The sequence below is a fragment of the Neodiprion fabricii genome, chromosome 5 (genome assembly GCF_021155785.1).
Source record: "Neodiprion fabricii isolate iyNeoFabr1 chromosome 5, iyNeoFabr1.1, whole genome shotgun sequence".
Lineage (NCBI taxonomy): Eukaryota > Metazoa > Arthropoda > Insecta > Hymenoptera > Diprionidae > Neodiprion > Neodiprion fabricii.
In genome coordinates, this window is record NC_060243.1 from 11183565 (window position 1) to 11471922 (window position 288358).

The 288358-nt window shown below is 37.0% G+C and overlaps 3 protein-coding genes and 1 long non-coding RNA gene across 8 annotated transcripts; 2 read left to right on the plus strand and 2 right to left on the minus strand.

Annotated features, from left to right (window-relative positions):
- The first annotated feature begins 16697 nt into the window (after positions 1 to 16697).
- LOC124182679 lies at positions 16698 to 98790 on the plus strand. 2 transcript variants are annotated; one of them, XM_046570236.1, is made up of 14 exons: positions 16698 to 16853; positions 71115 to 71321; positions 72483 to 72545; positions 72912 to 72971; positions 73040 to 73234; positions 73303 to 73344; positions 73799 to 73990; positions 74109 to 74203; positions 84136 to 84411; positions 85157 to 85737; positions 85855 to 86039; positions 88383 to 88511; positions 88650 to 88844; positions 91402 to 98790. In XM_046570236.1, exons 1-14 carry the CDS (start codon positions 16733 to 16735, stop codon positions 92496 to 92498), a joined length of 3438 nt encoding a protein of 1145 aa, XP_046426192.1. In that variant the 5' UTR covers positions 16698 to 16732; the 3' UTR covers positions 92499 to 98790. The 2 variants fall into 2 exon arrangements, with proteins under 2 accessions (XP_046426192.1, XP_046426193.1); XM_046570237.1 differs by lacking the exon at positions 72912 to 72971.
- LOC124182680 lies at positions 30646 to 39516 on the plus strand. The gene is made up of 3 exons (XR_006870835.1): positions 30646 to 30656; positions 36817 to 36821; positions 39415 to 39516. It is a non-coding gene; the product is annotated as an uncharacterized LOC124182680 (long non-coding RNA).
- Positions 98791 to 108372: 9582 nt separating the features above from the next.
- On the minus strand, positions 108373 to 230791 carry LOC124182552 (protein rhomboid). Of its 4 annotated transcripts, XM_046569984.1 has the most exons (6): positions 230564 to 230791; positions 166289 to 166350; positions 142397 to 142668; positions 124624 to 124794; positions 121745 to 121900; positions 108373 to 109304 (listed from the first exon to the last, which is right to left on the minus strand). In XM_046569984.1, exons 2-6 carry the CDS (start codon positions 166317 to 166319, stop codon positions 108984 to 108986), a joined length of 951 nt encoding a protein of 316 aa, XP_046425940.1. In that variant the 5' UTR covers positions 166320 to 166350; positions 230564 to 230791; the 3' UTR covers positions 108373 to 108983. The 4 variants fall into 4 exon arrangements, with proteins under 4 accessions (XP_046425940.1, XP_046425941.1, XP_046425938.1 ...); XM_046569985.1 differs by lacking the exon at positions 166289 to 166350; XM_046569982.1 differs by lacking the exons at positions 166289 to 166350; positions 230564 to 230791 and adding an exon at positions 162934 to 163103.
- LOC124182553 lies at positions 119038 to 120160 on the minus strand. The gene is made up of 2 exons (XM_046569986.1): positions 119834 to 120160; positions 119038 to 119208 (listed from the first exon to the last, which is right to left on the minus strand). The coding sequence occupies exons 1-2, from the start codon at positions 120055 to 120057 to the stop codon at positions 119121 to 119123; spliced, it is 312 nt and encodes a 103-aa protein (XP_046425942.1). The 5' UTR covers positions 120058 to 120160; the 3' UTR covers positions 119038 to 119120.
- Positions 230792 to 288358: the final 57567 nt, after the last annotated feature.

A 288358-nucleotide genomic window follows, 5' to 3' on the forward strand; every position in this document is an offset into this window, starting at 1 on the left:
ATTTTAACCAAGTATTGAATCATTTCAGCATTTTTTTAATTGCATTACAACTTTTAGAAATTGCGAGTCCCGCTTCTAACCATTTTCCTTCAACTTTTTTCACAGCAACGCAAGCACTCTTCTTTAAAGTCAATTTATTCAGTTTATGCTGATACGAAAATACGGACATAACCTCTCCATTTGTGGGCAGTTTACGTCCAATGAAATTTTCATTCATTTCACCAATTAAATATACATTTTTTTCCATTATTTATAATAAAATAATACAATTTTTAAAAAGCAAAATATCTACAAATTATTATACATCAAAATCGCAATCATAACAAACAGCTAGGAACCAGAACAATAATTGAGCAACAGTACCGAAAAAGTAAGTTGATACTGGCGGCACATCTCTATTTTAACGGTAAAAAAGTGCACTACATTTCCTATAAACCACAGTTGGTCATTTTTCCTCAAAATTATGTACATACAGTTCAAATTTTTTTTAAACTTCAAAAAGAGAATTAATTTCAAATTTTTCAAATTGAAAACTCTTTTCTTCTTAATAGTAGAACAATAGAGATCTACTTTGTCAACAACGTAGAACTTGATAAATCGATATTTTAAATCAAATTTTTTTTTTAATAAATATTATAAAACATTAAGAAAAATTAAGAGAAAAACGTTAAATTGATTACGTGTTGAATTTTAAACTTGAATAACTACTAGAGGAGTGAACTTGCGAAAAAAACATAGGAGACATTTTATTTAGAGCGTTCAATTTCCTTTAAAAATATGTATCGCTCATCCCGATATGCTCATTCCTAAATAAGTCATAAAATTCCAAAGTTAAAAAGATTTTTTTCCCATGTTATTCAAACGTAAAATAGAAATTCACGATGAGCGACCTTTCAATATTAATATTAAGAGCTCCCGTTTTCACAGGCTTCTTTTTTCATGACTAGGAAGATATTTCACTGCGGGTTTTGGAAAAAAAAATTGTCGATTTTTTTGAACTGGTCTAATATATATATATATATATATATATATATAGAAAAATTGAATGTATAGTGTACTTATTATAGAATACTTATAGAATGTATAGTATTATATGTGAAAAGATTACTTGCAATTATTGAGGATCCTACGAGCTTAACGTGTTATTGTCTCGCCTTGTCAGGAGGAAGCAAGGGTCTTTATTCCTTACAGGTAATCTATATATTTACAGTTTGGTATTGACACGATTGAAACATAATATTTACAGTTTGTATTGACATATTTGAACCATAAACATACTGTGGGTGCATTGGCTGGATCCCGGAAATATTTGATTAGTGTAATATCTCATTATATAGATAACTTGAATGTTGAATGTCTGTTTTTTTTTTTTATTTATAGTGATGTCATTGTTCCTGCTGATGTGGAACATTTCTTTTATACTCCTTTTAAACCAATTAGGTTCTGTAGTTAGTATATTCGAGTTTGTAAAATCAAACGTATAGCCTAAGTCTAATGAATGTGAAGCTAAAGCGCAACTGTCGTGTCCATGGTTTGTTATTTATGATCTATGTGAGAAGATTGTCCTGCATAAATCTTCTGACAGTCGTTACATTTGATTTGATATACCGTGTTGATTTTATCCATTATAGGAGTGTTTTGTTTCTAAAGACGTAAAATGGTTATTAGTGTTATTGGTTATTTTATATGTGACAATTATTCCTTCTTTTTTTAAAAGATTTTCAATTTTTCTAGAAAGACATTCTACATAGGGTATAGCTATTGGGATTGTTTTTTTATTTGTTTGGTTATTGGAGTTCGTCCAGTAGCTGGAGTTGAACATTCCATGGATCCTCTTTTCTTTTATTTCTTTCATCACGTTTGAGGGAAAAATTGTTGTTAAGTAACATATTTTCTACTGTTTTTAGATTGTTTGTTGCACATTTTGGATGTGAAATACGTAATCATCTATCAAACAAACCTATAGCTACAGATTTCTTATATTGTAGTAGATGTTCTGACAAAAAATTTATGTATTTTCCTGACCAACTGTCTTTGTGATACCAACTCAGTATGATTTTGTTATTTGAATTAATAACGGTTATGTCTAAAAAATGGATTTGATTGTCATTATAATTTCATGTGTGAATTGTACTTTGGGATGAAATTTGTTATATTTGTCAATTAATGTAAAAACATGATCTTTGTGGACTCATGTTAGAACATCATCGACATATCTGCAATAGGACGGCAATTTGAAAGGTAGACTGTTTATGACTTTATTTTCTATATGTTCTAAGACAATATTAGCAACAATTGGGCTCATGGGAGACCCCGTGGCTACTCCAAAAGTTTCTTTAATGAATTGATCTTTGTGGATAAAATAACATAATTCTAATATTAATTTAATTGTTCCGATAAATTCTTTCTTGTTGATTTTGGGATGTTTTTTTATGTCAGGCCATTTTTTGTCATTATTGATATAACTATGCGTAGTCGGTATGTTAGTAAACAGAGATATTACGTCTAATGATATTAACACATGGTCTGCTAAAATAGTTAACCCTCTTATGTTTTTTACAAATGTCCAAGTGTCTTCGACATGATGTTCAGATTTACCTGTGATGATAGACAGTATAGCTCCACAGAATTTTAATATTTCATATGTGGTTGAGTTTGTGTTAGATATTATCGGTCGTAGTAGAAGATTGTTTTTATGAATTTTCGGTTGGAAGTATATTTTAGGTAGTAACACGTTATGAGTTGTTGAAATTTTTGCTACTTGTGTAGTAATAAAATTCTTTTTTTTGCCAAGTGTTTGTCATATCATTAACTTGTTTCTCTATTTTGTTTGTAGGATCTTTGTTTATGGCTTGATATGTGATCGTGTCATTCAGTATGTCTTGACATTTAACATTGTATTCGTCTTTATCCATAATAACAGTAATGTTGCCTTTGTTACGGGGAGGTTCGTATGTCTTTTAAGAAGGATTTTGTTTATTTGAATTTAGTTATCTCACTAAGTTCACTATACATTCAATTTTCTATAAACTGCAATAATCTCTGAGTCTTAATAATTACTGTTCAAAATGTAAAGTCTCATATATACACAATTAAATCTATGTGATCACATATCTAAGAACAAAGTGATCACACATGCATATTAATTCAGATAAAATCAATATAATATAATAATGTTAACAAAAACAAAACATTGTCAACCAACGTGTTAAATGTTGACAGATTGGCTGAAGATGATTGGCCGTAGCCGATTGAAACGTCGCAACCTTTTAAACAAGCAATAAAAAGATTTTTTACTATGAACAACTTCGACGAATTATTTTTAATATATATATATATATATATACATGTACATGTATAGGTGTTGCGAGGACCGAAGTAGTTGGAAGATATACTATATACCACAGTGCACTATGAATTGTACAATTATACTAATAGCGTGCTGTTTACTGAAACTTCGCAAGTATTTTTTACACAGTCCAATGAACTATTCCGATCTCAAAATATTAATAGATAAATCGGTGTTCATTGAAATATCCAGCCTAACCTATAATTGTAACCTGCCGTGATTTTGGATAACATTGTTATATGATTTATTCAGAAAATAATATAGCTTTAAGAGAATTAAATCACGACCAAAGTTAGTCCTAATTCACCGAAATTGAACGAAGAGTTCGTTTGTGGGAACAATATAAATATATCGTAAAATATTTGCTCTTTCAATCGAACAGTATCTTCGAATTCGTAAGATTACGCAAAAAAAAAAAAAAAACGGGAACCAAAGTCAGTCTAAAATTATAGATCTAGTATTACCACGGGAATATTTTTCTTGCTCAACCTTAAAAAAAGTACTACTTTATTCGTAGATATTTATAATTTTTCAATCCTGTAAATACAGTTGATCCAATAATATGTTCACATATTATTAACTTAAGCTTAACGGAATTTAGTATTTATCGCAGTATTATTCAAAGGCTTTCCTTCCAAATGATAACATTTTCTGCTCCAACCGCAAAGAGAAAAAATTTTCTTAATTTGAGTAAACACGTTTGTTTGACGGTCAATTTATTGGGTTCAAGTAAATTTCGCTGAAAAAACGAAATAATTATTGATTGAAATATATCATTTACTTTGCTCTTACGTACATATTTACTTGTCAATATGAAATATCATTCGAGTTGATCAAATAATGTACTTGGGACAAGTAAACTGATTTATTTGGTTCACCCTTCTATTCAATTTCAGGTTTTATCGATCTAAGTTCCAAATATGTTTGTATGAAGCAAATATTAATTAATGACGAAGTTTCTCGGTGTCCTCAGATCAATTGTTTGCGGAATAAAAACCAAACATGTGTTTACGCTTCGGCCTAGTGGGGGGGGGGGGGGGGGCTCCTCAGAACTATTTATTGCCACCGAAAAATAAAATAAACAAAAATTGTACAGCCATAATTAAGAATGCGAATAATTAAACAGTCAAACAGTCACCTTATTATAGAATATCGAGACATACCGAAGTACACTAAAAGAAAGGAAACTAACAGAAGAAAAAAGAAAAGAAAATTTGCATTGAATTACATAGCAAACAGAAAAATGGGCGAAATTTGAGTCAATCCGTTGGACAGTAGAAAAAAGCAAGCAATCGCCGAGTCGTCATCTGTGATAAAGTAAAGATATTGAGTGGCACGGTTCTGATAAAAGTAAAGAAAAACTTACAAAAAAAACACAAAGGAAGTAAAGATTCATATTTTATCCGGTTCTTTCGGAACCATGATAGCAAGTGAACCACGATTGCAAATGAGAAAAACTGGTAGCAGTGATAGGCAGTAGGTGGTCACAGTAAGGAAAATGGCGAGCGAAAGAGACCATGGAAAGAATACTAGGATGACGACACAATAAGACGACGAATCACGAAGTGAAGCTAGACAATCAGTAAATAGGGAGAAGCATCGACTAGAGACATGGCGCTAGCATCTACCCTTCGAAGTTAAATACCTCCACCGCGAAAAAAGAAACTAACTACTTATTCCTAATCAAACTGTAACAAACGTTACTAATTGTAAGATTGTCGGTATCAGATCTTATATTGAAGGAGTTGTAATCTCCGATAATGCTACACATTTCTAAAATCAATCTTTTTCCATAATCATTCTCGCGGTGGAGGACACTAACTTCTGTAAAATTAAAATTATGATTACCATCTATTCTATGCTTTATCCGTCAACCAAAGTTAACCAGTTTTAATTAATCAGTCAGTTTGGATGCTATTGAATTTATAACGTCTGTTAACGACAATTCTCTTCGTTCCCATGTTTCGCAAAAGTATTGCTAGTTCGGGAATTTGTTTGTTCTCCTCAGTCCATAGCCCATTTGTGATTTCGTCCGTGATACCTTGAAAATCTTGAAAGTTCGAACTCAGTGATCCAAAGTCTTCCATTACTGCATCTTCTGCTACGAGAAGGTATAAAGTTCGAAACGCTGCGTTGGTTTTCGATTTATCTTTGAATTTCTTTAGGTTCAGTTTGAATACTCTGTCTTTCAGGCTGTTCAATAGACGGTGGATTTTTGTGTTCCCAATTTCTCTTCGAGCTACCAGCACCTTGTGTAACCTCTTCTCGTGATGTTCGATTGCTTTCATCCATTCGCGAAGCTGCTCGGACGTTCTAAATATTGGAACTTTGTAAGTCTTTTCGTCAATATCGACTTCAAGAAACTCTTTTACCTCATTGCTGTTAGGGATTCGATCTTCAAGCGAATCATCCGATAAGATTAACACGACAAATTGGTCTTATTGGGTACGAAGGTCAGTGTCGACAAAAAAAATTATTTATAAAAACAAAACGTTTCGGCAAAGTCATGGCCAGCCATCCTCAGTTCTGTAAACAATATTACAAACAAAAACTTATTCTCTATGTTTATTCTAATATTTAAAACTGTGAAAGGCTAAAACAATTTTGAAACGGGTAAAGAATTAACACGATAAAACTGTTCAGACATAATTCGTTGAATTTTTGGAGGTTTTTGGGACCCCACCTCACATTGAGAATTGAAAATTCATAATAACTTTAAATTTGAGTTATTAAAAGTTATTTTTGATGTAATATCGGTCAAAAAATAAACACAATTTGCAACTGTTTTTTTTTTTTTTTTTTTTCTTTTTAGAAATTTTAGATGATCGTCAATTTTGCTTACGAGTTCTTATCTTCTATCGCGCGTCAAGATGTTGTTTGAACGCGTTTAATTAATCACAATCTTAATTATGGCTGTACAATTTTTGTTTATTTTATTTTTCGGTGGTGATAAATAGTTCTGAGGAGGGGGCCCCCCTCCCCCACTATGGCCGAAACGTAAACACATGTTTGGTTTTTATTCCGCAAGCATTTGATCTGAGTAAATATTCATTACTATATTTGGTAGTGACATTTTCTCAAGATAAAGTATCATTTTTCCAAATAAATTATATTCGCATCGTCAATTTTACCCTAATTAAACAATGAAAGTTTAGTTGAAAAATCCAATATAGTTGAGTAAACTTAATAGTGTGGTTGAGTTGGGTAAACCATTTAGTTGAGGAAGCTAATCGAATTAACTAACGTGTTTTTCATGAAATAAATGGTATTGTAATTGACAATTCGGATTCGATTGAGTATAATAAGTCAGTTGAGTATAGTATAAATTCAGTTGATTCGGCAATATTGGTCTGCAATACCAACTGCGATATGTCTAATTATTTGGTTACTTCAAAGTTTTCTTTCTAAGATATTGATCTTGCAGTTTTTTCATTTCTATTGAATATTTTCTTATTTAAAACGAGTTTCAATTTCATAAAAAAACATCTTTCTGTTTGGACTGCATTAGTATTTACCTAAATCAAGTAAATGTCTTTTAGGACTACGACCGTACGATCTGAATGAAATAACATTCACCGAAAATCAGTGAAATTTTTTCTCAGTGCATAAAACCAGCCTTTACTTTCCATATTATATATCGTTAATATACAAACTGAGTTGAAATATTGAATTTAGGTCTGCCTACAGAATTGCTGAAGAAGATTAAATAAAACTCGTCTGCTACATTGATTTTCGGTACAATTATTAATTTGATGACCTCATTTGAATCGTGGAAAGCAGGAAGAAAGACGAAAAAATGAAAATGTGTAGAGGATGAAATGGAAGCATTTCAACATTCAAGAAAATAATGCAAGAAATTTAGAGAAACCGAAAAGACAGAGGCAGAATGAGCGAAATCGGATAAAAAATCGATCGCAGCAATGAATAAAACTAAGTTACGAATATGAGGTAACGTAACGACAGTGTATACAGTAATGTAATAACATAACTCGTCCAACCTAAGATAGCAATCTTTACTTCACATGACGTAAAAAATAGAGTAAAAAAAGTTTAATGATGGCAACGATGGTTTCAAAAACTTTTTAGCCAAGAGTCTTCTGAATAAAATGAGCCGTTATCGATTAAAGTCGTTCGAATCTACCATCACTCCAAACCATCTGTGATAAGTTTTCAAGACGATGTAACAAATCAGCTATTCCATTAATTACTGATTATTATCTTGTACCGCGCTTGATCACCAAATTGCACGCACTTTGACGATCGTCTGATCTTTCACTATCATAGCTAGCTTATGGGGTTACATGGGTTTACTAGGGTAAAAAAATGTATATTTTCAACAATTTTTTTTTTTATATAAAAAATAATACATTTTATTCAAACTTTTCACTGTCTTAAAGATATATATTTAAACAAGAATTTCTGCAATTTTCAAAGGAAAATATTCAAAACTCCGCCATTGCGACGTCATTTCCGGTGACCCCTCGGAAAAAAGTTGCGTCAGCGTTGACAGTACACGGAAAAAAAAATTCTGTTCGGCGAGCTGTATTCTACAGCTCCAGTAACTATACGCACTCTACGGTCTATCTTGTAGTTACAGCAACTATATATTAGTCAGCTCTGATAGCTGCAAGTTGTTCAGCTCTCACAGCTGAATGGTTTTGCTCTAAGAGCTGTAAGTTGCGCTGTGCTCTGGTGCGTTGACATATTTCATAACCTTCAAATTTCATGAGTATGATTTAAATACAGTTGATAGATAATTGTTTAAATAGTCCATTGAAATATGTAAATGACACTGAATCAATAATGATGATAATGATGAAAAATAATACTAATAGCAATATAATTGTACTATTTAATAATAAACGTTAAAAGTACATCTTTCGTAATTGCTATTACGAAAATAGACTTTTCTACTTGAAAAAATCAATCGAATATTATATTTAATTTAAATTATCAATCAATCGAAAATTTAGAATTAAATTTAAAGAAATAAATTCATATATACTTAAAAAACTTAATTTGGAGATTTTTTTAATTTTTCTGCTCAATGAAATTAAGTAAAATATCAAAAGTTAATGTTTTAATTGATTCAAAATAATTTAAATTGATTTTCTAAAATATTTCAAATAACTTGAAAGATCTGGCTCAAAAAATGTCTAGTTGTTTTTGTACCACTGCATTTTAGGTTAAGAAGGACGTTCGTTTGAAAAAAAGCAATACTCACCAATAAAGTCATTGATATAATCAGAAAGATTCCACTCAGCCAAAATATTTTGCATATAAGAGTCCATTGTTCATTTATTTAAATTTATTTTACATTTTTTGACTCAAAGTTTTCACATACAAGAGGCACAGTGTTTATGGCGCGCTTACAAATACTTCCCTGTACTCAGTTGAGCGGCGCTGTGAGCGGAGCCGAAAAATTCTGGTCTAGCTCTTCGAACGAAGCTGTTTAGCTGAGAGAGCTGAACAACGTACAGCTATGACAGCTGACTAACAGTCAGTTATACGAACCATGCAGTGCTCTTCCAATAACAGAACGTTTAGTTCGACGAACTGTTTACAAGTAACTATCTAATATTTAGTTCCACGAGCTGATTTTTTTTTTCCGTGTAGAACTCATGAGCGGATCATCTGAAGTGAAAAAAAAAAAGGGGTTTCAGTAAAGACCATAAACTAGAATTTGGACGAAGGAAAAAAAAATGTGAAAATCGGATTTTTGGAAGACCTTTTTACAAAATAATGCAAATTTTGGTAAAATTTGCTCTAAATTTTTTTTTTTTTCAAATAGTTGTGATTGAAAAAGAAAAAGATCCTTCGTCCAAGTTCTCGTGAATTGTATCTCGAAGATCTGTGTCAAATTTCATTCAGATCGGTTGAATAGTTTTCCAGAACTTTTGACAACCGACTTTGGAAACACAGTTTCGAGAAAAACGCATTTAAAGATTTGAGTAACAATAAAACTAGAAAAAAAAATTTTTTTTGTAACTTACATTGAATCGTCGTTTCCTGGGCCATATAGTGAAGAACCTGCAGCAGTTGCAATGTCCAGGGCATCCTTTTGCTCGTGTCGATAACGAATCCTGGCTTCGCGAGTCTCGCTTGCCGATTTTTTTCGGCTGCACACACACGGTTTTCATCCGAATTTCGGGCATATTCGTGGGAATTTCGGGCAAGTCTTGAGTCCATACCGTGCATAAATAATAATAAAGCTGATATTCCTTCATTAAAAGTGCAAGCAGCGACCAATGCAGCAACATTAACGATCTTTGAACCAGCAGGAAGTATTTTGGGAGTAATCTTCCAGAATAACTGGTTCAAGCTTTCATTATTATTTTGTGTGAAACCCCCAACACACCGCTCCAGAAGCTCATCCTTACTGAGATCTTCATAGATAGGTTTCATTGTAATCAAAACATCATCTGGTAATGGAGTACAATCATGTTTGAATGATGAAAGAGTCTTCGTAGGCGATGCTCGCTGCCAGGCGCACCAAGAGTCTGGACCTTTCGGGCAATTTCCGTGTTGAGGGTTTTTGTCTGTAGAGCTGTAGTGATAATAAGTAGCCCATATAGCGTCTTTCATTTTTTCCGCTGACTCACAATTTCTTCTTATTGCCAAACCATAATAAACACTTAACTTGTCTATTAATTTACTAGTCAGTTTACCTTTGCCAGAAAGAGTTTTTTTTTTAGTTTCTTTACCTTTGACTAGTTTTTCCTCAACTGTTTTGTTGACTAACTCACATAAACGGGTACCCATCCTCTTCTGCACATGTCCAACGCATTCTTTTTTTTTTTTTTTTTGATAACAAAATCTTCACCGTAAGGTTGGGCTTTGCGAATACCAGAGTATGTTTTTGAACCCCCATCTCCCGTATAGTTTACGTACCTCAGGCCATATTTTACAATAGAGCGTTTAAACATTTCAACAATCGAAGATACTTCCATGTTCCCAGATGCTCCAGTGTGATTTGCGCTGCATTGATTTGTTGCGATATGTTCTTCTTTCCACTCTTCATACTCTGCCGTGTTCAATTTTTTTTTCCAAGACTCACATAATTTACAGTAAGAGCATTTTACAAGCACATCCAAGACTTTTCCCGAATAATATCCGATTAGTGAACTCACACCATACAGTGATGCAAAGCCACGCTTCTTCCAGGTACCGTCACCGGAAACACTCACATCTGTCGCATCTTCAACGTCGTTTTCAAAGCTCGTTAATTGCTTTTCTTGTTCAGCGGCAGAGGAGAATAGTGTTTGAGCAATTGTCCCAATACATTCATGTATTTCATCAATATAACGATCGTATGTTGAATGATTTAAAAATGAACTGCTTAGATCCATCAAGCCGCAAAATTTCTTGCATCCGGCAAGCCCCAAGCCCAATATTCGCATAACAAAAATGAACAGGCGATTTAATTCATACATTTTTCCGATTTGCTTACATGATAAAATATATTTCGGATCACATGGTTCACATGCTACAACAATTTTGAATCCCAGACTGAATTTCGAGCATTGTTTAAAATCTAATTTTCCATTACACAAATTTTCTTCATCTTTATTTTTAATAATGTTAGAACACCGCAAAAAAGACGAGAGTGTTGAAAAAACTAAGGCAAAGTCTATAATTGAATATTGGAGCGTGTCTTCCTCTGGCACGTGGTCTTTATCGTTACCTTTTAATTTTTTTACTGACGTGCTCGTGAAGGAATCATCATCAATTTCCGGATTTTTAGGATTGAATGATTGTCTCCTTTTCCTTGGTCTATCTTTTCTACGAGCCCCGTCCGCTAACGGATTTCTCGAAACTTTAGGCATTTTGTAATAAATTCTGCAACGGACGCTTTGGATAACCCCAAATAAACCTCGTGATTCAAGAAGTAATTACCAACTAAAATATTTCAAACTAGTTGCCCTTAGAAAGTGAAAGTAATGGACAATAAAGACAGAAAAAACAAAAGACGAGCAGCTGCTCCGATACACCTGCGTTGCGCAGAGCCCACCTGACTTTGAGCGCGCACCTTCCGAAGGCTGTATCTCCGAAACTTTTATTCGGATCGACTTGAAAATTTAGGATAATATTCTCGAGATGTTGTAAAAATTAATAAGACAAAAAAAAAAATTCGATTTTTTGAAGCTGTGAAACCCCTTATACTAAACAATGGGTGGATTTGCATGCTGATATTTTAAACAACGAAACGCGTAGAGTCGATAGGTACCGTTTAGTAATGTTTTCAATTTATCGACCAACCCCTTAACTTGGGTACATAAACTTAAGCTAGGGTCTGAACAAGCTTAAGCCCTTGAAAAATACGTCTATTCATTCAATTCTTGTTCGTTCTGACAGAAAACTCTAGTTTGGTGTCTCTAATCAAAGAGTGAACATTTCATTGTGTAAAAAACTCAATCCAAGTGGTGTTCAAATTATCGAGAAATGATGTCGACTGCAATGGGTATTACAATTTCATTGTAAAAATTTTCGGCAATTTACGAAATTTGTTTTCGCACATTTTGTACTGTCTTTTGTCTTGTGGAGTAAAACTATCATATGAGTTTTTCTGTACATAGAGTTTCTACCTGTTAGTTTATCAATAACGAATTGTTCAGATACCTTTGTTAAATTACGGTTCCCAATGTCTTGGGGTTAATCTTCAGCTCTTTTTCCTGTGAATTTTTCGAAGATTCTTGTTAATACTTCTTCTGTGATGTTTCCTGTAGGTTTAGTATCTTGCGTTGTTGAAATTTCTTTGCATTGTGTTTCTTCCAGCAAGTAATCACTACATATTGTATTATGTTTCCATCTTCATCTTTATGCTGCTGTAAAATATCACCGGGCTAACTAATCCATATTCTTCATATTTGTCCTCTTTTTTGTAAGGTGGATTTTATTTTCTGTTATCCTGGCGTGGTTTTGAGTTTGTCATGATGTTTCATTAGCTGCAGCTGGTCTGGGACTAGAAAGCAGCAACTCTCCGGTGTAGTGATTGAGGTGAGGGTGATTATACTTATTTTTGAATCGTCAGCCGAAGCCTTGACAGTAACTCCATATTTTCAAAAAGCATTGCATTTCATAGAAATAAAATAGTCGATATTGAGCTACTGGTTAAATAATAGATCTACTCACTACAGAAGAAGATGTGTCAAGTTATTTCACTCAATCAATTTCAGTGTTACGAAAGCTTTTACTACACATGTGACCAACATTTAGTGACCTCAAACAATTTGTACGATTTTTATCGATTTTAGGACATAATGTCCTAGCTATCCCATTTTCAGTTAAGTTTACCGAATATGGCTGTCACTCTTGTGTGATAATCATGGAGTTATACTTGAATTTTCTATTGTAGGTGTAGGTATAAATGATACAAACGCACGCCAGGTGAATTCAGTAGTCTCTCTTGTATTGATTACTGCTCACTTGTCACATAATTGATGGTTCACCAATTAGTGGGGAATTTATGTTTCATAATGGATATTGTATAATCTAGTCGTAACTCTAGTTGTAAATCAAATGGTATTGTAATTATCGAGTGCGAAATCAGATGTGTGTTTTGCCGTGGAATTACTCTACGTTGAACCGCGAAGTAGAGAAGGGGCAAGTAAGCATTTCATTAACAGACAAAAAAGTTGAACAAAAGTCTGCATATAAAATCAAATGTCGACTGATTCCGTTTGAAAACTTTGAGAGTCAAATTACTGATTTCAGTTTCCTTTTGTTAGTGAGAAAATTATCACTACACTAAAGGTTGACTGCTTACTACGATCGAAACAATTTTTAATTTTTATATCGCCATTGCGAATTATAGCCGTTACAAATTGGCCAATCCGGTAGAGTACGCTGCCCCGTTCTCATTGCGTTCTGAGCTCTCAGATGCTACTGGATCTGTCAATTTCAAACGACTGTAATTTGCAAACAATAAATTTCCAATGAAATTTGAAATATGATTCAGTTACAGATTTTCCCGAGGAATGCATTGGCAGCATATCGGGCGATAGTCCTGAGTCACCCTGTATATTGTACCTATACGACATTGAGAGTATGGAAAGATGGGCAGCTTTTGACCACCAAATGTGATTTGGATGATGGTTACGTGCAATTTGAAAATTGTCGCGACAGGAACGCGACATCTAGTCGTCGAAATCTTGGGACACAATCATCCCTTAAAAACAAAAAAAAAAAAAAAAATTCATGAATAAGACCTTCACACCAAATTGGGGAATGCAATCTGGCAATTTGAAGCCAAAAAAAAAACGAATTTTGACAGTTTGTGAAAAAATTGAAAATTTGAAATCTTTTTAACTATTAAAATAATTGAATACTTTCTTCGTCGATGTTGGCATTTTTTAAATTAAAACGAAATGATAATCAAAGGACCTTAAACTATGAGGCATAAATTTTTCAGGTTGTAGTCTCGATGGAATGCACATCTTGGTTTGTTTTTAATAACTGAGAAAGTGATACCGAAACGCTAAATCCGCGGACATTTAGTAGAGAAATTTGACTGAAAACTTGAACAGATTTTGAGTTAGATTCAACTGATACGTAGTCCAACGACGTGAAAAAATGAATAGTATATTGTGTGACAAGGGACGAAAGTTAGCGATTGTGACTAGCGTGAAGTTTGCACCTAATCGGAGGGAGAGCGGCAATCGCACAAGTTGCAATCGTCAATTTTTGTCAGGTTTGACGTGGAATCGCCCATATCCGTTGTACTGACTCTGGCCCTCCACGAATTTTCGGAATCGACGAATGAAAGTACCGAAGATCAAAGAGTCGCTTATATCAAACATGCTCAAGCTGACAGTCGAATAAAAATAATTCAATTTACGAGCGTGATACTTTTTACTACAGGAAGTTTGATGTTAACGCTTTACACAGATCTAAACAGACTTACACCTATCGTTGTAATGAGAGCCAATTTACTGAGACTACTGAAATGCATATTGCGTGTAAGCTACTGGTTATTCAATTTTTTTATTTTTCTTTCGCGGTAAAAAATAACTAGTTGCATCATACACGTATGCATATTTAATTGTTGGTCTTTGAAGTAGTATGAGTCGAGCGGCTCTTAGATGCCTACGCATCGCAATGTTCATGTAAGTAGCGGCGGTCTCAAAAAACTTCGCGAATGGAGGAGGAATAGACATGTCGATGGTTTGAGATGTCAAAGCGTTGGTCTATTTGCAAAAATCACCAGAGAGTCGTCAAACTGTTTTTCTTTTTTTTTTCTTTAAAGATAGTACAAGTTATTTTGAATGAAAAGATATTAAACATAAAACAAGATGTTAAACGTGTAAAAAATATTAAAGACTGAATAAATCGAAATAATGTACATATGTATACACATATATGGGACATTCTATGTCGATTTGCCGGGCTATTGACCTGACCCCTTCCGATTTTGATGTCCAATTTATTTTGGGTTCTGTTTGGCCCAAAATACGACTTCAAATTTTTGGAAATTGTTATTTCATTTTTAAGGGTTTGCAAGAGCTCAAAAATCATAAAATTGTGAGAAAACACGAAGAGGGATCGTTTTTAAATTGATGATTTTTTTTTTTCACAGAAACTAGAACCCAAAACATAATTTTTCGTCCCAGTCCGAAAGTGGGCCGAGAACTAGCATTGTTGTTTTTTTTTTTCAGGAATATTTTGTTTTATTTTGCGGACGAAGAACAAAAAAAATAGTTTTTTCTTGTGAAACTTGTTTTTTTTTTTTTTCTTAGATTAAAAGTAGACATAAAATAGTAACTTAGTAGAAAGTAGAGCTTCTTCGAGAATTTTCGGGCCTCTTTCCTTATTTTCTGAACAATTTTTTTTTTTTTTTTTATTCTTGTCCGCAAAATAAAATGAAATTTTCTGGAAAAAAAAAATCAACAATGATAGTTCTCGTCCCACTTTCGGACTGGGACAAGAAATTATGTTTTGGGTCCTAGTTTCTGTGAAAAAAAAATCATCAATTTAAAAACGATCACTCTTCGTGTTTTCTCACAATTTTATGATTTTTGAGCACGTGCAATCCCTTGAAATTGAAATATATATTTCCAAAAATTTGAGGTCGTATTTTGGGGCAAACAGAACCCAAAATATATTGGACATCAGAATCGGAAGGGGTCAGGCCAATGGCCCGGTGAATTGACATGGAACGCCCCTTATATATTTCTTATTTTACCATTTTTCGCTATTTTTTTTTTTTTTTCATTGCGATTGGTTTAAAAAGAGTATGAGCGTTTCATAAATGACAGTTGGGTGTTTGGTACATCACGGTACCAGATACGGGTTAAATTGACAGAATAGCTTAGATATAAGACTTAAAAAATCACGGCAATATCTACTGTTCATGAATTAATGCCGCAGTTACTATTATTTCAGCGGGATATAAGTTGAATGAATTAGATCGGTAACAATCAGTGCGGTAATCTCTTTATTTTTGTCATAAAAAGGGCCATAACAATTCCCTTGAACGCAGAATATTCCTCATAACTTGTGTCCGGTAACGCAGTGACACGTTTTCGCAACAAATGCGGGTCGATTTTTGAAGAGTCAACTCAGTTTCACTTAGAAAACGTAAAAAAATCTACCAACCCGTTTCTCGTAAACCGTAAGGCCTAGAGGCCCAAGAGTTGGAGCAATATTTTTAACCCTAGAAAGGTAATGAATAAATACTCCTCGGAGTAAATTCGGAAAAATCCTTTAGCAGTAACGTGACGTAATAGTTAGGGAGATAGATAGGAGGGGGAAGGTAAACTGGCCAAAAACAGCGTAGCGCAATGTTTGAACGGTGCCTATGCAAACAGACGGATTTCAGCGAGTGTCGCGTGGGGGGCCCCGGGGCCCCGTGTTAGGCGACGCGACGTGGGCCCGGCGGTACGTGCGTGGAGGAGTGAGTGCGCTCACGTGGTATTGTGTATCCACGGTTTGCCGTGTAGCCTGCGGAGTCAGAGGTCCTGTTGACGAGCCGGGGAAGGGCGTCGCGTCGTCGGGGGTTACGGGCGGCGTCGAGCCTCGCAACGCACGGAGTAACTCATTCACTCATTGACTCGCGTACGCCCGTAAGTTCGTACCCGCGTTAGTTCCCGGCGGACGTTCGCACGTCCGTACGTTACGCGACAAACGCTGTCTGTCTTTCGGCTCGGAAACGACGTCGTTCATCCTCCTCGCCTCTCTCGGTGCCCCGGGCCGATCGCTATTCCGCAGCCGGTTTCGGTTCGCGTTTTGCTGCGCTACCCTACCCGCTTGTCTATTTCCCTCCGTCGGGGGCGGAGGAGGGGGCGGAGGAGGTGGGGTGGGGAACGGAAGGAGGAGGTTGAGGAGGCGGAGGAGGAGGTGGAGCGTCATTGAGGGAAGCCCTTTTTAAGATCCCTGGATACAGAGATGCCACCGCCGCCACCGCCGCTCGGCTACGTCGGCTACGTCCTTTGCGCCATCCTCGCTGCCGCGTGGAGCGGCCCCCTGATTACCTTCACTCAGGGAAAACCCCTGCAGGTGAAACCGGGTGAGTTACACGCGTCATTCTAATTATACTCTCACCGTCGCTCTGTCTCTCTTATGTAATACGTGGGCTGCGGCGCGGTAGGGTTTCCAAATCATCTCCTCGCCTTTGTCCATCCCTTGTGAGTACAGTTTTAGAAATTTCTACACGCGATTATAAGTTTTCGGTAAAGATGTGTACGCGGGTTGGCCAATTCTGCGCGGTTGAGACCAGACACGAACTGTCGATAAGCGAAGTGTTTCAAGGTTATGTTGACTTACATGCAGATCCGCCACATTTTGGCTATCTCAAATTTTCAATGCAATATAACTTCGAAATGCCTGCGAATTTTGATACCTACCGGCTGGTCGAAACTTTGTTGGTCAACCTGACAGGCAGACGAAAAATTCAGTACGAATGAATCGACTCTACCAATGGAATCACATGATTTGGCGCATGCGCATTGGGGTGTTCAATTTTCCGAGACTGTCGTGTATGTATCGCCCGCATTACTCTGTAAGCGACCGGGAAAAATCATTTCCGGAATATAATCTTGTTGAATAATCTCTCCGCAATTGTAGATCATTTTTCTTTTTCACGGGTAAATTGAAAATTTACACGCTTCATTTGAATACACTTTTTTCACAATTTCGCAATATATCGTGATAAATAATGTTTGCTTGTATTCAGCAATTTCGTTTTAGGTTTGCACTAAGAAAACACCGTTTATTTAGGCGCATGATTATTTCACTTGTAAAACCAAAGGGCACAAGAAGTACACATGCCAAGAAAAAATCCAATGCTTTATTCGAATATTTATAAAAGACATTTTTCCAAGGGTAAATATTATTTTTCTTGGAACGGAAGTCCCAATTGGTATGAATCGAGGAAATTCAAACGAAAATTCGTACGGCACAGATGTTGATATTTTTATAGAAATAAGTATGCTGAAAAACAATATTTTTATTGGGATAATATTTCTCTATAACAATTGAAATTAGATCAACGATTACGTCATTTATATGATCTGTCGACTAATTGCAAGGTGAATTTGAGAAAATATAAGCTTGTTCATTCCCTGATTATTTCGGTACCCAGGAAAATTAGATTTTTCAAATAATAATTATTATCTAAGTTTTTATTTCATCCATGTAGCAAAATCAACTCGTGTCGGTCTCATTTTTTTGTTCGATACATTACTGCGTATACATTCGTTGTATTTTTATACTGTATAATAATTCGTATAATGAGTATAAATAAGTGAATCTGTGGCTGTAAGAGTTTCTTTTTCTATGGACGTGTCGAATCGTCCACTCAACCAGAGACGATCGCACTTTGGTACTTGGAAATTTTGTTATTACTTTCGTTAGTGTCTCTCGTGTTACCTGTATAGGTTCCAGGCTGAATACCTTAATCCGCTCCCAATACCGGTACCGCATCTATTATTCATCAATTTATTTCTCTTGATCCCGGGCCACACAGAGCCCTCGTCGATACGCTTGAATGAAACTCAGTTGCGCCGTTAAAATTGAATTTTCTCACCCGGAGGCGCGTGCCAAGAAAAAGTAGAAAAGTGAAGTGCCTTCGACGCTGACCTCCGGGCTCTTCGCCCTCGAAGATCTGCCTTGCGCGAAGGACAACGAAAAGAGAGTTTCATTCAGTCTTGCCCTGGAAACTCATCGCTTTTTGCCTTCGATATTAGAAAAATACGCAGTCGGCCATATCGCAATCGTGTTCTGTAAAACAAAGTTATTCATATATTCGTCAAACAATCACTGAATTTAAGGGGAGAAATAAGTTAGGAGTACGTTTTTTAACGATGTTCATAAATTTTTTTTTGACAAGAAATTAACGTACATAATTTATTGAAAGATTGACGACAATTTATCCATATATTCAAGTGAATATCGTACTTTTTTTCAAGTATTTGTTCGGAAAATATGGAATATATCAGCTGCCACCCATCTGAGGTCACCATCAGAAGCTGATTCTTTAAATTATGGAGGCCACAGTTTTCATCCGAAATGAAAAGGATTTCAAATTTACTTTAAGGAGATGTCTTTCTATATGAACTGAAATTCCGAGTAATACCATTGTATGAAGTATTTTTCGATTGCAAAAAAAATTATAAGAAAATGACAAAAAATTATGCTCCTGTGTTTAAACATCTCTAAATAATGCAATTTCGAATTTTGTCGGCGGAAGTTTGGTTCATATAAAAGAAAGACATGTCCTTGAAGTAAATGATTTCAGATGAAAACTGTATGTGGCCGCCAGAATTTACACAAGCACCTACATCTGATGCTGACCTCCGATGGGTGGCAGCTGATATCTTCCATATTTTCCGAGGACCTACTTAAAAAAAAATTACGATATTTATTTGAATATGTGTATAAAATGTTTTCAAAGTTTCAATAAATTATATACACTCCTTTCTTGCCAAAAAAATTCATCAACATCACTAAAAACGTAGTCCTAAACCTATTTCGTCCCTCGAGGAAGTGATTCAAGCTTCATTACCAGTCACCATTGTTACCAGCGACGCGATTTGAGTTTCAAGTTTCTGTTTCAAGATGATCGTCGTTGTTCTGATTTCAGGAAATTTTTACGATACTTATATTTTGAAAAATTAAAAGAAACTCGTGGGTATAAACGGTCCTCTTATATAGTCTTATTATTGAAAACTTATACAGTCATCAATGATATTTTCAGGATAAAGAGTCATAAAAAACCACAATCAATCGAAGATATGTGAGTTTCCAGCGTATAATTTAATACCACCAAACATGTATTCCTTTCACATTGATTTGCCAAAATGATGGTCATGAGGTCGAGTGGATAAATTTCATCGTATCCAAGGAATGTCAAAACAATAATATGGCAAAATGATTGAGGTCTTAAAAGCGCGACTGATGTTATTCACGATAAATGTAATTCAACAAGTTACCATGATTCGGAAATAATATTCGTACTCGTTCAATTTCAACTGCGATCACATTGTTAGTAGATAATGTCGGAGAAATCAGATTATTCTACTCCTTTTGCGCCGATGAATCCTTACAGTTTGTGTGATTCTAATGGAAAATAACTCATTTAATTTATTAATGAATTTCACGTAAATCGTGTGACAATGAAACAGGCCGCACTTCTTTAGCATGTCATTTGGTAAGGAAAATAGCAAAATCTGATTGTTAGTCAAATGATTCTTCGGGAATTCATTCGCGAAGAAAATTTTTTTTTTCGTCAGAATCGGCCAAGCAGCAAAGGTTATGTTGTAAAAAAAAATTGTAGAACAAGCTAATTTCTCCGCTGTTGTTAACATGATGAGTTGATTACAGTTAACATTCGTATGTCCAACATCTTTTTCTATACTACGAGGACTTTTGCAATTAGATATAACTAGATTAACTTCAGTTGCACGTTTTGACAGATTTTTTTTTCAAGAATTTTGTATTTGCGACAATCGAATAATTTTGCCAAAAATTTGAAGCATGATCCGTTCATTTCTTTACAGCTATTATTTATTACTAATGATGATTGAACTAAAGTGAATTTGATAAGGACTGATTTGAATTATTTCAGACAACACTTGATCCGTTTGACAAAATTGACTTTCCGTACCGATCTTATTGAACTATGAGACGAAAGGAAAGAGAAATTGAACAGGCCATTCGTCGGTTCTTCTTTCTCATTGATTTCCACTTCATTCTTCGATGACCCCTTTTTTCACTCTCCGTTTGTCGTCTCTTCTGTATTTGTATTTCGTAACAACTTCCGGTACACAGAGAGTATTCTACCTCGCGTATAATAACATGCATAATATTGTAGGTGTATATTCGGCGGTTGCACGCTATCTTAGCCCTATCCAAACGCGTGGGATTAACATAACAACGGGACGATGGCTCCGAGGCGCACACTCGAGTTCGTGATGTACAACAGTGTACCTAAGTTACACGGCCAAGTTCAATGCCATAGACGGTTAATACACGTTCGTGGATACCGTCTACATCAATTCTCCTCCACTCCGCTTCTAATTTCTTTCGTTCGTTTGTACGCGTATTTTTATTTTTCCCTTAATTTTTTTCTTTTTTTTGCCTGCTTTCTAAGTTCTTCACTCACCTGCATTCATTCCTTTTTCCAATGGCATGGGAGGGGCTTCTCATCGAATGCTTATTATCACGCGTGCTTACTTTTTCGACAATGAAAGTACTGTACAATACGCACAGCTATAACAGTTGTTCCACTCACATTATTATTATCGTATTCGTTTCCTCGCTTCTTCCTCACGTTTGTTGAGGCTTGCCCACTCCTTACTTACCGGAGATTTCTGCAGCTACCCGAATCGGTCTGGCTTCAAATGAATAATTTCAATCCATCAACTTTGATATCCAGTGTATCAAGTGATTTTCCTTGATTTCTAATTTTATCCTTGGCTTACAACGAAGCATTTTAGGAAAATTTCACTTATTTCCTGTTAGACAGAATCATAAAAAAACCACAACCGATCACTCATAGAAATCAATGGAAATCGCCTTCAACCTTTGAAGTAGTATCAGGATTCGTTTGAAATGGCTTGAAATCGTTTGTAAACTATGAACTGGAAGTTGAACGGCTCTCAGTTTAACTATAAAAGCGACTATAGTATCGTAACTAAATTATTATAATCTCCAGAGTTTACAGATTGTAAGTATCTTCGTATTTTTGTTGAGATTCGTGTTTTATATGTATGTGTTCTCGACGGATTTGCCGTACTAGACATCTTTACAGGACGCATTTCTGCTTCTCCTTTCCCTTTTTCTCGCTCCTTCGACCCGAGTGTGTAATACGGACTCTCGTGCCAAGCGGAGCTTCTTTGAGTAAAGTACCGGTTTGTCTGGAGGTACAATGAGTTAAATGGCTCCTTGGCTGTTGGAGGACTTTCCCGTATTTTCTTCGGTTGTCTTTAAGAAATTGAACTATCGTGAAAATTCAAGGGATGCGAAAGTTTTGGTTATAACTTATGTTTTATCGAGTTTTCCAAATTATTTATTAATAGATATTTTAGATTTAGTTTTCATGCGTAATTACTATGATAGACAGGCCATTAACTTCAAAGAAAAGAAAAAACAGTATATTTTCCAACACCTATGAAAGAAAGTTTGATTTCGAAGCCTGTGAAGCGTGCGTAAAGAGCCTAATTTTTTTAACAGTGTGGTAAAACAATATTGGCGCATGCGCGTAATTGACATGCTATATCTTATACACTGGGACTTTCTTTGCTGCGTGCGCACTTTCGAATATCTCAATTTTATGCACTGGGACATTAAGCTTAAGTTACCCAACCCCAATTTTATGGGCTGTCAACGCACACGTGTCTCTGAGAAAAAAAGATTGGCAGTTGACGTGTATAGATTGATGTAAATTGTTCAAATGGGAGAGCAAATTTTACGATAGTCTAAGGCTTCAACCACTTCCCTCTTACTGATCCATCCCGGATTCATTTTTCCACGTGACATCATTCATCAACAGGGTTTTAGGCGTGATCAATTCAGTTTCCATCGAACTTTTTAGTCGTAACGACCCTCTTGCATCTGTACAGAAAGTTGATTGAATAAATAACAGAGCCAGCTTCGAAATAGGTACAACATTGCAACGTAAAGATCATCCCATTTAAAATCAATCGCGAAAACCGAAAGGAAGGAAAAGATAAAGGTGATTTTACGGATTTCAATGTCTTACATAACTTTCAAAAAGAAGTTGGCGTTAATCAATGTAATCAATGCAGTATTGGCTGTCATGTGTTTTGTGACATCTAGCGAAAGTGCACTGTATTTTATGTATAACTTAATTGAAGTTATCAAGCGATATTTTATGTAAACATTTTTTGCAAAATATTATATAATACCTGGTGAAAATTTTTCGGAACATAATCCATCATTTGTCCTATTGCATTGTAGAACTTTTATATCGTGAAACTTTGACTTCCGTTTGACATATGAGTAATAAATTGGCTGGTGACTCGAGAAACAAATGCTAAAGATAATATAAACATTGTTGCATCAACAAAAGACTTAACGTGACATAGTAACGCTAATTAAATTAGATCTACTATATTAATTGTCTGTAATTAGTAAGTTCCTAAGTAATCAAACTGAATTAACAGTTGAAAGTATTTCATGTCAACTGAAAAAGTTTCAGGTTTCACTGACGTGTTCCGTCAGAAGCGTGCCTGGATCTATATCGTCCAGATCAAAGTTGATTCTACATGAATTTTCCTCGTACGGCGAATGCTGTGATACGGTCTTATAGACAGGTCTGGGCACTCCAAGCCCCTTCCTATATAACACAGCGTGACCATCTTGAAGCCTGTGTTTCTCAATTTGTGCCCCAAAGACCGGAGCGCTGCAATCTCCGAGGCCGGTGTGCAACAAAGAGAGGAATATAGGGCGGCCGTCTTTTTCTTCCATTTATATCTTTATGCCCGAAATTGCGTTCAATGTCGGAGGGAAGAAAATATTTTTCGCATATTCATTGCGTGCTCGTTACGTTTATTCTTGTAGCAGGAATAACGCTCACCCACTTTGCACGTAACTCGTCATTTTGCGGGAAAAGGAACAACGAGACGCGTTCTTTGTTGCTCGTGCATCCACTTTTACATCCCGGAATTGCACATTTTTTTACCCATTTTTCGTTTTTAAAATAAATATTTCGAAACACATGACGATAAATTTATACTGAATAAATAATAAAATACTGGCGTAGATATTGAACTGAGTGAACTGTCGAAAGAGGTTAACGGATTGTAAATAAAGAAACAGTTGCCGCGCATGCGTACTAAGTAGGCCTCTCCCTCGCTAGCGCTAGCGGCGAAAATTCACAACATCGGCTTCATTTTCGAGCACGGTTTTACAGCCGGAGTGCCCAGAGCTGTGTGTACGGTCTATAAGACCGTGCTTGTGACATGTAGGGACCGAGTGCCAGTATGAGTAGCGCCACGAGTGGCTAAATTTGTCACTATCGACGGGACTTGCACTAACGTTGACAAGTGGTCCGGCAGGTATTTGTCATCATTTTTCGCAACAAACAAATATTTGTACCGAAAAAATGCCTCCTCCCGGTGTAAGAAAAGTCGAAGTTAATTGCTTCGCTACTAGTTGTTACAATAGTCTCAGAAATACCGAGTAAACCGTTAGTTACTGTCCCCATGCGATAGGACGACTAAAAACGATTGGTTAATTTCGTGGCATGGCGTAGCCACGGAAGTTTGTGATTGGCTGAATCATTGGCGTAGACAGGGAAAAATGCCCGACAGTTGGGACACGAATACGGTCGATTTGGCGCTGTCGTCAATTTCGCGCACGGTCTCTATAGACCGAAGTATAAATGCGGAAAAGACGAGAGGCGTGCAGCAGAGGTGTAATGGGCGAAGGCGGCGCGCGACGTAGGTAAAAAGTGGAAGTTTCCAGTGAGCGCGAGATTATACAACATTAGCTGCGACACGAGTTCCGCTGGCATGGACGTCGGTAAACCCGCAACTGGTATGCGCACTTCGTCCATCCCTAATTACTCCTACCGAGAACATATAATAATCCTCTCATTGCCGGGTAAAAACTAGTATAAACCATCGTTCCCAGTTCTGGAGGCTGAGACATCGGGCTCGACCTGACGACAGACGTCCTCCAAGATCTTGAATGGTTTTCTTATCGCAGGGCGCGCATCTAACTAAATGCCTATGGTGACTAATGTCCGCGTTTTTCCAGACCGCGCCGAGCCGCTCTCGGTTACTCGCAGACCGTTTGCTAAACGACGCTGAAGATTCGCTCGTTTGAAAAATCCCGAGCCACGCATTATAGTGCGTCTAACGAGGGAGATGCCGCCTGCTTAACCGGCATCCCGCCCTCTTCGCCCTCCTCCCGTAGGCCACCTGATATACACCTGTTGCTAATAGTGAGCTTTTTGCCTGCTCGTGCAGGCTCCACTTTTCTTATTCCTTTCTCTTCTTCCGTCCATCTTCGCCAATTTCTGGGCTCCCGGCACCTGGTCGCGATCGAATATCTACCGCTATGCTTCAACTTTTCTTTATTCCAAGTCATTCATAGTCACCTTATTCTTTTCCGGAACCCGGGCTCTTATGCACTGTAGACTCAACCGCGGTTGCTATTCGGGTCATCATACTTGATTGGGTTAGTATCAAGAAGTAGAATAGTCGCAGTATCGAATTTTTTAAAAAACCGATGTAAACGATACTCATGTTTGAAAATATAGAGATAGTGATTTTTAACGTGTAGAGAAGTCAGAATGTAGAAAAGTCCAAGTGTAGAAAGCCAAAATATAGATTCGTTAGAATGAATATCAATTTACCTTCCTAAAGGTACCCCACCTTTCTCAATTTCAACTTCTCTGTATTTAAACTTTCTACACTATGACATTCTACGAAATAGATCCTCGCAGTTTCAACAATTCTATACTATGAATCCTTTACTGAGTGACGATTCTACTTTTTGAACCTCAGATATCTGAATATGTTTTCACAAAATTGACTTTCGGAAAGTGCGTTTTAATTATAAGTATATTGAGCGTAAAAATGTAGGCATAGATGTACTCTAGATGAGAAAAAGTACCTACACTCATAGGCCAAAATTTACTACGTAATAACACAATCATTTTAATACACAGTAGAGTGTAGTTGCAACGTTGCTGTTTAATGTTACCAAACTAATCTGTAATAAATTCACTTTACAGCATGTGAATAAAACTTCACATGCAACAAAGGTGAAGTAAATTTAATATAGACAAGTATATTGATATCAGCAAATGTTTTTCGATTCCTATATACGTGAACTTCAGAATTCATTGACGTATACAAGTTTTGAAAGCATGTAGACGAGGCTATATTACTAGTCGACACTTTTATTTTCAAAATAACACGATTTTTAATTTCAATATTACCTGTGAAATTTCATAAACGGTATCTGCACAAATGTTTAGTGCATTTGTATAATTACTTTAACACAGATTTTTTGAATACTGCAGAAATTATTAGCTGAAGTATATATTTGAAATTGAATGAATCTATCACTGCATTTTTCATCATTTGACAGCGATTTCAAGTTAATCATCGATATCTAACTTTTTGTTGAAATAATATCAGCATTTTCGATTTTTGCATTTTTGAAGAAATCGTATCTCACGAATAAGGTAATTTGATAAATATGATCCATATGGAACCAACTCGTAATAAAATAAGTAAGGAATAACGAGTTTTGGCTCATCAAACCTCCGCAAAATCTCTAACCTTTTTGCAGAATTCCGTGATTCGAAATAAAAATGTTCAACACATGTTTTTCTTGAGACAAATTTTTGTATCTCAGAGACCCCACGTATGTATTGCGTATTTTTCTGCTTTTTTTACTTGAAAAATTTCTCCCACATCCCCCACCGTTTTATTTACTAAAACTATCATTAGAGTCTATTTTTGAACTGTTAAATTTTGACTCAGAATTTTGTTCAACTCGTAACTATGCATAATGCAATGTTGTGTAGAGTAATGACGTTCCAAAGTTGGCTGAGGTCAACAATAAGTGACTCCGTATAAGTAATGTGGAACTTTCCATAGGTGTAGGTGACCAGGGTTAAGATAAAATGAAATGTGACAGATTTTTCCGAACGGTTGATTCTGAACGAAATCGACTTCAATTTCCTCACAAATTGACAATGCTGTTTTAAAGTTTCTATGAATCGTCCTGTATTTCATTATCGAAATACAACATGACGGTACAGATAATAGACGTCGTTGAACCGTGCGGTTCGTTATCAGTAAACTGAGCAGGTGCAGCGTTGAATGGCTGCCGATTAACGGCTTGCTGGACTGTGCTGTGGGGTACGTAAGCGGCGTGTATAATTAAGAGGATGCTATAGCCAGTCTTTACCGACTGAGTGAAATGTCATTTATTTTTACTATTATCAAAGTCTACGCAGCACTGATGCGAAAATGTTGCAATCAGGAAAATTCTACACTCGATGCCCAACGAAAACATCCAGAAACTTTTGGGTTTCGTACGAAAACAACTCCAAGAAACTTATTCCTGCAATAAATGGTAATTCAATTAATGCATCGCGTGCGCCTTGGAACTAATAGTAAGCGGTTCGCATCTTCCTAGACTACGTCTTCTGGGAGGGCTGATCTACTGATCTGTGATATAGTCGGATCACGGTTACGTGAGATGACTGTCGATTTGTCTAGACTAGACTCTAGAATAGCTTTGCGGACTGGAAGTAAAAGATGGAGAGAGAAAATTCGAAGGATTTTCTATCGCGAACCTTATGGTCACCTTGGACCTTTCAGAAGGTTAACTTTCATTGGTATGTTGTCATTAATAATGCACAAATGTTGAAACCCACTGCTTGGATCTTCGATTTTTTCAAATTTTTTCATTTTCATCCGTGTTCTAATTTCTATCGAAATTAACAATCGGCAAGCCTACCTGAATGACTATTAAAATTTTTTTGGATACTTATGATTCAATACAGTCGTGACTTGTTGCAGTCTGCTGATTTGTTGCATTCGTGCGAAGTTAAATCTACAACGTGAATATAAAGGTACACGTGCTGTGTCAATTGCGTTTGGGACATACTTGTTGGGCCTGGTGGATTTCCAAGAAAATCAAAGCCGTAGGCCTTAGTTTATTAACCGTGTAAGCAAACACGCATCCGTAAGTAAACACCGTCTGACTGGGATACAGACGACCGAACGACGTCGCCTGAAGCCCGTGAGAATTATTGTCGTTTACATTACCATAGGGCAGAAAGTAAATGATGAAAGGAGAGGAAAAAATGGGATAAGGAAAAAATAACGAGATTCGATCGAAAAACGTCATTCTTTCTCAATGATAAGCCTAGAAGAAGGTAATTATAAACAAATTATTCGTAAAACGATTGAAATTTCGAAAGCACAAGCAGAAATTTCAGTATGTTTTTAGCGAATTTTTTTTTCGAACTGCCAATTCAAAGAAAACTACCGTAAATGTCAAAATAGTTTTTCGTGTTCTCGACAAGGCCCAAAATAATGAAATATGAGAAGAATAAATAAGAACAGTTCATCAATTTCTTTTTATTATCGCTAGCGTGGTACGGAGCATATCGAATTTTCAAATTTTACGCGAAAGTACATCTTATTGGTTCAGGGCATTCCGAAGGCTCGCGGCGTGCACATTATAAGACGGAAAATTTATTATCTGTTAATTGAAATTTCTATTACATGAAGTACCGCTCATTTCGACCATCGCCAGAGAAATCTGATAGTAATACTGTAAGAAATCTGTTCCAATACAACAGTTTTGATTAGTGTTTTAAAATACTTGCATGATGTTGGCAGAATTTTTTTTCTTCATGGTCTTTATCAAGAAGTGTCTTCATCATATCATCTAAGTGTTCTGATTTACCGATGAAATGATCAATTGATATCCACCCTGAAAATATTTTTTGCTTTCAAATTGACGATTTGTTTTCATTCGATAAAATTTTTAACCGAGTTTTTAATTCTGACGATTTATTAGATAATCGCGAAGCGGAAAATATCTGGTTATATTCCAACTAAGTACTTCCCAGTAAGTAACTTCCAGTAAAATAAATCATCTTTAAATCGAAGAATGAGCTGAGAAATTAGTTATCCTAGCTTTAGAATAAAATTAGGTACCTGCAATATTTCATTCATCTTTACTGGTGTTGATGCGCTTCTAACACGGCATCTTGTAATTTCACGCGGACTTTTTACTCACAGAATAGAGAATCATTAATCTGGATTTACATCTTGAAAGGGAAGCGACAATGAGCTACAGGAAATCCATACTTGTAAATTGCGGAGCGAGTTTCGGTGGCACGAATTGATGACCAACCGTTGTTGTACTACGCGTATGCAACGGCCGAAACAGAAATTTAATATTCTAGGCAAGATTACTCTTCGCACATACAGATAGCGAAGGTTTATTCGGTTATCTACTCATCAAACTTGAAGACTGACCCTTGACTTACTAAAACGACTAAGCTTATTCTACATGCTAATATGGATGTGATAGTTTCACGGAGTAGATTCTTCCTTTCTCAGAATAATATACAAGTCAATTTGATTACGAAGATCGTTTTCCAACAGAAAATTTTGTGTTCTAGGTAGTTTGGATGCAGAAAATTTGAAACTGTATAACGACTGTTTCTGATTTTACGATAAAATTCTAATTTCTTTCGAATTTCTTTCAGTGTGTATCAAGCAATTATATGCAGACATAAATGCATGGTCACAAAGTTCATATCTCCACCACTGGACATCGGAACGAACGGTGCTATAGATTGAAGTTACAGTTCAATGTTTTAAACAACTAAATGTTGTTAACTGGAATATCGCAGCATATGCGGCCTCACAGTCACTGAAAACCTGAAAGTGGACCGAATAAATAATTATTTTCCATCTTTTAAATATGTTTTTCTCATTTTGTTGACTGGATTGGAATATTTCGCAATAACATAATCGGCAAGGTGATTCTTGTCGCTTTCATTTGATATATACGTTTCCGATATTTGAATAACGGGCCAGTAAGATATGCACATTTTTAAACAAAATCGCGGGTTGGGCCAAGTTGTCACATGTGACAATAATTTCCCGACAACTCAGCCCATTTCGACTTTTTTGTGGTTTTCTGAGTCCGGGTCAAGTTTTTCGGGATTTTCGAAGTTTGAGTATTTTTCGAAAATTCAAAAGACTCTATTCAAACTGCCTTTGGAACAAGCACGAATTTTCTATAGGCGCGTAAAGGATGCACCCACAATCTCCATATTCGAATTAAATGAAATTTTTGCTCAAAAAAATTCTAAAAATCAGAGCGTAAAAAGTGTGACAACGTTCAGAACTGACAAAAGTTTGATAAAAATGTTACATATTCTAAGATTCAAGGATCTTAACTCAAAGCCGATAACTATCAGAGTTTATCAAAACTGTACTCGAATCATCAATTTATGGATTTTTGTACGCGACGACATAATGTTGCGGATTATTGAGTATATTGGAAATTAAAAATTAAGCTGGTATTAGGGACAGCTGGGTTTCAGGTATAATGATCGAGTGTGAGTTGAGACGGCATTGAAAGTTGATGGAAAGTATCACAGATTACGACTAAGATCGCTAATTGAAGAATGGGCAATTTTCAAGGCTGTTTTTATTCCGTCTCTGAAAAAGTATCTCGAAAAGTTTAATTAGAGGCCCAAGTTCTTTGCAGTTTGAAATTTTCGTCACAAATGTTCCACGCAATGTATGTAAAATTGTTCACTAACAAGTAGAGTATCAGATCTCCGGATCACACATTCTAACATGAAGTTTCTGGTGTGCAGTTTCATCCATCGAGCCGTTCTTCATTCTAGTTGAAATTTATTATATTGACTATAGATATATTGGTTATAGTTTAATGAGTGGAATGCCATAATAACCAAAACCCGTTGTGTATTTTGACCTAGAATATTAATTTTCACTTTCCTCTCTTAAAGTTTCGGTAACTGGTTCTCATAGAGTCAAGTGTAAAAGGATACATTATTAGTCCAGAGCCACAGTAAAGTATAAATTGCCAATTTTCGACAATTTGATGTATTGGAAACTGAGCGAAGAAACACTCCGAGAAGTTTTATCAGATCTGTGATTCGGATATCTGAAATAAACAGTCCTTCTCGTTCTGAACATTCTTCCATGAGCTTCGGATTATCAGTGAGCAGAATGCTGAAATACGAATTTGTATAAAGATGAGAGATTAGAGATGGAAAATCGATTGACGTGAAAAACCTCTGACTGGAGACGATGGGATCTTACACGTGTCCTCGGGTAGAAACGATTAATATTTAAGAGAATAGCGATATCTCCGGTCGGTATAATTCGTATCTTGATTCGAAGTCTATGTAATATATACGCGCGTAGAAACGGCAAATGAGATTCGTGGCGGTAGCGTCTGCTAATTAATAGTGTGAGAATCGTTTCTTTATGCCGGATATAGAGCAATTTCCGAGCAATTCGGATAGTTTTCCCGGATTCGGTTCGACGGGCGGGTTCTCATGAAAGTAATTATTAATTAGACAGACCACAGTTTCTTTATCCCTGGTACGGGATACATCAGGCTCGCGAGCACTTCGGAGGCCTGCGAATCGCGTGATTCATTGAGAATTCAAGTTCTTGCAGCAGCTACACGAACAAGAAACTCACACGGAGGTCCTCCGCGCGTCGAAATACACGAGCGGCCCAACATTGTATTGCTGATTTATTGCCGGGCCCCGCGTTGGCCGCACTTCTCATCGAGTCGTTTATTACCCATACAGCAACGCGGCCGCTCGGTATAATTAGCTTGTGTGCGTGTCCATTCACTTAATCAAAATTGTCTTGCCAAGGAACGGAGGCTACCTCTGGCTAAATGCCCTGTTGTATAACACGGTGCGTCGAAATTTAGATCCTACGTTTGACCCTACCAAGGTTCATACGTACCTACTTTGAAGTAAACTCAACCTAGAAATCCTACATTAAACCTCCAACGCTTGAAAATTCAAGAACAAACCCTACGTTGAACCTCCAACGCTTAAAAATTTAAGAACAGACCCTGCGTTGAACCTACAACTCTTAAAACTTTAAGAACAAACCCTACGTTGAACCACCAATGCTTAAAAATTTAAGAACAAACCCTACATTGAACCTCCAACTCGTAAAAATTTAAGAACAAACCCTATTTTGAACCTCCAATGCTTAAAAATTTAAGAACGAACCCTGCATTGAACCTCTAACTCCTAAAAAATGAACTACCAAACCCTACTTTGACGCTCTCAGCAGACAATTAAATTCATTTTGACGCTATTCAATCTACAACTTTTCCACTGGACCTGCAACTTCTTCTCTATTGACATTGTAACTCTCGTTGGAATTACGAAATAAAATGTAGGTAGTTGAGCTTGCGTAGCAAATAAGTGGCGAAAACTAAAATGTTGTGAAAATTATGTTTATTGCTAAATGCGGTGTTATTCGTTTATAGTCTGAAACAAGACTGTTTTTTCAAGAATGCTGGTTGACGCAACAACCTTACTCATTTCAAGACATAAGACGTCTACAAACTTCTTTTATCTATGACGACTACTAGATGATTAGAAAAGGAGGTAAGACGGGCGAATTCACCCTTTGAAATAATATATTATTACAACGACATTCAAGTGTTCACAATGAATAATCCAAAGGCTATTTCGAGATGATTTTGATAAGTTTCAATAACACTTGAAAGTTAAGTATTGCCTTTCAACTGTATTTAACCAATGTTCTTACGAATACAAAAACCCGTTGAACTGATTGAAAATACAGAAAATACGACGAAACGTATGTGCAAACCAATTCCTATTTATGGGAGATTTTAATTTGGTTTCTATACTTTTTAATCATATATTTTGTATTTTCAATCATAATCAATTTGGATCGACGGACCTTTATCAGCGGGGTAAGATTTTGAACATCAAAGGAGAGTTTCAAACAAGCAGGTTCAACCCTACCTCTGGGGGGTTAAAGGAGGTTCTAAACAAACCCTATTTTGAGTCTAAACTTGGTAAATCAGGAAATTTCGAAATTATTAGCGTCAAAGTAGTGTCTGATATTGCATTGAAGTAGAACCTACTCCACTGTCCTAAAACCCTACGTAGGTTTAAAGTAGGCGCTAAATTTCGACTCGGGTCATGTCTCGTGTTAACGACATTAGACGCGGATAATAAGTAAGAGATTGACGAAACTTTAAAATTTTGATTTACTCTTGTACCAAGATCATTCTTGTGTCACACTTCATCCATCCATTTCCATTCGAGAACCATTCGAGTGACAAATATAAGTGTATTCGGATTATTTCCAGTTAATTGAAAATAAATCAACTATGTGATTGAATTGAGTTTTCTTTCATGAAAATCTATAAATTATTGGAGAGACATTTTTTCAACATCATCTCGGGGAATCTGTTAGACTCGGATTTATAGAGTGATGTCTGCATACAAAATAATGAACAGAAGGAAAAGACAGAATTCGAGAAACAAAAAATTTATTACCTACGTTACTGTGAAATTTAACCAGCGGTTAGTGATATTTTTAAATGTACCACTTGGTTTATGGGGCACTTCGTACCGAATTGTACAGAGCGAAAAGATTTCCAAAAAGTGATACGTATCTAAAATATCATTATATAAGCTTGAAAAAAGCATAAATCCTTCCAAGAACGTTGTTGATTGCCACGAGAGAATGACTACTTCTTAAAAAGTCTCAATTTGATTGAGCAACTTTTGAGAATAAAAAAAAAAAAAGAAATAGATACGAGCACGAATGTGTTTGAAGCTTCGAACGTTCGTTTGACAATGAGTGTAAATTCAATCAGCTTATACTAACAATACCAGTTTTTTCAACAAACTTTTCCACAAATTAAATAACAAGCTTATGAATTTATACTAATTACAGTGATATTAAATTCATTCAAGCAACAATCAATGAACGCTTATAAATTGATTCGCCCAACATTATTCAATACCACCAGTTTTTTACCGGTACGATGCGACCAAACCTGATCTCGTCGAGCACCGAACCAGATAGGACAAAACTCGGAGTCATAAAAATAATATCTTAATGACGTCTCATAACCCGTTTTTTAACGCCCAAAAGTCACGAAAAACGGAACTTATAGAAATGTAGATATATCTTTTAGAAGTGCAGAAACGGGTCAAGAGACATCTTCTAAATATATTATTAGTTTTGTACTAACTAAGGAGTTATGATGGCCCACAGAATCAAATCATGCCCACAAATCAAATCTGTTGCTCTAAAATAAGCTGAGCAATACATTGGCTGATGCCGACAGTGAAGTTCAAAGATCTCTTTGCATTTGAAGATCGAGTGAATTTTGTCGGTGTCGCCAAAAAATGGAGTACACTTTACAATCCGTTTTGGTTTTGGTCACATGTACTACATTCTCTTGTAACTATTGCGACAACTTGATTTTGCCACAAGAATATACAAATTAATGTTAAGAAACTGAACAAACAGATTTAACGTTGCTGTTGTCAAAAAACTGATTATTAACAACTAAGATTATACACTAAATATTGGTATGTACCACATTTCCTTGTAACCGGAATAACGTCCCTCCCTTTGTTGCAAGGTACCCATTTGCCGAACACTTCCTACCAACAACAATAACGTATAAAATTCTCCTCGAGTAAATTTGGTTCAAGTAACTCCCGCCGCGGGAGTTCCGTGTGTATTATATTGAAATAAAAGATATCCGATCGCGGTTGATCGGCCAGCCGAGCAGGCAACGGAGATCGTTTCCTGGCCGTGGGTAGCGGTACCTAGGCGTCTTTTCGCAGGCGCAAATGGTGGGGATTTACGTGGGTTTGCCCGGGAGGTTAGAGGTCACAGCCACGCGCCGTGAAGCCGGTCGGGGTCCCCGGTCCCAAAGATGTTCCGGACGTCTGAAGACGCCCGGGAACCTGGGGGGTCAGCCGGGCCCCGCGAAACGCAAGGTCCTCGATTGACCAGCGAATGTCGGTACGTTGCGTCTGTGATGCCTACGCGCCGTTTCGCGTCCCTCGAATTACTACGTTATTTAGCAGGTCTCGTCGTGGGCCGTTCGTCGATCGTTTACGATTAGCCAGCTATCGCCTCGGGTAACGCGGATCGAATTATTATACAGTCATTGCGTGGGTCGGATGTGCGGGAGACGCGATCCGAGAGATCCGTGTCGGCAGCTGGCTAATTTTGAGCAGGCTTACACGTGGAGACCGTTTTAGCAACGATTGCTATTTTCGTTTGTTTGCACAAGAGGGAATATCTCTGAGAAACCGGTATTACTTTTCATCGCGCTCATTGAAAGACTCGATCCCGCGATTGTTTTCGGATTGTAGCTCGAGACATTTTCTCGAGTTTTTAGCAACATTAACATCGAATTAACGTTGTCAATTTGGTCCAACAACATCGTATCTCGAGTTACGATGTATGTTTACAAAATTTTATGAGTTTCCGCATGCACTGATGACTGTATGGGACTTTTGAAAAAAATATTCAACCTGCAAAATGAGATCAAGATTCGCTCACAGGCACGGAGGGAAAGGATTATTTGAGTCAACTGATGTTCGTTTTATTCAACTAAATGGTACAGTCAAATGCGACGAACACAATACTAATAACTTAATTCAACAAAACAATTTTACCGAATGAAATACTCGTGACAAGTTGATATAGAACTGAATCAAGCCTTTGAATGATCATGCTGACTATCAATTTATCCAATTAATATGGCGTGAGTTCCTTACAATAATATGAATTTTGCATACATTTTTTTCTTTTTTCATCTCTGAAGCTATTTCTGTAATGAGAAAGTTCACCGCCTGGTGACCGTTTATAGTACTAGTATACTGGTGTTTACGATGAATATATTCTCCACTCGTTTCAAAGCATTCAGTGTTTCTTTTACGTCGTAAACAAATTAGTGCAACTGATTCAACCTCTTACGCCAATGAAGCTCCGGTTAGATCAACAAAGTGTGGCATACAATCGATGTAAGTTTTCTGTTAGCTAGATTCATGTGCTTATTTTAGTTGAAGTACCGAATTGTTTCTGTCGACGATCAAACGACACGGAGGAATTATACATAAACTTCGAAGGAAATGATATTTGGTTGAGTCGGTTTCGAAAACACATCGAAAGGTTGACTTGAATCATTACTTCACTCGATCGCGACAAGAAAAGTCTTTCTTGAATTTTCCTGACTAAATCATTTTGACAAACTAAATGAATCGAAATTTTCGAATTGATGTCATCGTATTTAGAACAATCAAGGGGTACTAGATTGAAGCGAATGGATAAAATAGATTTTGTTGGTTCAAGAATTCCTTTCCCTCTGTGGGCTAATGATTTCAACTAATTGGCGCAGCTGCCAATAAATTCTCACAGTCGGGTTCAGTATTTGCAATTCAGCCTTAACATTGATAAAAAAAATGTGAAATCGTAATCGCACTTTAATACGGTTTTAGCATGTAACAATATCTTTCAACAAAGCATGTACTTCACAGTAGAGCATTCTCAAAAAAGTTTGTAAATGAAATCTTAACTTGAGATACGATATCGTTATGCTGTCGAAACAATCGCATGATTGGTTGGTGCGATGAATAAGATTTTACGCGGTGGGATTACTAAATTCGAATTATTGCGTAGAAAAGAACTATAAATTATTGCAATATGTTCACATCTGAATAAACTATTTCCTGTATCGGCAAGGAAATTGGTAATAGTAAAAAGATCTTTGTTAGAATCAGTGGAATTATTTGTTCAATAGCCTTCATAACTGGAAAACCTTAAGGTTTTCCTTGAATAATAAGAAGAAAAAAAAGACAAAAATTACAAACAAGGGATTAATTATGGGTTTTTCCATCTGAAAACGTTTCAAAATGGTAAAAAATACGCGATATTTTTTCGATTCTACCCTGGGAGGATTCGTTTTATTCAGAAGACCGTTTACTACAGTTTCATGTCACTAATTGTCAGGAGCTTTTGTTTTTATCACACTAATGTAGTTGAATATATCATTATTCAAAATCGTGCGATGATTTTGAATTTGATAATCAAATAACAAATTGACTATAGTACATGAAATCTGTTATAGTGAATTTATAAGAAACTAATTTTACAACAAAAAAAAATTTGCTGCGGAGTGAAATAAAATGAGCCCTCTAGATTTGTTAGTAGTTTGACACGAATTTAAATTTCAAAAAGTCGACTTATCCGAGCTATTGCTTATAATTGCAGTATTTAGCTTTTTTCCATCATCAGGGAAATACAATACAATTTGATAAATACTCAACGTGCTGGAACTTTCGCTTTGTACTTGTTTCAATGTCATTCAACCATCAGTATGACAGCAGTGCGCCCGCATACGAATTTGGGATAAAGTACATGCGGGAATGGAATCGCTGCCAGCCATGGTGGAAAATGGCAAGGATAACCTAGTTTATAAATTATTTATACAAGAAGAAAGACTCCGTCGTTTATTTGGTACACTTGTCTAGACAAAGATGTCGCCAATTTTTTTTTTTTTTTTTTTACCATTTGAATATTGTATCGATTTTTACGTACGCATCAAAAGATTTGATATGAAATTGAAGCATATCTGCGAGGGTGGAGAAAATGACAAATCACATCGTTCGTATTCCTGTTTGAAGTTGCCGACGCTCAGTGCGTTCAAAGCTACCTCGGCACTTCGGTGCCAGTGCACAATGTAGGAAGGGATCAAGTTATAGGACCATCGGGAGAAAAAATGAATAAAAAAATATCACGGTGACTATAGAAAGTCGGAAAAGTTTGAACGAACACACGACGGGAATATATCAGCGTTTAGTTTCTCAAAGTACCGCTGCCGCATTTCAACAGGTGTGCACGTCTCCAATGGTAATTATACGTTACGAAATGGTACTCATTTCGAATTGCCAGCCACCTGAGACGTCGTGTCAACGAACCTGATGATCATCGCAGATTATCCCAGATGATGACTTCGAACTTTCCCACAGTTCACGTCCTCGACATCGTCGCTGATCCATTGTAAATCTATTTCCTTTGAAAATGTGTATAGGGCATTCGATATCGGATGAAACGGAAAAATTTAATATTTTTGGTGACCGCCTTTCAGCTCCTCATTCTTTTACAAAATTCAAAAATCTATCGCAAGATCAGCCGTGAATGAAATCAGATTTTTAAAATTGACGTTTTCCTCGCGACTGCCATACGAAAAGAGGGATTTTGGTAACTTACTGATTTTTCAAATCCTCCTGACGGATAGAAAAAGTTTATACGCCTACAAAAGCTTGGCGGTTTTGTTTGTTGTTAACATGCGTTATCTATCGAGAATCTGCGCCAATCATTTTTAACACGGAATTGCCCCAGTCGATTTGAATGAAATTTATACACAGCAGGTCATTCTAGTGATGGGTGAATATAACTCTTTACGTAACGAGCGTTGAGTGGGCGTGAGTTCTTTCTGATTAGGCATAGATCGATGCCTGAGACCCAATAATTACGCGGTTAACGAACCGCGCGTGTATACATAACATAATACTTCTGGGAATCTAGACAGACTCTCGCTGTCGAATTTATAACAGTCGTACTACTCATTTTTCATTTATTGCCCATATCCACAGGCATTTACAGCCCAATGGTTAGGAATTGCTTGACGTTTTGCCAACCTGCGGTCGGAATGGCTGTGAAATACATTAGAACGGTATTGATTTTGTTAACTGTATTGTAATGACGTGCCTGAAATTACTGCAGGGGCGACAGTTTAAGAGACGGGTGTAAATATCGGATCGAATCGAATGTAATCGATGTTTAAATTTTGTTCAAAGATCAACAATTGTTCTTGAAACGTATTGTTTAGGAATCAAAAAAAAAATTTTTTTTTTCTTTACCTGCGTAGTTTTTGTTACGTGGATAGTGATGTGATAATAAATAGTCTATTATGTGCACTAAAGAAGTATAAAATGAAACGAATAATGGAAACATATGGTAATGCCGAACGACATGTTCAAATCAATTACATCATACCTGATTAATATGAGACTTATTTAATTTATACACCTACCTAGTTAGTTTATTTTGGACGAATAAAATTTCAGTTTACGCTGTTAACGGCATGTGGTGACGAAACGAAAAACTCTTGCTACAAATATGAATTAATTTTACTCAACAAATACGTCTCTGATGAATAAAAATGAATAAAACAGAATTTGCGAGAAGCTCGATTTATAATTAGAACTTGTAAAATGCTCGAAATCTAGTATTTTTGATGTGGTTATAACGTTCTTGAGTTTACTTTGTTGACTACAGACATCTCCAGAGATCGTCTGCAAAAAATTTTGCCAATAGTTATTTTTAGAATGAATGAAACTGAATTTTCGTAAGTGCCGTACAAGAATTTTTATCGAGTAATTGTGATGTAAGATTCTTTGAGTATTGGTTAATAAGTTTGTGGAAATATAGCTAGCGAGTAAAATGAACCCGAAAGCATCACAATCGGATCAGAAGCACTCGAGTTTAAGGGGGGGGGTACACCATGCAAGCAAAAAAAAATACTGCAACTTTGCGATTTTTTTTTGAAAAAACGGATTTATTTATGAACATGCGGTCTTGAATACATTAATATATAAGTCTTTGAGAACTTTAAAAAATTTTTTTATTGTCGAAAAATTCCAAAATGGCGTCGTGACAGTTGGATCCCCAAAGCCGCTCGGAAAAATGGGGTGCGAGATTTGGTGGAGTCGTGGATAGTCCTAGAACACACAAATTACAAAAAATTAGTTGTATATTATGTTTTCTTGTCCACTACGTACCACTTTTTTGATATCTAGTCTCAAAAATTTTTTATGATTGTTTAAGTGACGATTTTTTTTTTTTCAATTTTTCGACCACGTTTTTGCGACTTCAAACGGTCAAAAAAAATTTTTCAGACTAGATATCAAAAAAGTGGTACGTAGTGGACAAGAAAACATAATATACAACTAATTTTTTGTAATTTGTGTGTTCTAGGACTATCCACGACTCCACCAAATCTCGCACCCCATTTTTCCGAGCGGCTTTGGGGATCCAACTGTCACGACGCCATTTTGAAATTTTTCGACAATAAAAAAATTTTTTTAAGTTCTCAAAGACTTATATATTAATGTATTCAAGACCGCATGTTCATAAATAAATCCGATTTTTCAAAAAAAAATCGCAAAGTTGCAGTATTTTTTTTTGCTTGCAAGGTGTACCCCCCCCCTTAAGTGCTTTAAACCTTTTGATAATAAAACCTTTTCAAATTAGTTGATATCTGAGGTTTCGTTGGTCGAATTTTCTCATAATAACTTCTATCACATAATAAGGATGTCTTTTCATTCTTGTTCTTGGCACAAATAACACTGCTGGAGATTTTCCAAATGGTTTTTTGATTTTTTTTATCTTCTAATTCATATAATGCGTAGCTGTCATCCTCAAATGGTAACCAATTAGTAATTGTTGTTTTTAGAATAGATTATTCTATAAGACAGTTAGAAACTCATCTGTTGACGTAATTATAGTTTGATCGTATTTTTGAATACACTTAATCCAATCAAATGATTTATTTGTCATACGTAAATTAGTTCGTTTGTTGGTAGATGTAATCAGAGTTGAAAAAACGCCCCATTGTTATTTTGTAACTTTCAACCGTCGAATTTTGGATTCTTACTTCGACTAAGTGTGTGTATATTCCGTTCTTTTCTTCAGTCGTCCGCGAGATTCTAGTTTGCATTAAGGCTTGGGACTTACTTTTGGTGTACTTTTTAACTAGGAAACTTGAGCATAACCTCCAGCTGCTGATTATAAGGATCGATCAAAATATTTTGAACTTTAAGGAGATCACTAAATATAATTTTTTTCTATGAATGAATAAAATCTACTAATTGACATCAAATGATTCGCGAAAACTGTTGCTATATGTATAATACGGTAGTTTGATAATATGAAAAAGTAGGTCGGATTGCACATGGTTGGATATAAGTAGATTCAGAAGAAATACCAGAGCACTGCCGTGAACAATTGACGAACTTTTTGATATTTTGTGCATATCCATATTTGTCATTTTTCGTATTTTATTACTATCAAATAGTGTGTAATAATTGCGGGAACAGAATCAGTGAGGCGAGTTTTGAATCCAATCCATAACCAACATTATTGCAGTGTTCAGTAAAAATAAGTAATTTTCTACACTGATCAACAAGAAAATAACAAAAAAGTTGGATGTTTATTTTTCGACCTTTCTCACGGATTACTAAAAGGAGAATAAAAGAAAGTAACGCTTGAAAATGATGCGGGTTGGCGGTAGATCGATTTTGCATGAAATGCTGCTTGTAGTTGAATCTGAAACGAAAGGTTAACTGACTACAGAAACTTCTACATGAGAAATAGCCAGCTAAAATAGCAGCATAAATGATGATGAAAATGGTCCATAGTGTAATAGAGAAAAATGTGCAAAAAGCCCCTGAAATTTATGAATATATGAAAGCTTTAGCAAATGTTTTTATGTAGAAATTTGAAATTTGAAGCCCTAAAGCACCTGACAATAAGTTTCTGAGAAAACTGCGGGTTTTATGGTGTAAAACACTGACGTTGGTTCTATAATTCAAGCTTCATTTCGATATTCGAAAATGCTCACCAAAGATCTTTCTCTTTCTCATACAAGACTACTCCAATAGTTCGTGATACAATTTCTACACTTTTGAGGTATCGTCAAAAAAAAAAAAAAAAAAAAAAAAAAAAAAAAAAAAAAAAAAAAAAACGCCGTGTTACCCTGTACTATTCTCTAATTGTGGTAGACAAATGATCAAAGTGAATCCACGAGGAATCACCAATTTTCAATTTCAACAATCGGAACGTATGAGTTACTCAGGGCCGCACAAAAACGCTGCTGAAGAGTCGGTACAATTATACCTATAGAAATCGGGATAGATTTGCGACAAATGTGGATGACATGCTATTCTCAACAATAGTTCTGTGACGGTTCGAATCAAATTTTATCCATTGGGTTTTCAAGGAGTTGACCATGCGAACGTCCCTCAGAACTTTTCTCAAATATTGATCCCGGATGGGACTCGTTGTTGAAACGATGGAAATGAGAATACGTAATTTACATAAAACTAAAGTTGCGATCTATGAGAACCACTAAATTCTACGCTATAGTAAAATGCGAGCTCGATTGTGCTTTACGTAACAATCAGGCGATGAGAAACAGATATTTGTAGTTGGGGCCTGACCCACCTGTTTAATGTATAGAATGATTATCTCTGCAACTATTTCTTTCGAACCGTCCCCACTTCCGCTGTTCGTGTTCCAGTCTATCTATTATCAAGTTCAGTAATAAAGTTGAACCCTTTCAAACGCACATCCTTCAACTCAGTACTTTGGCCTGAAGTTCGTTATTTGGGGGTTTTTGGGATCGCTGATCACAAATCTGAACTCACAATTTGATAATTTCTAAATCCAAGATAGCGAATGTAAACTCGAAAACTCTATCAAAATTCGATGATTCTAGCCGAAACTTGTTACTCGGGGGTTTTTGGGGTTATACGAAGATCGTTTGATCTTGTAAATAAACTGTGCTAAGGTTAGGACATGGAAATTTTCGAGGTGGGACGTTGAGCTAATCGAGGACTTGAACAGTCACAAACTATACCGAGTTTCAGTAGCGAAGGAATAAGTCGTTAGGCTAAACTTGACCCACCAAATGTCAATGGTTCAGGAAGAACTAATTATTGAAATCAAGTACCAGTGACAATTGGGGTTTTCAATGAAATTTGAGTGATCAAAACTTTAGACAAATTACTGTTTACAACGGCTGGATTTGATACTGATTTTAATCCCTTGTGACGGCGATGAAAATATTAATAATAATAGTCAGAAGTTGCGCTAATGGATCAACGATTAAAGTACAAAGTTGAATATATTAGCGAGGCGGTGGTGAAAGATGGCGGCGGCGACCACCTTTCGTGATTCATTATACGCGACGAGACATCTGTCGCTTTCTTATTTCCTGGTGGACGTCTTTCGCGGATGAGATCTCGGGTGCGCCGTTTGCTTTCCAGGTGGTCGAGGTGCAGGAATTACCGACTACCCGAGAGAGCCGTAGTTCGAACCGATAAAATTCAACCCGTAACAAACCAGGAACCGGGTCTCTTATCTGGACCCGCGAATCGTCCGACGTCCGAAGAGGTCTGCATGCACGTACATCTTAAGGGACTGGTATAACCTTACAAATTCGGGGTAAGCATGTAATCCGCGTGTCATGTGGTACGAGGACTCGCATCAGAGGAAGCTGCAGGACGCGCGGCGAGATGAGTTCGTGGTAATTAAAACATGGCATCGTTTCAAAGAACTAATTTAAAAGATGCTGCTGCACGAAGGACTCGCGGGCCGAGTTATTAATCAGCGTGTCGCACGCGATATGCTTCAGCGTACTCGCTGCTCTACTACGCCTGTCCATTCGCGTCGAGACTGTTAAACAACTTTTATTAAAGCCGTGCACATGCCCACGCTTCTCGGTACCTACCAGCTACTGACAACCAGATGCAACCGCAAGGTATTAGAGCCAATCGGAGATGCCACGATCGAGTCTTTTAGGATGAATTTTTGTTTTATTGCGTATGCAAAATCGACATAAAATATAAGAAATTAGGAATGATGGAGGTACTGTTACAAAAATTTGCAGAGTGATTATAGAAATGATGGGTTGATGTATCTTTGTAGAATGACTTGTAAGAATATTCGAAACTTACATTAAAATAATTGAAGTGTAGTGAAGTCTTCATGTTCGAATCGGTAATGGACTCTAATAACGAAAATTAGTATAGAGCTTTGCAGCGAAGGGTGAAATTAAACGTTCTGCATCACAGTATAAACGCGTTGCGATCTTTCTAAACCATTACACGAAAAATGGAGGTCTGTAGTAGTCTGTACTGATGCACGTGATGTACTGAGCGCGGACCTACGTATACATATATATATATATGTATATATATCGGGGTGAGCCAAAGAAACTAACTTATCGAATTTATGGTCTTAAAAGGACCTATTTACTGAGTAAAAAAATTCTCCCGTTGGAAAAATTTTTAGCTTAATTTTAAAAGGTGTCGGTGGCCATTTGAAATTTCCTATTTAAATATACCGCAAAAAAATTTTTTTTCATTAAAAATGATGTAACTTCTAAGCTGTTTGAGATAAACAAAATTTCCAGGCGTATTATTGTAGGGCATTAAATTCTTGAAACAAAAACTCAGAACTGATTTTTTAGACTAAAAAATTCGTACACTTACGAACCGTGAAAGTCGAAGAAAAGCAGAAATATGCAATTTTAGGGCTCTATGATTGGAAATATCCATACTAAATGAAAAAACTTAAACTAAAATGTAATAAGGTGTGTAAAAGATGTTGTTTATAAACTAGATTCGTCAAAGGAGTAGAGTTTTAACTCATTTATTAATTTTTTATTGCATTTTTAAACATTAATATTCTTTTTAATTATTAATAAAACTTAGTTCGTTACAATTGGGATATTGCCAGCGTTGTAATAGCACTACTTGCGAAATAAGTTCTTTCTGTTCTTAATTTTTCGTTAAAGTTCGATGAATAGCTCCAATGTATAGCGTCTTAGGAAAGTCGATAGTGGTTCCCTCTTCAGGCATATTTTTTATTTCATAACGACGATTACCTCGACCTCAGATTCGAAGTCACCGACCAGATCGTTGAACATTTTCTTCATACATATAGACTATTAAAACGACAATGTACTTTTCAATATTTAAAAAACAATACTATCTTCAACATTCGATATAAAAATCGACAGAATTCGTTTTAGATTTTGAAAAGCCGGTATTTGACGTGACATTCCGAACCTCAAAAACTACACGTATTACAGTAGAGATACATGCTTTGAAATTTCTTTAGTAATCCGTCAATGCTTACGCTTCTCTCGTCGGGATAATTGCGGCGAAATCCAGCTAGCCAAGCTCCACAAATATCTTCAAAAATTAATTAGCACTGTTCGTTTACGTTCGGAAGGTAGGATTCACACAACTAGTACACAATCATAATAACACAAGAGAACGTGTTTCCTCGATGTAAGGGTGGTCTGGTCCTTCGGCTGAATTTTAGAACAGCTCGGAAGTATTCGTGCGTCTTTCGTATAACGTTTTAGAATTTCTCTTAAACCACAGTAGCAGAGAGTATAAGTGTTACTCATTTCGTTGCGCCTTCTTATAGAGGATACTAGAATTTAGTATATTGCTTACAATTTCTGCTATTTCGAATGCTTATATTCAGAATAATTTTTACAAAACCTCGTATTTATTGCTACCACTTTTTAACACTTCGAAATTTCTAACAGTAGACGGTAATCTTTCTAAACGTACTATACTAATTCTTGCTCATAAATATTGGGATAATGCACAGAAAAATATCATGATTTTAAATTATTATAAGAAGAATTATAATAGTAAAACAAGTATTCACACTAAAAGTCTCTCCGTGTGTCTCATTTACACCCCCGAAAATTTATGCTAATGGTTACTACTTATACCGCTCATTATCTATCGTGACGTCTTTCTCTTGCTGCGATTAAGTCATCGTAACAGTACCGATAGCGGTATCATTATACCAGGCTAGATTAACTTAGGTAAGGCTACTATCAAAAAAGAGTAGAAATGATCTTATGAGTTGAAAGAGGAGTCAAAAGTACTGCATCGTTGTACTGACGTGAATGAGCTTTTTCATTTCTTCGTATTTTTTGCTAATACGTGTGTCGTATCGGTTCCGCGATATTTTTCTACAGCTGTTGTAAGGATGTATTAGGTGTGTAGTTTAGTCAACCAAATGTCAAAATAACCAAAATTGAGATACGGACAGACTTAGAATCTGCAGTGACTGAATTGGGTTGCGATGTGTTTCAATAGAAAACTGTTATCTCAACTATGTAGTTCAGAAAATAATAATCTGGCCAATTATTTATTTATATCAATCCAATTACGGCCGATCGTTCACTAGGCACGGTGGGGAAGATTCAACGTTTTAAGGAAGTAGATTTTTAGATGCGAAACGGGTTATTCGCCTATAATTACTTTTCGTCGGAAATATGAAACGAACAGGCATACAAAAAAAAAACAAGAACGATAAAAAATGCGACATTGAGTTGAATAAATGAAATATAAATAAAATGCAAATAAAATATAAATAAAATATAAATAAAATATAAATAAAGTATCAAAAGTCCTTAAATCCTGTCCATTGTTATAATGATTAAAATGACACATTCATTCAGACATTCGCAAATAAAGTAAAAGAAAATAAGCCGGAATTAACACACCTCAGGACATAAAATTGTCTGTGATGATAACGAAAAAGTTTGAAAGTCATAAATGAATTAAAAATCACTCATCCCTTTATTTTATATCTGGCAGCAGCTCTGTGGTGTAATCGTCCAGGTGATGTTAAGAATCTTCCGATGAAGTTTGAAGTCTACGGTTTTTTGAAGTCTTCTTCGTGCTGACTCAGCGATGCGAAAATGTTTAAAAATCCACGATTCCGTCGATTTCGTGACTTCGTTTCATTATTTATTATTAAATCACACGTTATTGTTATGACGGAGATCAACTGGCAATGACGATGTGTTAAAATTAATTATAATGGTGTTAGAAATGACTAGGTCATTTGTACGGGGAGTGGAAGATCGGTCGGCTTGACGTCATCCCGTAGAGTGTTTCAAATTATTAGCCTTTTCTCCCGCCTGACGCCTAAATCTAGATGGCTGTGTGGCGCAAAATTTCGCGTCCACTTTGACATCACATAATATCGTCACAGACTTAGATTCGTACTGTAATACACTGAATGATGAACTTTCACAAATGAATTCTATTGTAACGCTACTCACATACGGGCTTATACCATATGTAAAAGGGTTAGAAATGATACACATTTTCATGCAAAATGCTGTGAAGAGATGGGCTGATATTCAAAATTTTATTTAGGACAGAGCTGTTACGTTCTGGGAAGAGCATCGCGAGAAACCCTTTACAATTTCTCGTGCAACCTGTCTTGGTTCGGAATTTTGTTGTGTTTAGGAAATGTGCTCCTGGAAGGGCTGGGGCAATACTTTCCGCAACACCCAATACTTCACCCGTTATGTTGTCGGCATCATGCTGGTGAAACTCACTCCGATACAAGCTGAACAATAACATTGACGAAGGGACTGCATTTGATTGAAAAGTGTTCCTGAGGGGAAGTCTGTCAAGATACTTGAACACTAAGGTAGAAATGAGAGGATTTGTCACCAACCACTTATAATAGTTTCCATTGAAACAAGGTGATTCAAGATAGGTCGTAATGATGGTTCACTCTATAGCTGTATAGCTAATGGCTGTGTCTGCACATTTTCGTGCAAAATGCTGTGAAGAAACGGGCTGATATTCAAAATTTGCACGAAAATGTGTATCATTTCTTTGAACCTTCTCGTTTTCGGGTTTCGCTTGGTTATGAATACACTGACATTGTGAAAATCAAAGTTATGAAACTTAGTTAAGACATATGCTGCCCAAAAAGATGTTTTTATATCTGTTTACCTTAGATCATACTTGTGTTAGTGAAGGTACTTTCTTAATGTTGTTATGATTCTCCGACATTGCATTACGGTTTACCTTTTGAACGGGATCTTTTTGTTAGTCAAATAACCTAGAGTAAGTATGTTGAACTTTGTGTAGAATGCTTGTGCCCTCCTTCTTCGAAAGTCTCTTGATATTTTCAGATAACCCTTTCACATATGGTATAAGCCCGTATGGGAGCAGCGTTACAATAGAATTCATTTTTGAAAGATCATCATTCGTTGTATTACAGTACGAATCTACCCTATATTTTGTGATATCTGAAACCAATTTTTTTGGCAACCTATCATTGATCGAAGTATATGTTATAAATTTTTAATTTTTCCCTCCAAACCTTGCCTCAGAAATACTTAGACGTCTATCAATTAAGGGGAGAAATCCCTTTGGAAGCGTGAAAAATAGGTATTTTTCGAGAATTTTTTTAGAGGGGAAAAAAATTATTTAATAATTTTCAAATTTTAACATAATTTTATTGAAGCACTCAAAGTGAGAAACAATTTTTTTTGTTGCGATCGTACACAAAATGGCGGCGTTATTAAGGGTCTTGGGACGCCTGTTTTCCGTGACATCGTAAAGTGTTGCAGCTGTCACTCTTTTGCTGTTGATCTGAAAAAGATTGAACAAGTGTTATTCGTTTATTGACATATTAAGGGGAAGGATGTACCTAAAAAATGATGACAAAGTGCAAAATTGAAAATTTGGGAGCCCTTTTATTCTAAAGGTCGAATTTTCGAGATTTTTATCGACATACTTGACCCCTAAAAAGGTATTTATTTACGCGCTACCTTTCGAACTTTAGGTACATCCTTCCGATAATATTACTGAGTGTGATCTCCCAAAATTTCATCGAAATCGGTCGATAACTTTTGGAGCTACAACACGAGCAGTTTTTGAAAATGTTGTTTCGAGATAATCGCGTTTCAAGTTTCAACATGTGAAAACTAGTGATTGTAGTGACTTACCGATTAATCAGCGATGCCAGGCACGTACAGCAGACCTTCTTCTTCCTCGAAAAGCTCATTTTCTTCGGCCAGCTGTTTTTTCCGGGCAGTACGAGCTTCTTTCGTCTCAGAAAGACTCACTCTGTTTTGCCGTACAATTCGCTCCTCATCCGAAGTTTCAGCGAAAATTCTGCAGTTGGTGCCAACAACTATATCCAATGCATTCATAATCCTCAAGATCGAAGAGAAGCCATCATTGAATATACCAGCAGCGATGTAGGCCGAAATTTCAACAATTTTTAAGCCGGAATACAAATGTTTTGGAGCCAATCGCCAGATTGTCGAGTTGAAGCTTTCGTTTGCATTTTGGGTATGGCCTCCCAAGCACCTTTTTAGCGAATCATCTCTGGACAGATCTTGATAAATTGACAGGAGATGCTCTTGGATATTTTCGGGAAGTAAAGGTGAAAGATCTTCCAATTTTGGATTTTTACCCAAGGCGATTGCTTTTTGCCATTTACACCAGCTTTCGGGTTCAGTCGGGCAGTATTTGTGATTTGGCTTTTTTTTTGGAGAAAAAATGTGATAGAAAGTAGCCATAATCTCTTTTTTCATATTTTCAACACTATTTACATTTCTTTGAATGCTCAAACCATAATATTTCGTTAGTTTTTTGACAACTTTATTCGTTAACTTGCCTCTTCCGGAAAGTTTTTATTCTTTTCTTACGTTTCGGAGTCTGGTGCCCATTCACTTCTCTACGTGGCCAATGCATTCACTTTTTATAACAGTCAACTCGTCACCATAAGGACTTAGTTCTAGAATGGCCTTGTAGGTTTTCGAATCGCCATCACCTATATAATTGCCATACTTTACGCCAAATTTCTCTTCAGATCTGGAAAACATTTCTATCATAGAATCAACCTCCATTTTTCCCGCGGAGCCCTCGTGATTCTTCATGCAATTTTCACCGTGATCTTCGAACCATTCCTCATATTTTTTCGTACGAGTCTTATTTTTCCAGAACGTACAGCCTTGGCAGTAACTGCTTTTCACAACTAAATCGACCACTTTACCAGAGTAGTAGCCGATGAGCGTAGTTACACCATACAGTGACCCACGCTTTTTCCACGCACCGTAACCCGAGACTTTGAGAATTTTTTCTTCTCTTTCATGCTCGATATTTTTTTTCACCACTCTTTGACAGCATACTGCGTTGAAAAATTGAATGAGGACTTGGCAGCTGCATAAATATGCTCGATGATTTTGGTGTAGCTGCTTTGATTGAATCCAGTGCACAGGTCCATGAGATTGCAAAAGGTATTGATTCCTCGTCTCGCGACCCCCAAAAATCTCATAACTAGGACAAGCCTTCGATTGATTTCGTAACCAGTGTGAATCAAAGGTCCTGACTAAATTGCTCGATTGCCACACCGACACGTAACGACAATTTTGAAACCGAGGCCTCTATGGCCTGACTCATTAAAATTTACTCTTTGCTTGCACACAGAATAAATTAAAATGTCTGATAGAGCCGTAAAAACTGTTAAAAACTCAATAATTCTGTATGCGTGCAAAGGATTTGTACGTACATCCTCTATGCACGCAGACTTGAGTTTTTTAGCACTTGCACTCATTTCGTCACTTGTACTCGGCCCGAAATTCTCCCCGCTCGCATCAGTAAATTGATTTCCTTGAAATCTTCTTTTTTTGCTCGCACATTTTCGGGCTATGTTGCCTCGCGTTCCTTTCGGATAGTTTGGCATTTTACTTTGGTAAACACGACCGTTCGTGACAAAATTTCAAACGAAACTGAATCTGTTTTTCGGGCAACGTTTTGTTCCGTATACCTACCGTTTCACGCTATATGGATATATCTATAATTTCCCCTCTATAAAATTTCTGGGAACATCTGCCTGGTCAAAAGAAAAGGTAAATAAGGGAGCATTGTGATGTGAAGGTTGCTCCGCCTCTAACGGTCCGACCTGACCGCACGCTGTCGCTCCGCTCTACACTATATGCGATAACCCCGCAAATATTCATTATTTCGGGTTTTCCTTTGGTCAGTATATTCATTGGGTATTATACTTTCGAAATATGTAAAAAAAAAAAATCGATTTTTTGAAAATTCTAAAGGGATTTCTCCCCTTGAATCTATAACGGTACAAACTTTATAAGTTTTTGGATAAACAAGAGGACAGTTCAAATATACCTCTGAGGAAGTAATCTGTTCGTAGTGACAGTCTCATTCAATAACATCAGGATTATTATTCATTAATACATCTTACAAGCTTCAACTATTTTTTTTTGTAGTTTAACGTATGTTCATTACCTAACAGTTTTACGACATTACCGAACAGTCTGGGAATTGTTGAGGATTCGGCCGCTTCGCGCACCCTGTTCGGTGGGCGGGGTCGAACTTCCCATTACAAGTTGTAAATATATATATTTTTTTTTATGTATATCCATATTAACGAGATGTAGACAAATGTATACAAGGGAAAGGTTAAAAATTTTAGTCGGTAATCATAATAAAATGGACAGGCATACAAAAAACAAGAACGATGACAAATACGAGAGTTACATCCGACATTGAATTAAATAAATAAAATATGAATAACGATAGAAATCTTTTAATCATTCATTCCATTGAATTTCACTTTTCTACCTGTCTGATCATATAAATATATGGACACTAGATCATCTATTTCATTACATTTAAAATTGCACATTCATACATTCATTCACACAATTATACACAAAGTAAAATACGCCTTTTTAGTTAACTAATTCCTTTGTATCAATTTCTTTTTTATATTTGAATTTGGTTGTCAAATTCTAAACATTCTCAACAGTTTTTCATTATTGAATTAACAGTTTTATAACTCAGCCATGTAGTTTGACCCGACAGGTTTCGTTATCGATGTAAAATCCACTAATAATTTTCTTTCTGATGTTCATCTCGTCAGTCCGTTCCTCACGTGAAATGTTCGTTTTCGTAGATTAGCGTGAAAATTAGTTTCAAATTGTAGAAATGACGTATCAAATTTTTTACTACTACGAGGAATTAAATTGGTGTGTATAATCAGGCGTCTTCTAGTGGAGCGTTCGTATTCTCGGCCTTGTCTCCCGCCTGGCACCTGAATCAAGGCGGCTGTGTGACGCAATTAATCAACATCAGCTGTCATTATGAATCAAGTTTAGCGCGCAGTTTTCACATTACGTATTATCGTCAGAAAGTGTAACCAAAAGTAGAACACTTATCGTAACATACTATTATATATTAGTAGGTAGAAATCGAATTTTTTAGTAGCAATCTATTCTAAACGTCTCTTCAACAGATTAGCAATAACTGGGCTTGAAGGTAAACCAATTGTAGTGCCAAAAACATACTACATCTCATTGTTGACGTCGTGGATTTATGTACGCGGGCTAGCTAGCACGTTGGCTATGTAAGTGAGCAAAGTTTGCGTGCCACGTTTGAACTGTTGGCGACAGACAATAATATTTTCATCAACAAAGCGCCACGATTAACTCGAATCAATGTATTGTGTGAGAGTCTAATATGAACGTGTCAAGCCGGACTCGGCGTTTGAGACAAGGATTAAGTGGGAGAGGAAATCCGTTTTAACCTGAGACTCTACGAGAAGACGCCGAAGGAATAACAGTGACTCAATACCTCGTAGTCCTCACGTCAATTTATTCTTTGAAAATTTTACAACGTACCTTTCAATTTACTCTATGCATTCTAGTCAAATTTTTATCTAAAATAAGTCAGAAGATAAGAAATTTATAGAGTTTATGACAGCGAACAGTGAAAAGCCATCTACGAAAACGAAATTTATGTATCAAAAACTGAGGAATTGACATCGACAAATATAAAAAGAAATGAAAGTTGAGTTAAACAAAGAAAAAGGAGAACAACGAATAAACTGCTGTTGTTTGAAGAAAAAGACTAGCTATGAAAGCGTTGTCATAAAAATCATTTCCCATGAGTATTCTTTGTCTAAAAGGCGTATCTTAATTTTTTGAATGAATGGATGGACAAAAGAATGATTTAAAATAATTGATATTTACAATTTTGTTTATACAATTATACTCCACGAGTCGATTTATTTGTTAAACAAGGAGAAGGTTTCTTTGATGTTGACGGTATGCCTCTGCTGTTGGATTGAGCAAAATTATAACTCGTCATAAATTTGTCATCTGTCCTTCGGATGGATTTTTTGTTTGTTCAATATGTGTTAAATTGAAGTATGCAACATTCCTTTTGGACAAAATTTTGTTTTGTTTTAATTTTTTCAAGCTAATATTTTAGATAAGGGCCATTTGCTCTGAAATGTAAATTTTTTTCATGGTACACATTGATAGATAATCAATGATTTATTGAACACAGGTAGAAAAAAGGAGAAAAAAGAATTGTAAAATTTGGGGGGAGGGGGGGGGGGGCAGACATGCGAGGAATTATTATTTTTTTTTTTTTGAAACAATGGCAGTATAATGATGAATTTGTTTTAGAAAGATCAAAACAACTTGTACCCGGTGCTCAAAAACCAAAAACAACAATTAACAACTTAGAGGGTCCGTCCTGCCCCTAGATGGTTTAACTAAAGATTAGTTATACATTTCATCATCCAAAAAGTTGAAAAATCTACTTTGTATCGACTAGAATTTATTGAAATGAATTATTATTACTATTTTTATTTGTCGGCCCTAAAAATTTTAAAACATTCTTTTCCCTAATTTACATTCTCTCATTTATACTAATTATTAACAATATGTCAAATATGCATTCATCCTTCCACTCAGTCATTCACTCATTCTCTACATAAATAATGGACAACAGATGTATATGGGGTTAAAATTGAAAATATAAAATGTCATCTCTCATCAGCGTCATTCTATAAATAAATAATCCCTGTAAAATAGTGTTGAGCATGGCAAAGAGTCTCTTTCCTAATCACGAATCACGTCTCTTCAATCCTTTATCGTCGTTCCGCTACAGTTGATGAATGGCGACATGCCCATTCGTTGTTTGTACCCTATATTTTTTCTCTTTCACACCTCACGTGTTCTAATGGACGGTTCGTAAGTGAGTATCCTGTCTCCCAGAAGAAAGGTGGGATGAGCCACGGTGTATAACCCGTGATTCGTTGGTGAGCCAAATTTCCCTTGGTTCTTACTTCGAGTCTACCCGCGGTACATTTAAATCGTTACAACTTTTCATTTTACTTAGAGTTCAGAAAGTATTAAAATATTTTTTCGAGGCGAATAAACGTTAATTATTGCCTCAGACTTATTTGGGCCATGTGCACTTTCGAATAATCCAATTTCACGCATCAAGCGTAAATTACATAACCTAAATTTCACTGGTTGTCAATGGTACCTTCGTTATGCTTCTCAAAACAATCTTTTTTTCACGGTGGTTGTGCAAAATAGCGAGTACGACATGTGTGGATGGACGATAGGCTAGGCTAGGTAGGACTACGGTCTTACGTACAGGCCTGGCAACTTTGGTATTTTTAAGTGGTGGGAATTGTCATAGTTAGTGTCACCGAACTGCCAGTTCCTGATTTGCCCGCTAGCTGCGCAGTCATACTAGGGTATTGTAGATATGATACCGATTTTATTTCGTTGGGTGACGATCAGGGATAGAATGATGCACTTTTAGCCATCATTTATATTTCTAAACGACGTATCGGCAGGGCCCGCCTACCATCGCCAGGTTTCTTTGACATCAAAAAACCACAACTTGGTACATGAATTACATTTGATCACTAACTGTCACATTGAAAACCTTGCAGAGTTAAGTAATTATTAATCTATATTGTATATAAATACTTTTTAGTATTTTCAAATTTAATACTGTACATAAATGCCAACTTATCTTATTATTAAAACTACTGTAGTATGGTTGCAGATAACCTCATAGAGACTTGTGGTCTCGCCGTGGTATGATCGTTGTCTCGTGAAAAAACATTGTAATTGTAAAGTGATTAAATTGTGAAGTGCTCGTGATTATGCCACAAGTGTGGATTGTACCGAACTGTTGGAAGTTGAGGAAGTTGAAAACGATGAGAAATCTTGAGTCTTCTAGTTTCCTCAAGACGAAGAATCGCGCCGAAGATGGGCACCACGCGTATTTCGTTCAGATAGAAAAATATTAAGCTATAATTAGCATTTCACTTGTTTTTGATTAGTTAAAAATATTGTTTATATTCTGTTAATGCACAGCTGTTCAAAACTACCTTATCCCATTCTAACTTGATTGGTTTACCCCAAGGTTGCACTGCTGCAAGTGGTCGAAATGAGCACTACGCTTTTGCTGCACTATTTGCGTCACTCCCCACCTTACGAGCTGAACCTCTGAGTGTCGCCGTCACGCGGACACCGCGTGATTAAGTTGTGAGATGGCACCCGCTCGCTTATAGATGCTGTCATACGAGAAAAAAACGGAATGTGTGACATTATTTTGAAATATGACATTTTTGACTGTCGTGCAAGCAGTTACACTAAAGAAAAGAAATTGGCGGGCTCGTGACATGTACTCGAAGTGGTGGAACGGGTCACTGATGCAATATTTTCTGTCATAATTGTAAAAGTGATGCGACAAACGTCCATCCGTTTACCACCTGTGGAAATTGAATCAGAGGTAAGTACATTTTTCTGTAAAAAAAAAGAAGTTCCAGTTTGAAGAAAAAGATGGTGCTTGTATTAAGGAGTTGAATATTTACCTATATAATTAATTTGTTGTCAAAGGTGTGAGGAGTATGGTGAAGAGATGTAGAGGAGGAAAAAAAGGAGAGAGGTGAATTTAGATGCTGGCCGAATGAAAGATGACTTGAGAGTAAGTACATGGGAAAAAGGATTCACGGGACTGGCTAGCTGCAGTATACTAATAGAGGGAGCATTCTGCTCATGCGGTATGAAATCGGAGGCAGTGAGATGATGATAAGAAGAGGGATGCAGGAATAAGGTAGCTGTAAGAGTGTGGAGTCTGGAGGACGTAACATGAAGATGAAAATTTATGTATCAAGTTGAGCAACATATTTATGACATACTTACCTAAACATGCAAACTATATGTGTCTACAAATTCTAACAATAGTTTAGTAAATAAATGAAAGCTAAATTATAATTCACGTTATCGACTGAATTGATATGAAATTTTTCATATGAACTTGAGAATTCAAAAACCTGTTGCTAAAGATAAAAAAATGAAAGCTTACGTTTCTTTATTTTTGAGATTATCACGGATTTCAAGATAAGCCTCTGTAAAAGTTAAACATCTTGTAGCGACCAAGTAATCCATGACGCGAGTTCTCGCATTTGCGTGCCAGATTTTCTTATGGTTTGTAAGACCTTTTGGGTTTTCTCTCGATTCGGCCATAATCATCTGGTTGCCAAATGCAAATTGCACATGTACTTGGACCTAACGGTTGATCTCGGTCGGATTTTTCTTCTAATCATACAGTCACCTTCTCCTTGCCAGGGAGAGTTTTTTGTTTTGAGCTTAGCTAATAAGAAATCGTAATTTAGGCAAACTACACACACACGCAATAAACGCGGACAATTTTCTAAAAGCAACTGTATCAGTCTACGACACTCTTTGAAGCGACGCCATGCCCGAAATGAGCACTTTAACGATGAAAAATAAAATTAAACTTCGAACAACAATCCAATCGATCATTCAACCTAACCGCAACCTCCACAACTGGTGACACCGACACGATCTGGAAGTGCATAACGCGAGTGCAAAGTATAGTGGTTCTATTCTAATGATTAGTAGCAGTGTGCGATTGTAATAGTACCTGGTGAAAACGAGACATTGAACGAAGTGAACCGCGTTAGTATGAAAATTCCCCGTTGTAGCCCCAAAAACTGCCAAAGTTGGTTTCGTTCATGGGACGCGATGTTTCAGACAAGTGGCATCATGACCGAAACAACCAAGTTCTACCACCTGATGGCTACCAAGTTACTGAAAAAGGCCATCATCAAACGCCTTTTCGATTCGACAAGCTGACGTGCACGACAACTGCTCGAGAGTGAACAGATCGGCTACCGCACACCTTCGCAGTTTCTGAGGCTTCTGAGAGGTTCAGTAGATGAAGACTGACGGAGGACTCCTTGAAAACCCTCTGGATGGACTGACTATCGACAGCGACGCAACGAGTGTTAAACCTGTCACAAAATCGGCCGTTGACGAAACAGGCAGCGATGGCAGATCGGGTTGATGAGATCAAGCCTGTGAACGGTCAGCAGGTCGCCCAGGTAATGAACGGTGTGTATAGTGAATCGCAGAGCATTTACAAGTGCTGGAACGCCTCACTCTCCGGGTAAACGAGGTGTGCAGAAGAGGAGAGCTCAAGCCCAAAATCGCCAACGGTCACGGCAACAAAGCCGATTGCGCGGACGTAGTTCGCAACGAAACCCGAGCACCAACGATGACTAGCAGAACAACGAGTGGTGGTACCATCACCAGATCGGAGATCCGGCTACGAGCTCCCCGCAGCCACCAGCCAAGACCTCTATGTATACCCACGCTTGCGGATTGGCTACCAACGGCAGAAGAATTTGCTAAAGCTCTACGCACCTGAATTTCAAGCTGCGCTAGTAATACAGATGAAGGTTCGCCGTGATGGGCTGAAAAGCTCCATCATTGGCGTGGATTTCCTTTCCCTCTACGGATTGTTGATCGACGTCCGTAACAATGTCTGGTCCAGGAAACAACGTCCTTGACAGTGAAAGGTCAGATGAGTGATACCAGGATGGCATCAATTCAGACCGTGATAGGTAATTTCAGGTATCACAAGATACTTCCGAAGTTCCCTGGCGTGACGCACCCAGCCAGAGTTAACCGTGAGGTAAAACATCACGTGGCGCACTATATCGAGACGACACCCGGACCTCCGACCCACTGCAAGCCGAGATGACTTGCACAGGACCGTATGAAGATGGAAAAAGCGGAATTCGATTTCATACTTGAATAAGGCGTTATCAGCATAGCAGGACCGTACCGAATAGTTACCTTATATCTCACATGGAAAAGTTCATGCAGACTCTCGTAAGAAAAATTAACTTCTCAACAATCGACCTGGTGCGCGCGTATCACCATGTTCCGGTCGAACCAGCTGGTATAGTGAAAATCGGGATAACCACACCGTACGGCTTCTTTGAGTTCCCGCAAATACGAATACGGTAATGTGATAAACTCCATGAAGTGTGTGTTCAGCGAACGCAAAGTGAAGTTCCTCGTGGACGCAATAGACCATCGCGGAACATGACTCTTGGAAGAGACAGTGCAAACAGTTGTAGAGTTTTCAAAGCTACAGACCGTGAAACAATTACAGAAATTCCTAGTAATTGTAAAGTTCTACAAATGTTTCATTCCTACCGCAGCATCTCTTCAGCGACCGTTCAACGATTTTCGGAAGAGCACGAAAAGGAAAGGCGATGCACCAGTCAAGTGGGATAGTGACGCAGACGAAACCTTCAACAGTATGAAAAATGATCTCGTGAATGCAGCTATGCGAGTACACCCTGTCAGTAACCATGCATGCTTCCGAACACGCAATCGTCCTAGCTTCGATTACAGCAACATGTTAAAGACGCATGATTTGTCAACCGCCAGCTTTCTGTACCAAAGTGCATTCGCCCGCTTAACGTAAGTACAGCGCGTACCATCGCGACTACTAGCTGCTTACGCTGTGGTCAAGCGTTTTTGATAGGCCGTTGAGAGACATCCATTTACGATATTCATGAACCGCAAGCAGTTAACGTACTCGTTTAGGCAAAAACCCGAAAAGGGTTCGCCAAGGCAATTCTGTCGTCTGGACTACATCGGTCAATTTACAACCGATATCCGACACATCGCAGGAATTGCGAGAACACCGTAGCCTATGTTCTCTTGCGGATCGTGATAGTATCAACCGCGGTCGACTCCCAAACTCTTGCCGAAATGCAGCAACGTAACAACGAATTATAAACAATTCTACGAAACGGTTTCCAAACGCTTCAGGTAAAGAAAGTGACGTTCCCGGAAACGGACCTGGAATTCTACTGTGATGTATTGACCAACGTGATTCGACCGTACATACTGTAACGAGTACGGTTTTCCTCGAGGCCAGCGCCTATGAGGTAAACCCGTTATTATGGTGTTCTTTGTCAAATTTTTTGAACGAACAAGTATATAAAGGACCCCTTCTGATGGGTAAAAACCAGGACCAGCTTATCAGACCCCAAAAACCCTGGACTGTCAAACTATATGCGGACTTAGGTAGCACCGAAGCCGCCTTGATACGTGAGCAGGCACCTCTGCCCGTTGCTCCCTTCAGTAAGACAAGGGCTTATTTGGCCGTTGCTTCCAGCCGGAGAGAAGTGAGAGAGGTGTATGTCGCCTAGTCGGAGATACGGGCTTTCCAGTACTCCCTTCTAATTGCGAACTCGGAGAAAACAGAGTCGCCTGCCTATTTTCAGTAGTGGTTACTGACCCTAAACACGGCCGATCCTCCAGACCTGGGATTTTCTTGGCTGTCTGTCTGTTTATCCCCCCCCCCTCACCTGGTGAAACTTTGGATTCGTGAAGATTGTCGGACAACGAGACAGACGAGTGTATATTTTGACAGTGAATAGGCTGTAATAGTAATAATTCAAATACATTTGGTATCGTTCACAATTGGCGATTTGGGTTGAGAAACTTAACTGTAGAGAACTAAAATTACAAATAAAGAAATAATAATATTTATCAGAATTTATAGGTTCTGCTTTCAAAATGGTCCCTTTGGAAACTTTTTAGCGGTCCCGGGCTATCGTGGACTCTAAAATTATATCATTCTAATTCCGAACTAAGCTCTTTGCTTGAAGATCTATTCTAACTTTGTAAAGCTGAATTCGAGAATGTCCTCTGGACGGGGTACACTTCGCCTGAATATGACGCAGCTCGGCGCTTTGCCGGACGACTGCTAACCGCTCTTCGTGGTCCTCCAATTTATACTCTCCCGGATCTCTCGTCGGATTACCTTGTCGACGTCCTTCCCCTATTCGTGTGTCCTGTTATGGGTCATCATCCCGGTATGCGTCGGTTAACGTCCGTCGTGTTTGTTTATCATTTTGCATGCTGTGGGCGCTGCTGATGCCGATGGTGGTCTCGGTCAGCTTTCCGTTAAAGTTGTTGTCGTGATTTGTGTATGTCACGGGGATTGTTGATGTTAATGACGATCTTGATCAGCTGTCCGTTACAATACCGGTAACCCAAAGACGTTAGGTATTCAACAACTGTTCATAACAACTTTCGCATCCAGGGGTTCGCGTAACGCAGAACTTGATTACGACAAGATTCATCTGGTTGTCGATGAACAGAGACTGCAACGAATGGACACGCTCGTGCATTTCCTTGCTCGTGCATGAACATCGTAGGATCCATGCCCAGCTCCCGAAGATTCCGGTATTGTCTCACTTGCGTAGACGGTTTCACAGGGTGGCCCGAAGCACCTACGTGAACCTGGCACCCGACATGTTCAGAAATCAATTTTGAAAATTTCCATCGATTCTAAATCGTTTGTTGTTGTTTGTAGTGAAGAAACTTTCGTTTTCAGTAAAAATCCAAAATAGATACAGCGTTTCCAAAAATAGGGCTCACTCCATTTTAAAATTTTCGAAAATCGTAAAAAGCGGCAAGTGCAGAATCGTTCGTAATTGATTGTGGTACAAGAATTTTCGTTTGTAGTAGTCCCAGAAAAAGTTACAGATTTTTCAATTTTTAGTACCAAGTTCACATTGGTGCCAGAGGTAATACCCATCCCGGACATTGCGGCAGAGACCATCGCAAGGACTCACCTTGCGTACCAGTGGCGTAATATGCAACTTCCTCACGAGCAATAACTCTCTCGAGTTGTTTTACGTCCGTTCGTTAAACGTCATACACTTCTGCCGCTATGTCTACAACTTTTCTTAAGTTGGTCGTAAAGCTCTGTCTTGGTGCTATCTCCGTTACTCGTACATCAACGTCGAAAATGGATTCCGATATTATGGATTCATTTCTTTGGGTAGTTGTTTGTACATTCGCGTGAGTTGGAGGCGCAATCTCGTTGGGTTCAGTGACCTTTAACGGATTGTTTGCCTTCTTTTTTTGTGGTTGTTTTTGCGACGGCGTGCGTTTCTTACCAATTTTACTCGGGTCGAAATTTGCAGCTTTTCCGCGATACCCTGGAGCTATCTGCTAAATTTCTCCTACACTAGATTTTCTTCGCTTCTGCCATATTTATGATGTTCTTATCTTTTTCTTGTTATCAAACACCAGAGATAAAACTGGCTCCTATAAAAGTTGGGGTACTTGGACCAGTTATCACCTCAACAGCTAGGTGTCGCTATTAACGCCTTTAACGAGCTTCGTAGGGAAGCGTCTGATGGCTCTGCCGTCGCCCGACGGTATTTTCTATTTAAGAAAACGCTCCGGCTCGAGATGCATCCAATCACCTCCTTGTTTTTATTGATACGGTTTTTCAATTTGGAGATATCATCGATCAAAATTCCGTGGATTTCGGATATCGTAAAATTTGGGCTTGCAAGAACTCGGGAACGGCGGCTCGAAATATTGTGAAATAAATCAGGGACACTACTCTTACATAGTATAACAAAATCCTAGAAGAAAAATGAAACCGAAGGTATCGAAGTCCGAAGGTGGCTGACTTCACGTGGGATGCCCCGTTCGTGCGTGTGTGCGTCTGTGTGTGTGTGTGTTACATATTATTTGTAGCATTGCACGCTATCCTTCGGCGTGAATATAAATTTAAAATTTCGTGGTGTCGTTCAAATCGATACATACTATGTAATAAAATACGAAAAACACGTGCATAACAAGTAAAAAAAAGTTGTGGTTGGGTAATAGAGGGATTGGTTAAAGCGATCGTGGTGCGGATAACAAAGGGTTTGGTTAACAGAGGTTTGGATAATCGACGATCTAGAGTAATTGTAAATTATCCAAAGCTCACTACATAAAAATGACATCATCACCATCAGACTATACCTAGTTCCGTTGGTAATTTGTCCAAAGTATTATGAATCACGTGTTGAATGCTCCTTTCTATATGTATACGGACTTTAGCAATCCTATATGTTTTCTTGACCTCTTCTTCTGATAACATGCCATCGTGTACAAAAAGAGGCATGACGACAGTACATGTTTATTTTTCAACAGATTTTTAATTTCAGGATAGCCCTTGTACATTGAAATCTGGTCTCCAGGTTGAACCGAATTTAAAAATCCCAATTCGGTGATAATAAAAGCACTAGTAGTTCTCCCTCTATAGCATTTACTAACAAAACCTATCATACCATTCGGAGTTACCGCTAGTAACAATTGGACTGTTTTTGCACTTTAGTAATGAGAATACATAAATATTCCTTCACCATCTTGTTTGGGCTGCAAAATTTTAATTTCTGTGCAATCAATGATTGCTGTACAATTTGGATAATGCGGTCGGAAAGTGGGTGGTAAATTTATCATTACTGTCTCTTTGCTCGACTAGAAACGAAGTTTCACTTTCTTTGGGCTACAAATTTTTAAACTGAATTGAAAATTTTTGGCACTGCTCTTCAGTAAACATTAAAGAAAACAGCCAGAGCATAATATGACATTCTAGTTATAATTTTTATTAGGAAAATGAGAAGTTTATTCTCCGTAGAAATTTTACTTTATCGAACTCCATCTGCAGATAACATCCTCAAGACTAAGTTGAGAACTTGAGTGCTAACACCAATTAAAATTTTCCAAGCATGAGAGTGCCGGCTATTTGAAAAGTGTCTTTCGACTTTTCTGGGGTAGACTGAAATGTTCACCTATTAAAAAAAAAAAAAAGTATTGAGTAAAACCAACTTGAGGAAACTGAACGGACAAAAACACTGTCATTTAGTCAAACAGGTACAGACCATTGCCTACATGTGCATGAATTTGCCGTACTATGTCATCGAAATATTGTGTCAAGTAAATTCGTGACCTCAATGTGATGACTAAATGGGTTTCTTGGATATGAAAGTCATCATACGTGAACAAATTAGTTAATTTTTAACGTTTCGGCCCGAGATGAGAGCTCTCAGAAGAACGCATTTATTGAATCAGTTTTCATAGTGAATACAAGTTGTATCATACACATGTAAATTAGAATTAAAATACAGAATATTTGAGTGAAAGTTAATCTAGTTACCTTGATGCGATCACATGCTGCTTACACAGAATTATTGAAATTTTATTTACAATACGGATATTATTAAATTAGTACTTTATGCAACAAGTGAGGAAAATCAGAGAATGCCGATGAGTAGGTATGTGCGTGAGCACGAGTCAAAGGCGAGCCTTAGACACGTGCGGAGCTCGCACACGAATCACCATTTCTTGATTTTCATGACTAATTGCATACAATATTTTTTATCATGAATTTTTCGGAAGGGAATTTTCATAACTGACAATTGCCTGAAATGGTCTGCCGCGTCAGTTGTGTATTGGACCTGGCCTCACTCGGTTTGCTTCAAGTGCGCATGTGTAGCGGTACACAGAGTCTTCTACCGCGCGTGCGCAATGGCGCACAACACTCTATACGACAAAGTGCGCATGCGTAGTAGTTCACGGTGCTTTATATGATTCAGACTACGCAACAGCGCTGCATACGTCCATTTTAGACACATGTTACAGACATCCAAAGTCCACGGCAATCCACCTCTCCCAGCTGTTCATTTTTGCAAGTTTTTATTTGATTTAACGGTAAAACAATTGAAGTTTTTTGTAAATACGTGTAATAACGAAGTGACAAGTACAACGATCGATGACGAGTGAGATGAAGTAAAGTGGGGGCACCTACCAATCGAATTAGGTTCACTGGTTATGAGGTTCACAACAGAGGAAATTTAGTCTAACTATATACAGGTCACATTTCCGGCGGTACATTGAGTAAGATATTACCTTCCTATTACAGAAGCATAAATGCAGCGTAGGTGTTCTATATCTTGTCTTAAATTGACGCTAGTTGTGTGGCTCATGATATTACACATGTCGAAGGAAATCGTTCAAGAATACATTAGCTCTACTTCTAGCATACTAGAGTAATCATAATTGAAACTGTGATCAAAATTCACTATATGTCTAGTGAGGGCTGTATGGTGTTTCGCATTTTCCAAAATTTGTCCTTCATGTTCTCTGATTCTAGTATGCATTTGTCTGCCAGTCTGATCAATATATACTTGGGTACAGTATTTGCAAGGTATTCGGTAAACGACATTTGAATGACTGTCCTTCGGTAGCTCGTTCTTACCAGTCAAACAGGAAGCTATCTAATAATCTATATTATCGTTCTTGCCTACAAACTGGACATTATTTTTACTGAATAGTCTACTTAGTGGTTCGAATAATCTTGGTATTGCTGGTATAGTGAAGCAACGAATTTTTTAGTATTGTCACAAACGTTAGTTACACAGTTATTAGTGTCGTCACTATTTATGATTGAATTGTATGTAAGTTTCATGTGCTTTCTGAGCAAGAATTGATGGTAGTCATTCGGCAGTAACACTTGGTGTATGAATCCAAGATTCTTATGGTGAGATTCAGTGCTAGATGGTCTGTGTTGCGTGTATTTGTTGTGCTAGACATGAGTGTGAGGTATGAACTCTAGCGCTCATGGAAGGTTGTTGCGATTTACGTACCCTTCCGTGATAGCGTGTGTATGTGTCACGAGGATCAGCAGATCAGCTGTCTTCGGTGTCAGTCTTCGAGTGTACCTCTATTGCGATACTACGTTGTGGTTCGTCTATAGTCATTCTCTGTACATTCAAAATAGAATTTATTTTCTGTTTGCGTTTCACGCATCTATATAACGTGTGCAACGTTTCTTTATAGATGTGAAGGGTAAGAATTCTCGACCTCGTAGATAATATATTGGTAAATCTTGGTGATCGGTCATTGAAATGTATAACGTATATTTTCGTTAACGTTTCGGCCCGGATATGGGCCCTCCCCACTTACTGAACTGGTTAAAGCCTTAAACATCTGTTTTGATTCGGCAATCTTCAAATTTAACAAGGACAAATACGCACAACAATTTATGCCACCATTTCTCTATTGCCGCTATTGCCAATTCATGAGGAATTTTAGTGAAGAGTTAAATCACATCTAGTGAAATTAAAATATAATTGTACGGTTACCTTAGATTTTTAATAGCCTTCACGAAACTGAAGCTGTTTTTAATGCGTGAGAGATATTATTAGAAATCTATGACTTTAATAAGCTAGCACGATCGCACGCAGGGGATTTAATGAAGGCTACTATTATCCGCATCAGTGTACCTACTTTATGGATTTTATGAAGGTCATACACCCATGGTCATACACTGTCACTGTTTGAAATTGTAAATCTAGTTTGTCTCGAAATCTGATGGTTTTAAACCCATTTAGCTGTCAGTTGGCCAACTTCTTTTTGTAAAGTCTTCATCAAATCATGCTTAACAATTTTGTATGTGTTGTTATCTGAGAGCTTTTCAATCATTTCCTCATTATATAGGTCTTTTAAAATAACGACTGTACTGTTGCCTTTGTCTGCCTTTAAAAACACGAGCATTGGATTGGATTTTCTGAAACTTTCTGTTTCGTGGATTTTACTATCAAGGGCTAAGTTCTTTTGTCCAATCAGTGACTTATTTTTTAAACTTTTAATTGCATTGGTGAATTCGAAGCGCGCTCAATTTATATTTTCTAGAGAGGGAGAATTTTCCAAATTCGTCTGAGGAGGACATTCATTTCGGGCCAAAACGTTAACAATTAACTAATTTGTTCACGAATGACGACCTTCATATTCAAGAAACCAACTTATCCATGGAAATATTGTTTAAACATCTACTATTAAATTATACATGTGAGGTATACACTTATGTGCATACATATATTGTAATTAAGTTGTGTTCACACGACTAATACATCCTGCATAATATTCAGTGACCAAATGTTTAATCATTTGTCTACATATGTACAGTTACTCGGCCAACGAGTATTATTGTAGAAAACGGTCAGTTTTCAGACTATAACAGGAGCACTTCGATTCAAAATATATCCTTTTTTCCACGCATTATTCGGTGCTATGAGATTTCTTTGACTCGACGTTTACTTATCATGCACAGAAGACCCATTCATTCCTTTAAAAATACAGGGAATTGCATTTCACAACTGTTACTTTTTACTGTGGTGAGACACAAAAAAATATTAGCTTCAGCTTTAGTAGCGTGCCATAACATCAAGTCGAGTGGAAAGTAGCTGCAAAATTTTTAAATCATCTCATACATACTTCAGAACACGCAATTCCGATTGTAATATTTATCAGTACGTAAATGTCACCGTACTTATGTATTTAGTTGGTGCCGCGATGAAACTGAGTTTCAACATGAGCCTCAATGCAAGATGAGTACATATTGAAGATTCAAGCAATCTCTCCAATATTTCTGGCTGAATAAACTCAGGAATATATTATATATGCTCAACTTGACTTCCTATCGCTTGGAAAATTACTTCATGATCTGCATTTCGAATTCTGACTTATTCACCTCAATTGTTACGAGCATATCGGAATGTCGCTTTTATGTTCAACATACAGGGTGGGTAACAAAAAAAAACGTGAATAAATTCCGAACACGTTGACAGATTTCGATAACTTTATTTTGCTGGAAACTATAAGAATGAATCTTTCATGTCACGTTCAAAAATCTGAAATTCCTACTGAAATTGTGATTCGAAGATTAATTCTGTCATTTCAGAAAGTCTCCGAGATTTTATTTACATGCTACGAAACGTTTCGTGTAAGATTAAAATAAAAATGAGCACTACAAAGTTAAAATTCTGTTTTCGAAAGACATTATCGAGAAATTCCAGAGGCAAAAACTGTGCCTGTAAATGATGTCGAGATCTTGATCAAAATTGATTCAGCGAACGATGAATCACCAACCACCAGGCAGTCGTAAAGAACATTTTAGATTTTTCGACATCATGTTGTGACAGACTTTTGATATCAGCAAATTACCTGGAGCATCACATTTTCAGTCGTGGGAGAGAATTTTTTACTAACCCGTGAAAGAGAGTGCAAATTCGAAAATTTTCAGGTGAGTTGAAAAATTAACGACGGAGCTAGAATCGAACCTGGTGTCTAGAGATGCTTTACCGGAGACTTACTCCACTAGACCACCTAGCCGCTTGACTACAATGTCATTAATTTCTTTCATCACCTGCATTCGAAATTTATTTTGGTTCGTGTGCCGTGTATTTGTAGAAGTTGGAGGATTCGTCGCAAGAGGCACAATTTGAGACAGTGTGTAATCGTGGCTTATTTGTGAGTGTAACTCATTACACTCCTGTATTAAGCCATTTAGACCGGACCCGGCCGATCATCAGAATGATGTAAAGAAGTCATATATATTTTGTCGCGAGAAAAATTGGTCAAGATCCGTGGAAGTTGAAGTCACATGGCCTGTTTTTTTACTCTTCAGTGCACGAGATATCGCATCCTGGCGGAGGAGAGTTTTGACATTCGTATTAAAGTTAGTTACGTTGTCGTATCGATTCATGCAGAGGAAACACCATTATTTCACGATTTTGGAATTGTCTAAAATTGTGTAAAACATGATAAAACAAAACACACTCATATTTAAAAATCTTGGTGAACTGTAAAGTTAAAAAAACAATGATTTTTTCCCCAATGTCTTGTTACGATAATTTTACTAAATCCAACCTCGTTTCTGGCACTAGTAACTATAAATGGTGGACACATTGAACCGTATAACTGAATTCTGTTTCCCGTGTACTTTTTCCCGTTGATCGTATTAATTATTAGAAAACTTTTAAATATTAACAATCAACGACATAAATAAAAAGCATAGTGATGTACATTTTTTTGTAATCAGTTGAACCGAAACAAATCAGTCTTTGATCATAATTTAAGATCGAAATTAAGTTGAAGATTCTTTAATATTAATTTTTTTCATACACCCAGTGACTTTTTCACAAGCTGATTTTCAAGAGCATGTATCTCAGCAGCGAATAAAATTTTTCAAATTTTCAAACGTGCCACGAAAGATTCATTCCTCTGGTTTCGAATAAAATAAAGCTTTAGAAAATCACTCAACGCGTTGGCATTTTATTCACGTTTCAAATCGGCCCCCTTTTATTTTTGACCCGCCCTGTCGATAGATATTTACGTGTAATAGATTGCGCTTTGAATTGTTGTTTAACTTTTTATTCTAGTCAAGGGGGATTTCAAATAATACAAATTTCATTGTAGTTTTTCTTGCAGGGTATCAGTTTTCCAATTCATTTGTGCTAACAAGACACCATCGTTCATCTCTAAGGCCTACAAGAGAGGACATTAGTACGCAATGTATAAATCTTTATACTACGAATACTGAATGCACAGGAAACTCTAACGAATAGTGCATTGCACACCCTTTATAGTAGAATTCACCATATCACAATGTTTGAATCTAAGAATAAAAGCGGTAGGACAAAATTAAGAGGAAGAAGAGGAAGAACCATGTTAGTGATCTTTGACCTGGAAAAATAATCTTGGTTTTATAGTACACATTTCAAACGATTTAGCGAACAAAAGGAAGTTTGAATCTGCCAGAGGCAGCGTTTTGGGTTACCTGACACTGTTATCTGGACGCGTTAGAAGATTAAGATTCAGAATGGTAGATTTCGCTCCGCAATTCCGTCAGCCCTTCTTCTTTCTTTCTCTCAATCTTGGCTAAAGATTGCTGGCAAGATGCGCGCTTCTTCCATCCAAGTGTATGCGGAATCTTTGAGATAGTATAAGAATTTTTTGCCAGTTCAAAATAGCGAAAAAATTTTGCTCGACCAATTTTATCAGTGATATCCAAAAATTTGCAACAATTCGATAATTGTGGCTTCTAGTTCTACATTCGTGACAAAAGAGGTAATATTGACAGTAGGTATAACCAGGAAGAAAAGAATCCAATACTATTTGAAATCAATTTTAATGCTTTGAATATGTATACAGTTGCTTTGTCATTGTTTAATAGACGCAACGATATTTTGAGCTTTTTATTCGTAGTAGTAAGCAATGCAACATGTCGCTTGTTTCGCAATTGTAACATGAAGACCGGCTCTCACTTTTTACATGTAAATGACCCGTGATTAGTAATTTAGATATTCCTATTAGAAAGTAGGAATTAGAATATTTGAAAAATTTATTTATATCCAATGGAAATGTCACATATCGAAGTGATGCTTTATTTCAACAAGACTGCAATAATTTCGGAAATACATTTATGTCTCACACTACACCTATCTTTAGAATAATTTGAGAACAAAGAGCTGGCCCCGAATTTGGGTAGAGTAACGACGTGAACGTCATCGAGTGTTGAGGAAAGCAAGCCAAGGCTTACAATAGTTTTTCACCCCGAAGAGGATAACCGACTGTCCTCGCCACTTGTATAACATTGCGACGCCGCTCTTTATCGAACCTTTCCTCTCTCGTTCCCAGTGCCAGATTAAGGAATATGCCAACAAGGCCTAGGCCTAGGGCAGCCCACCCTTGGAAGCGACAAAGTTTTGGGGATCGTAATATCCTTTATTCCTGGCTCAACTGTGATGGCTATTTTATTGACCAGAAAAGCGGGAGAAAAGTAACACGTGTTTCCCTCTTATACTTTTTTCTCCGCCGATATGCAACTTTTTTCAAGTCAATGAAGTGGTCACAGTTAAATCAGGAACAAAAGCCTATATGTAATATGGGGATAAAACCGTTTGCTTCCTCTGATGATTACTATCTTCGATTCGCTCAGACAGTAAATCCGTCCCCGGCAATAATCTTCGAGTTTATTCCCTTGTTACATAATGTACTACCTTTGGCCTTTTTTCTAGATCATAAGACATCGGTTATCAAATAATCTCCCAAATGCAATGCCTGGATACTGACTAAAGATTGATTTGATGTTATTATTCAACCTCGGTTTTAAGACATCTTATGAAAGTGACGAGTATTGTCGCATTGTTACCTTCATTGATTGCATGAAATAGCGGCAGGTGGTAGCATAAGACGTACGTGTAAAGCTACAACCGCGGCCGAATCGTGGTTACCGCTGATACGAAAACCAAGTAAAAGTAAGTAACTCCATCAACACGTGGTGATGGTACGACATTTTTCTCGCAAGTAAAGTATGGCCTGAATAGTATAAGTACAGGCGTTATCATAGCATACCCTATTGGAAACTTTATGCCATGAGTCGAGAACGAAAGTTTAGCGCTTCCTCGTACTGAATAAATACGAAGGAAAATTGGAAAAAAGAACATGTCTCGTAAGGAGAAATGCAAAAGTTAGATAAATCCGTTGTTTTGAAGAGGGTTATTAGTGCCACCGCCACGAAAGGACTAGCCAATACAGAAAAGAGTAAAAATTAGAAGCGAAAATATAGATGTTGATATTGAAAATAACGATTTTCCCGTAGTAGAAATTGGAAACGAAATCAAAAGATTTTGTTGCTCTTACAATCGAAAAAAATTAACCGAGTCACACTTCAGATATCTCTGAAATTCATAATGATCTGGACAATAGCCATTGTTCACAATACCATTGAAATTTGCAAATTATGCCGATTTGAAATTCTATGTGATGATGTTGTTTGACAAACATTGCACGAGTAAACATCTCGTCAAATAGATATTAAATCATCGAAGTATCGAATATTTACTAACGCACGGTAGCGAACAGAATACAGATTGTGACTTTACTGGTTTCGAGCAACAATATGCTAATAAAACTCCGCGTACATGCCAAAAATATTTTCGCACGACAACCCGCAGATGATGAATTGAAGCCACAGAATAATCTTGTATACTCGAAGAGCGAAGGAGCCGTGTTGCGTGTCCCATAACGATAACTTCGAGGGCTCTCTAACCCAGCGACAAGTGGAAATCACGCCTGAAAGAATAGGATAATGTATCCAAGCGTTGTTCGGCCGACGCTGGGTCAGCGCTGGCCCATGTATTGGGTACCAGTACTAGCAAAAAGACCCCGGACCGGCCAAGACCCGATGTACAACCTCTGTTTGCTAGCGCTCATCCAACAGTGGTTCAGGTTTTTACCGCCAGTACTAGCAAGAAGACCAACACTGGCCCAAACTCGGTGTATAACCTCTGTGTCGGTATTCGATGCTGAGCTCGCGCTGTTCAATATTTTCAGCACCAGTACTTGTAAAACCACCATCACTGACTGAGTTTCGATAGCGAAATACCGTAATTCAAAGCCGTGCTAAGAGAGCTGCTAAATAGAGAGTTAAGAATAGTTCTCTTTTCATGAGTTTCCCGACTTTGACTTCTGTCCACACTTCACAGTGACTACAGTTGTGTAGCCCCTACCCTGTGATTGGATGGATACATAACCTCTGTTGCATTTCGGGCTGGTTTTCGCTTTTTCATTCTAGTTCGGTAGTAATATTAAATTTACGTGATGTTTGCCACTGTTTGTTCATAATGCCTTATACAATAAATATGCGCACTGTTCTCTAAAATTCGTCAACTGTTGGAAATCTCAATATTTAGGCCACAAGTTCTCAAGCTAAAAAAGAATTGAGATTTAACCCCCCATGACCGCAAATTATTCTTATGTATTCCTGTCATATAATTGATGTGTTAGTAAACGAAAGGTGAAGCGAAACGAATCCATTGAATAATATATCTTGGTTGATAATACTGGTGAAGTGATGGTTAGCGGCACTGGCATAGTCATGGCCAGCAATACTGGCTGGTTAGTGGTAGGATATTGGCCCAGTGCTTATTAAGAAAACTTATCATCTAAATCTAGACGCGAAGCATAGGACCTACCTTATCATGCCAGCTAATATCCAGCAATAATCCAGCACTGGGACTGAAAGCTGGGCCGCAGTTCAAAACATTACCAGCATTTTTTTGGTTTTTTTAATATACCTTTCCATTCATCGCATTGATGAAATACCTCAAACACCGTGTATTGAGATGACATGACTTCAGGGTTTAGGGGCGAAAAATTGATTAATCTGGTACTGGTTGTTCTGTGAAATTCACTCGAATTTTGAGTTTCGGCTGCAATATCTCCTTTTTGTTTTCAGGGTGTAGATACGAAGGCCGCAGATATCAGGAGGGCGCTATCGTTTCCACTTCAGAACCGTGTCTGCAGTGTCGCTGCGTCGAGGCCTCGCTGAGATGTCGTCTTCGTGTCTGCCCGCGAACCCCAAATCCTACACCGGCCGAGTGCCGCCTCCAGATTTCTCCGGTCCAAGAATGCTGCTCGGAGATCGTCTGCGGTGAATCGAGACGTCAGTATTTCCACGTCCTTTTGTCACACGTCATAATGGACTTATAGGTATCACCGCTTCCCCAGGCAGTTTGCCAGCCCAAAATTGGCAACGGCCATAACCTCTAGAGAATGGAATCTGCAGTCAATTGCTGTTATTAAATTGCGTAGTATTCCGGAAAGTTTGAAATTTACTTAATCAAATGGTAATCAGTACGCATCACATTACGTAGTACATACGTTGTGTAAGATTTTTGTTCAGTTGCCTCAAGTATAATGTAAATATATGCATATTGATCATACATTAGAGTTGGAAAAATTAGGAATTTTATGAAGAATGTGGAATTGAGGCTGTTATACTACATTTTGTACATTCGCGATTTCTCTCTCTAACTACTTTGTATTATCATTTGTCAGCGGGTGTCTTGATCAGTATTGGGATACGCCTGGTATCTACTCACCTCAAGGCTGTGTTCAATAGCTACGTGCTCAACGAATACATAGCCATCCTGTCGATGATATTGTTTGCCATCCAATTTTTCAAACTTTTCGGTAGTACAACATATTATGGTATCGAAACAACATATCTATAATCTTAAAGCCACCGAAAAGTTTGGAAATTTATGATACAAGACTCAATCCTTGTGGCAATCCTGGTAGTGATTGAAAACTGCTCGACTGCTCGAAAAAAGCTTCTATTTTTCCTGAACTGATCATAGTTGCGATATTTCACTTGAAACCCAAAAATTATTTTTTGTATTCATCAAAAGTTTAGAACTTGAGTACGGGCTTGAAGAAATTCAGTTTTCATTTCCGTAATTTTTGGATTACATCTACTGCAGACGATCTGATTTTTTCAACATAAATTATTTTATGAAGGTTAACGTTTTACTCTTACAATTGTGTTTGAATACTGACAAAAATTTTGCACAAAAGTGTGTGGAATCAACAAATTTTGCTTAAATCTTTTGTGCAACAATGGTAAGTCTGTAGCAGAAAATATTTTTGATTTGATTCTTTATGAACTTTAATCGAACTGTTATCATTGTATAAAAATTCCGAAGGAAAATAAGATTTTGGATTCAGACATTAATTCCAACCGTTCTTGCATTCAAATCAATAGTAGTGACATAGCCAATCAATGTGTTACAGAATAATTTGAACTGTTTTAAGCCTTTTTCAGATGACAATGAAAATTCTCTAAGACGCATAGATATCGAACCAGATGACGTCACAGAAGAAGATGGTATGATTGTTAATAATATTGTTATACAGCACTTGACATTGCCTACAACTACAGTATGTAGATACACTCAAATTCGATTAATACTTGTTAGGGATTGTTTGGAAATAATGCCTTCATGAAATATCTTTGAGAATGCTAGGCATTTCAGTCTTCGTTATCAGAAATCAATAATAAAGCATTGCAGCTTTGTGACTTAAAAATTTTGGAATTGTTTTTATAGCGTGAGATACTCTCGCTCAAGAAGAAGATAGTTTCCTCACAATTGACGGCTGACTTAATGATTTGTGAGTCAAATCATGCTTTCAAAATCACTAAAATAAAATTGTATTGTCACGAAATTCTCCGACAACATTCTTGTTCTCCAAGAAATTTCGGCATGTGAACATTTTCACAACAGTTTCCAAATATCGAACATGCTCTTCAATCGTACGTATGATTGCTACTCACAATATGGATTTTCTTTTGTCTGTGAAATTGACATTTTGCATGTTCAGGATGCCTCTTTGAAGGAGTTCGATACGGTGCTGGTTCCGCAATGATGGCAACTAGACGTTGCGAGTATTGCTACTGTATACTAGGCGCACGGCGTTGTGTCAGTCCAAAATGCCTCTTACCATTACCAGGGTGCACTCCCCTCTATGCCCCACACTCTTGCTGTCCAGTCGCCTATAACTGCACTCACAATCAGGGTAAGACAAGGAGCAGTTTCGACTGGTAACTATACTCAACTGTCGATACTATATGGTTCGTGTTCTAGATGAAGAGACTTCGACAACGATGCAATCGCTGACTTTGAATGGTGAGTGGTACCATGTGGAGTTCTGGATTAGGCATACCGAGAAAAATTTTAATTTCTGGTTACACTTTACAATTCTATATACCAGAAAATTTAATATGTGTTACTATTCTTTTCGCATATCGTCACTTCTGCTATATTTGATGTTGGTGAAACAATGAAGTGATGCTCAGGCCTTGTCCTGAAAAATGCAATAAACTTAGCAAATGGATTGATAATTGCAACTGTCATAAAATTAAAAGTGTACTTCTGAAACATTTTCTTGTAATTGCAACAGTGTTTAAAAGTTATTGTAAAGATACTAATTGGACCATAATTTCCTGGCAACTGTAACGATATGAAATTCTTCTCAGTGAAGTCTGATTAATTAGCGTCCCATGGCTGAGGAAAATGTACCTCAGGAGCCTCGAGGGCTGCATGATCTTGTACTTTAACTGAGGTTATTATACTCTATCAGGTTGTCGCGTGGGAAATCGAGTCTACAACGAAGGCGAGATGGTGAAGGATATTGCATGGAAGGCACCCTGCGACAACTGCTTCTGTGCCATGGGAGCCGTGCGTTGTGTGCCACTGGCTTGCGCTCCTCCGCTCCAGGGCTGTAGCCCAATTGTTAGAGAAGGTCAATGTTGTCCGTCGACCTACAATTGCAGTAAGTACCGTGAGACACACGTACAGACAGGTGGATAGCGTGTGTTGCGAAACGTGACCGGGATGCGACGCGAAGGCGGAATTCGTTGATTCAAACCCTGACTTTTGTAATGCCACAGGTGGAAGTATTGAGGTGAAGGCTACTCAGAACTACGCCTCGTACGCATTTGTCAGCAAAGATTACGCCAATTTTCGAAAGGAAACGCACTTTCATGTGAGTTCTTTCTGCAGCTAAGTCTGTGACTACCTTGGGGATTATGCATACCTTGGCAGTCCCAGGAAACTAAAGATCCAAGTACGCAGATGCCGAGATTTTCATTTACTCAGGCAAGCTGGTTAACTGTGCCCGGTTAAACCTCGAGGTGAACTGTCAATACGTGCAAGCATTTCCAGGTTATGTTGACTTAAGGGGAGACTTCGTAAAATATTAAAAATCGTCACTAAAAGCCGTATAAAAAATCCTTTTACAAATTATTATATTATAGTGGTATATGCTTTGAAACGAAGCTTCGACCTCCTGTAATGAAAGTGCATGTGCAAGGAATTTTTTTTGCAGCGATGGGCAGAATATTTTTCGAAAGGTTTCTTGCGCCAACATTTTCATCACAAGAGGTTGAATTTTTTTTACAATGCATATCATACCATAACCTGTAAATTGGTAGTCGAATTTTTTTATATTGTACCTACTTCTTTTAATCTTACAGGAATGAAAGAACCGTTCTTTGTCGAAAATTTCACTGAAGTTTCACCTTGAATGTAGACCTACCATATTTTGACTACCTCAAATTGTCAATGCAACATAGCATTGAGATGCCCGCAAATTGTGCTAGCTAGGTGTCTGCCCGCAACTGAGTTGGTCAACCTAACCAGCAAACGTAACCTTGGCGTCAATCAATTGAATTGATGAATGAAATCACATGATTCGGCATAAGCGCATTTCGGTATTCAGTTTTCTGAAACTATCACGGTATAATTTTAATTCACTACATTGAGTAAATGACATTACTAATGCAGGTGAAATGATTATTCTCACCCTTGAGGAAATTTACGTGTCAACCGACACGGAGACTCAGATTCAGCCGTCCTCCGATATCTTGGTTTTTCATGCACTTTACCCGGTATTCGAGTATTGTATCCAATGGAAAAATTACTAACTGCTGTGACAAAAATTCTTGAGGAGTATTCAACACAATTTGATTTTCGCATTTTTTTTTTTCGTCCTGCTGGGCTTACATTTTCTTGCCACAGATCATTCAAGCAGGTATTAAACGCAAATCTGGTTGAAAAATTATCCAATTGAAGAATTTCGATTTAATTACTTGGAAGCTACAAAAGAATTAGTGAAGTTGAATTTGAAAATAGCAGAGTTGAGAGAGTTAATAACCGCTATGAAGTGATCACATGCGTTCTTCTGCTTCACCAACACTCGAAGCACATCTTTCGTGCAATTTTAATGAAATTTAACTCATCTTGTCCATAAATGAATTTGTTCGAATCGTTTGAAGTAAAAAATATTGATGTAAATGACGATATCTGCTTGCGTGTCTACTACAAATATACAATAATAATTGCTCGATTAAAAACAGATATCCAATTATTTATCAAAAATTTACTCATGACCACATTAAGTCCGATTAGTTGATGAAATCATTCGATTGAAACAACCAAATTTTGGCTTTAGCGAACAGAAAAATGAGAATAAGTCGGTAAAACACGCTACTCTCTCTGAAGTAGTTAAAAAGCTTCGGTTTAAGTATATTTTTTGTCTTTAAAAAATGTAGATTTAGTTACATTAAACCTGATCAATTTCAGCCGTAAATTATACATGGTTATTTTACAAATTGTTCATACACTTATTTCATAATGAGTACGGGCAATGCTTCTTTCTTAACGATGTTAATTATGAGGCATTTAAAAAAACATACTTTACAATCTTTGCACTGAAATAGTACATTATGTAACAAGAGAATAATCGACTTTTATTCCTGTATTGCATATAGGACCTTACTTCCGACTCAACTCTGTCCACATTATCGACTTGAAAAGTGAGACTCAATATTATTTACAATATTGTGTGTCGAACTCAGAACAGAGATGATTCATGAAAAAATAAAAGTAATAAATTTATACAAGTAGCATACGGATGTAGGTTGTATTTTAAATAAACAGATAAAACCATTTTTTGTATAAATAATCATAATTTTTTCAATCGTGTGTGTAATAATTTTATCACTCTCAAAACTATAATATTATTGTCAGTTTATAATAATACAGAAAGAAATAGTTCAACGCTAAAAAAAAAGAAAAACAGAAAAATGGGAATCATATGCTACTTTCATTCCGCTTTTCACGTTAAAAAAGTGGACTTTTCAGTTGAGACGGGAGTAAACTAATTTTGCGTACTTGAAAAAAAAAATTTCATATCGAGGAAGTAACCATGCCTGGTGTCAGGTCTGCATGGTGAAAAAAAGTTTTTCTTAAGTCACTTGAAGTTAATTGAAGTCTCGTGAAGTGATAGAGTCCTTTGAAGTCACGTAAAGAGTTACTTCAAGTTCCTTGACATCACGTGTAGTCACGTGAAATGACGTGAAGCCGCTTGAAATCATGTGAAGTCAATTGAAATCACGCGAAGACACGTAAAGTTGTGTCAGCTTACCTGATATCGTGTGGAGTTTTCCGAAATCTTGGTGAATTCGTGTATGCGCCCAAATTCAAGAGTGGAACTTATACCCACTCGTCTAACATAATTTATACTAAAGTATCCAGCCCGCACGTGCTTCCAGCCTCACTTTTGTTGGTTTCTTCATTTCATTTTCTTGGTCTACTTTCGTTATCTGAAGACATTAGAAAATTTTGTCCAATCTTCTTTCGATAATAGTTTAAAAAGTATTGAAGGCTCAAACTCTACTCTTATGTCGAAGTCTGATTTTCTACATACGAATTACATGCTATGAGTTTCATCTTTTGATTATCAATCTCCGCTAGCTCTTTTTCCGTCGAAATAAGCTCTCGCTTCGTAATCAACGGTGCACCTACTAATTCCATTCCAATAAGTGTGTGCATCCCGTGAAGAATTTCCTGATATACATATATGACTATATCTGAATATTTTTCGTACTTGAGAAACACAGATGTATACTTTACACAATAATATCTCGCGATACAATGAACTCAAAACTTCAACTTAGTACAATACATTACATACATCTACTATACACGTATAACTCAAACGTAGAAATACATAACAGTATTTTTTGGTAATTTCTATACATACTAAACTTAAAATGTTACACTAGCTTCGAGAAAGGATATCATGGATAAGACTCCAAACAACTCATTAAAATTTTTTTTCTGTAAAACTGCATTTGGAAGATGGACTGGATTTTTGAAACTTGGAATTATAGAGAGTGGAAAATTTTTATTCAGTTCAATTTTTGAAATTCTTGATTACTAAATTACAGTTTCTTTTCATCACGGATGACTTTATTAGACTTTATTATATTCTGGATATGTCCATATCAGGTCATATCAAGCCATAACAGAAAATTATGTATAAATATATACGATCGTATCTGGCCAGATATGGCCATATCCATTTGCATATAATTCTTGAAAAAACCGGATATAATCGTATGTGTACATGCATGATGCTAGATATGACCAAATATGGTCGTATGTGTACATGTATGATGTCGGATACGACTGGATATGGGCCTATGTGTACATGTATGCTACTAGATACGACCGGATATGATCGTGTGTGTACATGTTTGATGTCAGATACGACTGGATATGTGCGTATGTGTACATGTATGCTACTAGATATGCCCGGATACGATCATATCTGTACATGTATGACACCAGATACGACCACACATGGTCGTATGTGTACATATATGACGCCGGATACGACTGAACATGGTTGTATGAATACATGTATGCTACTAGATATGGCCGAATATGATGGCATGTGTACATGTATGATGCTAGACACGACCATATATGGTCGTATATGATTCCAAATACGCTCACACCTGATTCGAATACGATCGTGCGTAATTGAGATACGAACGTATCTGGTTCATATACGATGGTATCTGATTAATTTTTCCCAGGCATTTTCACCGTTGCTTGTATATTGAAGCGCAAATTGTCTGTAATTTTCTGATCTCTGTTCGATGGGTACTGAACAATGCAAACGGTAAACAAATCAAGAGACACGAAAGTGTCTCGCGCCAAGTATATCGTAAGAAAAAATTCACGCGTGAGACGCAGTCTCTTCACCGTGACAATAAACCTTTGACCTAAACGGCGAAAATATTGTCACATACCTGTATTTCTCTCCTATTACGATCAGCCGCGACATTTGACAATTTTATTGAGAATATCGTTTTGAAGAGCTTTCATTTAAGCTCTATATCAATGCAATCGGTAAACGAAGAGCCGAACTATACCAGTTCTAATATTTCCGGCCGGGCTGTCAGCAGTTAGTCTCAGAGCAAATCAAAATCAATCTAAAAATGCAAGAGACCAATCGCATGCGCCCGAAAACAGCGACCGGCTGCAACCACCACTCGTCATTCAAAATTATCCATAATCCAATGCTAGACACACAGACGCATCGTCTATGTTGTTCACACGCGATCCAAATTTTTCTTTGTACAAATAGTGTTTGTGCGAAATTATGACCGACATTTATTTGCAAAAAGAAACCTCTATTAACTTGCCGAAAGTTGATGTAAGTATGGTGGTGGAGGTTCTCGGTAAACCGAGAATTTCGCCTGCAGGTAAGTTTTAAGAATTAAGGCCGGCAGGTAAGTCATGTTTTATATCATTGATATATGTTAGTACATCATGTTGGTGTAAATGTATGAGAATTGGTCGATAAATCGTGGCTTCTCTTTCATGTAATATGTATAATTCATCAGGATTTTCTAAATTTATTCTATGTGAAGTTTTCGGAAGTGCATTGTAACTCAAGTATGAACATCAATCGCAGTGTGCTTTATTTATTGTGTTTTGTATATTTTTCTTTATATACAAGAGAGTCTACGGAAATTATTTATTTATAATATCGATCAGCATCTATATTTTTCACGGACATAACCCGAAACCCGATAGATATAACTTCTGTTTACTTAGATTTGCTGGGAAAAGTTATGGGGATGCAGGTACATCGAGATCCAGATGAGATCATCGCTTGAGCTTAACCTGCACTGCGGAAGCTACAATCAGTGCAAAGCACAAAGTGCGTAGCAAATTGCATATCGTAACATCGTTGGCGGACAAAGGGCAAGAGTCAATAAAAACTGTAGATTGTCGCAAGTGTGCGGTGACAACTGGTATGTACTAAGCACTTTGGCATGAAATATGTTGCATTAGCATGTTTAGTATCTTGTTTGACAGGCGGATGCAAGCATGCTATTGCCTCGCTCATGAGGGTTCATCGAAAAAGCGTATATCTGGCACCAACAGAAGTCAACTGATACTAGCAAAAGGCGAAAGACAAGGGTTGGAATATACAGAAAACTGGGCTTTCATTGACCAACGCAATTTCTAAACAATCCGTCAACTACGTGAATGAACGGAATGCACGGAAAGAATATCTGAACCAATGCTGAAATGTTTGTAAATGTAAGAAATAAATCAGTAAACATCATTTACATCGATTTTTTCATCTTCAATAATATTGCGACGTAAAAATGCACCGAGTATTGCTTCGCGTTCTCGAACAATGATGCCTTCACTTTTAGGGTTATGAAATCTAAGCTGTTGAAATAATCGGGATAATGAATAAGAAAGCATTTGAACGTGCTCTAAAACGTACGGGTGAAAAACTTATGATGAATATTTTATACGAAAGAAGTGTTGCCTGTCGGGCAATCATCAGAAAAATGATTCTACTAATGAGTCCAACAACAACATCAACAACATAACTGTCCAGTCACAGTGCTAAAAAAAGTTTTGGACACTGATTCAATTTTTATGACATGGAGAATGAAAAAGATGTTCGGGTGTTTCATAGTCATAAGATCATAACGAAATAATAATCTACAAAATAGTCATACTTATTCGACTAGTTCGAATTGGTTTCATAAACTGCGGAACACTCGATGAGGTTGACGCAGAGCTAGTAGTTTTGCGAAGCCTAAATTTATGCTCATGTAATCGGGTGAACTTGGTTTGACAATCTTTAACGCCTTCAAGCCAACAATTCTCCGCATTTCGAAGTTATCAGTGTCTACAAAAAGTAGTAATATTCCCAAAAAAAGCACTTCTGATGTAAAAACCTTTCGCCAAGTAAATACATTAAATGTGTTTATGACCCAAAAAAATACCTTCTTTGATGAAAAGTGTGTGCATTCAATCACGTTATGCAGAAAACTCATTTCACGCGAACACTATACACAAGTAAATATCGTCATCCTTCATCAAAAAAGCTTCAAATCACATACTATTACCAAGTACATGTCTGTTAATTTACAATCAAAGCATGATTGAACCTGATATAACCTTCCATGCAACATATACCTAAGCAATGTACACTCTCTGTGCTTTACACGCCTAACTATAAGTATGCTACCGAACATTGCTGCCACTGCATGATTGCAAGCGAAGGGTTGGCAACTGGTAATGGAATTGAAAATCCAGAAACACAATTGAATTATTACGCATAAGTATAAGAGAGCGAGCGATTGCGCCGAATCACACATGTTTAGACATCGGATACGCATGTACGTAACTGTGATTCTCTTGTAACGAGGAGTGGTGAAGACCATCACCAGATTCACACACGTGCAATTCCTGAGCTTTCCAGGAAATCGTGGGAAAACGCTCCTGCATCGAATATTTTGGAATCCTGTTTCCTTACCCGCCTTTGCATTCTCTTACAATTAGGCAGGATACTGTACTTAAGATTAAACATTATCATGAATTATACGCATAGAAGTAACTATTTAACCCTTTTCATAGATGTAAAGATAATTTTTGTTATAGCAATTCGGAGCTCTCAATTACTTTGACTGTGAGATTGACAAATCAGTTAAGGAATCATATTACTTCTAGCTTGTCAGTCTTGATTTCTTATGTTGCAGTATCATTCAAAGTAAAAAGGTACAATTATTTTCAAATTTTTCGCCATCCTCGAATGGGAATGTTTTTTCAATTTTTACAGTCTCTGGGTTCAAGCTTGTAAGGGGCCGTCCATTATTCACGTGATCTTTTTTTAAGCATTTTTCAACCCTCCCTCCCCCTTGGTGATACGTGGTGAGGTTTAAGACTACCCCCCCACCCCCCACCCAACATCACGTGTATTTTTAGTATCTAAAAAAAATTTTTAATTTTTCAGAATATCTTAGAATATTATCCTAAGTACAGATATAAAATATAATCTTATCTTATTCTGATATTAAGGACCATTATAAGAATGTCTAGATAGAAAGGTTAATCATGAAAAAATAAATACACGTGATATCTTATTACACCCCCCCACCCTGTGACATTTTGTGATTTTTGGCAACCTCCCCCCCCCCTCCCTTTCAAGCCTCACGTGATTAATGGACGGCCCCTAATCTTTACATCGTACCGTAGAAACACATTTATAATGACAAAAGTCAATAAATCCTAAGGAGATAGTTATTTCTTTGTTCGCAACTTGCACTTTGCAGTTGGTTGGAAATGATAATATAATTCTCTATTTGGAGAATACGCATTCTATAAATGAAAACTGGCAAAAAACTGTATTCAACTCTACAACTTACAATCACTCCGAAAAATTTTTTTGCACTTACATATTGTGTTCAATCATCAATGCCCATATCTCCGGTTCATTCAGAATCACCACTTCGACAAGGTCTTAAAATTCGGATATTCAGTTTCAGAATATTTAATTCTGATTTGGAAAAATCAAAGGTGTAAAAAAAGTGCGTTATCAATTATTGAAAAAAAAAAAAAAATTTCCCCGCACAGTAATATTCGTTAATGCCTTACCCTTTCGTCTAACTTGTTTTCCTCCCGAAATAAAACGCGAGTTCGATTCTATACGAATTATGTGACAATGACTGGCGATGCAGCCGACGTGAGAGATTGGAAGTCATTGTCGTATAATTCGTATAGAATCGAACTCGTATTTTGTTTCGGGCCGCAAACAAGGTAGCCGGAAGCCCATCATTGCAGCATTGTTGAACATCACCGTACATCGGAATGATCGTGTAAAGGGAAAACTATTGCCATGTGAGTTCGTTCCTATGATGCGCCGTAAAGATTGCAACCTAGTAATTAGTGACTATATGAAGATCAAAAAAAAAAGGAGAAAAATACAATGTTAGATTTTGTAGTTAATGATGAGCAATATGCACTTGAAAATGCTCATCAGAGAAATGATATCCGCGTTTCTAGGCGTAATTGGTTGATTAAACAATTCCCGTGTTTTAATGAAACGAAAATAACGAACAGTTTTATCATACGTCGACAACATTAAGAACAATTAACATAAGTCGAGTGATAAGAAATAAAGATAGAAGAATAATAAAGTAATAGACAGAAAAGAATAAGAAAAGGAAAGTAATAACCTTATTTCTGCAAAAATCACCTAATCTATTAATACCAATAAAATACTAATTATGTGATGGTATAGAAAATTTATTGATTGACTTGATTATGAAAATTGAGGTTCCACTAAGATAAAGAAATATATCTGACAATGATATTTGAGAGAAAATACGAAAAGCGCGAGTATTCGAAGAATAAGTATTTGGTCAGACATAAGAGCGACTCAGCTGGTGAAACTTTAATAGACTTTTTCCTGGTTTGTTTCGCCGGAGCGAGTTAACGCGTGGGAATAAGAATTTTTCAAGTTCCGTGCGCTTCTTTATATTGGTAAGCTATTTTTTGATTGCAAAGTTTTACAGTTCTTTGTGCTGTTCTTGTTATGTCTAATGGCTCAAATTCCTTTGTATTGGCGATTTTCCAATACGTTCCTGCTGCATTTTCCTTGTTCTAGTTAACCTACATGATCGAGTTTGCTTCACCTCCTGACACCCAGGAAGTTTCTAAGCATATTCCCCATGTCGGTTTATCACTGCATCGTTGTTGATGGACCGATATTCATTTGTTCAATGCGTCCACGTGTCATTTAGCCAAATCTTTTATACTAGAACCGTGATAATACTTCTGAAATTTGGCGTGAAGATGCACCTTATAATTAGCATGATCCGTTCAAATCCCTAGTTTGTCGGGAATTGTGACCACCGGCGCTATGCCCATTTCGACGCGCTATTCGATACATTAATTTCCACTCAGCCTTGCATCATTTGGCGTTAAACGTGAGTAATTAACTTACGGTTTAATGGAATGATTAATATTCGTCAGGAAAGGTTATTTATTTTATACATTATACATTATAAATTCTTTATTGCAAATTTTTCGAAATTTCGGATAGGCCTAGCCAGCCATCATCAGGGTAGAATGACTATCCTAAGCGCTTAAAATGTTTGTTGTACGGCAATCGATGAGGAAGTCAAGTGACAATCAATGACCTTCCCCCACGAACTTCTTCCTCAAAGTATCCGAATACTACGTTTATATTAATATTGATAGTTCTGATGTATTTCTAGAATCTCAAGCAAAATCGTGACACTTTGAGACAGCATGATTCCGCAGAAAAACCTACATAAGATAAGTGTAGCAGTTATTGACAAGATTAGACCCAATTATTGACCCTTTTATTTTACACAATTATAAATTGTCGGCATAAATTGTGAATTTCTCGATGATTAAAACTAATTGCTAGAAGATTTGACGCTACAAATTTATTCTTTGGTAATTCTAGAACTAAGGATCACACAGATACAACCAAAAAAGTTCAATAATTACGACGGGATTAATGACTGGTACTTACCTTATGTACAGAAAATAAAACTCGAACTAACAGTCGAATGAATTACCGCGAAAGAAAATCTTGTGTACAGATAACTCCTCGATATTTTATGTCGCGTGCATAATTATAACGACGAATGTCTGTTAAATTTGACGGAGAGTACCACGTGGTGAATTGCAGGAAGATCCGAGAGATCGTGAAAAAGATGAGACAGGCAGAAACAAGTTGAAATAGGTACGCGAGAGAGATTATAAACGGGGGTATTTCAGCCTGTCGATAATCAGATGAGTCCCATACTGTCAAACGCAATTGTGGAGGGCCGAGGTCACAGGATAATCGAGGGGGACTCTTACACAACTGATCCCAAGGACGTGGAGGCCGAGGATTCTACGTCGTCTGCCTACACGAACGGCGAAGCCTCCACGACGTCAACCTTCGAGACGGACAGCATGGGGAACGAGATATTTCCTGACACGACTGGGGAGCCGGTAATACCCACGACGTTGCAGATGTCGAACACTTTTTCGAGTCCTTTTTCCGGTGAGGCAAGTGTGACCACTTCCGACTAATGATGTGTCGGACGAACAACCGAACAGAAAAATCAATCTAAAGTAGTATTCACAGAATCAAGGTTCGTGAAGGAAAATTGGAAAGTTCGTTAGGTCGAATTGCGTTAATAAAAATTCTTCCTTGATATATGAGAATAAGTATAGAAAATGGCAAAAGTGGTAAAATTCATTTGGGGAAAGTTCAAGGTCGATAGTTTCAAAAAGATAATACGTGCTTTCAATTACCAAAATCGTAATATTCATCTGATTTTGATACATCGTGACTCATTTCGTGTCTCAGCAGATTTTTTCATACCAGACCTGAAATGAATTTTTAATAACGAACCACTATATTTTTTGATACAGCATAATTTTGTAATATATGAGAATGAGTAGCTAAGAATGGAGTTTGACTTCAGGAAATGACAGAAGCAACAAGTGGTTGACATTCGATTTATGAAAAGACAGAAAAAACTACAACACAGTAACGCAACTCGAACAGAATTGAACAATTAAACAAACTTACCTGAATCCGAATAGATGATAATTATAGTGATGTGAGCTAATTGACTAAAGTTAAAAATTTTCGACTTTTGTTTTACAATTTTTCTTATTCACACTTTTGCTTAGACTGAATACTGGGTTGTTTAGAACCAGCGCGTAATTTTTTCTACGTCGAGACAGGGTCCGAGCGTTAACTTATGCAAAATAACGCGGACCAATTATCCCCATCTTTATGTAGGCGATCACCAGCTCCGAGGTCTCAACCTTATCAAAAGAGTCAACCACCGTGCCGGAGACATCGACGCACGAGCTCAAGGCTCCAGTCAGCACCGTATCAACGCCGGAAGAAACCACTTCAGCCGAAAGTTGGAGCACCACCGAGGAGATGAGCACATCTGCGGGAGCAGAGGGTGATCCCTTGGAGCAGGGGGTTGACGAAGAGCTGGACTCGACGGAAGCGATGATTCGAAGTACTGCAATGGCATCCAATTCGTCGGGACCGACGGAGGAGCCGATCCTTGGAACGCGGGAGCGCCACAGGGAAGCCGAAACGATGAAGGAGAAGGTGATTACCTCGACGCAGGAAGAATCGGTCACAACTTCTCCCACGACGATCCTGATGCCCGACGATATTTTCATGATGAACGTCACGCTGAAAAGCAACGTTTCCGTCGGCCAAGCTGAGGGGGTGACCATCACTCCGGTCCGATCAATAGCTCCTGACGTTCAAGCCATTTTGAATATAACTCAGAGGGAGAAGGTAGATGACTACGATTATTACAACGAACCAACGCTGCCTCCGTCCCTTCCGAACGTCAGGTGAATCAATGGAGAACGTCAATTGTCTGGATGGTCCCCAACGTTTTGTTTAATTAAATTTTTGACTCTCTCGCGAATCGTCGCGAACATTTAACGACAAGTCATTCTTTTATTCAGGATAATTCCCTTCGTGGCCGCTGATGCTCTGGTGAAAAACGAAAAGGACACGACCTCCGGTGTCACCGCGTATCCGTCAGGATCGGCTGGTGCGATACGTGAACCTCAACGCACCACCGAAAGCTCCAATTTTTACGACATTGTGACCAGAGAAAACAGATTCAGTCCACCTATTGAAACAGAAGGTATACTATTTTTTTTTGTTTACGAAATATTTGGTTTTCTTACTGCATTGCGGAACATTTATAGGTATCAAAAAATTCTGTAAAAAATCATGCGAACGGTATGAAGAAGGGTAAAAAAAAATACGCTCCTTGGGGAATTTTCTCAATAACTGTTGTTTTAAAGTTTTCTTTTCAAGTAAAGAGCTCGATTTCTCGAAGCTGCTTACTTGCCCGAGGGAGTTTACCTCAAAAAATATTTCTTTCGCGGGTTCATGTATCATAATGTAATATTTTAGTGACCTCATTTCCTTAGGCAAAGGAGGTTGTTGGTATTCCTAAGCAAAATTGACGAAAAGTTGAGATTTGTATGACTTTGTACTGTACTGATTAATCATAGCTGAATCCAAATTGTGGTTTGTAGTGGCTATTGAACAGGGAATTGAGTCGGCGCGTGACCAAAATTAATATTTAATAGTAAGAAGGTGACAAACTTTAATTACTGGTAATAATAATACATGGTAGTAAATGATAATGAATAATGTTTTTATTGAAGCTTGAGATGACTGGCTGGGCACGACTGAAACTTCGTTTCTAACGAAAGTTAACTTTTATTTTTCCTTTTTATAACCAGGGAGGACTAAGTCATACGAATGTCAAAGTTTGCTCATTTCAAATTTGAATTTAGAGTACCTAGCTGCGTAGGTTGAAGAAACTAATCCATTACAACACTGTATCTCGTATTAAAAATTGTTTTAAAGGGGCGGAAAGAATTGCTGTAGTCACAATAACAATCATCAAATAGTAATTATTTTTACTATTTCAATCATTACATATTACTATATCATAATTTTCGACCCTGCGCATTGTGAGTATAATTACGTGCATTGTATTGACGACTTACTATTATCGAAATGAGGTATAGCAACGTTTACTATCTTATTTTGTTAAAATCGCTGTAGCAAATAGTTGGTGAAACTCGACCACACATTTCATGCAGAATAGTAAAACCGAGTTTCCAACTGTAATACATAAAAGTAGTGGTTCCATCAGCCACTTTGACACTTGGAATCGTTACATGAATTGAATTTAAAATTAGTAGTACTATACACTACCAGTTTGAGTATGGACCTCAAATCGAAGAAAATAAAATTACACAAATATTAACGTGGTAAGATAGCGTAGTGGACAAAGTGTGCAAATAATAATGCGTACGTCACGGCTTTGAATTCCTTTCGTGATACGATGTTTTTCAACGAATTGAAATGCGTTTTCTTCAATAAGTGATCAATTTTAAGCTTTAATAAAGTATCGTGTAGAGCAAACATCCGTCGATACATTTGAATTACCAAATACTGACCTAAGAATAAAGTTTTGACCGCACTTTATTTTATCTCCTTCAGAAATCGCGTGACAAATCAACACTAGACTGGGCCAAAAAAATTGACCATTTTTTTTGTTTGAAAAATATATTGAGAATATCATTCAGTATGGCAAAAAAAAATTTCATGAAATTTTAAGCCCTTAATATTAACTTTAAGAGGTCTATCATCGCTATTTTTGATTTTTAGTAATAATTTGATGTTTTACGTCAGAACTGTCGAAATATTGAAGTGAAAAAATTTACGTTCACTTATCCCTTTATAAAATTAAATTCCCTACAAAAAAGGTCTGATTATAGATTTTTGTCAGACAAGCCGTTTCCGAGTAATTAAGCTTAATAAATTGATATAATTTTTCGATTTGACTTTTTTAATTTGGAATTTCGTGACTAACGAATCAACGAATGTATAAAAAAGATCATGACAGATTCTTAAAGGAAATTTAATGTTCTACAAAAAAGATCTCTTAATATTTTACATTACATCTTTACATTTTCAGTCCGACATATTAGATCCACCATTTTGAATTTTGCAAATTTCTCAGATCTGACCATATTTTTTAAATCAGTGACCTCAAGAACCCTTATATACCCAGTTTCAATGAAATCGTAAGGAAAAATGTATGCTTCCAAGGGTTAAAGGTGGTTTTTACCTTTCAAGCAGCCGAATCAGAACGTAAAAATAATGTTTCTCTAATGTTTTTTCATGCACTACAACGTCACAGAATAAAGAAAATCGCTAAAGCACACCTTGGGTACTTTCCTTATCAAATAGATTATCGAATGCTATTTGATTCACCTGACGACTCGGCGTCGCGATACTGACAATAAGACGGCATCCCCAGTATCAGCGTATACCTATATTAAACGTTTATACGTAGGTATAAATTGGGTAGAGGGAGATAGGGTTACGGGATCAAGCCGAAACGATAGCTCCAACTTGATGGGGTAATCCAATGCCAGGTCTAACGTTAAGCATTTCACAGGCGGATTCGTCCCCAAAGATCCACCCTATTTCGAAGCATCCTATCACTCGACCGATCTGAGCTTGGAAATTGGCACCGGTGTAACCGTAGTTCCCGCAGACATCACAAATCCGAATAGAAAGGAGGACGGTAAGAAAGCGCCCGATACTTGATCAGTCTACCTACTCCTCTTCGATCGCTCACAAGCGATCCTCTGTTATATTCTCTCCGTGCAATTTCTACCTTTATGTACGTAACTAATTCCTCACCCTTCCAATCTGTCTGAAGGCCCGTCAATGTCCAGCTGCCACTTTGATACGAGACAGTATCGCCACGGAGAATTCATTCCTGACAGCGGTTTGTGCGTGATATGCATATGCTACTACGGTGAGGTCGTGTGCTCTGACGAAAAATGTCCACCATTGAAAATTGGATGTAGGCGAGTCAATAGTGACCTTGGATGCTGTGGCGAAATCATTTGCAGTGAGTCGATCCAAATTCTCTAATCACTATGTGCTGTTCTCTTTCTCCGGGAATTATTTAAGCAAATTGGAGTTAAACGCATCTTGAATGAAATGTTGTTGCAAAAATCCCTTTTACTGGGCCGTTCTTCTAAGAGAATATTGGGTGGAAAATTAAAAAATTGAAACCGTGTTTTTTTCACTCTTGTCTGTCGTTACTGCGGTATATCCTTACATTCCTTTGACCGGGAATTTGTCTCAGGAATTTTCACTTGCTATATCTATCTGGTTGTTATGTCCCTTGATCCCTTTGAATGGAGACTTTTATGAAACTTTGATTCTACGACGTTGTTTGAGGCTTGGTTCTGTGGAAAATACAATTATCGTCGGTTATTTTTCGTGCGACTACAGTTCGAAAGAAAACAGTTGAAAGAATTCTGTCTCGTAGTCTTCTTTTAAGTACACTGGTCTGCAAACAATAAAATCTTTTTCTTCTCCTTTTTATTATTATTAGTAATTATAATAGATTTGATGCTCTTGTATCGAAATATAGTAGTAAAAAACATGTACCACGTATACTTTTCATGCAATACTTTTTTTCTTCTACAAACTCTATTTGCGCTTACAAATTATAATCACACACTAATGATAGCAACAATATTCATCAAAAAAGTTACAAAGTTAAAAATTTTAATCGTTAAAATCGTCAGAAAATCGATTCACCAGTATAATTTTAGTTATTTTGTAGTTTTTGGGACTGGCATTTTGTAAGTTCTTCGCATTTTATACCTAAAATAAAATAAAATTCACCACAAAAAATTTCGATGTTTCTAATATATATGTCGGGGTAAAGCCTCGGAAAGGCGGAGAGAATGTAGAATTTCCAATTTGTGGATTGTTCATTATAGAAAGCGCGATGATCTCAACACGTCCGGTCAATTCGCTTGCTTTTCCGTGACTGTCGATTTCATCCAAGCGTTGTTATAAACAATTCATTTTTTTGTTCTATATTCAAAGCATGTTGAATAACGCTTGACGCTTGATACGGCGGACTCATTCAAAGTTCAAGTTTCCAATTCACTTGATGATGCATCCTCTTTATTCTTCTCCGACATATATATTTTTTTTGCTCTGTACGCTCTAAATCCAAGTGTTAAAAAAGTGACTACACGTTGATATTTAACATAGGAATTTAAAATACTTCGAGGTTAGGAAGTGAGATGGGAATGATATTCAATAAAATACTTGGATTTGCTATATAGTTGAGAATAAACATAAAGTTTCACCACAGATATAGATCCTGTGTAAAACTTACCAAAAGAACCAGCATGAAACAAAAACAACCGCTAAACAAGTTTTCAACATATCGCGTGCACGAAGTCACAACGAGAACTGTGCAGACGCATTGTTCTAAAACCCACGTCAGGCGATATCTTTCTTTCTCTTTCCATCAGTTTGAACTGGTTTTGTATGTAGAGATTCTATTTAAGCAACAACAAAACACGACAAATTCTAAATTTTGAACAATAAAAAAAAATGTCGTGCAATGTATACGTGACAGCAAAAAATGGAAAGCAGATATAAATTCGGTACATTAAAACCTTCGTACCTGTTTCTTTTTTTTTTGTCGAAGAAGAAGAAGAAGAAGAATTTCGTTGCTGACCTGTAGTATCTTTAATGTGAATACAAAATATAGAAAATTGTATTATTAGTGTAATCGATGAACGCCATCATACACCATCTTGGTACCTGTAATTTATGGAAGAAAATCGAATATTTACTGCATGGTTAGTCGAAAAAATTCAGCGTACTTATTTACATTAAATATTTCACATTGATCGGATAACAATGAGGTCATAGAAAAAAACTACACTTTGGGCTACATTCCATTATGGTAAATTCGGTGATTCAAAATCGTCATAATCGATTTTTCGAATATCTCCGAAATAGTAGAGGAATAGATTCCGATGAAATTATGAAATCAGTCAAAATCGAAGACATTTTAGGTCGGGTGAGTCAGAAAATGTATACGCGTCAATTATATCAATTAAAATGTAAGCCGAAGCACTTTTTATTCAAAAAGGGCACAAGATCGTCATTCTACATGCAATCCCGAACAAATACAACTCAAAACATATGTGGCTAGAAAATATTGGAAAAAGTACCGAGGTCGGTAATTTTCGACCAGGGCATCCCTTAAAAAGACATCACTTCTCTAATACAATGACTAAATTTTACGATGACCCTAAAATTTTGTATACTTATTATTGTCTTTGAAAACCCTGAAATAAAGTCTAAACTTGTTATTATAAATATTCACAAGTTTATAAGTTCGCAGCAGGTCACCAATTACGGATGCATTCAATTACAATGACCTTCTGATACGAATGGAACCTTAAAATTTGTTGCTTGAACTATATTAGTGCTATATCTATAAGGCAATGTTATGTGTAAATTGTAATCCCAATAAAGTGCGACAGTCAATGATTGAGTTACTTTTGCAGTGACAGCTTTAATTCAGTTGTCTATTTCCATTCTCTTTATTCAACCTGGTGTTAATCCGTCTGATTTGTTACCAGTCGATACACCCGAGTCTCCAACGCTGGTGCTGGACCGTGCAGATGCGACAATGCCGTCACAACGCGAACCGATTCAGTCAGTGGATGGAATCGCAACACCAGACCCCTTTCGAGATGTCATTAAAACAGAACCTGCTCCTGACTTGCCTTCCTTGATCGAAGACATGATACCGTACCTTACCGAGCATCGGATCTCCACCCCGAGACCGACAACACCGATGTCAAACGGCATAAAGATAAGCTCTACCATCCGGAACGGTGACATCAACCAAGATCCCTCGCTGATGGAACCTCCGATTTACAATCATGGTGACCAGATGAACCCACACAAAGATGACGAGGTCATTGTTTCGAACTCACCGACCTCAGTAGCCAATGAAGTAGGCCATAATTCTTTTGTTCAGCATTTGAATCAGCCTCTTCAGGAAGTGGGCAATGATACCCAGCATAACGAAGAACATAACGATAAATTCGTGACTCAGAGCTCTTCAGGTTTCAACTATTCCAAATACGGTGACAAGGATGTCAGTTTGAATAGCAACGGCTCTATGCAAGATCTAGGATTCGAATCAAACCCAGAAATCACGGAATCCATTCCACTCAAGTCTGATAAAGCCAAGGATACTGTGACCAAGTTGTCTCAAGGAGATTCAAACGACGAAGAGGATTCGATGTATTCCTTTGAAAGCGTTTTTGACCTCTTATTTTCTGACTCAAAAACGGAAAAACCTGCAGCGCAGGTTTCTATTCAGCAAGCGGTGTTTTCTACGGGAGAAACCTCCACGAGTCAGACAGTTACCAAGGCTTCTTCAACGCTAACTGCGCTATCAACGACGCCTTCACCGTCACCGGCCCAGACTGCCAAATCTTCTGTTGCCAAACCTACCACACTAATGATATTCAATACATCGAACAGCGCCCAAGTACGTGACGAAGATGTGTCTACGATGGTTGGCAGTCTCCTAAAATTAGCCGGCTGCAATATTTACGGACGAATGTATCGCGTTGGAAAGATCATTACGGAACTGTCGGGACCTTGCCTCCAGTGCAGATGCACGGAGGTCGGAGTCCAGTGTAAGAAACTCTCGTGTCGATAGTTATATCACATCCAACTAACGTGCCGATTTTTTGACAAATTTCCATTTCTTTGATTGCCAACTGACTTGCCATAGGATGCTAATTATATAGGACTTCGTGTGTTTTATGATATATGTGTATGATGCGTTTCAGTTTCGATATGGTACAGCTGTGTCGCGTTATAAATCTGCTAGCCGATTATCCTACGTTAACCTCATTTCAGGTTCTTTCCATATAAACCATCTCTATCATAGACTGACTCGAGTTTTACCAAGACAATTGTAAACCCTAGATATAGCAGCGTAATCTCACATCTCTTAGAGCGTTATCTCCTCACAGCCCGGCGACCAGTCTTATAGTAAGCGCGTGATGACTTCATTTAGCTTTTATGGAGATTGTAGAAATAAAAAGAAATAAAAAAAAAACTTGCATTCACTGCCGGAGAGATATTTATAACATGTGATTTAAACCGTATCAGCCAGCACCGAGTTATTTTTTCTTTTTCTTGTTTTGTTTGTCTCGCCAAAATTTTAACTACGATTTAAAACATTCGTGCTACATTCTGAAAGATTCTGCAATACAAAGGCACAAATATGGTTATATGTGATATGTAACGAATGATTGCCGTCCAAGGAAATTCCATACTTTAATAATAGAACTAGTTTTTAATTGTTCTAGATTCGTGTAAGGGAAAGTATACACATTAGGGTAGTTCTTATTAAGGGGGTTGACGATTTTTTTCCGGGTAACCCTCCAAATCAACTTCAAATACTTCAAAAACAATTCCCTAATTTTTTTAGTTTTTTTATTTCAACCCTAACCCGTGCCTGTAAGAGGGTGGATTTCCCCATTTTAAATACAAGTGTTTCGGACATATTCTTAGTATATATTTTATAGTAAGAGTATACTCAAAAAACATCTGTAACTGCGAGGTTTCATTGGGCATTGGTGCTAATATGCGGGAAAAAATTCACATTATCATACCATACAATCTTGAAAAATTGCACACCGTCGAAATCCGACTTTTTTCCATTTAGAGGAAGTGCAATTTGTCTAGATTACCTGGTAGGATGGTGTGAATTTTTTCTCAGATAGTAGCACTCATGCCCGCTAAAACCTCGCAGTTATAGATTTTTTTGTATGTTATTACTCTTGCAGTAAGATATATGTACTGAGAATGTGTCCAAAATACGTGTATTTTAAATGAGAAAGTCCTCCCTCTTACAGACACGGATTAGAGTTCAGGTAATAATCTGAAAAAAATTGGAAACTCTTTTTGAATTATTTAAGGTTGACTTGGCGGGCGGTTCGAAAAAATTCGTTCCACCTTGATAAGGACCACCCTAATACACATACACGTACCAATTGCAATCTAGACTAAATGGGTGGTCTGTAATGTATACATACATAATTAGTACATGGAATTTTGATTATCTGTTTTTGATCATGAATGTATTTGGAGAGTATTTATTCAACCAGTCTTGCGTCACTGATTTTTTGAAAGACTGTGTAGAACACACAGAAAAGTCTATATATTGACAGCTCTTATTTGTGGTTCTGGATTAAAAATATGAACTGAATGCACATTGGCAATGAAAATATATTTGTAGCTACAGTTGATTGTTTCGAATTTCCATACTCTCCCTGCAAAACTATCTCAGCTGGCAGCTGTGGAGTTGGGATGTGAAATAAACCAAGATGTCTTCAGTCTGGCAAACGTCTCGTCGACCTTCGTTTATCTGTGTTCTCCCAACATGTTTGCATACATCGCACGCGTCTCTTCGCACACAGTCCGATGCCATTGCAATCTATCGTTTGCTGAATACCGTAACACGCGCATGCGCACTCATACCCCACAGTACCGGGTAATTTGATTGTGGATTCGGCGCGTTTTCTCAAAAACTCAAATGAACCTTGCTACAAAGTCTAGGGAACAGAAGCGGTGGCAAAAAAGTTTATTCAACATTTTTAACTAATGATAACTGCACCAAGAAAAGTTTGGCGTATAATTTCTCGGATTTTGTCACACTTGAACTTTGTTTCGCGTGACATGATTTTCATGGTAGATAGGGTACTCGATAAACACTTAACCCTCCGTGGTCACACCTCCTGGCTGCAACATGCTGGTTAAAATAACGTCAAAAAACTTTCATAGATTAAGAGGCAAATTTTGTTACACATAAATAAAATGAAGTGGTGAAAATGATCTGAAAGGTGTATAAGTCTCAAAAATGACTTTCTTTATAGGAAAAATTGTTTTAATTTCTTTAATTCATTCATTAACTTTTGCATTTTTTTCAAATATTTCTTCATAAAATTTCTGGTAGGTGCTCTTCAAGTGTGATGGATTTTCGGAAAGAATACCTAGATAGTGAGCGATCTAACAGTGATTTATTCCGAGATCTGAGGAAGTTCTACTTTGGAGGAAAGTAAAAATGGATGATCATGAAAAAAATTGTATTTTGCCTCGCTCAACCACATCAGCTTGTACTGATTTAGCGTTAAAGTTGTGAGCGGGGTCGCATTGACCCCGGGTGATCAGTGAGTGTTAATCGCAGAAATTCGATACCTACATAACGAGTATGTAAGCGAGATTTGTTTTGGTTTATGTATACTTAACAAGTATTCCCGAACAATTATTGTATATTTCAAAAAAATATGATTGAAAAATGGAAAACCGAAATGATGTTTACAAAATGTGTGTATACACTAGCGTATCTTTGTTGCAGTGACGTGGAACCCATGCATGAAATTGATGTTAACACTATTTATATACATTAGAAATATTCAATGTAAGATAACTTTAAGGTTAGGTATCCAATGTAGTGAAATGAGGCAATTCAACTTTGTGAGAGAGACGAACGAATTCTATTGAGCTAACAATGAGTACAATCTGATATTATGCTTTCGTACTAGTTCTAGAAAAAATGTATTTAAACAATGAATTTTTAACTCCGATTGTAGGATTTTTTGCCGTTACAATTTCGAATATTCGGGCAATTCTGGGTTTTCAACAATTCTCGATTATTCCAAGTGGATATTAGATAGTTGTGTTGTTCATTATCTTGCAAAATATATTGATTTTTACTCAATTTGGATGCCGTCTTCCAGATTTCTATAAGATTTAAGCGATGACCTGAGAGTCTCGCTGAAATGTTCCGAAAACTTCATTTAAACGAAATTCAGAAAAGTTATTCCATGTATAGTTTTCTTTTAAATGGATTTGGATTTTGGAAAGTGGAGATGAATAACGATTTTGGGAGTTTCAGGAAACTTATAGTGAAGTCTACATGTTTCACGAAAAATAGAATGAAACGTTGTATTCACGAATTTCAGGTCGTACTTGGCTATTACAGAAAACTTCTGGTGTTATGTAAAATCCAACTTTACTTTGGAATATTTTATATTTAATTCTTTCAAATCTCATATAAAATAGTAGCAACCTTTTGAAAATACGATAAAAGTAGCTGTTTCACCTCGTTATAAGTATTTCGGACTTTAATTCTTTGGTAACAGATAACTCAGCTCTCCCATCAGTCGTTATAATACTGCAAATCGATGGTCACTAATAGTGGGTTAGACTAATTGCGTGGCAAACTACACACGGATCGGAAATTTCCCACTTTTCGGACTTCCAACGCAATGTACTATTTTCTCAAGTCCTTGATCGTGAAGATCGTCTATTACGGATGACGAGTTTAAGTAGTAATGAAAACTGAGAGGACTTCGATCTTTTATTTAAACAATCTATACTTCGGGACAGAAAAAGCGACTGACCAGTGTTTATTCAAAGTCTCTGTAAACAATACTGCCACTGGAAAGCTTGCAGTGAATTCAAGAATCAGTTAAAGATATTCGTACAGAATGTTTCAGTCCTTGGAACAAATTCCAAATAAATATCTTCAATGGGATAGTCGCAAATTCGATTAGTTAAAAGTTTGTTTTTCACCTTTCGGTGATTTTAAATGTGAAACAATTTAAAAAATTCAACTATCTCACGTAACCGAAGTTATTACGTTTGAATTTTCTCAAAACGAACAGAACTGTATGCCCCTGACTTTCGACCAATTTCTGATTCGTTCAAACAGTTTAATGCTTCTTGATACGAGCTGGATTGCCGTCCACAACCCCCAGCGACTTTCCGGGACTCGGAACGACTTCCAATGACGCTAAACAAGTTGGAAGACCCCTCTAATGTCCGTCTAAAACTTTGAGCCAACTGCAATAAGGTTTTCCCCGAGTGTTCACTGACAACGGTAACTTGGGAGATTCGTAGCGATTTTGGATAGCCGTAAGTGCTCGGGGACTTGAAATAAATTGAACTGCAGGTTATTGACAGTTAAAACGACATGCCTGGATCATTCTTCGGTGAAAACCTGCTTTCATTGAAGTTTTGGGGATCCGTTTGGCTCGATAGCGTTCGTTCTATCTCAACATACATTAGGGGCGGAATTCCTCGAGTGTACCAGGCCAAAAAAAAGTTATCCGATCGGGCTGAAAATTGATTTACTAAAAATTGGAAAAGAACCCTATTGAGAACGTTTTAGGTGAATTTTTCTTTCCGCATCAGGAAAAAAGTCACAAGCGTTTGAAGATAAGGCTTTGTAACGAAAGCTAAAAATATGTACCTCCTCCACCTCAGTCTTTATTTCTCGAGGTAAATAAATTTTTGGTGTGAGTAGTACCGTCCCGTAAGCCAACAATTAGCCAGATTTTCAGCCCTTCGGATAACTTTTTTCGGGACTGGTACACTTGAGGAATTCTGCCCCATATTACTATTATCACGATTATTGATATTATTAATAATATTACATAGATTAACGTACAAGTCAAGCTGTAAGAACGATCTCAATAGTAATCAAGTTTACGTAGCTGATTAAATTCTCCAGTTATACATATACACGGCATCCTAAGCACGAGCAGTTTTATACAATTGATTATATAGGTACTACATACGCACACAAACATGAATCATCAAATCCAGTAATAATTCACATTTATACAAGTATGATTTATCGTTTCAACTGTATCCCACATATTGATTGTTTATTGATCAATTCACACGTAACTGCTATTAAACTCCCAGCCAGCTAAATATATCGCTCAGATCATATTAGGCATGTACACATACAGTGGGCTGTTTTACTCCACTCGATCATCGTCTGACCTTGACAAACTTCAAGTTGTTTCAAGTTTTTTTAACATTATGCTTTCTACTTTGAGAACCATGTAGATATCTCTTCAAAGTTCATTTTTCAATGTCAAATCATAACATCCGCTGCAACAAGTTTTCGAAAAATTCGTAAAAGTTCAACGACTAAACAATAAGCTTAATAAGACTTTTCCGGTATAACCGCAATTCCCTTCACTTTCTGTGTTCTTGCACAATTTTTTTATTTTTTTTTTTTACGTCACGAAATGTTGAGATCCACTGAAAAATTATATGAACAAAATGGAAATAAAACTTTGATATTTGTATTGAACTTCAAAAGTTAGAATTTTTTGGCGAAACATTTTATTTGGAAAAATGTAAAAGCGTTTGAGAAAATTTGGCTGTATAGCGAAAAAGAAAACTATCGCTAATGGAATCTTAAGTCTTGTTTCGAGTTGCCATGTTGTCGGTGTTTCTTTCACAACAGCACACGGAGTAGTTATGAATTCATCTATGGAATTGTTTGTAAAAATGAAAATCTGTGAGAAATCTGAAAATTTCTCACACCGAGAACAAAGATATATGAACGTGTGTAATAAAGTCGAAACAGTCTAGATTCGAAGTTGGTTGAGTGTTGTGAAATATCCGACATGTACACACATATATTATATATATATATACACAGAAATAGCATACTTAATCGTAAATTTTATACCCATTGTATTTTCTTACCCTCTATTACATTGTGATTTTTCAATCTTCTTTTTATTTTTTTTTTATAAGTGTAAGTTAATAGAATAGAGCAATTATTGTCACCCTATGAAAATGGTTTTCAACAGTTCTCGTGGTTTATTTTTTATTTATTTATTTTTTTTTTGCCAATCCTTGTGGTGATTAGTTTATTTTGTTTTTCATCATATTTTGTAAAATGAATTCTCTCATGTTTCTATTTCTGTATGTTATAACAATATTTTCGAACAGTTTTTCTACTTTTCCATGAAATGCATTAATATATGTACATATTCCAACGTATGGGGAATTTCCCATTCTTAAAAGAATTTCATAATGGGCCTTGCCACGTAAAATTTTGTTTGTTATAAAGTAGAGAATTAAAATAAAACAAAATAAAAAAATAGATCCCACTCTTTAATTTTTAAATTCAGCAAAAATTGAAGTAAAAATAACAGATTGAAAACGACGAGAACACGATGTCACCCGTAATAAGATATATCTGTAGGTATATTAGAAAATCAGGGAAATTGAATTGCACATAACATTCGCAATTAATCTTCTTGATGGAAAAATATATATATATATATATATATATAAAAACCAATTACTTTGGGTTTCTTTGCCCAATAAAAATACATATATTTTTTCCAATGGAAAGAACCTATTGTTCTCACTGCTTGTAACACGAGGTTTACATTTCGTTCGTTTAGCCAAATTCTTTTATTTGAAAGTAATGTGAATTTTATTTGATCATGCTAAAGCTCCGTTACGGTAAAGAAAATATGAAAATTAAATATTCAAAATGAGAATTGAGAAAAAGAACAAAGATCTCCATAAAAGGTTATACTTTCCTAATACTCGTTCTACACGTTCTTCGATTATCGAGTTCTCGCGAACGCCGGAGGTTTGGGGAAAATACATGACTTAAAATGGAAGAGGGATAAAAGCCCGGGAGCTTACAGCGGGTTGAGGAATAAAAGGACCCTAATATACGAACGACAATAAACGTTTGCAATACCTCCCATACGGGTATGTCTACCTACCCTTGCTTTTACTTTACTCCGTTATGCCTTCACTTTCATATTTCTTGCTTCTTCCCATCTTCACTTCTTCTGCCCTGTGGGAGTCGCCGCATCTTCGCTTATATTCTTGTTTATTCTCATACATCTACCTTTCTCCTCATTCCACGCGTAACAGGGCTTGGTGGGCTAAAGCTCGAGCTTATTAACTTACTTGGAGTCATCCTTTATTCTATCCCTCAGCTGCGTTGGCGTGGAGGAGAAGATATGTGGCGTGAGTATTGTTTAAACAGCCAGAATAGAACACGCGTATGAATATTTGCACGAATTCCTTCTACAAGCTCCTTTGACCTCAGAAAATTTTGATACAATCTGTACACAGTACATTCAACAAGGCGTATGAAAGACATGCATCAGCAATCAAGATGAACAGCACATTCACACATTTGTGCTCGAAGTTTCTATCCGGAGCTTAGTTTGTCGTAAATCGATAATTTTTACACACTCCACGTCTCTTCAACTCGGTGGAAAAGTAGGGTACAGCCTTTTGATCGGTAAAAAGATACCAAGAGGAGACTTCGGTTCAATTATCGGTTGAAATTTGTTGTGTAAGACAGTCCTTCCACCAATTTTTAGATTGTGGCGGTACAGGCTTGGAGAAAAAAAATTACAGTCTCTTGCAATGAAACTGTATGCGTAAGGGATTTTCGGTGCGGTGGCAGGAAGCTCCTTCGAAACGATTCTAGACCATTCGTTCTCATCAGAGGAGGTTGAAGTTCTTATCAAAGCCTATATTACCATAATCTGAAAATTGGTAGAAGGATTTTCTCATACGACTTTTTTTCGGTCAGCCAAGAATTCGAAAACCCTATTTTGGCCAAAATTTCACCAAAGTCCCTCCTTAAAATAGATAGAATAAGTCGAAACTAAGGGCCTGAGGAACGCTGTTCAAGTGGTCTGGAAAGCGAGGATTGTAAATTTTACAATCCACCGATGGTCTGACCAAACCTCCAAGCCAAGTTCGTGGCGGCGGTGCCAAGCAATTATCCCTAAGACGCACACCTTCTGGATGACCTGTAAGGCGCCTTTCTCACCACAGTTAAGGAATTCCATGGGGCCCTTGGATCGCCTAGAATTAAGCAGTTACCTCCCAACCTCCTCGCAACCCTCGTCTACGACCAACCTCCCAAAAACCTTTATCACCCGTCCTCCTTATAAGAAGTATCATTTGGAAATAACTAATCTTTCTTTATTAGTTTATGCAAAAATTCAACCCATGTTTTCTTTTATGTTACCGCCTGCCGTTAAATTCGTTGAAACTCATTCCACAAACTTCGATTCTGTATCAAGTTTATTATTATATGAATACTCATCAAATTTCGAAATTTGTAAGCGGCGGAGTTCTGTTTGAAAGTACAAAAATAGAGAATACCACAAGTACAAACGATAGTTTAGATGTTTGATGCTTTATTTCAAACTGCTTTAAAATGGTTAAAAAAAAAAAACTAATAGCTGCATTGTGTTTTACTCCACGATGACTTATTTTTCGTAGCAGACTGTTTTTTACGAATTTGCTAGAGCAGATTCATTTTTCAGTAGCCAATTCAATATTGCAATTTATTGATTATAATCAATATCCCTGCAAGATTGCAAAATTTAAAGTTCAAACATGCCAAAATGTCAAAAGAAAAAGCTTTGTAAAAAAGTTTATGAAAAATTGTTCTCTCGATAAAATCAGCCAACGTAGAGTGCCTAACTTAGAACAAATATACTGTACTTTGAACCATTCTAAAGCGATTTGAATCGAAGCATCGATATCTAAGCTGTTCTTTATAATTAAAAGATCGTCTGTTTTTATATTTTTAAACAAGCTTACACATGCGTTGTGGCTTGCAAACGTAATAATTTGATGAATATTCAACGTACGACTATTTCGTGATAAATTGATAAAAAGTATCGATTTTTAGGCAAACAACCTCTTTAGTCGAACTACACCCATAACAGTGTACTCGCGATTGAGGGATTAGCAATTGAGAGACAAGTCATCCCGAAGAAATCCGGTTTTGGTCACTGAACGAAAGAATGAACACTGCACAGTAACTTTGCACACGTCAAGGGTCAGCAAAAATCGATCACTACAGAATTACTTTCGAGTAATAAAGGAACAAAAAATGAATCGTACGCATCTCAAAAATTCGATAAATACTATGAATTATATAAATAACAACTGATGTGACAGCAGTTTATTTATTGACAATTCACAATCAATCAAATCGTCGCAACAACAATTCGTTCAACATATGGTAAGTGAATAGATGAATTATCTAATTGATAGAAACTATACGTGACTCAAAGGATAATTTAGCTTGTTCGTAGGGCATTTACTAATTCTGCAACAGATACTCAGAGGTAACTGAAAACGTGATGTCAATTTTCACATAATATACTATTCCATAGATTTACGATTAGTAAGCTAAATTTTGATAAAACTTTGATTAAACAAAATATTGATGCATTATTTATGAATTGAGGTAAATCTAATTATGCAAAGAGATATTGATTGTGATATATCGTACCTATGTAGTGGATATCGAACTATCGGGATCAACAAATAGTTTTGACCTGAAACTGACTTCTTTTTCAAACTTAATTTCTATAGCATTAGAACGCGTTTTTCAAAATTTAAGAGCCGTAAATCCTTCGAGGCAAATTTACGCCTCTTGAAAGATATTTTATCAGCAAAGGGGCCTAAAGTGGAAGTTTTATAGGTATCCTGCATAATTTTTAAGGACCATCCCAGGCGTAGGGTCTATTTAAAAGTAGCAGAATCATCCGATTGGTAAGGAGGAAAAAATTTATACTTTTCTTTGCATCCAAGTCGGCTTTCTCTCTTCGTGATATTAAAAATTACCCAATTAGATGTAAAACGGAAAATCCAGTAAACGATTTCACGTTACAAAATACGGTATTTTAAGGTTAGACAAAAAAGTTGTTGGAATAGACCCACAAATGTTCTACGCGTTTACAAACTAGAAGTTTAAAATTATGAAGATAGAGTTCCCTTTACAGCAAATTTAATTACCTGCTATTTGGATGTGTCATAGTGTCCAATAACATACAAAAGTTCTCCTATTCTTAGGTTTTTGGACGTTCCATTGTTGTTGAGAAATAAATCACAAAAATTGCACTTTTTTGAAGCGTTGCGAAGCAGGTTCCTCCCTCGTAAATAGCTGGTTTGAGTAAATTGGTGGATTGATCCATTGACAAGTGAATAATGGAGTTACGTGTCGCCCAACGGGGAACTCGTCAAAAGGTCATGTTGGGTGATGTCCACAAATTATGTAAGGGTTGTCGAACGGCGAAAGGGACAGGAAAACGAAGGGCGGGCAGGAGGACCACAAAATCTGACAATGCCTCACTGCTGGAGGCTTCATAAACTTCGCTTAACTTTCGCTATATCATTTCACGATATTTTTTTCCACTTTTCCATAAAAATTAAGGATTGATTGTGTGAATATATGTTAGCGATTACCGTAAAAAAAAAGTATTGCATTTGGATTAGTAGTTGATGCAATTTCGCGTTTGGAAGACAGTTAATCTACCGGGGAAAAAAATATTCAACACGAGACTTATATTTTTCTCTTCTTCATTTGAACGTAATATTATTGCATCCATAAGCTACCTCTTGTAATCGAGGTTTTATGTAGAATAGGGAAGGGAATTCGGAGGGATAATTAATTTCACTTGAGCCTCACATGCGAAGAAGGGCATAGGACAAGGTGCCGCGATGGAAATCTATAACTTAAAACTCACTTTATTTACACAATACCCCCACATGAGATAAGCATGAACTTACCTTGGTGTTTGTATTTCAATTGATAATTCAAGACGGTATTCCAATATCGACGATCTACCATCTATAATACGTATAACTCTGTTGATAAAAACAGTGAAATTATTTGTGATTAGATGATTGCACAGTCTTTCGAAATAATGAGAATTTTACAGATTCTGTTCGATAATATCATCATTGTACTCTAAGTATTTTTGAAGGCAAAATCAAAACATAGTTGGTTCGAAAGTTGTTACTCAAAAATCTTCAAATCTCCGAATTGAATGATTTTCGAGAAAACACATATTTTCCTGTTCATCAGGTTTTTCGAAACAATGCCTGTAGTTATAAAGTAATTGATACTGATATCACAGCCGTTAATCATAAATATTTTTGAAAATATCGCAGAGTAAAAAATCAATGTAATTTTAGTTTCAAGTGGATTCGATAAACACGCGACAGAATATATTAATCGTCACTAATTTTTGACGTTATTAAGCATAGATGGGGCTAATTTTTCAGAACCGGGTAAAACTGAATAAAACCCCTCTTTCAATGTCTCAGCCTCGAATATTCCATGTAGAATTTCATCATCAACAGCATTTAACTTTTACATTGAGTAGATATGAACGTAATTGGAGTATTTAATGTCTTGTGCACAGAAATAATTTCATACGAATAAATTTTTCACTTTAACTAGATGAATTTTGACGAGAAATATGTTTTTCACTTCGATATAGGTAAAAGTGAAAATATCCGGTGTGTTGCACCGAACTTTTTATTTTTCGAGTAAGTTGGTATTTATTTTGAAGAATATGTATATATTTTTTTCCATTTTTATTTACGATTACCAATCCAGTTGGGCCTGGAAAGATTTCTTGTTTTTCGATTTTATTTTTTTACTCTATCGTTGACAAACTTGGACAATACCTTTATTGTAACGTATTTACATGGTTTGTATGTTTTTTGAAATTCTTACTTTTGCCTCTGATTGTTTTGACACATGAATAAGGTATATCATCACGCTATTATAACGGTGAAGCGTGTACGATACGCAAATTAGTTTTTCATTAGTTATATATACAATAATTCATTAATCGATTATATTATATTATGATGTATAATATGTATAATATGTTGAAGATAACACTTAAATAATCACAGCCAGTTTATTTGATAATTATTTATGATGTAGGTGATTTATGTAACTATGTTTGGTATATGGGTGAATCTTCCGAGATACTCATTTTTCGTAGAATACAAAATTTTTTTTCAAAACTAATCATTTTTACTTCTAAAAGTATGAATGATCTTTAGTATAAAATAATAAAGTATAATTATCACTTGGACAAAATCGTTTTCCAGTTTTGTGGGATTTGTCGTACTTCGAAAAAATCATAGTGCCAGAGGAATGACCTCTGCTAGTTTTAATAAAATATTCAATATTGAAATACTTATAGGCCGTTATAATCTCTTGATATCCGTGAAAAGATTTGGGTAACCCGTGAAGTTAGCGGTTTTAAGACCGTGTGATCTTCAGACGCGGCGACAACGTTATCTTTTGAAATTACCTCTCTTTACGTTATTCACGTGTTTTTATGATGAATTCATAAGTCGGTTTGAGAAAAATTTATACTTAAAATAATTAAAATCAGTGACATGGGAGAAAGAACGCTCGAAATTGTGCCGGATTGTAATTGTCTGTTTATGGCAGTATCGTTCTGTTTTTTTAATACGCAATAAAAATACGCATAGGCAAGGAAAAGCATTGTTTTGTATTATATTACTGTATATTACATATTAAATATATTTCTTTATCCTTGCTTAAAAACATCAAATGACGCAAACCTTTAGTTACAATTCTATATTAGTATAAATCTTTAGTAGTTTCACGTACGTTAAAAATATGAAACAGAACAAAAAAATAACAAAATTACTGGCTTAATATTATATTTCTTTTATCCTTGTTCAAAAATATCTATTTCTTTCTCAAACTTAAAATACTTTTTACGGCAGAAAGTAATCGAGGTTGGAGACGGCAATATAGCTACTACATTTTCGTATTTTACATATGAAATGTCTTTCTCATCGGTTTTGAAGACTTCTTCATTATTTAATTCGGATACTCTCAAATACATTACTTTAGTTTCGGCATCTTCTTCTACATCGCCCTGTGCAACTGCAACGTACCTGTACCTAGCTTTTGTCGTTTTCAGTTGAATCAATAAATGTTTTCCAGTTTTAATATTTTGCGAATACAATTCTTCGTCTTTTTCGGCACTCGTACCAGCCTCTTCGTCATCCGAATAAACATCGGAGAAATTAACCTCCTTTTGGGGATATTTTCTGGAGTCCAGTCACCTGGAGTTGATATCATGTCCTCATCACTTGATAGATCTGGAACTTTTTTGATAGGTAAACTTATCGACTTACAAGTGAGTGAACCAAGATGATATGCGACATCATTTTCTCCCAAAGTACTCAACGAATAAAAATGCAGTCGCGGAGAGGATCTTTTGTTGAAATTGTTCTTCACCTGATGAAACTTTCATTGTCCCTTTAAAATTTAGAATCTTTTTGTGCTCTAGTCGTTTAGATATTTTCTCAATTTCTTCAGTGGCCACAGGTAGATATTTAATGTCCTCAACATTGTGGGAAAGTGCTTCGAGTAATGATTCAAATGAGGCAATATCACTGCCTTGGGTTACCAATCTATCAGCTGTTCCTTTCGCCGCACCACCTACACCACCTGGAGCACCCTTTCCATGGCCAGTCTCTGAACAGTTCCGAGGTATTATTGAAAATAAAATCACATACCGGAAAAATGAGTATCTCGGGAGATTCACCCATATATATTGTGAGTAAGTATAGGTTATAATGTAAGTAGTAATAAAAGGGAGTTTCTCGGAGTCTAGGGATTTACTACCGACACTTACCGACATCTTACCCCGATTCAAATACTTCTCTGCGATGACATCGTCAATATTGACCCATGCTGTACCGATCCGAAGGTCAAAATCAAAATCACGCAACAATTTCATCTACCAAAGGTCAAAACTGTGCTGTCGTGACAACAGTTTTATCGATCGAAGATCAAAATTACGCTGCTTTACCAACAATCTCGCTGTTATTCACCTTACTGACGGTCGAGGTATTGCGGTGACGCAAACTCTTTTGTTCTCCGCGCGATCAGCCTGCCAGTCCCAAGAATGCCTTGGTAAACCTAGGGTAGCTTATGCTGCAATATTTATCTCTCTACATTCTACAATTAATAGTTCCGAGAACTGTTTTCGTCAACTCGGATGCGGATGTGATATCAACTACCCCACATGTTTTTCCCACATTTTTTCCGACCATCGATAGGGGAGATGACAGCGATATTGTTGGTAAGGCAGCCTGATTTTGACCTTCGATCGACAAAATTGTTGGTAAAGCAGCGCGATTTTGAACTTCGATCGATAAAAATTCTTGGTAAGACAGCGCGATTTGTACCTTCAGGTCGGTACAGTAGGGGTCGATAGTCGTGACGTAATCACGAAGAAGGGTTTGAGTCTGGGCTAGATGACGGTAAGTGTCGTTGATAGTAGTAGTAGTAGATCTCTAGACTCACAGAAACCCCCTTGTATTACTAATGATGTAACACACGTAAGACGCACGCGGTTAGTTTATGAGACTGACGTTAATAACGTTACCGTAATGAAACATTTCAGGTAAAGTTCACTACTCAGAAATTATATAGTTACTTTAACACTGTCAAGTTTCTCAAAATATGAATATATTTTACCTTGATTATGGTTTACTGCATTTCAAACATTCCTAAAATTGCGGCACAACGATTTTTATGAAACGCGAGTCAGTGCAATAATGTTACTAACTTCAGCCTCATGTTAGATTTCACCCGAGAAACACACACTCGACTTATTATATATGAGAAAAGGATAATTTGCCGCGGGTGAATTTGCTAACGAAGGTTCTGCAGCATCTGTTCCTAATTGAGTACGTATTTTGGTTTGGCTTGGCATAACCTGCGATACGACAATGGACGACTTTGAATTTAGTGATACCCACCATTGCAATAGCCTTATTATTCTGATAGCTACCATTTATTCTCTAGAATTATATTATGCATACATATATCATATGCATACCGAATACGTGTATATATGTGTACAATATGTACATATTTGAAAAGCTCTTCAAACTTCAGACTGAGAGTCCCGTCAAATTTTGACTAGATACCAAATGTTCGATTCGCTTCATAGATGGTGGGGTCAACTCGTGAATTACGGTATGCAAAATGGTACTGAAGTTTTTACAATCCCTTCAGATTTTCAAAAATATTGCAAACTTGCGAAAAATCAAGAAGCTCTATTGAAATTAGGACGAAAATTGTGTGAATATCATCAAATCTAATGAAACGTAATCGATTCTGTAGGTTTTCAGACGTATCGCGAATACCTACCCATGAAATTCGGTAAGATACTTAAAATTGATCAGTTGGAAATCGAGTCAACGACACCTGTTTCACATTTTTAATGCTGGAACAAGAAGTTTCGTCAAGGTTTCTGTAAGGTTCCTTTATTTTACTGCTGAATTAATGCAGTGGGTCATGGTACTCACAAATTTTTATAAATTTTCACGCAACCTTCAAACATGGGGAAAATAAAATTGTGGAGGAACAGCGATATAAATTCTGTGAAATTCTCATAATGCAGTAAAAGTTAAGAAATTGATGAAATACTATATTAAGAAGTCCGATATTTCATCGAATTTTCAGTGGCATTTCTAGCAATTCATTTTTTGTATTATATATCGATATAATTTCATCAATAATCTTCGAAATGTCCACAAATATTTGGAAAACAAAGAAATCTGTAGTAATCTGTAAAATCAATAGACCATTCTGAAATCTACAAGCTGGACAAAGTTCTGTGGAATTGTCTGAAATCCGTAGATGGTCATATGAATAATTCATGGATTGATTCCCCTTACTGGTTATCGTGAATGGTCGTCAACGCGATTCATAACAATCGCAACAACCGTAATTGTAACGAGAGCTTGGCACATTGATTCGAAAGTATGAATTATCCTAGACAATACCTGGGTTGATTAATTTTCACGGTAGTACTGGAGTCGCGTTAATCAAAATACATACATATGTGTAATTATATTGATTATTAAAAAAGTTGAATTCTACACGTCTTATATAACTGTCGCATTTGCGGTACTCGCGAGCGGTTGGTAATCCCGTTTAATGAAACGCGCTTTCTGCGAGCGTGGGGCAGTGTATTCGTCGAGCTTCACTATGTATAATATAAGTATATAATATAGTGAAACTCGTCAGCGGCGTTGAAATTGAAAATGAAAGAATTAAAACCTAGTTGTTTTATACATTACACATACACCATCAGATTTTAATTAAAATTATTAAACCCAAGTCCGCGGCGAAGTATCTATGGTGTCATGTGCGGAAAGCATATAGATAGGTATATATAACGGGTATATTGCGATTTAGGGAGGGTTTATAACGTAGAGTCCTTTAAAACCAGTGCTCAGTGTACCTCGAGTCCGACACAAAGTACAAACAACGCATCTGCCGTTGGTAAGTTCTTTTCAATTGTCGAAATTCCCTACTTCCGCTAATTGTTTCAGGTGGATATTCGTATCCACGAAGCTCCATGCTTCATTCGTAGACCACCTCTGCAGCCTCCTTGATCTTGACGATGAGAAAGGACCGCTTGCAGAACCTTACGAATAGCTCGGTTTTTTGTCAGGAGGCCCTCCGCTGCTGGGGAAGAGCGATCAGGTAGATATTGCCAAGAATCGCCCCGAAGATCAAGAGCAGCACACCGAGACCCGCCAAGAAACGGACGAATCGGACGAATTTCCGGCCCCGCGAATCCTTCTTGCTCTGACGCGGGAAGAGCGCCAGGCCCAGCAGAGGACCGGCTATGGCCCCCGCGACATGGGCCGCCCAGCCCACTCTCCCACAGCCTAGCAGTGCTGGGACCGGAAGTGAGACTACGTCAGCACCCGCCAACAGAAGAATGGCCCCCAGCCGCCAGTTGGGGTACGGCAGCTCCCCGTGGCACTGGATCAGAAAAATTTCCCACGTTATAAAAGAAGTGAGTTGAACACCAGTAATGGGGTCTTTGCACTTGAAAGAAAAATTCATTTTTATAACGAGACAGTCTAAGGAAATTGAACACCCAAGTGCGAATGAATAAATTTCTTCGCGCACACCGTAACAATGAAAAATTCAAAAAAATATGTTTTCTGTTTTGCTTCGAACTCTCAATGTGACTTAATTTTTCTATCATATTCGTGCGCTTGGGTAAATAGAAGAGAATAAAAATTCCCCGCCAGGATTCGTTTGCCCATTTCCAACTGGCCATGGCTTTTCTTGGATTTTTAACAATATACTTTTGAAAATAACTACGAAGGAAAGATGAGTTTAGTTTAGTGAATTTTCATTTGATGAATTTGAAATTTAATACCTCAGTACCCTTTCGCAACTCTTACAGAACTAGAATACAATTTCTGTCAACTTACAGAAAATAAAAGCAACAAAATCAAATTGTTTCTTCTAAGGATCAATTATTGACAGAAAGCTTTTCGTTTCCAGTCGGTAAGTGATTGGAAGAACACTCAGGATTGAACATTCAACAGAGAAAGAAATTTTCTGTGAGATTAATAACTATGAATGGCGCTGTGAAGAAATAATCGAAATTGGGAAAATTATACATTCACAGAGCAAATTGCGTATAATTCAACCCCCCTACAATTTTTAAAGGCCGTAAAAGTATCGGTAGAATTATCTAAAAATAATAGGGTATACATAATCTATGTTGTTGAAAAATATTGGGTAGTCAGAAATTTTTTGTGACGGAGTCAAAAACGTCTGCTCAGTAATTCGAGTTTAATTCATCAAAGATAGCTTTAATACATTTTTGAATTACGAAAACGGGAATTGGTACTCGTGTAATTCCGTAATAACCAGTAATCTTATCAGCAAACTGAAATAGCAAGATCCCATGTAAAGTGAGAGAAAACCAAAACATGGTCGGTATACCGTATACTATATTTCATGGCAGGGCTGGGAAGACTAAAAGAAATTAGTTTTTTCCGAACTAACAGCATGAGCACTCCAAAAATACAAAACTTTGGCGCGTATTGTAACATACGAAAAAAATTATGCAGCGGTGTTGTCTCGAACTAATTTTTGTTCAACTTGTTCCAGAATAGTGCAGCTCAAAATATTTTATTCTCTGTCAACATTTTCAAAACTTCGGGTAATTGGATAAATGATAGAATTTCACTTTCATTTGAAATATATAACGAATATTCTCAGGTCTTTTACGCGGGATGTTGTTACGTGATCTTCCTGTTTGTTTTATTTCTACTTTGATTCAATTACATGTTAATTCATTGTCAGCAAAGAATCTTATAACATGAAACATTCTGACAAGAAATTCTTGCCATTTTTTTCGTTTCCTTTGACATAAAATTCTGCTCTTTCTTGTCAATAGTTTGTCCTTTTTGAAGTCATATCTCCAACTCCTTCAATTTGGAACAATTTTGGTTGTGTAGTGCACTTGATTCGTGACTTGAAACCTTAGGATTCAGCTTCCACCAAGTATTAAGGGATCGTCTCAGTGTGACCCTCCGAAAAATCACTGATTTTCGCGAATTTTTTTTTTAATGTTCAAATAAACTAATCGGTCCGGTTTTTTTTTCATAAATAAATAGGTTTATGAAGAATACAAAATGATTTTTTTAAAGTTTATTTATTGAGTGCATCATTGTTGTATAAATTGTTGTAATTTCACGTGAAAAAAAAGGTGCTGCACGGTTTCCACGATGACGGCCGCAATTTTGATCTGAAAAAAAAATTTCAAAAAGATTATTGATCTGTAGGAAAGTCGCTATCGCGCTATGGACGGTTTTTTTTTTTTCTTCAAATTTGACAAAATGGCGGCGGTTTGAACAAAAAGTGTCGAATGTGGCCCTTTTTTTCGACAGTTTTTCGTAAAAAAAAATAGGAAGTTTTCAAAAAAAAAAAAAAAGCTTCCATAGCGCGATAAAGAATGACGTTTAAAATGTTCTCCCGAAATTGGAACTAGATATCTTTAAAACTCTTCTTTTGAGAGTGGAAACCGTTTTGAAAAACACCATTCTGAGAAAAACGCGTTTAAAGATTGAAGTTGGAAAAGTTTATATAAATCGTTTACTTACGATCAATCGGCGATGCCAGGTCTTGAATTTTTTCTTGGGGGTTTCTCTCGTACGTCTATCCGTGGTGGATGTTAAAAACGAACTGAAATGCTTGGACAGTTTATTCTGCAAGGTTATAGAACCTAAGCACCTTAGTACTCGCGCAGGTAGAAAACCCGTTCCCTTTCTACAAGAAACGCTGTAGCGACCGTAATAATTTGAATTTCGATTTAAAAATTTGAGAGAATGTTTAGAACAGTGTATACTATACGATAATGCAAAAAAAAAAAAAAACAATTTTTTGAAAATTTCACACTGAGACGATCCCTTAACCCTTCCAGTCATGCATTTTTCATCAGCACCGATTTCGATGAAAATTGGTACCCGGGGGTTTTCGGGGTCGCTGATTACGAATCCGGCATTAGATTTTCAAAATTCAAAATGGCGGATCCAATATGGCGGACGTGAAATTCCAAATACTTTTTAATTTGTCTAAAACTGTGTACTCAGGGGTTTTCGGAGTCTCTGATTACGAATCCGGCATTATATTTTAAAAATTCATAATGGCGGATCCAATATGGCGGACGTGAAATTCCAAATACTTATTAATTCGGCTAAAACTTTGTTCCCAGGAGTTTTCGGGGTCTCTGATTACGAATCTGGCATTAGATTTTCAAAATTCAAAATGGCGGATCCAATATGGCGGACGTGAAATTCCAAATACTTATTAATTCGTCTAAAACTTTGTACTCAGGGGTTTTCGGGGTCTCTGATCACGAATCTGGCATTCGATTTTCAAAATTCAAAATGGCGGATCCAATATGGTGGACGTGAAATTCCAAATACTTATTAATTCTTCTAAAACTTTGTACTCAGGGGTTTTCGGGGTCTCTGATTACGAATCTGGCATTCGATTTTCAAAATTCAAAATGGCAGAACCGATATGGTGGACGTCAACTTTTATATCTTATATCTTTCTGCTCAATATTTTGGCCTGAATTTAGTCATTCGGGGCTTTTGGAATGGCTGATCACGAATCTGAAATCATAACTTCATAATTTCTAAATCCAAGATGGCAAATGCCATTTTATCTTTCTTTGTCTATATTTGTGTCTCTCTCTTAGCCCTACCCCGAACTAACGACGAGGACGTGGAGAGCATCTAGTTCCACTTTTTTTTTCTGTTTTCTTGTTTTTTTTTCCTGTTTTTTTTTTTTTTTTTGTGTTCTTTGTGCTTTTTCTATTGTTTTTTATGTTGTTTTATTGTTTTTTTCTTCTACTTAGTTTTTTCAATATCCCTATTATGACGCATGCACGGACATATATATATCAATGATAATGATAAGGAACCACGGATTTTAATTATCTCAAATTTCATCTCAAATTAACTGAAATGTTTATTTCTAATGTATATTTGAAGGAATATTCCTGATAAAGTAAGATTTTACGTGATTGAAATTTTTATTGTCACTTGCCCAATTGGATCGACTATAGCGGATCCACCATTTTGAATTTTCAAAATCTGACCTCATATTTGTGATCAGCGACTCAAAAAACCCCTAGATACGTATTTTTAGAGGCCTTGGTTCAATACTAGAGCTCTGAGGTGATTTTCTAAAAGGTGGGACCGTAGCGGTCGCACTATAACTGAAAGGTTTAAATCCATCGGATGAATAAAACTTGGATCCATTCGGTGTGTTTACCTTCTCAAACAAACGATAACAAAAGCAAAATGATGATGCTTTCGAAGAAGAATAAGCCATCCAAGTACGTCAAACTTTTTAGCCGTTAGTCAATGTGCGGTAACACTATTTTCAGGTAAGCCGCCTTGTCTCTTTTTTGATGTTAAAGAGCACGACTCTGAACGTGTTACTGTTGACGCTTCGGCAAAGTTAGTATTGATGTGCTGAACAACTTTCTGACCGTGCTAAGTGAGTAACAATCACATATTTTCATCTATACTCAGACCATTTTCCGATATCATCTAAGTTTCGGTATTAGGTAGCAGACAATAAATACCGATGCTGCATCAGTCTCTGTCTCTAAGATTTCAAAATCCATGTCTATACATGTAGATACAGAGTTTGACTGAGTAGACGTTGTTGGGACCTGATCTTCAGAAACGATGTCAATATTCGTAACAGGTACCGTATCAACAGTACCAAGTTCTTGTATTTGTTCAGCGTCTTCTGGGTTTGAAGCAGTAGTAGCATCTGATGAATTAAAGCGTAATCCTGGAATGCGACGTCTCAGGAACAGGACCTTTCACATATTTAAGTATAGTCTCCTAATTATTCTAATATTTACTTCCCTGGCTCTTCTTTTATACGGTAAAAAGCCCCGCTTTCTTTTGCCCTTTTCAAATTTCGACGCTAAAACAAAACAATATATGTAACATTATCTACCGTCTTCGGCTATCTTCGATCTACGTCGGTTGTCATCGTGTCTATTGGTCGTCGGCTACCTCCTGGTCCCGTTGGTTGTCGTTATATCTCTCTAGTGTCAACGTCAGCTGGCGATCGTGTGTGCATTTTTATTTAAAAAATAGATGTATAATCGTAACTAAAAGTTGGATTATAATATTCACTAGTAAAATATACCATACATTGAAGTGCCACTATATCCTAATCTAATTAGTACAGGTCCAAAGATTTTGGTTATTACTTATAAAACTGATCTTACAGTATAAAGTAAATAGTTCTAACTAGCAGGTAAACAAAAATAAAAATTGTAATACTCAGATGGTTGTATGTATACCACTCTATTCTTAATATGAAAGAATTAATTCTCGCTGAATATTCGTCGTGAACAATCCGAGCACAAGATGAAACAGGGGAAATGACAGCAAGGCAACTGGTTATTACAGACTGGTTGACAGTCGCTAAAGCGGGCAAGATGACTACACTCACTTAAAGAAAGGGAATTTCCCGGTTCCGTCACAGATATAATAACAAAAAGTTGCGTGCTCATTTCAATCTGTCCGAATTGAAGGGGCGACAAAAATATAAAAAGACTTGGTTCAAATTTTTATTTCAGCTTACAAGATATTATTATTACTTATTGTGAAATTTTGTCGCCCCCAAAAAGTACCGCCCGGGGTGGGCCGCCTCCACACGCCACGCCTCTATTAATTTCGTTCAGTTTTCATAAAATGTACGAGATAAAATACGTTACTATACACAAACGTGTGAAATACGAACTCTACAATACATACGGGCAAGTTCACCAATTATCGACACAAGAACGGGACGTCAAAAATCGATTTGTCTGAATATTTACCTCTTGTAGTGTGTATTAAGATTGAAAAGTTCACCAAGTTTGAACTTTCTAGGGCTTACGGTTCGCGAGGAAATTACACATCGAAGTTTATTATTTTGACCTAATTGAGCTTTAAACGCAAATGGTTATTCTATCGCTAGTGGACTAAAAACATTATGAAAAAATGGCTAGCTAATGTGAAAAGTTCTCACCTTTCTGGACATTCTATTCATTTCTAGACAACTTTTCGAAATCAATTTCAAAAACACGTTATTTCGGCAAAAACCGCTTTCTTCATGCGTTACCAAAATTTATCTTGTGAGTTTCACATGTGAAAGCTGAAATTTTTTAATACGTAACTCAAACTTACACTTGCTAAACTTTTCAATCTTAGTATACACTTCAAGAGGTGACGGCAGACTAATCGATTTTTTGACGTCCCGTTCGTGGGTTGACAATTGGTGGACTTGCTCATATATTGAAAACTTTTACTGGATTGCCCGCTTGTTCAGGTTCTCATAGCGTGCCATGATTCCTAAATTAATTGCATACCTCTGCCAGTTCTGCATGTAACATATTTTTTTACACGTTGTCAGTTATGACGGTGCCAAGTGAACATACCCATGTCTACCTTTCATTATATACGTGGTGCAGACTCGGCTGAAGCGAATAATAGATTCAATTGGTAATTCTAGCCAATCATATTATTTCACCGTATAGGGAGGAGTCTGCAGAACTGCAATTCCATCCGCAATCTCGCCATCGTTGAGCGATGCATTTGCGATAAAGTCATGGAAATATGAATAAGTTCAACGTATTTCAATTGCTAATCAGAATTTGTTCCCCTCGCATGTTTTAATGATATTTCAGAATTAATTACACATCAGAATTATTGATTAATTTTTTTTTTTTCTCATTTCTATCCACTTTCTATAGAAAATTTCGTAATTAGCGCGCAACAAGCGATGTGAAAGGTTTATCTCGAGCAAAAGGGTCGGCAGGAGGAATTAATGTTGAGGGTGAAATTTCTTCAGGTTATTATAACGTGGAACAAATGTCAACCCATTAGCTGGGTTGTGGATTGTTTACCCTCATTTTCAACAAACTTTTATAATTTTTATAAACGCGAAAAACCAGGGGTGTAACGCGGTCTCGAATCTGATACATACACAGCTTAGGTTTTTTTTTGAACTCAGTCCTGCGACCAGGCTGAGGTCTCAACGGCGAGATTATACTGAAATAAACTAATTGTGAGTAGAAGAACTTATTTATAAAATGAAAGATAAGTTATTCAGCTAGGAACTGTGCGAGGATAACAAATTATTTTACATCCAACCACATGGGTGCGTGGGTACAATGAGCAGAGCGTGTGACATAAAAGTCAGAAAAATGTCTCTCCCCTTGAAGCAAGTTAACGGCCGAGCTGGGACACCGAACTGTGAATTGGTGATTAATTATTCGCTGCAACAGCAGCAGTGGCGGCGTCGGCAAGAGTTGCCAGCTACTCCAAAAAAGGAGCAAAATAAAGGCGAGTGAAAATAAAAGGGGAAGAAAAAAAACTACGAAAATAAATTAAAAGTAGGGTGTGAAAAACAAGAAATTGCCGCACAAACACTTTTTTGCATTTGTCAACGTTTTTTAACGCCAACTTTTGCGTATTATACCTCAACAAAAGATATACGTGACAGCTGGATGCCTGCAAAATACCTTCCGTCGAGGGTTGAACATCAAAGTGGTTAGTTGGTTAAAAATAGATACAAGTCTTTCGTTTTATTACGAGATAGTTGCATACTCAGCATTTATCGAATTATTATGTTCGGTAACTACAATCTATTTGAAAATGCAATTATAATACAATGTTTTGTTACGAGTGCGGAAAGTGGGTGATTTTCAATGGCTGTGAAGCTTACGGCGCGAGCTGCAAAAGTGAGTACTGCGTTCACACGAATGCAAGAGGAAAGCTGACGGCAGTAGCTCAAGGCGAGTGCTGCAATCGTACGAGTACCTACTAGTGTGAACGCAGCATGAGCTACGATAAGAGCTGTAATCATGCGAGTAAACTATCACTCATCCGCACGTGTGTTACACGCTATTTTATCAAAACTCGCGAAGAAAAATTTGAATTAGAATGCAACGAAGGCGCTTTACACCGTGTGAAATTTCCGTTAAGTCACTTACGCTCGATTATACAATGCATGAAATTGAATTATTCCAAAGTGCGCATGCGTCAAAGAAAGCTGTAGTGTGAAAAACAGCAATTCAGTTGCACGCATGCGCCAACAGCGTTTTGCCGCACTGATCGGAAATAGGGCGCTTTAAGCACGCTCCACAAACTTCGAAAATTAAAGTTTTGAAGCAGGTGTTGGAAAAAAATATTGGAAGTATGCACGTATAAACGAAACCTTACAATATATCAGTACTTCTTTAAAATTGCCTAAAATAGATTAAAATTTATGGTAACACAGTTTTACGAATTTGGTACGTTAGTTATGTCAAAAATCTGTCTAAGTCGCTTTGGAATATTGCTTTCTGGATAAAATCAGACATAGTAAAGGGAAATCGAACGAATCTGGTATCTTTTGTACCAGTTTCAAACGATCTTAAGTGATCGATCGATATATGAGTTCCAGTTTATAATTTCAATATGTATAATTTTTGCATTTCTAAAGAAATTTTTGCAGCTGATGTACATAATAATTAGATAAATATTCAAGACCTAACTACACCGTAATAAATATATAAAAAAGTATTGATTTTTTAACAATTGAGCTGTCAAAAAAAAAAAAAAATGCGAGAATCTATGTTTCATAACACTGTAGATCACCGCTGAGTAATTAGTAAAATACTGCAATGTGAACTGTCAATTCAAAGGCGATAGTTGTTATAGTAAACTAAAATGGGATTTTATGATGACGTGATAAAATTGTAGGATTACTTTATATACATGTCTGAATTTGAGTTATTTTCAGTTACTTCTTACTGATATTACACATGCATACATACAGAGTGAATTGTAAATCACTGAATGGCTTAATGCACGTGCGCTAAAATTCGAGAGCAGGGCAGTTGTTTTGTCAAGGTAGCCAACATTTTCGAGGTGCAGCCTGTGATCGGAATTTAGAAATATTGGTCAACCTGACAAAACAACTGTTCTTGCTCTCGAATTTTAGAGCATGCACATTAACCCATTTAGTCTTTAGTAATTCATGCTATATATGATTCAGTGAATATGAATTTTAAATTGCTCGCGTTCTCGCCGTGCGAGAAGAGAGAATAATACATAAATAATATAATTGAAAAGAGTGTCTCGAGCTCCGGCCTGTGAGAATAATTATTTCCGGCTTACACGTGGGTACTGTGTAGAGAGCTTACAAAAGTCCCCAACAAGTGGTTATTTAATGCCGAAAAAAATGACCCCCAGGATTTCGGTATCCGCAAAAGTGAACTTTAGTAAGCTATGACTTCAGGACGATCATTCTGAGGACCATGTTTTCCTGGAGTTTTTTGTTTATGCTTAATTTCTCAAATTCATTTTTAAATTTTTGCATTGGTATTAAAAGAAAACAAGGAAAAAAAATCACCCATGTGTTTCTACTAGATAATCAAACAATGAACAAAGTCTGGCAAAACTTTCCCCTTATACTAACTATTCTGAAACTACAGTTTCCTAAAGTTCAATTTTGCAGATGCAATAATATTGCAAAACTTTAACCTTATACTAACTGTTCTGAAACTACAGTTTGCTGAAGTTTCATTTTGCAGATGGAATAATCTTGAAGGTTATCTGAAAAAAAAACGTTTGTCGTAGTTAATTGTCGATATAACAATACATGTGCTTTTACGCTTTTTATGGCTGCAAAAATCGATCGCTTTGTTTCCTGCAAATAAGGTATGAGTATTCTGGAACAAAAGTTTTAAATACGTTGCTGATGGTAAGTAAAGTGGAATTTAATAAAACATCTGTCAACTATCCAAATGAAAAGCAATAACAAAAGTTATCATAAATATCAGCTTATGGAGGAATCATACAACCATCTTGTTGGATTTTTGAATATTTTAAGGACTTACCGTAAATGTATACAAAATTGTTTAATTTTAATGAAAGTCAATTTATTTTTCTCATATATGTATATTTATTGTTCTCGTCATCTTGATTGAAACGAATCTTTGATTCAATTCACGTTTTGTAGTTAATAATCAGGTCAATTGAAGAAAAACTCTGTTACGAATATTTTCAATATGAATTTCACCGTAGCTTTCATTTTGAATGTTATTGCAATTACCGTATTTTTACGATTTTCCTGTTACCCTCGCGCTCTCCCTACTGCGTTCTTGCTTGGTATTTTCTTTGGATTTCTGAGGCACCCAACTTCCATAACCTCACATGTTGCAGCCGGTTATATGCTTACTGCTAGGTATACATGTATAGCTATCTGCTAGCTGCCCACCCCGTCCATTATGGTTACATTTCCTGGTATTTGCAAATACTTCTGCTGCTTATCGCGCTGCCAGTCAAACTGTAATCTATTTTTTTCAATACACATATGAAATAGATCCTTTTTGTCACTGTGAAATGAATGGGGAACTGCTCATTTCGAGCACGGACTGCATTACTTCCCTAGGGAGATAATGTACAATGAACTACAACTGAGTGATATTGTTTATCAATCATTGTTCTTGTGATTTAATATATAAAAGAAGAAAGTCTAAATGATTCATCGACGCCCAGACCGACCCCTAGACCTAGGATCGTGAAATTCGGTGAGCATCTTTTTATCGTCACGTGGGCAAGTACTAAAACGGGATTTTTTGATATTTCACTTCCAAGGGGATGAAAAAGGGTGAAACGCGTTTTTCGCGGATTTCTCGATATCTCTTCAGCTCATTGATATACCGATTTCGTTTTTGCTTATAACGGTTACTCATTTGAATATATGAAAAAGTTTTCGAGCATTTTTTGAAATTGAACTCCTAAGGGGCAGAAAATGGGTGAAATCTGTTTTTGCGGACGAGCCTCCGATATATTGACCAAAGTGTGGAGCAGCCCCTAGTTAATTTATGTAAGTGAAATCAAATATGGAATGTAATTATTTTATTTTGCCTCACATGCTCGAAAAAGGGCCTGTACATACACTTGAGCAATGACTACCTCGGTAGAAATGACCCATTTCCCTCTCTTTGTTGCGCAATGTACTGTTCCACCACCAAAGATGCGGTCTGCTGCTTAACGAGTCTTACGTTCATTCTGGCTGCTTTAAGAAAAGGCATCACAGGGTGGCTCTTGTAGCTGCTGCTCTGATGGGGCTCTTGAATTCGTTCAACGGGGAGCAATGTGTGTTCTTCGGCCCTTTCAGCCACCATGTACTTCTGCATCTCGACCCTCGACTGCTGTCTGTGGCTAACTCTCTGTCGAAGATTTGCTTCAGCTTCTCAATTTGAGATTTCGTGCTTTTTACAGCCACCTTGCTTGCTCGCCTACCATGTGGACTCAGATCAATGCAAACTCAGCTCGCATGGTAGCGCTGGAAAAGCAGATCCGTAAACTTCAGTCGGATATTTCTGAGCTACGACAACTGCAGCGATCACAACAAGCCCAGCTGGTAGCACTGCTGGAGTTCATGGACTGTGCTGGTAAGGTTTAAGTCATCTTTTCTCGTATCGCCTGTCATCCAGATCACGAGATCTCGGTGGTTCTGAACTAGGCTGCGTTAGCTTTGTGCTATGATCTGGTTGATATAGGCCTCGTGGACTCTCGTATCCTGGTCTCGCAGAAAAAGACCAAACTCAGTTCTCGAGTCATTTTGACCCGTCTTCCTGTAGCTAACAATAAGTGTGAACGTAGCTATCTAATCTGGACAAATCTCACTCCACCTCCAGCGGGTAATATTTTGATCAATGATCCTAATGAGGCTTTACCTCAGGACTGACACGAGATGTTTTTTATTACAAACGCAGCAGCAAAGACGGCTGGTATTTGATACGCGTGGTACAGTAGCAACGGGATTCTCGTCAGGAAGGCTCAAGTTTCACGGAAGAAACAGATTCGCACGTCTGCAGACCTCAACCATCTGCTTCCGGACTGACGCCGTCTGCAGCTTCGCTCCTGTTGAGGGCTCAGCCAGCTTGATCTTCTTAATTTTCCTCGTTTCTTACTGTTAATTTTATTTTCCGGTTTCTGTTGTGAGTGTTTGTTTGATTTATGACCGCTTACTGCATTATTCAATTTTCTGCTCTGATCTTTGTACCTTAGTTGCTGCGTACACGCTTGCTTCTTTCTTATTATTATTTGATATCAGTTACTCTATTCTTTCTCTCTTTCTTTATGCTCAAGTATTGTCATGGAAATAACATTAAACATTCATCTATCTCTCTTTCTCCCCAAGCACGACAATTCAAGTTATATGAAAATACAAACGTCGGGTAGGTATATGGAATACAGATATATAGAATTCAATCGCCTAAAAGCATTCTGAATATGAGTGAAATCGTTGAGCAGTGTATCTCAAGGGCGGTAAGTTAAAAATTTGAAGCTTTCTCAAAACGCAGAAGCAATTAGCTGAAATTGCAAATGATTTCATGTTTGTCCTGTTAGCTCAAGCGTTCAAACGTAGGTAAATTTCGAAGTCATTTCATACGGTTCGAACCGCAAAGCTTCATCAAAATATCCTGTAAACACAATCTGTGTATTCCAATAAACACGTTCAGAAATTTGTCCATTTGCGATAGCTTCAAATAGGTTAATTTTTGTGTACCAGAATCGTTTATTTTTCTTAATTTATTTATTTAATCAAATTAAATTAGACTTACGATAAAATCAATTTTCAACCCTGATTGTTCCAGAAAATGAAATTTGTAATACAGGTATATTGCGCAGTGACTCTGTTCCAAGGCGAATAGACAGAGTGATTGCAGTTCTTCTTGTCAATTAAGTCATCATGGGCTGCTGACTTTCGTTACGGGCTGAATTTGGCGAAACGAAAAAAGGGAGCCACGAATGATCGGAAAATAGACAACTACTTGTCATTTCAGGATACTTTTTGGACGGGATAATAGAACTTACCAAGTACAAGTGAGCGAGGTGACTCGTTAGAAGAGCGTAAACTCCAGCCGATGCTCCAACCAGATAGAGAGTCGGTTGAAGAAGCGATGCTCCAAGCGCTCCGCAAATGCCTCCGCCCAGGTACACGGCCGCCACCCCAAGCCACCCTTGTTCTACCTGGGAACACGGATTTTATCAAAATTTTCACCGCTTTCCACCCCTTGATCTTGTAAAATATTACTCTGCTGAAAATTAAGGGAACCAAGGCCGGAGGATGTCGAGTTGCGGCGTTTTCTTTACGAAGTCGTGGCAAATAGAGATTGGCATAAAAGCAAGATCCCTTCGTAATGAGATAATATGCAAAGTAAATTACGGTTGGTCTAGTTTTTTTTTTTTTTTTTTTTTCGTGAATAGATCATTTTGTTCTCAAATCGATTTTCTAGAAATCGAGATTTTCACGGTTTCGTTACTCAGTTGGTGGAAATATATAGTACATAAAAACCTCAAAGTCTTGAGGTAAACCATAAACCTGTACTCTATTGTGAATACAGTTATTGTTGTAAAAAAATTCATTTCAGCTTAGTAATGAAGAACTCGTTTGGGAATTAAATGAGCGATTATTCATTACAATTAGACAAACTAGAAGCTCTTGGAGTTAAAAAAAAACCCGTTAATCGACATTTCTGATGTAGTGAAAAAAATTCTTGTTTCTTGGATAATTACTTGAGCATAAATTTGAAAAATCGATTATCGCATTCACGTGAAATAATCGAAAGAGGGCTGCAGTATGGAAATATTTGTCCACTCATATATCTCAAATCAACTAATTTAGAATCACTCCTAATTCAAAAAATTTGTACTCTTTTCTTAATATTTTGTTACGGCAACGTTACTTTGCAACTTCTATCTCGTCAAATTAGTTCACAAACTTGACTGAAGATTATTTTGTATACGCATTATACGCGTATTCAAGTTAGTAGAGCCGTCGTTATTACAGCGTGAAGCCTATCTCTATGCATGTGTGGTGTACACCCGTCTTTGTACATTCACGTAATGCATAGCTGTCTCAACTACTACATTAAACAGATCTTCATATCTTACTTGGTTATCCTTAATTATTTCAAACATCGTTTGTACGATTATAAATTAAGGAAGACTGAAACAATATTAATTCTATTTTTGATTTTACAGTAAACATTTAGCCATTGCAGCGTTGCATATTCATAATATTTTGCACTTTCCATCCAATGCTAAATGCAAAAAGGGAATTGGATTCGACGCTTTCGTGAAAAGGAACAATATCAGATTTCGCCCAGAATCATTTTTTAACTCCACATTGGATGATCCATACAGATTGAAATTAATTGAAGCTTTAAAGTTTGATTGCAGCTCCACGTATCATTATTCGGATTATTCCCGGTGGCCCGAGTTGTTCTCGAGAAATGTGTTTGCGGTACCGATGCACTCTGAATTGATCCCTCACAATCAGTCGCGCGATAATCTGATCCCGAGATTAAGTTCTATTCAACCTAACGTTACGACTCAATATCGCAAAGTCTCTTCGAGCAACCTTGCCTCAATCAGGCTCAATTTCTGAAGTTCGATTTGCAATGTTACAAATGACTCTTCATGTAAGAACTTTCTAAAATTTGAAAAAGTATTCGCTTTCTTGTCAATTCCGACCGCCGCGCTGTTCAACACACAATCATTCGAAATGGTTGATTTTTTTTTTTTTGCATTCCCTATTGTGAGAACCGAAAACGCTGAATTTTTATTCTGTCACTTGGTAGCCGAAGACCAAAAAACGCATTGTTATCGACATTGGTGCGCTGCTATCGTTCAGATTGGTTAAAAACTCGATCACAGAGGTCCACCCTCCTTGAACAGAGACCGGAAGTTCCAGATCGATTTTCTTTGAAGCCGTACATTGGAAACGTGGGGGCCGGAAAATCATCGCATTTCACGTCATTTGAGTGGTACGCGTTTGACAAATTGTTTCAATGAGAATGCAAAGAAAAACATTTTTTCCAACTCACCGAATATGCAAGCGAAATATATGCTATGTTTATTGGATTAAATGTAGTTTTACCCGGTAGCATTATGATTTGTTGTTCAGATCACTTTTTTAGTAAACTGGATGTCATTTACTTTTCCATATTAACCAAAGTAAAGAAACCCTTCTTTCATATCTGCAAATCACTTATTACTTTCGTTCCTATGCAAAGTGTACGTGTTCTATACGATGCAGTAAAAATTATAATCAAAAGAACTCTGATTACTTATTACTTGTACAATACATAGTTAACGAGCCGGGGAACAGTTACTTCACGATACTTTTCATCAAGATGAAAAAATTCTGAAAGAAAAATTTTAAGTTTTGTTGAAAAATAAATACATGGACTGGAAAAAAAATAATCGTTTATTGCGAAAAAGTAATACGGAGGAAAAAGTAAATGTTTGTCGATAAAACATTGATAATTGACAATTTGGCTGTTCCAAATTCTCATTGCAACATACGAAATCGATACGCGGCGAATATTTCTGGCTTATAGCCGCTCACCATAATTAAAGCTAGTCAACCTGAAAAGCATACCAAAAACTGAGCGCTTAGTTGAAGCTACCAACGGAATCGCTGCATGAATTTGCACACGAGCAGTTTGACGATCAGTTTCCTAAGACTATCACAGTGTGCGTTTAGCGTAGCCGTTTTCAACTCGTTAAAGAAAGAGCGGTATAAAAACCCGATAAGAGAGATTCTTAACGCTGAAGTTTAATGGCATATCAAAGAACGAAGGCGAGGAAAAGGAACTGCGAAAAGAAAGGCTCTGTCACTTTTTCCTCGCCTTGTGCCCCCCAACGATTTGAACGACCCGGTAATTCATAGATTGCTTGGTTATTACCTCCAGTGGAACGGCAAGCACCAGCTGTATGACGACGTTGAGAGACAGATGAAGGGCGTTCGAGTGTAGAAGCATGTAGGAGGCGAACCTCCAGGCTTGAATTCGTTGTTGAGGGTCGTAGACCAGCCATGTTCGCAGGGTGGCTTCCTCGCCCAAACAGTGGACGGATATCTGAAGCGATAGAAAACAAAGCATCGATTACTTGGGGCTGCGGGTGAAAAGCGCCCGTTATATTCGCCGGTGCTGGGGTCGACCGAACGCCTGCATCCGGGTTCGCAATTAGACGAACTGTGTGGCTTCGATCAGTGATAAAAGTGCGCACAGTAACAAAACCATCAGTATTCAAACATACTGAAAATCAAATATATATTGAAACTGACGATCCTCTCGATCCCTGTGCAAAAGTTCGTGCCAAGGTACTGAACAAATAATTTGATGAAAAGTTGTTGAAATTTTCGTTTCAACAACGGATCTAATGGACGATTTACTATCACGCGGGATACTTAAGTTGAATAATGAACGCATTTAAGAGTGGGTGTCACTAAAATTTTTACGAATTTGAAATTGTACAGAAAGATGTTGAGACATCGAATGGTAATAGAAAGGGTTGAATTTCGAAGCTGAAAAATGAGGTTACGCTGGCTCGTATTTTGTGAACAATTTTCATGAAAATTTAAAGAGGTGCAAGGTTTGTGGCAATTAAATAGTTTTTACACGTGTTTGCTGTAATAAGGAATGAAATTAGCTAGCATTATTTACCCTTTCTGATTTTTGAAAATGCATTGATTTCAATAATATTCGAGCCCTGCGATAAGCGTCCACAGAATTAAGCCCTCCGTGATGACCTCATCTTAATAACCAACCTGAATATTTCCACTTTTTGATGAAACTCCAGGAATAATACAATTTCCATATAAAAATACTGGAAAATATACATTTAATATATAATATATTTTCTGTTATTCTGGTTTATTAGGCTTGAGTCTAGTCTCAATTGCCACGGAGCCTCAGCTCTTCATAAGAGATCTGCTTCGCAAAAAATTAATATATACAGATGAACGATAAACGATCACCCGAAGTCCTTACTTAAGTCCTTGAAAAATTACCATTATCGAATAATTTTTCTGGAAAATGAGATTTTTTTTCTTTTTAAACACTAATAATCTAATTAAACAGAAACAAGTAGCAAAATGCCTAAACGTGAAGTCGTACGTGTCATAGATTGTCTTTGACGGTCTGAGAAATCAGTGAATTTTTTAGAAAATGAATGTACGTAGACAAGGACACTATAATATACACCTCTTCTTTCTTTCATACAATCATGGTTTGATGTTTACGATGTGTGCAAAAAAAGCTCCGATTAAATTTTTCAATTTTTAAAAATATCTGTAATTCAGGAGAACATTGAACGACCAGGTTTTAAATGAGTTTACAGTGTTCCTCAATCTGTATAGACCATCCGGAAACTCTGGTGCAACGAGTATTGTGAAAATGTAATTTGACAATATCAAATGTTTTATAAACTAAAATTTGAAAGCACATACCGGTAGCTGTCGATAAAGGCTATCGATACGAATGAAGTTTCGCCAGAAGCTAGGCAACTGAAGTTACATCTTAGGTACGGATATCCATCTACCGGTGAAACATCATTCGGATAGGGACTCTTCACCGGAAACTCTCGGTCTGTGATGTGATTTATATGAAAGGAGCTATCAGCTTGAGGCAAAAGCGCATCTACTTCAAAACGTTTGCGGGATTCCGAACGAGGTTCTGAGCCTTCGTATTTGTTGGTTTGAGCATTGAAAGTTTAATACCACACACCCGTATACCATCAATAGGTGAAATTTTTATTCCCAATAACTGGATGGTGGCAGCAGTTGGGGAGGATCGGATTTATCGGATCCGTTTTATGGTGGAGGCTGAAGGCAGGAACGGAGGCTAATATAAGCTCACTTGGACAGCAGAGTGAATCAGACTGATGAGTTTTCTGGGGTGAAACTCACTTGGCGTGAGTGACATCCGGTGGCTCTGGCAAATTCAACTTTTGTGGGCGTCATCCGTCACAAAATTCGCTCGAGCTGGCTCTTTCAGCGCTGAAAGATTTCAACCGAGAGCTTTCCGCTCTCTGCCTTACGGAAAATAGCTTCAAGGCAAACAATCGGACCAGCAAAGAACGTTATTTAGTTAAGGTAAATTTGGCCCACATCCCGGGCACGTTTTACAAATTTGTTTAAGGAACCCAGAAACGAATTTCCGTGTGACTTTCCCAAAATTCTTAGGTAATAGCACGATCTTCACCTTGGATTATTAAACAGTGCAAAATGTATATCCATATTCAAATGTAAAAATAAATTATTCCATACTCGATTCTCTTTTTTTTTCTAATTTGATTGCTTCGTGAATAATCACGAAGAAACTGTTGCATCTATTACACTTGACGCAAACAGGAACTGACTTTTTTTTAACTCTTACATCCTTCGGTAAACTAATTTATAAAACTGTACACCCAAAGTGAGATTTCCCGGATTTTATTAATTCAATGTCACGAGTGAGGAAGGCTGGAATTTCGATAAAAATTTTTTCGTTCTTTCGATGTTTTATAGATAACATTTTAAATCAATTTTTTTTACATCGTACAGCTTTATTGGATTGAAAATTCATCTGAATAATATTGATTGCGTACAAGTGGCATACTTAGATGGTGAATCATCAGATTGCAAATTGGATTCCAACTTTTATTCTCTGAGCTTCCAGGAAAGCTGTGGAATCATTTTCAAAAGAATTGAAGAAAAGTGTGACGCAAGGAACTTTTTTCACGAAAATCAATTTTTCAACGTTACTTGAACCTATGTTGTGAAACTCACTGAATGCATTCAACCCAAACGTAAGGAAGTTACTTTTTTTATGAAATTGTGCAGATACTTGAAATCTTACATCAATTGAAAAGAATTTAAATAATGAGGTCCACTTAAGGATATGTGGGATATACATTCAGCTCAAACATGTGTCGAAACAAAATCATGGCTGAATAAATGTTTAAAAACTATAACCAATTACAAATTTCAGCAAGTACAATAAAATTTAAAGAAGTCCCTGTGATCTAATTGTAAGAAAAATATTTTTAATCACTCGATTTCAACTATAAGCACCATATTTTTACTAGTGTCAGAAAAATCACAATACTTCACGATTTTTTTACAAAAAAAATCATACAGTTCGTTCGACTTTGATGGACAATAGCTCGATTTATTTATAAATGAATACACTACAAATAATGAGATCGATTTTTTGTTGAGCTTGTCGGTTGATGAAAGGAACCTAATACTTACAAACGTTATAACTTACAGATGGCAAGCTTGTGATCCAGCAGTAAATAGGTATGTTATCGTTACCCATAAATTTAATTCAGAGTATCTATGAAACAATTATTCGCATAAAAAATAAGCTATTGTTCATCAGAGTGTGACAAGCCACATGATTTGTTCAGTAAAAACTAATAGAATAATGTTATTTTCTTGAAGTTGTTAACAAAGTCAGTTGTTGGATTTGAAATTCGGCGTATTTAATTTTTTCTGCTGTATTACGAAGGCTTTTTAATCATACGTGGCTATAGATAGCTGTAATGAAACTATCTGAGCCTTTGTTTCATCACATTTTGCGATTCACCGAGGAAGCAATAAGCATCACTTGATTTTGATTTGGAAAATCGGTGGGACGTCTGTATAAAAAAGGAATAGGAGAACACGGAAATAAGACCAAACAACGAAAATAGCACTCTGAAAATCTATCCGATAGGGCAACCACCCCATAGGAATCGAGCCGCCAAAGATTGAAAAATGTACGGATCCAGAGGGACGTCTGGATCGGAGGATATCTTGGAGTGGTTTCGCGACTTCTGGATTGCTTTGGCTGCCTCGTAAGTTTGCTTCGGTGTTATTAGCTTGGATACCCGCGGGGCGGTTGCATGGAAAATAAAATAAACGTTTCTATGTTTAGCGTATCCCAGTTCTGGTAAACATCGGTTGGCAACAGATAACCCCGCCAACCGCCGAGCGGAACAGCTAGTTTGTGCATTTGGGAATTAGGAGCGCATTTAGCCACCTAGTTTTAAGCTTATGCCCTTTCCTGGGCGCTTTCGTATTGTGCCTGTTCGACTCCAGGACTGCCAACTGCTTCTCTAACCCGCTGAACTTCCCGCCCGCAGTCTTTCCGAACGACTCGAAATTACATTATAATATCATCGCGCACAGATCATCTCGCATTATGAGGATATCACTGTTCCAAACTCTCCCGAGAACTTTCTCGACGCTTCTTTTATCACCGCAGACCGTATCGAAATTCTCTCGTCTCCAATTCCTCGCATCGCCAATTTGTATTTAGGTAACCTGCGACGTTTCCGTATTTTATCTGGAGCGAAGGTAACTTTTCCACAAGGTATCGAACCGAACATCGTATGACGTGCGCGGTTGGCTAATGGCATTTGTACTTGTGCAACGTGTATCGAAGGGATGGTTTCTTCTTGCAATTCAATTGGATCACCAGGCAGAGTCAAATGTTTATGAACCTCTGCAGATAATACTGTTGAGGCCCAACCAATAATTATGGCTGTACCCTCTCTATACCGTAACCTACCGACGTGCAATTACGATAAGAGAGCGCACATGCTCATACCATAGCCTTTAAGATCCGTATCGATTTAGATTCAGTTACCATCTTGGTATGCAATGGTCTCGCACAGACAATCTGCATACAACATACCATCTGTCATTTCGCAAGCGAGCTTACGTTTATGTAATGCTATGGAATATATATATATATATCATTTTTATTTCTTTACTTTATATCTTTAATTCCAACTCACGCATAGACCATATGGGTCTACAATCGAAAATCACGGAACTCAGGCTCATGAACCCTCAGTGACCAAACGTAAGGAACGTGAGAAAAGACAAGACGAGCAGTTCACAAAGTATCATTCTTAGAATTCAAATATGCATTCTTGCAACTAACTATCTTGGCAGCACTGCACCGATTGGCCTCTTCAAGACCAATCGTCTTGCACCGACGTAGCCAAAAACCAATCGGGAGTCTCTTCCAAATCTCCCACTATTGAAGATCATTTCGAACCTGACAGATGCAAAAGAGAACAGAACTAGATTAATTGCAGAACCAATTCAAACTTCAGACCATTCAGAACACTTCGAAATCAAAAACGTTCAGAATTATAAATCATTCTGAATCATAGAATATTCACATTCAAAACTTTCGAACTTCAGTACAACTAACCAAGTGAATAACAACACTGTGAAAACCATATCTCAAAAATCGATTTAAAGATCATCTTATTGTTAATAAATGTGTATTTTAAATTAAATTGCTGTGTAAAACGAATCACTTCAGTCACGCATAGTGATAGCTGGCACGACCCAAGACAAAATTCCAAATCGAGACAGGCTGCACGAGAAATTCTAGTAAAACCTCAACACCACAAGATTTCTCCCGACCTTCTTCCCAGAACGTCATAATACTGCAGAAAATAGGTACATGGAAGACGGATGAAATTTGATTTCGATAGGAACAGGAAAAATAAGTCCTAAATTGAATATTGCTAAAACTCGAAGTATTTCAGTTTTTTTTTTTTTTTTTTTTATACCTGAGGTGGAGAAGAAATGCTGCAGAACATAGGTACTAGAATTTTATGTACTTGACAGTTCAGTAGGGCAGGTTATTGGAATCACCAGGGTTCTGCACATAGTACAAATAGCTGAAAAATTATCCCAGAACCAAATAAAATTAAAATATTACATTTTGTATATGTGGCATTCCATATGAAACCGACCGATTTGTGACGTGGACCATTTTCGATTTTGTTGGAAATTGCTTGTTTTTTGTTTTTTTTTTTTTACCTACTGAAAGCAGTCTTTTGGAATTTTTGTAGATTTTTGTAGATTTTTGGAATTGTGATCTCATATTTCCCGCAAATTAATTTTTCAGTTTTTCTGGTATTCCCTCTTTATTCTCTATTTTGAACTACATCTCTCAGTATTATTACAAACTTTCAATAACATTATAGTTTTTGGACTGATAGATCACACTTACACATAAATGGAAAACACTTTTAAATCAATAATGTGGCCAGAGTTTCGTCGGGAATAAAGTCCTATATGTATAACACAGGAATAAATGTCGATTATTCTCTTGTACTATTATCTGAAACGTCGGAGGAATAACATATAAGAATTTTAATAAATGTACGTGTGTAAGTGTATGTGACTTTATCATTTAAATTAGATGGTGAATATCAGATACGGCTGGATCTTTGACTGAACAAAAGATGAAAGATCACAATCAATTATCTTGCGAGAATTTCGAACAACTTAAGACATTAAAAAATGGCCAATGATAAAAATACGTAGTTTCGCTATTTTATTTAGATGACAAACGAATCATAATGATTGCATGATATTTTCTCTCAGAGACGGATGGAATAAGTTACAAACAAATCCTGATAATCAGTTAAAAATCTCGAAAAACGATAATGCATAAAGTATCTTCAGCAAATGATTCGTCAATCACGTTTGAATCAGGAGAGTTAAGATAGCTAAAAAACTTTTAGGAAGCTTGATCGACATACTTTTGAATAAAACAAACCCGAAACGAATTGAACCATTGACTGTCGAAATGTGAATTGTATAGGATGAGAATTAGCTAGATAAAATGTACTATGACTCCATGAAGAATACAAAATTAAAATTTGAAAGCATAGTTACACGTGGATTTTATTCATTTGCCAATATCAGGATTCGAATATAAATTACGAAGCGAGTCCGTTTAAAGATCTGTGAGCAGAATCCTGATACCTATAATTTTTCATCTAAACTATGGCATTATCGTAAAGTGATCGGGATCTATATTACACAGGGTGGCAAATTTTTTAAAGACTAGGGGCGCCAAAATTATGAATCGACCCTGTACGTGGATGAACATTTGTATCTGTGCACGAGATTGTTGTTTTTTCCTTGTTCATATTAATCATGTACATTTTTAAACATGTCAAACGTTCCTGTAGCAAAAATAAATATGAAATATGACCAGTTTTATCATACACAGGTATTTTAAGATTGAAAAACAACCAGATATTTTGCCGTAACTTCCGTACGGCTCTAATCATGAAGAATTTCACCTCCCTGGTATTCTGTTTACATAATACGAAGACTTTTTTCCAAAATCACAAAAGCATTCCAACGCGACAGCAGGCGAGGGTAGGAAAACAAACAGTGAAAGAAACAAACCAACAAAGTGCGCAGGGTACCCAGATACAAAAGACGGCGTAGTCGTTTTGCGCTTAGTACTTTCGCGGCGTTGTTCACTTGTTATTCATGGTCGACGGTGAATCTAACTTGCAAATGACGGTTAAACCTGCCGTTAAGTGGAGCCCTGGCTTATCCATTCTGTACTTTTTTACCGCTAGTCTTAATTGTTATCGTCAAATGTCTTTAGCACGACTCTTGGCCCCCGCGATTATTATCGTTGTGACTACCTTTTCCCTCTCACAGGTTATGGGATACTGTTGTAGCGTGGCCATAGTGTACCTTGATGTATGTCCCCAATTCGGAGGAGTAGTAACATCTGTGGGCAGAAGGCGGCAGTTTGTTGTGAATAGTCATGTACACTAATATTCGTCAACTCCTGAGAGGTACATCGACCGAAATCATGTAAGAATTATGAAAAAACAATCCGAACCTTGGGGTTCCTAATGCTCCTCGAAAAATCAGTGAGAGAGTGAATAAACAATTAGTTTCAGTGTAATCGTCGTACAGTGAACACACCTGTATTCTTCATTGTCCTAATTCGGGATAATGTATCGGACCATCAAGTTTTTATAGATATATATATATATATGTATATATATTGTGACGTGGATTTTTCCGGCCCCTCGGTCACTCGGAGCAAATGACCGAGAACTTACCGCGTGCAGAAGAATTCGGCGTCCACGATGTACCCTGGACCTAAAAACATCATCGCGAAGTTGTGTTGGGCGCCTGGCGTGATCAACACGCCTTGAAATCGTTGCTGCGCTATTAGCCCGGTCAATCTAGACGTAAAAATAGTGGTCAAATAGCCAAAATTGGGGGAAAGCTGAATTTTTGTGGAGAGCTTGGGTTCACCATTAGAAAGAAAGTTTCAAAAGTCCCTATTAATCCCATGTGCGCTGCAAAAGTTATTCGGGGTCAAAGGTCAAAATTTGAGGTTTTGTGGATTTTTTTCGAAAACGGTGAGTTTTATCGAAAAAGTACCTTAAACCAAAGTTGTGGATCCTCAAATTATCTACAAAAATGGTCCTTATAATTTTGTTTCCAAGAGTCACCATTTCTGAGATTTCGCGATTGTAAAAGTCACGTTATACGTGATATGCACACTTTTCCACGCCACCTGTGAAGTACTGTACTTGACGCATTTTTTTTTACGTGGTTTCCACAGTAGGCCTCTTCGACGACCTATTATAATGTAATTTTCAGGGACAATACTTTTTTGAATGAATAATGAATATTGATATTGATATTGGATATTGACTTTAATTGTAGTTTTGATTTTTTTCACATTTTAATCTGATTCATACTCTTCAACGTCTACTTCAACAGTCATGTCTTGTTCGATTTCTTCTTATTCTTCCCCTTCTTCTCGCTGGATGTTCATCAATTCTTCAAATGCAGATGAACCAGTCGTCTCTTCATCAAAATCACTTGAATCTTCCTCTATCGTATTTAATTGGACATTCGAACAAGACTGACCTTGGCAATTGGTACATGCTGAAGAACACAGTAATCCTACTTTTTTGCAGCCACATTTGCCACTGCAACCCTTTTTGCAATTGCAAGAAATAGAATTAAGGAGTTTTTCTGGAGCGGGTGGCAGTAAACTTTGAATCGGTTCCAAAGTATTATCTATGAATTTCCAACCCCAGTCTTCTGGGTTTAGTTGATTGCCTAGCCATGTCTGAAAATGATAGAATAATCGATACAAGTGTTGAATAGCAGATGCCGATGTTGGGGGAGACATGATAATTGTACTTGCTTCTTGTGTCGAGTATTTTTGACAAAGGTTAAATATCGGTATTCATCTAGACAATCAATTTTTTTTGGAGCTCCATAAACAGCAAGGAGTAAGCGAATTCCTGCTGTGATTATTGTTTGCGAAGAAGAATCAGTTTCTTTAAATACTTTTGCGCAGTCAATCAAATCTTTTTTCTCGAATATTTTTACTACTGAAGTTTTGCTCTTTCTATACATTGCTGATGTAGTATTTGTATTATAGTTGTTGTTCTTGTAGTGATGTAGCTACGTAGATAGACTGCAATATTTGTAGTGAAACATGCTCAAAATGACGCAGACGTCCTTATAATTGAAACAGCAATAGAAAAATATAATGCAACAAACACAATAATTGTAGTTGGTGAAGATGTTGATTTGTTAATACTACTCACTGCAAAGATTCCTATTGATTAAATTATTTACTTTCTGAAACCTAGAAAAGCTCAACGGCGAACAGAAATATATTCTTCACAAAGTTAATCTGTTTATCCAAAATACCAAAAGCATATTTTATTTTTACATGCAATAACCGGCTGCGATACTACATCAACAATGTATGGAAAGGGCAAAACCATGAGTACCGGTAATAAAATTATTCGAAAAAAAAGATTTGATTGATTGCACAAAAGTATTTAAAGAAACTGATTCTTCTCCGCAAACAATAATCACAGCAGGAATTAGCTTTCTCCTTGCTGTTTATGGAGCTCCAAAAACAATTGATTGCCTAGATAAATACTGATATTCAACCTTTGTCAAAAATACTCGACACAAGAAGCAAGTACAATTATCAAGTCTCCCCCAACATCGGCATCTGCTATTCAACACTTGTATCGATTATTCTATCATTTTCAGACATGGCTAGGCAATCAACTAAACCCAGAAGACTGGGGTTGGAAATTCATAGATAATACTTTGGAACCGATTCAAAGTTTACTGCCACCCGCTCCAGAAAAACTCCTTAATTCTATTTCTTGCAATTGCAAAAAAGGTTGCAGTGGCAAATGTGGCTGCAAAAAAATAGGATTACTGTGTTCTCCAGCATGTACCAATTGCCAAGGTCAGTCTTGTTCGAATGTCCAATTAAATACGACAGAGGAAGATTCAAGTGATTTTGATGAAGAGACGGCTGGTTCATCTGCATTTGAAGAATTGATGAACATCCAGCAAGAGGAAGGGGAAGAATGAGAAGAAATCGAACAAGACATGACTGTTGAAGTAGACGTTGAAGAGTATGAATCAGATTAAAATATGAAAAAAATCAAAACTACAATTAAAGTCAATATCCAATATCAATATCAATATTCATTATTCATTCAAAAAAGTATTGTCCCTGAAAATTACATTATAATAGGTCGTGGAAGAGGCCTACTGTGGAAACCACGTAAAAAAAAATGCGTCGAGTACAGTACTTCACAGGTGGCGTGGAAAAGTGTGCATATCACGTATAACGTGACTTTTACAATCGCGAAATCTCAGAAATGGTGACTCTTGGAAAAAAAATTATGAGGACCATTTTTGTAGATAATTTGAGGATGCACAACTTTGGTTTGAGGTACTTTTTCGATAAAACTCACCGTTTTCGAAAAAAATCCAAAAAACCTCAAATTTTGACCTTTGACCCTGAATAACTTTTGTAGCGCACATGGGATTAATAGGGACTTTTGAAATTTTCTTTCTAATGGTGAACCCAAGCTCTCCACAAAAATTCAGCTTTCCCCCAATTTCGGCTATTTGACCACTATTTTTATGTCTAGACTGACCGGGATACACCAACACGTTATTTTACTAAGCAAAGGTAAAATCAAACTAATATATTTTCTGTCAACGATAATACAAACAAAAAAAAAATAAAAAAATACTAATTCAAACGTCACCCGTTGCGACTCAAAATACAAAACGGGAAATAATACTTCAACGGTTGATCTTCGCGATCCAAAATGCCAAACAACTCTCATTTACAACTTATCATCACGCATCCTAACTCAACCTTCTCCGCGACGTCTGAACACGGTTCGCGAGTTCGAACGCTTCCCCTTCGACGATTCGCGACCTCCACGAGAAGTGACACGTTATCTTGATGGATTTGACGTGACTCCGTGCAACGGAATTCGGTTACACTCAATTCGAAACAGCCTTGCCTCGACTCAAACCCGTGACGCTACTCGACCAGCTCGGTCACTCAAAAGTGGCTCTGCGTTATTACGCACAACTCAGGCTACGGTCACCAAGCAGATTTATCGGCTAAAGAATTTCGAGTACTTTCGATAGCGCAAAACCTCGATGGCTATCCGTTTCTCGGCAAGCCGTTATTTAATGCCTCTCGAAATTCTCTCGCAAGAATATTAGCAGCGCTTAACGCTCCCCAGCCAGAAGACGAAATCTCCCACTCCCTCGTGACACTTAACTAACGCAACTCAACGAAACCTTCTCGCGCAACAATCAAAACCCCTGAACTAGCAAAACTCAACGACACCTCCCTGATCAGTCGCCAGAACTACAGTGATCTTTCTGATCGCCGATCGGCCGCAACGCCGATCCCGTCACGCTAATCCCCTCGTGACGTCATGACCCTAAGAATGCGCAACGATCGATCCGTCATCGATTTCGTAGTTTGCGCAACTTGACGCGCACCTGTCGTCGCTTCGCGGCGCAGAACTTAACGCTAGATCGCGATGTCGTCTTCCGCGCAGCTCTACGGTGTCCTGGGATTGGGCGGGGTGGTGCTCCCTCGTCGCTAGCCGGTCTCTCGCGGTTGCCTTGGTCAGGTGGTGGCGGGGTGAGCGGGGAGGTTGCAGCGCGCTGGCCGCCAGCGGGAATCGCGTCCGTCTTGGATTCCCGCGCTGCAGGGATCTGCGTTGTCTCCCCCTCCGCAGCCTCGGCATCCTTCACGCAAGATCTCCACGGTTTCGCCTCGCCTCGAAATATCCTCGGCGTCGGAGTTGGTCGCTGGCCTGTGGCCGGTGTACTCAAAAAAAATAAAAAAAATAAAAAAAAAACCTGCAACATCTTAATCGTGATTCGCTATCGCGTCCCTGTCGAAGCTCGGATGCGTGACTCCAGTTCTGGCGCTCTTCTATTATTATCTCGCGACCCGATCTCAGAAACTCTTATCCCTGGGTTTCGCCCAACGTTCAGGGAGCATCTTGTAGCGGGCATGCCTAAACGAAATGCCACGTTACAATATATGTGACACTTCGAGTCAACGGGGAGTTCGATTGTATACGAATTATATGACAATGTCTCCCATTCTCTAGTGTTGGTATATTCGTACAGAATTGAGACTCGAATTTTGTTTCAAGACCAAAAAAAAGTTAGTTAAAAGTGTATAGCATTAATGAATATTACTGTAGAATAAACTAGTAAGTCAAAGATTTATTTGCTATGTGAAAGCAACGTATATAGTGATTATAAGACTACAGCTTCCTAGATTAAATGTTTCAGGATTTCATCCACGAATTGGACCGGGTAATAAACAGTTTTTCGGAAATTCATTCGTAACATTAGATATAAGCATAATCTCTGATTATGGACAGATTGCCTTTTACGGATTTGAGTCTCGTGTACCTAATTAGGATGCATGAGCATCGTATACCGTGGAATACTGTTCCCATACACAGTGAGCTGGTTTTCTCACTATTTTTTTTATAGATCATTATGCGAGACAAGAAAACACCGAGAGGATGTTTTTTTCTTGCCCAAGTGCGGTAATGGAACCAAATGCCTCAGGATGAATCACTCGAACAACAAAAAACCAAACAAAAATAAATCGAACTAAAGTCATCCAAGAAAAAATAACCCATAACTAAACCAACTCAAAATAAAGATAGCCCATGAGCACAAATTGTTGTTGACAGCTTAGGTGAAATCGCGAGAATGTAACTCGAACAATGTAATGAACATTGGATACTAATGATGATTATTGATTTTATTATGAATTGTTAATATTTTCACAACACAAAACTTGAATATAATCATAAGTTACGTGAAATACCACGTAAATAATGCATTGTGTCAGGCGACTTAATCTCACTTAACGTTCTCACTAATTGATATCATAGCATTAACATGTGTATGAATTGTCCTTATTTAACAAAATATGTAAACAGATAATAAATAATTGTACAAGAATAATATAACTCCGCAATAATAACCCATGACATTCGACAGTGATTTAAATACAAACGCATGAACTGAAATATTAATGGTAATTATAGTTTTGATAGATTGTTATTATGACATTTGGAATGTAATGCAATTCAATTTGATTTGATTTTTTTCACTACTTACTTACATTTGTTTCGATTTAATTTAATTGAATTCAATGTTTCGATAATTTTTCACTGCATATTCAAATGAATGCCAAATAATACATACATTTTTTGTACGGGTTATTTTCGTCCAGGATAATTGTTATCTTGGTTTACTTTTGTCACGGATTACTTTATTTTTGGGCTATTCTTGTTCAGGTTATTTTAATATTGTTATTGACCTGGGTTGTATTTGTCATGGGTTATTTTATTTTTTTATTTTTGCGTTTTTTCGCTTCGGATAAATTATAAGGGGTTATTTTTGTGTGGGTTATTTTTTTCACCCAGAACATTAAAAGTGGTCACTCCCCCCATTCGTTGCGGAAGGTGTATGATGTTGCCTGGGTGTCGTATGGGGAATACCCGGGTAGACGAACGGTACCCGAAATTTGGTGACCAGCTGAGTCACGTACGTTGGCATTGGTCAGTTTTACCTCTGTCAAGAAAGTTATTTTCTCGGGGAACAATGAAGTACCCTTTGGGTTCTTCCATATCTTAAGGAAGTTTTCTACTTTGCTGGGCCAAAAAATGTTCGGTTCTTCACCAATTTTTTCTGCGGAAAATATTGAATACAGACTGTTGATATCTGGTATATTTACTAAGCGGTTTTTATTCAACATGTTAGTAGTTTTTCAAATTCGACAGAACATGGTACTGGGAGTGGATGTAGCCACGCATGTCGGTGCGTCGGCGATAATATTCTACGCTTGCGAAAGTCGTTTATCGTGGACAGGTGATCTCAAGCTAAAAAATCGAACACAATTTTACTTTGTACAATATTATGTACAAGTTGAACTAGAATAAAGAAAAAAAAATGGAAAAATAACATAATATTGAGCAATCAAAGGGGAAGTTGAGTTTTTAACGAAAAGTTTTTCAATTTTTTGCTCATAAAATAAAAACGTTTGAATATTTTTGGATAATTCTAGTCCTACTAATTAAGGCCTTTGTTGTACACGTGTCTGCCGAATCTCATACGATTGCTCATCTAGGACGTGTAGGAGCACCTCCGCAAACTCAGAGAACATGGTTTTGTTACTTCATCCAGACTTTAGATTTTTCTTCATCCAGACCTTATACCCTGCATCTTCTTTTTATTATCACCTCACTGCCTCAGTTTCCATACCGCATCAGCAGAATGCTCCCTCAACTAGTAAACTGCAACTAGCCAGTCTCTTGCATCCTTCCCTCCAAATACTCACTGTCAAGTCATCTTTAATTCGAGCAACGTCCAAATTCACCTCTCTTCCCTTTTACCTCCTCCACATTTTCTCACTGTAATCTCCTTATCTTTGACAATCAATCAATTATATACTCAAACATTTAACTCCTCATTACAAGTTTCTCTCATTTCCTCTGATCCTTGATATGTGCGCGTAGTCGACGGGCTACCAACTCGAAATGGGCCGTAATAATATCATGGCTGGGTGTAGATGCGGTCATCGATAGCCGCTCTTCGTGATCACAATCATCCACCCGTAAGAGTTTTGAAGAAACGTGTTTAAAGTTAATCTGTACTTTGTGTACGAATAAAATGAAAAGTGTCACACTTACAAGTAATCTGCTATGCCAGGACCATAGATATTACGCCTTCCTCTTCCTCAAAACGTTCTTAAGCATTCCTTGCTCCGGTTTTCGGGCCAATCTTGCCTCTTTTGATGCAGTGGAATGTACGACGGCAAGTTTTTTCACGCGCTCCATGTCCCTTTTGTTAGTTATTATTTTTGCTTGGGGTCCAATTATGAAATTTGCTGGGTTTATTCTTAAGCATTGGCTCTTTCCAATACAGAAACATCAAAAACTTTTTCTTTTCTGGCCCAACATAAGTAGAAACCACCCTTGACGGTGAAGATATCGTGAATTTAAAATTAATGTTTCTATCTATATCAAGACACTCAGAAGATCTACATTGGGGAAAAAATAGCGAAACGCAGGTTCGAGCCGAGTCAGTCTCTTTACCGTAAAGCCAATGTTATTACAATATTGACAATATTACTCGCATATTCTCTCTTTTCACGTTTAACTGTGACATTCGGGGATTTCATTTAGAATAAGGGTTTAAATAGTCTACATTTAAAATTGATTTTATTGCAATCAGTAACCTGAGAGAAAAGTTACATCAATTTTTGTATTCTGATCTCGTTGAACGAAATGGTCAGTTTGCTCGAGAACTTTTGTTTCCGTATGAAATTAACTAATTTTTTGTTGTCTTCAGACCACTTTTGGTAGAAAATTATTTGGTACATGAATAAAGGAACTAGCATTTGGATTTGGTCTAAAAAAACACGTCGATTTTCAATATTTTTGTTAGGCGGGTATTAGAAGGACAAAATGGAATTTTTTACACACAGTTAGTACAAAGCTTCATGGAGCTTTATTTTTTTTCGTCAAATAATATCAATTGACAACGAACTAATTGTTGGTAAAAAAAATTTGTACGTTGCGGTGTGTTCCAACAATTTGGATCGAGTCTGAAAATCTATTTTTCCGATTGACGTAACATTTAGGCAGGTCCTTGATTATAACATATTGAATCCGCAATTTTGTATTTTTTCAAAACTGAGCTCAGATTCGTAATCAGCGACCCCGAAAACCCTAGGAACGAAGTTTTTGCGCCAAATGACCTTTTTTTCAATGATTTCATCCGGCATTTTTAATTTTCCATGATTTTCGAAATTCAAACACTGAATCAAGGTTATATCCAAAGTTGAACCCAAGATATAACAATTAGCTCGATAAATCAAGCAAGAAACCATTATTTGATTTTTACGTAACATTTCACCCTTTTCGAGCCTCCATTTTGCAAACAATTGATGAAAAAAAATTCCTAACCAATAGACTTTTGAAGTACAGATAAAAATTCCACGATTTTTGCAGAAAAGAGTCCGATTTGAGTATTACAAAGGTTCGATATGAATAGTTTTTCAAACAACTACACCGAAATTTCGCTGTTTTTTTTTTTTTGTTTGCAAATTTTCCATAGAAAATCTAATTTTCATGGCTTCTAACCTCGATATTCTGAAAGAGCACCCCTGAAAATAGTCGGGTACGAATTTTTATTAAAATCCCATTGTCCTAGCGTTGTTGGCAATCGGTCAAACATGACTATATAAAAAGTATCATTTCGGGCGTTAATGGGTTAAGATAAATATCATTGATTCGATAATTTGTAAAGGCACAAAAATGTCCGAAGTGGCATCAAATTATTCGAATCCGATAGCTCGAAAAATGGAAATTCTTCACTTGTAAGCAAAAACATCCTCCCCCCCCCCCCCTAGGTTTTCACTCCGAAAAATGCGAATAAATAATAATTAATATGAAAATATCCTAAAAGTACAGAGATCGATGAATTCGTACCGATTTATTCTTCGGAAAATTAGGGCACTCTTATCGCTAGAAATTACCCCTAATGTAATAAATATTTTAATTTATTTCCTTTGACTAGCGTTCTACTCTTTTGCTGACCAATATGATACTCAAAGTCCATCCGTATTCAGTTTCGTATCTGATGGGTGGATTTTTTCATTTGGGGTTGATTAAATTTTGTTGTTCGGGGATATTGTATCAAACTTACATCGATAAAAAATCTTTTTTCTGCCGCTTCTACCGGTACTAATTGTGTTTATTTTGCGTCAGAGCCTTGAGGGTGATTTTTTCTATTAGAGAGATAGTTACATTAAATACGCAAATATATCTTTTGTTAAAGCACAAAAAAGTGACAAATTTCTGTTGCATCCCCATTATGATACTACAATGCATCCGCATCCGCTGACCATGGATATCCCGTAAGGAGTTCGAGCATCAAAATTGCGGTTAGAGTACAAAAACAATACCAAATATCGGTATTTGTGTCATTGCGATATCTGAATTTCTTCGCCATCAAATTTTTGCTGTCGGTCCAGCTTTTCCTAAACCTAGGTTGACCACACATCGAGTATCTCACAAGGAGTTGGAGCACCGCAATCACCACAATAGCACCAAATTATAGTTTGGGTGTCATTTCGAAAAAATGCTGTGTTTAGTCTAAGCTTAGAGACATCTCACTGTTGGGCAAGCAAAAAGTTTCACATTTAACCAAGTTATTTCTACACTTCCTGTTCTTCGGTTTATCACCATATGATTCAGAAATTTGTGTGGGCGAATAATAATAATCTCAAAAACATTCATGGTTGATATATTGTTCGAGTCATAACTTTAAGCGAGAAAAGATTGAAAACATATAACGCTCTGTTTTATGTCATCCATTTCCACATCGACAGAATGGGTAAAGAAAAGGATGGTAGTTTCTACTCTAATATATTTGGCGCAAGGTTTTTTCACCAGAGATGCTTTTAGGGGATTTCCTATGGTACTCTCTAAGGCTCGTCATCTCACCTCGATTATGCTGACGCAGATCATCAGATAAGGCAACCGTATTCGGAGCTTTGGCTTATTCGGGGGTTTCGAGTGCCTCGGGCTCAGTGTGGGGGTCAGATTCTCCTCCTGGACTTTTGTGTACCCTCTCGCGGAAGTCAGGATTTCTCGCTCATCCGATGAGAAGGGCGGCCCGCCATCCGGATATTTAGATTCCGTCAAATCCGGCGACGAGATGACGGACAGTGTCGGGGAACACTCGAGAAGGGCTGCCTCGGCATCCATTGTGCTGCCTGGAAAAAGGCAAGGCAGGGAAAATTTATCGCACTGCACCGCTTTGAGTTGGTTGTAAGTACAAGAACAGACACGAGACGCGCGGTGTCTCGAGGATTTTCACTGACACATTTCAGAGACAGTCTTCATACACCTGAAAATCCACGAAAAAGTAAAGAACGTGGAAAAAAGATTCAAATTATTTCGCAACTCCACTGCAACTTAGAAATATGCACTTAGCACTTACAAGAATTTTATAAACGGTTTTTCGTATAACGATATCTTTCGGACTTATATTTCAAATCGGAGATTAAAATGTGAGATTCAAGTTGGTGGGTAGAATATAGAAGGTCTAACAGTGAAAAAAATTATCCGAAGTCTTTTTTGAAGGTTCTTTTCAAATGTGAACTTGACTCTAATATCATTGTTATCCCAGGTCAGAAAACAATAACGAAACAAGAACACAAAAAGCAAATTGTGCATTGTTAAGGAGAATTAATAATCCACAAATTCAATCAAGTTTAATTCCAATATAAGATGATCTTTCTATTAAAGTTCAAAGTTACTGGCCATTTTCTAGTTTTAAATCGTGCTATTTAATCCTTCTTTTATATGTAATTAAGGGGGCAAGTGTGCCGAAAATTGATTCTTGTCACCAACTTTAACACGAGACTGGCACACATCGAGAATTAAGAAAATTTTTGTATTCGTAAGCTACGCAGATCTTTCATAAAATACTAGAATAGAAAATACTGTGTTTTACCAAACAGCTTGAATATTAATGCGTAACAATCTACTGAATTTGTTTTATTTCACTCTACGACAGTTCATCTATCCGAGGACTATTTTTCAAAAAGTTACGGAAACGCTTATTTTAACATTTTGACAGCATTGAATATCAAAATTTACAACATTACACCGATATGGATTAGGATTCGCAAATGGTAATATTGAATTTGAAATAAGTTATAGTAGAGTGATAGCCAAGGGATCTACCAGATTTCCAATCATTTTAATGTGAATTAAAATGAAGTATTGACATCTAAGCTTTTGTTTATAGTGTCAGTATTTTCTACATTTGCAGTATTCATAAAGAGATCTTCCAAGCTTACGAAAAATTACAATCCAATGCATACTCCATACACAACAGTTTACTGTTACAGCGGAAGAAAAATTATTTCTGTTCTTCAAACATTCTATATACTTGTAAAAATATTGTGTATCAATCCAAAAAGCGTATTAGAGAAGAATTGAAGTCTTAGATTGCAAATTTGGTAAATAAAGTTTGTTAAATCAACCGATCTCATCTTCTTTGTGTGATTCCCGAAAATGTTGTTTAACTTCAACAAAACTCTACAAAAACTTTCGAAATATTAAACCGTAGCAAAAAATGATTTTGCGAGGATTTCCTGGAATTGAGTCACTTGGAGTTATTCCTCGTTAAGTCTCTTCAAGATATTCTCGATTGCTCAAATTTACAATTTACGAATAGAAGTTAACTACGGGTGGAATTTTCAAAACTCAACGAACCAACAAGACTTGGTAGGAGAGATATCCATCTTCCAACCATCACAACGTTACATTTTTTCTCGATTCAATACTTTTTATCCGACTGTAGTTAAGCCTAATACTTGTTAGGAGAAGGGCGGAAATATAATATGGATCAAGTGCAAATATTCGAGGGCTCAAAAGTAAACGATGTTTCATCTTTTTTCCCTCTTGAAGCTCCTAGCCGGTAGGATTTTATTCTACATGGTCTATAAAGATTGAATTCTCCAAGTTTTGAGCACCCCAGTGAAAAATTTGCTACAGTCGCCTAGTTGTTAGTTTCTGATTTAAAAGACAATAGAAGGAAAGGCTATAAGCTTTCCTCCACTCTGTGTAACTTTGTTACAAAAAATCGTACGGTAAAGCATAACGGAACTCTGCACTCAGAAGTTCAATAATTCGTATTGAAATTCGTTTGACATAAAGAGCAGAATTAAATGTTTCGAATAAATTTATCGTAAAAGTTGCACGCTGCTGAAGTGAAACGCTTCTTTTATACGAGAACTTTTTGACAGAAATTTTGATAATGTGTTGAAAGAAAAAGCAAAAATGACGAATTTTGAAGAAAAAATTTCAAATCCCCGACTTCACTTTTCTATGAATGTTACTTTTTACAGTTTATCTCCCGCTTCGTCAACGCAAAGTTAAGCGTGAAATGGGGAATAAAAATAGGCGCGATTGTTTCCCGTATTTTATTTAAATCTGGAAATGATGTGCCGATTCCGTCGTCTTTTAGAGTCTTAGTTCAGATTTCCAGCGACTGAATTTGTCGAGAAATGCCTCTCTATAAAGCTCTGGTGTAAATTTGATTTACGCATTACTTTTCCGTCTTTTGTTTCGCGTGCGAGCCCGAAAGCGCTAACTGATTGGCTTTCAAGAACCTTGCTTGAGAATTATGCATGTGGCTTTGAAATTTAAACATTCTTTCAATTTTCCAAAAACTTTATTCGTTCATCATTTTACAAGTAGTTTTCTCCAATATAAAAGTCATTCATAAGGGATGAAATGTATATTTCTCGAGTTTTCCTTAAAGTTGAGTATTAAGAGATAGATAGATCGATTTGTTAGCCTTGGGACAAGTCCCCTCGTCAAAGATGAAGTGCAGCCCATAAACAAGGTAAACAGCTGTTGACAGTAATAGGAGCACACCCGTCAGAGTACCTGATAAGAGTAGAATATTGCATGGCTTCGGTATGCAGACCGATGAGAGATGTTGTAACGACCCGATCGCTGGCTAGATAACATTATAGTTTTTTCACGTGGTACTTTTATTTCTCGGACCTCTTAAATCCCAGATAGTTTTAATTGCCGTGTCGCGGATTTCGATTGATATCTCTCTCCAGATATTCGCTGGTAGAGACTGTTCGAGCATCCCTTGCACTAACAATAAGTTTTATCCGTCTCCCGGAATAAGGAAATTTCACAGTAGAACGATTTAGACTTATTAAGGTTTGTCTGTTTGTCGAAAGAATTTTTTACTCTGAAATTATTCAGAGTCAGCTTTCGTCAATACTAATTAAATTGCAGTGAAACAATTGATATACCGGTTGTTGGTCACAATTGCACTGGTCGTGTTGCGATGTGTGCTCCGTTTACCAGTCTTCACGGACCAATGCCAAAGTCACATTGCCAAAGACTTGTGCCGAAGTGAGATCTCGTTTTCAATACTCACTGGATCTAGCGGTCGGTATTATTTGTATTGAATTAACATAATATGAAAGCCGATAGTCGGCAGTGAATATTGTTGTACATGATTTGCAAAGAAATATCTGGAGATCATCACACTAAGAGAAATTTTTAGTTCCGATTACCGCTCAGTCCTTAACTATTTTCATTTTTGACCACAATCAAAAAATATAGTTCTAGATACAAAATGAAAATTAGTTTTGTAGCTGGTACCAGAAAATCTAGTATCCGTTACTATTCTTTCTCATTACGATCGCTGTTACTATATTTTCTTGTAACTGTTGCGAGAATTTAATGCTTGTGCAACAATAAATTGATATTAAAGCCTTGTTTAACTAAAAAAGTATAGTAAACTGAACAAACTGAAAATTTGCGTTGCAGTTACCAAAAAAGGATCTACGATAGCGCACAATGGTTACGTGTACCTCGTTTTTCGTAATTCCAACAATATTCAAACAGTTTTTTTGCCAATACCTGTTTTTCTGAATTTTTCTAGTTACTATAACAAATGAAATTTTTCTCAATGCAGCAACTTTGTATTGACGCGGCTAAGTGCCTGGGTATGAATCGAGGTATTGTGAAACTACACCTGGCAATAGTATTTACCTCGCAATGAAATAACGTAGTAGTCGACCGTATCGAAACGATATTTGTGATTTTATTAGGAGAATGTGATTCATAGTAAAAAATCTGAGATTTATTCAATATGCCAAGTATTTGGTATACACAAATGTAAAATGAGTGTGAAGGATAATAAGAAAGAGAATAAAAAGATTGAAAATACATCACTCGGATCCTTCACAGTTGCAAGAAAAAAGTGGATTTCCCAGAACGTCAGAAAACGAGATAAACTTGCAAGTAATGATACGTTGATGAGGCCTACAGGGATACCGCGTCAAAAAAAAAAAAAAATACGTGCCTGAAACCCTACCCCTGTAGTGGTGTGAAAAAGGATTTTTTAAAGACAAATAATTTGAATTTCATTTCACAGAGGCATTCAGTTCTCGAGTGGTACGCGAAAAAATATTTGTACGCTTCTTTTTTTCTTCGCCATTAGCGTACGAGCTTAAATATTGACTGTAGGGGATAAAAAGTTAAAGACCAAAATTGTACAAATATAATTCCCTAGAAGCTGTTTCTGTTAATTTATGCCCTAAAGTCAAAAATAAATAAGAGAATGCAACAGTTTAAGGTTGCCGCTTTTTTCATGTTTAATTTGAAAACTATCATCTAAGAAAAAAAATGTAAAGACCGAAGTTCCAGAAAATTGAATTTCCTACAAGTTTGGTCTTTACGATTTTTTGTTAAAATTGAAAGTGGCCAATATAAGCAACAGCAGGATTTGATCGCCGTTTCAAATTTACACTAACAGCGACTCCCCTGCCCCACAACCATTGAAACAAGAAAAATGCAACGGCGGAATCAATGTTATTTCAGGTCGATTATTTCAACATAATGACTGGGCTACTGTGCAAAAGGCTGTTCTATGTCACGCCATTCGTCCACTATTAATCGCTTCTGGGCCATCGTATGCGCGATAAAGGCTGACAATGGGCCAGCCACAAGGTTTCGTGTCACCCGGCACAAATGAAATGATGCCCTCAAGTACGAGATGCAAGTACATTCACAAACCCACAGCCTCTTGTACATGTGCGGTCTGTTGTCGTAATCACGTTCGCTTAGCTTCGGCTTCTTATTGGCGGACACTGAACTCCAACCAGTCTATTTCCGCTAATTACGTCGCGTTCACCCATCCGCACTTACGTCCCTGTCTACTCGCTGTGCAATCGCTCATTTGCCTTTATACAACCGATCTCTTCTGCTGAACAAAGGCTTGTCCTGGCCACTCGACTCCGCTTGGTCGACCGTCCGGTTTTCCGCCGAGTGTCAATTTTGTCAATTGTGAGTGTCTGCTCCACGGTGGTCGGATCAGAGGCGTTCGTTTCGCGGTGGTTTGGTGGAACGTTAAGCGCTTGGTAGTCTAACCCTCGCGCTTATCTTGGCTTACGTAGGCTCGCGCGCTATCGTAATTATCGATTGCCTAGTCTTGGCTATAAATGCGACAACATCCGCGGCCTTACAATAACAACTCAGTTTTTCATGAAGCTTTCTGACGACTTCAGCCCATTCAAACTCTTACTCGCTATCGTACGTAAGCGCGCAGGTTATCCACTGTTTATTAGACGATGGTGAGCTACGCATAGAATTATGTCTCGTCAGCAATAGCTAGTAAGAGTAAGCTCTTTCTCCAACATGGTGTGGACGAGCTATTCGCAATTCGTAATCTTTTCGATTGCCCATATAATATATCTCATCAGGCCTCTCTAAGAATTGATAAAGACAGAAGCAGTACCTGAATTAAGTAGCTGAAACGTAACCAAGCCCAAGAAATACTTGAAGTCACGTTTATAATGTGTTACGTGGGCGGCTGTGCGCGTGTAATAATTGAACGATAAAAAGAGAGAGAAAGAGAGAGAGCGAGATGACGATCCGAAAACTGCACCCCTTTAAAATTTTCAAGCCAACACGAATACATGGACACTGCCGAGCATTTGCAAATATGTAAATGGCTCTTGTGGGATGCAATGTTTTTGGAATATATCAATCCACCTTAGCTTCGAGGACGCAGCATTAGTGTCGTTATATACATAGCATGTACCTACTTACGGGGATTGTTCGGTACCACACGAACACATTTGTAATAACCTGCAACGATATATCGTTATGCTGCCGTGATAACGCTAAAGTGCTATTATAGCCTTATATCAACAGGCTACGGGTGCATAACGCTATATTAGCACTGCTGTTATAGCGTATTATTCACATCGTGGAAGTATAATAATGCCCTGCCTCATTATGAATATATTCCCATACTGGTATTTACTCTGGTATCTACTTCTAATGGGCATATAATGTGTCCAAACAAGCATGTGGCGCATGTTAATGCCGTGACATGAACCCTTTGTGGTATCGGAAGGCACATAACAGACATGAAAATGTATTCGTAGTGGAAGCGTTTTCAATCCATCCAAATACTCAAAAGTGTGTATTGGGCGAGTTAGCTACAAATATGGCAAAGAAAACCTTGACTAAATAATAGTTTCAAAAATGTAACTAAACCTTATTAAGTTGGACATATTTAAGAAATGCTCTGTGATTTACAAAAAAATTTCAAACACTCAGTTTCAATTGTAAATGCCATGTCAAGATCGACCTACAAAAAGAATGTCTCCCGTGATATAACTGTAATCCATCTGCCTACGAGCAGCATGGTTTTTATGTGGTGTAAACGACGAAATCGGCAAATAATTATCAAATTACACGAAACAAAACATTCAAATACTTAATCAATAATTCAATTTTTTTTCATTTGGGATTTGAGATTGTTGAATATTTTTGTTGCGCTGAAGGGATATTGTTCAAATTCAATTAAACTGGCTTTGACTTTAGTTGATTAATCTTAGTTTGGTAATATTTTGTTTTCGGCACTTTTTTAAATCGATTCTTTCATTCATTCTTGATGCAAATCGTTCCTATGATTACGGAGATGAACAAAAAGTAGTTTCGCATTTCATTTAAGCGAGGCATCAATCAATATTATGATGTTTTCTAAAGACAAGACACAATCATGTTACATTCTACCGTCAATATTCTGTTATGAAATGCGAACGGGGCGTAGTTTACACCCTGTTGACCTGCTTTTTTTACTCTTCTTGAGTTGACCTGAAACTGACTTATGTCGGTTTCTGAAATAAGCCGTTAAATTATTGGGAATATAAAAAACAACATGAATATCCTAACATGCAGATAAACGACCTCGCAGTAGGGTTGCTCTATTAGCATATAAAAAAATGTACCACCCAAATCCCTGACCGAATATCGAGAAAGTAGTCTTTCTCTTCGAATCGGAAAAAACCAATCTTGAGAGGCGGAGGTGAACGAACATACATCAAAAAGTTTCGTCACCTCCACTGGTGCAGTACCTATTCGATTCATCATGCTCTAACTTTTCGCATAACTACATTACGATCAGCTTCAAGTTTTTTACGAAGCTTGGAATAACACGAGTTGGGAAAAATGTACGCAAGGCTGTCTCAAATTGGAACAGTATTCTTTTTTTTTTTTTGCTCAAGGTAGATCTAAATATTAGTTGTTGCCGCATGAAAAATCTTTTCGAATCAAAGAATTTTTAAGTCAAGTCAGAAAGGATTCTCAAAGTGATTTTTCTCCGTTGAAATTACATGTGTAAATGAACGTGCTTAAATTAGTTTCGTCGCATAATTTTCCAAAATACTAAAGGGTATTATCATTAAATTATCTTGAAGTACGATAATTTTCATGTTGCAGCAATCATAAATTATTTTTTGAGTAAAATCAATATCTTATGCATATTTTTCTCAAAGGCGGGTAGAGAATGACTTCAACGGTCTGCGGAAAAAATGCATTATCATTTGTATCAAAATGAAGTTAGTCCCACTATCAAACTATACTATTTAATTGTATTCAAAAATGTTGTCAAGAAACTGGGATAAATATGTTTTTTTTTTTTACACATTATTGAAATGGAAAAACGTCAGATAGAATGAGGTACCTCTCAGACACGAGCTAAATATTCTGTGCTTCTGCGTGATTTTCAATTCGGTGAAAACTGACGATTTACAACTTGTTTCAGTAAAAGAAAAAAGAGCGTTGCCCTGATATAGAATAGTAATGTATACCTACAATGTTCAACTTTGAGATATGAAACTAAAGAATTCTGACACTGTTTCGATTTATACATTGCTCGAGAGCGGACAGCGTGTTTTTTATACGTTCACCGGCGCCATGTTTATTTTTTCACTGACATACATAGGTTGGAGTGGCGCTATGATCGTTTTCTCCGGCTACCAACTCTTACAAATCAAATTCACTAGAATCAACGTACAAGGTGAAACGCGTCTAATTGTAAATTCGTTGATGCTTCAAGAATACAAATTCGACTGTTACAGGCGATGTTACAAGCATACCAACATGAAGCAGTATAGCTTAGGCACATAATACCTACTTCCTACTTCCGGGTGCCGGACGCGCCACAGTTTACGGATCAACAGTTGTGTGCCTAGCCTTGTAGACGTTACACGGACCGTCTTGTGTTCAAATAAGATCACGTTCAGCCCATACCTGTGGCCGTATATAAGATCCATTAATACCGGATTGAGCGTATGCTCACCAAAAATGGATTTCAACATGCATACAGAGATGCAAAAAACCTCTGAACGGTGCATTGCTCGCCTTCTATCTCCAATCGACGAGACGTCAAATGGAACCCACTAATGGAAAAGGTCTTCATTCCGAATAGATCCAATTTGGTCAACAGACGAAACAAGAAAAGAGAAACCGTTCGAGCGAAAAAAAGCTCATCATGCCATGTGTATGAAAGTGTTCCGTGTTGTCCCGCATGTACTGATGGACTCCTTCAAGCAATCTTGCAGCGTCACATGACTTGACATCTACGCAATGAATTATACGGAATAATTACAGTTGCGTCAAAATGATGTTTATGCAACAAATGTTCTGGGGAATTTTGTGGAATCAGCTTCTAAACCAAATCTGATTTTCTTATCACTGTAGGGTACTTAAAGAATGATTTTTCTGTATAAGAACGTACGCTGTGACCTTTCGGAATTGGGATGTGTCGTACTACCCCAAAATACTGTATTTCCTTCTGCACTTGCCTGCAGTATAACATGAAGAATAATAAGTTGACAGAACATATTCTGTAAAAACGCTATTCCCAAACGGCTTATTATTAGAACTGATCTTCTTGCAGCACGCAGAAGATCTGAGTGTAATTCCACACTCTCAGAAAAGAATATAGTATATGGTTAGTTCCTGCTTCGTTGAAAACTTACATTTCACACTCTTGTCTCAAACATTCTTATTTATAGTTGTTTGAATCACCATATTGTTAACGCAACGATATTTTACAATTACCTTGGCTGAAAAAAAATCAATATTACCATTAATATTGTTCGACACGAAACTATCTTTACATAGCAAGACGAACTATTCTCCTCGAATTCACTGTATCATCATCATGGTATGTGAAACTATACTATATGTAATTCCACTAACCAGATTTTTACGTTTGAATAAATTTTCTTGACTGTTGTGAACAATTATGAAGGAGTGAAAAATTTTTGGCCTGTCCGTCATCTGTCAAAATAAATTTACACATTTATTAAGACGTTTCGGTCGGGTATGGCCATCCATCCTCAGTTCTGTGAAATGATAAAATTACAGAATTAAACCTATGTTAAGCATGGCAATCAATACATACGAATAACGAAATTGCACATTTCTAAGATGGGCATTTACCACGCGGTTTTCAGAGTATCTACCGCTTTGGAGGTTAGGACCCTCTTTAACAATTTAAACTTAATATGTGATGCAAATAGACTAAATTAAGCTAAAAACATGTTGTATGGGCACAAAAACATTGTAGGGAAGAGCGAACTACGTATAAATATGTACTAGACATTGAAACTTGCAAATTTTTACTTCTTTTAGGATATCCACCTGACGAAAGCGGAGAAGTGATCGAGCGGCATCGTTAATAATTTAGTCAATAAGGATTAAAAAAAGGCCTGAGCCCTACAAAAGATGGGGTAGTAATGATTTTGATACATGTTATTTCGTTCCGAACCCTAATGAAAAATCGAATGTTTTCAGCTTGATTTAGCCTATTTGTATCAGATATTAAGTTTTAATTGTAAAAGAGGTTCCTAACCTCGAATGCGGCAGATACTCTGCAAATCGCGTGGTAAATGTCCACCTTAGAGATGTGCAATTTCGTTATTCGTATGTATTGATTGTCATGCTTAACATAGGTTTAATTATGTAATTGTATTATTTCACAGAACTGGGCATGGCCGGCCACGCCCGACTGAAACCTCTTCATAAACATATAAATTTATTTTGACAAATGACCGACAGACCCAAGATTTTTCACTCGTTCATATTTATCACTTTAAATTCATTGCTAGTACTCACAATTATTCCTTTGTAATTTCGTCTATAAATAGCCCATTAAAATTAAACGTCACACTCCACTAATTTGAAATAATAGCAATGTCACTGATATGATGGAAAAGCTTTGTATGAGTGGGGGAAAATTAACATATTTTCAAAGAGTTGGGCTGAATTAGTGTTTGAAGCGTATCTCCGGCTAGTACTGTGAGTGACCTCGGTGCAAGTCCCTTCGAATGCAATGATTTTCATATAATTGATAAATGCGTTTTCCATCGATTGGTTGTTGAGAATAAGTCATCGTTAACTCAAGTGTATCTGCGGTATATCGCTTATGACGTAAAACTACATATCATAATTGATCACAGAACTATTCTTTATTCTGGTCATATTAACACAGTTACATGTGTATTAATCGACAAATTTTCGTTTGCCCCAAATACGGGCGGCCTTAAATCGGGCAGAATCCACCTCGGTTTGTGTACATAGTTACTTCTACTATACGCATATAGTAGATTTCAATAATAATATGATGGTAATCCGTACCATAATATCACAGTTATTTTAAACAACATAATATGGTAGTCACCTCTAGTCACTCTATTATATTATTAAAATATGGTAAACTAGCTTTCACCCGCGGCTTCGCTACCGTGGTTCTCATATAAGGAAAAATAACGGAGTTTTTGTCAGTAGAAATTGAGGCACCATACAAAGCATTATATTAGGAAGCTACTATATACGATAGGGGCACCGTGCCTCACTATGCGAGATACGAAGAAGAAACATGTATATATAATTATATATAAGAAGTTTATTCCGAAAAGCATGGTGGATGAAATTTTGGCACTGCTTCGCTGACAAAGCTATATGGCTGACTTAGGCTTGGACGGATGAGATGGTAAAGTAGGCGAGGCGGCAGCACGTGTTTGTTTTGCTAGGATGGTAATGTAGGCGAGGCTACACCCGCCATCTCGCGGTGACGGTCCGAATTTCCAAACGCATAGTGTACATTCCATGTCGTAAGGCGATATATTTATCATATTTTTATGACTTTTTCAACTAATATAACCCATTTTGCGTAACTTATATAGCCTATATCACTCTCTGGCGCATAAACTCTATCTATACAAAAGGACATGTCGATCCGTTGCTTGGTTGCTGTATGAAATACGGATAAACCAACAAATACATTTTAACATTTACAATATTGGTAGGTATTCAACTATATTTTTCTAAGACTGCAAATCTCGAAAATCAGCGTGAGATTAAAACCTCACTCACAAGGAGAACATAAAACCTCTGGGATATGGATTCTGTTTAAAATTTCTGCAGTTATTTCCTTGGCATAAAGTATATAGAGTCCGATTTGTGGACCTGATACTTTCCTTGACAGTGCATCTTGATTTAAGAGCATCGGTTGTTCAAGTGAGGGGATCTAGGTAACTACCTATAGAGTGATGTGGCTCCTTGCAAATAAGACGATGCCTGCACGATCGCTATGAAAAACCCATTCGCTTCTTTGCAAGCATTACATATTTACAGCATTATGGAAACGGACGGTTAATATTTAAGCCGATTGTCAGAGTCGAGCTTTGATGCAGCAACTTTGCCTGTGGGCGCAGCACGTTTCCGGGGAATACTAAAAAAACGGTAATCTCGGTCGAGCTGTGCATAACGTTTCATGTTTGCATAAGAGCTTATGCACTGCTCGAGTACAGCCAGCCAGATTTTGCCATGCATACCTTTCTAGCACGAGCATTGACCTGCAGTGTGAGCACCTGGCTTTTCAACGCAGTTTTGCACCGATGCCGAGATGCGCCGAAAGTTGAGCTAGCCGACTGCGGCTTCGTTGAACGTTCCGTTGAACTGGCGAAGCCATAGAACATCTTCTTATGCCCGAGCAGTCCCTGGTACTCCGATGAATGGAAACTTTGTAAGTCGACGAGGTGTGGCGGCAAGAGTCAGAGGCGAGGTGAGCGGTGCGGGTAACACGTAAATGGAAAAGGCAACGCGGAATATTATATGGATGTAGGTGTACTGGATGGCGGAGACTGAAGGCTAAATATAAAGGTCCGCACACTCTTGAAAAGTGAATAACGCGTTTTTTCTGGCAGCGTTAATGACTGACGGAGATGTTCTTTCCAATTGCACGTGATTTAATGAGGTGTAGTTGAGCTCGCGTTTCTTGTCAACTCCAGCTACTGGCACGCCTGTCTTTATAACATGCTGCGACTCGAGAATGTCTGTGTGGAAAGTCATTTCTTTACTCTCGTATTTTGAAAGGATATCTTGTCAGTACTTTGCGGCGTGCAGATTATCGTGCTATCCAATGAATACTATCCGTACGTCAAAACTCAAGCGCATGCTAGATGTACGGAAATATGGGTATATGAAAACGGGAATAATATTTTGGAAAGTGTAATGAATCGAAAAAGGTGCGAAATAATCTAACAATAAGTTAGAGAAACAAGGTGCCACCAAATCATTAGTCCGTCACTTTCCTATACTGTGAGGTTTATGAATCTGGGAATTATTATACGGCTGCATATTTCGCTATTTGTATTGTTCTTCACATAGCGAATTTCGTGGTATCACACATTGCTTTCTTTTTGTGAATATTTGGTTGCCCGAATGTACTCGCAATTCGAGATACATCTTTTTCCATTTCAAACGTATGTGGAAGTCATTGTTTACTTTTCTTGAAAAATACGGCTATACCGTCAAATATTTCTTCCATTTATTTCTAATTATTCTAATTTTTAAAATTTTAAATTCAGTCTGTACATTAAAGAGTGGTATATTATTATACGTTGACGATATTAAATTTTACCAGACTTTTTCCAATACTGACAATAGCAATTGATTCTATGAAGTAAATGTGACAATATTGAATAATTTATGAACGTCAGGAAATCTTCGATAGCCCATTAAAATAAGGTTTGAAATTTACTTAAACCTCCTAGGTTTAAGGTAGTACCGTGATAGCAGCAGTCCTCAACTTCCAGAGAAATATCCCCTGTATAAAACATTATAACCAAAGTAAGAAGTAGTTGAGATACAGTACACCTTTGCGCCTCCTCTCACATGCGCAGAAGTATAAAAATTTTCACATTGCGTCTTTTGTCTGACTTGGCAACGTTGCATTCTAACTCAGTATCTCTTGCCCCTCAAGCATGTGTTGTAGAGAAATGTATTGTTATGAAATCAATTTGAGGTTAGTTATAATTGGAGACTGAAAATAATACACAATGACTTCGCGATTAAAACCTGTACCGTAACCTATATCCGCAAAGTTCTGACATTTATTTCAATTCGTTGGGCCTTTATGGCATTTTAAACTTCCCGCGTAGGGCAACGTTGCCAAGTCACTATTTCTCACGGGTCAGGTTATGAGAGAAAGTTCGAAAATCATTAAAAGCAACAAACTTTAAGAATTATTTACAAAAAAATGAATACTGCTTGTTTATGTTTTTTTTTGAAAAAAATTACTTGTTATATCCTCAATTAATAATTCTCAGTTTTTAAAAAAAATTCTAAGTAAAGTATGGCTGTTATTAAATAAAATGCTCACTCTAACTACGGTCGGGATAGGGAATACATGTAAATTGTACGACTTTTGATCGCTAATATTGCAAAATTTAGTACCGCAAAGACTATTAAAAAAAATTCCTACGTATAAAGGACACTTCAAATTATGTGTATTCAAAAATTGAAAGATATTGTAAGAAAAGTGATTTATCACGGTACTACCTTAAATATAAATTAAAGGTCACACATATTAATCAACTGCAATAGGATTTGAGCAATGTTACATCACACCGAATATTCATCAGCTTCTGGATTGGAGATCTCGATCTGCGTAAGTGTATGTGACAACGTTACCGCGAGATCCGAAATGGAGTCAGCATATACGGCTCGGAACGATCGTTCTCTCTCAATAAAAAACGAGACGGCATTCGCTTTTTCCGCCAACGCCAGTATAGTCGAGAGGAACTCGGTCGAGACTTTATTGTTATTGAATAATCAGCATAAAAAAAAGGAGGTGCGGTGCTACGCCTCGCCTCGCAGATCAATTCCAGCTCGCATATAGAGCATAAAAGGGTTTCCGCGCTAGGGACCAGGTACGTAAGTGGGCATGCCGAGCTGTCTGTTAGGCGAATACCTGCGCAGACACATGTGGAGGCAATTGCGTATAGAGAAACGTAAAAGGGCGCAGGCATCAAACGCGAATGGAAATATCGTGCCCGCACACTTTTGCTATTGTAACGGCGCTTCCACCCAACGAGGATAAACGCTTGCCGTTACCACTGCAGGAATGATTTATCTACAAATTTGAATAACATGAGGGTTATATCTTTGGGCAACGGTTCATATTGTATCTTCCTTCTTTATATACTGTTTCAAGACGCCTGGGTGTTTTCGGGGTAGGGGGCAGGACCGCCTGATCTTGGAGGACACAATGGAGAATTTTTCCTTTCTTGTTATTTTCGTTGTTATTTGGGGGTGACTGGGGGTTGGGAAAAAGACAATGTCCGGGAAGGAGAACGGAAAGACCGCAAAGTGGAAACAAAGGAAACACTCGTCTACGTTACGTATTTGTCATCTACGATTCGGTTTTTCTTTTTCTGTGTATCAGACTCGGCATGCAGCGACTGATCGTTTCGTGAGACGAGTGAACAGTGTTTAGAACTGTTGTTAATGTACGCTGTTATGGGACAAAAATAGACTACGGCAGTCTTAGAAAACTGAAAACATCCGGGTCTGCGGAATCACTGTATGGCGTATATGCATTTGAATATCAAAATTCTTGAGCTTCACCGTGTAAGTAATTTGGTACTTTCTTCTGCGTTTGGAAAAATCACGGTAAAATTTCTTGCAATAAAATGAAGGATGAAATGAGGACTGATCTTGATTTGATACCTTAAGCAGAGCTTACTATAGCATCTGATTTTGTCTATCGTTGGAGTGAAAGGAGCTCGGCGACATCGTAGAACCAACTGATAAAAGTAGTGTAGCATTCTTTAATCTCCAAAATTGAAACCGTATCTAATGTTTGCAGTTTCGTGTAAAAGTAACTAATTGTAAAATTCTAGATAAATGAAGTACAGGATACAAAGTTTAATATCTTTTTAAGAACAAGTTCGTTTCGACAGACGAATCCAACATTATAAGGTAGATGAATTATTTCAAAACTGCGCACACGGGACATAGCTGATAACTGTATACCTATCTTTGGTCCAATTAAACTTTTCGCTTGATCGACGTTCCACTCTTATCTTATTCTCTCTAAAAATCTACTCTCCACGGACAATCGAGGGTTCGATGAAAGAAGCGGGAAGAAACATTCACCCCTCAACCGTACTTGCGATTTCAATCTGTAGTAGTACCTTTGCCTTTGTTCACTGTACTGATACCGGTATTTTTTTTATACTTTTTTTGCCAGTAATCGATATCACGTTGTATGAAACAATACAGCGGTTCGCGTACTGTCAAGCTTTGAGTAGCACGATCTGTGCCGTTGACATCTCAGTACAGAGAGTTTGCATGCGTACAAAGTGATTCGTCGCAATCGCGTGTACGAAAGTACCCACATGTACACATGAGGGGAGGTTGATTCTGCCACTTGGTAATTTGGTTTGCTGTACGTTTGGGCGGTGAATGCGAAGCTGTCACACAAATACTGGACTTCCCTTTCCCGTTCTGCTCTCACTATATGGACGGAAGAAGCAGACGCAGACACTGCTGTTAACGACGTCAAGTGAGCATTTTGGATATGCACGGCTTACTTGAATTCTATACACGCAAAGCAGCGTGAGATCACGAATCGTATAAAATGTGTATGGTTGAATGTTGGGTAAGGTCAGTTGGAGTCATGTGATATCATGCCAAGTTACTGAAAGTCATGTAAGGTCCGATGAAACAACCCAGTCAAACTCATTTAGTGATGTGAAAACGTGCAGAACCAGTTAAAACCATGAGACACAACGTTCATTTCTAACACATAGTTTTAAGATGGAGATCTGCAGTAAAACTCAGGTTAATTCACGTTGGTATCTTCATTAGACGGTATTTAAAGTGTTACGAAGCCAATGGTAAGACAATAAGGCAATTGATTGAAATCTACTGAAATTGTGTAAAATGTAATATCGAGCCTTTACTCTTTGTCAAAAAGGTTTCAAAGCGTAAATTAAAACGCGTGGTGATGTCGCTAATTACATTTTGAGTGGAACCGAGTGACCCGAAGCTATCGGATAGAAATTTTCGAAAGTTTATCTGAAGCAAACAGAAATCACTCGAACTTCCGTGCAATATTCCAACGAAGTGTTTAGAATTTACGAAGTTACTGTACAAAGTTACGAAGTCACAGAGTTGGCTGTTCGGGGTTGACGATCGGTGCGGAGTGAATAACCTGCCTTGTTCGCAGATTATATCTGCTTTTATGTTACAATGGAAGCCTCGGTCAATGGTTGCAGGACATTTTCAGAGAAAGTTGCCTCGTCAGCGTGCCCCTCAAATTTACCTCGAGGGTCTTAACCGAGTCTTTCATGTTGCCAATTTATTTTTCAGGTTACAGTCTGTGTGATCACCACCATCCATGAACTCCGAACCTATAAATGACCCTCGTATTTTTTCCTTGTATCGTCCTACCTGTTTCTTCACCTGCGGGCTTTATCTGTACGGCTGTCACGATATCAAATTACTTCAACCAAAATCATACGACCAAATTATTTCACGTTTATTACACAGGTTTGCCCAGCGGCATGCGATGTTCATGTCGTTGACAGGTGGGGCCTAAACTATAACCGCGATTATGTGAATAAAGAAAAATATTATCATCAGTTTGAATCATTGCTCGGTGTTCGTTGACTAAGTGTTTATGCTGTATTAGATGGATTGTTCATGCCTTGCGGACGAAATATTTCACTGTGGTTAGTTGTTTTGCTTTCATTTAGCACGTAAACATATTTTGACACCGGTCTTTCCATTCTGCTCTCTTCGCTTTTCAAACACGCAAGTGTTTCTGGATTCTAATAAAATCTGTTTTTGCTTCCATGCCCCGAAGACATTTAATAATTGTATCGTTATGCAGCACGGTGTGTCTATAATATAATATTATATAATGGTACGACGCAAGGTGGAAACAATGGCCAGCTATGCAAACATATGTATTTCCTCCAGATTGTTATGCACAAACTTGTTGGGAAAAATAATCCGAACTATCCCAATTATTATTAGATACATTGCATGCACACATTAGTATACATACACATGCACGAAAGTTTGTTCAAAGATATTTATTTACATTAACACACAGCATAGCTTCCTGAATTCTCTCGCTGTCTGTTTAAATTAATTAATTAGCTAATTGAAATAGTTGGATATATTCCACTTAACTGCGTACTAACATTTATTCCCAACCACTCTTTTTCTATTCTACTTTGAACTGACGGGATTTTTTTTCTTATTTTGAATATATACTGAATACAATGCTGTTGTGCATCAGCACACAACTAAGATGCCAACATGCATTCAAATTCTATAACCCGATAATTCAGCTATTTTCTAGAATTAATTTTTCATAAAATTGTCAATACGGACACGCCGAATCCGGTATATGACCCTAGCAGGTCAGTCCATATGGCGCTGTCCGACAGTTGCAACCAGCACACACCTGACAAGACAACATGTTCATTCGAGATTTGCCAATCAAACAATAAATACCTTTTTTCAAGAGTAAATCAAGGCACAAAATGTCACCAACGCAGGTTTTTCCCGTTTTACAACATTCGGTTGTTTAACAGATATGGACGGTAACCAGCCTAGAAAGCGTGACCACGAAGGGTCGCCTATTGTTTAAGTTTCAAAAATTTATCTCATTTTTTCCTACCCTCTGACATATCTCTTCACTTTTACAGAAATCCTATAATTCGTAATATTTCCACCAATGAGAAATCCCAAAAGCATGCATTTTATCCACTTCCGTCTGTTACTATTAAGCCAAATTCGCTCCCACTCCTACTATCACACACAACTGAAACATTCGGAAAATCTAGCGTTAGTTAGTCGTCTCTATAAGGATCTAAGACTCCTGGAGTTGATTTGCCAGAAACTTGGACTCTCGTTAAATTTCTTCTATTTCGACTATTTCTTTACTCGAACTATTGTTTCTTAATCATTTCAACTCACCATCAATTCACAATTATAACCCCTGAACACCGTATTAAAATTCTAATATATTGTGTGACTAGTACTTGTATGACTGAATCGAATTGTTTTTAAAATACCTACCATCCTTTAGTCAGAATTGTAGGAATTCATCGCCGTCTAACACCTAACTCCAATAGTTATACCGCGACCGCGTGAATAAATGTCATGATTAATTTCTTTCTCAATCCACCGCCGTGTCTGTTAATTCGGCATCATCTCGCAACTCTTTTCCTATAGATATCGATTTCACACGTGCAAATTATGAATATTGAAAAGCTTTCTCGATTATACGTATTAGACAAACGGAAAGTACCCAATAAACACCGAATGGTGGATATACGTCGAAATCTTACGGAATACGTATAATGATTAGTCGAATGTCCGCCACTTATACGTATTTTTATACGAAATACGTAAATTTGTTAATAGTAACTCAACATTCTGACCTGTTAATAAACGTATTATTTACGTTTTTAGGGTATCAATTGTATATTAAACGTATTAATTATTCATCTATTTAACGAATCTAACGTTTATTATTTCTACCCATACCAATTTTACACTGAGTTTTCGTATAAACTTCCTAATTTATACCATTCGGTGTTTATTGGGTAATGATAAATTTTTTTGTATACCGAGCGTGTATTCACAGGAGTCTTCAACGCAAACAAAATAGATTCATGGTACATTTGAAATAACGATTTCTGGAGTACAGTAAAGATGATTTAATACCACTATCAAGACCTCTGTATTATAAATGCCAAATCCTCCTATTCACTTTGCATTTTATGTTCGCAGCGTATAATTTAAAAATAGATTAATAGTTGGGTGGGCTCCAAAATTATAGTTTCTAAAAACCAACACGTCATTGGTTTCAATTTGAAAATCTGATAAAATTCTTAAAAAACTTGTGGCAGAAATAAAAATTTTTACCTCTAGTCAGAATGGTCCAGCTTTCCATTATTATTTTTTTAAGATTCTTTTTCGGAGGAAAAATTCGGAGACAGTCTACTACGAGTGGTTGCTCAAATATTTTAAAATATAACACCGGATATTTGAGTTTTTTCAGAATTTTCCAACCTAATCTATGTTTTGCATTTTTTACTTTTTAAAAATAAAAAATCTTTTTTGAAAAGTCTAAATTTTTTTTTCAATCCTGGGTTGTGTGTAAAAATCTTTAGGCAGCAGCCCACAAAGGACTGACAATTGCTTTTATTTTTATGCAATTTTTTTCGGCAAAAAAATACTGCAAATTTCAATCATTTAAAATAATGTGAAACATTTCGTTTGAAGGCTGTGACCAATCAGCATTTCTAGAACTGGGTTTTCAACAAAAAGTATGAATAGGGTACAATCTCGGTATCTGGCTACGTTGAAGAGTAGCACAGAGCTATTACCAAGTATTTCATAATATTCACAGGAATGCAATTTTAATTAATTACACAGGAACAGTGAAGGTCCTCTCTGCACAAAAACTAAAAAATCTAAAAATCCCCTTGACGGATTTCTTTTAGAATTCTGAACTATGTCAGCGAAATGAAAATTTTACTGAAAATGTTGTATATCTTAATAATTTTGATAAGCTTCGTAATTATCGTTCAAATTACATGACGAAAAAATCTTATTTACAAGAAAGATAAGGAACCACAATTCAAACAAATATTGTCGGTATCAGGATATAACTGATACGACGCAGACATTGCCTCTTTTCTGACTTACCTAACCCGATGCGCTCGAGTTGAAAACTTAAAGCTTTACATTGCTCATATTTTGACTGTCAGTATACAAACACCCGTCTAACGACGATAACTATCATGCCCAAAGAACAATACCTGCAGTAGTTTCGAGTTTCGTCATTTTCGTGCTCGTGGATTCGCAGTTTGAACGGCGCGGTGAACAGCAATTTCGTTTCGTTGATATTTCCATTTCCACTTCCATTCACATAATCAGTCCTGAAGTGTTGACTAATTGTAAGAGAATAAGCGAGACACTCTGCGTATACATGCAGCGCTGCTCCCGCGAGCGCGACAACTGATTGCATGGCATTTGCAAGAGGTCGAAAATTCTGATAAACTGATAAGCGTCCACACGAGGTGATTCTATTATCAGCCCATGTGAGCTTCGTATCTTGTCTTTTTTCTTATCTATGGCTGAACATGGGCCGATCCGTCAACGGTCAACCAGCTTTTTAGGGTCAATATTCCAATCTGGTTACAAATTCAATAAATATGTTATACTCTATGGCGAAGTGTGAAAATCCTTCAGTTTTTGTATCCTGACGCCTTGTCATTTACGCAAAGGACGCTGACCAAGTTCATTACGTTCACAAATTTAACTCTAGTCCTATAATTTCTTTTCTTTGCAACTGAAAGAATATTATTTGACACCTGTTTTCGGGTAGATGTTCAGAAAATGCCGAGAAATACATTTGTTAGGTTCTAAGTCTTGTATTGTACATGCTTAAGGAATCGACATTTTGAGAGTGGGCTGAAAATCGGTATAATAAATACTTTGGGGATATGGAATGTATCCACAAAATTCAATATCCCTAGAATATTTATACCGATTCAATTATTATCCCATTTCCATCTCACTCAGCAAATTTCAAGTAATACTGCGCAGTGTCTATCTTTCCACTCAAAAAATTAAACCCAAGTTATTTCTATCCCTTTTGCATATTCAGGATTGAAGATTGCGAAAAAACGAGGTGCTGAAAATTCTAAGACGGATGTTTGATCTGAAAACGTGATAAAATTGATTTTCACACTGTTTCTCATAAACAATGAGGTTTAAAGGGTTCTAAGTTTTTCATATCTTGGTGTACATTATAACATACCCAATCAATTGCAGCCGGATGAATATTTTTAGCCTGTAAAGGCTGGCCAAAAATTGGTGGATCACGCCACATAATCCGTTTTCTTTAATTGAAATTGTGCAGCCCTGTGTAGATTCATTTGAACCACATTTCATGCCAGGCATACAATATTCATGTAGTTACACGTTTGTTGTACATTTTACATTCATAAAAATTTTGTAGTGGGATCCGACGCCAAAAGTTATTGTCCAATCTATGTATTAATGAATTTTTATACCTAGTTTTATATCAGAATGCAAATTACTTGTTTGGTCAAAAGAAACAATCTATTGAATATCGAAAGAATTTAAAAATTATCATATTCGATGAATTTTGGAAACTTTCAAAATTACGTTTGCAACGAACGAGCTTGTGCGTGTTTAGGATGTACGGACTTCAGTACTTTATTCGAAAAATTATACAGAAAAAATTTTTAAAATCTGACAACCTCAAGTGAAACTACAGTTTAACTCGATTTTTGTTAAAAAAATATTTTCCTATCACTGAAATAAATTTGAAATTGCGAGTTATAACGGAGAAAGTCTAGTTGTTAATAATTTCAAAAAATCATACCCTTCGCCCTATTTTGGCGAATCGGTGCTGATTTGATTCATGAATAAATACTCTACAAATAATCTGAAATGGCTTCTCTTCAAACCAAGTACTCAGTTTTTTTACAATAACGATGTGTACGAAGTTATTACAAGTTGCAATAAATACACTTACTTTTATCGAAAAACAAATCAATGTTATCGAAAAGTACATTCGGAATTGAAATTTGTAGATAATCTATTCATGAACAAAATTAATCCTGAACCATGAAAATTGGACAAACAATGCAGTTTTGGGATTAGAAAAACGGCAGAGCAATAATTGACCCGTTTATAATGTATAAGTAACCAAACTTCCTTCGTCCGAATCTGCTATTTTCGATTTCTTTTCATAATGACAAGAGAAAATTGAAGGAAATTAAGATGATGTGAAACGGTGGGTCAAAAAAAAATTGTTGGTTAGTCAAATTATAGCACGTGAAAATTTACAGGTAAAAATAAATTTGCCACTCTTGGGAAACCGCTAAATCGTACCATACCCATGTGAACGCGAATATATGTGCGTATAGTGCGCCATCCCACTAAAAGTTCCTAATTGACATGGAATTTGATTCTCATAGAAACTACACGTGCCTGCAGTGCGGAACTACAGTTCGTATAAATGAGAATTTAATTGTTCGGTACGAGTCAAATTAACACATGCGATGTGGAGTCTACGTAAAACTGAAGCTATTCCTCCCTCGATGCATGTACACTGGAATACGGTGAATAATGTATACATATAGGATATCGAATGCCTGCAACGCCACGATATCGCAGTATAACTACGTTTACAATTACACACGTACCAGGCACGTGAGTGTACTTGGTTCAACTGTTTCGCCGATACACAGACCAGTCAAATAAGCAATATTTTCAACCTGGAATTCACATAATTTTGAAGCTAATGGAAGAATACGGCTAATATTCAGGACATCGTATATAAAGAGGATATCATTGTTAGTTGTTGCACGACTGTAAAAAGTTTGAGAGGATTGAAGGATGAAGTGACTGCGGTTTTTTTTTACCCCGCTTCGATGATTGGGTCAAAAACCACATACGATTCACGAAAACTTTGAATTAAAAAAAAAATCGGCAAGTCAAACGGCCATCAAAAATCACAGGCTAAAAACTTGGTGAAACGTGTAATCTCTTTCTTTCATATCTTTCATTGGATAGAGAAATTTGGCTTATTATTTATTTTAGCAAACTTACAATCTCAAAGATTGACACCCACAATTATATACCCAGCTCGAACATTCCCATGTTTCTTTTTTTTTCTTTTGTCAACTTTCATAATGGAACTTTTGAGGAGTCTACTGTACGAAATTTTTATTTATGCTGTAAATTATGTTTAGTATTTTTTGTCTGCTTTTATAAATCTTGTTCTCCTGAACTTTGAGAGAAAGATTTTATCCGTCATTGGAGGGTCCGCTTCATTTCTTACTTGCTTTTATCCTTTTCTTCGAATTCCGCGTGTTTAATTTCGTATTTCAAATTCAGTATTACCAATAAGTCAGACGCATCAATAATTGACACGAGGTGATGGATGCCCATGGCATAAATGGAATATACGGAATTAGTACTGCAGCTCTATTAAATCTGATAAACCCAGCGGAGGGAGCCAGAACGGGTGCGAGAGAGGCAGGAATTCATTCGGCGGCTTACATTTTTAAATTACATCTGGTATCCGGTGAAAATACCAAAGGACTGGGGAACTGAAAATAAGAACCTGGCACTCACTGACACCCAGCATCCACCGATAGAAGATCATTTTACTGCATTCGTCCCGGAGCAATCCGCTTCTAATAACAAAAATGCCATTCTGGGTTTTAGCTTTCCTGCAGATTTCATTTCATGATATTCCCGTGAGACTATATCATTTTTGCAAGTCGTTTAAATCCTAAGCTGGGGTACACGATATTTGAGACACTAATACATAAATATGTATAGTATCGACTAGTAGTGCAGTGGAAGTGTGCTTGTCTCGCACGTGGTCGACACAGGTGAAATCCCATTACCGTTTTTGTTTTTTTTTTTTTTTTTAATAGTACTGTTAATTTTTTTGGTGCAATGTTTCGTACGTAAATTTGTATTTTTTAAAAATTGTTTCATTATGTGAATGTAAGCCACGGTATATCTATATATCTACAATACCCTAGTACGACAGCGCAGCTAGTGGACAAAGGAGGAACACAGTTTGGTCACACTACGAAGACAATCTTCTCCACTTAAAAATAGCCAAGTTCCCAGACCTGTATGTAAGACCGTGGAATAGTGTAACGGTCAGCTGGCCGACCCACACCAAGTCACCAACTGACGTTGAGATATCGGACACGACGACACTCAACTAGGCACGACAATAGCCGACACCCGACGCGTGCACCCGAAGGCGACCGACTGGACCCGAGGAACGCCGAAGTATGGGGGTATGTCCTCTTATTGAAGCACCGGCCGTTTCGCCTAGTGACCACAAGTGTCGCTGCTATCGAGGGATTCAGGCTCTGCGAGAGAGATGGAAACAGGTTGTTGACCGTCCGTGGTTTTGAAACTTGTTTCCGTCTCTCACACAGCCTGAATCCCTCGATAGCAGCGACACTCGTGGTCACTAGGCGAAACGGCCAGTGCTTCAATAAGAGGACACCCCTACCATTGAAATTTTGAGCGAGTTTTTAGACCTGTATGTAAGACCGAGGAGAAGGCGACCAAAGAAAGAAGGAGACAGACACCTTGAACCAGGGCGCACACTGGTGCACGAATCACTGATAGATGTTCGCGGTGCCGACATCAGCAACGTAATGCCACGAATAGGACAATTTTTGGTATTCAGGCTTATCATGAGCATCGCCAGTAGACCCGTGGCGTAACACCCCACTCGCTCATTTCTCTTCGACTGATTGTGAGCAGAGATCATCTGCAGCCCATGTCTGAACTTAGAATCATAGCGATAGAAATGTCACAAGCATAGCGCTTTGTAATTTGAAAGAGTAGAATCGCTACAGCAGGAATATAATGAGTTCAGAGAATTATTCAATCACTAGCTTCAGTTATGAAAGATCAATCAGGAATAGAATCAATGAATTCTATGATTTGATGATTTTATATTATTTTCCTTTAGAGGTTCATTTTTGTAAACCTTTACGATGTACAATTAGATTACGATTTTTTTGATCGAATATCTTTGTGAACACGCATCAGTTAGCCTGATTGCCATTTTCTAATATTGTCGATATCGTGCAGGTTACCGGACGGTTACCGTGAGACCTGGAGATGTTCGGCTTGAGTGATCCGTGCGCGGGAACGATCGTTGGTGAACCTAACCTGACAGACAGTCGCGGCTAACGCCATTGTCCAAATTAAAATCGGAACGTCAGTTACAGTTTTCTGTATCCCTAGTTTGAAGAGGAATGTGGTTCTGGTACATACCCTAACTCGTGTGTTAGAAGGGAGCACTGGGGAAACTCCGTGTCTCCGAAAAAGGGTGCAACGGTATAAAACCCTCGTCACCGTAACGGCAGCTCTGGCTCCGCCCGAGTCTATCAAACGCATTTAGATAGAACAGGGTGATTTCGGTTCAACAAGATTGACCCTTCTTTTAGCCCTAATCAAGAGAACTTTAATATTAAATAAATCATTCGAACTTTTCTCTCAGAAGGCAGACATCCGCGTTAACGTGGATTTCTCACAAGTCGTGCACTTCGAGAAATACACTCACGTTACAATAAATAAACCTCTTCGTTTTTCAGTAAGGAATAGAATGATATCCATGAAGGTCAATTTTCAAATATGGAAAGTTAGGAAAAAGTACTTTTAGCGAAGAAAAATTCTTAAAGACATGAAGGGATAACTTTACGAAAAAAAAACTTTATATTTTTTCTCAACTTTTACTTATCAACCGATGGAAAAATTCCAAACGTGGTTTTAAAGTGAATACAATATACTAGCAGATTAAAAATATCACCAAATTTGCATTCTTTCGAAAAAATTATATTTATTTGACCATACGTATGTGGTCCGTTTTGGAAGATTCGGAAATAAGATAAATGGTGGATAATTCGGTAAAAAGAGTTCTTTGCAATTATGATCGATATATATTTACCCAATAATGAAAGAAATATGTGAAATGCAAACGATTAATAAGCAACGTTATATTTTTTTTTATTTTTTTTTTAAGCTCGAGCGAAGCAAACAAGATACGTCGTTGCTTTGTGCACGTCACATACGGTTCATGGGCAGGTGTCGCAAAACCCCCTGACCTGAGTTCTAGGGCCAAAAATATATCGCACCTGACTTTTAGCGAATGTGTACTTTATAATAATGGCAAAAGTGTAATTTATTACCTCAAACAAAAGAACTAAAATCGACTTACCACCACAAAAAAACTAACGTTAAAAATCACGTGAGGTCAACTTAGACCTCGAATGTTCTTCCACTGAACACTGAATTATAACCTGGCGGCTGTCCGGCGCTTTACCAACTAGGCTGAAAATTTTCAGATACTTAAATTGAATAATGGAGGAGGTTCAGAACGGATAAACTCTGCCTGCAATTTCAGGAGCACCACTACATCTAATGAGTTCGAACTTAGTAGGGGAGACTACAATTGTTTTTTAATAATGAGATATTATTAGATGTTTGTTTGATGTGCGTTGAATTAAAGTATTGTGAGAGTCATATATTCAAAGTAGTACGGTGATAAACCAGACGTGGCGTTTGGGTCGACGATGATGTGGGGGACGGGATTCGCGGTAACGCGTGAAGGATTCGACGATAAGACGCCGTACGAATAGCAGAGTGTCCGGTAGTCATGGTTTCTCTTTCTCTTTTCCTAGTCAAATAACATGAAGTGGAAAATACATCTACGAAAACGAACATTACGAAACAGACTTCGACGACGACAGACAGAACAAAAGTTGGATGAACGTAAAGAACCAAAGGGGGCCGGAGACTTGAGGAAGTGGAATAGACTCGCAATAGCACGCAATGGAATGAGAATAGAACCAAGACATTTTTATGTGAATATTTTGTGTGTGGGGAGTGTATTTTAAATCTTGCGAATGAATGGATGGATGAACGATAAATTTTTTTAATGATTTCTATTTACCATTTTATTTATACACTTTTGATTTATTTATTCGTTACTTTAATCTCAAGAGTGAATGGATGGATGAATGAGTGTTTTTTTAAATAATTTATTTTCACACCTTATTTCTTTTTTTTGTCATTATACACCCCTAATTTATTTATTTATTTGGTACGAGAATGAATGTCTCACACAGTTGAACGTGATCATGATTTATCTCGAGATTGACGATTTGCTATTGAGAACATTAAAGTACCTATGTGAAGTTGGCAACCCACTAAACGGAAAGGCTTTTTTGTGAATTTTAATCGATTGTAATCGGTGTGTACCTGATTGTACCGCCTTAAAGTTCGTTTGTACCTTAAGGGGGATAAGAATATAAGGGGAAGAAAAATTGGTCCGCAACTCATGTTAAGCTGAATATTTTGCGTTAATGCTATTGTGATAAGCATCGTTTGTACCGATGTTATTTTGGATTTTCCAATTCTCAATTTTCCTAATTTATTTCAATTTTTTTTCCCCCAATTTATTTCGTTGATCAATGAATGAATAAATATACTCGTTGGTACAATTGGGTACACATGATTTCTCGGAGGTACAAACGGGTACAAACGATATAATCGTTGGTACAAACGGGTACAAACGATTTCTTGGTGGTACAAACGTGTACAAACGATACAATCGTTGGTACAAACGGGTACAAACGATACAATCGTTGGTACAAACGGGTACAAACGATATAATCGTTGGTACAAACGGGTATAAACAATTTCTCGGTGGTACAAATGGGTATAAACGATTTATTGATGGTAGGAACTGGTACAGACGATTCCTGAGTAGTGCAAATAGGCAAAAATAATACAATTCCTGGTGCTTGCGGGTACAAACGATTTCTCGATGGTACAAGCAAGTACAAATAATAAGAGTGTCGGTACGTATGGTTACAGACGATTTTTCAGTGGTACTATCAGGTTTTTAAATTCAAGTATCTTTATTTATATATGGTTTTCCACATGCGTATTATTATCAGCTTCGCCCCTAGGGTCTCTAAAGCATTGTTTATCACCTAGAATAATTTTTTCTTCGGTATCTATTTGCTTGGCTCAATTGTATTATTTTTCTGATATGTTCTAGGGGAGTACAATCAGGTACGAACGATATATATATATATTTATATTTTTTTTTTCTTTTCTACTCATATTCATCCATGAGTATATCGTTTGTACTCGATTGCCCTGACAATTTTATCGCTTTCACCTGTTTGTAGAACTGAGAAATCCCTTGTGCCTGTTTCTATCCACGATTAAATCGTTTGTACCTGATTGTACTACGGAGAAATTGTTCGTACTGACACTGTTATCGTTTCTACCTGTTTGCATCATCGGGAAATCGTTTGTACCCGTTTGTACTACCGAGAAATAGTTTGTAAGCGCTTGTACCACGATTATATCGTTTGTACCTTATTCTACCGCTGATGAATAATTTGTTGGTATTACAAATAGCTACTGACGATTTAATCTCTACGATTCCATTTCAATTTAATTTAAACTTTACGATTTCATTTTTTATCGGTTTTTTATCACTCTTAGCGCTACCCGGAACCAACGACGAGGACGTGGTAATATTTGGTTCCAACTTTTTTTCATTTTTTTTTAAATATATTTTTTTGTTTTTCTTTTTTAATTATATTAATATTTTTTTTTTGTATATTTGTTTTTGTTCTTATATTTCTAACATCCTTATACTCTAACGTTTTTCAACCGTCGCGTTATCGGAATGTGACGATACCGACTTCATAAAATCAAGCTATGATAATATAAATTATGAACATGTGAACCTTATTCGAACTTCATCATTGGAAACTGATGACAGATATAGAGGTACAACTTCGTCATTTTTTGTATAGTCATGGTATTTTATGCTATTAAATCTGCGTTTGATAATATATTCATAGTGTTTATATTTATTATCGTGAATATATTCGTCAACATATTGATATTTTCGTTAAACCTTAATTTTATCCTTTTTTAGTTTTTTATAGAAAAAAATTTATAGAACGGTTTTTATTCTGTTTGTCTTTTGATTCCATTATCCTTTTATATTTTTGTTTGGTTGTTTTCATTTCATATTTTTATCCCGTTTTAGTATTGTTTTTCTCTTCGATACATGAACATACTCGAATAAAGAGGAACCCACCGGCCGCAATTTCATTTATTCTTTTACGTATACCAGTATACTGATTTTTTTTTTGTATTAATAGCGTTCACGACATAGCTATGATGGGCTTTTTTCCAGGAAGAAGGTCGTTATGAACTTCCCAGCGAACTGTAATGCGCCTTGTATAAGCAATATGATGTCCCGATTCTCTTTGCTCACCTGGGCATGGCTTATATTCATAAGTGTGACCAGCGTACTCTATTACTGCCAGTCATGTGTACGGAACTTACTGAATTCGAATTCTTTCCGGTATCTGACCTATCGTTAACATTCCTGGCCACACGGGGTGTCCAAGATTCTTAGCTAGCCGCTTCCATTGAAGACATTCTATATCAACGATAAAATGATTTCCGACTGTGCCCCTTGATGACAAATCGTTACAATTACATCTGCTGCAAATATTTTTTCCTTGTACAACGTCGCTTAGAGTCTGTTCAAGGCTTGACATGCCAGTTATGTAGAACGGCTTAACGCCGACATCGACGACAACCGAACGCTGGAGCTCTGTATGTCCACACGCCGTACAGTCTAGGGTTCTTTCGAAAGACCATTCATCCTCAACAAGCTGGCGATGTGATCACCTATGTTTCCTGGACAGTCAAGTTCGGATCTACAACCTCACATATTCCACTCATTATCTCAGCTCTTTCCGTGTATCGTTTATTCATACAACCCGATTTACTCAACGCTTCGACGAATCTGAAGTATCGATTCTGAGTAGACTCAATGTATTGATGGTAATTACCCAGTCTCGATAGCCTACAAGAAGTGCTTGGGTAATACTGTCAAATGGACATGTGTTACGGAGGTATAGTTCCCGACGATTCAATTGAACTGGACCGAGTAGCGAACCGTTTCGTAGAAGCGGTACAGTATATGCAACGTTCGGTGGCTGATGGCAGTTTTCAATGTCTGGACAGGATCTCAAATACTTACCACGTTTCGATTCTTTTTTGTTTTGGCCCATCCAATCCTCTGTTTCGTTCAGAAAGGTATTTGGCTGGTCACTTACGTCCAGGACACAATTATCAATTGACCCAGACGATACATTCACTGACGCGTGGCTGTCACCTTCTTGTGGGGATTTTGATACCGCAGGATCCTTTCTGACATTGTCGGAAACATTAAAGTTTCTCACGTTAAAATCGTTGATGATATTATAATTATCGTCAACATTGATGATATTATCATCAACATTGATGATTGATGATACAGCAGATGAATTGCATTCTGTGCTCGTTTCTTTTATATCTGCCGTTCGAAGTGGTTGTACTCGTTCAGTTTCAACTGGAATCTCCATCGAACACTCATTCGTAACACATAAGGCCAAGGAATCCTCGTGACTTTTAATTCTTTTATATCTCTGTGTCGGCGCGTTTTTGGCTTCGTGAACAGCCTGTAAAAGCTTCGTAGCTCCGGCCAGCGATCTCATATGTATGATGAGGAACTTATCGACCCGCATGGCTTTTTTCCCTCAAAAAATGAGCTGTTTAGTTTCCCGGAAGTACTCCTCACTGTACGAGGATGTTGCGACAGATGCTTGATCGTCTAGCATGACGGCTGTCCACAAAGTGAAATGTCTCGATATCCTGATGAGGTCTTTTGCGAAATCAGGGTAGTGGTACGGGTTAGGTCTCTCCCCGTCGCATAAATTCGACTTGCATTCCGACACGATTTTTTGAATCAAATCCGAACTTACTACACAAGGATTTGAGTGTTCCTCTTCGAGAATCGAAACGGCAACGTCAGTGGACGGGTTTTCTGGAGTATCGTAATAATAATTGTCTTTTTTAATCTTGTTCATGAGCCGCTGTTGTGTAGCAAAGCAATTATTTTCCGTGGCTTTCTCGATGGATTCCATTTCTGATAGAGCGACTGTCCATATATCGCTCAACAGCATACGGAAATCGTCGAGCCTCGAGCATTTCGTAAGCATTCCAACGCACCTTACGTAAAAGTCTTTTATGCGGGAGTGCTTACTCTGGCACTCCACCGGCAAACCAATTTGATTATGTGAGCGATGTCATTGCGTATGATGCACTTTGGGGGAGTGTAGTCGTTGACCGATTGCAGCTTTTGCATGCACGTGTCAACATAAGTACTCAAACTGCAGTTATTGAAAGCCATGGTCACAGCGTTTAACAATGCCATTGAGTAGTCTGTTACGATTTTAGTCGGGCACGGCACATCACAGCGCGTCCATTCTCGCATCCAGTAACACATCGTATTCGCGTCATGTTTTTCCGATACCATTTGAAATACGGGAAGGATTTTCCCGCGATATGGTACAACTGCTTGGTATAAAAAGATTGGTGAACTGGAGCCGTCCGGTTTCTTGATCCGGCATATTAACGTACCTGTCGCATCGATCGATAAAGCACCGAATTTGCAGGTTTCGCATTTTGTGCATTGCTTATATAAGTAGATTTGTTGAGGACTCCAGTACATTACGTAAAACTTATCAATGCCGACCTCTCTGATGAAATCTGGAAATTCTAGTTCATATTTCAGGTTTATCGTCGATTCAATAGTGTCAAATAGTCAAATAGTGTTCGTGACGTTAGGAAGCCCTAACTGTAAATCGTTCTCCAACTGCTTCGCTTTCCTCAACACCGCTTCCCCATATAAATGTGCGGGCTCCAGGTCACCAAACTCCATCGTCTCGTTTGCGCGTTTTCTTCGCCACGCAAATGTACTATCTGCTTGGAGTTCTTTCACGACGGCTTTACGTTGCTCACCTCTTAACTACCTTTTTTTTATGCGCCACATCTCGAGTGTCAAAAGTTGAGATCTCAATTGCCAGTCCATGAGCGGATGGTAGTGCAGTTGGGAAATACGCGTGTATAACGTTGCCGCACTCCTCACATTTCCCACGCACTGTCAGAAATATTTCGCCTGGTTTATTTTGCATGTTTGCGTATTTAAAACTGAACGGGCATGGTAGTTTCAGAGGCTCCCATATATGCCCATAAAGGGTATCCGTCCAACCAGCTTTCAAACCAGCTTGATCATTATCGTTGTATGAAATTAAATTAGATTTAACATTAGCCCATTCTTTACGAGACAGATTCATTGTTGTGTGCAAAAACTGAAAAGGAATCTTGGCTGATTCCTCAATCGACCAGTTGGAGTCACGACTGTCATTGATTTCCTCCTTAGACTTATCGTTAGTTTCGATACCATATATCATATCTGCTGAATGCTGAAATCAAAGTACAAGACACAAAAATTGTAACGAATTCATGCGACACGAGCATTTTTACGCACTGAAAATCCTGGTTCCTGTTTCATCCACCTGCTACGTTGATTCGTAAAGTTCGTGTCTCAATCACACTCTTGTGGGTGGACTGTGAAGCATTTGATTTGTAGGGGCAGTGTATCAAGAGTCGTTGACTGAAGAGTGATTTCGACGCCTCTAGAAACCCTGTAACTTGTTCCGTCCAAGCGTGACACGGATTTTTCTAGTTTTTTGGTGGTTTCCACCCCTCGGGGGTGAAGTACTTAATTCGAGCGGGTGGTTTTCTGGGAGCCTTTAATTCTGGAGTGATTTTAACACTCGAACGAATTCTGTAAGTTGTTCCGTCCAAGAGTCACACGGATTTTTCTAGTTTTTGGGTGGTTTCCACCCCTCGGGGGTGGAGCACTTAATTCGAGCGGGTGGTTTTCCGGGAGCCTTTAATTCTGGAGTAATTTTAACACTCGAACGAACTCTGTAAGTTGTTCCGTCCAAGAGTTACACGGATTTTTCTAGTTTTTGGGTGGTTTCCACCCCTCGGGAGTGGAGCACTTAATTGGAGCGGGTGGTTTTCCGGGAGCCTCTAATTAGCCTTTAATTATGACCCTTACACTTTTTCGAAATTTGACCTCGTTCCCGTTTTTTTTCAAGTCTGGTTTATATCGAGCTGGCACCGCCACAGGTTTTTTTTAAAAAACACCGAGCAATTAATTTAAAGATGAGCAATTCCAAGAGCCTTTAATTAGCCTTTAATTATGACCCTAACACTTTTCCGAAATTTCACCTGTTTTCCGTTTTTTTTCGGTGTGGCGGTTCCAGGTTTATGTCAAGCTGGCACCGCCACAGGTTTCTTTTAAAAAACGCGGAGCATTTAATTCGAAAATAGAGCATTTAATTAGCCTCTAATTAGCCCTTAATTATTCCATAGGAAATTTTTCGATTTTCGAATGTGGCGGTTCCAGCTTGATATGGCTGAGAGACGGTCAAGCATATAGAGCATCGAAACATTACGGTGCCGACAATATCGCTCTCTCACTCATAGCTCGTCATTTTGGGTTGCAATGCGCAAGCGCGAATGAAAGCGGGAGTGCGCAACAGTTGTATTGAGTACATGGAAACACGCATATTACATTGTTGCTCGCTGTAAATGTGGCTCCCCGCTACAAATGTAGCGAGTATAGAAATTTATTCTGCTACTCGATATTACACGTTGAGTCGATACTTTTTTATCAAGCCATGAAATTTCTTTCCTTACCCGTGAGGAGGTAGAATATTTAATTATTATTTATAGGAAATTTAATTCTCTACAACTTTGGTAATGACATTTTTTGTTTACGGTAGATATTATCCGATTTAAACATGAAAAAAAGGGTGAAATTAAATTATTGCATTGTTTCATTTATTTTAAACTTAAGCGCACAAACAGAAAAAGCTGAATATTGAAATTCGCAACTTGTTTGTGAGTCATTTCATGAAAATTAAAACTTTTCATATCTTATGAAATCTGAACCCATCGACCGATTTTCTCCAAATTTGAAAACAACATTGTTTTTTAAATACTCTGTTGATATTATAAAATTCTTCTCAACTTTTCGAAATTTTCATAAACTATTTAATTCGTTCATTTTTCGAAATTTTCGAAAAATCAAGATTTTTTAAAATTTGAGCCACATGACCGATTCTTTTCAAATTTCATACCCATTTTACTTTTATAATACTCTATGTGGATGTGAAAAATCAGCACATTATCTTGAAATTTACAAAAATTGAAGTGATTAGACGATTTTTCGAAAAACTCAACTTTTGAAAAATTCGAAAAATCATAAAATTTGTACCATTCGACCGATGTTTCCCAAATTCAATATCAATCTTCCTATCATGAAACTCTATTTATATTAAAGAAATTAGCCATAAATCTTAAAATTTGCGGAAGTTAGAGCAACCACGGACGTTGTGAAATTTTAAAATGCCGTAATATCCGTAATTTTTCAGTAATTTCGACAAAATTTGCAGAGAATGAAGAGGTTGCATAGATTAACATCTGTGCGAAACAGGAGCCCTGTAGCTCAAACCGTTTTCGAATTATAGACGTTTCAATTTTTCAATGCCAGAACACACACACACACACACACACACATCCGGACATTTTTTCTAAATGTAATTTCTCGACGTTTTGACACATTTTGAACACGCTGACATGGAAAACTCGAATTTTTTTTTCCATCTTCACATAACTTCCACTATGAGGAAGCAAAATGAACCAACTTGTACAGAATACGATTTTCTATAACTTGGGTGTTTACCCGTTTGTTTTTTCGGATCAATATGTCAGATCGTACGCTTATTGAAAATATAATGGCACTTGATTGACGTTGGCCTCACTGGCAGCAGGGCCGACAAAAAGACCCACCAGCTGCGTTGTTTCAGTCTTTAATTTTGCTTATTTTTTAAGTTCAAGTGGTTAAATATCGAACGAAGACAAAAAATTGTTACGACCAAAGTTGTAAAAGAATAAATTTCCCAAAATTTTGAGTCAAAACACTCGGTGGGACGAACGAGCGTGAACAGGATCGTCGAACAATAATCAGACAATATACTCGTTGGTACATACGGGTTTGTTTTACCGATTCCTCGGTAGAACAGACAAATACAAACGATTGAGTCGTTGGAACACGCAGGTAAAAACGAGTTCTCAGTGAAACAAACTGGTACAAACGAATTCTCGGCAGTACGAACCGGTACAAACAATATTCTCGTTGTCAGAAACGGGTACATACGATATACTTGTCCATAAACATAAGTACAAACGGGAAAAAAATGATATCGTTTGTACCCGTTTGTACCAACGATTATATCGTTTGTACCCGTTTGTACCACCGAGAAATCGTTTGTACCCGGTTGTACCAACGATTATATCGTTTGTACCCGTCTGTACCACCGAGAAATCATTTGTACCCTTTTGTATCACCGAGAAATCATTTGTACCCGTTTGTACTAACGATTATATTGTTTATTCCCGTTTGTACCACCGAGAAATCGTTTGTACACGCGTGTAACACCGTTTATATCGTTTGTACCCGCTTGTACCACCGAGAAATCGTTTGTACCCGTCTGTACCAACAATTATATCGTTTGTACCCGTTTGTACCACCAAGAAATCGTTTGTACCCGTTTGTACCAACGTTTATATGGTTTGTACCCGTTTGTACCACCGAGAAATCGTTTGTACCCGTTTGTACCAATGTTTATATTGTTTGTACGCGTTTGTACCACCGAGAAATCGTTTGTACCCGTTTGTACCAACGTTTATATCGTTCGTACCCGTTTGTACTACCGAGAAATCGTTTGTACCCGTTCGTACCAACAATTATATCGTTTTTACCCGTTTGTACCACCGAGAAATCGTTTGTACCCATTGGTACCGACGATAATATCGTTTGTACCTCCGAGAAATTGTGTGTACCCAATCGTACCAACGAGTATATTTATTCATTCATTGATTAACGAAATAAATTGGGGAAAAAAAATTGAGATAAATTAGGGAAATTGAGGTAAAAAAAATCGATTTTTTTTTTCAAAATAACAGCGGTACAAACGAGTACAAACGATGCTTATCACAATAGCATTAACGCAAAATATTTAGCTTAACATGAGTTGCGGACCAACTTTTCTTGCCCTTATATTTTTTTCCCCCTTAAGGTACAAACGAAATTCAAGGTGGTACAATCAGGTACACACCGAGTACAATCGATTAAAATTCTAAAAAGAAGCCTTTCCGTTTAGTGGGTTGCCAACTTCACATAGGTCATAAAAGTCGATAGTTCATCCAACGTAGCTGTAAATTGTAATAATAAAAAAACAAATAGTCACTATATGCAACATTGTTTAGAACAAAAAAAATTTTTTGTCACCCAGTTTTTAAAAATGATATTTTCGATAAAAGCCATTTGCTATTGATATTTTAAATTAAATCAACGCTGAAATGGTTTTATTCGTTACTAAAACATTTCAGCGTTAGTTTCATTCAAATTCATCAAGCCCATCGAGACATTACCCCGTTGGTGCCCATCTTCGAGGGTCGTTTTCACTCCTCTAAATCGTTTATGAGCGCATAAAAAAATATACATGTGTCTTAGTTTTCGATGCACTACAACATATATGAACTGGATCAAAATCAGAGGGTTCGACGTACCCAGAGTTTTTTGTAAGGCCTCCGCAATAACTACGAGAAATAAAATTTCTTAGTCATGAAAAATTTCTGATCATACAATTTCTGTAAATGCACGTTATACAGAAAAAGATTCGCTCCGTTTGTTAATCATAAATCTGCACGTATCGCGTGAAGCTGCCCGTATAAAAGCTCAAGCTCTAGTCCCCATTTTGTTTGCCCCGCACGATAAATTATATAAAGCTGCAATAATTTCATGTTTCTAGCGGATATTTCTTAACCAAGCGGAACAAAATGTATTTTTCAAATGTTCCAGGTATGAATTTGTATATTTTGTAATACTTGCACTGAAATCGAAAAACAGCGTACTTGATATTGATAGTAAGCCTTAGGGTTTTTCATTCGCATCATCTAGCTAACTGATAAACCAGGTTTTTACAGTTCACTGAGTATATATACGTATATATAGGTTTTATCCTGCAATTGTGAAATCTGACAATATTTCTCTGTAGAATGAATTAGGTAAGTAAGTTATAAAAAGAAAAAAAAAACGACAATCTTTCTTCTCTTCTTTTCCGATACTTTGCCCCCGACAAACTGAAATTTTTTTCATTCGTCTTGCTAGCAAAAAAGTTTTTACATCCTTAGAATGAAGCATTCGGTATAAAACTGCCGAACAGTATCAAATTCTGGAGGAAAATGTTTGTCTGGAAGGAATGTATGCAATTACTAAATGGAAGGCCTGCCCTTGTGGTTTGTTTAAAAATAAGAATAATAAAAAAGAAAGCGTTACTTTGCTGGAATGAATATTTTTCACACGAAAATTCTGCTTTATACGTGAAATTTAAAAAATGTATTCATTATCTTACGATGAGTCTGTCGCAGGTGTTTTACTCTCAGAGAAGCGACAGGTGGTGAGTCGAAAATTATATAATACATAATACCCACAACGCCTTCGGTACAGAAGTGATATTTTACGAAATAAGTCATATCTATACCATAACGAAAAATGTTCTGGCTTACACTCGCAGCCGTTCTATAAAGCACATATAATAGAGATGTTTATTTATCGCGCAATTAAAGACAGTCGAGCATCCTCCGCGACGGAAAATTATGATAACGGTATAGCGGTATAGGACCTGTAATAATTTCAGGAAAAATGTGGATAACAATATACAGCTTTGGCTGTCGCTTCAAAATTATTTGAGCACAGTGCCCACGTATTTAATTCTACTCAGGGTCGATGGCGATGAAATATAGTTAGCGGCAAAGAAAAAAGTAGTCACGTGGCATATCGAGCTTCGATGAATACGCACATCACCTAAAACCTGAAACTGTGCCGAAGGAAACCTGTTAATTGCAACAAAATGGCATTGGCAGATAAAAAGTTTGAAATGAATCAAATTTAATTATAACAGAAGCGTGGCAGTTAATTGAAAACAAGCAGCTTTCGGCTGGCCGTGAGCCAGCTCTCGGACTTACCGTTTGCACATTGCAGGTTCAAAGTTCGCGGAAAAAATTAAACATTAATCTCTCATTCAAATTTCAAACTAAAAATTCAGATTCGTGATTAACGATTTCAAAGTCCTCAGGTACCATATTACATGAAAATATAACCATTACAAATTTTGGAACTCTGACCTTGGATTCGTTATCGGTGACCCAAAAAACCTCCGCCTTCTAATTTCTACCAAAATCCGACTATATTTAGATTTTTTTTTTTTGCACCATATTAGACTCATTATTTTGGATTTTACAAATCTGACCTACAATTCGTGATCAGCCACCCAACAAATCTTCGAGTAGGTACCAATTTTCATCAAAATCCAAATATTGTTCGTTTTTTTCAGCCTATTGATTACGCCAGATTAGAACTTTGCAAATTTGACTTTAGATTCCTGATTAGCGACCCAAAAAATCTCACGGCAGTAATTTTCATTCAAATCCATTGATTCGTTCTTAAGATATCATATTTATTCTACTTTTTAGAATTTTTTTCTAATCAAATAATTCAAAAACTACTGCATCAATCAAAGCGTAAATCTTCTCCGTTCTAAGGTTGGAAAAACCGCCTCGATTGACATGAAAATCACTGAAGTCCAGTAACTCGTTCCCAACATATCGTCGGACCAAACAATTGAATACACACACAGATACATAGGGTGACACCGGACTTTCACAGCACTCGGCCACCCGAAGAATTGACCCAAAAGTTACCGTGTTTACGACGAATTGGCACCCCGCGAAAAATCTGAGACAAACCTTAGAAAATATATCGCGAGATTTTGTTGAGCGTCTGGTGTGATCAGTATGCTTCTCAATTATCGTCAGCTTCGCTAACCTTTAGCTATTTCTTTCTGCACCAGGTAACTCAGTACCACGGAGAAGGGAGGGTTGATTTTGTGGAGAGAAAACAGAGACACTCGTAACGCTACGCAATATAACCAAATCAGACAAACTTAATATATTCTGTAATAACAGTGATGCAAGGAAAAAAGAAAACGAAATAACACTCAAGTCGTTCATCGCGAGCTCAAAAATATAAAGAAGGAATAACAAAATATCAAACAAATCTCAAATCTAATTGCGATAAAAACAGAAACAAAATAGCTCGAACGCGCTAACCGCGATTTTATTCAATTTGAACCAATACGCCAATCGCGATAAACCAAAAATTAATCTACAACTAAATCAGAGCACTGATCGCCAAGAAATCAAAATACAAATTGGTAAATAATACCGCAGCGCTAATCGTGATGGCAAGAATCTTGATTCTTAACTCGTTAATCGCAGGGTAATCAAAGCCGGAAAAAAAAACGATAGGAAATTCTTAAGCTAATTATCTTAAATTCGAGGTAAACTAAACGCACCGCATCCAAAACTCAAATATTCCTTGAAACGAAAAACAATCTTACAGCTAAGCCGAGCACTTACACACAGCAACATGCGACACAGACGAGAGGTATCAATTTCAAAACACGCTAGTGCGACAGAAAGCTCTCTACTTAAAAGAAAAAAAAACGTCACTCTATTCTAAATATTTAACAAACAAAATTGACTCCACACGTAATCGCAAAACTCAGGCTACAGCCACAGAGCAAGAAGATTGGCCAACGAATTTCGAGCACGGTTATCGCAAGTTTGAAATGGCCAACCGTTGATCGGTGTGCCGATCTAGATCACTCTCGAAATTAATTCGCGATAAAAAAATTAGCGCTTACCGCTTCGCAAACACACAAATAATTCCTCAATTCGATTTTGAGACGTCAGTTTCACCGATCTTCAGTATCAAGAGCAACAAACTCTCCTTCACACCACGTCACGGGATAGTCGTACATTGTGCATATATGAAATTATCATGTTCATAAGCTACGAGTCTCTTTAAAAATAGAAAAATAGAACGTATATGCGAATTACAAGTAAAAGCTTCGATGTCAAAACTTAATTTCAAATCGCTTCAAAAGGGTTTAAAACCTGGTAGATTTCTTCGATTTCGCTTTATGGCGGCCTATTTCGCGTAGAATACTATTTTCTGCAAATTCACTGAAACATAATTTTTTCAGCTCTCAATGCAATTTTTCGTTATTTGATCGTTACCACTATTGGTGGCAATGTTGTAAAATTAAATATTCAGCGGTGCCAATACGAAAAAATTTGTTTCCGTGAATCGATAGAAAATAATCATTCTAATAAAATGAGCCATCGTTAAGTGAAATTGAATAAATCTATACCCAAATTTCTAATCTCTTTGAAAAGAAGCATCGGTGTCTACATTTTTGTTTATAATTCTAGTATTTCTTATTTATGAGTGTTCTAAGAAATTATCTTGACTTAAGAATAAAGTAATTTTACGAGTATTTAATGTATGACTATCTCATTATAACATCAATAGCATGTATCAGTTTTTGGCCAACGAATCTCTTTTAATCAATACAACAACAGCGGCGAGAGAATCGTAAAACCTGCAATTGACGAGAATTTGCGAAATGTCACCCGTATACGGATGTATTACGCGAGCCTGTTACATAAAAGCGATTACGGTTTGCGAAAGACTGAATTTGACGGGCACTCAGATAAGCTAGTTGGAATGATCAAGCAGTCGATGGGGTAATGAGACCCAGGGATTTTTCGGGGTTCAATATATAACAAATTGCCGATCAAGAGAGTTAGAGGCACGATTAATTAACATATGGTAGCCGACGAGGGCGCACAAGTCTGTAAAAAGTGAAACTGCAGTGGTACCGAATAAGCGAGGGACTCGCCGCAGGACAAAAAATGGAAACTTCGATAAATTTTCCGCAACCGAGAACTAGGATTCAAAAACTTCCCGGTAAAATTTATAACGGGAACGCGAAGAATCATTCATGTTGAAAGAAAGCAAAAGAATACAAAAGAATGCACAAAAAAATATAACGATGAAACATAAATGAAAAACTCATTAAGAAAATGAAAAGAAAGAAGAGGAAACTTTCGCTAAATATCTCCAGCTACTGAAAGTAGGGGAACGGATAAATTTTTATCTGAAATTAAATAAAGTTTACATCACGTCGAGAAAAATCCACCTTCGTCGTCTGAAGTTATCATCCACCCCTCTCCCCTCCCTCCCTTTCTTCAATCCATTGCCCCGCCGACCTTAACTTAGGGTGAAACAATTTCAAGCAAATTCTTCAGCTTCATCGTCGAGCCAGCGAGGGCTTTCCTCTTCTCCGTCTCTCCTTTCACGCTTCTTCCTATCTCTCACTGGCTACTGTCTACGTATTTCTGACTTGTGGGTTATGCTCTGTACAAATTGCAAATTATAGCGATTTCTATGATTTGTCGATACAGGGGTGGATAACGATAACGGCATATTGCGAAACGGCTGGATTGTTTTCCCGTGGCTTTATGTCCCTGAACCGCTTATTATCCTATCCAATTACTCGAATGATAACCTTGTCAGAAGAAGGCCATTATAGCTTGTGTCTGTATCAATAATTTATTTGCCCTCTGTACCAGCTCTTCGACTGAGCGCGGCGGTACAGCTTCCTCTTGTCGTCTTATCATTGACTTTGTTGGAATTGATGCACCAACCTGCATGTATGCGATTCACGTAGGTATGCATTAATTAAATGTGTCTTATTCAACGGGTTGCGCAAGTTTCAAATGACCAGTGAATCGATTCACGATTGTTGATTCTCTAACCTTACGCGATTTCAAATTTCCTGAGAAGCGAAATTGCAAAAACTGAAAGAAATTGGCTTACGAAAAAGTAACTGCATGGATCATTGGTTAGCTTGATCTTCGTTGTCAATGGTTGGGAATAATATTGAAAATCCGCATTTCATCTAATGAAGTTACGTTTCTAATCCTAATAAGTTACTTTTTTGGAACTGTAACGTATGTTATTTAGATCTACAGTGTATACAATATTTCATGTAACGTGAAATCGGTCGACTCAAGAATTGGCGATCGAATTTTAAAACGAAATTCGCGTTACGTGATTACCGATTTTTCATGCTACTTCACGATCTACTTTTCAAGTTAGATACAAAAATGATCTTCCTTATATTAAAAATTGTACATTCCATTCTTTGACTTATTTCTACAACTGTTAGCCGTATTTTCAGAGTCTTGCAGCAAACAAAGCCGCTACTTTTTGATCAACAATAATAAATGAAATGAGAATGTGCTTCTTTTTTCAGGTTTACCGGCGTTTTTTCAAAATCTCGAATAATGAGATAAAGGACCCCGCAGAATCTTTACGTGAGTTAGTTCTCGGTCAAATTGGCTGAAATTTTAGTAAGTTATAGTACATGCAATCCCGATCAAAAGTTTTTAGTCGCAGACGGGTCCAAAATCAGTAGTTTCCGAGATATAAGCCTCAGAAGGGGGGCGCGCGGATTTTTGTTGTCTCTGGATTACGCGATTTTGACGAATTGTAAAACTTCAAAGAAACTTGACATCAAATATATTTATCGAAAAACTGCACAGCCGATTCGCAGAGACTCCGCAAATATGTGAAAAATAGGACAAGTCTATTCTTACAAGAGTCGGAATGTCTCGTTCTTTACGCGAATCTGACGTATCTCGTTCCAGTAATCCAACGAGTTCATGGATGGAATGAATGCATTGTTGGAATCAATCGCAGCTTCTTGCCTATCTTTGAGAATCAACCATGTAGTTTTTTGAGTGATTTGTTTAATTTCAAGTCCCTTTGAAGCTTTGTAATTCGTAAAAATCACGTAATCCAGAGATACCAAAAATCCCTGTGCCTCCTTTCCGAAGCTTGCATCTCGGAAACTACTGATTTTTAATACTTGGGCCCGTGTGAACATTTTATCGAGAAGGTAGGTACTACAACGTATCGAAATGTCAGCCAATTGGACCGGAAGCCAATTCCCATAAGGATTCTGTGGGGTCCGTTAACATTCGAATCTTCATCTTTCAAACGTCTTCACAAGTTCATGATTTGATTCATAATTCCTGAATAATTCAATTTTCGAACAATTATTGTAAAGCCAAAAAATTCTCATGCTGTGGATGTCTTTTCTTGGCTCTCAGAGTAATGGAGAAAAAATCTAATATGTCCACTATTACATATGGTATATATATTACACTTTCCGTCTTTGTAACTCAATAAACTATTTCATGCAAATTTGTTAAAACAATTTGGGTTTGAAAGATCTTCAGTAACTTTTTTATTTAGTTTTTGAGTTACATCGTACTTTTCTTTACTTTTAAACGAAAAAAACGGGGAGGAAAATTCGACCAAGACCTCGCCAAGCAACGGGAATCAATCAGCCGCTACTTTAATTCGAGTGTCACGCAGGCATCCACTCTGGCTTTTACAATTTCTCAATTTGATCAGAAAAATATTGTAAGGAAAAAGCCGTAGTAGGTTGTGCCAGCCTACAGAGAGACTGCATGAATGGTTAATAATTTAAAAAGCATTTCGCCTTAGTGAAAGACTCGAGTGAATCGGGCGGGCCGATAAACAGCACCGACGATCGAATAAAGTTTTCCGTTTTAACGGAGGACATATTACGACGTAGACGTACATATCTTCCCACCCAAACTCCATACGTAATCAGCATGTCGGTAAAATTTTCAAACAGCTATTCCACGGGGGTAAGTTTCTTATTTTACCGCGTTGGCCGGCGCGCAATAGATGTGAACGACGTAACGCACTGATCCACTTGTATTCATCTACATTGGTTTTTACCTTGGCAGAGATTTTGCACGCACGTAGACTTCTGCTTTCTCTAAGTAGCTGACTCACACAGACAGATTGTTTATCATGCAACTTCGTATTATTTTTATTATACTATTCAGTAATCGCTTGCTCAGCGGTAAAGGCATGAATTGCAATCCATCGCACCACGACAATAATATTCATGATGACTAAATTGGCTAGTTAAAGAGATCTGAAGCTGACTAATTACGACACGAACTTACCGTTCGGAGTAGGGGAAGCGTGTCACCGATTGGCAGCGAGTGCAACCGCTACTCTCCATTCTAATTATCCGATAATCGTAATTGGTTTGAAGACTGAATAGTTGTAATCTGAAATCTATAAGATTCTGGATATTACCGCTCATTCGTCTTCGGTTCAGTTTTTCATGACGGTGAATGCGGTACTCAAAATGGAATTCTATTATGTTTTCTTACCGATTTACAGAGAAAAAACTATCCGGGACCAACGATATTCACAGTGTACCCTGCACTTACTTAGATAAGTTACACGTCATCAATGGATGACGACACTGAGCGTAGAAAGTATAACGTAATTTTTCAAATTGGTGTGATGAAAAAGAATTCGTGAATCGTCAGAGAGCTTTACATCATAGCTTTGCCACGGCAGCCCTGACTTCACGTATTTTGCAGTGCTGGGCCTGGACAGTGAGAAGAAACAGTTAATCACGGTGCACGTTACGCGAAAGACGAAGAAATGGAGACTTGGTGGCGCCCGTTCCGCCTTGGGATGTGTGCCAATGAGTTTCGGGGACACGGAATGGGGCAACTGTTCCAATGCCTAATGAAACGTAGAGCAGGGGCTTCGGGGGTTCCGTAGGTTCAAATAAACCCAGGCACGACGTCACGCGCTCCATAACAAAAAGGTCCGGAATGCAAGGATCTCTCTATGTAGTTCTACTGTAGGCATTTTCGGAGAAAATTAGAGAGAAATGGGGACACGGTTATACAGCGGGGGAAGAAACCGGTGACGAAGGGTCGTTGGCTCGACTTCGAGGGAGCGAGGAAGCGAGGGAGAATGAGTCTGAGAGTACTGGGAGGACGATGAGAGAGGGCGTCGGGGAAATACGCAGTATCATGACTCGACAGACCCCATGGTCACCGGCATCCTAATAGCTCAGTGGTTCTTAACTTTCGCAAAATATAAAAACTGGGTCATACCCGACTGATTCTTGATAAATTGCTCCGATATACAACCTGGTCTGCATTTCTCTGGCTCGATTTTCATCTGCGTCGTGTCTCCCAATTGAAAGGATTATAAAAATATACAGTTTTTTTACAACACATTATTTGTAGAAAACGATGCAATATTACAAATAATTGGAATTACACCTACAATACAATACGAAGTAAAAAATAATTGCTCCGAAGAATTTGAATAGAACTCTGTGAATTTTCGTTAGACAGTACAGGCAGGTGCTCTCGATTTTGACCCCCGTAAATTTAATTCATTAGAAATTAGATTGGCATCAGTAACGTCTAACTATTTAGAGGGTAAGAGCAAATAGCGCACCGAGCTGAAGCGGTTTAAGCGGGTCTCGACGCACGGCTTTCAGGCCAACTTTACGCCGAATGAGTTGGAAAGATTAACCGGAGATACTCCGAAATTGGGAAAATAATGTCATCACCGTGAAGCAAATAGTTAGACGCTACTGCTGCAAACCTAATTTCTGTTCAACTAAACTTAGAGGGATTAGAATCAAGGGTACTCGGTTGTACAAACTACACCGAAAACTTACGACGATTAACAGTTGCTTCGAGAAAAATAAAAAAATCGTCTACTCATGTAAATCGAAATAAAATTGCATAAATTCTCCCAGAATTGATTGAATTTCCATGAAAATCGACAATTGAATAGAAATAGTTATAGTGTTATGTGGATAAATGTACAACTACTGCAAATTCTTACAAGAGTTCAGGAAATCTGAAACTCTACAGAGGAAAAATTGTCTTTCGTCGAATCCCGCACGAAAATATCAACTCACAGGAATAATTTTCCATAGAATTACGAATGTTTACGAGATAATATGAAAATCTATTCTTGAATCATCGCTAGATGTCGCATCTCTCTCTTAAGGAAAACTCACCGAAAATAAGTTACGTACCTAGCAGATAGTGGATTGCACTCCGAGACGGTTCTGAACTTTTGAGTGTGATCTAGGTGAAATTATAGAATCCACCAAATATTTTCTAACTCACCTTGTCTCGTTGTGCGAAATCTACGAAATCAAACAAGCGTTTTATATTTTTTTCTAGAAACTAGAAAATCTACGATATCTTACGAGAAATGATAAGCATTTAAATGATTTGTGTGCAAACACGACCGCGAAAAACGAGCGATTCTAAAATTGACTTTGAAAGATCACGAAATTCTAACAAAAAGTTTAATCACTAACCACCATCCTAATCCAGCGTCATTAAAAAAATCTATTAAATTTTGGTGAAAAATGAGATGAATTTTTTTTCACCAGGGTACCTACAAAAAAGAGATTATGGGAATATTACTGTCTGATCCTGCATGCCGGAATACTGAATGTAGCATAGTTGATTATAACAATCTGTTACTTCAATATCTAATGCAAATAACTAAGCTAACTCGTTGAAAAATAAGATTAGCTTTCGTTGATCGGGCCAAATTCATTTGAAAAAAATTAATCGACGAACGCAAGCCGACGCATTATATTCTACCGCGAAGGGATACCTTTGGCCTACACAGCGGAAATATTATCGCATATTTATTCCCTCTCACGATGAAATTCGACAGTTGACAAGTGTTATATGTTTATAGATTTTAAGAGCTTTCATTTAAGCTCATTATTAATACGATCGATGCACGGAGAGCCGAAATATACAGGGTTCGTACGCTTTTTGGAATCTGAAATTCCCTGACTTTTCCAGGTATTCCAGCCTGAAAATACAATTTTTTCAGTAACCTTTCACGAAATATGCCGCTGATTAATGACAATTTTTTTACACATTAATACTCAATATTACCTAATAAATATCTTTCTGTCTGACCATCTATTTACAAACGACAAACTGCGATTTTGTGTAAGCGAAAAGATAAAGGAAGGTTGAATTAATATATTTGTTCAAAATAATATTACAACTTTACAACTCTATTTGTTTCGCAAGAAATAATAAAAAAACTGAAATAGGTAACGACCTTACATTCAAATGTTCGACTTGTAACTGCAGGTACTTCATGAATTAAAAGACTAGCATAAAATATTTCGATATCACAGAATTAAAGGAATACAACTTATGAGAAATTAAAATAGACGCAACACAATAAATTAAATTTTAGAAATGGCACGGATTTGGTCATCCAATATCTCGGCTTCTTTGTGTGCTTCTGCCATTACTTTTCGTTTCTTTGATTGTAATTCTTTTACTATCTGGTTCGCTCTCTTTCTCTCGTTTTCTGGACGTTTTTTTTCTGTTGCCTCTTTTTTCTGATTCTCAAGATCTTCATGATATCTAGCACGAGAATTTCTCGCATAGTGGATCATGTGCTTAGTGATAGATACTTTGTCAACTCCTCCTGCACTTCGAATAGCTTCCCATATAAGTCTCTGGGCAATTAACGATTTTTCCGATTGATTCTCAACCAGACACTCACCGTTCACTGAAAATCCTCTTTCGACAGACGCGTTTCCGTGTGACATGACAAAGAGCTTTTTGACGAATGACATAAACTCTGAGGAATGATTGTTGCTTACAGCCATGTTTTTCCAAAAATGGTCCAACCGCTCGTCTCTTGTGAACTCCTTTAGCTGTTCGATTACTGCTGGCTTTGCGCTTAACGCTTTAAATTCTCGTTCGATTCTATCTGCTGAGATGCCACTGATCCACTTACGAGAAACGAACTCAGTCAAGGCGGCCGAAAGTCGTTTTGAGGCGATGTTTCGAGATTCCAGGATAATTCTAGGATCACAGAAAGAAAGAGTTTTCGTCAGACGATATGTGATAGGGGATCTGTCTTGCAGTTTTCGGCAAAACATTTGTAGAGACCGTAGGCAATCTTGCCTGAAAAGAAGTACCTCTTTTGTATTAAAACCGTTCATTGCCCGAAACGCTGAACGAGTGTCATGTCCGATGTTGATATTTTTTACTTCTTTTAGATTTTCCGCTTTTGAAACATCCACGTCACACACTGACGTGGACTGTTCCAATACTTCTTCTTTAACAAATCGGCCCATGATTGAAATAATTATTTCATTCAGATCAGTGTAAAGATATGGCACCATCGGTTGTTCAGTTTCATAGGCAGTCAAAAATGGCTCTACTTCAGCAGCAATAGGTTGGAAAAATGTGAGCTTAGCCCTCATAAACTTGTCTTTCATGGCCTTTTTCATCAACTCGTAACAATCGGATTTTGGTTCTTTCTTCTCGTTTTGAACTCCAGAAATGTATTTCTCTAAATTCTGCACTACCAAGCCGGCTCGTTTAGCAACAGCACCATTTTGCAGCCAACTTACTGCGCAAAATTTCATAGGAAACTGCCGGAAGCCGGAGAATCGAATGTAATCCGTTCTGCGAGCGGGTACATGTGCAAAAAAATTGTAAATATCGCGTAGTAATTGTACGATGTTCCAACCCGTTGCTTTCATGGCAGCTTTAAACGCATTATGTAGATTATGAAGCCCACAGCTTCCAATACCTAAAAGAACTGAAGTATCAGGACCATCATTTAGTTCGCTCTTTAGGTCACGTAGAAACTTGAGGTTTACGTTAGGCCCATCCATAGATACCTGAAGGAGATTCTTCATATTCAGTGAGGACAATTCCTTTTTAAAAGCAGTCATGTTTGGTTTTGCTCCAGTACCGTAAAACAAAATCCATCCGTTCTAATTGGCATACTTTGTTTAAGCTTTCGTCAAACGATACGACAAAGCACTCGTTTTGCGGTATATCATTTAGTAACTCATTTTTAAAGAACGGAGCAAGGCCGTGCAAAATTGTATAACCCATTTTGTTGGGGCCCAGTGTCATTGCTTTAGCTGTCCCAGTTTCATCAAACATTAGTTTGAAAATTTCTGTGCATTTCCTTGCAGCAGCAAGGGATAGGTGGCAGAATACAGTCTGAAGACACCAGATTATCTCTGCTCGCGTAACTTTCTCCTTTTCAATGAAACGATCCATTCCCCACTGCTTTGGTAGTATGTGCGAGAGGGACGTTGATTCTAGTTGTGTTGACGTGCTTGGCTGCGATATCGTTCCTGTCTTCTCAGTTCCTTGTACTTCGGCTATTTTTTCAACATTTGCAATCAAACTTCCATCTGAAATGAAACACCATTCACGAGATGCAACGTTTGGGTTCCACAATCGAGCACGCCCATCATAACAGGGCGTCTCGCGCAAAATTCGATAAAACTATTGTCCACAGGCAAAAAGCGGGATGAAAAAAAAGGTGTCAAATAAAAAAATTAAAAAATACCATCAACTAAACCTGGCAAACGGCGACATGTTTTGCCGATATCATTTATAAATTTTCACCGCTCCCAAATTCGACGTTTTCAAAACTCAACTCGCTGATTCTAGCTCAATAACTGGTGAGTTGATTTGAAATTTTTACAGTGTGTTCAGAATACATACATTACACCTCCAACGTCGATAAAACACATAAAAATTGCTTTCAGACAGGTGGGAAAATTAATATTTAATGTAAATAAAATCAAAAAACTAATGATGAGAAGAATGGTGCGTGAGTACAATTAACGATATAAATATTTTAAATAATAAAATAGCAATAAGTCTTGCAATGTACCATCGCAGTGTTTAAAAAAATCTGCGAAAAACGCATAATGTTCCGTTACCGCACGTAGCGCCCAAACGCTTAACGAGCTGCTCGCGCCGAGCGTTGTTTAGAAAATCATCTGTAGTTACAATATTTATGACCCGATTACACTAAAATTTTTGGAAAGTTTTTTTTAAACGTCATGGGAAAACGGCTCGCTGGAAGTTTTCTCAAAGTTGAAGTTCTTCACATACTGTTTTCCGCCAATAAGTGTCCGAAATCCGTTTACCGATACCCCGCCACTTGTTGTTGAATATAAGTAAACAAATGCAGTTTTTATGTGTTTTATCGACTTTGGAGGTGTAAAGTATGTATTCTGAACATGGAGTAAAAATTTCAAATCATTTCACTAGTCATTGAGCTAGAATCGGCGAGCTGAGTTTTGATAACATCGAATTTGGTCGCGGTGAAAAATGCAATTTTTATTAATTATTATTTCAACTAATAATCGGATTTATAAATGATATCAGCAATAAATGTTAACTTTTGGCAGGTTTAGTTATTAGTATCTTTTATTTTTTTTTATTTGCCACCTATTTTTTCATTCCGCTTTCTACCTGTGCACAATACTTCTGCCGAATTTCGCGCGGAGACGCCCTTTTGTGATCGGCGTGCTCAATTTTTAACCGTGGCTGGAGACGCTGAGCAATTTGGATTTCGCTGAAGGCTGGAAGAATCTCACAGATAGTCGACCGAGAAAAAATTTCGAACGTTGAGCAGCCTACTCACCAAGTCTAAGTGTAGTAGATTTTGGGACGTCTACTGTTTTCGGTGATAGAAATACTCCGATTCCAAAAGTATTATTTTGACTCCTCGCAGCGTGTTCGTGTTTACGTCCTTTCATGTGACTAGTTAAAGCCTGTCGGCCGATGTTGCTCAGCAGCACGGTTTTCTTACACATGATGCAATAAAATGCAAACTTGTCATTTTTGCATTCTTTCAGCCATGGCGAAAACTGATCTTCATTAAGCCATTGAATATTGAACGTGGATCTCCTTGATTTAGAAAAAAGCATTGATCTGAGAAAAAAGGATAGCATACGTAAAATTTTATCATTTCGATCAAGACCGCACTGCATTGACCTCCATTGAAATGTTATTTTAGAATACCTATGACATACAAAGTTTATTCCTCATTAGTCATTCCAATGCAGAACTCATACAAGTACTTTGTACAGAAAAAGAGTTTATTCCTTTGACAGACATAAAATTCCAGTGTTATTTTCGAAATTCCCTGACTTTTCCCGGTTTTCCAGATTTTCCCGGTGCGTACGAACCCTGATATACCAGTTGTAATACATCCAACATTGCCGAAATCGTCAGTCCGGTTTATTCACTTTCAGTCATTCTTTTTTAGATCACAATATTTTTGAGTGTATATGTGACATATTGGGAAAGAAATAGCTCCACCCAAGAAGCTTACGGAGATAGCACAAGAGAGCGCGTGTCGATCGCTCGCGCTCGGTCGATAATAACGTAACGCGGTAGTGCAGTATACGATTAAATTTCGTAAACAATCCGTCAGTTGCGTGACATGTGATACGAATAAACGGACGGAAAAAATATCAGAGCCAGCATTGAAAAGTTTCTAAATGTAAGAAATAAATGGGTAAACGTCATTTGCATCGATTTTTTTACCCATGACAATATTGCGGCGTAAAAATCGTACCGAATATGACTTCGCTTTCTTCAACAATAATGATGTCTTTACTTTATGGATTATGAAAGCATAGTTGTTGAAGTAGTTGGGATAACGAACAAAAAGGCATTTGAACGTGCGGTAAATCGTGCGTGTGAAAAATTTATGAAGCATATTTTATACGTAAGAATGGTTATCTGTTAAATAATAATCGTCAAAAATTATTCTACCAATGAGCCTGACCACCTATCGATTATTTTTAGCTTCATATGTAAGAAAATTTGTATGAAGCAGAACAGAAATGCGACGGCAATAAGACGTAGGATTAGAGGGTACTAAAATATGAATGATTATTAGCTTTCGTTTCAACGGCTCTAACGATAAGTATGCTGACACACGTAATGGAATAAAAGCTGCAGGGCCATCTTACGATAGCATAGTTGTTATCCAAGCAATTCAAAAAATAATTGTACCACATCGACCTAACTTTGGTACCTAATTGTGAATATATTCAGGGAGCGATGATGAACATATTTTAAGTCTTGAACGTGAGTGTGGAAATTCGACAGCTTCGAAAAGATTTATCACCTCTTGACTGCTACACCAGAGTCCAGTTTGGACCGTCCTATTTTATCTGTAATTTGAGAGTATGTTAATGTATAAAATAAAAACTATCATTTGTAGTTGGATAAGTTTGGGGTCAGTCTGGCCACGGTGTGGCAGCAGTGTGATTCTAAACTGATACACTGTTGGAACACTCATTTCGAGATGAACAATTACCGTTCGGTGGAATCACTCGAGCAATAAAAGGATCCATAGCGAGACGTCAATATTTCTTGCCAAACAGTTGACATCAATAGCAGTAAACGATTTAAGGACTCAACTTCCACGGTTTTGCTTTAATTGCCAAGTAGTGATGTTATTCACGACCATGCGAACCGTGGCACGAATATCATGGATAGTATTGGATTGATCACAAACTTTGTACTATCTACATAAAGTACTAACCGGATAATCATTTTATCATCTTTTCTTTTGCTCAACGGCATTAGACCCTAAAGCGAATGTTCATTCCGCATCATGAGCAGTTCCTGAATCACCGCCAGAGGCCACCTGTAGCTGCTGCTTCACGGCAGTCAGCTTGCCCAGTTGACGGGTAAAACGAACACAGAATCAAGTTTCCGGGAAGACTCGTTCCACTTTGCAGCTGAGATATCGAACCAGACGGTAGGAACGTTCTTATGATTCGTATGCTTTAATTATTAGTCCACCCGCAGTACACGTTATGTTTCGAATGAATTGTGGAGTAATTGTGATCATTGCTCATGGCAACGCAGCTGGAGGCTCGTTAAGACTAATTATGATAGTAATTTGGCAATTATTGGTGACCAACAACTGGAGTAACTATCATAATAGAAGAGTGATTGAGGACCTGGAGTATAGAACGACTGGCGCGAATGTTTCACCTACATTAATATGTACTTATCCAAGCTACGTAGGTAATAAAATATGGCTTCGAAATAATGAAATCGTCGAAGTCAACACAACTGATGTCTAAAAGATGTCTGGAACGAGCCTTATAACCTGGAAAGGTGGCTTTCAGTTTTGCCTAAAAGATTCTTAAGATATGCTTGGACAAAATCTAAAAGATGACACATGCAACATGTTCCAACATCTTTTAGCTGTCAAAGAACATGCATTATTAAAACATTTTTTGCTGAACCGCTTACGGACGTCTCTGAATTGTCATTTGTTCAATGTTTTGACGAGAACTCTCAGGAAGCACAAAACTGAGCCCTCACAAAAACATCAAACGATTTGGAGTAGCTACCAAACATGCAAGGAAAATATTTAATGCCTGCGTACAACGGATTGCTCTTATGTTGAAAATCGTAATTTATTCTCCTGATCAATATTATGTCAAAAGGGTATTTCCGATTGCTTTAAGAGCTAATTATAGTCATATGCAATTCATCGAGTTATCGATTATTTTGAAGTACAGATTAAATAAACATCAAATACAGTTCATTGAGCATTAACGTGGCTGAGTAGAAAATGTGTAATACTCTCAAGTATTTGATACCAAACTCACTTAAAGGATTCAACAATTTTATTTAAAGTGGGTATATGGATAGAATATGAGACGCACTTCTAGTTCAGGATTCCAGGATTTTAAATGAACTACTTAAAAATTTTTTGTGATGGTTGATCGACGATTCAAATTAATTCAAATGCTTTCGAATCAACCACAATGGGGTCTCATTTATCTACTTAGTGTATATATTGTGACGAGAAACTAACAAAAGATAATTAAATAGCGACTACGCGAATACAGATTGAACGTGAGACGGCTCAGGGAGTTCCAGTTGTTGGTACCACATTTTTGGTTGAATCACAATATGATGCTCCAAGTTGATTTAGTGTTAATAATCGCAGCTGCTTTGACAAATATTTAGATGCTGATAATAAAAACATGACAAATTCGTGATGGTTTTAAGACGACGTATTATTTCGTAACACGTATTCTCTAATAAAAATGTCTTATAAAAGTTTTACAAAACTTGTATGATAGTTCTACACTATTTTTATATTGAAATATCACGAATTTAAAGCATTACATCAAATTCAAGTAAAAAACTTCACTTCTGTTCATTACCTCGCAACAGATTCCAATAACTTTGGAAATACGTTTTCTATCCAGAACCTTATTGCACTTTTTTTTACTGACGCCGTAAACTTGACTTCGTTATTCATTTGCACAATGTTTACTTTCCTGTTTACCTTACATTTTGGATCTGGTACACGGAGAGAAAAATCTGAAAAAAATTACCCTGCTGTTACTATAATCGTGATGTAAAAGACACCTAATGCAGTTTTTACCGTGCTCCAGCAGAAAAATGCGTCGTCATATTTTAAATTTTGTGCTGCCGAAATACATAGTTTCTAAGCAAGGTAGTAATTTTTTTCATAAAAACCCATAATTTTTGTAACATGCATCAATAAAAACTGCATTAGGTGTCTTTTACATCACGATTAGCAACAGCAGGGTAATTTTTCTCAGATTTTTCTCTCCGTGTATATAACGTAAGCTCTTTAACTTTTCCGCACTCAACATTTGCCGATTCGTTTGGGCTTTACATTTTAGACATATATTTTCTCGTGGCAAAAGTCTGTCAAAAGTTTTTGTGCTCGAACGTTTCACTTCGACAATGAAGTCATTCACTGGTGCATCAGGCAATGTTCTTAAAACAGGGAAATTTGGCAACAGTATAATGCCACTATTTCGAAAATGTTCACCCTTCAATTTTTTTGCTTCAGACAGAATTTCTATTTCTCAATGGATTCGTCGAAACATTTTCTGTACAAGAGATCTATCTGGTGCCTGACTTTGAGAGGCAGTTATTCTATCATACCTTAGTTGGCAATAAATCAGATTATTGCTTTACCTTCGAGTCTGCTTTTTCGCATAATTTTTCAGATAGTTTGATATTTGCAAATTCTAAAAAATAAATCGCAGGTCAATTAGTCTTATTCTAAAAAAATTCAATCAATAACTGTCAATCGATAACGAACACACTTGTCCTTCCTCAAGCATAAGATTCCTGAAAGATAACTGTTTCATTTCAGCATTCCTCGCAACAGCCTGGAAAAAATGGCTCTTGTCTGGTAGACACTGATGCACTACTGTATCAGATCTGGCCAATTCCATCGTTTCAGTATACTTCTTTATACTTCCAACTCTAGACAGAAGAGCTCCTTGCCGATGAAGCTGGACTTCAGTACGGGAAGAGTTTTCATTGCGTCGATGCATCCACATTAAAAATCCTACAGAATGCTCGCAAGCATCTGAAAAATTATAGTAAGCTAAAACTTTCAGTGTCGGTTACATTATGGGTTTCGACAGACTTGTTTCCAGTTTCTATGATGTGAAATAAAACTATGTATTATGTATACAATAAGAATTAGTGCGATACGTCGATTAGGGAATCAGAATGTACTCATCTTCTTTTAAGGAATTTAGAAATTTTTAACATTAGTGTAACGATGAATATTCACGAAAACCCGTTCCTAAAGTTTGTTTCAACTATGTTCGATAGATTCAGTTAACTATCAATATTGATTCAACGGCGGATCGGAAGCTGAACAACTTTACTATTTTTGATAGCGTGCTTACGAGAACGCTAGCGACATTATGACGTCGTGTACAGTTGTAGCCAATGAAGAAAACATGTCTTCCACCTTGGGTGAGATTCGAAAATACCTCGATGTTCAATATTTTCTTAATGAACTTTGAAAAGAGTAAAAATATAGTCATCATTATAGCAACAATGTACGTGATCCAAATTTTCAGAGCAGTGATATTTTTCACGTGTCAATTTTTATGTTAAGACCGAATTTTCCAACACAGATTGACGTAAAGTAATATTATGCCTCAAGTTCGTTAAATGCGAGGTACGACATATACCATAGCGTTGGTCCGTGTCGATGTAGACCATAAAAAAATTGCTGTAAAACGAAAGCAGCTGATGTTCAATTGATGGAGGTACCTTTGACTTGCGTAGCTCAGAGAAAGAAGTCTCAATAAATTTTCAGGGTTTATTGTAACAGTAAATTTGAATGAATGATTTATTCACCTGGTACCAAATACCTCCTAATTAACGCAGATACTTGGCACCGGAAATGAATAGAAATAAATCGGGACAGATTGAGCAAATTTTAATATTGGTACATAATACCGGAACGATGGAACGACAAACCATCACAATACAGAAATGAGGAGAGTTTGAAACAACGGTTAGGCTCGAATTCATTCCAGGCTCAGTTTTATACAAGATAACCTATATTTTCTGGATTCAGTGAGCTGCTTAAAATAGCAGAGTTGATAAAGGTTATCACGCTCATAGCCTCGGGAGGTGAAACGATTACCGGAGGGATCACCCTACAGTCTCATATAAGATTGAGGCGGGAAAATAGGTTGAGCAATTGGTAGTGGGTCGGTTCTCCAGAAGGGTGTAAGAGATATCAAGATTTGCATATCACCGAGTAGGTCGGTGTGACAAAGAGATGTCTTGCATCCCCCTTCTTTTTCCATCTTTCTTTTTCTTTCAGACGATCCAGGAGGATGAGGAAAGTCACAGGAAACCACGAGAGGCCGGTAAGAGAGCGAAGCTGTCCTTTACCAAGTAGTATCGACAATTCCAGCTTCGGTACGCTTCTGAAAATGAGATACGCTTCGAACTTGGCAAAAACACAGGCGGCAAGGCTTCGACTCTGGTATAGATGGATTGGTAACCTACTGCACGAAAGATGTACGGCAAAGGGGACACCAGTATGCAACCAAAACTGCTGACCTACACATCTGTGATAATTGTTTGACTCGAGTACGCCTCGAGCTATGTAAAGTAGTATAGGAATATATTGGCATCGCGTGCTTAATTTCCTATTTTTTAACTTTCTGTTTGATATAAAAGCTTGTATTTTCGGATCAAAGCCAGCGCCCACTTCATTTAGCGTCCCACATACATTTATCTACCATAATATGCTTTTACCCATATTTATTCCTAAAAGCAGAAGAGATTTTTTGCAACCTCTTTCACGTTTTTTTTTCATTATACCAGGTAACCAATCATCTTTCAAATTTTTATAAAATTCAATTTTGCCTTTTTCATACGAACATCCCCATTTCCCTACCTTTCCAAGAACGACCTTTAACCTCGATTCATACCTCTGAAATCTCATTTAAAAAAATATTGTTTCCTCAAGCCATGGAAAGTGGATCAAATCGCTTTTTCTCGTACACGTGAGACTGTGAACAGTGCATGAAATATACCTACTCTTATGTAGAAATCATTAATTTTTGAGACTTATCTTCATGCTTTGTGAAAGAGTGGATAGACGTGTGCAAAATGCAGTTTTCTAAAACTAATTTTACTCCAAATTTTAATTTCAACCAGTAGAAACTGGTGCAGTTGACATTAGATAAATCTCAATAGCAAAAACTCTTTTTGTATGTATATTATTTTCGTTACCATTCTTGAACCAGTATAAAAAAATTTCGAAAACCCTCCGTTGAACTTCAAAAAAAGTTTATAATTTTTCGGACTCTGTTCAAAGAATAGAGTCGAACTTTCATTTGCTTCGGTGTTACACTGTTGACGGTATTTGTTCAAAAGTGACGAAGCAGGGAATAATTTGAATAGAAGAAGACTCCGTGAGGTCGAAACATGAAAAAAACTTCGATGAAAACAAAAAAAACATGACAGTGAGAGGGAAGGAAAAAATGACCCATGCTTTAATGCTAGTCGATATTCATGCGTAGGTGTACGAGAAACGTGAAAATGCCATTTACGTGTTTGGCTTGGAAAGCACGTAACCTTTACGCACGCGGTTTTTTCTAACAATAAGAATATCAGTACCAGGCGATCCGGAACATCGGTGATCTAAAGGTAGGCTGACGCGTCATTTTTTGTATAAAAATGAATCTATTACTGTTTTCGGGTTACGTCGAAAATGAAGAACTTGACTTCCGTGGTGCACGATGTGTTTATAATGCGTAACTAATCGACAGACATTTGTTCACCAACAACAAAGCAATACTTGCACATTGATATCCAAATGTACAATATATAATGTATAATAATATTACATATGTATATATATGTATATATGCACAGGGACAGTATAATCGGATAAAATAAAATAAATCAATGGCGGAGAGCTCTTAAACTTCTCGATCTTTTCACCAGATAATGTTCGCATCGCGTGTACTTATCTGTGTATAAAGGCATCCGTATAACCCCGTGACGCGTAACGATGTCAGATCTACAGGTATATACGTGGTCTGGAGCTTAATAATGGAGTTGTCGGGTTCGAGTCTGTAGAGAGATCAGGCTTTGATTTGGCCCGTGTTGCGGGGGATGTGGAGGAAATAAGAGAGAGGAAAAATGAAAGGGAGGAAGTAAAAAAAAAGAAATAATACCAAAAAGGATGATAATAATAGTAAAAAAGCGAGGAGAGAAAAATAGCCGGAAAGAGGAAGAGGAGAGGCAGGAATTGGTTAGAAACGATACCATGGCGATGGGATATGTCGAGGGGACGGGCGAGGCGATCGAGGGTTGGCTACTGGCTGTCTTGAGGGGGGTAACAACCTTGGAGGACCTTGATAGAGAACTTTATTGGCTTCACCGTTATTTGACAAGTTTTTATAACCAATTCGCTCCCTCGAGTTTGGGGCAGGGGGGGGGCTTCTAAAAGTAACGAAACACTCGTCAAATATCAGGTCCGCTGGCATTCCACGTGGATCGAAGACTCGTGTAGTGAGATATGAATCGATTGTAAAAGGATGGAAATATATTCATCAGTGGGTTTTGCGCATCGATTCTATGAAGAGTTATGTCACTGATGTTATGGAAATAAAACACTGGGAACGATTTCATTTGTTTCAATTAGTAGAAAATTCTTGTGGAATGAATATGATCAAATACTGTTTGAATTACAAGAAAATGGTTAGTACAGGTAATTATTTCGTGTTATTATATTTCTCAGTACGACATTTTATGGTTAATACTACGACGTTGAGGCTTTTTTTCAAATTAATTGATTTAGTTAAATAAAGCAACGATGCCAATTGATTGCTGCTTTGACATCAAATTATCAAAATAGTTACAAGAAAGTATAAGACGAGGGACCATAATCAAAAAGAATTATAACACATAGGTATTAGATTGTCCGATTATAGCTACAGATGTTCTTTTTTCGTACTGAGAACCATATTTTTCAGTTATGGTAAGGAATGAAAGGGGGTTTCAACTACCGACGTTACTTTGACAAAGTTGTGGTGACGTGACCAGTTCTTCATCTCTTATCAGAAACGAAAAATACAATTGTGGATACAATATGAAAATCAATTTTGTAATTGTTACCAGAAGATCTAGTATGAGTTACTATTCTTTAATATCCCGTTTCTCTGTTTTCAGAAAAGAAAGCAAGTTATTGTGATCACCCCGGAAATGAAAAGTTGAGTTCTAACTAGATATCGATGTTTCAAGATCTAGAGAATCACCTCCAACCATTTTCGGATCGACGCCTGTATGTTTGTATTTATGTGATCAATGTTTTTGTCCGGCGATATTGCGAAAACAAGTAACCGGATTTCGATGATTTTGGTTTCAACCGACGCTGTTTTTTCAGACTTAGAACTGTTTAGATTTTGGCTTTGATCGATTCAATACTTTTTGAATTATTAAAATAACGAAATTCTAAAAACTGAAATAAAAATGATACCTTGAATACGAATAAATGGATTCAAATTAAAATTGATACCGTGAGATTTGCAAAATTTAAATTTGGCCTATTCAATAGGCTGATAAAAATTAACAATACATGGATTTTTATGAAAATTGGTGCTGAAAGATTTGTTGGGTGGCTGATCATAAATCTGAGGTCCGATTCACGAAATTTAAAATGGTGAATCCAATGTGGTGGTGAAAAAATCTGAAAATATTCGGTTTTTGGTAAAAATAAGAGGTCGGAGGTTTTTTGGGTCACTGATAACGAATCCAAGGTCAGACTTCCAAAATTTGTAAGGGTCGATCCATTACAGTGGTTCAAGATAAAAACCAAATGGTCATATTTTCATTTAATTTGGTACCTGAGGCCTTTTAAATATTAAATAACGAATCTAAATTTTTTGTTCGAAATTCGAAATGGAAATTGATAATTTTTCTTTCTGTAAACTTGGGACCTGCAGTGCGAGAACGGGAAGTTTGAGAGCTGGCTCATGGCCACTCTAAAGCTGCTTGTTTTTGATTACGGTCACTCGTACTATATTTTCTTTAAACTATTGGAATAATTCGATGCTGGCGCGATTTAAATTTAAACTTGCGATTACCAAAAAACCTGGTATTGACAATTATGATGAGATTAACAGGGGAGACTGGTGTAAAATGTTCCCTCGAAATAAAACGATCCTTCTAATTTCTATGAACCCACCAACGTAATCAAGAAAACAACGAATGTATTATGTCAGACAGGTGTGAAGTACGTAAAGGCAGTAACAGCAGATCGCGTGTTCGTGTCGTTGATGAGTTATAAACAAGAAATTGGAATGCGTTGTTTTTTCTAAGGTGAGAGTCTTTTTGATAGCCGTAACATGATTGGAAATGTCTTTGTAAGTATTGGCTGTATTATACTAGCATTGCACTGCCACTCGCGTATTGAGTTCGACATTGTTTTGGTTCGTTTGATTCGTGTGAGGTTATCTTTTGATTCGAAATGTAAAAATACCGTTTGGGTTAAAACGATTCCGTGATGTGCGTATGAAACGATCCAGGGATCATTTTACCTCAACAAAAACGAAGACAAACAAGAAAATAAAGATACCAAAGTAAAGTATTTCTGACACGGACAATAATATTGAAAATGACGTTGAGTGAATGTATTGTAACACAGAATATTCAAAGTCTAAAAGTGGGAAAGGATGGAAACAGTGCTACCAGTGTAAAAATTGGGCTCATGAACTGTGTGCGCTGGTGTAGAAGAAAACGATGCAGATTCCTTTGTGTGTGATTTAAATCATACGTAAATAGGTTACAGCAAGATGGACTTACCAGAATTCATTAAATTTACCGTATTTCAATTAGGATCATTTTCCACACAGTGTTGGTGTGTATAAAATGATCCTTTTTTAACGTTTAGTAATATTATAAAAAAAAATATTGGCTATAGCTTCGCTCAAATATTTTGTTCGAGCAGATGTAGAAAAGGGACCAAGTTTCATCACATATTGATGAAATAAAAAAAAATTAAAAAACCTCAAGTTCCTTAAATTTGAAAATAATGTAATTTTTTTCCTAAGGAGACTATTTTGTACCAGTCTCTCTTAGTTACTCGAATCACGTTTTCTTGTAATTCAGGATATATTAAAGCCATCATTGTAAGGATATCCAATCTATATTTCACCAGAATCTTCTAGTAACTGTGAGAAATGAAATTTTTCTCAGTGATTTATAGGAAATGAATCAATGGCGATCGATTTCTTCAAAGTCCAGTGAATCCGAAGCTGAATTGCACCACACACAAAATTGTACATGTACGAATCCTTAGTTATGTACATATAATCGGTGCAAAAGGTACCGAACTATTTTAAGAAGCAACATTTAATTCGGTGGGAAATCTGTATCATTTAAATACAACACCATGGGCTTATTCCGGAAACGGCAGAAGAAGAATTCAAGATATCTCATATCTAAAATATTTGGCATTTTTGAATCTGGCAGATATCGTTGATTGTGAGTGCATAAATAACTTGTCTCAACCAATTGCGAAACGCGCGTGAAATTCGATGAGATCCGTGATATCACCGGTTTGGCCGACCGAGTGGAATGAGCCACCTGCAGAGTGGCAGTGATAAAATGAGACCTTTGAACCGCGTCAAATAAATTGGGTTATATTTCTCTGATCAAACACGAGCGTGCAATGTTGGTTTGATGGATTTTGTTTTGCAGCGCTGGTGAAGATACTATAAGCTCTCGTGATTCATTGAGGATTGAATTTTGTCAGGTTAAACCACCCGATTGTGTGTGTAATTCAGGATTCTGGTTCAATTAGTATATGAGAGACAGCTCGAAGCTGGTATATCATTTGGCTTGAAAAATGTGTTCTCTTTATTCTATGTCCATATAGCCTGAATGTATAATATACGTAACGCGAACCTTTGTCGCAGTCGGCTGGTTCACCGCAGGTTTAATTAATTACTTCAGCTTTCATCATGTGCCGATGAAATATTTTTTTTTCTTTAATTTTTTTAATTTTCAAGGTGTCTTTTTTTCTCTCCGGTTTAAATTACCCTTTTCTAAGGGGATTACCTATTACCGCATAATGTACATATGGAGGATTTTAATTTCTGAACCACTGCGCCACAGGCTAATTCATCAGGTATAAATGAAAGTCCATGAAGATATTCCTGACTAAAAATATGAGACATGCAAGTACGTGCAAGTTCAACAAAACCAGCTTGAAGGTGAACGGATATTTGTAATTAAATTGGAAGTACAAAACTAGCAAGTTGAAAAAAATCAATAAGTATATTTTACGTGTTGTAATTCTTTGCTCTAACTTTGATTTTGTTGTTGTGGCCATTTTTGCAAAAATTGTGTTGATGCCAGCTTTGCAGATATAAAAATTTGAAAAATACAAACGTGTGAAAATTTGTTACTATCTTGTTACTTTCGGAACATCTTAATCAAATATTTCTATCTAGTGTTTTCGCTGTGCTAATTATTAAAAAAATAATATTGAAGGCAATATGTCAAAACGGAATAACTGCATTAACGTAAGAAAGTGGCCGTAAAAAATAGCCCCGTCAGTTTGTGTTGTCATTTCATGCGTTTTTTTTTTTTTTGAAATGTGTTAATCAGAAATTTCTAATTTCTACGCTTGAGATTTATAATTTTCCGAATGAAAATCCGGCGTTTTTTTTTTATCAAGCTGGTAGGACTGCAAAGGAACCAAAACGGTTATCTAAAAAGGTTGTCAAAAAAAAAACCTGATATCTTGTTGCGGTTTTATCGCTTCCAGAATGTATGGATAAAAAATGTATGTCGTCAGAACGATGGAGATTTTCTTTCAACATCTTGTACAGCCACTTATAAAATTAAGGTGCATTCACGTAATTTTACCAAACATGATTGCTGAAATAAAATCAAAGTTAGAGCGACTAATTACAACAAAGAAGCAGCATATTCTCAAATATATTATATATATTTGTCGGCGAATGATAATTAGACAGCATTAGTGATGAAGAGGAGTGATATTCGATATTTAGAATCCTTCGCACGGAACCGTTACTAATAATGTGACGGCAGTCACTTCTTTGCGAAGAAGATTATCATTGCTGAACATCATGCTGTGAAGATTTGGAGGATCCTTAAAAATTGTTCATTGCTCGCGGAACGATAACCGTTTCTTCAAATTGATATTCATACCGATTGTAAGCCCTGTTAATTGAGGATGGGACGAACAAAACTATATAAATATAGATATATCAGAGCGTGCAAAGATATAAAAGAAGAAACATTCTTGTGATATATGTATATATATATATATACGGGTCTTATCTTTTTGGACTACCGGGTTGAGTTTTGACCCTCCCAAAAATGCGAAAACCTAACTTGCCGAATGTCAAAACGCGTGCAATTTATTTTGCTGCTGCTAATTACGGCGATGTACTGAAACATCGAAAGGATAATCATTATTTCTCGAATTCAGAATAACTCCGGAAGAATGGAATTTTGAAAATACTAGCTTTGGGTTGATGGAATACTACAGTTCACTGAATTTCAGGAAATCCTACTAAAGTTTCAAAAGACCGTGACTTCTTGAAAATTCATTTCTGCTGAGTGAAGTTTCGTGCGCTACTGGCTGTTTATATTAATATATATAATAATTATAATAATAATAGAATAATAACAATGTGAAGAAAGAATATACTGACTGGTTTCAAAATTAATATTTAAAACCACACACCCTAGTCGTTAAAATCTCGTGTCATAGGCCGGAGCATGCCAAGTATGCAAACATCGCTTCTTGTTGGCTCCCACTACCTTCCATGCAACACGATCGGTGCATTCGACTTCGCCTAACGAGTACATTTGAATGCGAGTAAGTCGATCAAGCATGTATATCAATGATCATATTTCCCAAAAGTTATCAATAAATTGTTGAAACAAAACATTGTTTAACAAATTTATTCATTTTTCTGAATACACATAAATTTTTGGAGAATATTATAGTTATTTTGAAATTTCCGTTTTCGAAAATTTACAAGGGCTATATTTACAAAACTATTCTTTCAATGCCTCGGAAACTTCTTAATTTCAGTGTACAACGTTTTTACGAAAACGTATCCAAAATTCACGATTTTTCATCCATTTTTGAAAAATTTTAATTTTTGAAAACGGAAATTTCAAAAATATGAGAAAATTCTTCAAAAATTAATGTCCATTCAGAAAAATCAATGAATTCATTTAACATGATGGTAAAAAAAAATTACCAAAATTTTGTTAAAGAATGTTTTGTTTAAACAATGAATTAATTCCTTGTGGGAATTATTATTATTCAAATTTAATTTTCTCATCGTCTTTACTGCGTTTGATTTTTTTTCGATTCTTACCTTATCGCAAAGTATTCAATATTGTCGGCGACACTCACTTTTGGTTGAAAATGTATAGCCAGTTCATTCTTAAAGTTCAATAACTATGCGCGATATTGAGCAATTTCAATTTTGCAAGATGGAACGTCCATCTGAAAGTGAGTACATCTATTATATTGGTAGCGTTTCTTATAGCAATGATACACCAAGCAACAAAAAGTGTTAATATCTGCTGTAAATGACGTGCCCAAGCGAAAAAAAATATATGTACGTTGAGAAAAGTTAATCACTCTACAGAATTTTGTGACCGGTCACGTGTTACGTTATTCTTTACGATCTTCAGTGATACAAATCCACAAAGTAGCTGTCAAAAACTGCCTATTTCTGTTTGGTGAATTTTTTCATAAACAGACATAGGACTTCGCCTCAGGCGGTGCGACACTGGTGCGAAGTCAAGCGATTTGTTCTTCAAAATTTATTGCTGAACAATGTTAATTACAATGTTATTATCAGTCGATCGGATTTTACTATCATTCACATGAAAAATTATCGATTATATAAAGTTACATATTGTTGTCTTGCCGTTACATTGATTTTTTTAAGGATTCAGAATACTAGTGAAGGGATTGGTTTTACTCGGAAGGAAATTATTCATTTCTTGATAGACCATTTGAATGACAACCCAAACAAAGCCCACGAAATCATTGAGATGATATTTTCCGAAAAACTACGGCGCTCTTAGACATTGTCGACAAATGAAAAACAAATGATTCGTAAATTATTATATGACATAAAAAAAGCGGCAAGAAACTAGGAGGACCGAGGCATGGTTTCTAGAGAGAAATACGGATTGGTTAAGCACATTCGTCGCTTTCGGGAACAATAAGGAAGTCTCTACAGAAAACGAGAAATCAGTTCATGGTCGCCTGGAACGAACCGAAGAGAAACTAAGGATATTCGTAACCAGTCCAGTACCAAAGAGCTTGTCTTTGCCATCCAAATTAATCTTCGAGCTGTAGGTGAAGATGCCGCGAAAGTGGTGAAAGACATTACGCTGGGTGCTCCCACTGAAGCATCGAAATATAGGAAATCTTTGAGCACGATTTTAGAAAATTGTTACTCTCCTGATGCTGCTCTTCCTTTTTTAGTTGAGAACCATAAGGCCATACATATGTATCAGGCGATACGATTCGGAGCACTAGAACGTAATTCGGAATTGTATCCATGGTATAAATCTGTGCCACAGGCAAAAAAAGAATGTTATCCGCTTAAAGATGACATAAATATAACTGAAAGTCGTACTGAAGTAAGACTTCAAGTATTGTTAGATCATACGGTAAATCGTATATTGTTAGTGCAAGTAGATATTTTGAATGAGAATGTATGAATCATCTGATGAGATTCCTGATTGAATATCTGGTCAGAACACTTTCAAACAAAATTTTAGCAATGCTTACGGAGCTATGGCGATAAAATAGATCCAATCACTTTCTTCACTTTGGTTGTGCCACGACAGCTTGTGTTTGTTAATAAAGTCAATAACAAAGAAAGAATCATTTGGAAAAATCCGAGGCCCTCCTCTTCTTGATTTTGTAGGCCTTTTAAAATTGAGTAATTGAAATAAACTGGAAAAAGAACACAAAATGAAGTAAATGATATGAAAGAACAGGAAAAGCACCTCAACCCTTTCATACAATTGTAAACGAGAAAGAAATCAATATGTCCTACAAATTCGCCCCAACAATGGTTGGTGGAAAAGATTGTAATTCAATAACTACTGCATCAAGTAAACGATGCTATCTTTAGAATAATACATCAAAGGAATTTAACGATATCGAAAATATTTTGAAGAAAGACAAATGAAGATCATTCAGAATATAGTTCATCTTAACTGCTCGCGTGGATTCGTTGTTTTGAGTGCCTTTCGCATGCTTCTTATAAATGAGAAATTAAAAAAATTGAATGCAGATAAGATAGATATGGACAGCCGTAGAAAGATCATATAGAAAGGTTTCCGTGAGACATAGGGATCTTTGATTGATCAGCAAAAACAAGTATATGGTAGCATAAATAAAGTACCATACTGAAATGAAGTAGGAATACTGCTCGTTGGGTTTTTGTTCAAAATTCCAGTACTTCCACGTCCATAACGGGACTGAATGAAAATCCAATCAAAAAATTCCACCTAATCTTGGAAGTAATATCATACAGTTTTCGAAAAAATGTGAATAAATTTGAAGGATATTGATTGGTGCTATTATATCCTTGGTATTACTGATTATTGATTCACTGCGCAAAAATCATAGGATTTTCAGTGTTGTCAATAGGACAGATGTCAGAAGAAGCCAAGGAATCCCGTAATAAATATATAAAATTCTTCCAACAAAATTTTTCTCGAAAATGCAGTGGAAAACAAAATATGGAGGATATTTAATCGCAGCTTTTGATTTCGTCTGACTCCGTTATTTCTAGTTTGCGTAAGCTGCCAGTAGAGTCAAGTAAGTCATTAGCGCGTGAAGCAGTCGCAATGTTGAACTCGCCAACTGTGACGAAACAAACGTGCTTTTGGTGACTGACTTTAACGACAATGCTAACGATAGCGGTTCCACAAATAACGATTACGCATTCTATCATTCATTTTTCATACGTATGAGATATTTATTCTAATTGTTCATTAAATGAGCATTCGTATTTGAATGTCTATTATTTATTTCCATACTTGACCAATTTCCTATATATCACATATAGGCATGTATGAATATTATTTCTTTCTGGCAAAACAGATTCGATGATAAGACAGATAATCAGCGACCTCGAAAACCCCCGAGTGCCGAATTTCGTACGGATTGATTCAATTTTGGACAGAGTGTTCCACCATTCATAGGCCGCCATCTTGTTTTTTGAGAATTAGATCTCAGATTTGTAATCAACAATCTCAAAAACTCTCGAGTACAAAATGCCGTTGAGATTAAACATTACCTTCCAATTTTGGCTAGCTTTTCGGGATTTGGGACTACAATGGGGCGTTACGGAGCTTCCGCTCACAGTAGAACTATTGCAGCATAGTCGTGAAGAGTTTGTAAAATTTATATTACCAGCTTTCCGAAATGGCTGCTCGGTCATAATAATTAATCAATCCCATACAAATAGCTGAGTTACTTTGTGAAGACAAAGTTTCCACGTTGTAAATTCGTGATGACTTAGGTCGAAGCTCCGTACTCGGAGTTTAAGAAGTAGTTCCTTGAACGACACTAATACATGCAGGGGATGATTTTGTTCGTGTCAGATTGACTTCGCTTCGCATACTGGTCAGCTGAAGACTTGTTCAAATACCTACAAAATAAATATATCTACAGATAATCCGTCCAATTGAAACAGTTCCGAAAGAAGTCACAGGAAGGTAATATTTAATCGCTTTTAATTGTTTATCAACTGGAAGGTCTTAATTGGTTTCAAAGACTTGAACTCTGAAATAAATTCTTAAGGAAAGCAGTCAGGAAGGAAAAAAGGAGAAAGAAAGAAGGAAGGAAGCAAGGAAAGAAGTGTTCGTCGTATTCTGTGTAGTAATTATTTAGTATTAATTCAATATTTTAATTCGCTAAATTGTTTTCACAACGTTTTTATCAACTCGCTTTCTTATCTTTTTGTTTGTTTGCTTCTCTGTTCGATACAAATTTTGCAATCGATTTCAAACTGATTTCCCGATGAGCTAGAGACATGAAATTTTAAACATAGCTCAGAACTGGATGACAATACAACATTGAATTATGTTCTGTACAAATTTTGGAATTGATTTTAAACTATAAATATATATATTTTAACGGTCAACTGGTCGACACATGAGAAATGAGGACAATACGAGGATCAACAATGGAGATGGAAGGTAGCCGATGACCAGTGGACACGACAATAGCCGATGAAGACCGAAGATGGCCGTAGCCCAATCGACACGACAATAGCCGACGAAGATCGAAGGTAGCCGAAGACTAATGGACACGACAATAGCCGACGAAGATCGAAGATAGCCGAAGACTAATGGACACGACAATAGCCGACGAAGATCGAAGATAGCCGAAGACTAATGGACACGATAATAGCCGACGAAGATCGAAGGTAGCCGAAGACTAATGGACACGACAATAGCCGACGGAGACCGAAGGTAGTCAAAGACGTTAGACGAAGACGACCCAATGGCAAACGAAGACGGCAGGGTGGTCAGTGAAACGCACTGACAAAAGGCTCGTGACAAGCGTTCAAAGCAGCGACTTGAGATTTGCCACATGCCTCTGACATAATCTCATGAACATGTTTAAAATCGGTCACACACACACACACGCAAGTGCAAAAAGCAGAAAATAATCATTTAAATAAATTTTTTGTTTGTAAATATACCACGTTCTTAAAACGGAGTAAAAAGTGTAAAACGATGGTATAAAACGAAAAACGTGGGGTGCATAAAATAGATAATAATAACGATTGTAGAGAGGAGCCGTCGACGAAAAAACTTACACCACAGTTCAAAGCATTTGCAGTGTGATAAAAATATTACTGACTTGAGTGAACTATTGGTGCACCAATTATCTATTGCATGCACCCCACGTTTTGCGTTTTACACCATTATTTCATACTTCTTAGTCTGTTTTAAAAACATGGTAAATGAAGAAAAAAATTTTCACTTGAATAATTGTTTCTTTTCAATATTGGTTAATGCTCAGCTAAGCTTATGGCTAGATCCTGCTTGTTTATGGTCTGCGGAGCGGTTGACTCGTTCGCTCGGCTTGCACAAGTCTCTGCCTTGTATGTTGTGCCTATGAGTGTGTGTGCGTGTCGCATAGTGGTGCTCACAAGATGTAACCTAGTGTTGAATAAAATTTTCACGAATTTTTTATAGACGCAATATGACGCTACTTCGAACTCATCCCGGACGATATTTCCCTCCTAATTCACCGTTCCTTCTTCGCCCTTTTCTTCTCGAGTCTCGCTGGCCTGAAAACTATTCGACGAGAGATTGAGAGAGCATGAAGGGTGGAATTGGGGTTCGTAAGGAGGAGGAAAACGGATTTCATATTCCCTTGGTCGAGACTCCTCCGTGGTAATTGGAAGAATTGTCTTGCGTGTATACTTTGGAACAATTTTTTATCCTGGATTCTAGAGAAACAGTTCGACCTATTCGAACGAAAATTGGGTGGTAAATCGTTTGTTTGGTGAAAATTTGCCATGAAACTTTTCCTACATCACCTTGAAATTTCAAATCCTCTATACTTTTTACGATCCTTTATAACAAATTCGTACGAAATTTTATAGCCGATCTCTTGCCACCAGTTTATATTTTCCCCAATTTGTTGAAAAATCTTTTGAAACTTCGAATTGAATCACACTCCGCGATACAGTATGTACGAGACCTAAGAAATAAAGTCTTTCGCCTGTTTATTCACGTAGGTAACGTCTTGTTTTGTTAATTACTTAGCATTGTCTATTCAAGTATTAGCTAACACATTTTCTGCAAATTTTTTCATCCAACCCCTAGTGATAACGATTGGTAACGTTTTTTTGGTTTACCCACTACTGTTGTTTAACGTTAGCTAACGCTTCTTGAAAAGTTTATTGGAAAATCGATCTATTACCTGAGAATGATGGACATACCGTTTATGTTTACATTCTGATTAATTGATTCCCACTTTATTATATATTAATTATTATTAATTATTGATATACATTCCCGTATTCAGTAAAACATGAATTCACTATTCATTGTATATTAAAGACATTACATATTGTCTTTTTTCTTAAATGCCTGCAATTAACATTATATTTGCTAAAGTAATATTATTGAGCAATTCATGCATTATTAACACCTCCTTTTAAACATAATTTTTTATTATTCTCAAGCAGGCGGCATGTTGGCTTTGAACACGCACTTCGAATTTTCCATGTTGGCTAACGCTTGCCTGGACTGCCTACTACTATGGGGTAACATATGACAACGTTTCTCTATAAATGGCCTAGCCCTGTTTTAACGTTAGCTAATACTTGAATGGCCCTTAGTCCAGAACCGGAAGTATAAAATTTTATTTGCGGCATTCCATTCCGTTTCAACAAGTGTGATCAGTCCTAACTCAGCTCTGAATAAAAACGAGATCCACCATTGTTAATTCATAATTTCAATATAACATCTAGTTAAAGTGACTTTAGAATAAATTTATTTCAGAGCATCAACTCAATTAAATGAACAAAGTTTCAAAGTTAAATTAACGAACGTTTGACGCTGGATTAGTGTCGAAATATACAGTTATGTTATCACTTGATTTCTAACATTGCATAACGTATATTTCAACCTGCTAAAGAAAAATACTTTTTAATAAGAAGAGCAAAAAATTCTATCTCTTCTGTGAACTTGCTAATGTAATACATTATACTATCTAATCCAGACGGTTAACGAAACTCCGGCCTGAATGATTGAACTTGCCATGAGTACAGTACATCTATGTGCTCACGTACTTGTTTCTGAAATCGATTTCGGAATAACTAGGCCAAGATATTCCGAGGTTAGAGCTACTTTGCAGTGGTAAATATTCATGAGCACCGGTTAAACGAAGCATTTGCATCCGTTCAATTATTAACAATCATTTCTAAACCGTTGCAGTAAACCAATTTGCTACGTTCAGAAAGTATGCATTTTATATACAGGGTGTCCCAACTTAAACTGTGCATTAGAATATCTCGGAAATTAGAAGTTCTATTAGCAAATGGTTCAGCTGAGAATATTGTAGTTTCGAGAAAGTAACACGAGCGTAGTTTTCTTGAACAGCAGCCGATTTTTTTTCCCGGAACGAATGTTGCGCCTCACGGTAAGTGAACTCAGCAATACGTGATAAAAGTTCATATCGTTTACGGGTCGCGTGTTATGTCGCGTGTACTTTGTAAACTAAATTGAGGCTTATCAGATACTGTTTATTTGATATTGACCCAATTATGAGAACACAATGAAATAAAGCGCGATGGTATAAAATCTGACGTAGCTTCGATGAATCTAAATTGCTACAAATGCTTATTTTTATACCTGTTTCAAGACCATTGAGTGGCCAATAACATCTGCCGACTATTCTTCAACTGAATTAATAAAATATCTCATTCAACACTTTATAGTTTTCATTGATAGTATAATCACGTTAAAATTTGGAAATCTGTATCAAATTCAGCGGTCAGTTACTTGGGAGAACTGTAAAATATACGAAATGGGGAATCTATTTTAAAGTGTCAATTTTAATGCAAATAAATGGTACTACCACACAAATTATATCCGTTAATATAATGTAATAGTATCGCGAGTCTTCCCACAAGCTAAACTGGGATTCAAATTTATTCCAGATTTGTCTTTAAACTTGAATGAAAATTGCGTTGAAAAGGTCATGTTTTCAATATGGAAGAATGGTATGTAGATAATATGCTATATTTCAGGTAACACTATTTCAGATATAATTATGGATTGTAAAATGGTTTTTAGTTATTTATTTGATGTACCTAAAGTTTTGATAAATCAAACTTATTGTAAATCAAAATTTCACATTGCCACGAATCGTGCATTTCACAGATAAACTTTTGAGAAACAAGTAAAAGCTAGTAGTAACTATTTTACAGTACGAAAAGATAAAATTGACTGAATCCTTACGGATTAATGTCTTTGCTTTATCGCACAATTTCTTTTCCATCAAGATTTGAGAAAAGAGGAAAGTTCAAAATCCAATCAGCGATGGAAACATGGCGCAGAAGGCCCCACGTGCTGCGTAAACCACGAGGACTGTAAGAATACTAACAACAGAGGATGGAAGGTCAGGAAAGTCGGCTGTACAAAGATCGAGGTTCAGAGAGGTCGGCGTCGAATCCCGCTGCCTTCGTCCCCTTGGGGATAACTAAGTCTTCCTAGGGGCGACGCCGTATCATCCTAGCCTCTACATCTCGCCCCTCCAGAGTCACTCGCCGCAGGGAAAACGCCTTAAGGCAAAGGAAAAGGGCGTTTCTCCATAAATAATAGCGATTCACGCCTGCAGCCGCTCTCGGCCGCGTAACGCGTATGAGAAAACGGTGGCAGAGTGTGCCTGGCGGAATGTTCCTTTTTTCTGGCACCCGGCAGCCTCCTCCTCAGGGACCAGTACGTTGGGCTGTAGTGCCGGTCGGGAAAATGCTGAGGGACTGGGAAAACTTGTTTGAAGAAATTGGCCTTCCTTCCATGCACGGGCGGGAATATGAATTTTGGTAATTCGACACCGCGGTTGGCACGGCTCGGAGATTAAATTGTACGCGTGCCTGCCTTACACAAACCTTCAGAGTCCCACAAGTCAGTGAACTGTGTCTATCAGAACTCGCTAGTTCATACGGAAAGATCGCTGTTTCATTAACATCAACCGGGGTAATTAGAATCCCCCTGTGGCTAACATGGAATATGCATATTTTTAATTTTTTGAATCCGTACGTTTCCGTGTTTGGCATTAACGCAGTGTGACGTGTCGTCAAAAAAAAAGCATTAACGGTCAAGTGTAAAGATGTCGTCAGAACGGCGGTAGAAATTGTCGAGGTCAAGGAAAAGTGACCTCGAATATGGGTAATGAGGTGAAAACTTGACTTGTAACTTTTTCAGACGAATTTTTTCGGAACATTGTTCAAGATGAGCGTGAACAATTCACTCGTGATAACGTACAAGCAGGGTTCAAACTTTTGTTTAATAATTACTGAGAAAAATTCCAAAAACTATAAGACTGATACTCCCAATGACTATTTTAGAACTATACTACAATTGGTATTTTACAAAAACTATCGTTGTTCAAAACCAATTGTTGGCATTCACTGTTATAAACAGTTGCTTGCCCAATGTTTTGTATACCACTCTTATTTTTATGCCAGGAAGTGGCAAATACATATCTATGTAATCTGTAAGGAGCGATCTAATTTCCAAAAAGTTACACTTCAATCTTTTTAACTTTCAAACAAACAAACACGTATTGCAAATTTTACGAATATTCGCCCCCCCCCCCCCCCCCACCGCTGTGCTAAAGCGCAATGATTTCCCTAACCACCCCCCCCCCCCCCTTCCCCCTACAGCGTCGCGTGTCTTATGAATAACCCCTTGGAAAATGTTTAGACGGAGATACTCATTGTCGACGAAATTGGTGTGGTCATCAGTCACGAAAAGTTATAGTAAATTGATCGGGTATAAGTCATGAAATTTAAGATGGCGGAGATGACGTATGCGATTTGTATTCAAGATGGCGGAGCTGGCGTATGCAATTTGTATTCAAGATGGCGACAGTAACAAATGCGATTTGTATTTAAGGTGGTGGCGGTGACGTATACGATTTGTATTCAAGGTAGCAAAGATCGTGCATATGATTTATATTCAACATAGCGGCGGTGACGAATGCGATGTATATTTAAAATGACGGCGGTGATGCATAAGACTTGTATTCAAGATGGCAGTGGTCACGAATGCGATTTGTGTTTCGAATGATCGTTGATGATACATGCGATTTGTACATTTCAATCTATCGATAAAAAATTTTAATTGAATGAACAATTTACTAAAATATACAAATTACATTTCCAATCGTCTTCGACGTTAGAACTTCTACAAATCATGACATTTTTTCATTGCCTTTGCTTGTTTTTATTCGAGAATACTCAATGTAAGTCTCACCGGAAGTTAAGATCCAGGAGAAGATTATTTAACCAATTTTATAAACAAAGAAAACAATGTTTACGGCTATATAACTTCACCAAAAAATGTTTGTCCTGGTAAAACTTACCAGACACCTACAGCAGGAAGTTTACAGCACCCCTGAATGTTTAAAATAAAGTTATGGTTCAAATTTCGATTTTGCCAAAGCGCGGAAACAAAAGCTGCGTCTCTTGTGTCATAATTATCGCGGTTCACGATAAAGTGTACACAGTGACTTTTTAACGACCGCACGTGCTACAATCCAGGAGTGGCTGTTTGCCAGGGCGACCAACCATCATAGACGTTGGTTTACCGTGATATATGTAACTAACTGCCATCTATGACGGTTGGTTGCCCTGGAAAACATGAGGCTGAAGTTGTTAACGTTGACGTAATGAAACATCAGGCAAAAAATCAAATTACGTGACAGTTTTAAACGAAAATTATATATATTAGGGTGTCCAAAAAAAAAAAAAAAATGTATTTTTCATGCTCCTACCCGTCAAAATTTTAGGTTGGTTAGAGAAAAACATTCTCGCGACGAGGAAGCTCTGTAGCTTAAGTGGATGCCGCAGCTCGTTAACATTCTTGGGGGGGTTCCGTCGTGCCCTGGTTTCCGCTGTGTTGTATGCAGATTGTCTATGCAAGACCATTGTATACTGAGTGGTAACTGTATCTAGATCGATATGGATCTTGAATCTATGATATGAGCATTGAAGTTCTCTTATGGTAATTGCGTGTCAGTAAATTACGCTACAGAAAGGGTACCACCGTAATTACCGGCTGGTACGTGACACAGTAATCTTACTTTATCCTCGTTGAAAAATAACTTTATCCCGGATTGTAGCGCGTGCGCATTATAGTTGAACAGACGACGAAACGTGCAGTCTTCAGGAATTCACTCTGTATACTTGATTATCAACTGGGGTCATTATTCGTTAGGAATTCACTCTGTATGCGTTCAATTTAATCACTCTGGGGACTGATATCTCTATTCAATGGGATGTAGTGTGGTTATACAGGTCTGTAATGAAATCCTCCTACAGAAAAAAAAAAATTAGAGATGTAAAGATTTTAATGTTCCGAATCTATATTTGCTTTCCATTTTTTGCTGTCAAGCATATATTACATACTATGATTTTTTTTTTACTGAGCACAATTCACAATTTTCTGTGTTATGTTTTTCAATGAATACTACTTTAATCTGTTCAAATAATATCTGTACATACAAAACCAGTTCGAACTGAGAGAAAGAGAAAGAAAGATATCGCCTGACATTATTTTCACACGAATGCATGCCCCTGCACAATTCTCGTTGTGATTTGATGTCGCGCAGTACGAAACGAAAGAAAACTGGACTTTATTAGTAGATAAATTTTCACATGTCTGACGTCGCCAACTGTCCAAGCTGCTGTTTAAGGCCGTAAAATTTAATCATTTTCGATATAAAATGACCAAATCCCATTTAATAAGTACCCTATTCCAAATTTTGATACATATTGTTAATTTAAACCTTCGAAAAACTGCAGTGAATTTCACTCAAGTCTAACTTTTTATCATCTCGTTAAAAGACAAAATCCTTTCGAAGGTCACCAAATACGAAGCTATGGTAATCGATTCCAGAAACTGGAAATTTTTGTTTACAATTACCAGGTACAAAAGTTGTGAATCGCTGTGAAACTTCAGAACAGAATTCAGAAGATCAAAATTAATCCAAAATACAAAAAATTGCAGCTTTTTATTTTTGTACTACTAGAATCTCTTCAACAAAACGAAGAGCTTTAGAATTTTGGTAGCAAGCAACCGATTCGGGGTTGGTATTTTCGTACCAATAAGTAACGGCAGGTTTTTCTTGAAGCACTTCGGAGAAGAATGTTTCAGTAAAAAAGATATAAAAGTGACTTTACATTCAGGAAGCATTCCAAGTTCAGTCTGTGAAGACAAGTTCACACTTGCGCCTCATTTCCTTGCATTACCGAGAGGACAAACACGTCATTCATTCCAGAAGTAAATGGCATCTTCAATGATATTATAATGGTAACTACTTTTCCAATACTATGGACAATTATAGAATTTAGATTTGAAGAATACGTCTAGGTATGCTATAGATGATGGAAACTGGAGTAATTCTCAATCAATTAGAGTTACAAACTTTTAATGTGTAGTTTGAATATTGTTTCGCCTAACAGTAGTTGTTATACCTGTCTCTACGACAGTGATTTTAACAGTAAAAATCATGAAAGCAGGATAATATAATTGCTGTGGTTGAACGGCGTTCTCCCACCATTGGCTGGCTATGAATTAGGCGATGAACTGGTGTGTACAATAAGTACACACAGCACCGTAGTACATTGATCCGATGTAAAAGTGAGATACGTCAAACGTAGCCTCGTGCGACAGTCCTTTCAATTGAACATCCGGCTTTCCCCCTTGTCATCAAGGAAGTTGGAGGGATAGAAAAGCGGATATACATTGTCTCGGCATTCAGCTCCTACACAGACACTCAGCTATCGCCGCACAATTTCAGCACAAAACTTCTGCCAGGATACCAGGCTGACCGCAATTAGAGCAGATGAAACACACTCTGTGGGAGAGGGTTCAATACTACAGAAACTAGTTCCGCAGAGTAAGTGTTTCACAAAAAATATTCTACAGGCTCTTTTCTACCGAAATCTCATTCTACAGAACCCACTCCTATAGAATACAATGGGTATCCAGACAGATTCTACAAAATCTAGTTCTACAGAAATGAATTTGGCGGAAGATGACAGTTTCTACAAAAAAAACTTAGCTACAGAAAGTGGGATCTAACTTATTTTAGCTTTTGAAGCTATACAGTCACCTTCTGTGTTTTTATCAGGGGATCGTGAGTTCTGGTTTCGGATATGGCCCAACTTATATTCTAACCTTAATTGTGCCACAAATCACTTGAACACAGTTTCCTGATGCATGATTCCAAACTTATTCAAATGATACTTCTATAGAAGCGAACTCTGAAGAAATGATCATCTGCCGGTTATATCCGAAACCACACATTCAATCCCGTGATAAGAACGTGGAAGGTGACCATAACACGCCGAAGGATGGAACAAGTTGGGCTTCGCTTTCTATAGAAATAAACTTTGTATGAACGGACTCTGAAAAATAAATCTTGTACAATGTCTTTGGAAGAACCGATTTCTGTAAGAACAAAGTCCTCTCATAGAAAGGCTATTCGTCACAAAAACATTATCATAAATCTACCTGAGAGAACGTTGAGTGATTTAAGGTATATTATTTTTTTCCATAGAAAGATAAAAAAAAGATAGCTCGAGAAAAGTCTAATATTTCTTTTTCTCAGTTCTAAAACAATAATTTTCAAGTATATTTTACACACGGTAATCTTACTTAGCTTATACAGATGAAATCAACGATAATTTTCCCAAGCATTGAATATGATCGTTAATCGCAGCTTTGAATGTGTATATAATTATGTAACTGACAACTTCAACAGTTTCGTGATGCCATGATATATAGTTTATAACAAGAATTTGGGTACGGTGAGCTTCATCCACTCTGCTAGTATAAACTAATATGAACGGAAAGGGGTCGATCAAGTAGATTCAACAATAAGCTAAGCTGAGAGGGTACCCACAGCTGGATGGTCTCCAATTTCATGCTATCCAAGACAAAAGGAGACGTGATGAAAGAGAGTATTTTAAAAACTTTCGACCGATTACGAACGTTTGGACATGATGGATAGGTGCTGCCCAAACGTTGTCAAAATAAATCTCTTAATCTTAGAAACTGCTTTCTTTGAACTTCTCTTAAGGCTCAGGCGAAAGTTTTGTCTCATTCAATTCACATGCGGTGATATCACGGTTCTTATTTCAATATCTTATCACGGCAATAAATGGAATATCTTACAGTGCTGAGCGGCGGATATAGTATCGGGGACTGCTGTTAATTGCCAACCTGAGATTTGATGTCAAATGTTACTATTTTCTTGTACATAGGATATAGTGGCGGGGGTGTATCCCTAACGGCAGTGTGCATGCACATTTTGTCGACAGTCACTTGACATTTAAACCTGCAAGATTTTACGTTCTATACTAATTTTTACACGTTCAAATAAAGATTGCGTGCGATACACTTCTCATTTTTTGCTTTTCAATTTCACTCAAAAACAGTGCGTACAAACATAAGTTTGCAATACATGTATCGAATTTAGAATCAATTTAGATGTATGGAGTGTTTTCGGCATATAAAAATTTATTTGTTCACTGTTTCTGTGTCTTACTTTATGTAATCGCAGCTAACGATTGATGAAATATTCGCCCTTAAACTCTATTCATCTTCGATACGAAAAATCACCCCTAATTTTTACGCGCAAGAGTGCAAATCTTCCTGAAAAATTAGCTACTAATAATTTTTTTCTTTTAATTTAGTATACTATTCTATAAAGTATATCACTTTGCATTAAGTTGGTAAATATTTCATTTTAAGTATAATTCTCTGGATACATTATTTTTAGTTGATTATGATGATTACTACTAGATGCTTCACCCGTAATGTAACATCCCAAGCGATATCAGCCCTGTGCTGCTGCGCCTGCATAAAGCTAAAGTTGGTAACGTTATTGTAATGATTCACGTTTGTATAAAATCGGTATTTCACAAGTTCAGGAATGTCTGGAATGCAGTACATTACAATGAGAAAAAATGTATACATATTTTGGAAACTCGACTACTTTAAAGTCGTTATAAAATTTTAAAACAATCATTTTCCCCTCTGTGTTTCGTCACGTGAACGTTATTAACTTCAGTCTCTTACGCTTGCTGCGTCCAGCACTACTTACAATTAGCAAAAGCTATACCGGGACAATCTCTCGAAAGTTGAAAATCAACTGCGCATACGCCAAATAATTCAATTTCATTGGTCGGCGAAATCTTCCTGCAGCAATATTCTTGTCCCTGATGCAGGGAGCCAACGTAGACAAAATGTGTCCGTTTTAATTTTCAAAGAGCATAAGCATTAAACTGCGACCGTTCTTTGAAAAATCAACTTTCCGACCCAATAACAAATGTTTTCCAAACCTTTCCGAGTCACTAGCTCAATTATTTGAGATCCTAACCTCGAAAATTCGTATCAACTACATCGCCGCCAGAAACAGTTTGAGAGCTGAAACTCGAGATGGCCATCCTGCACGAACAGCCGATAAAAGTCGCGCATGCGCGGTTGATTTTCAGGTTTCAAGAGATTGTCCCGGTATGTATGTATATACCTACCACGACGCACCACCATGATTTGAGTCATGAACTGTTCTTGCCACCCGGTAGAAACCAACGAACTACCACTTCACTATGCTCGCTTTTCTTTACATGATATAAAAAAGCTTAGAGCTCCAGAGGCTTCAATAATAGATTTTTTCGCATTATTTGACAGCTTAAAATTGTTTGAAAATTGCTTTTTTTGGACCTCGCCCCTTCTCTTAGTCTACAATTATACTACTCGCGTGATATGTCGAATGCCCAGGTAAAAATCCATTCTATGTTTTTTCTCAGTCGGTAGAAACACATTCTACCATATCCTATTACATTTCGTTGAAAAGTGCGCGTTAAACAGTAACTGTTCGGGAGTACTACACATCAAACAGATGTTGACGAAGAGACCATTTTAAACACTGAGTACAGGTGATTCTAACCAAAAATAGAGGTAAGCGACTACGACAATTGAAGAACTCCCATCGCAAAAAAAAGACCTCCAAAGACCTTTTATAGGCCTCGTTAGTAAAACGGGAAATGAGGAACTTACCTTTCCTACGCTTGGCTGGCCCAGCAGAAGAATCAGTACGGGCAGTCAAGAGGGTCCGAAAATAGTCAGGGGTACCGGAACGGATCACAACAAAGAACAAAGAGCTGAAAAAAAAGATCGTCGGATCCCTGGCACACAGTCACCCTAGCTTCCGACGGTAAGGGATGATGTGCTTATCTCTGGCCGTACCACAGATAAGCCGGACAGAACAGTTCGAAGGACGCTTTAATTAAACATTATAAGCACTCCAGAAACGTGACTATACGCGACGCAACAGTAATTGAATAGCGGAAAAACAAGAACAGTGAGCAGGTGCTCACGTGAGGGGCGAAAAATAAACGTTGAGAGGCGGCAAATTGACGAAGGGCACAATACATCAGATTGGAGACTGCATCGACCTGCGGAACCCACGAGAGCGAACTGTCGATAGAAAGCCTAAAGTTACATGCAAACCCGAAGAAAGAGATAGAGGTACTATCGACAGTTATCGATGCAAGAGTAATAAAATTAAGCATTGTGGTAAAAGGCGAACTACTAAGAATCATGGACTGTTAAGTAAGTACGTCACGTGAGTTCTAATATCACAATCAGTTATAGAATATGTGATCTAAAAGCGGTGGGTAAATGGACAAGAAACAAAGAAGTGTACGACTAGAAGAAAGTAGAGAGGTCGTAGCTAAAATCGAAGATCAGTTATTCCAATTTCGTAACTTCAGAGATACGCATGATACATACAGAGTATAAGCAGATCTGGACGTATAATCGACTTTATCTGTTCAATTAATGCACCCTAATTGAATTGAAGTAGGCTGAGTTTACTTAGACATAATTAAAAGATTTTCAAACGATATCCGACAATAGTACCAGTCCAGATCGCGGCTCTTGGCCGAGTAGGCTGACAAAGAATCACACGACTCTCGGAAACAGTTGTATTCTATACTTGATTCGTTTTTATGGTAACTGAGAATCTACCTGACTTCGTCAGTCTGTTGGTATATATCTCATTGTGATACTGTCACTGTAATTGCTAACAGGTGTCTCTATATGCCTGTCACAGGCTGAGTGGTTTGTTACACGACCAGTTGTGCACCGCCGCAACATCTATATTCAACCGCCTAATAGTCTCTGGAACCTCACTAACAGCACATTGAATATTTATATCCGGAGGTCATCTGCGTAAAGCAAGTGTTGTGTGTGAGATAGTACGTGAGAGAAATCACTAATAAAGATAACGCACAACGGAGGACCCAAACGGAGCCTTGTGGACCCCCCTATCAAGAGAGGCCCAGGGGGACAACCCGTCAGAGCGATCACTGCCTGCGATTGACCCTAAAGGTAGGTTCCTAGCCAAGCCAACAAGTGCTGGAAAAACCACACAGAGAGATAACGTAATGAGATAAATATAAATTTTTGCAGTCTAATTGAAAGGAAATATTGGTAATGTAAATATCTGAAACGTTAGTCGAGTAAAGCTATTGATCAAGTGAGCTTAGAAAACTAAGTATAACTCCTATAATGCCAGTATCCGTTCAGATCTCAAGCCTCAAATTTGAGCATGAAATGATCTGGCAGTTGAAGCAGCCAGATCCCACCAGAGACATAGAGCATGGACTGCGTATTGTCTATACGTCCTATACTGCCTGTGATAACGCCAAAAGTGAGAGAGAAGGAAACACACACGGGCAATGGCTGTCATTTTCTAAGCGTTTAATTGGTCGTTGGTCGATGGCTCAGTAATGTATCACCGTCAAGTGAACCCACGGCTATCCTTATTATTGTAGATCGTAGTCGTATACAACCACTTAATTCAGTGTATACGACGATGATTACACAGGTCTGCAACGAAATTCTTCATCAAAAATGAAAAATATTATTGATATGAAGGTTTTAACGAGCTAAATCTATACCTGCTTTCCATATTTTTCTGTCACTTATGTATTACATGATATGATATCTTTCGTTGTTCAAAATTCAGAATCAGTTGTGTTTTGTTTTCGCAATTACACTATTTTAATCTATTTAAATAGTATCTGTACATGGAAAACGAGTTCGAACTGATAGAAAGAGAAAAAATGATATCGCCTAATGTTGTTTTTACACCAATGCATGCCCCTGCGCAGTTCTCGTTTTGACTTCATGTCGTGCAATACTCAAAGAAAGAAAACTACAAAATAAGGAGAATTATATTAGTAGATAGATTTTCTGACGATTTTAATGTTTAATCTTTTTAACTTCATAACTTTTTTTTATAAATATCGTGACTATCATTAGAGTTCAATTATAATTTGTGAACAAAATAACGTTTTGTTTGAAAAAACATGACATGAAAGGTATGCGTGGTACATATTTTTTATTACTATACTTCGATTCAAGATCATCAAATCTATTATAATTACACATAATAATAAGGAGAAAAAAAAAATGTTTTTTTTTGAAGACCAGTATTATTTAAGAATCATTGTAATATATTTCGCCAGAGTTTATAAACTATACAGAAGACTTTCTAACGGCAAAAAAAATAAATAACCTCCAAGATTGTTTCATAAGTAGATGGAATATCACAACGTGAGGTTAAGTTCACGTCTTCAAACACGTTAAAATTAATAATTAATTAATATAATGAACAAAGGAAAAAACTGCTGTTTGATGAGGTGATTGTAATTATAAAAATATATTTTCTGTACTGAACACTCAATGTTTTTTTTCTACTCATTTTTGATCAAAATCTCACCAGTGATTCTCAATATGAGAGTGACGTTTCCGGTTAGAAAGAAACAGAATTAACCGCGTGTAGCTTTATCTCTTTTCATGGGCTGAGCAATTTTCGGCTTGAATGCGCAGTCCATGTTCTATGTCTATGGATCCCACAATTCGCTCAGAATTTATCTTTACAATATTAACATTGATCACTAAATGTACGAAACGGGTCAAGTCCGTATTTTATAACAGAGTGAATCCGAGTAATCTTTTTGAACTGATGGATTTTGGACGGTTGATTTGGTATCGCTGATATTGTTCTGTATTTCTCCGTTCGGGAATCAAATTTTATAGTTGACAGGAGTCCATGGTTGACTGATCGTAGATGATTCTGATTTATTTACGATTGATTAGTATGTGGGGCAATAATTGCAGCGTTGAGATTTACAAACCAATCATGTATTGAATAATTTCCCTGCATGGCAATCCTTGGGAGTAAAGAAACGCACTGGACGCTTCTGGAACAGAGCTTATTTTTCCATGGGTAAGCTGATGTGGTCATCGCTAAGTGGGGTATTCTAAATTAGCCGCACGTGCATCTTTCTCTCTAACTTAGATGAGAACGGTATGCCCAACTCATCGAGCGCTGTATATAACTGAACTATGATATTGTTGATATGACGATGGGTTTTGTTGATACAATGAGCCGGTTCGTGGCTGTGAATTGTAGTACTGCTGCAACAGTCAAGATGAAGAGTTAATGCCTCGGATGAAGAAACCAGAGATGTTTCGCTGTAATGCAGCCAACCCAGGCATTGATACTGATATTTGCTGACTTAATTTCCTTCGACGAAGTGAATTTCACCTTGAACATAAATAAATATCTTTCGGAAAGACTCGTCTGCTGCTGCTGATCTGGCACTGAAGAAAAAATACCACGAAGTATTTTGTGCCAACGAGATGCGAGATGAAAACCGAAGTAATTTTGAAGTGTTCAGTAGGTGATGCTTATCTTGTCAAGTTTTGAATACGTTCATTGAACATCTTCCAATCTATGAATATGAATCAAATTTTTAACACTTGGTTAACCTTATCGTTCGGAACATTCCTGAGAATCGGCAGAATTGCGAAACACGATAAGCACCATTGATGAAAACGTATTATTCTGTAAGGAAAAAGAAATTTGGTATCCACCTGAATCATTTTCAACAATGGATTGAAGCGAGCCGGTTATTTCGTTCGTAAGTTGATCTCAAGGCCTATCTATAGTTCCCGTTATGAAGGGTTAATTGCTAAATTTAATACTATCGTTTAGTCGCTTTAGCGTGCATCATTCGTGTAAATGTCTTCAATTGAATCTCATGATTATTATAGCACATAGAAGCGGAGCCACCCGGAAAAGCAGATCTGAAAAACTGCATTGTCTGTAGCCAGAATTCAGTTATTGCTCTGTCTGCGCACATACACCCAACTGATTTTTGAAACAAATTATAAAAAAAAACAACGTTTCTATTCGAAAGTAACACTGAAAGTCAAGGGATGATCATTTTTTATTGTCGTTGAATTATTTACTTTATACATAGTTGGAAAATTTTAAGTCGGTCATATGAGTATAATATTACTCGACTTCATTGTTATTATGTTACTGTGTAGATTCGATAGTTAAAGTGAATAACGATTCTACAGTCATGTCATCAAATAAAATTATAACATAAGGAGGCATTTCAAATTTAAATTTATCAACCCATCCAAGAATTGATCATTTCTCGCAGAACTGGTGTTCCAAACGAGACCGTTAATTTTTTTTTAACAAAGATTATAGTATTTCGGTGACCACAATAGAATAGCTGAATGGGTCGTAATGGATATGATGGTAACCTTCCAGCATCGATTAATCGATTAGTTTTTCTGGCTCAGCTATATATATTTTTTCGAGATTTCAATCAACTCAAGTAATTTTTCAGTGTCACACGTCTGACTTGTCATATAAATTCTTCAAACTAATGTTAAGTTTAAGGCCGTCACGTTATATTAAACACGAATTTCTCAAGAAAGTCATTATTTTTCAGCTTCATAAAACCGTCTGAATTGCAGTCAATCACTACAAAACAAATATTATCATCTCTTTTAAATACATCCTGAAGTCGTTGAATAGCGATTCGTTTCAGTGGGTTGCTTTCTTAATGTTACAAAACTTAATTTTGGAAACTTGGAAACTGAAATAGCATGAAATTGTGACTAAAACCTTGCTTCGGTATAACGAAAGATGAAAAAATCTTTCTAGCCAGATTTGCACATACAGCTAAGGCGGTAAATTATCATTCTCTTCAATGGTCGGTGAATACGGGGTCTTCACGGTGATAATAATATCTCAGGACGACATCTCTGCCCTCGCGTTGTTTTTTTTTTTTTTTTTTTTATGGTACGTGTAATATTTTAGATTTTTGTTAGCCTGTCACCTTAAGAGTGAGAAAAAGTAAGTGGGTTCTGCAGACTGACAATAAGGCCTGCACTGTTCTTCGCGTCTTTTCATTCTCAAACCCTTATACGTGGACACAAGGTACACATGTCGTACGCACCAAGCATGCAAATCTACGTAGAACCTACGCAATCCTTACAACGCGCGATCCCTTGATTCGAGAGAAAAAAAATGGTGCGTACCAATTTTTTAGTTGCGATGCAATGGACAAGAACGGGACTTGGTACAGCTGGGGTATGTATTGACACTAATCCATGAACGATAGGATATAAAACGTATACGGAGCCAACAGGGTTCAGCGTGTGGCGTCCAAGCCTTAGTGAAACAAAACAAACACGTAGAAAACGTGTGAGAAAAAGTTACTCTTTGCTGACAACACTCAGTCATCAAAAGCGAGCTGTTCTAGTTACCGTATTCTATACCATAATGATTGACAATTACATTATACTAACCGCGCCGAGATTTGATTACTGGGTCGAACGGGTTGACCCAAAATAAATTATACGGACCTCAAGCATATCCAGCAAAAACAACCGATGTTTTATATATAGATTGCAGCGTGTGAAAAGGTTGTATACCGACGAGGGTATCATTTTTTCTCAAAAATAGAACCGCTCGGCAGTTGAGGAACGGCGCCGGCTGCCAACTTCACGAAAAACCGTTTTCCTCAAATTCGATGGAAAGCTTAATATATATTGAGCTGGCCATGTCGAGCAGCATGTTATCTACTCTTTTCAGAAGTCAAGGGATGATTTTCCACAAGGTTAAGTAAAATGAGAGTGAAGAATGAGATAAAAAATATTACTGTCGCAGACTAGGCCAGAAACTGTATCGCCGTGTTCGAAATGCTACTTTACTAAATTAAATTACGATGTAAAGAACGAATTCCGTAGAATCCCGAGACATTATTGAAGTACGAAGAAACGTATGAGTTGGGAAAGACCGTAAACAGAAAGAAGACGTGATGAGAAGTAGGCCGGTCGATTAGTATTAGCTATAGATAAGCTATTCTATTTTACTGGATAAAAAAATTTCTTGCTCGAAAAATAGAACAGTAAATCGCGTTGCAATACCAGATGTTGGCACGCGTTGCTTATTTACTAGCGATTGTTCAATATGCCACTTTGAATAACACTTTCGAGTGCCAGCAATTTGGTAATATAATCATTTGAAGAATGATTGAGTCGTTTTTCACACATAACACTTAGACTGCCGAGAAAACCACTGCGAGCACATAATATTATGATATCCACATAGTATCCATAAGTTATTGTTGAGCCTGAGGTTAATAGTCCCAAAGAACACTGCCTCGTTTGAGCCTCTGATTTATCCTAATGGACACTGCACACGTATAATGTAAATGTGGGTGCCAAGTCCGAGTAATTAACGACAACGGCGAGCCACTGTCGCATTTATCAAGACTTTCTGTTAGGTCAGAAGGCTTTTTTGTGGTTTCCGCCTCCTATTTTTTTCCATTTGGCTTTTTCATGTTCTTTTTTATTCTTCATGTTGTTGGTTCTTGTTTGGGTGTTGATATTACGCTGCTCCCCATTATGCGTTGCTATGGTTTTGTCAGTCAAAAAAAGAGGAGTCCGACTTAAGGCGTCACGACGGCATATTTATGTACATATTTGGAAGTCGATCGGCACTTCGTTAATTCCTAATCCTCTATTACAACAGATTCCTGATTTCGTAAAAACCTATGTGGGAATATTCTGCCAGTCAAATCAGGCAAAGAGAAGGCTCCTTTTCTCCTCAATCTTCTCCTCTCTTCTCCACTCGTCACTCCCGCGAAAAACCCACCAGACCAACTTTTTCGCCCCCGTCAGAAAGTAGCTGCCTCGAGCTTTCCCAACCCAACAATCGTGAGAATGTGAGACTTATTATACCCACCAACCCCGCAGACGTTAATATAAAGAATACTCTGTTCGAAATATCATATGACGAATGTATACGGGAGTTGAACGCGGGGGTGCAAGCCGGACTCGGCTGGCCGGAAAGAAGTAATTTATGTAGTGAACGGAAGGAAAAACGGTAGCAAAAAGAAGAGAAAGAAGAAGAAGAAATATACAGACTCATGGCTGTTCACAAGTATAGATCTGGTATCTGCGGAGGAAGACGTTCGTCGACGAATCAGGATATAAATCTCTCGATTCAAATGTTATATTGATGGTCCGGCATCGAAGTCAGACTTGTATATACAAGACGTTGAAAATAAGAAACTATAAGAAAATGTCACGTATGATCATTGATCAACCTTTCGTGCATTGTATACATGCGCATGCCGATGCCTACGCATTTTTCATCAGATACTTTCACCACCGATCAAGGCTACGACCTTAACCCGGCGAACAAAGCCAACAGGACTACTTATGCATATCGTGTAGGTGGCATACACTCCGAATATGTGACAGAAAGCGACGTCAATACTCATGTTTCGGGTATCAGTTTACTCGCGAACGAAATCGAGAGCATCGCGACGGCCGGGTGTCTGTAGACGGTTTTTTCACCCTTCTTCCGCTCAGCGAGAGCAGTGTTCGGAAGCCCTTTCTTTGGGGGGGGGGGGGGGGGGGGATAAGCCTGCGTTCATCCCTCTCTAACTACGTGGGATTCCACGCCCTTCCTTCCACTTTCCGAAAACTTCAAAGATTACAATCAGAGTCAGGTTTCCGAAACACGATTCCACCAAGTCCGACACAGGGGAAAAAACGCGCCCGCAACGTTGACAGTCTCTCCAAAACGTGCAGGGAAATCCGATAAGTGAAAATGAGTGGTTCCCTACCAGCACTGAACACTCATAAATGCACCGTGACACTTACCTTCTTCAACCCTTTTGCCCAGTTTCCTAGTTACTCGATATCTTCCCTGTCCGCTACTTCATCCTTCCCACGGAAGTGACTGTAAGTATCCGCGGCACCTGATAGACGAGGACTTTTCCTCCCGTCACTTTACTATACTATCGCGTACTTCGAGGCGGACAAACTCGACGGGGACCAAGGATCGAATTGCGACACAGGTCTTCTCGTGGAGGCGTCACCGCGTGCACTGACTTCTGTCGGACGTCCGACGACGGGCAGCGACCGATGCGGATCGGCGTCGACCGCAGCCAACTTGCTTCGTAGCCATGGAAACGCGCAGGAGTCTCGCACGTGGATGATTCTAGGTGGCATGACAGCATGTGAGTTTCTATAGCGGAGGTTCATCACAGACGGGTAAAGCTTCTGCTGCTTAATCTCCGGCGCTTAAATCCGCGATTAGACGGGTAGCAAGAATTAATACGCAGACGAAGGGCTATTAAGATAATATCGCACTACAGGACGTTTCGAAAATGACAACGTATGACGCTGATCGTTTATTAACAAGCGCGAATTGTTTACAGGAAATTATCACTCGTCATACTTTTTCTGTTTTCGCGGTGTGTTTTTTTATTTATTTTCTTTTTTTTTTACGAGCCTGTACATTCACGGAATTGTCAGAGTTGAAGATATTTTTGAATATCTCAAACAAGGAAAGTTGTCCAATGGCACAGTAGACTAATCGTTTATTAAAATCGCGAATCATGTGATGGGAAATTAGAACCTCTCTCAGCTCCGATTCTTGAATTTCAAATACGATTTCTGCATTCGATCGCCGCATATTCATTACAGCATTTTGCAAAAATAGAATGACGAAGATCTATGAATTGACCGTTGTACGATATTCTAGAATTATGTTTTGAATCCGAAATCGACTAAGACTTTACGCCATACACACCCGTGTATGATGCACCATTTTTCAGTTCTGCCTCTACCATCATTCCAAATACGTATAGAAAATCGAGTTTATCAATTAAATCGACATGATTTGAATGAAATTTTGTATTTATTTTACGAGGTTGAAGTTAGTAAGGTTACGGCAATGATGGATGTTCAGGAAAAATTGTTACTTAGCAACTTCAGGAATGTCTAAGATGTAATAAACTATAAAAACAACCTTATATTTCGTTACAATAACGTTACCAACCTTAACCTCGTTTTCTTCTAAAGTTGATAATGGAACCCTGGCGGCTTATACAAATTTCGTAAATGAGCAGATTGAAACTGCTCACCTTATTACATTACTTCAAAAATTAATTCACATTTTACGCTGCCAAGTGTAAAGTTCTTTAATCAGCATTTGAAACAACGGGCACTTTAGTTCAGTAAATTTTGGACAATTTAGTTTTTAGAATTGACTACACGTTCAGATCTCAATTTCTTCTGCTTTACTGGTTGCTTATAATGCAGGCTAAAAATAGGATAAAAATATTCCAATAGTAAATACGGACTTTTGAGTTACTATGAAATCTCTGTATAAGTGTTTTGCGATCCTAAAATACCATGCAGTCGTATAAAGCAGCAATAAAATCGTGTGATAAAATTCTTCAATATTTCAAAAATCTTTTATTATTATTAGGTAAAAGCTTGAATACAGTCAATTCTGCAAATACCAATTACTAGTTTATTCTTTGGAATACTGGTGAAATTTTTGAAACCCTATTGAAACCCAAGAAATTCAAGACAACCCCGTAAAATATGATTAAGTTCGCCAGATTTTTAGTTAGCATACGGAATCTAGTAAAAGCCTTCGAAATTATAAAAAAAATCGTACGAAACCTATAAAATAGTAATACCTATATTCGTGAAATTTCAATTATAATCTGCTTACACATTTATAATTTTTGTACACTCTTTGCGTCATAATTTAAAAGCTTTCGGACAATCTGTCTACCACGAGTGTTTTGAAACACACTGCCAGTGAAGAAAACGAGGGAAACACATTCTATGTCAAAAACTTATACGAGTGGGAAAGAAATGTTACTAGTCAGACAATATAACTGGCAGTATATCATGTGTTATATATATTATATATATGTCAGCGTAAAGCCTCGGAAAGGCGGAGAGGATGTAAAACGTTCATTTGGGCGTTGACTATTCATATTTAGCGTGACGATCCCGACACGTCTGGTATGCTCTCTAGCTAACCCGCAACTGTCGATTTCGTCCAAGCGTTGTTATAAACAAACCGTTTGTTTGTTGCTAAGATTCAGTCATTCAGCTATACTCTTAGCTTGCTAATAACGCTTGACGCTCATTTAGTTTAGTTTCATATTCAAAAGAAATATCCTTTTATTCACTTCATACATTACGTAATGGAATTATTTAACGAGATTTGTGATACTCCGACATATATGTGTGTGTATATATGTATATTCGAAAGACATTTGAAGTAAGTGCGCTCCATATGGCTTGTCTGACGTTAAGCCTTATTGAATTTCCAACCCCAATAATGAGAATTGATCACGAACTCCATAATTGCCCTCGGAAGAGGACCCACCATACGATAAAAATAACGTACTGCTGCAGTCTCCTATCATCAGCAGCTGCAGCCATTTTTCCAAAAGACTGTACAAGGTAATTAGAGGCCATATTGGAAACACCTGTTGTTAATGTCACCCATAAATATTTTCGCCATAAATTTGTATTTTATATTCGTGGTAATTAGTATTTTACGTGTAGAGCGCTGAATTTAATGAAACATATCATTATATTTTCAATGAAATATCACGATACTTTCTGTATAACGCAGCGCACTACGTTGCTTGTTTCGTAAAATCCTATGTATAACAATCCCGGGATGGGAATAATCGTTTTCGTCTCCCTTGGATTCTACTCTAATAGAAGGAAAGTACGGATGCAACCACAGAACCAAAAGTTTGCTCACGATCATTCCTCTTTACATGTTCAGGATCCTTCCGATGTCTGACCTCTTCACGAAAGGGATTCGCCAAATTCAAAGATTATTTACGATAAAGTTTTGTTGTACAAAGTTTTCATACAAGTTCTTACAAAGTTGGGGATAGAAAAACGTTTTTCCTTAATGCTTACAGGTGAATGTTGGAATCTTTCAGCGAACCTGGTTTGCTGAAGCAGTTTTTCAGCTCCTAGTACCACAGCCTCATTCGGTCAGTAACATCGGTAGGAAGAAAGCCAAGTCATATGTGATTGAAACTAAAATCTATCCACGCAAATATTTTCCAATGTAACAGCTCGGGACGGATTTGAATGCGACTAACACCTTCTCGCATCGTATTTCCAATCTCAATGCACGCGATATCTAATTGTTGTTATGGGAAGAAAAATGAAATAGAGAATTCCTAGAGATCATACCGTAATTTGTTATGTTTACACGAAGTTAGATGAATCAATATTATATCGTGTTCTATGAGTACGTCAATATCCATCAGGGACATCACGTGACTACCAGCAGTAGATGACGGTCATGCAGTAGACGCAGCATGAAATTGATCGGGCTCAGAAACGCCTTTCTTTCCAATTCCACCAAATTCCGAGCGAAAACTTTGTCAGCCATATGTCGTTTTTGAACAGTTAACACAATTATCAATATCCTGATAAGTGTGGTACCCTACATTTTGATGCTTCCGTAGATACCAAAAACCGTCAAGGGAATAACTAATATGGATAGGATTTTCGGGGTGCAGGAAATCAGTCAATAAACTCGCATCTTCTGCGAAAAGAACCAACAACTCTGAGTGACGTACGGTAACGCTGAAATTTTCATATCAAGGTGGATTACATTCCGTGTATTGACAGTTCTGTCGACTGTATACGTCTGCACGCTTCTACTACTGCATCATGACAAGATGGATGAATTGGCAAACTCCGTCGCGCCTGTTGTACAACAAGCATCACGAGTGGAAAGTTGCCTGCGACTTAACTTGAAGTATATGCAATGATATTTGGAACATCTAGTTGCATGTACTTGATTTTTCTGATTTATTGATTCTGGTAGGTACATCACATTTATACTTGTTAAGTATAGTGACTTTTTGTGGGTTTTGTATTTTATTACAGCACGTCTTCTTGATGAAGAAAGCCTAACTTTTACCATACGAAATTTACGTCACGGTTTTTGAAGGTTCCATCGGATAGCTGCGAGTGGCGGCAATTTGATTAATGATAATTAGCAGTGCTGCAATTATTGTATATCCCAGTAAACAACAAAGAGTTGAACAAAACTGATTATCATAATTGAGAGTCCTACTTTTTTCAAATTTCTGAATTACGTTTACGTGTTTCTAATGAGAATCTATTCGTTTTGATTCATGTATTTGTTTCGACTCGCTTCTATCTGTCTTTCCCTATCCCGTCCTATCTGTATGAATGCAGACTTTCGCTGCTTATTATTTTTAATTATTCGTTATGAATAGCTTATTGCAATTCCAAATCCAATTTAGTTATATCCATCCGAATAATCATTTTTGAACGTATACGAATCACATGAATCGGTCACAATCAATGAGCACCATTTTTTCTTCCATCTGAATGAATTTTTTTTTGAAAGATACGATAGGCTGATCTATCTAATCGATGAATTTGTTTCAGTGCGGGGTGCATTTTTTTAGTAAAGGTGTAGGAGTTCCAGTCTGTTTTAGAGTTCTAGTGACGGCGTACGCCAAGCCTGCATCTGTATCCGTAGAATCTTTCGGTGTATCCAGGTTTTTCCAAGGGATGCCGGATAATTTCGATGTGTGTGGTAATAAATGTTTCATTCCGTCCCATCGTTTATCTCAAAGCGAATTCTTCAAGTTGAATAAAACTTAAAAACAAACCGGCGATGACCGTCGCACATGCCCATAAAACCAAACGACAAAGCGACCTACCGAACCAAATAACTCGTGACATGTTGTTTGTGAATATTTGTTACAAACAAGCTACTTGAAAATTTGATATATACGTTTATATTAAATCTGACGCCGTTTTAAAAGGTCTAATTGTAGGAATAGTCACGCATATAAACGCATCAGCAAACTTATTTTCTATTCATTTCTATACTCGGTTTACCCTATTTCGATTCGTTCTTACGTAAATTACCGGATGAAGAAGTCGGATTGAATCGAACTGAAAAATCTCGATCTATTTCACTTCTTTCCCATTTTTTGGGATGTACAACATGGGCTTTGAACTGCAATAGAAAACTTGCACAGCAAAAATCTGTACTAATGCAAATGCATGTGTCCATATAGTCTTCAATTTTCTATACACGCGAGATATGCGAGAGGCAGAAAATTCGTCCGGGTGATTTCAAACGCATAGTGCAACTGTCAACGACTATTAGCCTTTTACAGTCCGATATGCTTTGAACCAAAGTTTATCGAGGGTCAAAACTGCACGTGCAGGTCTAAGCGCCTACCACACAAGCCTAGCTCAGTAGTTGTGGGCCATCACTGGGTTACATATATTTACCAGAGAGCTGGGAAGTAATACCGCCCATGCTTTTCTACTGAAATGAAAGGTTAAAAGCTTTTCATTCATGGTGCTGTTTTTATCATAAATCCAATTCCATCACTGGGTCGAAAAAAAATAGACCACTAAATGCACGCGGTAACCTGGCCTCCGATTCTCTTGTCTGATGTGCAAAAACTTGATTTTCATCCAGAACCTACCCGCGATTTCGATAGCAGCGAAAACTCGTATCATGTATCGTAAGGTCAGTTTTGAAAGTGCTCTAACGTCCATCCAAGTCCACATTGTGATTCCGACATCTTATTTGATTGGCACCGATTGAAAATTTTATTCGCTCTATTTATAAGACAGGCCAATTCCCGGTCTTTAGAAAAGCAAACTATTGCACGCTCGGATGTGCCCAGGGGTACGATTAGCCTTGAAGTTCAGTTTAGAGCATAAAAAAAGACCCGTGCAGTCACTTAAAGTCGCATAAAATCACGAAGGCACTCGAAGTCATAAAGTAACTTGGAATCACTTGAAGTTTTTTGAAGTTTTGAAATCGTGAACTCAGGTGTAGAGCCAACTTCAGAATAAGTTACCCCCTCGGATGTGCCTGATAATCGTAATCTTAAATATCACCAGGTAGCAAATCAAATAAGCAATATTCCGAAAAGTAACATCCGTCCTTTTCATTGATCGAATAAAAACCATTGAATTTTCGAATATTATAACTTCAGGTGAAGAATTATAAACCGTCACATTCGTTAAACGAGAAAACTGGATAATAGCTCAGTCAATGGAGACGAAAATCATGTAGAATTAAAGGAAATGGCTAGTAACAAAAAACAAAAACAGAATAAAAAACATTTCGCACATTGTGAGAAGTCAACTACTATGTATACAACGTAGATTTATCTGTACAACGAACGAATAATTAGACCGTAAAATTTTTGTACGTAAAACCGGTGAGTCTCCAGATTAATGTTCCCGTCGGTATCAAGAATAGGAAAAAAAAAAAAAAAAACTGAAACGGTTCTTGAGCGTTGAGGCAGTCCTAGTAGACGAAACGGCCGCATGCCCTGCGTAAAAATTGTGCACTTGGGTTAGTGCACGCGTCTGCTTCGTCGAGTACGTCAAATGGCCTACTGAACCAACATTTTCCAGAACAAAACACATGCCTTACACATAGGCTTGAGCTGTATGTGAAAGTCACACACATCCACGGTTCAGAAAACACGGACGAGCAAATGTAAAATCCTGTACGAAAGACCAAGGGAGAAAAAAGATAGCGCTATATTATAGTTGCTCTATTGTACGATTAAATCCCCTCATTGTTGCAAGAGTTGACGAAAACGTAAAAACTGAGTAACATGTATAAATGCCCGGCGAAGCTTGACGTACTCATGTTTGGGTGTGTTCGAAGAGATCTTGAAGTCCGAAAATACACGCGCAGTACGCAAAGTGCTTAAGGTCATGTAATACTCCTACCTTTACCGACCGAGAAATCTCACCCTTTTTCTTCCTATATTAAGTAAACAAAAGAATAGAAAGGGCAAAGCTGATCGTAAGAGCATCTTTCATTCTCGAAATTATTGTCATTCCTGGTTGTCGTCTAGTAACCTCAATATTGAGACTTTCTTTTACAAATCGGACAGATTTGGATAAAAATTAACTGACACATTTTTGATTTAGTTGATTTTTTTATTACGGGTTCTATATCAAATAAAAAGAGATACGTGTTCGGGAATTTTTTTCACATATTTTGGAAAACAGAGGCGCGAAAATTTGAAAATCTGGTGATTTTCGCTCGGAGATTCATTTTCAAAAATTCATAACTTCGGTTCTATTTGAGCTAGAAAGTTTTTTTTTTCATTTCATTCGTGCTCAGTTATTCGTGACAGTATTGAGAGTCTTGTATAATGGACGACGAAATTGGTACAAGCTAAAAGAATGAATTTTAATAAAAAAATAGTTTCATTGAAAATTATTAGCAAATTCATATTGTTATGGACAATTAAAATGTTCAAATCGATTTTTAACAATTGCCACCACCTTGTAGCGAATTCTTAGCACAACCATCGTATTCTACATCAAATTTTCTATCAAAAACGTATTTTTGATTGATGGAGAAATTACTATTACTAATGCAACACGAGGTACTTATCAACTAATAATAATGTTTCGAAATCTTAATAAATTAATGTTTTATTTGCTGCAATAATATTTTTTATTTATTCATTTTTTCGTGCATATTTTTATGAAGTCTTATTAGCTAATAAATAATCTTATTTAATTAAAAATAAAGAATAATCATTTATATTACAGAGAAAAATGATGCGAAGCAAGAAAATGAGGCGTGCAATGGAACCCGCACGCCGATGTGACGTGCCGCGGTAGATAAATTAATTTTTTTCCAATAGAAGTAATAATTTCTTCATGATTAAAAATGCGTTTTTGAAAGAAAATTTGACGTAGAATACGATATTTATACTAAGAACTCGCCACGAGGTGGGGGCAATTGTTAAAAATCGATATAAACATTTTTTCAATTGTTTATAAGAATTTGAATTTGTTAATAATTTTCAATGCAACTATTTTTTTATTAAAATTCTTTCTTGTAGCTTTAAAATAAAGAAAAACGAACTTTGCAGCTTAAATAGAACCGGAATTACGAATTTTGAAAATGAGTCTCCAAGCCGAAAATCACCAGATTCTCAAAATTTTGATCCCTTCTGTTTTCCAAAACATTTGAAAAAAAACATCCTTGAATACGTATCTTTTTTTTTTATATACATAACCCGTAAAAAAAATTCAGCTTAATCAAAAATGTGTCGGTGATACAGGTGTTCGGTTTATAAAAGAATGTCCCTATTGCATAGAAACAGTCGCATGATGGCTCATTTTACTCCTCATTCTTTTTGGAATTGCGCAAGGTAACTCAGCTATGCACTTTTTGGCCTCTGGAACTTAGGAAATGTGGGAATAGTAACACATGTTATAAAACCACACAATTTTAACGACTGTCGGGATATGAATAACTTTCCTGAATCCCGCTACAAAAGAGTGATGCACTGTCGAAAGTTGAACCCTGTCCGTTTGTTTGTTTATTTAATATGGGAAGAAAAGGGGTTAGGTTTTTCGGTCGGTAAAGGTAGGACTACTACGTGAACTTGACGCAATTGGAATACTTGACGACCAACTCGAACATCTGATAGAGAAGTGCAATCTTACACCAGTCAATGAAACATCAGCAATCATGATGAGAAGAATTAATCCCATCATTTAATGTGTTTACTTTCAGGGAAGCATTACACAGACCCACTGATCTCTATGTAACACTGGATGGCGCATGCTGTGGAAAAAGTGTGTTACGATTTCAAGGCCAGGCAGCCATATTTGTTAGGGTAAAATATGCACTTTTTGGCGGTAAATTCAAATAGCAGTAATATATTGTGTACGGATTTAGAGGATTTTTACTGTTGAAACATAGAAATGACAATGGTATATATTTTAATTAATTATTATTATTAGCAAGAGTAATTTGTACAGTGCGTACAATATTTATATTTGCTAAAATTTAACAGAATCGTCTTTTAAGTAAAAGATATAATAGCCTGTATAAAACGTACATAAAATATAAAAGTACGCAAGAATATGTGAAAAATGTTTATATAACACACAATTAGAAAGCCAAAACAATGATTTATTTCAAATTTATTTTATTTTTTAAGACTTCACAATAAATATTGTAACTAAATATAATTAATTTATTATTCCATATGTATTTTTCAAATTTTCCTATGAACGAATATATTAGTATAAAATTAATCATGCCGATTGGCAAAACCAAAGGGGTGTATGGAATGTGTATAAGCATAGTTTGTTCGCCTTTATGGCGTGAGGCCGTTGGTGTATATCTAAAGGTCGTAAGCAATTCTGAATACATACTTCTGAACCTCACATTTTTCTTTTATAATTTATTTCGAAGGTTATAATTTAAAAACAATTCCTGCCTTTCTGAATGCTCAATACTAAACTATACACGTAATAACACATCTTCACAAGTATGGAAAATTGTTCAGAAAATTCTGCTTAGCAAATATCTTGTATAAGATAAATCGGTGTCAAAAAATTCAAATAATTATAACTGAAACAAGTAATAAATATAATATGTTATCATACTTCCACTGTTTTCAGATGAAAACGAAGTTGGCACTGCATTTTCTTTCAGAACTAAACCTCGACCGGATGATCGGAAACATTTTTCATCGAAATGGTCACTACACAGCCAACTTTTCCCAGTTGGAATAAAATCGGTAAACTTCACTGCGACCACCCATTTATGAAGTAATTTCGGATTGTCCAATGGAAACCTGTTACGGAAGATTGACAGGTTGGAATACAATTCTTACAAGATGAACACTAAAATTATACATTTTGATTATGTATTCGCACAAATCCTTACTTGCGGAATGATCGTTTTTTATCATGTCCGTTCACTGCGTGACAGTAAATACGAACCGATTTGTATTCTCCAAATAATGTTTGAATACTTCCAATGCAAAGACATCTATTATTTGTCCCTTCTTGAAGGCATTTTCTTTCAAAATGATCCGAACATCATGAGCAATGATATTTCAGTACAAACTTTGTCCCCAGTCCCAGGTTCTGCAGCCAAGATCGCAACATCTTCGTATCTTTCAAGGGAAACCTTTATAAGAAATACATACGATATTGACTAAAAAAAAAATAACAATAAACGAAATACGAGAAAGGAATGATATAACCTGTGAGACATGAACATGAGTATATATATATGGCTTGTATACTTACTTATGATATGTTATAGCGTCAGTCCCTTTTTTGGAACCACAAAAAGCACAAGCCGATACCATTTTTGATTTCGAGGTAAACTCTGATTCTTTTAAACAACAAAATGACCCTCAGCACAACCCATAACAACAGCCCTAGACGCCAACCGTAGACGCCGCCATATTAGCATATTTTACCCTATCAAAGATGGTTACCTGGTTTTCTAATCGTAAAAAGTTTTCCTATTCAATATGCCATCCAGTGTTATATATAGATCAGTGCACAGACCCTTGTCCCTTGAACTCACAAATTCTTTACCTATCCTAATGCCTAGGCTATTTAATATTGCTACAAAATATATATTACAGAGGCTATTCAATCGAAAGATGTGTATTACATATGCCTGTGCAATCTATATGAACCACCGATGCTGATACTCGGAGCATTGGAAAATGAAGTCAAGATGGAATTTTCTTCCAACTGAGCAGCGGAGTATAAAAATGTAAACTGTAAAAATAACGTTACACAATTGGCCGTGATTTACAACAGTAAATATTTTAGAAAAAAATTACACGTAACAGTTGATTGAAAAATGTAATATTAATACACTCACATACTCACATACTTGTCCCATCGCAAAAGAAGAAGGTATTTTATTAAATACTGATTTATTGATAGGCTTTACTTCGTTACAATAATTTCGAGTAGTATTCCGGCTGTTGACCGAATTATACATGCGAATACCTTTTGTCCGACGAAACAGTATATAAAGTGGTCCAGCAAAGAAGTTTAGCGCAAGTGCGAACAATTGCCGGAACGCAAAATGAACATGCTACGGTTATCGAATCGTTTGCTCATTGTCGCGATGTTGGAATTATTAAACGATAATTAGAGAGTCTTTGCGACAATAACGGAAAGCTAATTACACAGCGGGGAACGGCGCTGCAAGATCGTTACTGAAAGGCAAAGCGCCAGCTGGGCTTCCCCATGTTCATAGAATGAGTGATTTCAATAGCCGTCTGGTCGCTCTGTGCTTACATATTATATTTGTCAATGGTGTATTACAGGTATATAAAGCCAAGGTACATCGGCAGAAAACCGTTGACTGCAGTGACTCGTGCTTGAAAAGGATCTGCGTTCTCGGTGACCCTATTCGAATTCAGGTGGGTGTAAAAAAATTAATTACACTTTGCTAACAACCTTGCGCCCTCTCTCAATATAACTAAGAAAAATACAAAGTCTACAACGATCCAGAACAACCTAGCTGCTTTGTTCTGGGGGTAGTGCAACTTTTGTTATTTCGATGTATATAATAAAAATATAAATAAAAAATAAGCGTGCTTCTCACTCACCATCTGCATGGTGAAGAGAATGAGATGAGTGTTTGGCTTTAAAGAAATTAAGGAGTTCAACGAAAAAAAGCTGCTAGAATGCACCGTTGGCCTTTTAGTGATATTTGCTAATTTAGAAATTCTTCTCAATTTTTACTTTCAAATTAGACTTAAATTTCTTTTCGATTTACTTTCTACAACGTAGACTGGATCCTAAGGCATACTTGATTTTTTAATTTTTTGCCATTATTAGTTTTGATTATTCAATTATCGAAAAATTCTAAGAATTACTACTTGAAAACTTATGGCATTTTCTTTTTACAATATGACTCACTCGAAGAAAAAAAAAAACTTCCGACGATGAGAGTTACATATTCATTCGAATTCAAAGTTTTTGAAATGAAAACACGATTAGAACCCCCAGTGTAAACAATGGTGGGAGATTTTCAAACTTGAACACAATTGTTTTTATACGCATGTAGAAACTATAGTAACTATATATAGTCTATAACAACAATTCTTACGCTCATTTTAGTGGGGATTAAATTTTTGTTGGTATGTTATCGATTTCGTAATAAGATACCGTTTTCTAAAACAAAAATGTACAAAATTTGCAAACTTGTGAGTTAATTTTATTCAGGTCATCTGCCCTACATGTGAGAAAAATTTACAGAAAAGTAAAAAATGCGTGTGAAACTTTTAACAAAAACAATTTTATTTAAAATCTTTTAATTCATTTTTTATTCTAATGTTTCAATTTGATTTTTTTGAATAATTTTCATTGAATTAAGTGTAGACAATTGCAATTATAACCGTTGAAAATTATTTCACTGAGAAATTAAGAAATTCTGTATCCAATAGTCAGTTTTACTTCAGAAGGTCATAGTTGAAAAATTCTTAACGAATCAACAAAAGTTCATTCCATGCATTGACTCAGAGGTGAAAAATTCCGTTCATTTATTTAATTAGGTTTTTCGAACACACATCATAGAACATCGAAAGCGAAAATGGCATATTTTTGGAAACTCCAATTTTATGCTCGGATCTAAATATCTCCTGTCATGGATTACGATGGAATTTCAAATTTTATTTCCGTTCGAAAACTGAGTCAGAGAAAACTTTTGTTGTAGCAGCAATATTTTTCTTCGAGTAAGTCATTTTTGAGATCAAAGACTGTTTTTAATCATCTTCTAATATATATATAATTCTTCAAAATTTTTGATAATCGATCAGTTATATAACAACTTCCCACTGGGATGCGCTTCGATCCAGAAAATATTACTTAACGAAATTATTATTATTATTATTTTTTATTAGAATTTTTATTATAAATCCATATAAATATCTATCTTAATTTGTAGATAAGTATTTATTAACAGTTCTTCAGGTTTTATTCATCTTTAACGTAAATTAAGTTAATCTTTCGGAGATACTATCAGATACATTATTCTAAAACTAAAATTTGCCATCAGATACAGTAAAATAAGAAAAAGGCATCACATGTTTTCAAAGAAATGTTTGGGTCACCCTTTAGAAATTGCATTTAACGATCATGATGTTAAATAAGTATGACTTGAGCGACTGAGAACTATTGAATAATGTGTATTTTAACAAATTTCAACAACAAATTGTGATCATAGTCTGTTACGTTGTAGCAATAAATTGTTATGCCTAAAAATGACATGAATCGTCTGGAAGCACTCATTTTTGAGTTCCGCTACCCGTAATTGACACCGATCCCATGAAACTCATTGGAATCGTTCTCATTTTGTGTCCTCTATGACGTATGAAATGTGCAGCTTCGAATTCGACAACTTGATTTTCCGCACAGTTTAATAAACACGGATATTGACAACCTGCCGTCCTTGATGATGGCATTAGAACACGATATTATTTCCCGAACAGAGTCGGATACCAGCAGGAAAAAAGTTTCCTCATTCGAAAAAAGTTGTGTAGCCTAACGATTAGAGCGTGGGAATCCCAGCTCGATTGAGTCGGATTATTCGAGAAACTAGAATGCATTTTTTTTTTTTTTTTAGGGTTTTCGGTTAATTCTGAGTTGATATTAACTTTGAATATGCATAATAGATGCCGCATTGGGTCGAATAAATACATAGAGAAAAATATTTTGGTCGTTTCCACAATTATTGCCGAGCGTTCGCTGTACCGACGGTAGGTACACACCTACAACATTGCCGGCTGTAGGTCATCATAACACCACGGAAACGATCCAGCACAATTTTCCTGGCAACGGCCCGTCAACTTGTTCAAGGCATACCTATATGGAACCAGCAATGGTCCAGCACTGCGTGTTTACTGGAATATGCCAAACTCGAGTACCATCTCATCATCAAAAAGTTCATTGTACACTCAAACAACTTTTTTCGTGGTGATATCGGCTTGCAGTTGTTGATTGACGAATTCGTTGGTTACTGTTGACCGAATAATTACTGCGGTAACATCGTGAAGAATGAAATGTGCCAATGATGTAGGTCAGAAATAGAAGGAAGTAGATAGGAAGCCATGAATTTTAAAATCAATCGAGAGCCGCTGGTAATCAAAACTGATTTACATTGATTCAGCAGATTTCCTGCCGATCGATTTACGGCTTGATAATACGATTTCCTGTGATGTAAAATTCATTGACTTTTAAGCCATTTAATCTAAATATTTTACTAACTAAATTCCAATGAGATTTCTCTATCTCTTCGTCGAGTTTTCTGTGCTCGGTTTCGCCAATACATATTTTTTTGCTACCAGTTTCATCAGCGTCGGTACGGAGTTTTTTTAATATCGGTTCGCATGCAGTGATCGCAGTGAGGTCCGGGATCTCCCAGAGAGTGCTGCGGGAATCTCAGCGAAACGGAGAATCCTGACCCCGTGACAATAGCTGGTGCTTCGGGTTGCTTCGGTGTGCTCAGCGATCTGGGTTTAATCCGACATTGCGACCGACTGCATCTCTGATTGGGGCGCCAACGGAATCCAATGACGAATCTGGCACGGTTGATCGCCTGGCATCCTTTATATTGGATCCACACATACGCCAAATATTCCCATTCGGTAGCCATGAGCCACATAACGTATATAGGCATTGGTAAATGTGCGCGTAAGAATATATTCGCAAAAGACGAAGGAACCCAGGTGGATTACCTTCCAACCCTCCGACACGCTTCGCGGTGGGCTCATATTAACGAGAATGAAATTGAAATGCTCGCCTTCCGTCTTCAAACGCTCGCAAATTTGTTCCACAGGATGAATCGCTGAAGCGGGTGACGGTTTCCGGTTTCTCGAGGAAAAAGAACGATCGATAGTCAACCATCTTTGGATTTCATCAGCGAGGGGAGTTTTATTGCCGAAAAATATCTTTCTTCAACTGCGGTTGGTTTCAATGACGCTTTATTTCGTAAACTCTGGATATACGCGTAATGTATAAAGCGTATAAAATAATAAAGCCTCAGACCAGTGATATTTTATCTCAAAGCCAGACAATTTATATGACTGTGATTTTATCCCACCTGGCAACCAAGCTGAATGGATACACTGTACATTCGATAATCATTTCAATCCTGTAAGTCTCATATGCCCGGATAGAAAAGGATCGATTCAAGCCGCTATTTGATATTTAAAATAACAAAATGAGCAGCAGCTGCTTATTGTTATAGCCAGATGCATTAACATAACGAAATTCATCACAAGATCTGTATAATAGTTGTTTAGTCTTTGGACTGTCAGAACGATTCTTGATTGATTGCGAGTGAGCTTTTTTACCTTTGTGATTGAATAGGGTCTTCGAGTTTTGCATCCACACTTTCATTGCTTCAATCTCGTACTTCAACTTCATCAAGTTATAAGATTTCAAGTACCGTCATATTATGCAACATTATACAGCAATTATAGAATAGTCTGTCTAGCATATTTAGCCTCTGTACATCGAAAAGGCCTCCACAGTTCCTGACAAATGCTGGCAACACATTTTAATGACAAAACTATAAAACTTATTTTAACGTCGTCGAAAAAGTTCCTATGTATTTAGTAGGAAGTATAATCTAATTGTCAATCGAACTCCCGAGTGCAAGAATGATTCGCATTCCGATGACGAATACGAAACGGTCACTAACACGACTAGTATTCTTGAAGTGGACTAAAAACTGTGATTGATTCCAGTGTTAAGTCGCGCAACTACGGGTTGAAAACAAAATCTGGGAACGCAACCATGATCACCCATAAATCCTGAACTCTTTGTAGAACCTCAGTACTGCAAGTAGGGCTCTTTGGTATTAAGTTTAAGGGTCCTCAAATCACGTTCCACTTTTTGTCGTCGGGATAGATATACATTTGGTCTCTGCTCTAATTGTTCTTCCTGGTATTTAGAATACGTAGGTACATTAGGGTAGAGCGAAAAGAAGGAAGGAACTCTTACATACCTATGTAATTGTTATACCATTTTTGGACATAATATTTAATGGAGAATATGAACGACTAGAATTGTAATCAAATTTGAACAATAAATGATGATCCAGGAAGCTGAAGACGTGGTCGTGTATAAAAAAAGTCTTTCGGATTCGGCTTCAGGATTTCATAACACAACTTATCAACGTACAGGAAAGATTGCTTTAGAAAAACAACTTTTTCACTCCACCTCAACGTACATGTAATAGTTGTGAGAGTCATATAGTACTGTGACAAGCCGGACGCGGTGTTTAAGGCAACGATGATGTGGGATTTGCGGTAACGCGGGAAGATTCTACGAGAAGACGCCGAACAAACAACAAAATACTTCGTAGATCTCGTTTCTCTTTCTCATTTCCTTCTTATAAATAACGTAAAATGAAAAAGCCGTCTACAAAAGCGAAAAAACCATACAATAACCAATAACATACGATAACTAGAACTAAAGCTAAGTAAAACATAAGGAACAACAAATAACCGGTGGCTTGAAGAAGCAGATTAGTTTTACAATCAGACGCATTGGAATAAAAAGAGAAACAAAACGTTTGATGGTGAATATTTTATGCATAAAACGCGTATTTTAAATCTTGCGAATGAATGGATGAAGGACGAATGATTTTTGATGATTTATATTTACAATTTTATTCATACAATTATAAACCTCCAATTTATTTACTTGATAAAAGAACGAGTCTTTTTTTATTTTCACGTATTTATGATTTATAATAAAATTGACGATTTACTCATGATATTACACAAATCAATAATTCATTAAATATGTACGTAAATTGTCAAATCAAACCGTCACGTAGTTTAAAGTTTTCTTGTAATGGTGATAGTGACTTTATAATAACGATATTATTCGGTGTGATGTTGAGACATATTTTTCACGGCTGTTTAGAGTGTTAGATTGTTTACCATTAACGAGCGTTTGATGAATTAATTAATTTGATTCAAAAAGCTTCAATGATCTTTGCTTAGATACATTCTATATTTTAAACTAGATTTGGTGCAATTAAAAAGCTGGAGTCAGTGAGATGCACGGTGCCTCACTCGCTGCTTCAGGCTGCGGATGTTCCACTTGATGATTTTAATTACCGTATAATAAATACTATAGTGCTCTTGCCCGGATTCTCTTTGGGGCTGCATAACGGTAGACATATCGATCGATTGCAGCCAAGTTGAAGTACCCAATTTTTCCTTCGTTCTTGGACGCTGGTGCACTTTCAACACAAACTGACAGCCGACAATTTCTGTCATTAAACGCTAAATATTAAAAACAAAATGTCATCGGCAATCGTTGACCGTTGACTAACGCCACTTCCAGCTCTATGCAGTGTGAGTGGTTACATCAGATGAAACCAGTATGTGAATGAAATATCGAATGACACTCGCACACGTTTCGCAGAATTCCATTATGTCCGAATCAATCATAGGTAAACGCGTACAACATTTGAGTTGCACGTTCTGTCAAAGACGGAATATCTATGCTTTTGATAGAGCAGAAAACGACAAACACAACGTGTTCATCAATGTGCGTCTATACAAAGAGATAATAAACACGCTCATCCATTGGGTGTATGAGGTAACATGAGAGCATTTTACTCGTATGGAATCGTGTCTCGTGTATTTGTTACATAATTTGCGCGTAGTCATGACACTTCAAACGGTACTTGGCACTCCTGTGCAAATAGTGGTAGGTACACAGGTATTTGGTGGAGGTTGAAGCTGGATACGTTGACATAGCGTATCATATTCCCTGTATCATTCAATGCCAAATACGATTTCTCATCCGCAACAATAGAAGATATACCGTAGGTTACAACACATATTATACATAATATTATACGTCTACCTGTGCCAGTGGATCTATGGATCCTCGGGTCAACGATCCTTTCGAGTCAAGAGGGTCTGGCTGTGTGGAATCTCTGCAGCGAGGAGAGAAGCGAAGAGCGGAGCATTGCGTCCCCTCGACAAACTCTCGATGGAAACGAAGCCTGCGGAAACTCAAACGCAGCATCAGGATGCAAGATAAAGTGCTCTCAATATTTGGATGAGAGCACAACAACAGGATTGGTTCGCGTAGGTCTGCAGCCTCTGAGCGAAGTGTTGTCGCCAATTATTTGGTATAACGTACGGATTAATTGATGTATGGTTGGCAATTCTCCTTGCGTCTCGTACAGTTGATACAGAGAACGGTTAATGGAATACCGTTGGCGTTGGAAAGCTCTCAACAGATTTTCAAACGTAATCGCGTATAGTTGGCAAATCAGTTTTTAATATGTTTTGTATCTCATACTTGTATTTGAGTACGAGTGCCAATTAATTTGTATTGTCTTTATGTGTGTCGAGGTATTTGTGAAGCGGCTTCATCACAACAGCTCAGTCGGCCCGGAGTCCTTCATGATTATGGGAATGTTCGGCTGCAGGAACGTTTTAATGTGGGAATTGCGAAGAATATTCTATCTCAACGCTTGCTCAGTGCGATAGAAGTTGGAAAAACGTGGGAACATCTGTGAATATAGTTTGAAAATCACGCGGACGGAATTTAGTTATGACACGTTTGACAATGAATTTGCAATGATTTATCTCCCTACACATACGAGCTGTATCGCTGGCTCAATCAATAAAAGAGCACCAACTACCAAGCCTTTTGATTCATTTTTTACAGAGACGACGTATAAAGTTCCAAACGCTTCAACGATTACGTTCATATAACGGTACACGGGTAATTACTGCAAAGTACACTCATTAGCTGCTGTATGTGTTGAAAAATTATATTATTATGTAAAAGTCACTTTTTGACCCAACTTGTAGCCAATTATATGATTCCATCGTGTTTCATTCAACGCAAAGAGCATTATGAATTATTACAGTTTTGCATAGTTTTGGCCGATTATTGAGTTCCTTAGACTTGAAAATAACTTGAATGAAAGCGACTATGACTGAATTTTTCGTTTTTTAAGTAATTGAGTGGATTTTTAGTTGCCGCATGGGTGATCTTCAGCATGGATTAATAAAAAAAAAACCTCGAAATGGTTAGACAATATTACATAATTGTTTTGGTTGCTGTAATTCAAAAATCAAACGAACGTATCCGAAGTGATGTTAGATTGGGGTTATATTGGTCATCTCGTCCGACTAGGTCACAATTTGACCGCACTCTGTAAATTGAACATGAAAATATATCCGATGCCTTCTACGTAGATATGTACCGTCTTACGATCTTGATTATTTCTAAAGCATCGAAATCATATTTTTCGGGAGTTTTTTATTGTCTCAAGAGTTAGGAAGGTTATGATTTAGTCGGACCAGACGACGAATATAATCCTAATCAATCGAACTTTACTAGAGGCAAGTTCAAACGATCGTTGAATTTTATTGCGTTGTCTGGTCCTCTAGATCACAATTTTAGACATTGAAAGCTGATTGTGATTTGACCGATTTGATTACGTACGAGAATCATAATTTTCGAGAAATAAAAAACGACATAAATAGAGTTCCGAATTTTTCCCCAACAGAACTCTTTCGTTTATTACTTTTTTTTATGTCAGTTAACATAACGACAGTCAAAACTCATGAATTACTTTCTATTATTGCTAATTAGTTTGTTATAAAACTTAGCAAAACTCTTAGATCTGTTATCTGATCGTGAGAGTGCGGAATGGAAAGACCTGAGTTCAAATACCTAGCATGTCGATGAGGACTTGAGCGGCAACTCGCAAAAATTGTAAGATGAGTTACGGCATTCAGGTGGAGATGGGCAAGCTGAGGTTTTTGTAATTTTCCTTGTCGGTTGTGCGTAATTTTCTATTAAACACCTTAAAGTGACTACAGATATACAATGATGATCACTCATCAATCAATCAAATTTTTATGAAATGCGTTTGACACTGATAATTCCAAATAAATGTGATTAAGAATTTCATGATATTTTACACAACAAGGTTGGAAAATTAGAGAAGTAGAGTCAATGAGGATATTTTCTTATTTTTATTTCATAGTAACCACATTTACGGAATTATGTATAACGACCGATCGATCATCAGCCGACGTGAAGAAAAATAATGTGTGAAAATTTTTATACACACTCCTTCAGGTGTACTTAAAAATAAATGAAATAATCAATAATATTGCATTTCAGTTTTTCCGAAACGAATTGGCAAAAATTAGTTTGTTTACACTCTGGTTATAGTAGGATAACCCCTTTACACCACTCCCAAGACAGTTATTGATAGAGTATCGCTCGCGTTGTTCAACATCTTCTTCGAACGTTTACGCCTTAGTTGTTCACCACGCGCTCGTTGCTCAACTCGAATTATTACTTTCTGGTCAGGATGTTGCCGATTGGCGTATTTCTCGACATACTAACGAGCTGCTACTCCAGCGTTCCTGTTACATGCATCTTGGATCATTATCATGTACACGATCTCGTTCGGAAGATAGTCTGACGTGTAATTCAACACCTATTTTTTACCATCAGGTAAAACCTTTTTTTTTTTTTTTGCGATGTTCACTCACCTTCGAGTAAAACGTAAAACTGAGCGGTTCGCGTGTAATTGTCTTCGCTGTGTGCAACTCTCTTGAACTATTCTCCTGTAAAATGAATCATGTGAAACTATCTTTGCTGCAAACCTAGAACTTTCTACCGTAGATCTGATTTCTGTAGCATCGAAGTAACGGAGTTTATACATTTATTCCAAACGTATTCTGTTTCTCAATTTCACCATCTGCAAACATGTATTCCACCATTCTGTGATTGTCGGAATGTCAGTAATTGAGGCTCAATATTTGTTCAAACGCACCATCAAAATCCTCGATTATTCAGACACATACACGAGCTTCAGGTAACACTAAATCTGTACTTACTGAAAATTTTCTAACCGTTTCAAAAAATTGCAGAATTATGTGAGATACAACGGAAAACGTAAAAGTTGTTCAATCTGAGTCTCGCTGATGCGCAAGACTGACATGATTGCGTAAACTTTCGACGCGAGACAAGCGACCCGTAACGGATACCTGAAAGAAACATTACCTGCGTATTTTAGTGAAATATCCATTCGATTAATTATTGTCAGAGCATGTCTGTGGACACATTTTGAACTTCAACTGCCCTGGATAAAGGTAACCCGGACGGCCAAACCACTGCGAGAATTCTTAGAAAACGTAGACGGACTTCAGCGGGGTGGAAAAGTTTAACAAATTATTGCCCAAGTGGATGCGGGGAAAAGTTTACCTCCGCTGCAGGAGCTTAAAAATTCGGTCGACCGTTAGCATTTCTCACGTTCCACATTTTGTGCACCCGCGACGACGTGGCTCACTACGTAGAGACGTAGAGACAGCCCAGCTGCACTGAGATGAAGTTCATTTGTCACATTCGCTGGAAAATTTTAGAAAAATGGGTATCATCGCAATGCGGGCTTGTCATACATTGCACAACAACAAAATGTAGTACAATTAATCGATTTATTGTAATTAAAGTTATTGAGGTGTTGCATTTTCTGGTTGCTGTGAAATTTAATCTATTTGGTTAGTTTAGTATATTTTTTACTTGAATAAAACCTTGACATCAATTCATTGTTGCATCAACAACAAATTATCGCAATAGTTATCGCAAGAAAATATAACACGAGTGACCGTAATCAAAAAGAAAAACGTATACTAGATTTTTTGGCTGTAGCTTCAAAACTCATATTTCCATTTTGTACTCCGAACTGTATTTACAGATTGTGTTACTGAAAATGAGAATAACTGAGAATTGTATAGTAACTAAAACTACAGATTTCGATGCTTTGTGACAAACTCTGCTCTACGCACTTTTCATGAAAGGACAATGATGAACGACAAATATCAAGTAATGGGCTGTCAGGTTACCCTAACTTTTACTGAATATTTCTCGTTGTCAGGTTCTATTAGCCAAATAATTATTGGAATTATATGAGTAAATCTGTATTTTGCTTGCAGAATTAAATACGCAACGTACTGCATTCTGTAACCCAAGTTTAAAAATATTTTATTCGATCATCATTAAGGCTATAATATCATTTATGTGTTTTACTGTTTTCAGTTTTTCGGATCACACTCGTAGAGTAAATAATGTGGTAGTTTGCTGAACCTGCTGGAAATGTCTACACGAGTCCGGTAAAGGATTGTTCGTATGTTCCAATTCTCTGCCATTTCTTTCAACCTTTCCGTTTTATCTCTGACTGAAACAAATTTTTTTCATCTTAGTATAGACATAATAAACTTTGGAGTACGATTGAGGGACTAAATACTTGTAAGGCTTACTGTAATCGTCAAGAGAATCAACTTGCACTTGTCTGTGATACACAGTAATTAGGAATCAAGTTACGAAGCATAGCTGAAACACATTTCAATCTATTGCAAAAAATTCGAAAGCACTGTGGAAATGAAACTACCTTCGCGATTCTCTGAATTATCTTAATCGAGAATTACGAACCATGGCACTTGAAATTAGTGAGTATTGTGATAGTTCGTAGAATTTGCAAATAGCAGTGGAAATACCGTAAAGTATAATCAATTTATACAAGTTATTACAATTATTCATATCAAGAATATGATTATTATCTTTCTATACCGCGAGATTATGATAAAATAAATCACACCAATCGCCCGCGAGAAGGCAACACAAATTACAAGTCATAAAGAACTTATGGGTTACCATTTGGGTTACCTGCTGAAAGGTGGATGGTCTGATTCGTTTCAGCATAATATCTATACCTATAAAAAAAGTTTTGATGACATTATCGCTAGTAAAATTAGTATTTTGTGTTATTGTTAAGTTATTGGTTAAGACATGAAACACAATAATCGTGCAGTGTATGAAGTTGCCGTTCAGGTGACAAATTGTATCGACAGCTCTGGCTACACAATATTATACAAAAATTTTTATTCGAAGTCAATATAATTCAATTACCAAAACGGACGACAAACTTGATTTGGTGAAAAAAGCTTCTGTTTGTCAAGCAGGACACAAATATTTCCCCTTAACCGAAAGTTGATAAGTTCGAAAGATAATTATTATCTCGTAATCGTAAATTATGATATAAAAATGAAAAATCTTCGAGATGATCGAGTCTTACAAGTCGTGAAAAGTAATCAACAATCAAGTTTATTCAGAGTTATTCAAAAGCTTTCATTTCAGTAATTCCGTTACGGTTGTGAATAAATATTTGCTTGTGACAAAATCAGGTCAGCATCGTACGATGCGTCTCAATATTCGTAGAAAAGGTTGCAATTGATCGTTGATTCTATAATCCGAAAACCGGTTTGTGGAATAGTAATTCACCTTGGCGAAGTGCAGATTGGTCCGACGGAGGGACGTAGAATTTGAGCTGCGGCTTGAATCCACACCGTGAACCAATTCCTACGGTAGTGGAGACGTCAAACGGCGAAACAAACGACGCGGACAAGCCGCACGCACACTTAGTCAAGAAGTAAACAGGGTTGTGGACAAAGTCGTCTACTGATCCTGGGTCAACAAAGGTCAAAGTTTCGCTCCACCGCAGACGTGATCAAAGGAAGTATTGCCGCGCACAGTAGAAACGCTTTAGCGAGCAATCGACCATTATCGACTTACTTTCAGAACTGTATACACTCACGTTCGCAGAACCGAAGCTTGCTTATCGAGAAAAGCACAACGGCATAGCCGCCAGTCGTGGGCCGCACGTACGGACGCGACACTTTAGAAAGAATCAAGATATCGATTCGCAATTTCACCGGTATTACACGTCCTCTTATTTTCATTTTATATAATGATAATGAAAGAAGCTGAATCTCGCCTGTATCGGCGGGACGGAATCGAGATGCTCATGGACTCTCAACAGATTCGAAAAAGGTGCAGCTGTAACCTGTGAAATTTATTTCTACTGAGTTGCTTTGCGATAGATATACAGTCATGGGATATACTATATTGTGAGGTACGATTTAGGATTTTGCGGTATGTTATATTTTATAATAATCGTTCAGCAAATAGACATGTCAGAAGCGGAATAATCAATGGAAAGCTATATACTTAATGAATAAGATTTCTAATTTTGGTGCGATTTGTACGTCAATATAATATTATTCCAGACCATGAATTAATCGAATTACTGAATAGGTCGTTCAATAAATGTCGTTACAAAGATATTACATCTTCAAAATCGTATAAATACATAAGGAACGAAACACGAAACAATTCACAGAGAAATAGGCGATTTGACTCCGGCTTAGAACCTTGGCAAGCACAAAATATGTTAAAGTATGATACGAGTATATAAAAAAAGTGGCTTATAACCTCATATGAAATTCTTGTGCAATGACTAATGGATATGTTTAATTCTAATTCACGTAAAATAGTGGTTTACTTACATCATATGATATAAATGACTTGTCGACTTACATTCATAGATTCAATACTATTATAACTTGCGGATAGATAATGGTATAAATTGCGCGGTATAAAAAATCAATAACTATCACAATATTTGAAAAAATTTCCGAAGATTTTGAATTTTAGATAATTATAGTATACATCTGTAATTGAAGCTTAAGCTTCCACATTATTTTTTCTTCGTTTTCTGGAGTAGAAACAATGTTCAAAGGATTACGGAGAATGTGAAAACTTCTTAAAGTTGGCAGAAAGACATTAGATTGTATTAGCTGCTTCACACCGTACAGTCGATAACGTGCGTAAAACATGGTTAATGTGATTACACAGCTAAGAAGTTTGATACGTTATCAATTATGGTCTTTAAGTATCTTATCACTGCTGCCAAATTACTTTTTTTTCTTTTGCTCTGGAATTCAAATGCTTATAATTAGTTTCTGAAAAAAGTTAATCACCCAACCGATCAAACTTGCGGACGCTTCAATAATGTAATAGTTTAACCGCAACTCGATGAATCGAAGAAGTTGTCACCATTTTCGTCCAAAATTTGTTTACTCGTTTAACTGCAACTTTATCTGTTGAAAGTTCCGGCTGTCGTTACCGTTCTATTTACAGCCTCCCACTATCTACAATACCTTGAAGTTTTCAGTGATTTTAATCAATCTTACAGCAAATTTTGAAAGGTAGAAGCACAAGAAATCTAACTTCTGATGTTTAAGCTTTACAATTACAACTTACGATCAGGCGTGGATAATAATTAGAATCTGAACGTTGACTTCATTCCATAAATTTATCTGGTTCAATAACGTTGAGTGATAGGAAAATATACCGAAATTTGAGTAGTTTTAAAAAACCGTGTCGCGTGTCTGTGACGTAGCAGTTGCGTTAGGGGGGTGCTTTGGTCGATTTCGACGTTGACGTATATGTCTTCAAATATCGAAGTCCACGTATCTTAAACGCGAGAAAGGATTTGAAAGTCCTATTCTATACACAATTCTCAATGAAAACACTCCAGTACATTTTAATTTCATACAGAAATAAATCGACTGTCGTTTCTTTTTTCTCCACTCATCCATTCTTATTTCAATTGTGAATATTTTGATGTGTTTTTTATTCAATTTATAGTTCGCAAAATGGGATAACGAAATTTCGAGATGTTACGATAATCCTAAAATCCGTTCAACTTCAAGTATATTTGTATATTTGTAGATTCTTTAAAAAATTTTATGAACAACGAAAAAAACTGGTGAAAAAATGAATTACGGATTTCACCTCATCATTACGTGTTTATTGTGGTGTAAAGAGGATTTGAAACTAATTCAAAAGTTTTGGAAAGTTTTCAAGTTGTTGTTTGTTAATTCGAAATTATCAAAGTATAGAAAAAAAAAGAAATTAGAAATTATTCCATCGATACGAAAAATTAAACCTCTGGGAATTTTTTCAGATCTTGCGACCCGTCGAAACTATGAAAACGTTTCCATTATATTCATTGTTTTATAACAGCTGGTCGAATTCAGGAAACAAAGGAAAAAAAGAAAAAAGAACGTACGTTCCACACTCTATTCTTATAATCTCACCCAAAATTCTTGGTCATATTTTTACTGAAACAATTTAATATTCAATTTCCTTATCTCCTCTACGGACTCACGTTATGGGATTTCATACAACATAGCAGAAGGAAGACGAATTATGGCGAGTGGCTTCCGAGCTTGGAGCCCTTTGCCCTGTGATCAAGGCACCCTACGGCCCTTACTGCACGTGGTAAGGTGGTAGTAGGTACGTATAAAGAGGGGAGTTTTAGCCATCTAGTGAAGAAGTCTTTGTTGTCGTCGATCTGGCGCCAATTTTTTTCTTCACCCAGGCCCTACTTTTTCACCCTCCGAGCGGCTTCACGCTTCCCTACCGAATCGGGAGAGTAGAGTTCTTATTTGTATAACGATTGACGTGCGGAGGGACGCTGACATCTCAGGCTTCTTTTGGGAGGTGAGAACGCCAGGGTTCTTCGAATGCCGCGTTAATCACTCGGTGATTTCGTTCAGTTGTTGGCTCGGATTGAACTGTTTTTAACCAGAGTCGTTAGGTCCGATACCATTTGCTGCTATTTTTCCCCGTATTCTCTCCAGAACTACGATTGGTTTTCCAAGACGCAGAAATTCGCTCGAATCGTGTTATACCTCGAATGTGACGGGGCCAAACCTCGTACCTATAACCTATGCCAAAATCTGCGGAGGTTATTGATTTCCGAAACTAGAAATCATCTTGCACGGGGTTGAGATATTCACAATTTCATCTGCGAATATAATTTTCGTAATTTTTATCATAAGATTCGTTTGAATTTGTATTTATCTGTAATTAAAATAAAAATCATAACCGTAGCGTATATATAGTACATTCAAGAAAATTAGGATAGAATCTAAAACCGGACGCCTTCTTTAGTGGGTGTACAAAAAGACAATAAGTCTTGAGGCTGAATTGCTCTTCTCCATAGTAATGGATTTCCACCCGTGTGAGGAAATTCAGAACCCCTGCTTTCGGAGCGTGTAACTTGTCAGAAGACGAACGCAAACGTATGAGACAAGAAAAATGATATAGTTGAGGCGTTTCTTTTCTCTTGATGAGGATTCAATTTTTTCCCGTCGTTGTACCCGGTTTCTTGTCCTGGATGATTCAAGTGTAAAATATATGCGGTGCTTTAAAGGGTCGCGTCCGAAACAGTAATTTAGAAGTGCCTGCGATTTGATTGAACATTTAGAAATAAAATTCATATGGTGTTGAAAAAGACAGCTTGATAAGCCTAGAAATATGACAAGTAAGGTTGTAAAAGTTATACACTCAATGATATTATTTGTCGGGTTTGAAATCGACATTCAACTTCCGATAACTTAATCACAGAAGGCAAATCACTGAGATGGTCAAATTCAAAAGTCGAATGATTCGTAATTTAATTAAATAAGCTGGTGCATTTTACTGAATTCCTTAAATTATAAGGGAAACGGCGGATAAAAACAGGCATTTATTAAAAATTAGGTAATTCATAACTCATAAATGAACATCGTAGTTCTTGGTCGTGCAAAAACGCTGTACAGAATTTTGATTATATTTTGATTGTACATGTATAGATGTGCTCCATTCACACTTTTACAAATGTCCGTATTTATGATGCTCAGAAAATAATTTCCCCGTGTGACTGATTGTCGGATCAGTTGTAGCAGAAGTAATTTGTGAAGACTGTACGTCGAATATTTGATTTCTTCACGATAGCACTTCAAGTAGTGTATTTCAAATTTGGCACGAAATAATACTTTCATTACTAATAGCGGTTTAATTTTTTATGCTTATGAGGGGTGAAATTTATTAGACACGTGACATACGTTTCAGTTTATAGTACCGGTTACTTTGGGCTCATTATAAATATGTAGTTTTTTTAACATGATTTCACGAGTATCTTTCAGTTTCCAGTTGTTATTGATTCTGCTCATAAAAAAATAATCCAATTTAGAGAAACGTATCTTGACTGAAGCAGGAATAAACTGACAAGGAGAGTATCAGACCTCGAAATCACAGGTTCTGCAAAACCTTTAGGGGTGTTTATATAACTCAAAATATATATGAAGCTAATTCTAATCTGTAGTTCCACCCATTAGGTCTTCAGTATAGTTAATTCGCAGTTTAAACTTTACTGTGGCTCTGAAATACATAGTAATGTATCGGCTTAGACGTGAACCTATGGGAATCAGTCGTCAAAAATTCAAGAGAGGCCAACGAATATTAACATTTGACAAGAAAATTCGCGACAGGCTTCGTTGATTAGTATATTGCATTCATTGAAGTGCTGCTATAATCAATTTTAACTGGAGTGAAGAACTAACTGCTCAGTGGATGAAAGTTCACATTAAAAGCTCCATATTATAGAGTACTGAAACATCCCTGGAAGTTTCAGCAGATTCTGTGATCCGGAGGTGTGATACCCTCCTTGTGCATGATATTAGGCGTAAAAATGAACTCGCTCTTTTTCGCCGATTTCGAAAACCATTTCAAATAAGAATATTTACAGACTCTTTTCGTCATTCACGAGTGCGTGCATACCTTAATAAAACAAGTATGAATTAGTAGAATGGTCGACATAACCTCCAAAACAGATATACGGGCCAATCCACGAACCGTTAGTCAGTTTTTTAGGGTCCAATTCTTCATTTGGTTGAAATTTGGATGTGTTGTATACACTGAGGTATAAAAATTCTACAGTTATTGGATCTCCAACTCTTACTGCTTCTGAGGAACACGTTGATTAACTCAATAACTTTTTTAAATCGAACCTTTGTCTTCGAATTTTTACTGCTTCCTGTTATCGGGAAAAAAGGACAATGCATTTCTAATGTAAAAAATTCCGATTCTTCCGAATATAACATCAATTTAAAGGTGGATTCTCAGAAAGTGTCGAAGTACATGTCCTTTTTTTAATTTTTGATTCATGTAAGTGCAGAGGTCTAAGAAATGAATTGTTTTTATTTCTTTGTTTGAAAAAATAGACGTTTTGAAGTATATCCCAGAATTATGAAAGTGGTATGAAAATGGGATGACGATTGAATAGGTTTAGTTGTTCCAGAGATCTTGAATTTTCGAAAAATTATTTTGAAAACAAAAAAAATTATGTAATAAATTATTTGATTCTTTCGAGTAAAAGAATAGACATTTTTTTTATTTCACATAAAAATGGAAAAGCCCATTTTCCTACCTGTATCGAGGATGCAAACATAAATTTTGTCTCCAAGAAAATCTTCCCTCCCAGCGTTTCGTCCTTGAAAGTCTTTTCTCCTAGTATTTTTTCCCGGTGTGACTCATTGTCAGTCGGTACGATCACATCACCTTCAAAACAGCGCCATCGGACGTCATAAATCGCAAACCGAATGCACACGAGTAACAAAATATAACCTAAAGTAATTGGTGCCAGAAACACCGTGTAATGAACTCTGTGTCTATATAGAGTTCAGTGGTGTTGATCAAGTTCATTTCGTCGTACGTGACATAATTGGGCAACAAATCATAACGAACAGTAGTGATGGAACTAGGTAACGAGGAAGGACAATTTACACCTCTGCATATTATGGCAACGGCTAAAGATGTCACTGATAATGCACTACCTGAGAAATCCAGAACCAAATACACGAATACTTACGAGAACTCTTTGGGCTGGCAAAAATAGCAAGGCATCTCAAACGCGAAGAAGACGGGCTTAACGGTTGAATTCTATACACAATTCTGAACAAAGACGTTTCAGTATATTTTCCTTTGACACAGAAATAAATAAATGACATGGATTACACGAAATTGTAATAGTAAATTCGTAGAATTCATGCCATTTCTTTATTTCTGCGTCAAGTTAAAATAAATTAGAGTATTTTTGTTAAGAATTACGTACAAAATGGGGTTGATTTCCCTTTTTCGCGTTTGAGATACGTGGAGTGCGATGTTTGGAGATGTATACATCGATGTCGAAACCGGCAACGGCACCCCCTCAACGAGTTATCACAGAAGTCAAAAGCATTTTGTGTTGACATCTAATTCAGAAGCTGTGCTAACATGCTCCACTATTTCGTATAGTCATTTTAGAGAGTAGAAGTTAGCACTTACAAATCACAAAAGCATTGATAGATATTCTAATTTGAAATGGATTTTAAGGTAAGCGTGAAAAATAAAAGCAAGAAATGAATTTGTGCGCACCCACTGATTGTTGGATAATTGTTTTGCTTCTTCCTTCAAGAATTCGGTTACACGGTTATTTTCAGTTTATTGAGCAGATGCTGCTTGATCGGATGACAAGGGATAAATGTGTTGATGATATTATTTTATTGGACAACTGTTTCAGTATACATTCGTGGAGGGTGTCGTTCCTGACATTTGATCTCAACTCGTACACGTTCGTGGTAATGTGGACACATCCTACCTCGGAAAATAGAAAACTCAGATAGATAATTGCCAAAAAAGGTATAACAATACATTTTTAAGTGTTGACGAGTGTAAATTATATTTATTGTCGTGATCAAACCGACTTGTATGTTTGTATTAACTCCAATAGATTAAATAATGATTGTAAACACAATTACAAGTACTGTGACGTGGTCTTTTGATGCTTGCGTTGCAAAAAAACTTCCTGAATCTTAGATGGCATATCTTAGGGTATTTTTTGGCCAAAACATAGAACACAGGGACTATCTGGCGATTTTCAAACTTTTTGCGTAAACGATACTCTGAGAAGTGGTAATAACAAAATTACGGCTTTTCAGTTATCTTCCAAGTTCCCATTTCTCTGTTTTCAGGAAAAATAGGAAATTATTGTAATCACGCTGAAAGTAAAAAGTTGGGTTTTCACTAGTTCTTCACGTTTTTAAAATTATCGTAATACCAATATAACAGCAAAGTTTCGTGTGTACTGATTTCCATGTCATTAAATGTTGATCACTTCGAAGTAAAAGTTCACAAGATTGATAATAATTTTAATATGCTTCACTCTTGATGTTATGCAGCTTTCAACAATCAAGTCCTGCGCTATGTGATTTGAAAAATAAATTTTTTATTCCATAGTGACTGATTCAGAAATGAGATTTACCTGTAGTTTCGCTCGATGAACTTTAATCAAAAACTCAATTTGGTGTTGATATCCAGATTCCATAATGAATATTTGAATGATTATGGAAATTTGGATAGCTTGAAACTTTACAAATAAGCTCGATCGATCAAATGTAGCACTCAGTGCGCATTGTACCGAACATAGTCAGGTGGATAAAGTCTGACTAACAAGGTATATCTTGCCGATTGTAATTGATCTCCCAGGACATAAGGCACATAAAGCTTCGAAAAAGCAAAGACAGCAATATGAATTTCAGAACAAATTTATAAATTTCAAGAAAACTGTTTTGATACAATATAAATAATATAACTGGTCGTAGTCTTAATATCATTTTTTGGACACTGATTCAATTCGTATAATATGATGACAAAAAATGATGTCCATATGTTTCATAGTGATAGGTTCAGAACTAATTAAAAATATACCAATTAGTCATAATTATTACACTACTTTAAATTGATTTGGGGAACTGGGAGCTCTGGATAAATGTTTTGCCAATTTATAGTACCTTCGAACAAACTGGATGCTGCGATGAAGCCATCGTAAAATAACCATGATTTTATTCCAAAACAATTCTCTGCATTTCGAAGTTAATAAAGTCTACCAAAAGAAGTTTATACATAAGAACGAGTAGCAAATAAATTTGTTCAAAACGTAGTGATATCCCCTCAAAAAGCACATCCGGTATGATAACCTTTCGCTAAGTGCATTAAAAATGTGGGTTATTACCCTCAAAAATACCTTCTTGGATCAAAAATGTATGGATATAATGAACTCGTACAAAAAACGATTTAAATCTCATTCTACTGCCAAGTACATATCCGTTAATTTACAATAAAAGCATGATTGAAACTTGACCCTTAGCTTTCACATCTCCTTAGAATCACACTGCTGCCATACCGGGGTCAGACCGACCCTAAACTTTGCCAACCACAAAAAATAATTAAGTACGAATAAAAAACAAAATAACTCGTACGTTGATGAAAATCCAGAAAAAAAATGAAATAAGAAAGTGGTACATGTCGGCACTTTTCAGAAAAATACCTTCAGGAATAAATCGAATTCTATCATTATCATGTCGTGTAAGTTTCAATAGAAATGAGTCAGAAAATCAATTGCTGCGTTGATTCGCTGTGTGGGGCGTGCAAACGGTTTCACAATCGCGATCCTTTTCTAGGAGAAAACATTTTTTCGTCGACTGTCGTACGTAGCGCCAGGCGCTTAGTTTCATTTCATCGATCGAATTTTTTTTTTATTTCATTTCTCTTGTATGCAATGCAATGCACGATTTCGATAAGGTTGAGGTTGCGAGCTAGTTGGATCGTTACCAAACTCGCGTTATCGTGATAATTGTAAGCACTCAATGTTTCGCTAAAGAACTTTGAAAAGTCTCGTAACAAGATTTTTTCCCGCCGTTGGCCGCAGCAATCTGTTGCCGCAGCCTCGGTTTCGAATTAGTAGAATCAAAAGTTTGATTTTCGCTGTAGCATTAAATTTTGACTATCAGAAATTTCTTCAGTTTCGCTTGTCACTTTTTGGAGCAACGTACTTGCGCGTTGGTTACGTGTGCGAGTGTCACGCCTACGTGGAAAACTATATATGCGAAAAATATATAAGCCGAAATACTTTTTTTCACAAATTATATTTTCAAATCAATGTGCCATATATTCGCACATAGGTGTGTCGAATTTATATGCAAAACAATGTTAATTATTCTATGTGACATGATGTACCAATGAAGTTAGTAACGTTAACATCAGAATGATAATATAAGTAAGTTTCGCAGGGTTAAGATTTAGTCAACTTCAGATAATCCTGAATCTGCGAAACAATAGTTTTCCCGGAGAAAAAAAAAAACGCATCCTCAAATTAACGTCACGAGCTTCAATTTTACGTGTACACCTTATTCTGGAAAAATGTACGTCAAAACAGAGTCAACTTCTTCAATTTGTCTCGGGTGTGGCCATCTAATCAAAACATCACAGTATACGTGATGAAATGACAATGTTGAAAACGTAGAAAAGAATGCTCCAGAAAATCTAATAACTTTTTACCCTTCTGAGTACAGGGGATAAAATAACTCGAGTCGTTCGTAGACCAAAGCGACCTCGTTTCAATTCTGCAGAAGGTACAGCATAACACCCGGTGACGAGAAATAAAAGTTTGAAATCCAGGACTGGATAAAAAAAGTGAGGCGAAATAGAAACTGGCTGGAACTTATGACAGCGAACGTGGTTCCGGTATTTGCTATCTTACACCTCGTGCTCGACGATCGAGCGGGTATGCGTGACATGATCAGTACTCGAAGAGCGGAAGACCGAGAGTGGATTAGGCGGGAACTCCAACAAGCCTGGGTCCAAAATTCGATTAATCATTTAATTAGTGCGATTAATTCCAGCTGCATATTGCGGCGGGGCGGAGGCGGCGCGTCAGGCGGTTGTCATGCAGTATTAGCCGTCGGTTTGTGTGCTTCCCCCGGTACGAGCGACTGCGGCGGACGGCACTATTGTGTGGTTTGGCAGAGTAAACAAGGACGTCTGATCGGCGAGTGTCGGTGAACCGGGGAGCCAGTCTCTACGCAATCGCTGCGGCTTGCCGAGGCCGCGAGGGTTGATTTCTACCTGCGTACATCATAACTAGGTGCGGTACCCTCGAAGCGTCAACGACTGCGGGGATTCAACGCGACGTTCCTCTTTCAATCTCAGTCCGAAGGTTGAAATTCATACTTACTCGAAGTTGCACAAGGCGGAAGGCCACCGTGACGGCTGAATAAATTACCGATTTTTCACAATCTTTTTCACAGGGATAACTGATGATTAAAGGGATCGAATTGTTGGTATTTAATAGTGTTTGCTAAATTTGTTTTGTAGAGATTTTTATTAAAAAAAAAATCTTAAATTAACAAAGATATGGGCCGTGACTTAACGGCTGACAAAAAAATTTCCCATCCATTGTGGCATTGATATCTCGGTGAACGGTTATATGAAAACAGGCAACAAAATTTTATCAATATCTATGCAAATGTAGCTGTCTTTTATTATTATAAGCGGCTGTTTTTTCTTTTTTTTTTTTTTGTATTTACAAAATTGCGATAGATTAATGTTTTTTTTTTTCATTTTTAAGGCCCTTTTTTCATGGCGTTTTATGCCGTTTTGTAAATAGTCGAAAGGAACAAAAAATTACTACGTATAACGATAGCTACATTTTTATAGATATTGGTAAAATTTGGTTTTTCATTTTCGGAGATCATTCTTCAGCGAGATATAAATGCCACATTGAAGGGGGGAATTTTGTTATTATTCGTTAAGTAAAGGCCCTTTTGTTTGTTGATTTAAAAAAAAAATTTCATAAAAATTCAGATAAAACAAGTGTAATGTTCACTCAATAAAATACCAACAATCCGACCCCTTTATTAATTAGCTATCCTTGTGACAAAAATTCTTAAAAATTGTTTTTCGTTCATCAGTGAACTTTCCCCTCAACCCTTTAATTAAGGGATGCTCAGCGTTCCATTTTTTTTTTTGCAACTTTTTTGTTTATTGAAATACTTGTTTGGTAGCAGTTACCGAATTTTCTGGTTCCACATGGTCCCTGAAATATCTCTAACTGTAAAATAAACATAAAATTCATTTATTTATTTATTTATTGAAATAATAGCACATGTAAACAAATGGTCAAAACTCTTACATTCCCACGAAAAACAGTATTTTCTGCTAATCTACCGCGAAAATCCGTATGCCAATTTTTACACAAACTTAGTACATAAATTTACAGAATTTTTTCAACATTTTTATTCATGTTTTTGTTGTTTTGCCATATTGGATCTGCCATTCTGTATTTTTGAAATTCGAGTGCAGATTCATAATCAGTGACCTCAAAAACCTTGTTACATAAAGTTTTCAAGATCAAATAACTCTTCGAATTTACATCCGCCATAGCGGATCCACCATTTTGAATTTTCAAATTTCGAGTTTAGAGTCGTAATCAGTGACCCCAATAGCCCATGTATGCAAAATTTCAAGTGAATCGCATCTAAGAAAGAATGTATACATGAAAGGGTTGAGCAGTGTTGTTTAAGGATATTGAATGATTCATTCTCAATTATAAACGAGAGTGAATACAGGATGAGGACTGTGTCTTGAGAGTTTTAGTTGAAGAGTGAGAAGCGTAGTTGGTCAAAGTAGGAATACGAGTGCGTTAGAGACAAAGCTTCTAATGATTAAAACAGATTCGCCTAATCATATCAGCTAATCTATACGAATTGCACACTATCTAAAGCTAACTGTTTTTTTATTTGATGGGTGTGCAATCCATCTAGTTACTTCGTAAGATGATGCGAATTTTTATTACATAGTAGCACCAATGCCAACTAAAATTTGACTGCTACGGATTTTTTGAAAAATTATTACGATGAGAGACAAAAATGTATACTGAAAATGTAGCCGGAACATGTGTATTTCAAATGGGGAAATCTACCCTCTTACAGGCAGAGGTGAGAGTTGAGATGATTCAAAACCAAAAATTTTTTTTTTCCCTACAGCATTTCCGCATTATCTTATGACAATTGTACTCCGGTGAAAATATTTCAATTATGTACTATATTATTATCGACTTATCAGTGAAATTCCTTTGTATTTGGCTAAAAGAACGTGCACTCTTTGGTTGGAAACATCTTTCCGTCTGGTTAATACTAATTTAAACCGTATAAACGAAGGAATCAAAGGTACTGAGGGGATTTTAAATTACAGTTGCCAAACGGCACACTTGTAATTTGAAATGTCTGAAGCCGAATCAGACATGAAATACATATAGCACAGCCTATCTTTTCTGTCCGCGCACCAGTCAACCTGAGCTTTTTTCTGCATCAAGCAGGTTTTCCTTAATTGAAACGACGTCTTTTTACAAATCTTGACTTCCGCAGGATTGCACATCATCGGACAATCAACAAGCAGTCGTAACGAAAAGCGAAGTATCAGAAAATCCGTTACAGATGCCATGGTAGCTTTTCAAAAATAACCCTTTCCAAGGTATATAAGGTGTACCGTCTACATTCCCCTTCGTGAAAAACATCCCGGTTTTTGCTTTCACAAATTAAGTTTTTTTGTACACCTACATGTATGTAGACATTCATCGTTTATTTAAAGCCAGTCCTCAACCAGCAAGACGTAGAAGAGTAAGGGAAAATTTTTTCACGTCATAGATACACGATCTCCGAAAGAAAAAGATTTCCTGTGCGAAAAATCTTACGGTGAACACACACATTCCTCTCGTTTGTCATTTGCTGGAAACAATCCTTCTTCGGATTAAAGACCAGGAATTCGGTGTCCGCATCTGGAGCGTGAAGAGTTGAATTCCTTAAGGTGGGACAACCACTCTTACTATTAGTAAAATTGCTACAAAATGAACTCAATTACCTGAATTCTTCGAGGTACTTTATGTATATGCGCCTGCAGGTGGTATTCTTTGATCTTGGGAAACTGAAATTTAACTGAGGAGATTAGAATTAGAATTGCCACGCTTCGCGCGTTATACTTCTTCAGATCCGCACAGCTCTTGTCGCGACATCGCGTTGCTACCATTGCCCAGAATTTTCCGCGCATCCTAGCTATTTTACCGTTGTAAATTTCAGGTTAAACTTTCGTTGGGTAGAGTTGTTTTAAATAACCCGAATCTAAAAGTTAGCGAAAAGTTTATAAGTTGCGGCCGGGAAGGAGAAACTCGGAGCTGTGGAAAGAGAGAGAGAATAATCCCTGGCCCCGGGAGACAGCTAGATATTATACTTGCGGATAAATAGAGATGAATTCAGATAAGGCAACGAGTGCAAGAGAGAGAGTAACGCAGGATTACATTTAGTGATAAATGTCACCTGATATTACCAGGGCTAACATTTCACGGTGAAATATTTTAACTTCGTCTCGTTGCCCTATCAAACTTCATTGTCAGATAAATCGCATTTGAAGGTCTGATTCATATCAACCACTTTAATTTCTCCCTCCTCTACCAATCCCCCCACTCTCAAATACCCCGTTTTGAGTCAGGCACTTCCTTCTTCAGCCGCGCCTCACCTTCCAATAATAACTAATTTAACTTAATTACCAAAATCCTGATTGGAATAAGATTATCAGTTTGCAATTCCTTACCTACTGATACTTCTTTTCGGGGTTGGTTATTCCTACTTTTTCTCCAATTACCGAGCAACAGGTCCAAATAATTGTCTTCTACATCCAGTATTGTATTCCTTTCAATTATTCTCCATTTACATATGATTCTTTGCATCGTAAAACGAAAAGGTTCATTCGGTGCGGTTATCCAATTTCTGGGATATAATTTTCCGCGTATAGAACACATATTCGTCCATAAAAAAACAAACAAATGATTTAATAATATAAATATAATTACTTGCTCTTTTTACAAAAGACTACAAGCTCGTCAAATTCTTTATAAATCGAATATCTGTCTTGAAACTTCTTCAATCAAAAGAAAAACTGATGTGTCATGAAAATCGCAATGTTACTCGTAGAAAATCAACGAAATAGATTACGCAAGAAAGGCTGTTCAAAATATAAGAATTTAAGTTTAGAACAACACTGGAGAAAGTGATTCTCTGTGTTGAATTTTAATTTGCACAAGTAGCTGGTTCCCAGCTAAATTCTATATGTATACGTCATTGGAAATTAATTTCTTCCACGACATTATTGTATACGACATAGTAGAAATTTTACATTTTGGTACAGCGGGGAAATAGGCTCGAGGAATATAAAAACAGAGCGAGATGCTAATGTTTTCAAACCACTATATGAAGATCGTGAGAAAAACAACCAAGGACGTGAAAGGTTTTGAAAGAATTGAAATGTTGATGAACGCTTAAATTTAATTAGTAAATTTGTGATCAAAGAAAAAAACCTGTAAAAAACAGTTGTCAATTGTCTGCACGTATACGGGGAGAATTCCAAGAAACGTCGGATAGATAAAACAGCTCTACGAAATAAATACTTTTTTTTGTTGCTCTGATTTTTTCTGTGAATCCTGGTGTTTGAGAACGTGAAACTTACGAATATAATTATGATTATATTAGATTGGCTCTGGTTTTTATGTTATTGTAGTATTGTATTCGATATGACTCAATGTTTAAAGGCGAATTTCTCTTGAACGGTTAAAGTTCCATATCATTAGTTTTTTATAGAGCGTGAAATTTCCTATAAGAATCTGTTTATACAGATAGTTTATTAGATGTACGTTTAAATGGTTTATATGTCAGATGTTTATGAGATATATTTTTTCCTAAATTTTTTTACCTGTCATTTAAATGGAAAATGGAAAAAAATCAATATTAAAAGCTCGTATTTGGCTGAGATATTCTATTTAAGATGCTCTACCGAAAGTTTGATGCGTGTTTGAGAGAAATTTTTTTATTTTTTTTTTGTTTTCGAAACACCCCAATACCCCCCCTTTCGAAGAAACTTGTCGTGCCCTCTTTTTCATGGCGTGAACAACAAAGTATTATATTTCTTATATTTTTTATACTTCTGTCCGAATAAAGTAAGCATAACTAAGGTTATTGATAGTATTTTTTTGATAAACTTTAGATATTAAAAAAAAGAAATCGAATTTTTCACCTAAACATTGCTTTTTTGAGTCATGTATGAAAATGTCGATAAAATAAATAACTAGAGCCAATTTTGAAAAACTACGCTTACTCCTAAGGTCGTTGACATCGAATCTTTCTAAGACGACTCAAATATCAAGAGCAACAAAACCACTGTTGGCCAGTGTAATTTAATGTATGGTGAATCCTCTTGCTTTTAGGCAATTCAGAATACAATATTCTACTAATCGACATTTGTTTTTTTCTGACGATTGGCCGATTGGTCAACGTATCCAATCATTTACCATGAAATAAATGTCGATAAGTAGAATGTACCTTGACTTGCATAAATATAGGTGGATTTAGCTGATGCCGAATTTCCCATCAGACGTTTCCACCAGTACGTAAATCATAATATTGCCAAGGGGAATTTTTTATTGTACGTACTATACATTCCTAAACTATTTGCATTCTTTACGCTAACCGAAAAATGATAACTTTTTTAGCTGTAACCAGAAAATTCAGTACGTATTATCATCCTTTTCGATTATGGTCACTTCTGGTTTATATTCGCAATTACAATCACACCGAATAGATAGATTAGCACATTTTCTTGCAAATCGAACAACGCGTGAACCTTTATGGTAACGATATTCTGCGGTTCATCAGAATTTTCTAGTGACTGTAGCGAATGGAATTTTTCTCAGTGGTTGGTGAAATTTAATTATTCCTAATTATAATGAAAGCCAATTACCGATTGATTACGATACTTGTTCAACCAACAACACCTCTTTTCTTCTCCAAATTAAATGTATACAAGTAGAACTCCTATACGTGCGTATAATTCAATTTCACTAATTTGGTTATCCCGGGTTAAGTATAAAGCCGTCAAGCATTAGCCGCTCGTACAACCTTCCAGCCTCCCAAGTTCTGAGCAATAACGAGGCTCTCAACTCCATCGAGAGTATCATTGGGCGATGGAAGCTCCGGAGTCCGACCACCCTTCTCGCAATACGAATTAGAGACCGCCTGGTTAAGTTTTGTACACCGGCAGAGCATGCTAGTCATACACGCTACACATATTACCGCTTTTGATACGTTTGCTTAAATACTATGCGAGCAGCCGCGTTTACGGATGTCTCTTCGTCTAATGCATGTTTGCCAGTTTGCGTTCACGTGAAAGATATTTATTCCTCCAACGTGAACGCAGTCGACCTGCACGAGGTATAAGGTGGCTGCGTGTTTCCAGCGTGAGCGAAATTTCAACTCGGCACCCTTTAACTTTCCTAACTTATTGAGCATCTGATGTCATTGCAATTATTTGCTTGAATGTGTTCACGGGAATTCCTGATATTCAAATGAAAATTCACTCCCATGGCAGCTGCTTCGAAATGCTTGCGCAATTTGCGAATGCCTCAAAATATATACGAACGCACATGAATTATGTAATTAGTTTTCAGAGCCCCTTCAATTTTGAATATAGATTTCATTCGCGAGCTAGAAAAATGTAATACAGGATTTCCTGCGCTTACGGATCAATTATTATGCAGGGGATGCAAGGGTGGTTAAAATTTTACAAATTCCTACGTAAAATATAGAATTCCCAATAAAACGTAGAAGTATATACAAACTAGAAAAAAGTGAGCACCCGTTCTAATAATTTTTCGAGTAAAATTGTCGGAGGTAAATTTACAAGAGTACCAAAACCGTTAAACTTGGCTTTTTACGGAGTAGAAAGTTTCATCTCGTGATTGGCGCGGTTTCAAAGCACATGAGAGATAACAAGGTCGAGGAGAAAGAAATGTCGTAAAACAGTGAAAGTGGTTTTACTTTTATATTTCCCCCCACGTAAAGTCGTTCGAAAAATTGTAAAATTCAAGCTGGAATTTCTCGTGGGATGAATTTGATTGTGGTTTGTACAAGTAAATTCGACTGTTTCACACAAATCTTCCGTCGGTAAAATATACGACGCGTCGGCACATATTCACCATCCAGCATTTTGAATGGTCCGTTATATTCAACTGCCCAGGTAGTACAGAATTTTCAATTCATATTCTCTTGTTCGTTAGACGCTGCCCACTGACAAGTTTCGATATATCCCCGGGTAACAACTTCAAGTGGCAACTGTATGGCCACCGCATGGCCAAACCCAACTACCAACATAGCCGCTATATGGCCAGATGACGGTTTCATCCTGGCTTTTAGATAGTGGCCACCTTGCCAGATTCACGGTTTATTTATTGTTTTCAGGTAGCTGTTAGGCAAATTAGAATTGTATATTAATTATTTGGATGGTAGCAATGTTTGCCACTTGACCGCCACCACAAACCCATGTCAAAACCATCTATCTTGACGAATTCGCCATCACCTAGAAACCACAAATCTTGGTTGACGTTGTCGCATAGATACCAGCATAAAACAGTGAACTTTCCATCTAGCGGGTACCTGTAATTCGATGAGTTTTACCATATTGTTGTTGTATGGCTGTCATGAAGTTGAGCCATGTTGCCCCCAGACGAAAACTGTATTATTTCAGGATACAGTATTGCTATATTTCTCGCAACGCGTTGCCATAAAGCAATGACATGTAATATAGATTTTTCATAACGCAGTGTGCATAATTCGATTTTGCGTACCAGGCTACGTACGCAAAATGTTAAATTTCCTACTGCATTTTGTAAGCGTGCGCAAAATGCGTTTTGAGTGTGCAAAATGCTGTTTGCTTGTACAAAATACCATTCGCGAACGAAAAATACTATGCAAGTGTGAAAAATAAAAAGATCGATTCCAGTGTCAATAATTGTAATGTGACAATAAACATATCGAATGAATTAGAAAGCTGTCTATCATTCTTATATAGTACTAATAATTTCATGATAATAGAAATAATTATTCAGTTTGTAAGACCATTTTCTGTAGTAGATAAAAGTAGATGGACATTTTTTGACACCTGCTGTTCACTTCGTGGGAGATTCTATTGTTGGCATTTTGCTGCAATTTGTGGATCTTTTCTATATTTCCCGTTAGAATATACCTCATTCGAGTGACTTCGTATTACCGCAGTTTCTTGCCGTTGGAAGAGTATTTTGTTGTGTTTTTTGACCGAGATTATTTGGTCATGTCACGATTGAAAGGTTGTACTTCCAGGCCTCATTTTTGAGTTTATTTCGATGGTAACCTAAGACGAGAGTTCCCTGCGTGTGTGTCGTGTCAATCCCTGCCTGATCTCTACTCTGCGCGTGTCGGGTCAAAATGTTCTTATTCGATATTACAGGAGGGTCGTTTCACCAGGATAACAAAATATTTTATGACCTCTGTAGGGAAAAACAATGCACAGCTAATGGCGCCACAGCTGTTGTAATTTTGACTGTTACGAATCGACTATTTTGAACAAGTAAAATTATTGACGATCTTGTCGGAGTTGGGGGCAACTTGTATATTACCAGAAGAGTTGCGCGCGATAAAGCTTATTCTAATACAATTAATCAAGACTGCTTCGCTGCATCTAAGTTGCAATCCAAGATTGTTGCGATTAATTCGATGAGCTATGAGTTGGAATTTGGAAGTATGATATTTCGTCATCGATTCGACTTTAATATCGAAATTGGGGTATCTAATTTTCAAAACATTCGGATAAACTCGGTTACGAATTTTAGTTGGGGTATATTAAGGATTAACATGATCATGAATTTCTGATGTTTGATTCTCAATATAGAGACAATTTTGTGAAACCATGATGTGATGGAGAAGTTTGTTTTGCATTCATTTAATCTACATGATCATTGTACTTGTTATAAAAAACACAGTATTTCTGCAAGTAATGAAAATTTCGGTGATCAGTACGATTAACCGCCAATTGATGTCACTATAAATAAAGACAAAAATCGTAATATTTAATCAATCAACGGAATCAGGTCGAATAATCCTGTATGATCGCTCAAGCGGACCCTAAATAAATAAGTTCATGAGAATGTACTACCTCGAGGTAAATTTAAATAGAAGAAATAAGCAATATAAATAGAAAAGTAAGGAAACGGTAAAGAATAAATGCCATTTGCTGAAACAGGGAAAAAAATCTCAACTACAGTACAACCTCTCAATGGTGCCGCTTCCCCTACTCCGTGCTCGGGCGCTTTCTTCACTACCATATTACACTCCGGCGTTTTCCGCAATCTCTCTCAACAGTGCCGCTGGTGAAATACATACATACTCACTCCAGTGATTCATTAGTATGTACGCGAATGGAACACAAAAGCACGAAAGTTGCACTTTTTGGCGCAGTACTTTTGAGAGGGTCGAGAACTAATTCTCAATCAGAAATTGATATGTAAACGATCCAATCACCAATCAAGAACGAGCGTTTGTAGTCAAAGTGGGGGAACTGAGATTCTGAAAAATGTATTCCCCTCACAGCCCGCGAGTGGCTTTATTGAGAGATTGCACTGTATCGGCTAAAAGTGAAAACAAGATCTGTAGTTACAGAAAAGAATTAAAGATGGTTTAAGGTCCTCAGAAAACATGATAAATATTAAATCGGATAGTGTTAAGCATGTCCCACATATAAATTTAGAAAAATTGAGTACATTATATGATAAACCTATAAAAAATTTGAATATAAACTCCGAAATACTGTGCTCATCGGAAAGTATATTTAATAATTTTACCAAATCCTTTTCATGAGTCAAAAGGATTATTTAGTAATGCACATCCCAAGTCCCACGATTTTTTCAAACGTATTAGATGTTACAATAAATCCTTATCTCTTGCGCTTTTTATGCTGTTTTAGTAAACGTGCGAGGACAACGACCTGGCCCATATTGTTTTAAAGTACAGAAGCAGATATAATATTAAATAAATACATAATTATATCCAGTTGACAATGAAAACCCAAATTAAGGCCAACTTACAACGAGCCTTAGATCATCGCTGGCAGAATAATTCAGAAATTGATATGTAAACGATCCAATCACTTGACAAAGTAATCCATAGTGATGACATACTTGCCAAATGATATCAATTGTTTGGAGAAGAGGTACGGAATAATCAACACGTCACTTCAACTATTGAAAGTACACCCGAACTACATTTATCTGTCACATTGTGAACCAGGGCCGAATCTCCGTCGTGTCAACTCTCCAAGATGTAATGTAATAAAGTAGCAGTTATTTTTCCTACTTCAGCAAATGAAGAAGGTCCAAAACTGTATGTCGCTATTGGGAATGAGAATACTAAAATGTTACGAAACGTAAGTTCGATAGATCCAAACATGGAACCGTAGATTCATCCATAATTTCATCCATACGGAACGAGAGGTTGGCATTCTAATTTCCTCTGTGCTGATTCAAAGGTAACTGATAAACGACTGCTAAATGCTTAAGCAGGTTTGTATACATGAATTACAGATTAGCTGTTCGTGAAAATGAATGTAACATATTTGTATTGGGGCGCTGATAATTTCAACAGTAGATTATAGAGATAGATAATTATGTAAACGTTGAACAAGATCGATTAGGATTCTGTTTTAATAATCAAGAAGCGTTGCGTTTAGAGGCAGACTAGGAGACTATTAAGAAAGTGTTGCACACGATAAATAATGAAGAAGTCAGTATTTATAAAGTGGCAGACAATTTTCATGATAAATAATAATTAATGATCGGAAGATTCTTTAGTGAAATTAAAATAAAGTTGAACAATTCCATTAAGTTTCTCTTTTCGTTTTTTTCGCTCCTTGCACCCCAGTCTGTATCTACTCTTTTATCTTTTCTTTTCAGCGTTCGGCCAGAATATTGCATTTTTTGGTTTCTCACATTTGTCTGTTATTGTTGTTTTTGTTGTCGTCGTTATCCGTTGTTGTCTAGAATTTTGCACACTTGTTGTAGGAAAAATGGTATACCTAACTCGTGCGGGAACCGCTTGTTTCGAGCACTTGTTGCGTAATGTACTATAACTACGAGTATATTCTACTTCTACGAGTACGAAACATTTGATGATACACACTTGTTTTTGAGAGCAATTTGCAGAAAATCAGCTTCTCAATGGATCGGCTGTATGGTCTGGATCGAAAGCTAGGAAAAAAGAAAGAACCAGTTGAAAAATCTGTATCAACGTTAGATTTGCTAATGACAGTTGATAACCATGTTGATAGCCATAAAGATGATTGTAACAATACCCCTACCTTGTACGAGATATGAATCCAAGCTAATTCGAACGACACAAGCAAAGGGATTGTAACGATCTAGATGTTACAGAATAAATTGAACAGGTTCGTGCGCTGATGAAGCAATTAACAGGCAGTGAAATGAAAAGATGCAAAAAATGCTTTTATTGGGAAATGCCTATTATCACTTTATAGCCTGAAACAAGATATTTTTTTCACAATAATACTGATTCACGTAGCAACCTTATTCGTTTTGTGACATATGAAAGCTTAAATATTTTTTATCTATGATGAGTACCAGATCAGAAAGCAGGGCAAAACGGGTGATTTCACCCTTTGTAAAAATAATAACAATTTGAGAAAAGGTTTTATGATTCGAACGTGGTTTTTAGTAGATTTTGATGTTGTCGGGCTTATTGTGCTCGGTGACCAGGTCCCCACAGATTCCCCTAATATATTCCAGAATTTGATATATCGCACTTACACAAATTTATTTTTATCTACTCTAGAAACGGAATAATTTGAGTAATTTTTTTGTTCACCTTCTGGAGATCTCTACATTGAACAACGTAATTGTCAAGACTTTCGAATTGGACTTAAGATACTGGAATTCAGACATTTTGGATGTTCCAGTATTAAAGCATATTCTTGAATTCTTTGTATTTCAGCTCGTTTTACATGATTTTGTTTGAATTCATACAACATAGAAGGGACGTTATTTCATTTGTGTTCACTACTATTGCTGCAAATAACATTGCTAGAGATATTCCAAACGGTTTCTACTCTATTGCGATATTCTGATTCATATTGTAACGTCGATTCATCCTTATTGTGCAATTATTGGTTGAAAGTATAACGTATAGAAATTTAGATATAAGAAAAAATCGTCAAAAAGGTGTACGGAAAAACTCGCACCGCGGTTCCGGAGCAAGCTCATGCCCCTGTGTTAGGTACAGCTAATACGTAAACATTACAGAAGTGGAATTTCAAAGTGGATATTTCTCCTTCGGCCACATCAGCTTCACTTCGAGTTAAACGATTTGGTGAGATTTTGTTCCCCTCCCGGCGTCATTACCCAATCATATTCCGGCGCGTTCTAAAAACCCGAGCTCCACAGCACATACACGGGGATGGTGTCACGGTGGCGATAAGCCAGCGCCGCTCTGTGCCGCGCGGCATCGCTTCGTTCTCTTCCTCTTCCTCTCCTCTTCCTCTTCCTCTTCCTCTTTCTCTTCCTCTCCCTCTCTCTTCCCTTCTTCTTTCAACAAAGGGTGGGTGAATTCGAGCAACGCGAAGCGGTGATGTACAGGCGGATGAAAAAATCGGCGACATCAATATTTCACAAGACAGTCGGCACCGCTACGAAGCGACCCGTCTCCGCGTCACGTCGTCACTGGCCGAGCGCAGTCTGCGCCTGCGCATCTCGCCTGCGCATCTCGCCTGCAATCATTTCCCTCGAGATGCGGGACACCGTTACGCCGGGTAAATAACGGCGGGAAGTTTCGGCGGCGGCTGTACCGCAGCGTCGCTACCCACCGCCGTATCTACCGGTGTGGGCGGATGGGATCGTGGAAGGGATTTAGCAAAGTCCGGCCATAAAGAGTAAATTACGATGCTAGTCTCGCTTCACAGTTTTCCCTCCTCTCGCGCGCCGTACGTACGTCGACACCATTCGCTATACGGAGCTGAGCCTGGAAGCTCCGACACACGCTGCGACGCCACCGTCGCGTTTCCCCGCGAGGCGGGTGGCCTAACCTCTGCAGTGCGAATTGCCCTGACATAAACCGAGTGTACGTGTACTTGCATTCACACTGCCGCAGGCGGCGGAGGCGCGGTTGGGTATTTAACTAAAAACTAAACTACCACACAAAGGCGCAGCCTGTGACCGCGGCTCGGGAATTTGCATAGACCATTCTATGACTCGGCCTCAAATCACGCTCCTAGACTCCCGAGTCCAGACATCGTGTGATACATGTTCCTGTACCACGCAGGAGTTGTTCTTTTCGAAACTGCGCGGTATTAAACTTCGTCGAGGTTGAGCTTGTACAAGCACGCCGTGCAGAAAGTTTCCTGTTTCTGTTCTCTTTCTCGTGCTGGAGCGAAAAAAGTTATATAGGTTTTGGTATTATACAAGCTAAAACGTAGGATACATTTTCATCGTCCATAGTTTGCTTGAGAAAGCCTTAGGGATAGGAGTCAAATGCATTGTACTTCCAGATATATACCGCTGACACCGATGAACGGTTACCATCGTTAACTTCTTGGCAGTCAGACGGAATTGAGACTTTCCTTCCCCTTTTGCGTTGTTAAAAAAATGTCATAGATTTATCCTATAATTCAGCGAGCTCGAAAAAATGTTTTTCTTTAAAAGCTCAGATATGGATCATGACTCAAGAGTGATACAACGTATTTCTGCCCATATGTGTGCCACTGACAGTCAAGGGGTTAATAAGTAGCGGAGTAATAAGAAATTAAAAAGGAGGTCAACGAATTTATTATTTTATAGGGGATAGAGTAATTTTATGAATTTTAGTTTAATTATTTTCCACTGCCTACTGGGTCTTCATTTTATTCTTGTCAGTTTCTTGTCAATATCTGTCGGGCAGAAGCTTGTTTGTCGAAGTAAAAATTTCTTTGTGGTTGAAGACGTGACGATTAATTTACAGGTTCCTTCTCTACATCATACTTACAGACTGAATCGACAGATTCTGCGATTAGTTTAATGTGACAATATTAATCTAACGATAAAAAAGCCGAGAATTGAGCCAAAGAATTACCTGCAATTATTGGGATATTCGTTTTTCGGTTTTTGAAAATTCTGACAATAGAAAAAGAAATGACAAAGCAGTTTGATTGCAAATTCGTAATGCAAAGTTTGTTAAATCAACCGATCAAATCTTCTTTGTGCAATTCTTATGAATCTTGTTCAACTTGTAGACAACGTATTTTTGATCATTGTTTTGTTAAGATAATAATCCATCGAAAGATGATCTTGAGAGAACTTCCCGAATCTTAGTCTTCCAGAATCTTTTCTCATCGAGACTCTTTCAGAGTTCATTTGCTTGAATTTACATTTCATCAATAGAAATAAACTGTTGGTAAAACTTTGCAAATTCATCGAGCTTACACCCTACTGGATTTGGTGAAAGACAAATCGATCTTTGTGCCTTTTCAGCTCGATCCGTTAAATGGATTGACAAAAACTCGTTTCATCTGTTCTCCATATGAAGTTTCTTTAACGTAGAATTGTTTTCATCCAATTGATTTTATAAAATTCTAATCCAGATGTTAAACATACTTAAATTCAGTTCTACGTTTGTTGAAAAGTCTGTTGGTTTCTCTTATTACTACATAGAATATCCAGATTCTTGTATAAATACGGAAGGTCACGAGGGGGGATTTGAAATCGAACAAAGTTTTTGAAGCTGCTTCGAGTTACCAAACTCACACGAAGAGGTGTGAATTTCATTGCAATTGTGTGAAGTTTGCAATGTCACTTGAAGTTCGTACTGTAAAGGTACTTGAAGTCTTTTGAGGCCTCCAAAGCAATTCTCAAGTTACGTAAATGTACTTGAAACAATCTTCCATCTCTGTAGTGACTTTAAGGGGTAACATGGGTTTTTAAGAGAAAAGAAACATATTTTTCGTAATTTTTTAGAAGTATTTTATTAAAACTTTCACACATTTTATGAGATATTCATTCCAAAATTTTGAAAATTCAGCCGCTGAGAGCTGACCTTTGGAGAAACACGTATCCTTGCGGTGGTCAGGATAAACCATGATAGCTTTGTTTGAAACCAAAAAACCGAATATTTTTTTTAGTAGATGGCTATAGCTGATGATTAAACAAACGATTTTTTTTCTTTGATCACGACTTATTTCTCAAGGCAATACATGGTGTAGATCTAACCGAAAATTGTACTTTTTTACAACTCTGTTAAAAATTCAAATTTCATTTTTTCTTAAAACTTTCGCGAGCTATAGTCACCTGCTAACAGAAAATATTTGGTGTTTCATTTGAAATGAACCTGTCGTGAGTTATCCTGACCACCGCCAGGATACGTGTTTCTCCGAAAACGAGTTCGCAACGGCTGTATTTTCAAAATTTTTTTACAAGTAATTCTTAAGATATTGTTATTTTGTATACTTCACATTTGAATAAAATAATACTTTTATTAAATGAGAAAAAATAAAATAAAAAATCAAAGAAAATATATTTCTTTTCAGCCGGTCAAAACTCATATAACCCCTTACATAATGTGGAGTATTCAAAACGTATTCGAAATTTAATGTCGTTTATTTGAATTCACGTCTCAAAATGTAAAATTACCTAAGAAACACCTCAAACTGACTATAAAAATCTTGTCATAACCAAAATTTATTTTACAAAGAGCCGGTAGAATAGCTTGAATAAATCAAGTAATGTCGGACGATCTCGGAATTCTTGCAGAGAATTGCTCTGACGCGTTTATTTCACGAATTTGCGGGGCGCTAGTCGTTGTCTACATAGCATTCCTGCACCATCATCGGGTCGCTCTTAGCCGCGTCGGATATTCCAAGGAGGTATTCGAGTCTTAATTCGAGCGCAAAAAATTAATTGGATCATTTCAGATTCCCTCCTTTATCCCTGGGCTCGCCGGAGGAAGTCTGGAACAACAAACGTCTGCAGCATATTCCAAGTCAGCCGAGCGACGGTGAAACTCTCCAACCATCCTCTTGGCTATGATAATGCGATAGCTTGAACGTAGCTCCTGCTCCTACAGCTCGCCCCACCCTCTGAGGGGATCCAGCCTTAGCCGAGAACCACCTCAAACGTGGAATCCGACTCCGACGGCATATTTTGTCCCTTACATAATAAACTTCGGTATACATAAAAAGATCGTTACAGTCTCAGGAAACTGAGCATTCAAAATACGCAGGCATCTTCAGATTGTGTTTTGTCAAAAATCTGGAACAGGAAAAATGTGAGGTTTTTTTTTATCTAAGTCTACTCCACACCCTTGAAATGCTGTCGGATATTGATAGTTTGCGTCGGAGCTCAATCAGACAGAGTTCGCCAGCCTGTCTTACAGATGTTCAACTTTGTGCATGCACACTTTGGTGTTCAGTTTCCTGAGACTCGCATAGCATACCTTGCTGCATGGAGTACTGATGCGTAAATCTTCAGTTGTATACTGAGAGACACCACTTAGTAGGTTGAGCATCCGACTGCTAATGCGTGAGCCTTGACATCATTTTGTGCAGGCTGCAACCTCAAGCTTCATCTACCAAATGTGGTTAATGGTTACGTAGGTAATGCGATATTTTTTTATTTACGCTGATTCCGAATAGTAGAGAAAGGCTCGGAAAACTTTCGTTGTTAACTGACTGATGACTGGTAAGGGAGAAGATCGTCAGATCACATTCAGAATTATTCGCCCGGAAACTGCACTCCAGTTATTTTTGGCACCTTAAACGTTGAAATAAGTTAGGACACATCCGAAACCGAAACACAAAATCCACTGACGAAAACACAAAAGGTGACTGTATCACCCCAAAAGCTAGAATCCGTTAGGCTTACTTATACGTAAAAACAAACTTTGTGGAATCGAACAACGTGGGATTATTTTTTGATAGAAATGATTTCTGTCTAAACGATGCCCTCTGGTTGGTAACCATCATGACGATAGTGTAATTTCAATTCGTTAGGTTACGCGGTAGCGTTACATCCTAGGCCCCGTTTCCAGTAATTTGGCTTCCTTGCCTCGAAGAAAAAAATAATACCCCCAACCTACGATTTCGTTCACTAATATGGATAAAGTATTTCGCGCATGGGCAGCCTGCATTTCGTCGGCTAAATTTCTGTACATTGTACTATTCATGGAGATTCCTTTGTCGAATACAGGGCCGTTTTTTATTTAACTTTGTTCAGGGGAACTTCGATCTAATAATTCCGTAACAGCGTTATTCTATCAATATAGAATTCTTCCAAGATCAAGAAATCTAAACGGATGCCTCGTACTACTTGATGTGACATGGACCAAGAAACTGAATTAATATCCCTTTCTTGGTGGATACAGATGGCATGCTCAAGACGATCTAGTGGTAACAGGATTGCAGGCTTACCATTGGGATTGACGTAGAAATACAGGAGGCACGATATTGTTTCTAGAATGGAGGTATACGGTCGATGTAGAAATGTGCCCTTAACAGAGGAATGTAAATGCAAACTCGTATCGAAAAGCTTTGTTCCATTACTTTCTAGTGACATGCCGCACGTTTCGATCGCTAACATCAGCAATTAATTGGTCACAGGTACATGCAATCATATATTTTCACAGTATTTATTGGTAAATATACAAAGTGGAAGGCAGGATAATTCACTTTGGTGTAAGTAGATCAATTGTCTGCAAGTGAGTCTAAAAAAATATACAAATTCTAAGAATTGTCTAATGAATGAAACAAAGAACAGCTTCTTAACTAGTATAGCTTATGAGATATTTTAGCTAGAGTGTTTGAAAAATTCAAACCTGATGAGGCACCTTTCACAATTTTATTACCCAGTTCGGGTTTCACGAGGCTTCGTTTGAGGTTGAATACTAACTTTTCGAATAGTACGAACGAAAAAAAAAGACTCAGAAAAAACCACCCTAGTATGTATACATGTGGTTCGAGTATGTAGTGCGCAACGTAAAAATAGAAATATGTAATAAAAGTATCATGTAGAAAGTAATATTCTCATCAGTATTGTTGGTGACGATTTATTACAACGACTTGTTTGATTTATGCTGAACTAGTTGCCACTGTAGACGCAGCGTAGGTGTTATATGATGGATACATGTATTAGGGTGTGCCAAAAGTGGATGAAAGAAATATTCCCCCATCTTCGCTGTCTTTCTTGTCTTCTTTTTTTGCCGTACAAAAGTGAATTTGCCAAAAAAGTGGAGTAAATCGGATAACATGTAGAGGGTGTCTCAAGCCGAAGTTAGAGAAATTTGAAAATAAAAAAGAAAGGTTATATCTTATCGTCGGATACACAGCGACTGATGATGGCAAAAAATAGTATACTTCTATTGCTAGCAGTTTCCGAGAGAACACATTATTCAGCCTATTATATAGACAAATAGTTTTACCCCAGTGTCGAAGAGTCTGCAACAGATGCCTTGCTCTGTCAGCTCACATTCTTCTCTCATGGATAATGTAACGAAAAATTCACTCAAACTCGTGGCATTTCAGTCTCCACTGCTTTCTGTGGAAAATGTCGCTTTTTACATTGTAAAAAAAAAAAACAAATACTTACTAATATGTATTACAATTTTTTTTTTAATTACTCAGATTATCTGATCACAAATATTACGACGTAAAAGATTTTCAATCATCCCAACCGAATTGACCGATCAAATGAATGAACTCATTTCACAACCTGTAAGGTGGTGAAATCGGTAAACCACGAGAGCTCAAGCGAGAAGTTGCAAAGAGCTTCGAGAAATTCCTGGCGAGATTGGCCAAGTTTTAAGAGCCTGTGTTTTACATCTAGTAAAGGTACATTTTTTAATCCCTTTTACAAGGGCAGTTTCTAGTTAATTACGTTTATTACAGCATTGTACAAGTCTTTTGAAGTAAAACCGTGTTTCTATAATTGAGAATGTCTAAGTTTGACACCTCAGAAATTTAGATACGGTGAACAGCACAATGATTTTCATTTGATATTGAATAAGTCCTTTCTGAAAAATAGCGTCATGTGCCAAAAGATTTACAATCAATACATACACAGTTCTGTCCGTCCGGTCTCTGCAGATGACAATTTCTTCAACTTTAACTGTGACTAACTGTAATATTTCAAACAATCACTGGATTTTTCCTGAAATTGCACTATTAAACTGAACTTTTTGATTTCTGCAAGTGCATACATTCCTTATTTATGGGATATTTCATCTCAAACCTAGGTCTGACTCTTCATCACTTCGAATGTTTTGACTCTCAAAGGTACTTATTTGTTTTTTGTTTTTTAAAGTTTCGAACCGATATTAATTAGCTAGAATTTTGGAAAATCACCACGTTAATCGACACAATTAAAAAATCTGAAATAATCATGAAAACTCATGTGTTAAGTATCAAAATTTTCTAGCCTTAAGCCGGAAGGGGCCGGTGTTCCTTTTACATTTTTTTCGAGTCTTTCTTCAAAGAAACATTTCGAAAAATTCGAAGGGAGAGTCCGTTTACTATGGGTGGTATCTAAACAAATTCCACATGCAACACCAAATTTTTGAGAATTTTTTCCGATTCCTCCAAACTATCACTAATTAGGTTTTATGGCCGACCCACTGCGGCACGTCTCTCTCATCTTCGACCACACATTGCCTCTACTTGCTAACTCTTCCACGTTCCATACAGTAACGTTATGGTCTTCGTCCTGTCCTCCTATTCCCATCCAGCCTCACGCCACTCGTTATGGTCTTTACTCCGTTAATTCTGTTTCCCACTATTTGGGATTCTCGCACCTTTTCTTGCATTCAGATTTTTTGTCCCAAAACCACTTTTATTCCCACTTTCATCAAGTATATTTCTATTCCATCCTTCATCAAACACACGTCTAATCCATTCTTATCAAGAATACTTTTAATGCATTTCCAACAAGCCAACTTCCATTTCAACCTTCAAATAACAAAGGATCAACTCCAACTCCAACATTGAAACAGTTCACTTCGTTCAACTACACATTTAAATACCTATTCTATTTATACATTTAATCATAAGCCTTCTTTATATCAATTCTTACCTACTCCTTTCTCCATATCCTCACTCGAGGGTAGCGACGAGATCCGATCCAAAAGTACTCGAAACAACATCCTGGATGGATGTAGAGACGTATTTACAGCTGCTCGTCAATACCTCTCCTCTAACCGGTAACATGGGCATCTGCAATTTCCAGTGAAAAATTTGAAAATTTTTTTAAAAATCCGATGTGACCCATACAAATATTCGACTAACAATCTATAGTGGACTGGCTCTTCTTTCTAGTGAAAAAAACAAAATTTCAGAGAACAATAAATTTTCAATCAGAAGAGAGTGTCGGTCCACTATGGGCTGTTGCTTGAATATATTTATATGTAACACTAGATTATCAAGATTTTTTTCAGATTTTCAAATTGTCGTAATCGGTATGTTCCTTTGTTATATCCTCCAGACCTAAGATTCCTTTCCCACAGTCTTATAGTGACTTAACATCCTATATTCTTTCCCTATCTTTACCTAGCTGCTTCGGTTCCGGCACCGAGTCAACACATTGATCTCTGAACTGCAACTAGCGAGTCTCCGATATTTTTTGAATTTGTCACTTGTATTGTAACTTTCGCACGAGTCACTTCTAATTATACCTCCCTATGCCAATCCAAACCCTTCTCCCAAGGTGATTCCATTACATTGATCACTATTATTAAAATTCAATTACTTGATCATTAATGATAAAACAACTATACCATTTAAATCGTCTACCTCCGTTAACACTGATCCCTACCTTCACATATCATTTCCTGCATTGGAAGTAATGGCACGTAGGTGTATAAGGGGACCTTGCGGTCTAGCGGGTGAGAATTTGACTGCTTTTCAAAAAAATTTTTTTTACTGAAAGAAATGAACAATATTATTTAAATTTTATAGGTATGTTTTATTACTTATAAATTTTATAAAATTGGAAATTTAAAAAAAAATTTTTTTTTTTATTGTGTTAAAAATGGCGCTGAAGTCGTCCCTTCGAAAAAAGTTGACCTTGCTGCTGTTAATCGATTTGGTTCTTCCACTTATCTGAAATCACAAAACAAAAAATCACCCTTAATTATTATGAGTATATCTATCGCAGGAACTGAAATCAAAAAAAAAAATTACAAAATGGCGCATTGTTAAAATTAGAAGTCGGAAAACAGCCTGATTTTAACAATGTTTTGTTTATAAAAAAATTATAAATATTTGATGGAAAATTTTCGTTTTAGTCCCTGCGATAGCTACCAGGGTACTTAATAACATATTTTAATTTGAGATGAATCGGTCGAGTAGTTTTTTTTAATTGATCAACATAAGACAGAAGAAAGTAGTTTCGAGATAAACGCGTTTAAAATTTCGAATAAGTATTTTCTCAAAAAAATTAGATTTAAACGTGTACATACATTAATCTGCAATTCCAGCACCATACAATATCCCTTCAGTCTTCTCATACTCTTTTATTTCTTCAGTTGAAGCTTTTTCACGAGCTGTTCTGGCCTCTTTAGAATCAGTCGTGCTCTGACGAACAGCTTTATAAATTCTTTGTGCATCAAGGTCTTGGGCAAGTTGCTTAGCATATGGACCGATTTTAATACCCATTACGTCCATTATTTTCAATAAAAATTGAAAGCCTTCATTGAATGTGCAAGCAGCATCACATGTAGCGATGTCGATGATTTTTTTTCCAGAAAATGAATGCTTCGGCGCAAGATGCCATACTCAACCATTGAAGTTTTCATTGTTGTTTTGAATCTTACTGCCAAGACATCTTTTTAATAAGTTATCCTCAGTTAACTCTCAGAACTGAAATATTTTCACTACAACTCAGGTAGACAATTCAGGTAGCAGCTGCTTTTCTACGAACAATAGAACTATTCGCTGAGAGGACCGACCTTTTTACGTACTTTGGTGCCGACCTTCAATGGGCTGTAAAACTTGAAATACTGTGAATATCATTACCAAATTTTCACAGTACATTCTTAAGATACTATACTTTCGAAATAATGAAAAAAAAATAGATTTTTTGAAAATTCTAGACCGCAAGGTCCCCATAATTGACATGTACGAACCATAAAATAGCCAAATAACACCTTGGCTGGGCGTCGAGTAGATTTTGGCAGCCTCTAATCGAAGTCTTCACGATTTACCCGTGACAATTCAACCAAAATTACAAACAACTAATTTATTTGGAAAAATCTGAAAAATACTGAAAATTTGGTGTTACATATGAAAATGTTTGTGCAACCGCTTATGGTGAATTGAGTTCTCCTTCGATTTTTAAAAAATGTTTCTTTCGAATAAAACTCGAATAAGTATGACGATGTTACATCCCGGCTGATAATTACGACTTTGAGCGTTACAAGAATCACATAAAAATTCGCTAGCTAAACCAGGGAGGACAAGGGTTGTACCCAGATCAATTTGACATACAATGCCCCTTATGTAGATAATGTGATTATTATCGGCGGAACTGCAAATTGTAGCATGTGCAAAAATGTCAATGCTGTTCGTTCAGTGTCCGAGGATTGTCAAGTTTTCTCTGAAGCCACACGAATAGAGTTTCACTCGGAAATAGAGAATAAATCAATTCGAAGTAAAAGAAATCAAACAGCCTAGCCAGTTCGATTTCGTTAGATTGGTCAGCCAGTACTGGTTTCAGTAATTGGAACGTTCAAGCGGCACGTAGTTTCAGCTTCGAACGAGCTCCACACCGCTTATTGTTTTGTTAAAAGTCGACCAGCGGCAAGTTCCGCTGAGAAACTTTGGTCCGGACAAGACAACAAAACTCATAACAGATTTCCGGAAATGAATGGTCGTTCGTACTTGGTGACTGCTTTGGCGGTCCCACGTTGTTTTCCAATACAGCCCAACAGCGATTCGCCAAAACTTGTGTGCGCCGCGTGAGTGCCAGAATAATTCCCCTTCGCCGATGAGAAATGGCCGACGCGTTGTGTTCCGAATTTAATACCGGAAGCAAAACTTTTCTATTGTTCTCAATTTAATAATTTTTTTTCATTTGTAGAAAAATCGATCCGGCTCATAAATTCTAAATCGATTCGGCAAACCGTTTAACACGTCTTATGAATTTTTTCAACCTTCCTTCGATGGTCAAAACGAAGAATTCAACAATAAAGCAGTGCAGCACCTCTCTGAAATGAAATTACAGAAGTATTTCAGAAAGTCTTAGCAACCGCTATAACTGCATGAAACTTTCGCTTATCCCTCAGATAATAGTTAATTTTACCATTGAGTTAGTGTTTCGGTTTAATAAAACTCGTGGATTCATAAGATACGAAATTTCAACAGTGAGGATTTTCACGTGAAATTGACCGCGAATCGAGCCACCCCTTATTTTAAAAAATTTCTTACACCGTACTTGGGAAAAGTGAAATAAGGGCGTTAATATTATGAGTCGTGATTTTTCGATGTACCTAGTACTAGGAGTAATTTTACACCGTCATTTATTCAGTCACTTCTGTATTGTTCTTAGTGACCTAAAACAAAATACATTATTCACGTCGCTCAAAATTTATTCACATGCATACAAGAGATATAAATACTCACAAAAAAAGACCATGACAAAGTAATGCAGTGATTAAAAACCGAGCTGAATTCTGTATTTGTAAATATTTATAACTATAAAATAAAGTGACTGGAGATGACTGCAATATTTTATTGTTAACAATAACTATGGTATTATGATACGGGTTGCAATAATGTTGCAGTAAAAATCTACTCTTAACGGACACCTCTTCATAACGGACAAGTTAGATAGCCTTGGCAGAAAAGTATAATGGAAAAGATGCTTCCTAATAACGGACACTTCTCTGTAGCGAACAAGATTTCCGGTCCCGAAGGTGTCCGTTGTTAGAAAGTTTCACTGTATTGACAGAAGCTACTATACGTGTGAAGTCGAGGCAACTATGTATCTAACTAAACAAACTAACTAACTAAACGTAAGGTCCGTTGAACTATTGTCGAGCAAACCGCTCAGCTGTCTCACCGCGACTGACTTCTGATTTAGGCTGCATTATTGATTTGTTTAATTAAAAGTTTGTTAAACACTCAAGGTATCAAGGTTTTTGTTTCCTGTCACGATCATTAATCATCTAAATCGATATTGGATAGGTTTAACGGATGACGACCAGCGAAACCATGGTAATTCATGGATGGCACTGAGCAATCCGTGCAATCACCCTGTTCTGTAGTTTGGCTGATCATAGTCAAATCAATTAGGAGTGTCAGCTTTCGTTT

Coding starts and splice junctions, on each gene's coding strand:
- LOC124182553 (XM_046569986.1), bottom strand. CDS start 120,057: ATGCAGAAGTACATGGTGGCTGAAAGGGCCGAAGAACACACATTGCTC. Junction 119,209..119,833: donor AATGGGTCATTTCTACCGAG/GTAGTCATTGCT, acceptor TGAAAAAAATAG/ATTACAGTTTGACTGGCAGC.
- LOC124182679 (XM_046570236.1), top strand. CDS start 16,733: ATGCCACCGCCGCCACCGCCGCTCGGCTACGTCGGCTACGTCCTTTGC. Junction 16,854..71,114: donor ACCCCTGCAGGTGAAACCGG/GTGAGTTACACG, acceptor TTTTGTTTTCAG/GGTGTAGATACGAAGGCCGC. Junction 72,972..73,039: donor ATCGAACATGCTCTTCAATC/GTACGTATGATT, acceptor TTGCATGTTCAG/GATGCCTCTTTGAAGGAGTT.
- LOC124182552 (XM_046569982.1), bottom strand. CDS start 163,039: ATGGAAGTGGAAATGGAAATATCAACGAAACGAAATTGCTGTTCACCG. Junction 124,795..142,396: donor TCTGCGTCAGCATAATCGAG/GTGAGATGACGA, acceptor CTATCGCTTCAG/ATATCCGTCCACTGTTTGGG. Junction 109,305..121,744: donor ACCTCGCTCACTTGTACTTG/GTAAGTTCTATT, acceptor TTTCTGATCCAG/TGCCACGGGGAGCTGCCGTA.